This window comes from Microcaecilia unicolor, chromosome 6 (assembly GCF_901765095.1).
Source record: "Microcaecilia unicolor chromosome 6, aMicUni1.1, whole genome shotgun sequence".
In the NCBI taxonomy this organism is placed as follows: domain Eukaryota; kingdom Metazoa; phylum Chordata; class Amphibia; order Gymnophiona; family Siphonopidae; genus Microcaecilia; species Microcaecilia unicolor.
Window position 1 is genome coordinate 166,841,356 of NC_044036.1, and position 261,452 is coordinate 167,102,807.

Consider the following 261,452-nt stretch of genomic DNA (forward strand, 5'->3'; position numbering starts at 1 on the left):
AACCCCCTCCCACACTAAAAAAATAAAAATAGAAACCTTTTTTGCCAGCCTCTATGCCAGCCTCAACTGCCGTACCCACCTCCATGACAGCAGAATGTGTTCTATCCTCTGACAGCCTTTCCCTGGTTGTGATGTGGCTTTCGGGTGAGTGTGACACCTTTTCTGTTAGGTGCACTGCAGAGTCACATCAGCAATGCATTGTGGTGGGTGTAGGGTAGTGGGCTCTACTCCCATGGTGCTTTTCCCCCTGCTAACTGGGTCAGAGTGTGCCCTGTTTTGTTTCCGGTAGTCCATGAGGTAGTGGCCATTTTTGTAAGCCAATTTTAGATCCCTTTCATGTGTTACCCACATTAGAGAACTTAGTTATTACCTTGAATGTTGCTGAAAGAGGGCATTGTACACCATTCTGCCAGCTCTGACCTACTGCTAATCTCAGTACCAAGGAGACTGTTTGCCAGTGGGGCACAATCACTGATCTGCAGTTAACTGTGAGTAAACATGCTTATTCAAATAAAGGACGTTTTCAAAGAGATTAGTCTTCAGGTGTCAACTGGTGTGCCAATGTTATACAGCAGCAACAAGTCCTAGAGGCCTGTGTGTATGCAGGTCCCTGAGCACTTTTAGTGGGTACCGCAGTGCACTTAAGGCAGGCGGACCCATGCCCATCCTCCCTACCTGTAACATTTGTGTTGGTAAGGGAGCCCTCCAAAACCTACTGTACCCACATGCAGTTGCCCCCTTTACCCCTAAGAGCTACGGTAGTGTTGTACATTTGTGGGTAGTGGGTTGTGGGGGTCTCAGCACCCAAAGTAAGGGAGCTATGCATGTGGGAGCTTTTTCTGAAGTCCACCGCTCTGACCCCTAGGGTTCCCAGATGGTGTCCTGGCATGTGAGGGGGATCAGTGCACTACAAATGCTGGCTCCTCCCACGACCAAATGCCTTGGATTTCGCCGGGTTTGAGATGGCCGGCAGTTTTTTCCATTATCACTGAAAAACAAAACCGGCCATCTCAACCCCGGTGATCTCTGGCACTTGGCCGGGCTAAACCGTATTATCGAAAGAAAAGATGGCCGGCCATCTTTTTCGATAATACGCTTCTGGCCAGCTGTAGCGCCGCCGCCACAATAGATCGCCCGGTGAACTATTTGGCCGGCGACATTCGATTATGCCCCTCTATGGGGCTCATTTTCGAAAGAGAAAAGCGTCCAAAAAGTGTCATAAAGCAGCATTTGAATGTTTTTCTTCTCAAAACATCCAAAACAGTATTTTTTAAACCTATTTTGCACACCTTTATCTATGAACTTGTCTGCAGTGTGTCCAAATCATAAGGGAGCATGTGGGGGGAGGTGTTTGGGGGTGGGATGAGGGCAGGCTTAGGGTGTTCCTAACAACTGGATGATTTATAGCTATAATGGAACAAAATGAAAATGTCTAGGGCTAAAACATCAATATTTTGGTCTAGATTTATTTTTAGAATGAATAAGGCACAAATAGGTGCCCTAAATGACCAGATGACCACTGGAGGGAATCAAGGATGCCCCCCTTTACTCCTCCAGTGGTCATTGACCCCCTCCCACCCCCAAAAAATGTGATTAAAAATAGTACTCACCAGCCTCTATGACAACCTCAAATGTTATAGCCAGATCTATTAGAACAGCTTACAGGTCCCTTGAGCAGTGTAGTGGCCGGTGCAGTGCAGGTGGACCCAGGCCCATACCTCCCCGTACCTGTTACACTTCTGGTAGAAACTGTGATACCTCTAAAACTCACCACAAACTCACTGTATCCACATATAGATGCCCCCGTCATCCATAAGGGCTATTGTTGTGGTGTACATTTATGGTTAGTGGGTTTTGGAGGGCTCAGCAGATAAGATAGGGAAGCAACAGAGAGCTGTGTACCCAGGGCCACTGAGAGACTGAACTGGGCCCGGGGCAAGGCTGCCCCCAGGGCCCCGCTGCCGCCACTCCCCCCCCCCCAATCACTAGTCAGGCTGCCGGCACCGCAGTCCTCGGTCTCACCCGCCCGCCCTCTCCATCCGCCACTGGGCCCCCTGCATTCAAATCGATTCAGCAGCGCCTCACCTCTGTGTGAAAGCGCAGCGGCAGATCGCCTCCCTTCGGGCCTTCCCTCCCTGTGTCCCGCCCTCGCGGAAACAGGAAGTTACATCAGACAAGGGTGGGACACAGGGAGGGAAGGCCCAAAGGGAGGCAATCTGCCGCTGCGCTTTCACACGGAGGTGAGGCACTGCTGAATCAATTTGAATGGAGGGGGCCCAGTGGCGGATGGAGAGGGGCTGTCGACAGAGATGAGGGCGGGCAGGTGAGACCAGGGACTGCGGTGCAAGGCCCCCTTTGGAGTCCCAGGGAACTTTGTCCCCCCTGCCCCCCTCTCGGCGGCCTTGTGTGTACCTAGGATCATATATATGAAGTCCACATCACTGCTTTCCTGGGATGTCTGGGGGGCCAGTCTGCTAAAAATGCTGGCCCCTCCTACATCCCAATGGCTTGATTTTCTAAGTTTTTCACTTTTACAGTTTTTTTTTAAATGGCCTATATAGATAAATGCACAGAGTACAAAAACTTGTTACAAATGGTATTTTTGAAAAAAAAAATAGAAGTTTTGCGGTTTCGAAAATGGTCATGTTTTCTATTTGGCTTTGGGACGTTTAGCACAAAATGTCCAAAGTCTGACTTGGATGTCATATCGAAAATGTCCCTCCATGTGTCTTTAAAATACTAGGTGTAAACTGGCAGAAATCATAGCTATATTGAGGCCTTGGACACTTATCCGTGCTCTGCCCAAATTCCACCTCAGAAGAGGCCTACGTGTAGGTTGCATAGTACATCTTCTTCTCACTTTTATGCACATAACCTCTAGAGTAATTTTACAAAAGCCCTTTTACATGCAAAAACTTCCTTTACAAATATTGCCTCCTAAGCGTATACAGATGATCCAGAACATGACTAAAGCTGAATTTACAAAAGCACTACTAAAGGAGCAGCACTGGCTTCCTATTACCTTTTTTATGTAATATTTTATTAATTATTTAACAAAAAGATTTGCATAAACATCCAACTCAAACAAGTCAATCACAGCAAAAGGAGTTGTTTGGATACTGAACCAAACATATCATAAAATAGGGAAAAAAAATATATATATATATATATACAAATACCCCAAGAATCTCAATAATGAGCGGAGAATTACAAAAAAAATGGAAAATTACAAGGAAAAGAAATATTCCTAAACTTTCTGAGAATGTGTTAATTACCTCTTCAATCATCAGCTATAAAAAGCTAAGATGGAACAATAGAAGAACACTGAGTAGAAATCAGTGTTTGCTGACTTAAAATCATTGCTTTCAATTGGAAAGATGAAAAAATATGTATATATAATCCTTCCCACGATACTTAATCAGACACTTCCTGGGAAATCTCAGGAAGACAGACATCCCCAGTGACAAAGCACTGGAACACAATGAAAGAGATTCTCTTCAGACTTCTTGAATCCTCAGAGAGACATCAGGATACACATATATTTTATGACCAAGAAATGTGTCAAATATTCCTTAAGAAGTCCAGTGAAAACTAAATCCCAATTTGGGATTCTGAAAGGTTATCACTGATAATACCCCTATTAGTGGATTCCTGAACAGAAGTTACCAGGGTGGCACCCAACCTCTTCACAGAACGAAAAACCAGGAAATAATCTAACATTAAAGGGAAGAGACGTATTTGGAAAGTGCAAAATCTCCCTTAAGTATTGTTTCTGATCTGAAGAAGAAGGGTTTCCTTCAAAAGCCAATCAAAAAAATGTAGGTAGTCCAATAAAAAAGGTATCATCTTATTTTCTTTTCTCTGTTTTGATTTATTTTTATTGATTACCTTTAAAAGTGGACTAACATGGCTACCACACATTTTACTAAAGTAGAAGTCACATTACAAAAAGGAAAATTCAAAAATCTTAAATTATTACCTCTAAGGGAGCACCTTCTCCAATTTATTTTCCAAAATAATACTGCCCTTAGTTTAAAGACAATTTGCTCTATCTAAAACTCAATTCTCTCTCTCTTTATCTCCCAGATCAATGCTTATCAACCTTTTGTGGCTGTGACCCCATCATTGTAGCCAAATAAAATTATATGACCCTCCGGAGATGCAGAATAATGATGCACGTATGGAGAGCTTCCCAGTCATGAACCCCAAAATACTTCCAGCTCTTCTTCCCTCTCAGATGTCTCTTTGGGTGGCTCTGAAGGGGCATCTGCAGCAGCCCTTGAATCTTCATAAGAAGACAAGAGTAGCCATACTGAGTCAGACCAATGGTCCACCTAGCTCAGTATCCTATCTTCCCTTAAATACCTTCCGCAATTTGGTTCAATCCACTGTGCTTACCCATGTTGACTATTGTAACAGCATTTTCAGTGGATCCAAGGTTCAAATCCTGAAAAAAATTCAGACCGCCCAAAATACGGCTGACAGACTTATTTTTGGTAAGTCACGATTTGAGAGCGCAACTCCTCTCCATGGAAAACTCCATTGGCTTCCTATTAATGAACGTATATCCTTCAAGGTTTATACGCTAATTCACAAGATTATCTACGGGGAAGCCCCGGGTTACATGTATAATCTGATTGACCTCCCAGCCAGAAGCAGATCAAAATCTTCTCGAACGTATCTCAATTTGCATCTTCCTAATTGCAAAGGACTTAAGTACAAGACATATTATGCATCCAACTTTTCCGTCATAGGCAGTCAACTCTGGAATGCATTACCAAGATCCATTCGATTAGTCAATGTTCTTCTACTTTTCCAAAAACTACTAAAAACTTACTTCTTCAAGCAAGCCTACACAAATAACCTAACTTAAATTTACAAGACCTTATTTACTACCAGACCAGACTATAAAACTGAATCTGGAATATCCTCCCCATTTTTTCCTATATTATATTCCCTCTTCCTACCCCTCCCTACATTATCTAATACATTAATATTATTATTATTATTATTATTAGCATTTGTATAGCGCTACCAGACGCACGCAGCGCTGAACACCTGACACAAAGAGCCAGTCCATGCTCAAAAGAGCTTACAATCTAAATAATACTTTGTATCATACTGTGTACCATACTGTTTAAACTGCACTGAACCTACTCTATGTAATTATGTCATTTCGTTGATACATTGTTCCCAAATCTGTACTATCTCCGTGATACAATGTACCACACTTTGTAAGCCGCACTGAACCTGCTATCGAGCAGGAAAGAGCGGGGTATAAATGCCACAAATAAATAAATAAGACAGTTACGGGTGAGGAAAGTACATCCCCCTTCCTATCCCTCCCTAACATTTTCCCATATTAAACTACACGTTAATCCCCATAGACTCCCTCCTACCATTCCCCTAACTCTTCCATCCTCCTTCTTGCCCAATTTACCTATCCACACATAAATGAGTACTTCTTTACCTACAATATCATAGCTGCATCCATTTTGTATCACTTTGTTAAGATGATTTTTATGTAAGCCGCATTGAACCTGCTATTGAGTGGGAAAGTGCGGGGTATAAATGTTACAAATAAATAAATAAATCTTGTTTCCAACAGTGGCCAATCCAGGTCACAAGTACCTGGCAGAAACCCAATCGGTAGCAACATAACATACATACTATAGTAACATAGTAGATGACGGCAGAAAAAGACCTGCACGGTCCATCCAGTCTGCCCAACAAGATAAACTCACATGTGCTACTTTTTGTGTATACCTTACCTTGATTTGTACCTGTCCTTTTCAGGGCACAGACCGTATAAGTCTGCCCAGCACTATCCCCGCCTCCCAATTCCATTCAGAATCTCAAATAGTAGCAACATTCCATGCTACCAATCCCAGGGCAAGCAGTGACTTCCTCATGTCTGTTTCAATAGCAGACTGTGGACTTTTCCTCCAGGAACTTGTTCAAATTTTTTTAAAACCCAGATACACTAACTGCTGTTACCACATCCTCCGGCAACAAGTTACAGAATTTAACTTCATAGGGCCATGGCACCTTAAGATGATATCAGCAATGCATCAAACACCTGCAGTTGAGTCCCTGAGCAGATAGCATCTTCCTCTCCACTCCTTGTGCTCTGCCTCAGGGATCTCAGATCTCCTCCCTGCCTACTGGTTTTCTATTATTTATTAGATTAGGTTTAAAATCTTAATGACCCACTGTTTTTTTTTGTTTGGTTTTGTTTTGACTGCGGCACACCTGTATTGAATGCATGCTTATTCCTTATCTCCCTCCATATTTACTCCGTTAGGGGCAGAAAATTCCAATAGTCCCACCCTATGCTAGAAGCAGGCTATAAACCACCCATCATACTAGCTTCAGTATTCTGGTCCCCTCTTTTTGGAATGCTATGCTATTTGACCTGAACTTAGGGGCCCTTTTACAAATGCGTGCTGAAAAATGGCCTGCGGTAGTGTAGACATGTGTTTTGGGCGTGGAAGAGTCCAGTTGATCACGCTAATCCTCCGTTGCTACACAAATTTAAGGGTCCTTTTACAAAGGCACACTGAAAAATGTCTTGCGGTAATGTAGGCACGGGTTTTCGGTGCGCGCCGATCCATTTTTGAGTGCACCTGTAAAAAGGTTTTTTTGGGGGTTTTTTTTTGCTGAAAATGGATGTGCGTCCATTTTGGGTCTGAGAACTTACCGCCAGCCATTGACCTAGTGGTAAAGAATCCGGGCGGTAATGACCTATGCACGTCAAATGCCACCTGGTGCGCGTCCGTTACATGCACCCGAAAATAAAAAATATTTTTCGGACGTGTGCCAAAACTGAAATTACCGCAAGAGCCATGAGGTAGCTGGGCGGTAACTCCATTTTGGCATGCATTGGGCACGCGTAGACACTTACGCAGCTTAGTAAAAGGGCCCCTCAGGCACCACTAACACGTATCTGTGAAAGAATAATGTTAGTATTGGCATTCTGTACTGGAGTATATTGGGCAATATACTTTAGATGTTATTTTATTAATAAAGTCTATTTTATTTTCCACTGATCTGCTTCGTTGTTTTCCACCTTGGAGTTTGCGGATCGTCTGCCTTGCTGTTTTCTTGGATTCTGTACTGGAGGACAAGACCTCAGAAATCTGTGGTGTACGTCAATATTATTCTGTGATTGTAACCAGCAGACAAAACAGTAATCATTAGCCAAAAACCTTCAATATGGCTACCAAAATCTATGTGCCAAAAAACAAATGTGCAGTTTTTTCATATTAGTTTTTCATCTTTTCATATGACTTCTTGCAACCACAAAAGGAGCACTTATCTTGTCAGCTAAGTCCCAATGGGGACCCGTTTTGCCCAAGGCTTCATCTGGAGACTTTACTGCAATTACTCTATATCTGTAAAAAAAAAAAAAAAAAAGGAAAAAAAAGTTGCTATTAAAAACTCAGGCATCACAGTATTAGAGCTGCCCATCTCACCAAGACGCACATACATCTCTGCTTCACAACATGCTCTTTCAATTGCACCATTAACTTAACACAAAATAGTGTCAGATGGTATCGGGAAACGTGACATCGTAAAAAGGGAAGTCCCAACAGCATTTTCAAAAGAGGCCACCCATTCCATTGATGAGTTCAACCCAAAGAGTTCATAAGATTTTAATTTAAAGATCCAATACTGCTCCCAATGAAGTAATTTCTTGTCTAAGTCGCCCCCTCGAACAGCAGCATGAATCTGATCAATCACAAAACATTTGAACAAAAGTAGTCACTGGTGGACAAGTGGTTTAGAAAGCGAGCGTGAGGGTTTCACTGATCATTTAAACAAGTGTGGGAACCAAATAAGGTTAAGACGCCCTCATATAGTGACTGACAATCACTGCTATATGTGATCAGCATGTTACATGTTTATTCAGTCCTGCTAACTATTTGTGTAGCAGCACTAAAGATATTTTTTTCAAATGCTGTGTCTGGTGTTCTTTTGTTTTTAATGTGCTGTGCATTGTGGTTCAAGTATTGATTGACCCATATTTTATTTACTGTGTTCAACTTGGTGTTGATAGTTGCAAGGTAGACCCAGGGGCAGCCCGAGACAATGTGCCGCCTGAGGCGAGGAATGAACTGCTGCCACACCCCCTACCTCCCCCCCCCCCCGAGGTGAGGAATGAACTGTCACTGTTGCCACCACCCCTCACCACTGTCTGCCATCTCCCCTCTTCCTTCCCCAACCCCCTTTCATCAATTTACCTTTTCTTTCTCGTTTTTCCAAAGGAGGCATTCCCAGAGGCTGCCCTGCCGCCAGTCCTGGCCCCTTCTCTCTTCTGTGGCCCGCCTATCTTCTTGTTTCCTCGGAGGTGGGCCACAGTAGACAGAGGGCTGGGACCAGCAGCAGGGCAGCCTCTGAGAATCGCTGCCACCAACTTTGGAAAAATGAGACAGGAAAGGTAAATTGGTGGAAAGGGGTTGTGGAAGTAAGGGCGGGAGGCGATGCCATCTCAGAAAAGTGCTGCCTGAGGCTCCTGCCTCAGGTGGCATAATGGTAGGGCTGGCCCTGGGTAGACCATGCCAATGGCAACATTAAACCAAACCGAATCAAAACGATTTTTCCAAATGAACTCTGTCATAACACTAGCTCTCTCCTGTATAAAAATATTAAATCTTAATAGTGGCAAAATGTCTTTTTTAAACTCCTCTAAACCAAAAAAATACAGAAGAGGTTAAATAAAAGATAGGAGCTTTTCTTCTTTCACCTCACAGATTACACAGATGTATCCTAACTGGACTGACTTGTCTTCGGATGACCGCCATTGTTCATTAAATGAAAAGACAGAGATTTATAATATTATTTATTTACCCTTGCCGCTATTCCTTGAATAGGGGAAAAACAGCAGATGGGCAATGAGCATGTCAACAAAGGGCCAAATGTTGGACCACATTGTTTTACTGTGTTTTTCAGAGAGGGATATAACCGAGAAAATCAATAGCAACCGAGCCGAAAACTGCAGGTGCCACAGCAAAATTTATGTTGACATCTTTATAGCCTGGAATAGAATTTGATATTCTTTCAATCAATTATCTCCACTTGAAGAAATGTTTACAATTGAAGATGAACAACAACATTCAGCTACACTATAAGAAATATATTCCAACAAGGCTTGCAGTATTTTATAGGTAGAGAGAGAGAGATAACTATGGACATATTTTATTTCATGTATGTGCTTAAGAGAGCCATCTTAACCACTAAGGCAAAATAGGTGGTCACCTAAGACAGCAGCTCCTGGGGGCGGGGAAGGGGTGGGCGGCCACAGAAAGCAGCTGCAAAGCAAAACAATAGATGCTGACAACCAAGAACCATCAGCATGTGGGCTACTTTCAAGCACTCCATTTGCCTGGATAGCCATTTACTCAGTAAATAGGTTTTCGTAAATTGCCTTCATTATCTACTCCTATGTAGCAGTATACATGAAACAAAGTTCAGTATCTGAAAGTCTAGTTATACATTTTTAGGGATTGTTTTGGGAGGGCTATTTTGGCTAATCATATTTTATTTTATTTATTTGTTGCATTTGTATCCCACATTTTCCCACCTATTTGCAGGCTCAATGTGGCTTACATTATGCCGTAGTGGCGATCACCATTTCCGGAATGAGAAATACAAAGTTCATACCTGATAAAGTAAGTTATAGAGTAAGTTAGACAGTAATTTATAGAGTAAGTTAAACAATCAAATATAGAGAGTTCAATTCAGCATGAGAAGTAGCATGATAGTTCGTAAACTTTCATTAGTGATAGAGTGGTTGAAGCAGTCATGTGTAAGAAAGTTCGGTTTTGTCAAGTTTTGGTAGAGTTTTGTTTCCTAGTGTTTAAGATGGATCTTTGTGGTATGCCTTTTTGAACAAGTTGGTTTTCAGTAGTTTTCGGAAGATTGTTAGGTCATGCATTGGTTTTATGGCATTTGGTAGTGCGTTCCATATTTGCGTGCTTATGTATGAGAAGCTAGCTGCATATGTTGATTTGTATTTAAGACCTTTGCAGCTGGGGTAGAGGAGATTCAAGAATGTGCGAGCTGACCTTTTTGTGTTCTTGGTTGGTAAGTCAATAAGGTCATATTTAGTTCGGGGCCTCGGCGGCCTATATGATTTGATTTTAATTATCAAAATCTGAGGAGGGCATATTCGTTAGAAAGATAACTAGATGCACCTAATATCCTTGGCACCACCAGTCCAGGTTCTTACTTTAAGATTTGGACAAGGTACTAGAAAAAAAAGTTTCCAAGAACAAATGTAGGCAGTTGTATTTGGTACCAGAGAAAAATGAACTTAAAGTGGAGGAGTATCCTCATAGTTAGAACAGAGGACCAGGGAAGTAAAGGTTCACTGCCTTTGGTCAATCTCCTCATAAAGGCGCTTAATAATGCCCAATAAATAAATAAAGGTTCAAATTCACTGATGCTCTTTGTGATTTTGGGCAAGTCACTTACTGCCAGATGATCAAAAGCAAACACGGGTGCTAGAAGACATTAGCGCCGGACTAGTGCCTGCGTTTTCCGGTGCCCAAAGATCAGAGTCAGCGAGCACGTGAAACGAGCTTGTTGGCTCTGAACGCTAATTGCATGCAAATGCATGCTAAACAGGGTCATCACTATTCTTCCCCAATGCTCAGGAGGCAGCACACCAAACAAAGGCGCTGCTCCCATGGGCCGGCGAACCCTTAGGTTTGCCAGGGCATTGGGGAGGAATAGAGAGACCCTGTTCAGCATGCATCTGCGTGCTGTACAGGCCTCTCAACCCCCTCAAACACAAGAGGACATGGAGGTACGGTTGACCTCTAGACCCCCCAACACAGGGTCATCACTATTTTTCCCCAATGCTCAGCAGGCAGCACACCAAACAAAGGCACTGCTCCCATGGCAAACCCTTAAGAGTTTGTCAAGACATTGAGGAGAAATGGAGAGACCTTGTTCAGCATGCATTTGTATGGTGAACAGGCCCCTCAGCCCCCTCAAACACAAGAAGGCATGGAGGTACAGTGGACCTCTAGACCCCCCAACCATAAGGGCCTGGAGGTCCCGTGGAATGCCAGGCCACTGAGCACATACCCCCCCCCCCCACACACACACACACTTCAAATGCCCTGGTGGTCCAATGGGACTCATGACAAGGTGCCCAACATGACATGACCAACCTTCCAAAGGCTAGCCCTTGTGATCTTAGGGGGGTTCCCTCAACCCATCCCTCTCCCCTTCTACCTTTCAGTTGGATTAAGAGGGACTAACATTCCCTCTTCCTCTGTGGGCACCACCTCAAAATGAAGGCATCCTAGGATGCACCGGGCAGGGCTTAACTTCCATATAATGAGAAACTCTCCTGCCCCGCCTTTATATCCTGGGATGCACTGGGCAGGGCAGGGCGCTGCCATTTTGAGGTGGCATCCACAGAGGAGGAAGAAGTTCTAGTTCTTCCTCCTCCAACTGTACCAGGGGAGGGGGCTGACCCCCTCACTGCTAGATCATGAGGGCTAGCCTTGGGGGGGGGGTCATGTCAGCCCCCCTGTTGCAGGTCCCACTGGACCACTAGGGCATTTGGTGTGTGGGAGGGTGTATGTGCTGGGGGGTGAGGGGCGTGGGAGGTCCACCAGATGTCCAGGCTTCCCTGTGCTTGGTGGGGTGGGGTGGGGTGGGTTGGGTTCGTGGAGGGTTATGTGCTTGCATGGATGAGGGGTCAGGTGGTCCACTGGACCTCCAGGCCCTTGTTTGGCAGGCTGGGTTCTGGAGGTCCAGGTTTGACAGGCCCGGGAGAAAATCCTGGACCTGTCAAACCTCTTCTGGGGTGGATTGTGCTTTGAGTGCATGCCCAGGCACAATCCTCCCGCAGAAGTCTCCCTATTATCACTGTTAAAAACGCACATAAATTTGTGTGTTATTAGCGTTGATCATAAGGGCATTCTTTCCCCGTACTGTTCCAGCAGTAATTTTACGGCACTGTTCACAACAGCATGGGGAAACTGATCATCAGCATCTTAGGGCCTCTCACCCAAATCGCACTAGTGATTATCACATGGCAATACCAGCGAAGCCCATTCAAAGTGAATGGGTTTTATCAGCATTGCTGCACCAGGATCACTAGAACAGTTTGGTAAAAGAGACCCTTAGCTCTCCTTGGTCCTAGGTACAAAGTAGATTGTGAGCCCTATAGAAATACCTTTCCCTGAATGTAACTGGCCTTGAACTGTACAGTAAGGTGTGAGCTAAACCCACTTCTTTATTTATTTTGTTGAAAGGGTGGAAAAGAGTTTTTCGAAAGAAGATTAGAATTAGCGTTGTGGCAGCTTTCTAACATACACCCTCCAAAGCACCTTTTACAAAGTAACTTTTAATTGTATGTTCATTAAATAGGAGATCATAATTATTTTTTTAATAGATTCATTACATCCACAAACATTCTCCAACATTACATCGTTCTTGGAAATATTTTTCTAAAGAGTTGCCCAACCCTTCGTTTTCCATGATTGGGGGGGGGGGGGGGGGCATTTTTTTTGTTATTCTTTGTAACGAACGAAGTAATCCTTCTTTTTAAACTGGAATAAAAATACTATGTCCACTACAGTCTCGTTGCTTTTTTTTTTTTATCGCTACAGTACTCTAGAATGAAAACTTTCCGGACAAGTTGGGATCGTGTAGGCGTTGTAGCGTTCAAGACATACGTTTTCAGAGGTGAAACGTATCTAGGCGGAATAACCGAAGAAGCAGGAGCCCCGCCCCTAAGTGACGTAGGCGATGGACAAGCAGCAGCGCTTTATTTTGATGCCAGACCCCTAAATCTCTCAGCCAGTGGAAGCGGACCTACAACTAACTTCTCCCTCCTGAGTCCTTGCATTATGCAAAGAAACAGTGAATGCAAGAAGCCTGACGATTTGGAAATCCTTTTTTTAAATATTAAATTAAAAAAAAGAAAGAAATGCGACTTACTTCGAGGAGGGTCAAACTGCACACCCGGCTGAGGGTGTGTTTGTGTTGTCCAAAGAAGAATCATGGATTGTGAGTGGGAAGGTGGGAAAGATGGATGAGTCTGAGGCTTGCGATCCCTACAGTTCCGGCCGCCCAGCCCGCAGAACGCAGTGGCTCGTCAGTGCTCTGGCTTATCACTATGGGCTGGACCGAGGAGTAGAAAACGAGATCATCGTGTTGGCCACGGGACTGGATCAGTACCTGCAGGAGATCTTCCACCACCTGGATTGCCAGGGGGAAGGGAAGATCCCGGGGGAAGAGTTTCGGATCCTGTGCGAGGTGCTGGGGCTGGAGCAAGACGCGGATCTGGAAGAGTGCGCGGAGATTTGGGAAAACCTCACTCCCGAGCTAACTTTCCGCCAGTTTCACGCCAAACTCTGCGGCTACTTCAGCACCAAAGCCGGCTCCCAGTACGGGACTGGTCGTTTGCTGGTGGGGAAGGAGAGCGAGCACGTCGAAACCCAGATCCGGCTCCGCAGTCCCCTGAGACGCAGGAAAAAGCCACTCGCTTTAGCGGGGCAGGAGAGGAGCAGAGGGTCTGCCGCTGGCCCAGATCAGCACGCTTCGGACTGCATTCAGAAGGGCTCCTGCTCCAGGGAGTGCTACGAGGAAATCGTGGCTCTGGAGCAGGCTGAAGACAGGATCGTGAAATTAGAGGAGGAAAATGCAAGTCTGCGGGAATTGGTGGAAGACATGAGAGCAGCTTTGCAGAGCAGTGATGCCAGATCTTTGGCGTTACAGGTGGGTTAGACTGCATTACACGTTGATCTCAAGCTTTTAATATTTAGGAGTAATCTAATGGTTAGTGTAACGCCACTGCAGCTCCTTGTGACCCTGGGCAAGTCACTTAACCCTCCTGTACCCATTATGTAAATGGATTTGACTGTAATCGCAGAAAGGCGGTGTATCAAATCCTATCGCCGCATACGAGAGTGATCTTAATCTCCGGCCTCCTTAAGGGAGCTATATACTCTGTGGTAACTAAAAACTTATGTTCATAGAATAGTGAATTGGTGGTTTCTCCCCTCCCTCCTCTCCTCACCACTACCCGAAGGAAGTGCTCTACAGTCTACACGTCCTTCACCCCTCCTTTCTTTTGTGCTTTAAAAGTTACGGGGTTGCTAACTTTTTGAAACGGAAAACCCAGCATCTGCCTGCAGGACCTCACACACTTCTGGGGATGTTCATTAGTTTGAAACGTCACGGGGAATACGGTTTTTAGGCCAAAATGACAGGAAAATCGCTGAAGTTTCAGGGTTTTTCCTGTGTCAGAAGAGTGCGCAGTATTTGCAAAGGCATTAATTTACCCCCCCCCCCCCCCCCCCCACACACACACACACACACACACACACACACACACACACACACACACACACACGTTTTGAAAAAGGTAAATAAAATGAAAAACAAAAACCTCCTACAAATGACATGAGAAGCTGAACAAAAATTCTTGCTTTACACACTCCTTTCTACCACTCCCTCTACAACCAACTGGTCACCAGTAGGGTTGATGGAATATAGTGGGACAGCCCGCTACCCACCACCACCACCGAACCTAAGGCATGACTGGAAAGCTTTGGGCAGCAGCTGATGAGGGCCATAAACAGGGTGACCGCATCAGCCAGCAAGAGCTGAAAGGAGTGGGGGGGGGGGGGGGGGGCGCTGGATTTGTTCTGCTCACTCAACTGGAGAAGGAGGCTGAGCCTTTGTGGATACAAAGAACTAGGGGGCTGCGGGCTGGGAGGGGGGAGGTACAGTGGCTTCAACAAAGCAAAAGAGGGAAAGAGCAGCAGTAGGTTGAAGAAGGTGGTCTGAGGGGGGGGGGGAATCATTCTGATGAAGGTGAGGATGAAAGGGGGAGAAGGTTTATACACACACATCTGGATTGGCCACTATTGGAAACAGGTTACTGGGTTAGTTGGACCTTTGGTCTGACCTAGTATGGAAATTCTTCTGTATAATCCAGGAGGCTCCATTTGATACACATTTCGGGGGGGGGGGGGGGGTTGTCTCATACCCTGAGAGCCCCAGAACCCCTTAGGCCTGTCACTAGTGGCATTGCTGCATCTTCCAGGCATAAAAAAACTACAATAAAATACAGTTTTTATACTCCATTCACTGCAGCCCAATCAGTTCAGCGCAGATTACAAGAGAAACTAGTCATATCTTGGAATTACAAAAATCATATATGTAACAAAATTTGACATATGATTTTAAGTACTTCTTAAACAAGAACATTTTCAATTTTTCCTGAAACTTAAATAGGTCTCTCATCTTACTGCATTAGGCAAACGCATTACAACATTTCACCACCTGATATGAAAACACTGAAGAAATAGTTCGTTTTTTATTTCACTCCCTGTGCTGATTGCAATATCGGGTAATTTATATTTTAATTCTTTTTGGAAATAATAAATGATTCAAATAGCCAGGAGCCTGAAAACCAATGTACATATTTTAAGTAGCATTGGGCATATGTAGGAAGCTAGTGTACCATAATTCATTCAGTAAAAGAGTGGCTCTTGAAATTTTTAAGCAGTACATAATAGCATTTTGGCATAAAGTGTTTACAACCGTTTCAACAATCTGAGCATCCAAGATAGAGAAGATTGCAATAAGCTAAGTGTGATAGTATAACAATTTAGATAATAATCCTAAACTGGTCTGGAAAAAATATTTTCTAATACAACAAAGTTGTAGCAGTTTGTAGAATATTTTCGGAATCAGTTTATTTAGCCTGAGTTTCCATAGTAGTATTGGAGTCTATGATGACTCCCAATACCTTTATGGAGAATTCTACTAGGAAATCCCGGCTGCCTTGTCATCATGCCTTAAACAGAAGCCAGGTGCCATCCCACTATCCCTCCACCATGGTGGTGACTGTAGCACAGCAACTGGAAAAGAAAAATAAAATATGAGCCTTCATTTTTATACTGCAGCCTGCCGGGACTGGCCACTCATTCTGGTGCTTCTTTAGTTGCAAGCGTGCTGGAGCCAAAGTTAGGACTTGAAGAGTGAGTTCACTGCACAGTAAGAGTGACTGTAGCTGCTTCATTTGGTGTCTGGAACCACCACATGCACCTGACCTGCATGCATCCTACCTACAAGTCAGGTCATGTGTCAGGTCCTGCACTTGAGCCAGTTTTCCACAGCTATCTAAGACCCTGGAGGATCATCGAAGCAAGAGCAGCTATCAGCCCTGTCCCTAATGCATAAACCTGCTTTTTCATTGCTGGTTTTTACACTTTGCTGGCAACCGACATAGCCGTATGAAAAAAAGCAAGTTGCCAACCTTAGTTTGTGTGGTTTTTGTTCTTTTTCTTTGAGTTTCTCTTCCTAGTTTTGTGTTCAACCTGTACCTCATCTCCTCTTCTATTCATTGAGTGGGGGTCACAAATTTTTAATCCCCCCCCCCCCCCCCGTGTTTAAAGTGTGCAACCATGTATTGATATGAGGAGAAATCGAAAGGGTAGGCAGATGTGTAGTTGGCAAAGCCAATAATGTTTGACCCCTGACTGGAGCTACTTTCCCCTCCACTCCAGAGGAAGACCCTTATCAGTTGAAAAACATAGAAGCCATTCTTCCAGGCTCCATTACTTTGAGCCAAGTCCCAGGTGCTGTCACCCTAGGCTGGGGAAATGGAAAGGCATGAACAGGAACACAGATGCTATTCTAACCCCTAGGATGGGAAGAAGCTCAGCCAACAGTAATCATACTCAACCATAGGGACCAAGTTTTTAGAATGCTGAACCATTACAAATTACCCCTCCTTGGACAAAGTGAAGGCATTTGCTCAATATTAGGGGTGCTTAAGCACCCACAGACTTGACACTTATGACTCAGACTAAATGCAAGCCCAGCTGGAATGTTCGATTTCATGGTGCGAGACCCTAGGGGGCAAACCCAGTTGAAAGTTTCCTTTGCTACACAAAAGCTATGAAAACAATCCACGATCAATTGAACTTCAGGAAATCACTAAAAACCTACCTCTTCAAAAAGGCCTACCCCAATGACCCTACGTAACCCTCTTCACCTACCAACACAGCATGACTATGATCGAACAGGACATCACGCAATCTTCATCCATTCCAACCCTCCACTTATACCTCCGATCACTATACAACTTTGTATTTGTTATCCGCCGACTGGGCAAACGCCTTTGACGGTATTGTGTAAGCCACATTGAGCCTGCAAATAGGTGGGAAAATGTGGGGTACAAATGCAACAAATAAATAAATTTCAGGCTATAGATTAGTTCTGTTCTCTGCCCCGTCTCTTGGCCTTCCCTCCTTCGCTCCTGCTCGAACCATTTCCTTGATTTTTTTTATTTTATTACATTTGTACCCCGCGCTTTCCCACTCATGGCAGGCTCAATGCGGCTGGCAATGGAGGGTTAAGTGACTTGCCCAGAGTCACAAGGAGCTGCCTGTGCTGGGAATTGAACTCAGTTCCTCAGTTCCCCAGGACTAAAGTCCACCACCCTTACCACTAGGCCACTCCTCCACTTTTAGAGTCTATTGTGGCCTCGCAATTAACTTCTTATTTGGATAAACACAGCTGTTTAAGTTCATTAAAATTTGGATTTTGATCTTTCCATAGTACAGAATTAGCCTTACTTTCTCTTGTTTCAGATGCTAGGTCTTTCTGACTAGAGATACAGCATTCATCCTACTCCAGTTTGATCTCACAGCTGCATTTGATACAGTGGATTATGATATCTTTAATTCTGATATTGTTTTACAATGTTTCAAAGAATTTCTGTGTAATAGACATTATAGGGTTAAAATGAAAGTGGTGCTCTCAGAATCTTGGCATCCACCATGTGGAGTCCCACAGGGTTCTCCACTGTCACCCATTTTGTTTAATATCTATATGACATTGATGGATTTTGACTTTTCTTCTTTAGGTGTTCAAAATTATTCTTATGCAATGACATACTATTGTTAATTCTAGTTGAGAATGGATTGAATGATATTTCTTCTAAGATTGCTTCCTGTATCTCTCTCTAAAGTTAATTAGTATAGTCTTAGCCATGGATTTAAACTGAACACCATCAAGACTAAATTACTTTGGTTGGTTAGAAATATGGATTCTGTTCCAGACTTTTTAATTATTTCCAATAGTCTTTCTTTAAAGGTGGAAAGAACTTCTAAGGTTCTTGGTGTTATTCTCGACACCACTCTCTCTTTTGAGCCTCAGGTAATACACAAGTGGTATTCTTTAAACTTCAACAGTTACGTAGAATCCATCATTTTTTTCATGTTCAGCATTTTACTATTCTGGTACAAACTATCATTTTAACTCATTTTGATCACATATTTATCTCTTACTCCTAATCTTCGTTCAGAGTTATAGATTTTGCAAAACACAGCAACCAAACTTTTATATTGAGACTCATAAGTACATAACTACGTAAGTATTGCCATACTGGGACAGACCGAAGGTCCATCAAGCCCAGCAGACTGTTTCCAACAGTGGCAAATCCAGGTCCTGGCAAGTTCCCAAAACATTCTGCTGTTTGTTTAAATTGAGAGTTAGTGGTATATAAGAGCTGTATTACATTACATTCTTTCTTGACCTCCCTTCCCTACCTGCTCTTCCTGTTGCCCCCACCGGACTCTCTGAGAAGAAGAAATTGTTTTCTTCCTTAATACTTATTTGCTAGCCCAGTATATGTCTGAGTTATCTTTATACCCCCCTGAAATTTCTCTGGACAATCAAATGCCTGCTGCTCCTCTACTTTTGATGTGTTAACTCCTTTGTGCAAGATCTGTATCTTGGCAACCCAGAATAACCCATGGTTTCACTCTGTGTCAGGCCCTCTGGGGGGGACAAACATCACGCTCTCCCGCCTCAGCCTGTGCAAAGTACACCTTGCTGATTTCAAAAGGACGGTCAGTCTAGCTTATTTTTCAAGTACTATCAATTCTTCCTTTTAATAAACCCAGGAAGCTCTTTCAGAGTGTGGCTCTTCTAATGATACTGCTTCCTCTCTTCCGTCTCATCTTGCTGGTGCAGAACTGTTTGCAAATCTTTGATGGGTAACGTTTTTCTCTCTTCATCCATGCATGCCTATTTCTTTTAGCTGTTCCTTTACTGATCTGCCTTCTTCTTTCCCCATTCCTCTCTTCTTAATTCTTCATCTCTGTTAGTTGATACTGAACCCCCGTCTTTTCCCCTCTTTTCACCTGTTCTTGATCTGAATACTTCCCGTTATCTCTACTCAGTGTGCCCTCCTTTTTCCCTGTACCCCTGACCTGCTTTATTTATCAAACTGGCCTCTATACTTCTGCAAGCATTCTGTCTCAGCTTCAGACCAGCTTTTCTTCTGGATGTTTTAAAAGTATGATCAATTAGGTTTGAGCTGGTAGGGTGTTGAGTGACTATCAAAATCGCAGGGCAGGTGTTAGGCTGAAAGTTTGCCTAGAACTGCCTCTTATTCTTGCGCCGGTCCTGCTAGCAATGCTCAGGTTGGGACCAGCTGCCACCCTCAATGCTGTGGGGAGGTATAAAAAAAGCATCGGTGCCATTCTAGCCCTTTCCTCATGGAATGGGCCATATACCCTTCCAGATAGGGAGAAAACTCTGGAGGAGGAAGAGAACACCAAGGAAAAAAAAAAAGCTAACATGAAACATATGACTCAAGTTCCTGTACTGGGGGAGGGGGGGAGACCAGGAAAGACTTGCTGTAGCCTGAATGGGATGTCCTCTAAGCCAATGCTTTTTTCTGTAGCTACAACCTCAGTAGTGTGGGCATAGTTCTGCAATCATCATTTGAATGCATGCAAACCTGCACTTTGCAATATTTGAATTAGTTCACAGTATATAATATTTTCACTGTTCTCAAAACACCCAAGTAACTTGTTTTCTTACAGTCTCTCTCCCCTGAAACAAACTTTCATTAGTCAGTCTTTCTTCAGCCTAGGGGAACATCATTTACACAAGGCAAGCAAAGTTTATGGGAATTTCCCTGGGAGCTCAAAGTCTTGCCTCCAAAGTTCTAGTTTAATGAGTTTGCTTTGTGATGGTTATAGCTTCACTTCTGTCTTTGAAGAAAGAAAACTGGACCCACACTTGGCTTAACAGACTGACTTGTGAATATTATGGCACAAGGCCAGCCATGCCTTTAGTTTTGTAGGAAAACGAAAACAGGCAGACATAATAGAATAGTTTCTTTCACCAAACTGACACATAGAGACACTTAGCATCTAAGGATGTCAGGCAGCCTAGTTTAGTCCATCATCCTGCTTCTAAATATTAGGAGAGCTTGCCACAGAGCCTTTTTCGTCCTGGTACTGTTATTTTTCTCACTCCTTTTTGCAATTGCAGCTATTTTGGTATTTGCAGCCTCAGCTTGAGATCCCCACTTGATCCCGGTAGATCCTCATTTAGGGCCCCTTTTACCAAACTGTGGTAAAAGGGGGCCTGCATGCCGAGGTCCCCTTTTACTGCAGTGGGTAAAAGGCTGGATTACTTTTCAAAAAGAAATGGCTATGCGGTAAGTGAGCCACGCAGCCATTTCCAGGGGGGAAGGGCCCTTACCGCTACCTATTTAGGTGACAGTAAGGGTTCTCGTACTAACCAGGCAGAGTGCAGCACTGTCTGATCACCACCGGGTAAGCCCCAGTGCTACAAAAATACGAAATATTTTTGTAGCACAGGAAATGATGCGCGGTAGGGGGTGGGAAGTACCGCTGGGCTCCTGTGGTAGTTCTGCCCATTGATGCGCGCCAACTCTTTAGTAAAAGCCCCTTAATGGTCCCTTACGTAAGTTTGCAGCATGAATAGCATAACATAGTAGATGACGGCAGAGAAAGACCTGTACGGTCCATCCAGTCTGCCCAACAAGATAAACTCATATGTGCTGCTTTATGTGTATACCTGACTTTGATTTGTATCTGCCATTTTCAGGGCACAGACCTTAGAAGTCTGCCCAGCACTAGCCCCGCCTCCCAACCACTAGCCCCGCCTCCCACCGGCACTGCCATCCAATCTCCGCTAAGCTTCTGTGGATCCATTGCTTCTGAACGGTCAACACAAGCATATTTTCTGTAGTGTTGCAAAACCAATTAAGATAAATACACAAGCAGATATTAGTTTCTGCTTTACTGCATTGTTGCCTTCCAATACCTTTGAAACACCAAAAGAAATCAACGTAATCTGAGGGAAACTGAGGTGACCGTTGTAATTTATTACATGCTTCTTGAAAAAAAATTGTGTGTTTTTTTTTTTTTTAATTATTTTGTTCTTAAGTGCATCTGTTTATTTCCCCTGGCTTTGTTTGAGGCATGTTTTCCTTGAGCATGGTACCTGTTTGTTGGGAAGACTGTCTTTGTCTCTGCTTTTCTGATGAGTATGCACAAACAAATATATGCAGACCAACTTGGGATAAATTGCTAGGAAGACCCGTCCCAGCCGCACAAAAATGAAAAGAGCTAGAGTGTAATTGGGAGAAGCCGTGGGGGGGGGGGAGGAAGGAGCTAAGTTCCACTAGCCAACCTAGAGGAGCAGTGGAGTCAAAAGGGGAGGAATACCAAGAAGAGCACAGGAGGAAGAACCTGTCATCAGCGAGACAGGGGTACATCTGATGCCACCCCCTCCCCCACCCACCCACCCACGCAAAATCCAAAAGGGCCAAAAGGAGCCAAAATGACTACTGGAATCTGCAATATCCAGTTGATCTCCCTCTTTACCCAGCTCCAAAAATGTGCCATAAATTATACTCCTACCACATGTACATGTGTTGTTGCCTGCCCCCCCCCCCCCCACACATCTTTACAAGGAGGCTTTATCAGAAAAATGCAAAAAAAAAAAAAAAGCAGGGGTTATATAGACTCCATCCTCTGCTGGCATATTGAAATGCCAAAGACAGGCTTACAGATAGATGTCCAGTGCCCAGGACTTCAAATCCGAGCCTACGTCCTCGTTCATAGATTGCTGGCTCCCCACCATGGATGATCCCCCAGCAGGTCCTTATATTGTAGGAATAGACCCCACACAGTGTAGACCTTTCTTGAGCTAGAATAAGTTCAACAACATTCAGTCCAAAGTGACCCTCTCAGTACCTGAGACAGCAACTAATGTAAGCGACAAGAGGCCTCTGGGACCCCATATCCAGTCTCAAGTGTGACTTTTCAACATCCTCCCACAACTGCCACAAACAGGCTAATATTTTTACTTAAGTTGTTCTTCAAACAAAAGAGTCATTCTCCTTGGAAATTACTTTATTACGTTCTCAAATGTAAAAGTGAGGTTGTTATTTTGCCCATGCACATTTTTAAATATACGGTTTAATCCTCTTTCTTTGGCTATGCTTGTAATGAATTTCTCTCCCCCAATGGATGGGGTTACAGAGCATTTACCTCTCACATTACACAGATTGTCAATCTCAGCCCAAAAGGTAGGGGGCAAATGGTCTCCAACTATTGGTTCAGGCCATACATTTTGATTTTAACTGAAAAGGGGCTAATTTTATAAATGAGTCAAACCTGTAAAGTAGCATTTTATGCACTTAAATTGGCACTTATCAAATTGTCTAAAGATGTGTGCACGTAAAAACAGGTATGCGCATTTAATCCTAGAGTGTTAGTAATAAGGGTTCTTTTACTAAGCCACACTAAAAAGTGGCCGGTGCTGGTTTTAGTTTTTCCCGCACGCTCCAGCCACTTTTTAACGCAACTGCAAAATGGTTGAATTTCTATTTCTAAATAATAATATCCAGGGGAGAGAGAACCCAAACCAGCAAACATGCACAATAAATATGTGTGGCTCTCTTTTTGTAAGTTTAAGTCAACACAAAGAATGTTACTGGAGGAAAAGCCTCAAGAAGCTCCTAGACTTCTTTAATTGTCTTACAGGTGCAGGACTTCATCAGCAAACCTCCATATAGTAATTAGTGCAATCAAATTAATAAACTTAGCTTAGGCTGCCAGGTCTCTTTCTTCTTCCCTTATCATTGTCTTACAAAAAGAGAGCCCCAAGATTGAAACCTAATACAAAGAAAATGTTCCATGCAATGTGGAAACTGAAAAGGATAAAACCTTTCTTCCTGAGAGAGGTATTCCGAAGTTTGGTGCCGTCTATGGTGTTGAGCCAGTTGGATTATTGCAATTCCATCTATGCTGGAAGCAAAGCACAAATTATTAAGAAACTCCAGACAGCCCAAAACACGGCAGCCAGACTAATATTTGGAAAAGCGAAATACGAAAGAGCCAAACCCCTCAGAGAAAAATTACACTGGCTCCCATTAAAAGATCAAATTACATTCAAAACCTGTACCCTAGTTCATAAAATTGTTCATGGCGAGGCTCCGGTTTATATGTTAGACCTCATAGACCTACCAGCAAGGAGCACAAAAAAATCATCACGCATATTCTTGAATCTTCATTACCCCAACTGCAAAGGACTCAAATATAAATCAATTCATGCATCTAGCTTCTCCTATATCTGCACGCAACTTTGCAATGCATTACCAAGGTCCATAAAAGCAATGCAAGATTTGATAACCTTCCGGAAACTATTAAAGACTAACCTATTCAAAGAGACTTATCATTTGGACCCGTCTCAATGAACTATAATCACAACCAGAGCAAGCTAACATTGAACTCTTTTTGTTTACTTTAATCTCATTGACATTACTGAATGTTATACTTTATCCTTGTTCTCAAATATCTGAAATGAATGTGTATCTACTCATTTCTAATTTCTACTATATTTTCTGTGCCTTAAACACAATAATATTCTGTATTTCTCATTCCGATAATGGCGATCGCCATTGCGGCATAACGTAAGCCACATTGAGCCTGCAAAGAGGTGGGAAAATGTGGGATACAAATGCAGCAAATAAATAAATAATAGAACTACTGTGAATGAGTATCAAAAATACACACATTTAACAGCACTGGAATTCAAATACCAGCGATATAATACTAATGATTTGCACCTATGAGAAAAAAATAGTTGTATTATGGAGTAGTTAACTTCATATATTCTATTCAACTCTATTCATTTTAGGTTGGATTGTGGAAGAGTCATGCCAGTCACAGGAAAGACGGGGGTTGCTTTATAACCAACAGGAAATTATCAAGTCCTGGCCACTTCCAAACCAGCAAGTGCTTCCAGAGTGTCTTAAAGGAGGTAGAACTAATCCAAAATTCCAGAAATGGGCAGATTGAAGAAGCAATGAAGTTTAATCAAGAATTAGAAAAAGAGCTGAAGAGATCTCAGGAAATTCTGATTTCCTTGGAAGACTGCAATCGTAACCTGAAGCGAGAGCAGACAGACATGAGAAAGAAAGTGGAAGAAGCCAGGCAAGCAGTCCTTAACAGCCTTGGGAAAGTTAAAGAACTTGAAGCAAAATCCAGTAAGGTGCCGCTTTTGCAGATACATATTCAGCAGCTAGAACTGGAGCTACAGTACTATCGGTAAGCTCAAGGCTCTAAGACAGTGTCTGCAAGATTAGCATTTAATATAAGTGAAGAGAGAGGAATTCTTTAATTATTTTTGTAGCAGAGGGTACTTAAATTAGCTTTATGTTTACAGATGTCTCATGACAAACTTGAACACCAAAAAGCAGAGATAGACAGGGGGATAATGATGTGGATTTTATTGTTGACCTGACATCGCCGTGTTTTGGCAAGTGCCTGCATCAGGGGTCCTAGTGTTAAAATAACATTTTATGATTAAGGTAACCTATATATAAATATGAAAGGGGTTTTGGTTGTCCAGTATGTCTTTTTTATATGAAGTATGCTTTTTCATTCTTGTAAAGTATTGCTTATGTTTGAATTGTGATGTTTTTATACATGTTTATATTTGTTTAATATCTAAAAAGTATGACATTCTTTGCAATTTACTTATCAATATTTTTATGTATTCATATAATGCATGATATTTTAAAACTATACCCCCGACGCAGGCACTTGCTGAAACATGGCCATTTCAGGTTAACAATAAAATTAATAACCAGCGAGTGGCTCCAGCTGACATTATTCCCCTGGCAATATCCACTTTTTGCCATTTCTGTGGAACATTTTTGTTCTCCTCTTTCGCTCATGACAAACCAGACCTTAATATTAGGAACATCAGCTGGTAAATATGAAAGACGTCATTGAAGAGTCCATTCTATTGTCAGCAAAATCACTAGGTACTTTCAACTATCAATAATGAGTTGTATTATCTATCTATGACACATAAAATGTTCTGTTGCAAAGAGTGAAATCTGTAAAGTTCTTAGCAAGGTTCTGTTGCCATGGACACAAAATTGAAGGAATTCCTAAGCATCTGAGTATTTAATGCAATCCTAAATCATTGTGTTTGTTCACTGTTTTAACTTCAGTGTGATTATTTGGTTTGGCAGCTTCATGCTGTCTATAAGCCAGATCTCAAGGTAGTCTTATTACCATGTCTACAAAAGACTTTCTTAGGACATGAGATATAAGCTTCTGAGCTAATGTAGCCAAATTCTGTATCCACTCAGACTCTAGAAATTAGGCCCATCCTGGCCAAGCATTTCGGTCTTTTTAGAAAAGGTAACTATTGGTATTATCTAGCAGCTTACCAGTAGCTTGTTCAATACAATTCCATTCACACTTTGAGATGATAGAGTTCATCTTGAGCTAACAATCTGTCATGGCCAAATCAGCTCTCACAGGAACTATAGATGTAAATCAACTCAAGGCTTATACAATATTTATTTATTTATGACATTTATATCCCACATTATCTCAAAGAGGATTCAAGTTCAGTGTGGCTCACAATATAACAAAAGTTGAACTGACAAAGCGTTCTGATTACATAGAACCAAGCAATTCAAGTTACATTTATTATTTGATTTTCTGCACATCAGTAAAAACATCTAAGCCAGTGGTTCCCAAACCTAGTCCTACAGGTACCCCAGCCAGTCAGGTTTTCATGATATCCACTATAAATATTCATGAGAGAGATTTGCGAATCAAGAAGTCAGTATATGCAGAGCTCTCTCATGAATATTCATTGACTCAATCTAACATGAGCTCTCTCTCTTTCCTTGCAGATCTCTCAAATATTCTACCAAATAACTGCCTGCAATTAGTTCTTTGCAATAATCTTTATTCAAATTGTCATATACAAAATTACCCAATTCAGGTTTTTACTTTTAACTTAACCTAATCTCACTCTGCCATACTCCATTCATACATCTAAAATCTATGAATGGAGTATGGCAGAGTGAGATTAGGTTAAGTTAAAAGTAAAAACCTGAATTGGGTAATTTTGTATATGACAATTTGAATAAAGATTATTGCAAAGAACTAATTGCAGGCAGTTATTTGGATGAATATTCATTGGGGATATCATGAAAACCTGAGTGGCTGGGGTGCCTCCAGGACCAGGTTTGGGAACCACTGATCTAAGCAATTTACAACATTTAAAATAAATCGAGGGAAAGGAGTTACATAAGGGAGGGTCAGAAAATTTAATGCTGCACTGTGTGTATTATTTTGGGTTGACTGGTTGGAGAGCTAGATGTTCTATTATATTGTTAATTCACTTTAACTTGTACACTGCCTAGATGTTTTTCAATAGATGGTACATTAAATTTGAATCAAATCAAGCACAAATCAACTATGTTCTTTCCAGGCCAACTGTAACTTAGAAAAACACTTGCTAAAACTGACCTGGCCCTATGGATGGAGATAGTCAATTTTCTGTTCAGAACAATGTGGTATATCCTCTTCCTTGTGACTCTGGGCAAGTCACTTAACCCTCCATTGCCCCAGGTACAAATAAGTACCTGTATATACTATGTAAAGTGCTTTGGATGTAGTTGCAAAGAACACAGGAAGGCGATATATCAAGTCCCATTCCATTTCCTTTCTTCATACAGGATCATGACTTTTGCTTTCTACTCAGTAATTTTCCCTTCAACCAAGCTGCATGCTTGATAAAGCTAATAAAGAAAGTGTCGATGTAATACAGCAATGGGATGCATGGAGGGGCATAATCGACCACAAACACCCATCTCCATGGGCGTCTATCTCCGAGAACGGGTATGGGAAGGGGCGGGACAAACCGTATTTTTGAAAAAAATGGGCGTCCATCTTTTTTACGATAATATGGTTTGTGCCAGCCAAATGCATCGGATTTGTGCGGATTTGAGCTGAGCGGTATCGTTTTTCAGCGGTAATGGAAACCAAAGGCACCCAGCTCAAAAACGACCAAATCCAAGGCATTGGGTTGTGGGAGGGGCCCGGATTCGTAGTGCACTGGTCCCCCTGACATGCCAGGACACCAACTGGGCACCCTAGGGGGCACTTGTAACAATTAAAAAAACAAAGCAAACTACCTCTGAAGTCCATAGCTCCCTTCCCTTGGGTGCTGAGCCCCCCAAATCCCCCCCAAAACCCACTCCCCACAACTCTACACCATTACCATAGCAGTTATGGCTGAAGGGGGGCACCTAGATGTGGGTACAGTGGGTTTTGGGGGCGGTTTGGAGCGCTCCCATTTACCACCACCACAAGTGTAACAGGTGGGGGGGATGGGCCTGGGTCCACCTGCCTGAAGTACACTGCACCCACTAACATCTGCTCCAGGGACCTGCATACCACTGTGATGGAGCTGGGTATGACATTTGAGGCTGGCATACAGGCCGGAAAAAAAAAGTTTTTAAAGTTGTTTTTTTTTGGGTGGGAGGGGGTTAGTGACCACTGGGGGAGTCAGGGGTGGTCATCCTCGATTCCCTCCAGTGGTCATCTGGTCATTTAGGGCACTTTTTGGGGACTTGTTCGTGAAAAAAAAGGGTCCAAAAAAAGTGACCCAAATTCGCGCTAAAAACGCCTTTCTTTTTTCGATTATCGGCCGAGGATGCCCATCTCTCGGCCAATAAACACGCCCCAGTCCCGCCTTCACCACGCCTCTGACATGCCCCCGTCAACTTTGGCCGTTTCCGCGACAGATTGCAGTTGAAGACATCCAAAATCAGCTTTCGATTATACCGATTTGGGCGCCCACGGGAGAAAGACACCCGTCTCCTGATTTGGGTCGAAATATGGGCGTCTTTCTCTTTCGAAAATAAGCTGGATAGTGTACAATAGCAAAAATGTGCACTAAAATGGAAGTATTTAAGTGTAAGTTTTTAGAATGGAAGTCATAAGAACTTTCATAACTGGGTCAAACCAAAAGTCCGTCAAGCTCAGTCAAGGGCAATCTAGGTCACAAGTAGCCAGCAGTCTTCCAAAGAGTAGATCCAACCCTTATATATATATATATATATATATATATATATATATATATATATATATATACCCAGAAATAAACAGTGGCTTTCTCATTTCTACCTGGTTAATAATGGTTTATTGATCTTTTCATCCAGGAATTTGTGTAAACTCTTTTTAAATCTAGCTATTCTTACCTTTTCAACACATCTGGGCTCAGGAGGAAGGAGGGACATCGGAGACTTCAGAGGAGGCGATCAGCTGTTCTTGCCCGTGCAGCGCCTTCATACAGAGGTGAGAGGCGCTGCACGGGCCAGGTTTGAGACGGAGGGGGGCCCGGTGGAGGGGGGTGGCGGGGCACTGGGGGGGAGGATGGCGGGAGGCGAAGCTGAGGAGAAAGAAAGGAAGGGAGGGGGCCAGGGCTGCCTAAAGTTTTGATTTCTTAATGCAGGGGGGAGCGGGGAGCAGCGGTGACCTCGGGCGGGGCGGGGGGGCGGCAAGGTCGTCCATAAAGGACGTGTTTGTTTTTGTTTTTTACGTTTGTAGCATGCGCAGAGCACCCAGCATAACCCTTGGCTGCTCTGTGCATGCTTTACGGGCCGATTTACCAACGTTTTTAATGAAGGGTTAGTGAATGCAAGTGAGCTGCAACGAGTAGCTCATTTGCATTCCCTTTCCTTCGTGCATAGCCGTTCTGTACCAATTCGTTATGGAATTCGGTACGGAACGGCTCTAACGAGGACTTTTGTGCATCTTGCCCTCAGTCTTGAAGGCAGACCATTAAGAAAAAATTAGCATGTGAGCACTTACCACATGGTAAGAGCTCATGTGCTAATCCTGGGCTAATCAGTAAGCACACAGTAATGTGGATACAGATTCACTAACTGATTAGCAAAGAAACGCCCACTCTCCACTCCTGACATGGAAAAAATGTAAAAATTCTTTTGCACGTGGTTTGTGTGTGATAATGCCAAGCTTGCCACAGGACACCTGAGCGCTTCCTTTTAAGCTATATTAGGCGTGCATTAGCACCTAATGCAACTTAGTAAAAGGGCCCCTTAGTCTTCTTTTCATAGGAGAACTGTTCCATCTCCTTATTAGTTAAACTTGACACAGGACTACAAAAATATCCTCTTAAAATTCAATTGGAGGAACTCCTGGGGATGCTAGATGTTGACTGGACTGAACTAGAGAGCCTCACTAACTACTCCCCACTTATCTACTCCCCCCAAGCACCCACCTACCTATCCTCTACTAACCCACTCCCCACCCATTTGCCAGCAGCCCTAAGAATGATGATTGGAAGGGTAATTGGGTGGTTCATTGAGTTGGGATGGGTTAATAAGTAGGTTGGGGTTGGGAACATGGGTTCGTATGTGTTATTTTTATTTTATATCTTTCTTGGGATTTTTTAAATTACCTTATATGAAGCAATTTACCCAAAGCAGTATACAGCTTGCCATAAAAAAAAAACTTACAATTTTGTTAACAGCATAATAGTAAAAGAACCAAATAAGAATAATGACAGTTATATTCCGCAGTAATCTTGTGGTTCTGTGCAGATCACATTCTAAAAGAAGCTAATCATTATCAGGAAATACAACAATCAATGATGGGGAAATACAATGATCATAATCAAAACATAGTAGTGATACTTTAAAAGAGAGAATAAAAATGTAATAATCAAAATTAGATAAAAAATCAATAGGCCCCTTCCAATGACAATACTGTTATCTATCTCCCTAATATAAATTTTCTGAATAAATTTGTCTAAACAATTTTATTGAAAATGAAGCAGATTAACAACAAACAAAATGGCATGTAACATTTTATAAGTACAAAGCATTCCCTTCCTTTATCCTTCCATTTTATCAGTAACCACTATAACCATGAAAATAATAAAGCAAACCTCCCCACCCCTTCCCCCCCATCCAAAAGAATACAACTGAATAAATGTTTTTATTGCATATAATCACTAGCAGTAAGTAAGTTAGTAATAGTTTTATCTAATCTTGCTGCCTGAAAAGAAAGCAAACTGTCTAATAATTTAATCCTCCTTTTTCCCTTTAAGGGTGGGAAGGTAAACAGGCTTAAGTTTCTCATAGGTCTAGTTAAAGATGAAAACAAAAAGAGACTTGCAAAATATTGAGGAGCAAACGAAACCTTGTATAACATACACAAGAATTTAAATAAAATTCTGGCAGATATAGGAAGTGAAAGAGATTTTATATATGCTGGAGTTAGACTGTTGGTTTTTTTTTTTTTTTAATGAGAAGGACAGACGTTAAGCCGTGTTCTGGATGTTCTGAAGTTGTTTTTAAGTAATTGCTTAGTTCATCCGAAATATATAATATTATAGTATTCTAGCATGCTTAATAGTAGAAATTGCACTAGTAAATGAAAATAAGCCCGTTCAAAGTACTTATGAATACGATAGAGATTTTGCATAAGTATAAAAGATCATTGTATCATCTGTTTAACTTGTGGTTGCATAGAAAAATTTAAGTCAAAAAGTACTGCTAGAATCCTTATGATTGAAAGCATTTGGTATACCGTTTGATTTAAATGATACCAAAGTTTTTACTCATTGATAATTCACCAACTGGTTGATGAACAGAACTGGTATCATTTAAGGACAGCACACTTGTATTCTCCCCAGTTACTTCAGGGTAGTATAACTGCAAATGGCATACCTTAATAAGCACGCTTTAGAGCATTCAAATAACAAAACATGATGCTTACATTGTCAGCATGTCAGGAAGTATTTTTTTCATGGAGAGAGTGGTGGATATTTGGAATGCCCTCCCGCAGGAGGTGGTGGAGATGAAAACGGTAACGGAATTCAAACATGCGTGGGATAAACATAAAGGAATCCTGTTCAGAAGGAATGGATCCTCAGAAGCTTAGCCGAGATTGGGTGGCAGAGCCGGTGGTGGGAGGTGGGGCTGGTGGTTGGGAGGCGGGGCTAGTGCTAGGCAGACTTCTACGGTCTGTGCCCTGAAAATGGCAGATACAAATCAAGGTAAGGTATACACAAAAAGTAGCACATATGAGTTTATCTTGTTGGGCAGACTGGATGGACTGTGCAGGTGCAGGTCTTTTTCTGCCATCATCTACTGTGTTACTATTTTACTATGAAACATCTTAATAGGCAGCCAAGGGGAAGTTTATTGGTACTTGCTAAACCGCTCTAACTGGCAGGTGGAGCCAAGCAGTGCACAAACTAAACAAATGTTAGAAACTACAATTTTAAATAAGACAGTAACATGCACCCAGGAAAAAAGGTGAGATGGAAAGAGGGAGAGGATTGGAATACAAGGTAGGGTGTAGGGAAGGAGTCTAAGTTCCATCTGGCAATCCCAGTCCGTCTGGACCTCCGTAAGCCCATCCGAAAAGCCAAGTCTTTAATTCAGCTTTAAAATTCTTAAACGAAAGGTTGCTGCGAATAGAGAGGGGGGAAGTCCATTCCAAGTATATGTTGAATGAAAGAAAGAAAGAAAGAAAGAAAGAAAGAGGCAGTGTGTCTAGTAGACTCCAACTGGGACCTGGTAGGACAAGATGATGATCATTTAATGAGCAGAGAACCCTAGCAGGTGAGTATTGAATCGCGAGACAGGATAAGTAGTCTGGGGTGCCAGACTAGATGAGCAGAACAGTGTTGGGATAAATTGATGGGTGGCTAAATTCAAGACAATTTATATATACACAGAAGAATAAGGTATGTGGAGCTGGTCTTAGTTACAAGCCCCAATATTCTATATATGGTGCTCCTGAGATGCATGCACAGCTTAATTGGCTAACAAGCTGCAAATCAATAACTGGATGCCAACAACCAATTGATGTTAGTTTGCACCGATTAGGATTTTTGTGCGCATTTAGCTGTGCACTATTCTGTAATACTGGGCACCTAAATCCCATAGTGTGTAATCCAGAATGGGTGAGGCCATGGGAAGGGCGTAGGTGGGTCAGTGCATTCCAAAGAGTTGCACACACTGTTATAGAATAATAATCAGTGCGCCCAACTTGAGCATCAGGAACTGCATCAGGTTTCTGTAGGCGTAACTCTGGCTCCCAGAGAATTGGTTCACGCCCTAGAATTGTGCTTAGCGACGAGCTTTTCTGGTTCCCATTTTTCAACACCATTTATAGAATTCCCTCTAAGGTATGTGGCAAATTAGTCCAGATACTGTGTAAGTGAGGCTTTCTCCCGCTTCCTGAAACACAGGTAGTCAGGAGTTAGGCATAGCACCTCTGCAAGTGACTTTGAGTGGAGTCTGAGAAAGCTCACTGGCGGATATCCCATTGTGCAGTTTTTTTCATGAGGGTACAAATAGTGATGCTCCTTGACCTTAAGAAGACTTTGAACACCTCAAAGACATGTATTTTATTTATTTATTTGTTGCATTTGTACCCCACCTTATCCCACCTCTTTGCAGGCTCAAAGTGGCTTACAATACATCATGAGTAGTGGAAGAATGTTAGTAAATAAACATTTAGTATTGCAGGATCTTGGTCAACATGATGATAATAAAACAAAGTAATAGTATGCAAGCAGATATTGAGAAACAGTTCTGAATATAGATGGGCGAGTTGTGCATATTCACATTGGTTGATCTTTGTGGTATGCTTTATTAAAGAGACTAGTAAAAAAGGCCCGTTTCTGACACAAATGAAACGGGCACTAGCAAGGTTTTCTTCAGAGTGTGTATGTTTGAGAGAGTGTATGTGAGAGTGACTGTGTGTGAGAGAGAGAGTGAATGTGCGAGTGTGTGTGTGTGAGAGAGAGAGTGAGTCTGGGTGCGAGTGTGTCTGTGAGAGAGAGTGTGTGTGTAAGATTGAGAGTGTGTGCAAGTGCGTATGTGAAACACAGTGTGAGAGAGAGAGAGTGTGTTTCACACAGATACAGTGTGTGCGAGAGAGAGAGAGAGAGAGTGTGTGTGTGAGAGACAGACTCTCTGTGAGACTGAGTGTATGAAACCAAGAGAGTGTGTGAGTGACTGTGTGACACATGGAGAGTGAATGTGATACAGTGTGATACATAAAGTGTGTGAGAGACAGTGTGTGTGAGAGAGAGAGAGAAAGACATTGACTGTGAGAGAGAGTGTGTGTGTGTGTGACAGAGATACCTCCCCCCCTCTCTGGTGTCAGCCCCCCCCCCCTCTCTCTCTCTGGTGTCTGAGCGTTACTGTGCAGGACGCTGAGCTCTGGCTGTGCTTCAAGGAACTGACCATTCCTATTTAATAGAATGCACCTCCAACATTCTGAAGCCGAGAAACTTCGTGTGGTTGGTCACTTCTGCTTGTGACGAACGCGGAAGTATGTGATGTCAATTCAGGAGATGGATACAGAGAGCAGGAATGCCTCAGCCATGCAGTCAGCTTCAGAATGTTGGAGGTACGTTTTATTATATAGGATGGATCTTCAGTAATATGCGGAAGTTCGTTCTTTCGTAGATCGATTTCAAGCTGCGCGGCAGTGCATTCCATAACTGTGTGCTCAGGTAGGTAAAGTTTGACGCATGCATTAGTTTGTATTTCATTGGGGAAGTGCAGATCGAGGAATGTGCGGGATGATCTTTTGGCATTCCTAGGTGGTAGGTCTATCAGGTCAGACATATAAGCTGGTGCGTCTCCATAGATAATTTTGTGAACTAGTGAACATATTTTGAACGTGATGCGTTCCTTAAGTTAAGCTCACTTACTCTTTAGGTACTCTGGGAAATAGGAGCCGGCTTTGTGGTTGCTTGAGCACACCCAATATCTGAATAAACTCCTTGACTGTGTCTAGGGAAGGGTAATTTCCATTGGGTTTAGCATCCCCAATCATTTTGAAAAGTTGGCTCCTGTGCTCTAGCCTATTTTATCTGAGAGATTTGAAAATCAAACAGACTTTTAAATTTGGCTCTCTAGGGTACTGGTAGCCATTGTACTATTTGCAGAAAGGGTATAACGTAATTACTCTGCTTGCACCCTTATCATTCATGCTGCAGCATTCTAAATTAGTTGGTGCTGATGCAAACCTTTTTTGGTTTGACCAACATACAGGATGTTATGTTAGTCTAGCCATGACATTATCAAAGCATAGACCACAGTGATGAAACTGTCTTTTCAATGTATGGAGAGAGATTTCCAAGTTGCTTCTGGTGATAGAAGCAGTCTTTTAAAGGTGGTTTGAATTTGCAAGATCAAAGTGACGAGACTAGCAGTATTTCAGGTCTCCTGAACTAAGATTATAGGGCTGCTTCGTACTTCACAAGTGGTATTTTGAAGTCAGGTACCTGTCCACTCATGTTAGAAACGCACTGAGTCTCTGTTTTACTAGGGTTCAGGCAGAGTTTGTGAGGTTTTTGTGTGTTTTGTTTTTGCACATTCCTGAGTTGCTATTAGATAGGCAGTCAGTTTACTCAAAGCCATGAGTAGATTTGGTTCAGTGGGTAAGAGTAGCTTCAGTCCGTCAACTGAAGCAGTTCAGCTACAGGCTTGAGGAAGATACTGAATAAGAGAGGTGACAGTGTGGATCCCTCTGGTAACCCATAGTTTGGTGCCCAAGGCAATGTGTTGAACAGAACTGTGTGACAAATAGGATTTGATCCATGCAAATATTGTTCCACCAATACTTATTCCATTAGTTGTGTAAGCATAGTATTATGGTCCACAGTGTTGGGAAGTCCAACAATCGAATCAAGCCAAGTTCCCTGTTGTGGTTTCCGTGAAGATCATTGAGCAAATGTACAAGAATTCTCTCTATTCTATAGCAGATGGATATGAGGTGGTGGATTAGTGGGCATTGTACCAGAGTTGGTGAAGGGGACATGAAGGGGGATAGTTTAGTGTCCGAGAGGGTAAGTGGAGTATCTCAGGCTCCTACTGCTTGTATGTGGGGGTGGTCCTTCTCATGGACCCTACAACCTGAGGCCTTGGGTAATGTGGTCCCAGATCTGTGGGCTCCCTGTTTGAAAACTCCATTTACTGAGGAGGTCTTTTACTAAGGCACGCTCATGTTTGTAGCGCACGCTAAAAATAGGCGTGCGCTAAACGTTAGAGACGCCAATGCATTCCTATGGGAGGGGGTCTTTTTCTAAGGCACGCTCATGTTTTTAGTGCACGCTAAATGTTAGAGTCGCCAATGCATTCCTATGGGAGGGGGTCTTTTACTAAGGCACGCTCATGTTTTTAGCACATGCTAAAAATAGGCACGCGCTAAACATTAGAGATGCGAATTCATTCCTATGGGAGGGGGTCTTTTACTAAGGCACGCTCATGTTTTTAGCGCACGCTAAAAATAGGCACGCGCTAAATGTTAGAGATGCCCATAGGAGTGCACTGGCATCTCTAAAGTTTAGCACTTGCCTATTTTTAGCGTGGGCTAAAAACATGAGCGTGCCATAGTAAAAGACCCCTGGAGTCTCTAACATTTAGCGTGCGCCTAAAACGTGAGCGCACCTTAGTAAAAGAACCTCTGAGCCTCCTTATCTTGGGGATCTTAGGTCTCTGATTTTTTTTTCCACACCTCCAGTTGACTTATTATTGAAGTTCATTGGAAGTTAAAACTTCACTTTGGGTGTCAAAGCAGTTTCAGTGCTGAACTCAAATGTCTCTAATTTTTAGCTCATTTTCCTGCAGTAGAAGTAATTTGATATACAGATCACTGACATGTGAAGTGTGCTAAAATTATCTCACTCCAACTTTTTTTGTGCACAACCCCCCCCCCCCCCCCCCCCCCCCATTGAAAGTAGATTTTAGTGTACAAAAGTATGTATTAGTAATTGTGGAGTTGAACTTTTTGATACTCAAAGTTTCTGGATTGCCTCTTTATATTTAAAAAAAATGTCCTTGGTTTTGTTTTCATAATTTGAGAATCATGATATCTATGTTAAAACTTAGAAAAATTTTAATAAGGACATAGAGGGTGTTTTACCAAGGTGCGCCGGCATTTTTAGCATGCGCTAAAAATAGGTGCACGCAAAACGCTAGAGAAGCCAATGTAGTCCTATGGGTGTCTCTAGCGTTTTGCGTGCGCCTGTTTTTAATGCGCACTAAAAACGCCAGTGTGGCTTAGTAAAAGACCCCCATAGTAAGCTCTGCTAAGACTAGCACAGCTTATTATACTGTCTCCTTAAAACACCTGTCTAATGAACTATCTGCTCTATCAAGTAATTAATGTTTACATTGAACTGTTTCCTAATTGATTCATGCAAAGCTTGTTCCTAAAGCAATGTATTTCTTGTGTGTCTGACAGACCATATAAAGGTTAATTTTAAACTTAAGTAATGAAAATTCAGGAAAGTGCTGCGTAGGGTTAAAATTAGACTTAGTTCCAGTTTTATTCATTAACTTATTTTCCTTCTCAAGATAAGTGCTTTAGAAACACTAACAGGTAAACCTATTATCTAAGGATGTGCAGGGGACAAAAATCTTCAGCATATTTTCAGTTTGGGTTTTCCCCTGATTTTCAGATACTTTCTTGCTTTGTTTCACACACTAGTTTTAACAACCTTTTTAACGTGCATTGGAACTTTAATACATGCTAATCAACTTAATGTGTGTTAAGTTATAGACTAAAGAGCATTAAGTGGCCCTTTTACTGATGTTTAGGGCTCCTTTTACCAAGGGGCCTGTGGTAGCATTGGCGTGTGGATTTGCTGTGCGCAGAGGCCCTGTTTATGGCAACGGGTAAAAAGCCAAAAAAATGGAAATGGCTGTGCAGTAAGTAAATACTTGCATGGTCATTTCGGGGGGGGGGGGGGGGGGGGGGGGGGGGGGGGGTCCTTACTGCCACCTATTTATGTTATGGTAAGGGCTACCATGCTAACCCGGTAGTTAAAAAAACAATTTTTTTCCAGTCACGCCAGAAATGGTGTGCGCTGGGGGCGGCACTTCCTCCGGCTCCTGCCTAAGGCTGGTGGCAGTGCCAGAATGGTGCACAACAAAGTGGCAGTAGCTCTGCTGCTGCTTTGTATAAGGGTCCCTTAGTGCACACTAACAGACATTAGCACGCGCTAATTACCATGTGACCAATAGGTATACAATAGAGCATGTAGCACACTAATGTCCTTTAGTGTCTGCTAAGATTTGGTAAAAGGGCCCCTAAAGTCTTGTATTAAGAAATGGGCTTAGCAGGGGCGTAGCTATGTGGGGCCATGGGGGCATGGGCCCCCACAGATTTAGCCCTGGTGGGGACCCCCGCCAGCAAAGGTACCTTGGCGGGGGAGGGTAGGACAAAAGTAGCAGGGGGGTCAGCGGCAGGGAGGGTCAAAAGGAGGCAGGCTAAACTGTGCCCCCCCCACCTCGGGCTCTGGACCCCCCTCCTGCTGAGGTCTGGCTACGCCCCTGGGGCTTAGCACATTTAACACACGACTTTCCCACACACTAAGGGCCCCTTTTACTAAGCCGCGTAAGCGTCACACGCACCAAAATGGAGTTACCGCCAGCTACCGCGTGGATCTTGTGGTAATTTCATTTCTGGCTCGCATTCGAAAAATAATTGTTATTTTCGGATATACATTTTGCACGCGCGCCAAGTGGCATTTGACGCACGCAGGTCATTACCGCCCAGTTACCGCATGAGACTTTACTACTAGGTCAATGGCTAGTGGTAAGATCTCAGACCCAAAATGGATGTGCAGCAATTTTCATTTTGCCGCACGTCCATTTTTGGCAAAAATTTTTAAAAGGGGCTGTTGGACTGGGGGATCTAAGATGGCAGCGATACAGGAAGGCTGAGGAGAATGCTCTTCCACTAAAAGCTTAAAAACTCTCATTTTCCTCGTAACGAGCATGCTGAAAAAAAAGGGTAAGCTTAAGGGACCTCCTCTCCCAAAGCTAGAAGCCCCCTCAACATGTCAAGCTTCTATCTCAGCCTATTTGGTGTCAACCCCATATTCAGGCGCTTCCACTACCGGGGCAAGGAAGAGCCCCAGTCAGGAGGGCAAATTTTTGCTCAGCCCGGTAGGACCAGCTACCCCTCCACTCACGCGACCGGACGGGGCAACAGTACCGAGAGTACAGATTAACGGAGGCTCGAAGGGGAGGCGAACCTCGTCTCAGGAAGCGGTTGATGGAAATACTGCCGAGGTTAGTCCTCTGCCTTTAGTGGAGGGAATTCAGCAATTTCCGACTATGGCATCAGGAGAGGCAATGGTGGAGGTTTCTGCTACTGGTTATTCTCAGGAGGAAATTTCCCTACATGTCTTGGCGATTCAGCCACTGAAAAGACCTCAGGAAATATCGCTGGAATCCATTTGGACTTCTCTTGAAACCCTGCACAAGGTTTGTTCTTCTTTTGTATCTGTGTCTTTAAATAATTCTGTGCAAGTAAGAGAAGTCAAGAAAACTATGGAAAATTTTTCCGCAAAACAAATTAAACTGCAAATAGATATAGTAAAAGTTTCAGAGAATCAAGCTCAGTTTGCAGGAGATAGATTACTCCTTCATCGTAAAATTGAAAATCTAGAGAAACTTAAATTTACGAATACAGTGCAATCTGCTTAAGTGCAAGGGTCTGGGACCAAAGAAATACATGCAGCTAACCGGAGTGTGCACTTAACAGTTGTGACCCAAAGAAACTTGACATCTGATAAACATATGTACAGTACTGTTATACGTACAGTATACATTTTCCGTTAACTGACGTTATACAGTCTCCGTTAACTGACATTAGGCTTACTTGAAGTAATCAATCATAGTCCTCTGTACACTATTGTGTCTGTGAGTTCTATAGACTACGCCTGCCAGACGGTAAAAACTGTCATAGCACTGACATCCAGTGGCCTCCAGATAGGCCCGCAAGGTGTTGAGACTCTCCAGCACTCTTGCAAAAGTGACAGGAGGTTGTTGAATTTCGTCAGCATGTGCCTTTCTGCTCATTTCATCATCTGTTTCATCATCAGCCGTTGCTTGCGTGTAGGCAAATATCTGGGCATCAGTGCCGTCGTCAGCTGTTTGTAGATTGTAATCTACAGCTACGTAGTGATGAAACCCCTCTTCAGTAACACCGGCTGGGATGTCAATAGCCTGTTCATCTGACGCGTTTTGAACAGCTGCATCTGTTTCGTCCCTCTCCACATCCTTAACAAAGCTTGATCGCTTGTAGCAGTTCACAATGGTTGCCTGTGTAACATGATTCCAGGCTTCTTTCTGCATATGTAGGGAATCCAACAGTGATAGATTATGAGCCAGTTCAACAGCACGTTTATCCTTGCCAGTCTGGTCATCCATAACGCTCATCAGACGATGTAGCACAAGAGCCCAATAATGTTTTTGAAATTGGCTATTATGCCCTGATCCATAGGTTGGATCAGAGAGGTAGTGTTTGGTGGCAGGAAGACCACCATGACATTAGACAGCCTGACATCATCACTGTTCACTGTGTGCAGCACAATTATCACAAAGCAGCAAAATCCCAGATGCTTTTGTGCCCACATTCTAGTGTCTAACATCTTTAGCCACTGCTTCCAAAATTTCCCAGTCATCCATGAATTTGTGTTAGCCTCGTATGACACAGGAAGTCACTTAACATTCTTGAAGCAACAGGGCTGTTTGCTCTTTCCAATGACGAGTGGTTCCAACTTCTCACTTCCATCCATATTGCATCAAAGGAGGATCGTCAGTCGGTCCTTCGACGTTTTACTTCCTGTAGTTTCGGCTTGTTTGAATGCAAGTGTTCCATCAGGAATCACTCACTAGTAGAGACCGTTTTCATCAGCATTGAAGATGTCACGAGGTGCAAACTCATTCAAGATGGTAGGAAGAACTGAAACAACCCAATTTTCAGCACCAAAGTCATCAGCGTCTTGTTTTTCACCATGCTATTTCTTTAATTTTATGTTGTTCCTCTCCTTCCATCTTTCCAACCATCCAACAGTGGCTTTGAATTCAGTTAGTCCAAGACTTTCAGCTAGCTAATTAGTTTTCTCCATAAGCAGTGGACCACTGACAGGAAAGTGTCTGCTCCTGACTTGAGAAAACCACCGAAGAACAACATCTTCTACATCCTCAGCTTTTCCCGCCCCTTTACGTTTCCTGTGTGGATTTATATTGTTTTGCCAGTCTTCCAGAAGCTGATCTTTCTGCTTCAAGATACGTGAAATTTGACTGGGATTGACACCATATTCTTTAGCAATAGATGCTTGACATTGTTTGTTTTCTAATTTTTTAAGAACTTCTATTTGTTCAGCCAGTGTTAAAGTCTTACAGTTGCGCAATGATGACGACGAGTCCAGTGTACACTCTAACAACTTTCTTTCGCTTATTCTGCTTGTGGCAGTTAACCAACGAGATTTCAAATTTACCGCCCCTTTGTCACGTGCCAATCGGCTTCCATATTCCGTGCGTGCGCTTTTGTGTAGTCTTTCCTGCAGAGGAGCGGTCTTAAACCATGCATATAAACGAATCTTACACTTATCAGTGGTGCGCTAAAACAACGTTTGTCCCCATAGAAATTGATGGCGCCAAAAACGGGACCGAAGTACGGCATGCAGTTAAACAGACATGCACTTAAATGGAGTGCACTATACTCAATTTTCCATACTCAAAGTTTATTGCTCCAAGGGAAATGTTTCACAAGTTTCTAAGAGAGAATTTTAAATACCCAGATCAATCTTTCTCACCAGTTCAGAAGTTATATTACTTAAATACAAAATTTAAACAGCAAGATATTTGAGAGCAACAGGTAGATCAAGAACAGGAAATATCTGTGAATACATTAGATATTTCTACGTTTCTGGAACAATCTAAAGAGGAAATTAAAACTAGAGCTACGTTTTTGGTCTCTTTGTATTCCTACAAGACAAAGAAGCCATATTAAGACTTTATTTTCAAAAAACCCATCCTGAATTTCTAGGAGGGAAAGTGACAATGTTTCCGGATAGTTCTAAATGGATTCAACAAAGGAGGAAAAAATTCTTGGAGATGAAACGAGACTCACTAAATGCTCGTTTCCAGCTGCGATTTCCATGCAAATGTATTCTTTTCTTTAAAGACAAAAAATGTGTGTTTGAACCTCTTCAATTTCGCAGTTTCTTGAATTCACAGGGTAGCAAAGGAGGTGAACCAAATTTTTAGCTGATCAAGAGTAAAAGGGGTACCTGAATCTTCTTTTTTGTAATATTTCTTATATCCAACTTCCTTTGGACATAATCATAGATCCCTCTCTTACTTGTGGACTAACTAACCCATAATTTAATTTACTGTTGTTACTTTTCTTAGAATCTATGTTCTTCGGGATATTGGTGTATTCCTTCAAAGATTATAGTATCTTTGTATTTAATTGAAAAATCTATAAATAAAATAAATTTTAAAAAGGCATTTTTTACAGGTGCGCTGAAAAATGATTCTGTGCATGCCCAAAACACACGTCTACACTACCGCAGGCCATTTTGACTATGACATGCCCTCCTCCGAAAAATGAACAAAAAAATTGCATAACTTCAGCATGTGATGACAGATTACTACAAGATGCTTTAATGCATTTTGTGGTAAGCCTTTTTTCCCCCTCATTAACCGCATGTTACATAGTAACATAGTAGATGACGGCAGAAAAAGACCTGCACGGTCCATCCAGTCTGCCCAACAAGATAAACTCATATGTGCTACTTTTTGTGTATACCCTACCTTGATTTGTACCTGTCCTCTTCAGGGCACAGACCGTATAAGTCTGCCCAGCATTATCCCCGCCTCCCAACCACCAGCCCCGGCACAGACTGTATAAGTCTGCCCAGCACTATCCCCGCCTCCCACTACCGGCTCTGCCACCCAATCTCGGCTAAGCTCCTGAGGATCCATTCCTTCTGAACAGGATTCCTTTATGTTTATCCCACGCATGTTTGAATTCCGTTACCGTTTTCATTTCCACCACCTCCCGCGGGAGGGCATTCCAAGCATCCACCACTCTCTCCGTGAAGAAATACTTCCTGACACAGTTTAGTAAAGGGGCTTTGACATTTTTTAAGGAGCACTAATAAACCAAATGTTCACTAAACAAATATACCTCCCTCCTGTTGGATCTAAAAACAAACAAATTCACTCTTTTTAGTTTCCCATGGCCTGTGTGTTCATTTTTTGTATTCTCATTTCAGCCGCAATTTCATCATAAGTGTGCCCTAGTGCTCAAGTGTACACTATTGATATCATGCACTGTTTATCAATTAGGAACACTATTCAATAGGGCACGCTGTTGAGCAGTCGTGCAAAGTATAATTGCATAAGAAAAAAAACACAAAATTTCAGATTTTTTCCCATAGTTTTATTAAAAAAGATATGAAACACTATTTCCCATATTGTTTCCAATGAATGCACAACCCTGCAATTTGGGGTCCTTTTACCGAAAAGTGGCCTGCATTGGTGTAGACACATGTATTAGACGTGCGCAGGTCCATTTTTCAGTGCAAAAATGTGAGACATAACACCTGGCGCATACAATGGTTTCTGGATATGTTTATGATGTGATAGAGAGGTATCACACTTTAATGTTGAGAATAATTGGGATTAGCTAATTCACAACAGACCGCGATGAGACGCTGCGGGATATCTGTAAGTACTGCGAATTGGGGAATGCTATGTTCCTTTTGTATAACTAAGAAAATAGGATTGTAATTCTTTTTTAATGTGTACCCTTTAAGGAAATAGCGTAAAGAACTTTCTCTTGGTTTGGTGCATTTGATACTCAGCTGGAATTAGATTTTTTCCTAGTGAAATTATCAATATGATTTTTTATATGATTTCTAATACGTTTTCAATATGTGTGTTATATTTTGCATTTTAAGATGATTTTTTTTATTTTTTCTTTAAGCGGTGCATTTTGGTGTAACCCCCATTTTAGGTAGGCACACACTAGATTTGGAAGCATGCTGTTAAATATCTAAGGAGTTCACGAGAAATTGAAGTGAATGCATGACACACTATCCAGCTTATTTTCGAAAGAGAAGGACGCCCATCTTTCGATACAAATCAGGAGATCGGCGTCCTCCCGTGGGCGCCCAAATCGGTATAATCGAAAGTCGATTTTGGGCGCCCTCAACTGCAGTCCGTCGTGTGGATGACCAAAGTTCACGGGGGCGTCGGAGGCATAGCGAAGGCGGGACTGGGGCATGTTTATCGGCCGAGGAGAGATGGGCGTCCTCGGCCGATAATGGAAAAAAGAAGAGCGTCCCTGGCGAGAATTTGGTTCGCTTTATTTGGTCCTTTTTTTTAAGTTCCAAGTCACAAAAAAGTGCCCGAACTGCCCAGATAACCACTGGAGGGAATCGGGGATGACCTCTCCTGACTCCCCTAGTGGTCACTAACCCCCCTCCCACCCTAAAAAAAAAAAAAAGTTTAAAAACTTTTTTTGCCGGCCTCTATGCCACCCTCAAATGTCATACTCCGGTCCATCGCAGCAGTATGCAGGTTCCTGGAGCAGTTTTAGTGGGTGCAGTACACCTCAGGCAGACGGACCCAGGCCCACCCCCCCCCCACCCCACTGATACACTTGTGGTGGAAAATGGGAGCCCTTCAAAACCCACCCGAAAACCACTGTACTCACATGTGGGTGCCCCCTTCACCCCTTAGGGCTATGGTAGTGGTATATAGTTGTGGGGAGTGGGTTTTGGGGGGGGGGGTTGAGGAGCTCAGCACCGAAGGTAAGGGAGCCATGTACCTGGGAGCAATTTGTGAAGTCCACTGCAGTGCCCCCTAGGGTGCCCAGTTGGTGTCCTGGCATGTGAGGAGGACCAGTGCACTATGAATCCTGGCCCCTCCCACGACCAAATGCCTTGGAGTTGTTTGTTTTTGAGATGGGCGCCCTCGGTTTCCATTATCGGCGAAAACCGAGGGCGCCCATCTCTGCAGCCTGCCATCTCAGCATTTAGGTCGACCATCTCTAAGGTCGACCCAAATGTTGAGATTTGGGCGCCCCCAACAGTATTATTGAAACAAAAGATGAACGCCTATCTCATTTCGAAAATACGGTCGGTCCCGCCCCTTCACGGCGCCATCCTCGGACAAGGGCACTCTTAGAGATGGGCGTCCCCGTTCGAAAATGCCCCTCTATATATCTTACACATATTAATTTCTCCACCTCTCCTTATATATGTTTTGACACTCGGTTATTAGATTTAATTATATTTATTTCACATTTGTTTTAATGCTATGATTAAAAGATTGTTTGTGTGTATTTTTGATATTCATTTTATTGCACATACTTTCATGGATGGTTTGACTATGTTTTATTTTATTCCATATATATGTTAATGCTTTTAATATGATGATTTTATGTTTATGTTTTCATTTTATAGTTTTTCCCCTGACGCAGCCTGAGGGCGAAACGTGGCCATGTCGGGTATTGTTTTAATAAACGACTTCCTTTTTTTGCATAGTCTGCTTTCTTGTTTGTTTACCTGACATCAGTAAGCAGATTTTTTTAGCTTTTATTTTATTATTTGTATGCTTTTATAATATATAATACTGTTTTCTAGGGATTACAAGTAGTGAAGTCCAACCTTTTGGTTTCCCACCAGATGCCAAAGTAAAATAATAAGTCCCAACTGGCCAAAGAACAAAAATATATGAGCTGTTCCTTTCCCTTGCCTAGATCTCTCACATGAAGCATCCCTTGACCCCCATAAGGCTTGATTATTGACTTGTTTTGCTAGAACTTGATTGACCATGAAAGATCATCTTCAAGAAAAAGAAAATAAACTGGTTAAATATCAATTACAAATTTCACTGTGAAGCTGCATTTCATGCTGATTATATAGCCCTGGATTTAAAACAAAAAAAAACACCTAAAATTGTGATCGATTTGCAGAAAACTCATGCTTAAATTTACAAGTATAATACGATTATGAAATAAAGATTTGTTTTTATAAGGTCAGGGTCTAATGTATTTATGTCTTTAGTTGTATGACCTTGTTCATAAATTCCATTATGTGATTTATTAGTCATCAATATTTAGCTTAGCTGCAGCTTCAGAAAAGCTGACTCTGTTGGAATGGATGTCTAGTGTTATAGGGGGTGTTTTAGAAAAGGCTTCCAACTCAGAATGTGGACATCCCAGATCAGCACATTACAAATGGACATCCGTGACGCTTGTATTTTAGAGCAGAATACATGCCTGTTCTAAAATACATGGCCTTGGGGAAAATCCACTGTTTATTTCTAGGATAAGCAGCATAATATGTATTGTACTGTTCTTGGATCTTGCCAGGTACTTGTGACCTGGGTTGGCCACTGTTGGAAACAGGATACTGGGCTTGATGGACTTTTGGTCTGTCCCAGTATGGCAAACGCTTATGTTCTTACTCTTAATGTTCTTAAAATGCATGTGAGATGGACATCCATGTGCTGGAAACGTCCAGCATGAACATCCATTTTACCAACTGAAAAGTCCAAATTACAAACAGGGCAAAATGAGGGACATCTGTGCGGCAGCAGAGGAACATCCATACTATAAAACAGCCACACAGACATTCATGCGCAGGAATAGCCTAATGGTTGAAGCTGCCAGCTGAGAGACAAAGCAGAGATCCAGAAGTTGCCTGTTGAAGTCCCACTGCAGCTTTTGGGTTCCCCCCCCCTTTTTTTTTTTTAATTGAGAGCCCTCTAGGAATAGAAAAATACCTTCTATGACTTCCATTATCTCCATTCAGTGGAGAACTGCTCAGAGCACCTTTCTGTAACCTAGGGTGTGCCAAGTACCAGGTCTAGTTTTTGAACATGGACAACCCTTTTTCTTCTGCCATCGGAGCTGGATGTCCATCTTTTGGCCCATCCCTAGTTCCACCCACACCAACACTCCTTGCCATATGGATGTACTGTAATATTAAGATGTCCAATCTGGCTTTATAAAATTGGTCAGCACCACCAGCTGAATAATTGACCCCATAGATAAAAAGGAAAAATCATTAGACGATCCACAAAAAAATGTGCTTAAGAATGAAAATTTTCAGATGACTAAAAAATTAGCACCCGGACCCTGCGTCTAGTCCATGAGTCACTGCTACTTGATGCAGCTGCCTCAAACCAGAAGAGAGATTTCACTGCTTGTAGTCTGTCCAGAATCTAAGAAAACTGCTGTGGTAGACATGGAAAGGCTTCTGGGCTTGGACCTTTCCCCAGAAGAAAGAGGTAAAATTTGAATACCCTACACAAGTAACCAAAAGACAAAAACCAAAAGACAAGCAAAAAAAAAAAAAAGATATTCAGAAAAAGATAATCAAAGGAAAAGGTTACAATGACAAATATTGTCTGGCACCTAGACTTTCTACATATTTTTGCACCTCTGTATGCATTGGTACAAACCCTAGATGGGAGGTGTCCAGTCCTTTTTTTTTAAAAATTTTATTTTTTAATGCATTTACAATTTAATTCAAGTAATTCTTGAAAACAGAAAAAAATGACTATTTGTCATGACAAATTCTAGAACATTAATTAAATCTGCCATAATTATCCAATTACATGATCAATTTACTCATCTATAGTCCACAATTAGGAGGCAATTCACAATATTAAGGAAATAGTAAAGAAAAAACTCTGCCAAAAAAAAAAAAAAAAGAATTATGTGACTGAATAGAGATTCCAGGATTACTAATTCTAATTACGGAGTAGAGGTGATTACAATTCTTGGTTGTTGACATAGGTGATTCTGCTATCTTAGATTCTAAGAAAGAACTTAGTTGTTTAGAATCAAAAAATACATACTTTAATTGAGTTTAACTTTATTACACATTTGCAGGGAAAGTTTAACCAGAATAAAGCACCCAGCCGTAATACTTTTGGGCACAATTTGAGAAACTCTTGTCGTTTCCTTTGGGTTGCCTTTGAGACATCTGGAAACATTCTTACCTTTACAGTTCAAAAAGGTTTGTTCTTTATGAAGAAAAAATTGCTTCAAAATCCAATCTCTATCAGGCTGTAGTATAGAAGTTACTATCAGTGTTGCTGTTGTCAATCCCGCTCTTATCATCTTCAAGTATTTGAGTTAAGTTCATATCCAGAGTCTCTGTTGGCACTTCCAATCCTACGTCTTGCACTAAATCCTTTTTTACAAAAGGTAGCAAATAGTAAATTTTTGATATGGAAGGATGTGCCTGTTCTGGAATTTTCAGAATTTCAGTTAAATATTTTTTGAAAGTTATAAGAGGAGAGATTGAAACCTGCTTTGGAAATTTTATTAATCTCAATGTATTTGAACGTTAATGATTTTCCAGGATTTCAATCCTATTCTGAAGATATATGTTTTCTTTTATCAAATTAACTTGAATTTGTTGGCAATTTTATATTGTTTTAGAATTATTTCCAATCTCTTTGTCCAATGTGGTCATCTTTTTTTCTATTTCAGGTATTTTTTCCGATAGAATATTAGATTGTGGACTTAAGGAAATAAACTTTTGTGAGAAGGAAGTTTCCAGGGCCACTAAAGCCTCCCAAATAGTGTCTAAAGTTATTGTATCAGGTTTTTTAGGTAAGAAGGACTTACTTAGTAAGCCAAACTCAGGTGTAGGAGCCCGTGACGGCTGTCTCACCAATGTCACGCTGTTCTCATCAAGAACACTCTCTCCTCCTTCACCCACCATTGCCAATGTGGGGATATCCTGCGTTACAGCACTTGAGTTGACACCTGTGCCAGGAGACCCCATCGCTTGTTGGAGGCCTGGGGTATCCTGGTCCCTTCTCAATGTATCCGCCAGCATAGGAGGAGGATTCCGCAGTTCGGGGCTGAGTGATGTCTGCTTCTAGCTGGGAGTGTAGAAGACCTCTCCCTACACTTTCCAGCAGCGAAGGCGATCCCAACAATGCTCCCGGAACAAAGAAGCGGTCTAACGCCCCCACCACGGGCATAACTAGCGCTGCGGAGCTAGCGTGTTGTCTGCCTTTCCTCTTAGTCAATAGGGATAAGGAAAAAGCTTTGATTCTCCAAAGTGGCAGAGGTAAGTTAGGAGCGACTTCTCTCTGCTCTCTTCAAGCCGCCATCTTGCCCCCTGTCCAGTCCTTTTTACATACTTTTTACATGGAGTAACAATCAGCCTACACTGAATAAAAGACATTACTGGTACTTAAAAAGGAGCAAGAAAGTGCTGATAGAGCTTGAAAGAGTAATGCACATAAAACTGCACAGAAACAGTAAAATTATTGTAGTGCACAGATGAGAGAAGTTAGAGACTGTAACAAAAGGCTGTTTCAGCTGGACAAACAAGTGTCACTCTGTATACACAATACATGCACTTCTTTAGCACAGAGCATGAAAGGACAAATCCTGCCTCAAAATCAACTTCAAAAAGGACAACAGAACACGGAGACGGTCATAAGTACAAGTACAGAGGCGTGAGCACCAGGCGTGCACTGCATACAAAAGCCAGACTATGGTGTATACACACATGCACAAAAGAAAACGGCACCTTTCACAACCAGCGTGGCAGTGACCATCAAGCTCATTTTCGAAAGAGAAGGGCGTCCAAAAAGCGACACAAAAGGCACATGGGTGTCCCCGTGAAAGAAGGTCACCCAAATCCAATAATCAAAACAGGGCCATAAGGACGTCCTCAGTGCGAGGATGCCCATCTATGGTCGTCCACACAGGGGGCGTGTTATGGGCGGCATTATGAGATGGGCGCCCCCAACGTATAACGGCTAGCGAAATGGTTTTGCATAGGCAGGAACATGGGTGTCCTTAGTTAGACCTGAAATAAAAGCAACCAGGGTCAGGTGGAAGTTCTCTTTGGACCCATTAGCAATTTTGTGGAGTTGGAGAGTGACTAGAGCGTTGTTGGGAGAGAAAGCTGAGAGTTTGTTGAGTACCTGTTACCCTTGTCTGTGTACCATAGTCGGAACGTTTTCTCCCTCACCTGCCTCATTTGTGTTTTACTTTTTCAGCTTTCCCTACCCCTTCTAGCCCCCAAACCCAGTCACCACTACTCCTTCCTCTATGTCCCCTATCCCCTCCCCCTATCCCTCTCCATTCACTGTCCCCAAATTCATATTTCATTCCCTTACCTGTTCGTAGTCTCTGTTTGTCTCTTTGTCCTGTGTACTGCTGCAGCATGTTTGTGAAGACTGTCATTTGCTGCTTAGAGAGTGAGTGGCTAGAGGGTGTGGCAGGAGAGTTTGTAGTGGGTCAGAGAGTGCTTGCAGTGTGTCTCTGCTCTGTTTGTCGGTGGTGGGAGACTGAGTGTCAGCTTCTGTTTGTTGCTGCTGTGTTTCACCAAGTTGGTAGGGAGAGGTGAGCACTGGTGTCACTGCATTGCACTTGTAGTGTGGGGAAATGGAGGCACTAAATGCACAGGTTACTTACATGTTGGAGGAAGAGCGGAGGCACCGCAGGAGGTACTCACACCCCAGAGTTTTCAGGCCCCTTAGCAGTTTCCTAGACCTCACTGACCTGCAGTGTCTCACTAGGTACCGCTTTGATAGGGCTGCCATTCAGCACCTTTGTGACCAGCTCCAACCCCTCCTGCAGCCCAGGACCCGTAGGAACAACCCCTTCCCTGTACACCTAAAGATCACTGCTTCTCTATCTTTTCTGGCCACTGGGAGCTTCCAGTCTGTCCTCTGTGAACACGGGTCTCACCCAGGCTTCCATTTCTAACTGCCTCACCCAGTTCCTTGATTCCTTCCTTACCCACACCTCTGAGTACATCACCTTCCCCACCACCCCCCAGGCCCTGCAGAACAACATGGCTGACTTCTACACCATAGCTCACTTCCCCTCGGTTATAGGCGCCATTGACTGCACACATGTCGCACTCAGACCCCCCCCCCCCCCCCGGGCACGAGAGGCCACTTACAGGAACAGGAAAGCATTCCACTCAATATGCAAGTTATGTGTGACGCCCAGGGGGAGATTCTAGACGTGTGTGCCCAATACCCAGGTTCCACCCATGACGCCTATATATTACAGCATTCAGGAATCTTCCGCAGGCTTGACCGTGGGGAGATCACCGGTGGATGGCTGCTATGTAAGTGCAGCATGGATCTGCCCAAACTATACCTCCTCCTCCACCGGGCAACCCTCAGCACTGTCTCCCTCCAGCTAACTCCACAAACCCACTATTCCCCCCCCCCCCACCTCCACAAGGTACCCGCTCCAAACAATACACACTCATCTTTCTCATCCTGCTTCTCCCCAAAGGTGACAGAGGCTACCCACGGCGGAGTTGGCTCATGACCCCCATAGTGCACCCACAAACAGGATCAAAGGAGAACTACAACAATAGACATCGGACCACCCGTGGCATCATCGAGCGCACCTTCGGACAACTTAAGAACAGGTTCCGATGTCTGGACCGTTCTGGAGGGGAGCTCCTGTACAGCCCCCAAAAGGTGGCAAAGAAATTCCTGGCCTGCTGCATGCTACATAATTTGGCAATGCGCAGAGGACAGGCCCTCCCAGAAGAGCCACAGCCACCACAGCAGCAGGCTCCAGATGAACAGGATGAGGAGCCCCCTCCACCTCCCGCCCACAGAGCAGAGCAGAGTGCACACAAATTCATTGGAAATCAAATAGGAGAGATGCACAACACTGATTGGGGGGGGGGGGGGAGACATTACATTGGTACAAGTGATGTCATTGAGGTGGACATGAGGACAGAGAGTACCGTTTTTGTGCAGTATTGTAGGGATGTGGGAATGGTTTTCCTTTCTAGTAGATTCTATTAATCAACGTGCATGTGCACATATCACTGATTACCCTTGAATACAGACTACAGTTAGTGCTTACATTGCTGAGGGAGCTCTTATATGTGTAGCTACAGGAGGGGGACCTGATAGCCTGGGGGGGGAAGCAAACACTTACCTTTCCAACCTGTCTCTTATTTGACACCAGGCTTGGATGGAGACAGTCCTGGGGGGCAGGTGGTGGTGGTACATAAAAAGAATTTGCCGGTGTTTTAGGCAATTGTACACCAGGTACAAGCTTTCAGCATCGCTGAAATTGGGCTCTCGCCATAAAGACTTGTTTGTCAGGGAATAACCGTTGGAAAGCGTGCATCGCCTTATATGGACGCCCATGCATGATGGACGTCCTTACGTGCACAGTTCCATATATGATGGGTCGGCACGTAGACGCACGCCAAAAATGAAATTACCGCAAGAGCCATGCGTAGTCAGGCGGTAACTCCATTTTGGCATGCGTAGGGCGTGCGTAGACACTTACGCGGCTTAGTAAAAGGGCCCCTTAAAGTGCTGTGCAGTTCTGTAGGCTGTATCTTGCCAAGGACATAAAATGAAACTGTTGAGAGGAAAGCAACCAAAATTGGAAAGGGTCTGTGCTGGAGGACATATGAGAACAGCCTTGAAGGACTGGAATATGTCTACTGTATCCTGGAGGAGAGGAGGACAGGGGAGATATGATACACAGACGCTCAAAATTCTTGAATCATAGTAAGGAAGAAAAAAAAGTTTCCAAAAGAGGATCTCTTTCTATGGAAACTGTCTCCTATCCTCTGCCATTTCTTTTACAGCAACTGCTGTAACTGTTAATTAACTGAAACTTTGCAGGATAATCCAATGCAAACAGTTCACTGTGGCAGGGCAGTGATGGTTATACATTTGTTAAAGCTGCACTTTTTGATTCCTGTGGGTGTGGTAATAAATTCCATCTGGGCCAGAACCTCTGTTTATGCCAATGACCATGCTCAGGCAAAGCAAGAGAAAGTGTTTTTTTCTTTAAATCATGGTCAGCTTTATTCTTGCTGAGTCTAAGGTGGTTAAGAATTTGCTTTGCTAAACACTTGTCAGCCATTACATTTGTTCCCATAGGAGTTACTGTTTTACAGAACTCTGACATTTGAATTATTTTATTGACTGGACACAGACACTATTCTTAAAGATCCATTTAATTGGTCAACCTACACATTCAGCTCTATTTTTTTTAGTCAATGTACATGAACTGGGATTTGGTTAGAATCAAAAAGAGGGCAAATGAATGACCATATTGAACTGGTTGGGTTTTGATGGGGCTGGCCCAAAGGTATCTGATATCCTAGGCAAACCTTCAGGGCTTCTGCTTTTATATGTTTATAAATGACTAGTAAAAAAAGGCCCGTTTCCAAAAGAAATGAAACGGGCGCTAGCATGGTTTTTTTTGTTTTGTTTTTTGTTTTTCTGTTTGATATGAATGCATATACAGTCATACTTCCACAGGCAGCTGGCACCCTGGCTTCCTTGTTTGTGTGTGGTGGCATTAACGTGTCACCCCGAGATGTGCGGCCCTGGACATGTAAATTGAGTGCCTGGGTTTTGAGGGCAAGGGCTGGGTAGTGAGCATGGTTGGTGGACATGAGGGCAGAGACAAGGGAAAGAGCAGGGTTGGTGGACATGGGGGGGGGAGTCATGGGAGAGAGGGCAGGGGAGGAGAACTGGGGATACAGGTATGGAGAAGAGGAGAGAGGAAGGGAGTAGGGCAGGGGAGAGAGGACAGTTGGTGGACATGCGGGCAAGGGCAGGGTAGAGAGCAGGGTTGGTGGACATGAGGGCAGAGGCAAGGGAAAGAGCAGGGTTGGTGGACCTGGGGGCAGGGCATGTGAGAGAGCAGGTTTGGTGGACATGGGGGGAGAGCAGAGGATTGAGCAGGGTTGCTTGATATGGGGGGATGGCAGTGGAAACAGGAGGGTTGTTGGATGGGGTAGAGAGTAATATAGCAAGTCACATGCATAGCCACTGTCACCTAGATCAGACGATGCGCTTGGGGGATGTGCTGTGCTGGCAAAGTGTAATGGATTGTTGTGTGGCTTTGTGTGTGGTTACTGTTGCAGGGTGTTACCAGTGGAATGTGTGAGTTTCTGTTGTATTGTGTATATGTGTGTGTGTTTGTTTGTGTGTGTGTGGCTTTGTGTGTCAGTGGGGTTTTTGAAATGTAAGGGTTGTTGTATGGGGGTCAAGCCTTTGCTGTGGTGTGGATAGTTTTTTTTTTTTTTAATGTTGTGCTGAGGCAGCAGTGTTTTAGGTGGGTTGAAGGGAGAGGAGCACTGTCTTGTGGTTTTTTTTTTTTTGACGTTTCTGGCCGGCTGTAGGTTAAGGTTTGCAGAGGAATGCGCTGTGGGAAGCAGCACCGATGTTCTTGTGCTTTTGGGGGGGGGGGGGTGTTTGCATTTCAGTCTGGCTGTAGGGTAAGGTTTGAAGAGGAATGCGCTGTGGGAAGTTGCGTCATCTTTTTCCGGGGTGCAGGGGCTTGGTGAATGCTGGAGGTGCGAGACGGGTTGCGTGAGGTGGTGGATGGTTTTTTTTATGTGGGCGGAAGGGAGAGGAGCACGGTATCGGGCCGTCAGAGGTTGAACCAGGAGGGTAATGGTGGATGAGGAATTCGCTGCGGGAAGCAGCGCCGTCTTGTTGCGTTTGTTCTGGGCATCCCCGATGTGTGAGATGGCTTGCTTGAGGCCGGGGATGGTTGGACAGGTTCTCGTCCGCTTCAGCAAAAGTGGAAGAGGGAAGGTGGGGGGGGGTAGTTACCTGCACTGGCGTGTAAAACAGGGTATTCGTCTTTGTAATGATGGAGGTGTTGCGCCGTTGTGTTGTTGTTTTCGGGAGGTTGTTAGCCAGTCTCCAGTGATTCTTAGGCAGGGGAGGAGTAGGGAAACACGCTACGCGTGTTTCTCTACTCCTCCCCCAGCCTGGGTCGCTGTTTGATGCTGGCTAGGTCGCGGGTAATCCTTGCAGCTATCCCGCAGCTTGTGCTTGCCGCCCACGTCCTAGATGGTGAGTGGGACGTTGTTCTCCGTCTCCCCCGACTCGACGTCAAGCGAATACCAATTTAGTCCATTTTCGCTCATACCCACAGCAGGAATATTCTTCTCTCTTTCCAGCGGTGGTCCTCTGCTCTCCGTGCTGCACAAATAATGAGGCGTTCTGCTGGTGAATGCTCCTCCCTTCTTGGCATGTAATTTGTTCTGATAGGTCCGTTGGATGTCGTGTAGCGTTGCCTGGTAACGTTTCAGCTTCTGATAGGTCCGTCCTATGTCCACTGACGCCATTGCTCCGCCCTCGATGTCATCACGTTTGACGTGAGGGCAGGGCCCAGAGGCAGTGATTTCGGTGGCTTCACCACCATGAACCTTCGAACCCGAAGGAAGTGCCCGAAGGAAGTGACACTGACGACAGTGTCCTCAGAATGTTGAGGACGAGTTTTATTATATAGGATGACTTAGACACAGCGGCATACCGAGGGTGGGGCGGTGGGGGTGGTCTGCCCCGGGTGCACACTGCAGGAGGAGTGCAGGGAGCAGCCATGTGGGAGCTTTGCCGGTTCCCAGCTCCCTCTGCTGTTACTTCCTGTTCCGGGGCAGAGGGAGTGGGAACCGGCAGAGCTGACAGCCGCGCAGCTGCTCCCAGCACCCTAGCAGGTAACAAGAATGCACCTGGGGGGGGGGAGCTTGCAGGTGATGCGCTGGGGGGGGACGGACGCTGCACCCAGGAGGGGTGTGCTGCACCCAGGAGGGGTGTGCAGCGGTGATCTGCCCCAGGTGGCAGCCGACCAAGGAACACCACTGATTAGACAGGCACAGATTTAGGCATATGAACCTAGGGTGCTGAATTTAGAGGTTCCAAATACTGAGGCCAAAAAAGAACCTACCCCCACGTACTTAAGCTTATGTGCATGTGTTACTGCAGAGGAGGATCGCCTGTGGCACTGTGGCCTTCTGCTGCTGCTCTTCTTCTGCCCTGCAGTCTCTTATCTCGCTCTCTGGGCTGTCTGGTATTGCCAGTGGGCACATAGGCGCCCCGTATAAGAGGCTTGGGGAGGCTAAGCCTCCCCAGCCCAATCGTTGACTTCCCTTGGCTGCTGTCCTCACAAACGTAGCACTTTTTGCCAGGCAGCTCTCCCTCTAAATGTTATTGATTTTTGCCAGCCGTTGTTGCAGTCAGGCAGCCAGCACACAAACATCTGGGGTTTTTTTTCTCCTCCTCTCTCCCTCCTCCCCCAGCCCCCACCCGCCCGTGAGTGCCCAGCATACCTCAGCTCCCTACGATGTCGTCCCTTAGGTTCATCATCCTCCCCTCACCACTGCCTAACCAACCCCGAGTGTTTTCTCTGCCAGATCCCACCCACGCGTAAGCAGGAAGTTGCAACAGCAGGCAGCAGAGAGAAGGCTCCGGGTCGACGACCACCAGTGTTGCCAGGTGGGCGGTTTTACCGCCCAATTGGGCGGTTTTCCGCGACCCGCCGCGGGAAATTTTTGCCCGCGGCGGGTTGCGGTTTTTTGGGCTCCTTTTTGGCTTCGGGGGCGGTTTTTTTCGCCGGCTTTTGCGGTTTTTTCGCCGGCTTTTTTCGGCCGCGGTGGGCGGGGTTAATGACGTTTCTGGGCGGGGTTAGTGACGTGGGAGGCGGGGTTAGTGACGTGGGAGGCGGGGTTAGTGACGGGGAGGCGGGGTTAGTGACGGGAAGGCGGGGCCGATGACGGGGGAGGCGGGGCCGATGACGGCGGGGGCGGGGTTGATGACGGCGGGGGCGGGGTTGATGACGCGGGGGCGGGGGTGTCAGGGGCGGGGTTTGAGTTTGGGCGGGTTTTGGGCTGGATTTTGGGCTCCTTTAGGCTGGAAAAAAATTTTCCACCTGGCAACCCTGACGACCACCACTAGAGCTACTGAGGTACTCTTCTTGTTAGAAGTTAAAAGTAATAGCCTTGCTGCTTAGGAAAGGACAGTGCAAAAGATTCAGTAAACAAAATCTGGCTCTTATTCTGGTCTGTTTCCTTTGCTGTGACTAGTTGTAAACAGAGTGAGAGTAGTTCAGTTTTAGTAAGAAATTTGTGATGCAAAATTTCAGGTCTGCATCTTGCCTGCTGTAATTTGGACAAGTGACCTGTTCTGTGGCTCAAGCATGAGCAGTTTGAAGGAATACGCAGGAAATAATTTCATGTTAAAATAAAAATGCTGCTGCTGCCTTCTGCAGCTTGTTGAGGCTGGAACAGCACTTGAAAGAAGCACTTTTCTGCCTGTTTTTCCATGTGAGCTTTGGGTTTGTGGGGGGAGGGAGAGAAGATCATCAAAGGAGAGGAGGTGGCAAGAAAGGTTTAGCTACAGTGAAGGATAAAATGATCCAAACAGGAGAGGGAGAGAGCATAATACTTGGAAGAAAACAAGTTATGAAAGGAATGAGAGGAGACAGTAGGGCAGAAATGGTGGAAGGAAGGGAGAGTTAAAAAAAAAACGAGGAAGAAAACCTTGGGTGAGAATGCAGAACATTACTGGGACAGACTAGGCATCCCTGCTTTTGCATGTAAGTGCTTATCAGTAGGATCAGTGTCTTGACTTTTTCTTTCCCCAAACCTTGCTGATGTTTGCTTTAAAAAGGCACATTGATTCCTGCATAAAGTTTGTGACATTATTATGTACCAGAAAAGCTGAGTGAATTTTTCCTTCCCCTCTCCCACTACCTCCCCACAAGTTTTCTAAACTTTGTGCAAAACTAATCTAACAAGTATATAAACATTTTTATCTTGTGTGGTTGGGCTTGAACATTTATATTCTATATATTATATATGTGTAAATATACTAGGCATAAATGATATTCACACTAAATACATATAGTTTCATAACGCAAATATGGTACGGAAGGTATTTCAGAATCTGTAATTCAGGAATGTTTGTAGTTTGGAAGAAACGTAGGGGGCTGCAAGTTAATCACACATAACTCTGTGATTAATATATTAATTACTATTCTGGCATTTACAATGTCTCCTGTAAACATCTCCTGCTCTCTTCCACACTCAACCCCTGTCCTCTGTGCAGTCTAGCTCCCCCCCCCCCCCCCTTCTGGTAAAGGACCATTAAAACAGATGTCATATTATAAGGATCAGGTGCTCAACATTCAGAGTTTCTATCTATTTATTTATTTAGTTACTTATTTATGACATTTAACCCTGTTATTGGTGCAGAGATTTTTTTTTCTCCTGGTAATGGGTTTCTAAAACAGACATCGTGTTTATTTATTTTATTTGCTGCGTTTGTATCCCACATTTTCCCACCTCTTTGCAGGCTCATAGTGATATTAAGATCCCTTGTTTCATATTGTTGACGGTCTGCATTTTCCGTATGGGTGGTGTATTAGGTTCTGCCCAGTGTAATATTTATGGTACAGTAAGGTTCTGAGTGTGTTTTTGCACAAAGTTGTGCATAGTGTTTTGCAGTTAAGCAATTGTGGTTAGTATATGCTTTGAGCAACCACTTTATTCTTTGACATATGACACATATCTAAAATCTAAATTTAATAAAAGGTATTAATTGTGACTATTTTATTTTTACTTATTATTTTCTGTGTGTTGTCAGACAATTATGGAGGTAAGCTCCGCCCCTGGCCCCACCCCCTAAACACACCCCCTTTAGCCTCCCCAAACAGTTGGGCACCGACCGCCTATGAGTGGGCACCAAAATCTTAAAATCCTGCCCTGAATTTAGGTGTTTTTTTCCATCAAATTAGGGACTCTTTGAGGGAATGTTTGAAAGAGTTTTTATTGGTGGTTTTTACGATGTGGATGAAATTGCAGGGTAAATACACAGCCATATCAAAACAAAATCACATCCCCCACAGGAATCTGCAACAGCATTCACATGACCCCTGCCACTAGCATGTGCCCTTCCATATCTAGCTCTCTCTTCTCCGTAGCCCCAGCACACATGGTCCTCACACACCCCCACCAGCTTTTTATTAATTTATTGGGATTTATTTAGAACCTTTTTGAAGAAATTTACCCTGTCCTGTTTTCTCAGACTCCCCTACTCTTCCTCATCTGGTCCTTTTACCACCACTGGGCACAGCTCTGTGTGCGTATGTGGGGAGGGGTTGATGGGAAGAGGAGGGGGAGAACAGAGGCCTCTCAGCTGCTTAAACTTTGTACAGCTGAGGAGCGATCAGAACAAAAAAAGGCACAAAGAGCAGAGGGTCCAAGGCAGGCAAGGGAAGTGTGAGAAAGCACAAGGGGCAGTGTTTAACACATCAGGGATGTTCAGTTACCATGTAAAAAACATAACCAGGAGAATGTACCAAATCAAATAATGAGAGAGGAGTCACTAAAGACCACATGGGTGTTTAAATTTCTGAGGGTGCTCCTCTATTTGGTACATTCTTCTGGTTATGCTTGTTCTATCAAATTTGTTTACCAGAGAGGTAGGGGATTTTTTGTTGTTGTTTTGAGTTTGTTTCCATGTAAAACAGAAGCCCTCTATAAAATATTGGAGCATTACAACTTCAGAAGCCATTGACTCTGAATATTGCAAACTGCATGAAGAGCATGTTAGAAAGGCTCCCACCCCCCCCACCCCCCCAAAGAAAAATAAGAAATCTTGATAAATCATGCCTGAAGGCTGCTGTTTAACACATTTGACAGCATTTGGTCTAGGCTCATCTCCTAGACTTCTCATTAATTCTCTCTTTTTTTTTTAATCTGGCTTGCTCTGTTTGATGAGTTTGGAGTACTTCAGAAGTACAATGGCAGCATCACATAGAAAACTTTCTCTATTCAGGTCAGGAGACCTGGATTTGCACAGTCGGAGCTCCCTCAAGTCTCATTTGTGCTGTTTATTGCACACTCAGTAGCTGTCACTTAGCAACTCCTGCAAGGGTCTGACTTACTAAGGCTTTTTCCTATTTTGTTGTGTATAGGGGGTAACCGTTTAGTAAATCAGGTGCCAAATGTACACCTGCAGCCTAGGAATTTTGTTAACAGTGTCAGAAGACAACATCTGCTATTTCCATGGATGTTTGGACTAAGAATACATTAATAGCTCAGGAAGAAAAGTTAATGTAAGAAATGATAAGATAGGTTGTAGAAGTCTAGCCTTAAACAGGTCCCCATTTTTCTGGGCCATATGGTATTGGTTTCTCATTCTGACATTTTTTAGATAGATACTTGTTCCAATTTTGCGTTCGTTAAGTGGTGTGTAGTACTAAACTAAAGGGGATTTTAAAGAAGCAGCCAGGAGGTGGGCTAGGCTGGCAGACCCTGGTAATGGTGTTCTTCAGAATTGGAGGGAAGTATAAAAAGGGGTTTAGGGAGGCGCCAGCTGCCCTCCTTCACTTAAGGGATTCCAGAGATGTATGGGGTAAAGGCCACCCGCCAAGGGCCCAGTAAGAACTTAGTCCTCTACCATCACACACTGGTTGGCAATTTGCCATTATGCCAACTACATATAGGCAGATAACTATGATGCAGTCTTGGAACAATATATGTTAAAACCAAAAAGTATTGCTAACAGTATATAAAACTTTCTAATTTCAATATTAAGATGTCTTTGCCTCCCTCTTGAGAAGCACAACATCCTCACTCATAGCCTATGTCAGAGATATACAATATGCAGATTTGACCTTCATCTGCCATTTGCAGGACACAAGACTGTAGAAGTCTGTCCGACACTGGCCTTAGTTCCCAACTACTGGAGTTGCTCAATCTACATCTATCTTTTGCCAATTGCATGACACAGACCATAGAAGTCTGTCTGGCACTGGCCTTAGTTCCAACTAGTCTTGCCAAACATGACGCCTCAGCAACCATGTTTTAATTATATCCTCTGTCTATTTAGGCTTCCCCTCTGTTCCTATATATAGTTGGGACAGACCTATGCTATGTGTTTAGAATCTCCTAATTGTCTAGATATCGTTCCCCTCTGTTTATCCCATGCATTTTTGAATTCCCTCACCATTTTAACCTGGAAGGCATCCACTACCCTCTCTGAGAAAAAGTATTTCCTGACGTTCTTCTGAAGTCTGCTGCCCTGCAACCTGAAATCATGTCCTCTGTTCTACTGTTTCCCCATCTCTGAAAGATATTTGTTTGTATATTAATGCCTTTCAAGTACTTAAACATCTAGATCATATCTCCCCTTTCTTGCCTTTCCTCTACATTAGACATAAGCTGGTCTTCCAGGCTCTTCTCGTATGTCTTTTGCACAAACCTTGTACGATTTTTGTCACTTCCCTCTGAACAAACTCAAGTCTTTATGTCCATGGAAAGATATGGCTTCCAAAACTGAACACAGTACTCTCAAATGGTGCCTCACCAATGACGTGTACAAGAGCATCAACACTACCTTTCTTCTGTTTTTTTTTTTTAATTTCTACACCCCAAGTGAATCACTTTGCACTTCTTCACATTATACTTTAACTGACAAACATTAAGCTCATTTTTCTAATTTTTGTAGATCCCTTCTCATGGTGTCCGCTCTGTTGCAAATCTTGGTGTCAACTGCAAAGAGGCAAACTTTCCCTTCTAACTCTTCAGCAATGTCCTTCATAAATGTACTAGCCATTAAGTCCGTTAAAACGGGCGAGATTTCCAGCTACCCTCCTCACCGCCGCTCCCTCCCCCCTCCGTGCCGGGCCCCCTGCACTGACCTGACAGCGCCTCTCACCTCCATGTGAAAGCGCTGCAGGCAGCAACAGATTGCTCTGCTGCTGCCTGCAGCACTTCCACACGGAGGTGAGAGGTGCTGTCAGGTCAGTGCAGGGGGCCCGATACGGAGGGGGGCGGGAGCGGTGGCGGGGATGGGGGGGAGGGTGGAGGTTGGTGCGCGCGATGTTCGTTTCCAGGCTCCAGCGGCAGCGTCCGACAGTCCGACTCCATTTCCCTCTCTGTTCCGCCCTCTGATGTCATCTCGTCTTGACGTGAGGGCGGGACAGAGAGGGAAGTCTCTACTGCGCATTTGCAGGTGAGTCGGTCACTTGCCATTTATATGTTTGATTGAATAGAATCAGCCCCAGAACTGGTCCCTAAGTCACTCCACTACTTATCTTTCTATCCTCTGAGGAAATTCCATTTACTAACACCCTCTGTCCTCTATTAGTCAACCTGTTTCCAATCTAGTCCACCACCTTCACATGTAAGAGCTCTTACAGAATAGCCTCCGAACCTGCGCAATTGGAGCATCTAACTTTAAGAACTGTCCTTGATATGTGTTATTTTCCTATAAGGATGGCTTTTTTACCAAATCCCCAGTCCTTATCTTGCCGTTATGTGACCACCACCCCCTACCCCGCCCCACCCAAAACCTGTTAGTGCCAGCAGTGATAAGTTTGCATATGTTTGTTAATTTGGTTTCAACAAGAAAACAAGCAATTTTGTAACCATCCAGCCACATAACAATGAAATAACATCGAATGGCAATAAAAAGAAATTCTCAGAGTTAAAAAAAAAAAAAAAGTAAAGTCACAACACACATAATATGGACAATGCATGTAAAGAGATATCCTAATATAATCCAGTCACAGAAGCTGCCCTATAGCATACAAAAAGAAAATCCCCAAAATATCTTCCTAAAGCAGGCAACATAGTAAATGACGGCAGATAAAGACCTGTCCAGTCCATCCAGTCTGCCCAACAAGATAAACTCATTTTACATGGTATGTGATACTTTATATGTATACCTGAGTTTGATTTGTCCTTGCCATTCTTAGGGCACAGACTGTAAAAGTCTGCCCAACATTGTTCTTGTACTAAAAGTTCTGAACATTCTGGAATCCTAAAGAGTTACAAGATTCTGGAATCCCAGTTAGTAGCAACATTCCATGTAACATAACATACATAGTAGATGACGGCATGTTGAACCCCAAAGAGTAACATAGTAAATGACGGCAGATAAAGACCTGAACGGTCTGCCGAACAAGATAAACTCATTTTATATGGTATGTGATACTTTATATGTAACTACTGCAAAAAGTCTGCTGCCTTACAATGACACTTTACAACCTGCATCTAGTGCAGGGTATTATACAGCAGGAAAAATGGCCTCAAAGAGCTTCCAGATCCGAGTTTAATCTGTTGAAGCTAATACGGGTCAACAGGCAGCATACCTTTTGCAGTAGTTACGTAGATTTCAGCCGGTCTGCACCCGAACATTGTATAGTGTAGTTGATACTTTATGTGTATACCCGAGTTTGATTTGTCCTTGCCTTTCTCAGGGTGCAGATCGTAGAAGTCTGCCCAGTACTGTTCTTGTACTAAGTTCTGAAGCTAACACCATAGCACCACGAAACCCACAGCCACTACAGAGCCTCCATTTGTAATACACCTCAACAGAACCCATGATCTCATAGGCAGGATATGTTACACTACTGTGTACATGCTGTGCAGCCCTTTCAATGTGATTTTTGCTTCCAAACACAGTTTTAGAATAGTTTTAACCAAGTTTAATCCTGTGTTTTAACTCTATATATCTGCTTCTGTAAGCCACTACAGCTGCCGTATATAAGTCAAACTGTGATATTTTAAATTATAGTTTCTATTGATTTAAAGCTGATAAACTGCATAAAGAGCTGATGTGGCAGACTATCAGTGAAATGGATTTTTCTATTACTTTACAGTATATGGTAGAGTGAGGATAAATTGATTTAAAAACAGCCAGATATCAGGGCTGATAGATGGTGAGCAACTTAATTTGTCTAACCTTCAAAAAGAAACTGCAGGAATGCTCCTGGAAGCCACCATCGGTATGAATAGGAAGGAAACCGCCCTGGAACACTTCCAGCAGACTTGCAGATGTTCCTTTGGAAAAAATATTGACCTTTATATTTTTCTTGTTGTGCCAGAAAGTATCATGTGGTGTCATGAAGTCACCCTTTCAGAGCAAAGCCTTAGCAGTGAGAATGATATTGTATATCTGGATTTTCAGAAGGCGTTTGACAAAGTGCCGCACGAAAGACTCCTGAAGAAATTGCAGAGTCATGGAATCGGAGGTAGGGTATTATTATGGATTAAGAACTGGTTGAAAGATAGGAAGCAGAGAGTAGGATTGCGTGGCCAGTATTCTCAGTGGAGGAGGGTAGTTAGTGGGGTCCCGCAGGGGTCTGTGCTGGGTCCGTTGCTTTTTAATGTATTTATAAATGACCTAGAGATGGGAATAACTAGTGAGGTAATAAATTCGCCGATGACACAAAATTATTCAGGGTCGTCAAGTCGCAGGAGGAATGTGAACGATTACAGGAGGACCTTGCGAGACTGGGAGAATGGGCGTGCAAGTGGCAGATGAAGTTCAATGTTGACAAGTGCAAAGTGATGCATGTGGGTAAGAGGAACCCGAATTATAGCTACGTCTTGCAAGATTCCGCGTTAGGAGTTACGGATCAAGAAAGGGATCTGGGTGTTGTCGTCGATGATACGCTGAAACCTTCTGCTCAGTGTGCTGCTGCGGCTAGGAAAGCGAATAGAATGTTGGGTGTTATTAGGAAGGGTATGGAGTCCAGGTGTGCGGATGTTATAATGCCGTTGTATCGCTCCATGGTGCGACCGCACCTGGAGTATTGTGTTCAGTACTGGTCTCCGTATCTCAAAAAAGATATAGTAGAATTGGAAAAGGTACAGCGAAGGGCGACGAAAATGATAGTGGGGATGGGACGACTTTCCTATGAAGAGAGGCTGAGAAGGCTAGGGCTTTTCAGCTTGGAGAAGAGACGGCTGAGGGGAGATATGATAGAAGTGTATAAAATAATGAGTGGAATGGATCGGGTGGATGTGAAGCGACTGTTCACGCTATCCAAAAATACTAGGACTAGAGGGCATGAGTTGAAGCTACAGTGTGGTAAATTTAAAACGAATCGGAGAAAATTTTTCTTCACCCAACGTGTAATTAGACTCTGGAATTCGTTGCCGGAGAACGTGGTACGGGCGGTTAGCTTGACGGAGTTTAAAAGGGGTTAGATAGATTCCTAAAGGACAAGTCCATAGACCGCTATTAAATGGACTTGGAAAAATTCCGCATTTTTAGGTATAACTTGTCTGGAATGTTTTTACGTTTGGGGAGCGTGCCAGGTGCCCTTGACCTGGATTGGCCACTGTCGGTGACAGGATGCTGGGCTAGATGGACCTTTGGTCTTTCCCAGTATGGCACTACTTATGTACTTATGTACTTATGTAACGCTAGTCCAGATAACCTAGTAACATGGTAAATGAGGTTAGAAAGACGACCATGGTCAAGGCAGCCAGAGCTGCACCCAGCACGTTTATACCCTTCTAAAGTCTTAAGATTTGCGTTATTTCCACCTTCTTCTGTACTCCATGAAGTTGTACTCACCTTACCAGCCAGGCACCCCTCTAAGCTCTGATGAAAGCGTGAAAGTCCTCTAGGTATGCTTCGATTCTATCCTCTCTTGTCTATCTGGTCCGGTGGCCACAGTTGCGCTGCCATACAGCAAGGTGCTCCACTAGACCCCGAGGAAAGCGCGACGATCACTTAAGTTTGGGTTTGATTTCATTCTCTATATGGGGTTCCACTGTGCTTATCCCGTGTGTTTTTGAATTCCATCACTGTTGTTTTTTTTTTTGTTTTTTTTTTGTTCTCACCACTTGTACAGGGAGATCCTTCCAGGCAGTGTGTGTGTGTGTGTTAACTTTGATAATTAATGAGTCACTGATTTCTCTCTATATGACCACCCAGATTTATTTATGAGAAGTTAAAAAATATATATATATGAACGAGACAGAGATTGATATTCTTAAGAGAGCAGCAGTATGTTTTGATAGTTTACTCAAAAATAAAGTTTATACAGTATTTTTAAACTGAGGGGCCCTTTCACCAAACTGTGTTAAGCACTTAACACATGGTAACTGCTGGTGCACAACCACATTAAGGGGCCTTGCAGTATTTCTGCAGTTACTGAGTGGTAAACTGCGCATTAACCTCTGGATTCTATATATGCTCCACAGATGTGCACCAGAGATGCACATGCAAATTAATTGCTTAACAAGCTCAATGGCATCAATAAATGGATACTGTCCAGCTCATTTTCAAAAGTGATCGCCGGCCATCTTCCGACAAAATCGGGAGATTGCCGGCGATCTCCTGAACCCGGCCAAATGGATATAATCGAAAGCCGATTTTGGCCGGGTTCAACTGCTTTCCGTTGCAGAGCCGGCCAAACTTCAAGAGGGCGTTTCGGTAGGGTAGCGAAGGCAGGACGGGGGCGTGCTTTGAGATGGCCGGCTTCGCCCGATAATGGAAAAAAGATGGCCGGCTCTGATGAGCATTTCGCCGGCTTCACTTGGTCCATTTATTTTAACGACCAAGCCTGAAAAAAGTGCCCCAATTGACCAGATGACCTCCCCTTACTCCCCCAGTGGTCACCAACCCCCTCCCACCCTAAAAAAATAAAAAAAAAACAATTATTTGTCAGCCTCTATGCCAGCCTGAAATGTCATACCCAGCTCCCTGACAGCAGTATGCAGGTCCCTGGAGCAGATTTTTGTGGGTGCAGTGCACTTCAGGCAGATGGACCCAGGCCCATCCCCCCTACCTGTTACACTTGTGGTGGTAAATGTTAAGCCCTCCAAAACCCCCCAAAACCCACTGTACCTTCACGTAGGTGCCCCCCTTCATCCCTAAGGGCTATGGTAGTGGTGTACAGTTGTGGGGAGTGGGTTTTGGGGGGCTCAGCACCCAAGGTAAGGGAGCTATGCACCTGGGAGCTATTTTTGAAGTCCACTGCAGTGCCCCCTAGGGTGCCCGGTTGGTGTCCTGGCATGTGAAGGGGACCAGTGCACTACAAATGCTGGCTCCTCCCACGACCAAATACCTTGGGTTTGGCTGGGTTTGAGATGGCTGGCATTAGTTTCCATTATCAGCGAAAACCGATGCTGGCCATCTCTGACATTTGGTCAGCCCCAACCGTATTATTGAAATGAAAGATGGCTGCCCATCTTTTTCAATAATACGGTTCGGGACTGCTCTTTGCGGCACCGGCCAAATAGATGGCCGGCGCCGTTCGATTATGCCCCTCCACGTTGACTCTGGGGTAACCAACTATCTTGGTTTCAATTTATGCTGTCGCTTCTTATAGAAACCATTGTTGTAAATTGCATTTCTTTTTTTTATTTTTAAATATGCTATTAATCTGGTGAATATAAACCACTTTGTGTCTAGTATTTTAGTGCTCAGTAAAAACTCATATTTCTCCGGCTGGTCTACTTATTAGCAATATACAGTACTCAATATCATAGCACTACAGCCCTCCCTCTCTCCGTACATGTGCTTCTCTTTTGATATGTGTGAGAACGATCATTTAACATCTCAATAATGCAAAAGATTCATCACGTAGCTTAGGGCTGGAATTTTTTCTTCTGGCTTCCGCTGAGTGCTTTTCGGTAGATCTCCGGGGCAGTGTGGAAAATATAATCGTGCTCGTTGTGTAAGTGAATTCTTTGCTTCTTTTTTTCCTTCGTGTCTGCTTCTCATTCTCATTTGTTCTCAACACCAGCTGTGTTTCGCTTGTTATCGCGTCATCAGGGGAACTTATTTGTCACGGAGCTCTGCTCCCGTCTTTTTGTAGTGATCTATGATATTGATATTGTAATAAAAATAACTTTGTATAACAATATTATTGTGTTATATATGTTTTAGTGCTCTATTAAGGATTTAAATTATCTAAATACACTAACTCAATTATCTCTCTCAATGTTATTCATTGTTTTTTTAAATCTTGAGTCAATCTCGTGTCTCTGTGACATACCTGAAATGTGGAACACCTTTCTCTCCCAGGACTAACTGTTTGGAAAACGCAGACGTACGCGCTTTGTTTAAATGCGACTTAGACGTCTGACGTGTTCAGCTGCTCATTAGTCGTGTAACCACTCAATAAATGGATGCCAGCCATCAAGTATTGATGTTAATTGGTGCTCTGTTTGCGCATTTATCTGGCTCCTTGCTTATTACGGCCGTGCATCAAACTCCCATATTACATATCGAGGGAGTTTAGGCATGTCGGGGTGTTCTGAAAATTTGCACACGAAGATATAGAACACTAGGTAAGTGCAGCTAACTTGAGCACCAGCCTTTACACAAGGTTTCAGCAGTCATAAGTCTGGCACCCAAAGTTAGGTGCGAGATCTGTGCTTAACTGTTATTCTATAAACGACATGCACCCTTTACAGAATAGCGCCGATTTGAGCATCATTTATAGAATCCAGCCCTAAGTGCCTTTTGTGTTAAGTAGCGTGTTGAGGACAGAGAATGGGCTTGGAAGGCATTTTGTGATTAGCACACTGCAGATGCTGTGCATTAATTAGCAATTTTGTAGTTAGTTCAGGACTACTTACCGCCTTCTAAACAGGAGATGCTTAGTACTTCTGCACAGGGGCGTAGCTACTATGGGGCCACGGGGGCCTGGGCCCCCGTAGATTTGGCCCTAGACCACCCTGCCGACGACCCTCTCAACCCCCCCCTCCCACTGCCAACCCGCCACCAACCTGCCGTCGCCGTCTGCTACCTTTGCGTCTTCTTCATTCTGTTTCTGTGAGTCTGACGTCACGTGCAGGACGTCAGACTCAGAAACAGAACGAAGGAAGAAGAGGACCTCGGTTGATGGGGGTTGGGGTCCCTATCTAGCAAAGGTAGGCGACGGCGGGCGGGTGGGGGGGGGTCAAAGTTGGTGGTGGTGGTGCTGGCGGCGGCGGGGGGGGGGGGGGGTCGGCAGTGCCAGGGGGGCTAAAATGTGCCCCCTCACCTCGGGCTCTGGACCCCCCCTTCCACTGAAGTCTGGCTACACCCCTGCTTCTGCACCAACTCCAAGCACAGTATTTATTTATTTATTTGTTGCATTTGTATCCCACATTTTCCCACCTATTTGTAGGCTCAATGTGGCTTACATAGTACCAGAGAGTGCGTTTGCAGACTCCGGTGTGAACAAATACAAAGGAATGTTGTGGTAAGATAAAGTTCATGTGGCACAGCCACATTAGGGCATCGTATAACGGAAGAGCTGTGGTATGTCCATTACGTACTTTAGTTTTGTTGTGTTGCAGATATCAGGCATTTATGTTGGATCGGCCGGGTATGCCTTTTTAAACAGGTTAGTTTTTTTTATGTTGGATAGGCCGGGTATGCCTATTTAAACAGGTTAGTTTTTAGTGTTTTCCAGAAGTTTAGGTAATCATACGTAGTTTTCAAGACTTTTGGTAATGCGTAGGTTGATTTGTATTTGAGTCCTTTGCAGCTTGGGTTGTGTAGATTTAGGTACGCTCGTGTTGATTCGGATGTGTTTCTAGTTGGTAGGTCGATCAAGTCTGGCATGTATCCTGGTGCTTCATCGTAGATAATTTTGTGAACCAGAGTGCAGATTTTGAAAGCAATGCATTCTTTGATTGGGAGCCAGTGTAGTTTTTCATGGAGGGGTTTTGCGCTTTCAAATCGCGTTTTTCCGAAGATAAGCCTAGCTGCCGTACAATGCAGTAGCTGTAAATTTAAAGAACCAACTATTCAGGGAGTTCCAGTATTTGTTCTTGTAGTAGCTGTCACAAACTCAATTTCAAATGGAGAGTGAGAAAGATCTCTGTTAATCTGGCAGCATAAGGAAATGGGGAGGGGGGGGGGGGAAGACATCAGGTGGCTGCAGTACTCTTATGGATGTCAGTCAAAATCGGGGCATCCAAACCACTATCATTGGTCATAAAAACCCGCAGCTATACCTGTGAATTATATATATATATAATACACACACCGTTTAAGTGCAGAACAATTTCTTATGGTGCAACTAAAATTCATCTTTAAAATGTGGTAACAGTAGAATAATCCCCTATACAAGGGGAACATAAAGTTGAACTTAACTTAAATGGCATTCTCCAGCAGTAGTATCCTGGTCCCAACGGGGACCCGTTTCACCGAGCGGCTTCCTCAGGGGACTGAATAATGCGGTACAATCTTCTATGTTGCTGCCCATTCAACTACTGAACCATAATGGCAACTGATTTAAGCCCATTATTGTTTCTTGCAGTAGCTGCAAATGTAACAAGGCAGCTGTATGGTACAGTCCCACGTTAAGCTGTGTTAACTGCAAATTTTACCACAGTTTTAGTCAAAGAACCCCTGAGTTCTTAGTAGAAAAACCTGTTTTGAGAAAAAAATATTAGTCAAGACAGCCTCGTGTTGTGCGGTGATTTAGGATCCTGCTATGCCGGAGTCAGTTTGGAGCCCCCTTACATCAGGAAGCAGTCAGAGCTGGACACAGTGCTGGATGCTCAGCTCCAGGATAGGAGGGAGGAAGGCATATTCAGATGCTGCACCAAATCCGAAGATGTGAGGCCACTGACCGTTTCTTGTGTCCCCATGGGATTTCCGGCTTGCACACACTGCAATACCCCAGTGCCTGCCAGCAGAGTCCACATCTGGAACACTGCTATACTTACTGCCCCTGCTGGCCAACGAGCATAACTCTTCAACCCTTGGTGAAAGGCAATATATATAAATGTGTCAGAATTTCACAATTACTGTGAATTTTCAAAGTGTCCACCCCCAGCTTTAACACAGGCCTTTAATCACTTTGGGACGTTCTTAACAACTGTCGATTGGTCCCTGTGGCAGGCTGTCCCAGATCATCTGCAGCGCTTCTTCGAGTTCAGCGATTGTTTGGGGCTTTGGTGGAGCTTGCGATGAGCTGCCCAGACAAAAGTCTACTTCACTGACATCATTAACAGTAAGCTGGTATCTCATTTGTTTTTTGTTCAAATAATGGTAGTTTTACAGTGCAAATATTTTTCAATAAGCGAAAATTGCTGAGTGGTCACGCTAAAAAGTCTGAAACTGAGAGGAGATATGATAGAGGTCTATAAAATAGTGAGTGGAGTGGAACGAGTAGATGTGAATCACTTGTTTACTGTTTCCAATAATACTAGGACTAGGAGGCATGCGATGAAGCTACAAAGTAGTAAATTTAAAACGAATCCGATAAACTTTTTCTTCACTCAATGTGTAATTAAACTCTGGAATTTGTTGCCAGAAAATGTTGCAAAAGCAGTTAGCTTTGCAGGATTTAAAAAAAAGGTTTGGATGGCTTACTAAAGGAAAAGTCTATAGACCATTATTAAAATGGACTTGGGGAAAATCCACTACTTATTTCTAGGATAAGCAGCATAAAATGTATTGTACAGTTTTGAGATCTTGCCAGGTACTTGTGACCTGGATTGGCCACTGTTAGAAACAGGATGCTGGGCTTGATAGACCATCTGTCCCAATATGGCAATACTTATGTACTTATTCCACTCGGTACATAAAATATAGATAGTAAAGCTGTAAAATTCAAATTGAAATTCCAAGCAATTGCTGAAAAAACAGCAAAAATAAAAACTCTAGGGGGTTACTTTTTTATACATGTGCGCTATACAGCTGATCAGTAAAGACCCTAAATAAGCCTCACGCTAGCCAAGCCTATGGGATAGTTTATACATAGTCCACAAATCAAGTATCCTACATAATCATATTTCTGCCTGGTTCAGGTCTTTGAATCTTTAAGCAATACTGAAACCTTCTGTGGAATTGTATTTAAGTATTTATAGATTGTACAAACTTAATCTCAAATTTTAGACTTTACGTCCACATTTTTAATTTCATCATGTCAGTCTATCCTTTTCCAGAAAAAAAAAAATTCTCCAGGGACTGAAATGTCACCAGTAATGCTAAAAGCAGCAGAGCTTCTTGTAAGCAGGAAAGCGCTCTCCAACTTTTCCTGTCATTTGCTACAAATCGTGCATAAAACAGCCACAGTCTACATGAACCAAATCTTTCAGTTACTTCAAACTATAACTGTGGCTAACGTAGAGCTGCCTCATTCCTGAGCAAACAACGGCCCATCCCACTACTATTGATACCACCCTGCTCTTCCTTAGTAATCAGAAGTTCTTAAAACGCTCAGCCCTTGCAAGTATGCATTGGGGGGGGGGGGAGATAAGCTATCTTAATGCTTTCTTTCTACATCAAATTTTAACAGTATGACAGATTTTTATTAGCTGATGTAGGAGGATGCTTTTAACCCATTGTTGTCGCCTTCACAGCTCATTTAATGATCTGCACTGTATGCTGAAGGATTCAGAGGTTCCTATTCTACTTTTTCACTGGCGTGTTAATGGTGCGTTTTAAGATTGTAGTATTCGCTCTATGCTCTCTACTTACGGCATCATTTTTGTATATTGTCTGATTGGGTCTGTAAGTTTCCGGGTTTTGTTGTGATTCCTCATTCCTCCATCTCCCCATGACATACAAGTTGGCAGGATGGCTCATTAAATCAGCTTGCTGCAGAAGTAGACATCTTCAAAGTCTCGCACATATCCAAATCAGTGTAGTCAAACCAACCCCTCCCACCTTCAGCTTTTTTGTTGCACGTGGAGACCCAAAAGTTTATTGGTCAGATCTATTTTTTGTTGGATATTGTTGCCACAGACCAGATTTATTTATTTATTTATTGCACTTGTATCCCACATTTTCCCACCTATTTGCAGGCTCAATGTGGCTTACAAAGATCTGTTATGGCATCGCCATTACAGGGTAAAAGATACAATTGGTGTTACAAATAGATCAAGGATGACAAAAAAGAGTTAAGCAGATCGTAATAGAAAGAAGACATTCAGAGTGAGGGAAGAGTAGAGTACCCAGGGCTCTTAAGATCCAACTGTTCAATGAAAGTCAGTGCACATTTGACCAGAAAGGTTTCATTGACTATCTTGAATCTTGGGTAGGTGATATTTTCACCTGTTAAGTCAGTGGTCACTATTTTATAAGCAGTGATCATTTTGGATCCAGTGGGTCAGGACACCTTCAGGAAGAGAGAGTGTGATTGTGTATTTGTGGGGTGAGAGGAAGCTTAGCTTGTATAGTGATAAGGGAACATGTGTTTGCTCACCTAACCTGTTTGGCTCAGGTTTCGTGTGGTGCTTGAAGGGGCTGGCAGCACATGTTCCCTTCTCTTGGCAAGCTAGCCCATTATTCTGTCTCTGCCTCCTTTTGCCCTGTACATGCCAATTCTGACTTGGCTTGTGTAGGTCAATACTGCCATAAGCAAAAATAAAGTGATAGTGAATGAATCTTCACTCGAGATCTGCAAGACTGGCCCTTGGTTTATGAGCCATACATAGAAGAAAATTGAGCTAAGTTTTTAGAAAGCCACATCACTAAACGTTTCCAACTTGGTATAAGTAATGTCCTCATTATTAATAGCCTACAATAAGAAATGTGTAATGAGGTCAGCCTAGCTGTAAATCAAAACGCTGCTACCTGGAATTTTTTTTCCAGCCGGACAAAAATTTTCTCAATATAGTGATAAAGAGTAATGTGCACAGTTTAACTGTATTAAATTAAGGACCCTTTTATTAAAGCTTAGCGTGCACTAATGGATATTAGCCATGTGCTAAATGCCAGGTGGCCTATAGGTATAAAATGCGACGTACAGCGTTTAATACATGTTAATGTCCATTAACGCACTCTGAGTTTTAGTAAAAGGGTCCCTTGGATTGTAAGCCCTCCGGGGACTGGAAAATACCATAGTTATCTGAATGCAATTCACCTTGAGCTACAACTGGAAAAGGTGTGAGGTAAATTGGAATCCTTTCCCTTCCCCTCCTCCTTCCAGCTGCAGAGTGAAAGTAACTAGTTGGAAATCAGCTGTGGACTGTTTTCTGATTGGTTTCAATTTTCATTCACTGCACTATCAGTAACATACCTTTTTCCCTGCAACTTTTGGCTTCCAGCCAAGTCTGAACCAGGGCTGGAATAGAGTGCCATGAGCCTTCAGTTGCAGTTATCTTTTTTTTCCCCACTATTGTATCTCTCCAACTTATTTCTAGTCATTACAGCAGGGTTTTTTTTGAGGGGGTACTTGGGGGTACTGAGTACCGGCACCTTTTCCATTGTCTGTTAAATTTGACCCCTGGTCTCCAAGTTTTAATGAAAAACTTCAGGCTCTACACACCAATTCTGCCTTAAATTTGACCCCTGGTCTCCAACTTTTAATGAAAAACTTCAGGCTCTACACACCAATTCTGCCTTGTCATAGATTCTGTGTTGCAGGGGGCCTGGCTATTGTGGGGAGGGTCCCTCAGTGATCACCCCACCCCTGAAGGGTGTCCTGGCATTTGAGTACCGGAACCTTTCTTGCTAGATAAAACGCACTGCATTACAGTGACAGTTCTCAGCCAGAGGCACCTGAGTTGAACCAGCTTTGACCTCCTGTACTCCACGAGGAATATTTTCTCCCATTCTGTGTCAATAGAATGGCCAGATACTCCAGCGTCTGCAATAGAGTTAGTCTGCTGTTCTTGAAATTGATCACCCAACCCAATGACTGCAGAAGATGGACAACTTTGACCTTTGCTGCCACACTGTGCGAATAGGGCAATGCACGAATGAACCAGTTGTCAAGATATGGGTAAACTCATTTTCTGGCGCTGAAAGAAGGCCACCACCGCCACCATCACCACAACCTTGGTAAATGTTCTTGGAGCCATGGCGAGACCAAAGGGCACAGCCCTGAACTGGAAGTGACAGCTCAGCACTGGAAAACATAGAAACATCTGATGTGGCAGCCATATGAGTATATCGAAGTATGCCTCCTTGAGATCAAGGGAAGTTGAGATTCTCCCGCTTGAACCAAGGCTATGACTGCTCTTAGTGTCTCCGTGTGAAAGCAGGACACAGACATCGGATTAGACCTTTTGAGATCTAAGACCAGATGACAGATGCCTTCTTCTTTGGGACAATGAAGTAGACCAAGTATCTACCTTATCCCTGTTTGGCCTAGGGAACTGGAACAAAGGCCTGGAGCACCAGAAAGGAATCTATGGTGGCCTGAATCTCAACCACCTTGGTTTCCTTTCCACAAGGAGGCTGCAAGAAGAAAGGAACAACTGGGCAGGAGAACTCCAACTTGTAACCTTTTGTAAGAAGATTCACAACCCACTGGTCCATTGTGATTTTGGCTCACTCCTCCAAAAACTCCTGAATATGGCCTCCCACTAGAGGAAGAGAATAGTGGGCCAGCCTTGCATCATTGCAAAGCTCTGGAGGCCTTGGGTGCTATCTGAGAGGAGGACTTCCTGTCTGCATGAAATAAGATTGGCATGCCTCCACTTCTGACCAAATTACTGACTACCATGCTTGTACCATCTGCTGCCTTGAAATTGAGATAGAGAGAACCCCTGAAGATAAATGGCCAGAGGCTTTTGGCTTGTCCTCCAGAAACCGCTATGGCTTAGCTTCTCCCCAGTTCTTTCACCAAGTTACTGAGATCTACAAATAGCCACTTGCCCCGAAAGAGCAATTTAGACTTTGACCTTGCATATTCTGCCCAATTTCACAACCAGTTGTCAATGTGCCATGGCAGCCAAAGACATACAGGTTACGGCCTGCAGTAAAAGGTCATAAATAGCATCCACCAAATAGGCCAACCCTGCTTCCAGCTGGGCAATTATGGTGCCCATCTTGTGTTGCCGACTACTGATGCTACTTCAAGCATGATCTTGCTACGAACAAGCTGCATACTTTCACTTGAAGCTCCACAGAGGACACTTCAGACTTTTTTTCAGCAAGCCTTCTAGCTTCTTATCTTGTAGGTCTTTTAGGGCAATGCCCTCTTCCACTGGCAAGGTGGTCTTCTTAGTCACTGCTGTAACCAGGGAGCCCACCCCTAAGAAGCTGCAGTTTTTCTCCTCTGGAACTACAGGTAGAGATGAGCCATGGTTCTTCCCACTCTCAGCCCTGTGTTCGGTGAGATCGTCTTCTGTAATCAGGTCCTGAATGTTGGATGCATCAGGAAGGCCTCAAAAGAATCTCTGAGCCCCCTTCATGATCAACAAAGATGAACTCCTGAGAGTACTGAGCTCTTTACGAAAGGATCTCAGTACTTTCGGATCATCCCCCTCCTCAGGAAGGACCTCTCCTTCCATGAACGGTTCCTTCAATGATGGCTCCTCTGAACAGACCAAGGCCACATCAGATAAGGAGGGAGAAGCAGAGATAGCCTCATCTGCCCACTCCCACTCCTGGAGGGGAATCAGGGTGAGAAACTGAAGCACCTTGCAGCAACTCTGTCTCTGCTTCAGTAAATAGGCTGGTGTAAGAGCAATATAGATTCCAGAAAAACAAAGATCCTGATGCAGCTGAATGCTGTCAGGCCCAAAGGCTGTAAAATGGCAGCTGTGCTCCCCATGTCAGCCAGAGGCTGCTCCTCACTGCCAGTCGGTCCCAACAAAATGGTACCTGTTCCCTCACTCTCCTTCATCAACCTGCACACCAGCTCTGCTGGAGAGCCCAAAGACCCCAGCATATTCTGCGCAGAATCCAAAGATGTGAAGCCATTGACCATTTCCTGTGTCCCCGTGGGATTCCTGGCTTGCACGCACTGCGACACCCCAGTGCCAGCCAGCAGATCCCACAGCTGGAACACTGTTCAAGTGCTTTCGTGGAAGTCGCTATTCACGCCGACTGTCACCAGCGAAGCACAAAATGTCCCAAGCAGTGAGTCAGGATCCCTCCCCCTGCACCAAGTAGAACTAGCAACCCCCTAAGCAGTTCCAAGTCAAACTTTAGTCAGACTTACCACTGCTGGCTGCTTCCCCCAAGCTCACATTCTCCACAAGTCTTACCACACATGAGAAAAGCTCAGGATACTCTGGCCCATACTCGCTAGCAAATCTCTTTCCTTTTTTTAGTGTTAATGTGCTGGAAAAGGAGAGGTAACAGGAAACAGAGGAGAGAGGAAGTTCGCGAGGCACCACAGACAGCTATGAAGACCGCCAGATATGAATCTGCAGACTCAAGTCATCCTGCAAAGCTCAACTGGGTACCAGTTGACCAACTGGACTGGGAGCAGATCACTTAGAACCAGAGGCTGAATGTGTCCTTCCACCTGCTGGAGATAGAAAAAGTTAGACTAGATGCCAAGAATGATGTGTCCATCAACCAGCAGGTGGAGATACAGAAATAAAAACTGAGCTGAGACATAACTATCCAACAGGTTCTGGATAGTGGGAAGCTACTTAATGGAAGATGCTCCTGTAGTGAAAAGCCTTTTGCTGTCTGCAGATTGCTATGCATAGGCTTCAGGAGTGCGCCTACTTTATACAGGTTTACAAAGACTTTCCAGGAGGCATGTTTAGGGCAGCCAAGTAAATAGCATATGCACTTTTGCATTTTCCAAATATATGCAGGTTTTCACCCCAATCAGCTAAAGTGACAGCAAGTGTGAAGTCTGCATACCATTTGAATGTGTATATTTGAAGCTTTATTTTCAAAGGAAAAAAAAAACTTTGAAAATTAACTGAGTTACAAGCATAAAGATTATGTGTACTTTGCCCCTAGGTGGGCTATTCAGAAACTGGCTCCTCAAATATAGCATCACAAATTAAATACTGCAAGAATTGGTATTTATTTCACAGTAAAAAAATACTTAGAAAAACCATGGTAGCCATTAAATTAAAAAAAAAATTTCTGTCTCCCAGCCTTTTTTCAACATGAGATATTTCTAACATGTCAGAAATATTTGCTTTACCCCGAGAATCTGTGTATCCTACTTAAGAATATTTCAACATCCTTTGTGAAACACATACCATGCTCTTGGCTCTCCTATCGGCAACATTTAGGCTAGCAATTCACCACTTTAAAACACATGAATAAGGAATTCTTGAACTCATTCTGCTTTTGAAAAGCTTTTCATTTTGTTGCCACAGATGTCTTTTCTTGTAGTGCTGTATAAACATTATCATACAAATGCCAAAAGTAACATTTGTGCTGCTTTTGATGATTGATAGATGTGTGCTGAGTGTCAGCCAGTATCAGATGAGGCCAAGATTTTTTTTTTTTTTTTTTGGATTGGTGAACTCTCTGGATTAACCTGGTGCTGGATTGTTACATTTTCTCCCCTCTAACACTGAGTGTATAACACATTTGTTATGCAGGTGATATCTAATTTGACATCTCATTTAGGGGGCCCTTGTACTAATCCACATTAAGTGCTAACACAGGCTTAAAGCAGGAAAAAAAAGAAGGCCTACTGTAAAACACGTGCTATTTATTTTTTAAAATATTTTTCAGGAGGCGGTGTGGAACAGGTGGGGAATGGACATGGGAGCATTATCTTGTAATGTGTTGCGATTATGTTGTGATTATGCACTAACTGGATTATGTGGGACTTAATGTAGGAGCACTTAGCATCTTCTAAATAGGAGGCGGTAAGTTCTCCTGCATTACGTCATCCGAACGTCTAATGGAAAATTTAGCATGAGACCTACAAAAAGAAAAAATCCTCAATATACTGCCACGATAAATCTGGGCTTAGGCACAGTAATGTCCCACGTTATCATGTACTAAACCCAGATTTTGATTCAAAATTCTAATCAGGGTTCAACCACTGTGCCAATTCAAATGATTCAAAAATAACAACAGGGTTAGCATGAACTATGGCACAAGTGTGTGTCTATCTGGAGGAAAAAGCCTCGAGAACTCCTCTTGTATGCAAACAAATGCTTTAATCGGAGTTGGACTTCCTCATCGTTAGCTGAAAAAACCTCCAGGTGTTACAGATTAAACAATAAGCTTTTCAACTTAGCTTTTAACGTCCTTCAGTGGTCTTAACCTTCGCATCTAGCTGTAGACATTGGCTGTGAACGTTGGCTGTGATCTACGGCGGCCAGCGTTTTGAATCCTCTCTGCATCAGGATCACAGACCAAGTTTTCTGAAAATCAAATAGATTATATATCAGTGAATGCCATCAGTGTAACTCATCGCTCTCACATAGTGCCTACCTCCACTCAATCTTGCCAGTGGTTGCAAAAAAGACGCCCATCTTGGAAAATGGCCGGTTAATAAAGCTCTTAACGTCATATGTCATGATCACGAGACCCGCGGTGCCTTATAGGTAATAGAATACTCGAGTCAGCTGTCAACCTAGCCAATGTCTACAACTAGATGCGGAGGTTAAGACCACTGAAGGACGTTAAAAGCTAAGTTGAAAAGCTTATTGTTTAATCTATAACACCTGGAGGTTTTTTCAGCCGACGATGAGGAAGTCCAACTCTGATTAAAGCATTTGTTTGCATACAAGAGGAGTTCTTGAGGCTTTTTCCTCCAGATAGACACACACTTGTGCCATAGTACATAGTACATCTAAACCCAGATTTTGCCATGCCTTAGTAAACAAGCCCCTTTAAGCATTGGCATTACCAATACATTTTTCAGACAGTTGATTTCCTTTGTTCATATCCTAATTGAAATAAGGAGGGGACATTTAATCACTCTCATATATACACCTTTATTTTATAGCAAAACTCTTGGTCAGGCAGGATAATGTCCCAGTGAAAGGAATGGGGTCAAGAGTCCAGGTTCAAGAAGAAAGGAACATATATACAAAGGACATTGTAGGTAAAAACTAAACGTGTTTTAATCTTTGTCTTTTTCAGCATTTGATTTTCTACAGTTCTGTTCTTTCTTGCCAACCAGTTTCTTCCTGCTCCTTTGGACATTCAACTGGGTCTGGGATCTGACATAATCATTCTTAGCTACCTGGGATTTTTTTTCCTATTTTTAATCACTTTTTCCAACTCTTTCAGCCCAGTTATTAATGACCATCTCAGATGCAGGCCATGTATTAAGGATCCTTTTTGGACCTGCTGGTCCTAAGTACGAACACTAGGTGTCCCCATTTTACAATGAATAGGTTTCCTCTGCTCCAACCTGCCTGGAGAATGGAAGACCTGACTCAAGAACCAAAATCCTTGAGCCACCAGGCTGCCCTCATTTCTTTTTTCTTTGCATATGTTTTTTTTTTTAATGCCCAGTTTTTTCCTCCAACTCATTCATTACTCTAGTCTTGAGTCTCTGTCTTATCTCTTTTCCTTTACTGATTTTCTCCATTATTCCTCCCTTCGTCACGTTCCCCACCATTTGGCTTCTTCCACATTTGTTGTCGGGTGAAATTTCAGCTTCCCTACATTGAAATAGCCTCTGGCCATGCATATGGGTGGCCTTCATTTTTTTTAAAGGCATCTTTCATACAGACAAGCTAAGAAGTATATGCCATCTTTATTTATTTATTGTATTTGTATCCCACATTTTCCCACCTCTTTTCAGACTTAATGTGGCTTACATTACATCATGAATAGTGGAGGTACATAAGAAAATAGATATTTAGTATTGCAGGATCTTGGGTACATGATAATGATAGAGCATGATAGTAATATAGCAAGTAAATATCATAGGGCTGTTCTGGATATATGTGTAGGAGTTCACATTTGTTGAGCTTTGTGGTATACCTTGTTAAAGAGATGAGTCTTCAGTAGTTTGCGGAAGTTAGTTAGTTCGTAGATCGTTTTTAGATTGCGCGGCAGCGCGTTCCAGAATTGTGTGCTCAAGTAGGAAAAGGTTGACGCATGCATTAATTTGTACTTTAGACCTTTGCAGTTGGGGAAGTGAAGATTGAGGAATGTGCGAGATGATTTTGTAGCGTTCCTGGGTGGTAGGTCTATCAGGTCTGACATGTAGGCTGGGGCATCTCCGTGAATGATTTATTGAACATAGAAAAGACATTGATGTTTTGAAACACATTGAATGCAGAGTCAGATTTACTATAGATTAGCCATGTAGACGCAAGTTGGAAGATACCTCATGAGGTCTAGGGAAATGTTCATTTGGGGGCTCATTTTCAAAGCACTTAGACTTACAAAGTTCTATAGTTACCTATGGAACTTTGTAAGTCTAAGTGCTTTGCAAATATGCCTCAAAGGGTTTTAGCTATTGACATAAAATACATGGGAACCATTAAGGCTGATATGTGAATCCATATGGTCTAGGATAGAGATTATAGATTCACTCATAGGACCTCATACCTAACAGTATCATCATCAGAGCCAAGTACTCAAAAAGAGCATAAGTACAAAAGCAACTTGGATTAGCATTTAGACAAACAGAAGGCATCAGTGACAGCATATAAGTACATAAGTAATGCCACACTGGGAAAAAACCCAAGGGTCCATCGAGCCCAGTATCCTGTCCACGACAGCGGCCAATCCAGGCCAAGGGCACCTGGCAAGCTTCCCAAACGTACAAACATTCTATACATGTTATTCCCAGAATTGTGGATTTTTCCCAAGTCCATTTAGTAGCGGTTTATGGACTTGTCCTTTAGGAAACCGTCTAACCCCTTTTTAAACTCTGCCAAGCTAACCGCCTTCACCACGTTCTCCAGCAACGAATTCCAGAGTTTAATTACGCGTTGGGTGAAGAAAACTTTTCTCCTATTCGTTTTAAATTTACTACACTGTAGTTTCATCGCATGCCCCCTAGTCCTAGTATTTTTGGAAAGCCTGAACAGACGCTTCACATCCACCTGTTCCACTCCACTCATTATTTTATATACCTCTATCATGTCTCCCCTCAGCCGTCTCTTCTCCAAGCTGAAAAGCCCTAGCCTCCTTAGTCTTTCTTCATAGGGAAGTCGTCCCATCCCCGCTATCATTTTAGTCGCCCTTCGCTGCACCTTTTCCAGTTCCACTATATCTTTCTTGAGATACGGCGACCAGAATTGAACACAATACTCAAGGTGCGGTCGCACCATGGAGCGATATAACGGCATTATCACACCTGTTTTCCATACCGTTCCTAATAATGCCCAACAATCTATTCACTTTCCGAGCCACAGAAGGTTTCAGCGTATTATCGATGGCGACAACCAGATCCCTTTCTTGGTCCATAACTCCTAAAGTGGAACCTTGCATGACGTAGCTATAATTCGGGTTCTTTTTTCCCCACATGCATCACCTTGCACTTGCTCACATTAAATGTCATCTGCCATTTAGCCGCCCAGTCTCCCAGTCTCGTAAGGTCCTTCTGTAAGTTTTCACAATCCTTCTCGCGAGTTAACGACTTTGAATAACTTTGTGTCATCAGCAAATTTAATTACCTCGCTAGTTACTCCCATCTCTAAATCATTTATAAATATATTAAAGAGCAGCGTTCCTCTGTAGCCTTTCATGAGGTTCCTTGTCAAACGCCTTTTGAAAATCCAGATATACAATATCAACCGGCTCCCCTTTGTCCACATGGGAGAAAAGAAGGATCAGAATTTGCAAAGCAATGTTAAAAAAAAACAAGACCTTTTACAAAGCTGTGTTAGCAGCTACCAGTGCAGTAATGCCACCACAGCCCATTCAAAATGAATGGGCTATATTGGCATTACCGTGCAGCTTTGTAAAAGGGGGGGGGGGGTAAATTAGCGATAGCACAAATACAGGAAGAAAAACAAGAGTTCAGCCACCAGAAGTAGATCAAAACCTGACACGAGTGGTTAAAAGGTGAATTTAAACCTAAAGATGAGGAACTGCTAACTGTAGAATAGGTTACTGGACTAGAGAGAAAATATTTCACAACAAGCATAAGAAAAATGGCAAAACAGACAAAACACAGCCCTAAACTGGAAAAAGTGGCCTGCTGATGTCAGAAAATGTACATATGGAAGGAATTAGTAGCACATCTCAAACACTGGAAACGATGTTCTGGCAGAGCAATACTGCAGAATTTACTAGAATCATGACACTAAAAGAAGTTGTGATCTAGAATATTCCCATTCCCACCCATAAAAAGACATGAGGCAAGAAAAATAGACTTGGTGGCATGGGAAAAAGTACCAGGCAGTGGCGTAGCTAGGTGGGGCCACAGGGGCCTGGCCCCCCCCCCCCCAGTTTGCTCTGGGCCCATGGGTGGCTGGCAGGGTCTTCAACCCCCGCCAGCTGAAGACTTCTTCCAGCGCTGGTCTGCGGCAGTTCCCCCGCATTGCCTGCCCTACTCTCTATTTCCCTCATGTTGGGCACGCTCCTTTTAATGAAATTTCAGTTTCACTAAAAGGAGCATGCCGGACGTGAGGGGAAGAAAGAGCAGGGCAGGCAATGCGGCGGTGCCGGAGACCAGCACTGGACAAAGTCTTCAGCTGGTGGGGGTTGGGGACCCCCACCAGCCAAGGTATTTGCGGCGGCAGTGCTTCAGCTGGCAAGGGTTGGGGACCCCCGTTAGCTAAGATGTACAGTGGTAGCAGTGGCGAAGCAGAGGGGGCGGCCACCAAAATGTGCCCCCACACCTTGGGCTCTGGCCCCCTCCCACCTCAAGGTCTGGCTACGCCCCTGGCTTACCAGGATAGCATTATTACTATTGCCATTGGTACCGAGTGACTATTCTGGACTACACTGGAGAGAGAAATTTCTGAAGTACTAGAAAAGGCAATCAGAGACCAAGAATGTGGTGGGAAGACAGAAATTGTCCCTTTGTATTGGGTATCACTAGCCTGATTTAAAAGAATTTCCGAGCAGATCCTGATATGTTACTAGTGCACATTATACCTTCAGTCAAGAAGGAAGAGATCACAAAACTATGCAACCACCAAGGCGAGAATTAGTAGTGAATAGAGCTCCAATATTTTCTAGCATAGATATGAAAAACTCATTCTTGTCATGGATGCATTAGCAGTCAATGAGTGAATGAGCTCATCAACATATACTGGTGAAGGAATAAGGTTCAGTCTTATCATAATACACTCATTCCTATATTTAATACCTAAACCTTATAAAATCAACCCTGGCCAGTGCAGCCTTCTGAACCAATCTCAGGAATATGTAGAGAACAGAGTAAGGAGCAAATTAATAAGAGGTACACAAGTGGAGAAGTAGATAATGGGGTGCCATCAGTTGTGGCTGATGTCTGTGGAAGTGACAGAGTGCATGAGTTCTTTTGCTGATAGAGATAAGTGTATGCATAGGGGATGAAGTTAATTTTAAAGGCTTTGGTTGTGTAATGTGTGAAGTAAACTGTGGCTATATTTGTTTATTATGATTTAGCTCAATCTTTTCATTAATATAGTGACCTGTACGTCCAGTAGCGCTATAGAAAATGATTAATAGTAGTAGTAGTAACTCAAGGTGAGTTACCTTTAGGTGATAGAGCAGGTTCCCAAACCTGGTCCTGGAGGCACCCCAGCCAGTCAGGTGTTCAGGATATCCACAATGAATTATTTTAGAGAGAAATTTGCATGCAGTGGAGGTGGTACATGAAGTTAAGAGGAAATAGGCAGGTCTTATGCAACAAAAATTGTTTCTCTTAAGCAATAAAAATTGCTTCTTTCTCTTGAGACTCTTTAGATACATCTGGAAACATCTTGATTTTAAAGTTCAAAAAGGGTACATCTCAATGTCTAAAAAAACATCTGAAGTAACTAGTCTTGATTCACTGCCAGGGCTAATTAACAGTGTCCCATCTCTCCAATCTAAGGTATCGAACAACTAACCATCCAAAGGAGATCAGTAGCTTGGACTATTGCTGCTATTTGGGATTCTGCCAGGTACTTGTGACCTGAGTTAGCCACTGATGAAAACAGGATACTGGATTAGATGGACCATTGGTCTCACCCAGTATGGCTATTCTTCTGTTCTTATGTAAAGATTCTTTATCCAAACCAATCTTGCCCATAAGTAAATAAATCTTGGCAATTGCTAGGTACTGTTTGTTGAGGAATAGTCAGAACTTTTAAATATTTGTTAGTGCTTTGGGATAACTGTAGAAGTTTTAAAGAAACTAAACTTCAAATTCCCAGTCCTTACAAAGTTCCCCCTCTTCCCCCTTATCGCTTCATCCCTTTCTTTCTCAGACGCCCTTCAGTACACTTCCAAAGCTCTCAACACTCTCCTTCCTCCATATGCTGAGCCATTTCACTCACACCCCTCCAGAAGAGATCTCCAAAGCACTCTCTCTTTTTCTTCCCCCCGTCTTAGCTCTTTCTCAAACCCCCACCCTACATGTACACATCTATAAGGTTCTCAGGTCCCACCTAGAACACACCCACAGCTCTCATAATCCCTAAGGCACTCATTCCACCATAACTCTCTCTCAAACCTACCCTCAGAACTTGCTGTCCTGAATCCTGCTGTGACACTCCATTAGCTCTCTGTTCACCCGCCACACATATGCCAAGCTTGTATCTTCCCACTCCTCCCCCAAATAAAGGGAACACACCTCTCCTGCTTTCTCCCCGCCCCCATCCTAGGCACAGCCCACCCTGTTAAGACATCAATCCATCCCACTCTTCTTTGCCCAGCATAGCCCATCTTCCACTGAGGCATACCCATCCTTCTCTACCCCTCCCAGGCACACACTCCCTTCCCCTATAAGGCAACTGTGATCCCCCCCCATTCCTCACATTTAGACCCTCTTTCCCTACCCCCTGCAGTACCCCCTCCCCACCACACACACACACAGGATGACCCATTTCAAATATTTTCCTTTACTGTATCTTGGAGCCTATTGTTTTAATAGCAGAAGAGGAGGAAAGTAGCTGCCAAAAGACTTCCAATCACTCCAAAATACAGTTGTCCATCTTCTCTACCAGGCCAAAAGATATGACCATGACACCCTTTCTACTCTGTGAGCCACACTGGCTGCAGTAAGATACAGGATTCATTTTAAAAATAGGTATTTTAACCATTGATGCCTTGCACGATAGTACCCCTGATTACATATGTCCCACAACATCGTCCTTGATCTCTAAATGACCACAGATGAGCTTTATCTAGCCCATCTCACGCAAAATGGAAATCAGCTTCTGTCTGTGCTTTTTTTCTTTTTTGGCTCCTTATTTGTGGAATATGCCTCTTACCTTTCATTCAGAATTATTTTATAGGAACTTCTGAACTCTCCTGAAAACCCATTATTTCATCAAAGCATTCGATGAGTCTTGGTGGGGGGGGGGGGGGGGGAGGTAGGCAATGGGTTGAACTGTGTCAGATGAGGGAATCAAAGAATGTTGCTCTTGATTGCTTTGACTTTATTATTTCAATTGTGGAGTTTCTTTTCTTTTTCTCTATATTTTCTTTAAATTGTGAATCGCTTTGACTTGCTCCACAAAAAAAGGTCATATAGAAAATGTGGATTTAAACATCAGGCCACATCCTCCTTCAGCATTCCATACTGACTGAAACATTTGAACTGCAGAGCTGTATGGCGTCCCATGCAGTTAAAATGTTTCAGGCAATCTGAATTGATGGAGACTGACGCGGCCTGACGTTCACTTTCTTCCTCCAGAACCGAGGATTCTACGCAATTTCTGCAACGTGCAGTAGTGCAAAATTCCCCCAGGAGTAAACTGTGTGCCTATGTTGTGCCTACTTTCCTTTATAGAATACTTTCTCAACTACTTACATGCTTATAATTTAGACATGAGTGTTGCACCAGTCGTAGAGTTGATGTGTTTGTGCCTGAATGCACGAGATATGCACATAACTGGCAAGTATTCTGCAAGTTATGTGCGTAAGTGTGAGTCCAGTCTTCTCCCATGTGTACACCTCTCTGTAAAATACAAGCTATGTACGATATGCGCATATTTACGGAATACCACTTAGGTGGAATTTGGCATTTGTGTGCATATGTTTTCATATAATCACATATGTGCATTTTCTATTTACACACAATCTATGTTACATGGTAGCATAGTAAATGACGGTAGATAATGACCTGAACGATCCATCCAGTCTGCCCAACAAGATAAACTCATTTTACATGGTTGTGATACTTTATATGTATACCCGAGTTTGATTTGTCTTTGCCATTCTCAGGGCACAGACCATAGAAGTCTGCCCAGTACTGTTCTTATACTAAGTTCTGAAGCTAACATCGAAGCCCCTTAAAAAGTTACACTCCCGCCCATCCCTATCCAGTCATGATCAGGGCACAGACCGTAGAAGTCTGCCCAACACTGTTCTTGTACTAAAAGTTCTGAACATTCTGGAATCCTAAAGAGTTACAAGATTCTGGAATCCCAATTAGTAGCAACATTCCATGTAGAACCCCAAAGAGTACCATAGTAAATGATGGGCAGATAAAGACCTGTACGGTCCATCCATTCCACCCAACAAGAGAAACTCATTTTACATGGTATGTGATACTTTATATGTATACCTGAGTTTGATTTGTCCTTGCCTTTCTCAGGGCACAGACCGTAGAAGTCTGCCCAGCACTGTTCTTGTACTAAAAGTCCTGAAGCTAATGTCGAAGCCCCTTAAAATTTACACTCCAGCCTATCCACATCTATTCAAATGTTACCACCCACTTTTCAGAATTACCCCCTTAATAGAACTTAGGTGATTTTTATAGTTAAAATATATATGATACAGTATGTTTATCTGGTAATTGGCTATTATTGTCAATTTTACAAATATTAGTTTGGCCGTTTGCTTAAAAGTTGGTCATCCCAGGCCTTGTTCCTTTTTGTGACCTGTAGCTGGCCTAATGTGTGTTGCGATACTGATGGCACTGGCAGTGCTGTGCAGAACATAAGCAGAGGAGGCTGAGGAAAGAAAATCCCGACTCATTATTATGAAAGAAAATCCTCCTCAAAGTGTCACCTTCTTTCAACCATTCTTTCTAGACAGCCTTTTCCTGACCTGGGGAAGGGAAGGCATCAAACAGTCCTAAAGTGAGAGATGAAAAAGCACAGCCTTTGCAGCTAAAGAGAAAAAGGGCTGCAGAGAGATTATAGAAGGGGGAGTTTCCATCTGCAAGGAGCCAAGAACACTCAACTGTTTGTTTCCTCAGTCCCATTATCATAAGGCCAGGGTGTTTAAAGAGGGGCCTAGGCGGGAAAAAGGCAGAACTCCCCTCTTTCTTAAACCAGAAGGGGCCGACCCTGAGAGATTCCTGCTGCTCTGTGACATGAACCAGTTTATAAAGAAGCATGAGGCAGAAAGAATGGCCAGTGTGTCTTTCCCCAAAACAGGACTGTATAATAGTCTGAAATAATGGATTATTGTCAACAGAGTTTGCTCATTTCAGTCCTCTTTGTCTGTTAAAGGGACCGAGTATTTCAGCTACTTAGAAGCAAATGACAAATTGTTAATTTTGTCCGATATTTGCCAACCAGTAAACAGAAAATGTTCCTTTCCCCACAAATTTACAATGTATTAACCTTTTATTATCATGATTGTATTGTTTTCAAAAGCACCATAGTTTACCTTATTTATATGCAAAATCTTGCTATGCCTGGTATACAAAACAATCCTTCTATTTTATTCATTTTCTCTGTGTGGTCTGTAGAAATGTATTTACCTTATATCACTTTCGATTCAAAATGTAATAAATAGAAATAAAACAAAACGGAGAAAAGACAACCCAATAAAACAAGTATCATCTTATTTTCTTTCTGTCTTTGGGCCATATGTCTAAAAAATATGTTCTCTTTGATGCTGGCTTGGAAAAAGTCAGGAACAAGAAGCAATTTGGAACCAGCATATATTAGAGGGGTTTTAGAGCGAGCAGTGTTTAACAACATAACTTGGTTATGCCTCCTTAAGAATTTGATAATGATTGGCCTTGGATATTGCTTTCCTGAAGAAGACTGGAGGCAACACGATGAATGCACTCAGGCTCATTTTCAAAAGAAATAGACGTCCAAAAAGTGGCATAAGTTAGCATTTGGACGTTTATCTCACAGAAACGTCCAAATCAGTATTATCAAAACCTCTTTTTGGACGTCTTTCTCTGAAGTCCGTCAGAAGGACGTCCAAATCTCAAGGGGTGTGCTAGGGGCGTGTTCAACGCGGGCCTTGGGCGTTCCTAAGACATGGACGTCTTTCAGCAATAATGGAACAAAACAAAGATGCCCAAGACTAAAACTTAGACATTTTGAGCTAGACTTGTTTTTGTACTGAATAGTTGCAGTGGGAATTGAACCCACTTCCCCAGGATCAAAGTCTGCTGCACTAACCACTAGGTTACTCCTCTACTCCACACAAGAGGTGCCCCAAATGACCAGATGATCACTGGAGGGACTCGGGGATCACCTCCCCTTCCTCCCCAAATCACAAAACATTTTTCCAAACAGCACTTTCAAAAGGAAAGGATAGACATTTTTTTTGTAGAAAATGACCTTTCCTGTTTTGATTTTGGACATTTTACAGAAAACGTCCAAATTCAGACTTAGATGTCACATCCAAAAATGCCCCTTGTGCATTTGACTTGCCCAGAATCACAAGGAGCAGCAGTGGGAATTGAACCCATGTTGCCAGGATCAAAGCCCACTGCACTAACCATTAAACCACTCCTCCTTTGTTTTGGACATCTTGCATTTGGACGTCTTTGTGTTTGAAAATGGCCAAAAATCAAAGATGTGCAAACCAAAGGACGTCCAAATCTAAGGACGTCCATGGTATTTTTGAAAACAAAGATGGATGTCCATCTTTTTTCGAAAATGACCTTTTCCCCGCCTCCGAATTTGGATGTTTTACAAAGACTTCCAAATTCCAACTTAGTCGTTTCTTTCGAAAATGCTCCTCCATGTCAATAACCAGTTCTGGCGGGAGAGTGAAAAGTTTGCACACAAGGATTTACTCCTTCCATATTTTCAGGTACTCCTAATAAACTTAGGTTATTGCGTCTCATCCCATTTGAAAGATCTTCGATTTCAGATTGTAAGAAGTCAGTTTTATTCAACTTGCATTGTGAGAAGCTGTTCATAGTGAATGGTCATCCGCTCTTTGAGCAGTTCGACACCAAAGTGAGTCAGTTGTATTGGTATTGCTTCCAAATTAGTCAAAATTTCTGATGTTGTTTGCAGGTTTTGCTGCATTAAGGGTTCACGGCTCTTTTATATCTTCAGCAGTAGCCTCCATCTTGTCAGTCTTAATGTGGCAATAATGGCTCCTGCATCACTTTCTCTGGTATAGAGGGGCTTGTTTTTAGGCTGCTTTGGAGTGGATTGAGTTGAGGACATGCCGTCATTTTTAGCAGATCTATGCAGTGTGTGTATTAGGTGTATTAATCTGCAATTATAGCTGCAGGTGTGACAAATAGGCTGCTAAAATGAACAAAAAAAAACAGTGCCAGCGGAAGAGTGAGCTTTACGCGTCCATGCAGGAAGAAGAAGTGGTTCTCCCAGCAGAATATAGATTTTTTACTAAAATAGGGTAAAGGAGTTCAGACACTGAAAAGAATTTTGAAAGCTACAGCAAATCGCAACAAAAGGGAGACATAACCCCACATGACTTCATATTGTCAGAACAATAACTACCTCCCAGTACCAAGATGAACTTTCCACTACTCATGCTATTCCACACTTTCAATTTTATGACCCCTCCCCCCACACTGTGGACGTTATACCAGCCTGATGCACAATCTAGAATGTTACTGCATGTGAGGACTATATTCTCTGAAAAGTTACACTCAAATTATTTTCTAATATATAAAACATTCTGTTGTAATATTTCCCTAATATTATAAGCTGACCAGTACTTGTGGTTGAAACAATCACTTCAGGTTCCTCTCTCATAGAATCTAGCTTCTACATGCCACGTTTAGTTAAAATGCGGCATATTCATTGTACCCAACAGAGGCTGGAAATTCTTTTGAATCGCCCAAGTAATATCCAAGCCAGAATAGATTAGACCCACCCTATTTTACCTCCAAGCAAAATATCCTCCGCATACGTGGACCTTATCTAATGAAAATAAACTAAAAAAGCCACAGTACTTTTACAATGGCTGACTTTGTGCTACATTTGGAGCGACAGCTGATGCCATATCTCCACAGAGAAACTAACTCCTTAGGAGCTTGTCCCAAATTTACAGTCTTAAATTCCTGCTAAACTTTTCTTTCAAAAGCATTTATTGGAGCACGCTTACCATATACAGTACTATAAAAGATCATAATTGTCTTTCTTCTGTGTTTGTACAGCGCTGCGTACACTTTGTAGCGCTCTAGAAATGTTAAATAGTAGTAGTAGTAATTGCATTACTTGCACACACACATACCAAAAAAACAAAACAAACACAATGTAAAGAGTAGCCAGCCCTCTTCCTCCCTCCCACCCACTTACCCACCCCAGTGGTCTAGTGATATAATCAAGACATGCCCATGTCAGCTCTACTCGCAGAATAACTGCTTTGACCTCTTGCAGCAGTCTTGCGAGATTGCCACTAGAGGTCATGGCAGCCATTTTGAGGGCACTGCCAGCAGGGGTAAGAGCAACTGGGGATCACTCCTGCTCTGACTACACTCCTGACCACCAGGGATTGTAGATAGGCCTGAGGGGGGCATCTACAGATGGGCAGGGGGAGAGAGACGAACAGGACAAAGCTTCTCCTACTAACCTACAAATGCACTCAATCTGCAGCCCCTCACTATCTCTCTACCCTTATCTCCCCATACGCTCCTACCCGAAACCTCCGCTCACAGGACAAATCCCTCCTCTCTGTTCCCTTCTCCACCATCGCCAACTCCAGGCTCCGCCCTTTCTGCCTTGCATCTCCCTATGCTTGCAATAAACTTCCTCAGCCCATACGCCAAGCCCCCTCCCTGCCCATCTTCAAATCCTTCCTCAAAGCCCATCTCTTCAATGTCACCTTCGGCACCTAACCATTTCACCTCTACCCAGGAATCTAGACTGCCCTAATTTGACTGTCCGCACATACTGTCCATTAGATTGTAAGCTGACTTCACATGTTGTCCATTAGATTGTAAGCTCCTTTGAGCAGGGACTGTCCTTTGTGAATTGTACAGCGCTGTGTAACCCTAGTAGCACTTTAGAAATGTTAAATAGTAGTAGTAGTAGTAAAGCACATGTTTTTGGCTTCTACCGAAACCACAAGGTCAGGCTTCAGCTGAAACCAAAACTATGGCCATAGCCATTCGAATGAAACGAAAAACAGGCAGAAAAAGGATTTGGGGCCAGTTTCAGCATCGTAACTCAGCCTCTAATTTGCACCCCAGCTTCTTATCCATCTTAAATGTAAATAAATATCAGTTCCATCATCACAGCTCAGTTTTGTTAGTTCACTCTATATGACCGTTGAAGTCAAGTTTTTTGAACTTTATTAAATTTAATTTGAAAAGATGGATTGTGCATCATATATTGCATTCCATTGACCTCAGAATAGCATTTAGAATGTGCCAACTGACTATATAAACAATTAACACAGTAAATGTTGGCCAATAAAGACCTTTATGGTCCATCAAGTCTGTCCAGCAAGATGACCAGAGTTGGATCTGGCACTCTGCACAAGTTATTCTTCCTCAGATGTTTGTGGGTGTCTGCTAGTACTTCATAAAAGTTTAAAAGCCCCTGCATTTTTATTGGTCAGCTTGATTTAAGATCCTGTGGTACTGTGCTAACACTAGTGAGTTTCACGGCATTCTTAATATGCAAGTTTAGTAGCACTAATATCTGACGTCATCACAGTCCATATGTGTTCTTTCATTACCGAGACAAAGTAAAAATCAGAGAAACTGTATGTATAATCAGGATATAGTGTCCCTTGTGATGAAATCAAATAACTTAATCCTGTCAAAGGGTGGATTTTCAAAAGATTCATTCAACTAACAATTAGGAGTAGTTAGCTAGAAAAGTCTAGCTAGTTAAAAACTCACCCTCAGTTAAATTTATGCTACGCATACTGTGTGGCTAAGGCTCGCATCCAATGTGCCCAAAACCAGGGTAGACAACAAGGCTAGTGAAAAGCATCAGCAAACAGAAGGGTCTTTAAGTCTATCTTAAAGCGCTCAAGAGATGCGTGTAATCATAAATGCTGAGGTAACATGTTCCAGAGCTCTGGACCCAGGATTGAAAATGTGGAACACCAAATTTTATCATGTTTAATTTCTCTTAACCTAGGGACAAGCAAACAGTTCTGTTTTTGATGGTCTAAGTGACTTGGGGTAGAGTAGGGGGTCAGGAAACATAACAGGAAAGACAATTTGCCAGACCTGTGAATTTTAAAAACCAGCAGTAGTAGTTTATAAGTTATCCGGTGAGCAAAAGACCGAGTGGCCTTCAAGAGAGGGGGTCACTTGATCAAATCTTTTGCTCCTATTCTGAGTCCTTGTTCATTCAGAACCAGTGAGTAGGTCAAAATGTGGCTTGCTGGAGGATGGAGTAGAGATCTAGAACATTCTACACAAAGCTTGAAGAAAGTGCGCTGAACCACTAGAGAGACTTGAGGTTCAAATGTGAGAGCACTACCTAGAGTCACGCCAAGAATTTTCATAGTAGGTACTGTGGGGACTGGAGTTGTACAGAGAAGAATGGGAGTTTGAAGAGTTCCTTTGTCTTGATTGGCAAAAAAGAGAGCATTAGATTTGTTAGGATTCAATACAAGTTTATTTTCCTTTAACCAGTCTGTGTTCCGCCTCAGCTTGTTATTTTTTGTTTGTAAGGTAGAACAATCTTGCTGGTTAGTTCTAGAACCACTTAACCATTAAAAGCATGAAGAATACCAACGTCTGGGTCCAAAAAACAGTGTGACTCTAAAGCTGGCAGTTAAATAGATGCCTCCTCACGTTTGAAGTTATTTTCCTTCCCACAATGTAGAAAAGTTGATAAAAGAGCAGAAAGAAATGCCATGTCCTGGGTGAAATGCATCTGCTGCTCTTCCAAACTCAGATATGTCAGCTGTGAGCTGAGCAGCTCATCAGTACATTCTACGTGTCTCAAAATCTTGGGTCTTTCAAAGTTCTGTTTGTATATTTAAGCTTGGTTCTTTACTATGCTGACAGTGTGAGTATCTGCAGGCCTAAAGCTTAAAATTCAGCTTCTTTCCCAAATGCTTGCGGAGGCCCTCGCTCCTTCCAGCACCATATATATATCTGGTCACAGTCTGGTTTATAATAAACAGAGGAAGTGGCCTGTCTCTTCAGCCACTAACTGCTAACATCTGTGTCTACCATGCTGCACAAGCTCCCCAGCGCAATGTTGCAGAAATCTTTTTACTGCCCCTCCCCCAATGTGCACCCCCCTCCTTGCAGAGTTTCAAAAGGAGTACGAGTTTGAAAGAATTACTGCTGTGCCGTGAAACCAAAGTGATACAACTCCAGACAGCACGGACAGATGCTGGCAAAGTAAGGCTTGCTAGAACAATAGAATGACTGGGGAAATATAGGCCCTTTCATACCAAACTGAAGGTTATATCGCTTAATATAACTAATGTGTTAGAAGCAAAGCACAACAGATATGTAGGCCCTGTTCTCTAAAGATTATATTAGAAAGTGCGGAATATGAGAAAAAGTTATTTTCAAGCTAGCATTACTGTCCCATATGGGCACGGATACAGAGGAGCCAGCCCTGTGAGTGCCAGTGAGTGTTTATCAATGCCAGTTGGTGACTTAGCAAGAGCAGGATGGTGAAAGTAGTCCTCCCCGGGTGCAGGCAGTAAGGGGGTGCATGAACTGAGTGTGCACCAGGAGTGCATACATCAGCGGCTGGTAACATACTGCCAGCTTCCCCGTGGCATAGGTCTTGGGCAGATGAACTCTTCCACTGGCAGGACTTGGGCATCCCTGCCAGCCAAGGTATTAATTTTAATGCAGGGGAGGGCAGAAAGGAAGTCTCCTGTTGGTCTAAGGAGAGTGCTAAAATGATTTGCTCTGGGTGTCAAATAGGCTAGGTACGCTGCCGCCAATATTGAGGAAGCTCCTTTGCTGTGTCCAAAAAAAGATAATTCGCATTGCATTTAGCACACCCGACACAGAAACAACTGCAGTGTTTCCAAGCTTTCTGTTTGTTAAATGGGAGGAAATCTGGCTTTTTGAAATTAAGCTGAGCAGAGAAGAAACAAGAAGATCTCATGTGAAGGAAATACAAAATACCGAGTGAACTCCTGATTTGAGTTGTGCTGGCTGAAGTCATTTTGATGTCGGAGAAAGCAATACATCCTCACAAGAGGTCAAAGCAGTAAAGCAGCTCGTTATTTTAAGCTGCGTTGCAACTGCAGCTGTCCGCATGCTGTAGAAATGTTGCATTGCTGTACAGTTGTGCCTCATGTCACCCTAACCTTGCAGCATTGGATATGGGGATATATCTGCAAACTGCACCAGTTCAAGAACCCATCGCAGTACTGACGGTGTCTGGAGGTGCATTGCACTGTACATGTTCCAGGAAATAGTTTTAAAATGTTTTCAAGTTTGTGAGGACAGGGATCCAATGTTCTCTTGATGTTTATCAATAGGCCTCAAAAGTTTAGAAAAATACCTCACTTTATAAGTTACATTTCACTGCAGTTGACTTTGTAGAGATTATTGCAGGACACACATAAAAAACACTTCAGGTGCTAAATTTTAAGACAACTTATGCGGAAATCCTTTTAAGATGCAGATAAATGAAAATCAGTCCCCCTGTGTTTGTTAAAATTAAGAATATTAAAGTGTGTGTGTGTGGAGAGTCAGTGAAAGAATCATTCTGATGAGTTGAATGTCTCCCAGTGTATTATATGTGTGTGCATATATGACATTGCGTGTGTGTGTTTGTGTTTGCGTGAATTTTAGGGATTCTGTTATATTACTGTCTATGGGCATGTTCATTTATGTATTCATAGCAGTCCTTAAGAATCCTGTCCACTAGCTCATTAAGGGGGTCTTTTACAAAGATGGAGTAGCATTTTTTAAATATATATTTATTGAAATTTTAAATTTTAACAAGCATTCACTTGTAAAAGTAACACAGCATATAAAAGAATAAGAATATACATCAGAAAGATAAAGGAAATATAACATAATTCAATTATTGCCTTCTTAGACCACTGTACATGGGGGACATGACCGAATTATAGAAGACTAGGAAAAAATGCCCGTTTCTGAGCGGAATGAAACGGGCGCTAGCAAGGGGCCCCCTCCCTCCGTCCCTCGAAGCTACTTGCCTTGTTCGCTGTGGGCCATTTCGGGCGCTAGCAAGGGGCCCCCTCCCTCCGTCCCTCGAAGCTACTTGCCTTGTTCGCTGTGGGCCGTTTCGGCCCTCGAGTGTCATAGGTCCGCCCTCGACGTCATGACGTTTTGACGCGAGGGCGGTGCAGACACTCCAGGGCACACCGGATATCTCGGGCGCCTTAACTTCCGTGGAGGCTTCAGAATGTTGGGGTTGCCTTTTATATATATAGATTTGTCAGCGGAATATAATATGCAAAACTTCAAAAAAAAAAAAAAAGGGTACGCGTATTTGGACTGCAATTATCTTATAAGCCAACATTATCTCAGTTGTTTAGAATCTAGAAAACTTTTTAACTGTTCAGGAACAAAAAAGGAATATTTAGTCTCTGCAAAACGGACTAAGCATTTGCATGGGTAAGCAAGAAAAAAAGAAAAGTCCCTCCCATTTTCAAAACTTCGGGTTTCATTTTCAGGAAATCTTTTCTCCGATCCTGAGTCTATCTGGTTACATCCGGATAGATCCAAATTCCCCCCCCCCCCCCCACAAAAGGGTGTCTTTGGCAAGTATAGTCTCAAGACTGCATCCAAATCTTGTTGAAAAACAAACATAACAACTAAAGTGGCTCTTTCAGATACAATTTCCAATGATTGTTCTAAGAGAGCCGATATGTTGTTCACATCGATGTTAAATTGTTCTCCTCCCTGAGCGTCTCCCTCCTTTGAAACCGGTCTCTTCGGTATGTAGAATATCTTAGTTATCGGGGGAATAACTTCTTGAGGCATTTTAAAGACGCCCATAGGAATATAGGGACATCTCTAGCATTTAGTACATAAGTAATGCCATACTGGGAAAAGACCAAGGGTCCATCGAGCCCAGCATCCTGTCCACGACAGCGGCCAATCCAGGCCAAGGGCACCTGGCAAGCTTCCCAAACGTACAAACATTCTATACATGTTATTCCTGGAATTTTGGAGTTTTACAAGTCCGTTTAGTAGCGGTTTATGGACTTGTCCTTTAGGAAACCGTCCAACCCCTTTTTAAACTCTGCTAAGCTAACCGCCTTCACCACTTTCTCCGGCAACGAATTCCAGAGTTTAATTACACGTTGGGTGAAGAAAAATTTTCTCTGATTTGTTTTAAATTTACTACACTGTAGTTTCATCGCATGCCCCCTAGTCCTAGTATTTTTGGAAAGCGTGAACAGACGCTTCACATCCACCTGTTCCACTCCACTCATTATTTTATATACCTCTATCATGTCTCCCCTCAGCCGTCTCTTCTCCAAGCTGTATAGCCCTAGCCTCCTTAGTCTTTCTTCATAGGGAAGTCGTCCCATCCCCGCTATCATTTTAGTCGCCCTTCGCTGCACCTTTTCCAATTCTACTATATCTTTCTTGAGATGCGGCGACCAGAATTGAACACAATACTCAAGGTGCGGTCGCACCATGGAGCGATACAACGGCATTATAACATCCTCACACCTGTTTTCCATACCTTTCCTGATAATACCCAACATTCTATTCGCTTTCTTAGCCGCAGCAGCACACTGAGCAGAAGGTTTCAGTGTGTTATCGACGACGACACTCAGATCCCTTTCTTGGTCTGTAACTCCTAACGTGGAACCTTGCATGACATAGCTATAATTCGGGTTCTTTTTTCCCACATGCATCACCTTGCACTTGCTCACATTAAACATCATCTGCCATTTAGCCGCCCAGTCTCCCAGTCTCGTAAGGTCCTCTTGTAATTTTTCACAATCCTGTCGCGATTTAACGACTTTGAATAACTTTGTGTCATCAGCAAATTTAATTACCTCGCTAGTTACTCCCATCTCTAAATCATTTATAAATATATTAAAAAGCAGCGGTCCTAGCACGGACCCCTGAGGAACCCCACTAACTACCCTTCTCCATTGTGAATACTGCCCATTTAACCCCACTCTCTGTTTCCTATCCTTCAACCAGTTTTTAATCCACACTAAAAACGCTAGCGTGCCTTTGTAAAAGGCTCATTAAATAAGAGCAGCCTCTAGGGCGTTGCAAGTGAGATTGAAGTGGAGCTTTGTTGCTAGAGAAAGAGGCTGCCATTGAGTTCTAGGTGAGCAGCAGGCAGGGAGACCTGCTGCTTTAGACCAGGTAGTCATTGGGGAGACTGGTCACCACTGAAATATTGGGTGGCCAACAGGCAGGGAGGTGGCTGTGGTCATCGGGGAAAGGTCATCACAACAAATCTGACAACCACTGGGAAGAGAGGCTGCCACCGTGGATCAAATGGTCCTTGGGGAGACAACAGTAACCTAACAAAAAATGTTAAGGGCTGTAGATATGCTAAATCGCTAGACCAAAACAAAAATGAAAAATCCACAATATGAAAATCTTCAAAACTATATTTAATTAAGGGAAGGAAAACGCCTCAAAGAGCTCACGAATCATGACGATTTACAGAGCTATAAACAGATCAAAAAGATCCTGTCTTCATCATCTGCCAAAAAAACCCTTCCTTTTGTGTATGCACTCTGAATGTCTCAATATGCGTATGCTGTTGATCCAAAATTCAGTTTAACAATGAAGTTGGTATCAAGCAAAATTCAGCATTCAATGTAGCAAGAAATTCACTGTCAAGCTACAACAAGCTGGCAAAGCCCAAATGTTAATACTTGTCAAAAAGCAGTGAGAAATGCCAAAAAATAAGGCACTTATCTCCTCCGCAGGGCACTTCCAAGACTTGTGCTGCACCACTCCCTTCTCTCCATGCCCCAGGCCGACGATGGCCAGCGTTTCGTTTTGCTGCTTCGGGGTTGGCGGGACTGCTTGGTGTCAACAGCACGTCTGATCCTGAATGTCTGCCTTGTGAGCTTATCCCAAGTACTTATACAGTTTGAAAGCTTGAACATATTTCTAAATAGTTTTTTTGCTACAGAATCAAATAAATGATTCTTTTAGATATTTCAGACGCATGACTTGGCTTTCCAGAGCTAAAATGCAGATACACACACAATTTTCTGTTGTGAAATAAGCCTGTGCTATAATTACAAGACTCCAACTGCATCTGTATGTATTCCTATTGTAGAATTAATAATGCCTCTTAATCCTTTCTGTGTATCTGAATGCATTGGTTTCCCTGTTAGGTTCAAGAAAATAGGCTGTGTGTAGTACTATTTCTGATTCAAGGAAGGACAAGAGAAACCCAAGTAGATCAGGCTGATGTAGAGTTGACCAGCTGTGGGAGCTAATCTCATGAATCCATCAAATTAATGTGACAATCTGAGTTTATAAACAGTATTTTTGCAAATGATCTCCATGATGTATTGCTATTTATTATAGTATGCTGGTTAAAAGTAATCTTTCCGGGGTTTCTGTACCAACAGCGTTTTTTCTGACTATGCGGATATTGACTATGTTATGGGCAATATATCCTGACAGGTTATTTCCAAATTTTCATGAATATACCAATAAGAACATTCTGGCCCCTGAGGCAGGTGTTTGTATGCCGAAACACGGCCCGTGTCGGGTCATTTTCAGAATAAAAAGGACGTCAATTATATCCATCCTGAAGGCCCAGTGTTGCTTTTTTTTCTGTAAAAGTCATCTTTCATCAGATGTCTAATGGGATCTGGTAGAAATTTTATTTTTATTTGGAATTTAGTTCATGCTTTTTCAGTTCAGTAACAGTCATAGAGAACATATCCATGACTGCTTCAGAATCCTTCATTAAAATTATGGGGCCCTTTTACTAAGCCGCGTAGGTATGTACGCTCATCCTATGCTCGTCAATTTGGAGTTACCACCCAGCTACCGCGTGGTCCGGGTGGTAATTTTGGTTTTTACGCATGTGCACTACGCACACCGGAAAATAATTTTTATTTTCCTGTGCGCAGTGGAAACTGGGCGGTAATCGTCATTCTGCACGCGTAGATGATTACTGCACGGTTACCGCGTGAGACCTGACCGCTAAGTCAGTGGGTGGCGGTAAGGTCTCAGATCCAAAATGGACATGCGCCAATTTTTATTTTGCAGCACGTCCATTTTCAAGAAACATTTTAAAAAGGCCTTTTTTCACAGGGGCACTGAAAAATGGATGTGTGTGCCCAAGACATGCGCCTACACTAGCGCAGCCCATTTTCCAGCTCGCCTTAGTAAAAGGACCCCTATATGTGCTATCTGCTGCCATTCAGTTATCATGTAAGTACTGAAAAGGTAAAGGAATAGCCATTAACCCTGGATCTCTATATTTAACGACTAACGTGTGTGCAAATCAATGCACATTGTCGATTTGCACTTGCAACTTAATTGAGTAACTAGTAAAAAAGGCCCATTTCGGAAACAAATGAAACAGGCGCTAGCCAGGTTTTCCTCGTAGTGTGTATGTTTGAGTGAGTGTGTGTGTGTGTGAGAGTGACTGTGTGAGAGAGAGTGACTGTGCGATTGTGTGTCAGAGAGAGATTGAGACTGGATGCTTGTGTATCTGTGAGTGAGTGTGTGTGTTTCAGAATGACTGTGTGTGAGTGCGTATATGAGACACAGTGAGTGCGAGAGAGAGAGTGTGTTTCACGCAGATACAGTGTGTGTGACAGAGTGTGTTTCCCCCCCCTACCCTTCCCTTTCCCTTTGCCCCCCCTCCCCCCTCTCCCTTTCCTCCCCCGTGTTAGTTCCAGAACCCCCCCCCCCCCCCCCCCCCCCGCCACCTGTTCCCATCCGTCTGATTCTGATCCTTCCCCGCTCGGCAGTATCAAAACAGCATTGCAATGCTCATAATGAATATACATACAACCTCACCAAAGTTTCTCTAGAATTCTCCCCCATAACATTGAGCTTACGTCCAACTCACACCTGGAAGGATGTGCATGTTTCCATGGCGACTTGCATGGTCCCGTGTCTGCACACATCTTTGTTTACGCAAGTTATTTGCATACTATTTAAAACAGAAGAAGCACATATTTAAATGTGCAACGCAGGGCTGTTAACGTACAGCTTGCTACCTATGCCTCTTAGTGCCCTGGCTTTTGCAAGAAAGGGATTGCAAGCCCTGTCTGCTTCAGTATCCCATGACCGCTGCTCAGCTCGTGGGGATAGCCAACAGCAGAGATCGGTAGCAGCGCGGCGCAGAATGGAACGGCACGGCGCAGCCAGCGGCACGTGAGGGGCTGGCAGATTTCGGCCAAGCCAGCACGGGCATGTCATTGGGAGGCTGCGTGCCGGTCATTGTGCGTCGCTGCCACTGCTGTGTGGCGTTGATTGAGTCAGTTGTGGCCCAGGGGAGAGTGAGAGATACCAGCAGAAGCCACCTCCTCCTCTTTGCCCCCGCTGCCGCTGAGCTACCAGCTGTTACACGCACACCCACTTTCCTTCCCTCCCGTTCCCCTTCCTCCTAACCGTCTCCCCAATGCGGCTGTTAAAATCTTTGTTCCTGTCTCTCTGTGCCCCGCAACAGCGTTGCCAAACCCCTTTCCGGTGAACAGCTGACCCCTTGTTTTCTCCGACGGCCCTGCAGCCGTCCTGCGCCTGTCTGTCCTCCCCTCTCCCACTCGTGCTGCGCTGCAACTCCCCACATAGCTGCCTGAATCTTGACCGTGTGTTTTGCTCATTCTCCTCCATTGTTTCGTTTCGCAAAGCGTGTGACGTCGTGATGTCACGTTTTGACGTCATCACGATGGATGCGAGGGCAGGGCAAACACTCATGGGCGAATTTTGATCTACACCACCACACATTTAGAACGTTGGGACTTGTGGAGGCTGCATTAGAACGTTGGAGGTGCGTTTCATATAGAGAGATGAGCCAATCAGTGGCAATAATTGACTGCTAACGACCAATTATTGGCATTAATTGGCCTTAATTTGGAGTTATGCACGCATTATATAATAATGTGCATGGAACTCCTATAGCGCATAATTTCAAGGGGGCGTGAACATGGGGCATTTCTGGGGGCATTCCAGAGATGTTCACAGAATTTACATGCATTGTTAAAGAATAGACTCGATCATGCCATTTATACACAGCACTGTTCTATAAAGGTTGTGGATCCTTTATAGACTAGCGTTCAGTGTTTACATTTTTCAGCACCATTTACATAATCTAGTCCTAAGTGTCTATTTTCAGAAGTGTTTTACCCATTCTGTGCCTATGGCAATGTTGTGATTTGTATTGTTTTAATCAAACAAAATAAAACATGGAAAAGAAAATAAGATGATACCTTTTTTATTGGACATAACTTAATACATTTCTTGATTAGCTTTCGAAGGTTGCCCTTCTTCGTCAGATCGGAAATAAGCAAATGTGCTAGCTGACAGTGTATATAAGTGAAAACATTCAAGCATTACTATGACAGTCTGACAGGGTGGGAGGATGGGGCTGGGTAGGTGGTATGCATGGGGACATCAAAGCATATCATTGATATTCTAACAGGATGGGTGTGGATAGGTGAGGGGTGGGGTGATCAACAGAGACATACAGCTTTATGGTTTATAATGGGCTAGGAACCCCAGATCCTTGTTAAGTCCTTTCTGTTGGGTGTTAAAATATTCAATCATTCTGACTTCAAAGGTCTTACGTTCTTGTATGGTTTTCAAGTTACCTTTCAGGATTCTCACTCTGAAGTCACTGGTACAGTGTCCTGGTCCTGTAAAATGCTGACCAACAGTCGTGGGAACCCTACTGGCACCAGTATTGTTCATGTGATGTCTATGTAAATTGAATCTTGTCTTAAGCATCTGGCCTGTTTCTCCAATATAGCATCCTTTGTTACATTTTTTACACTGAATGATATATACCACATTGGAAGATGAGCAAGTGAAAGATCCCTTTATGTTGAATATCTTTCCTTTGTGGATGACTTTGGGGTCCTGTGAAATATTTTGGCATAGTTTGCAACTGGATAAATTGAACATTTTAACACCCAACAGAAAAGACTTAACATATCCCCCCAGTTCCCTCCCCCCTTACCACCCTCCAACCCAACTCGTAACCCCCCCCCCCCCCCTACCACCAACCCATTAAAGAACTCTTAATAACTGCTCCAAATGTGTCCATTCCTCCACAGTGGGATCATAGCGTTGTTCCAAAACGTTTTATTGAAAAATATTTTTTATTCTTTTTGTCATAAAAGCATTTTAATACTATCTGTTCTTAATGATTGGAACTGACCTGCCTTTTATGGATTATTTACTCTTTTAAAACTGTGATAGCTGGAACTTTCGGGGCTGTTTTTGGTTACCATCTTCTCTAGAGGTAAAAACAAAGACCTACAGCAGAGGAAAAAAGAACCAGAATTACTTATTTAATAGGAAGTTGGGATTGAATTGTTTTATACAACTACAGGGGATGCTGTCATGTGTGTGCATGAGTTAATGTGTATTATGTTTTATGTCTTCCAAGGTGTGAATGAGAGAAGCAGATTTGTAAAAAATTAACCAATTCGAGGTCAGCATTTAGATTTACATAAACAAAGAATAGTTTAAGACAATTTCTCTACAAAACAGGAGGAGTGAGCTGGTCATACATTTATGCATTGGAGAGAGCACCTATACTGAACAAGAGTTACATTTTTACTTCCACTATATGCAGTAATAATGGTTGACAAGTCTAATACTGCATTATTTCTATAGCAGTCAAAACATAATTATTCCAGTGGGCATCTTTTTCATTAGAGCTTGAATGGTTTCTCTCAAGTTTGCTTTATACTTGCCCAGTTCCAGACTCTAGGGGTAGAAATTCCTATAAACAGAATGACTGTAACAGGTATTTGAAGCATGGCAGTGTAAATTGCCATCTGTTTCTGGTTTTTGACAGGCTGTTAGACTCCAAAGAATCTGGATAAAATTTACTACCTAGAAAGAAGCAGTATTGTGACTGGTGGACTGGATATTGTGAAAAGTCAGAAACCAGACTGAAATCACAAACACCAAATTAATTTTGCTCTTCCTTTTTTTAAAAATCTTATATATATATATAATTTTTTTTTTTTTTTTTTTATTAAAGATATAAAGAGAGTGCAATTTCAAAAGATTCCAATACAAAATCAGCTTCCAGATTTAAAAAGTATCATTTCCAAATACGTGAGATGAATTATATAATACAGTCCAAAACACAGTCTGTATTTTTCACATCTGATTTTCCTTTTAAACTTCTTCCATGCTGCATCCAGTCCTGGTTCCACTGACTTCATTCAGTGTCATTTTTTTCCATTCCGACTAATCACAATTGGTCACCTTAACTGATTTTTTGGTGAAAATCACTATTTTTGAGGAATCTTTTTCCCAATTTGAAACCATAGTTGTTTATACAGGGGCCTTTTTACTCAAAAGGCGTGCTGAAAAATGGCCTGCGCTGGTGTAGGCATGTGCTTTGGATACTTGCAGGTCCATTTTTCAGCGCGCCTGCAAAAAAGGCCCTGTTTTTTTGTGGCTGAAAATAGACGTGCGGCAAAATTTAAATTGGCGTGCCTGAGACCTTACCACCACCCATTGACTTAGTGGTAAGGTCTCATGCGTTAATCAGGCGGTAATCCGTCAGCGCAAGTACACTGCCGATTACTGCCGGGTAACTGCCACATGGTAGAAAGTTTCTACTGCATGTTTTGGACACACATCAAAAATGAAATTACCGCCTGGGGCATGTTGTATGCGTGTAGGGCACCTATATGTGCCTTAGGAAACGGGCCCCATAGTAACCATTCAGATGACACCCAGCTGTATCTCTCCACACCAGACATCACCGTGGAGACCCAGGCCAAGGTATCGGCCTGCTTATCCGACATTGCTGCATGGATGTCCATCTGCCACCTGAAACTGAACATGGCCAAGACCGAGCTTATCGTCTTTCCACCAAAACCCACTTCCCCTCTTCCTCCGTTCTCGATCTCAGTTGATAACACCCTCATCCTCCCCGTCTCATCTGCCCGCAACCTCGGAGTCATCTTCGACTCCTCCTTCTCCTTTTCTGCACATATCCAGTAGACAGCCAAGACCTGTCGCTTCTTCCTCTTTAACATCAGCAAAATTCACCCTTTCCTCTCTGAGCACACCACCCAAACTCTCATCCACGCTGTCAGTACCTCTTGCCTTGACTACTGCAACCTACTCCTCATTGGCCTCTCACTTAACCACCTATCCCCCCTTCAATCCGTTCAGAACTCTGCTGCAAGTCTTATATTCCGCCTGAACCGATATACTCATATCATCCCTCTCCTCAGGTCACTTCACTGGCTTCCAATCAGATACCGCATACAGTTTAAGCTTCTCTTTCTCACCTACAAATGCACTCAGTCTGCAGCCCCTCATTACCTCTCTATCCTCATCTCCCCTTACGTTCCCGCCCGAAACCTCCGCTCACAGGACAAATCCCTCCTCTCAGTACCCTTCTCCACCACTGCCAACTCCAGGCTCCGCCCATTCTAACTCGCCTCACCCTATGCCTGGAACAAACTTCCTGAGCCCCTACGCCAAGCCCCCTCCCTACCTATCTTCAAATCATTGCTCAAAGCCCACCTCTTCAATGTTGCTTTCGGCACCTAACCTTATACCTTTCAAGAAATCTAGACTGCCCCAATTTGACTGCCCCTACTTGACTGACTGTACATTTGTCCATTAGATTGTAAGCTCTTTGAGCAGGGACTATCCTTCTGTGTTAAATTGTACAGCGCTGCGTAACCCTAGTAGCGCTTTAGAAATGTTAAATAGTAGTAGTAGTAGTAGTATTTATGATTTGTCTTAAAAATTTGTAATTCAAAGCTTCATTGCATGCCCTAGCTGCTTCCAGTACAGAGCTGTGGCTCATTTTATAGATTCAAAATTGTAAAATTGTGGGGTAAAAATTCATCCAGTGGCGGACAGTGATTTTTTTGGCCAAGATATTCAATGTTGAGTCGCATCCAGGCATCAGCATTGAATATCTGGATTTGTGTGGCTGACCAGCAATGACAGGAGTAAGTTTTATGCAGTCTGTTTTGTCCAGTTAACGTAAGTGGTTAAAGGGTCCTTTTACTAAGCTGCAGGAAAAAGGACCCTGCAGTAGCGGCGGGGGCTGTTTTTCCCATGTCCGAGGGCACTTTTTACCACAGTGGGTAAATAGCCCCCCCCCCCCCAAAACAAAAAGCCAGTGCAGGAGTGGCCTAGTGGTTAGGGTGGTGGACTTTGGTCCTGAGGAACTGAGTTCGATTTCCACTTCAGGCACAGGCAGCTCCTTATGACTCTGGGCAAGTCACTTAACCCTCCATTGCCCCATGTAAGCCGCATTGAGCCTGCCATGAGTGGGAAAGCGCGGGGTACAAATGTAATAAAAAATTTAAAAAAAAACCTTACCATGTTGCCATGCGGCAGGGAGCACTTACAGTCATCCATTGACGGCATAAATATGGTACCCAAAAGCTAGGTGCGGGATCCATCCCGAATGCTATTCTGTAAAGGGCCTGCTCCTTCTATAGAATAGCACTTAGCACTCAAGTTTTTCGGCGATGAAATTTTGGCACCATTTACTGAATTCCTTCCAAAGTGTTTGGTGGCTTAAAAATCCACATCTTTTCCTGATGTCCACAGGGCAACTTAAGAGGTGAAAGCAATTTCAGGTATTAATACCCAGGGTTTAGTAGATGAGTGCATTGCTTTTGTTTTTGGAAATATTCATTTAAGGGGGACGTTATCAACATGGGCTACTGTTAAGACAGGTTCTTTTTCTATTATCCCCAGTTATTAGCATAGTTGCCGAGAGGGGGGGCAGGGAGGACAAAATTCCCTGGGCCCGGGCCTCCAAAGGGGACCAGGCGCCGCAATTCCACCCGCCCTCCATCGTCGACCGTCTGCCCCGTGCATTGAAATTGCAGTCTCACCTCCGTGAAAGTAGTGCTGCAGGCAGCAGAATGCCTCCCTTCGGCCCTCCTTCCCTCCTTGTGTCCCACCCTCATCTGATGTAAATCCCATGAGGGCAGGACACAAGGAGGGAAGGAGGGCCGAAGGGAGGCGTTCTGCTGCCTGCAGCGCTGCTTTCACGCAGGTGAGACTGCGCTTTCAATGCAGGGGGCCTGGCCCGGTGGCGGACGGAGGGGGAGAGCGGCGGCGACCTCAGGGGGGTGGAGGGGGAGCGGCAGCAGCGACATGAGGGGTGGGGCGGCGAGGGAAGGGCAGCAAAGGCGGGGCCCCGGGGGCGGCCTTGCCCTGGGCCCGGCCCAGGCCCAGTCTCTCGGCGGCCCTGGTTATTAGTAACTCCTTCTCATTGCATAAAATGGGACTTATGTTAAATAACCCGTTTTAATGGTAACCCACCAGTGTAATGTTTTTCAAAATCACAATCCTGAATTAAACTGGAATGTACAACCACTTGCATATAACAGGCGTTTGATAAACTGCTGTGTCCAACAGAAAATGAAATTAGACTGAAATCCAAATCTTGTTACAGATTTATTTGTGGTTGTGCCTCTCCAGAAGATAGTAAACCTAAAGGCTTGATGCTAGATGTAAAAGATTGTGATATACATAGAATACTGTCAAAGTTTTAAAAACCACTGAACTCTGATAATAGGAAGCAACTGAAAATTGCTAAAAGGCAACAAATTCGGTATCTCAGCCAAAATGGTTATATAATCTGGGGCGGCCACCGACCACAGTCCAGATGTAAGATCTGCAGGCAGTCTGCAATAAATCAAAGTCTTGATCTCTTGCAAAGAGTTAGCTGGGTGGGATTGTTGATGTTTAACTGAATGGAATCCTCTGATGATATGACCTATATGGAAGAAGAAAACAGGATGAAAGTGGCATGTGGAATGAATATTGAAGTTTCCTTCATACTGAATATAAAAATGTCATGTTTTTTAAAGGCTAATAGTTAAATGGTATAAACTCAGAGATTTAGGGATATTCTTCTTCTTCACTAGAGTCCTGTGAGTCTGTCTATGGGAGTTGTCTCTACTCATAGAGAGAATGCATAATGCTGTTGAAGCTTTTCTGATTCTAATTAACATTCCACAGTGTAAAGCACATTTATTTTCTAGCCTCTCAGTGGGCAATCAATCATTTAAATATTTAAGGTGGAGTCTTGAGCTTTGTACTCCTGTGGAAGCACATCTGCACTTTGGCTGACAACTGAAAATGATTAGTTTTCTTTGGTGATGTCATAAAATAATTCATGAAGAGGAAAAGAGATGGAAATGGAAGCCATTTTGATGACATCACTATGGAATGCTATAGCATATGCTTCTTGAGGACTTCTATTGGCACTTTTTGTTTACATTAGGCAAAAAAGAATATCTCACACCTAAAATATTAAAAGTATCCAGCGCACAGCCAAACCACATTTTGAGTATCCAAGTAATAGTTTCCAGAACCATCCTAACCTCTGTGATACATTTCTAAGGGCTTACAATCTTTGTAAATACATCTCTAATTATATAGTACAGACCACTGTGAAGTAATAATTTAATGGGTTTGTTGCATTTAATTAAGGAAGTGCCCTCTTATATTTTACACTATGATTCTTTCTTTGTACAGAACACCAGTATGACAACATCCGTAATTATAAAACATGTATATAAATCAAAAAGCATACATTAAATTGTGTCTGTATCTAACAGTTTTCTGGGGAGAAGTTTCTGTCAATGTCGTAGCTAGGACTGAATGGACACCGGGCAGAAAAATTAAGCTAGGCCCCTATAACACTATCCCTCCCAAAGTACTGGGAACCCAAGGGAGAGGGTGGAACACCTTCACAGTCCCAGTATCCAAACCCTGACAAAAACAAACCTATTCCAGACCTCTATAGAAAATCCGTCATAATAAAGAAGCACTAATGTCCAGGACTCGTATTACAACAACCCTATTTTTAAAAATTGTGACACTCTATAATACCAGTATATTTCCTGCTGGAAAAATAGAACAAGTCAGACTTCTATAGATCCCTAGCACAGAAACTAAATACTAGCAGAAAACTTCACAGAAACTATAGGCTAGCAGAATATCTCATCATGATCATACACGCAAAACAACAAATAGAAAACAAGGGACTACAGATCAGTAATAAAACTGTAAAATTCAAGAAGTCAGATTCCGCATAAACAGCAATACTAGAGAATTAAAAACGGAAATGCAAGATAGCAAAGATGCACATTTCCCAAAGCTGACATATTCCAATTAATAAATTCAGAATAAAATATTTTTCTACCTTTGTTGTCAGTGCATTTTATGTTTCCATTTGGTTTTGGTCCAAGTGTCTCTGCTTTTCTCTATTTTTCCTTTCATTCCTGGGTCTCCTGTCCATTTGACATTTCATTTCTTTCCATGTTCACCATCCTTCTTCCTTCTATGCCCCTTGTCCTATCCAGAATCTCCTGTGTCCTTTTCTCCATCTTCCTCCCATGTTCAGTATCTGTCCTGTCAGCGTCTATATCCTTCGCCCTCTGCCCATCAAAAGTCCTCAGTGTCTCCATCCCTTGCCCTGCTTTCAGCATCAACCCTCAGTGTCCCTGGCCTCTATGCTGTCTTCATGCCCAGCATAATTATAGTTTACATCCCTGGCATCTTTTTCTGTGTCCCTCCTCTTATCCAGCTTGTGCCCTCGCTCTTCCCCTCCTCCAACACCACACACACTTCAGTCAGCATCTCTCCATTCCTCCCCCTCCCTGTGGTCTGGCATCTCTCCCTTCCTTCCTCTGTTGGTCCAATATCTCCCCCATCTCTATATCTTTTGCCTTCACTCCCCCCCCCCCCCCAGTCCAGCATCTCTTTTCTTCTTCCCCCTATACCATCTGGTTTCTCTGTCTTTTTCCTCCATTTTTCTCTGCCTACAGAGTCCAGCATATTCCCCTCTTTCTTTCCCCCTTTTGGTCTGGCATCTCTCACTCTCACTTCCCCCATGAGTCTAACATTCATCCCTACTCCACTCCCCTCTCCACAGTCCTGCAAACTTACAGTGGATCACCAGCAGCAATCATACAAAGACGTGCTGCTTCCAGCTGGCTGGCCCCTCAGTCTTCCCTCTGCTACATCCAGCCCACAAGTTGCCACATCCCGGCTCCTCCAATGCAACAGGAAGATCAAGGGGCCAGTTGGCTGGAAGAAGCATGTTTCTGCATCGCTGCCAGTGAGCCACTGTAAGTTTGCAGGGCTGCATAGCAAATATAAGTGGAAGATCCATACGAAAGGATTTGTCAAGGCCAGCCCAGTGGCTCTTTGCGCAATGCAGAAGGTGCTAGTATGATCCCTGATTTGGCTGTTCTGCCACCTGGATTGGCTGGGGCTGGAGATGCTCTGGAGAGTGACACCTAGTGACCAGAGGTCAATATTGCAGTCTAGAAGGAAATCTGGTGCAATGCTCCTGGTCCAGAATCAGCAATGCAGTGAGCTACTTGATACTTTGGTGGGCAGGAGGATAAAACAGGAGAAAGGTTCCTGGGTATTTTTAAAGGAAGACTTGAAGTACTATAATCCGATCCGTGGTTCTGGTTGAAATGGAAGTTCAAGTAGTCAGAAGAAACTGCTGGGTCTAAAGTAAGAGGAAGGAATTGGTCCATAGGGAACAATCATCCAGAAGTGTGCAATCATCTTCCTTTTCCCAAGACCCAAATCAGTTCTTCATCAACATACTTGTACCTGCCTATCCTGCTTAAGAGGAGATTTGCCTCATCTCACCCTCTGCTTATATAAACAGAAATCTTTCAGTCTCTCTATATGGATTGTTAGTCACTGTGTCAGTCATGCTCCCAAAGTCCTATTTGTGCTGCTTTTTTTGGACATTTGCCAATTGATTTTCTTAGGGTTAACTTTCACTTAAAACTGTACCTTAGTAACTGTAATTGGAAGTTGAAGTGATTATCTCCAAGAAGTAAAGTATCCACAAGTAAAGAGTGTTCTGATCATCGCCCAGGCTCTGTGTATGTAGAGGAACTATAATGTGCTTCTCTTCTTACCTCATTGATCACCATTTACAGGTTTCTGTGCACGATTCAGATTCTTGTACTTGTTCTTTGGCTACTGGTGTTCCACAGGGGTTGGCCCTATCTGTTCTCCTGAATAACCTGTAGCTTGCCCCTTTCCGTCAGACGTCTCAGCATATTAATGTGCAATACAGAATTTATGCATACAACATTATTTTTATTTGAAAGCTCATTTACAGATGCTGCCTGCAAATTTATATTTATATCGTCACCTAGATGTCCCCTAATCGGCTGGCTCTAAAACTTTCCAAAACAGTCCTGCCCCGATGGTCCATCACATCTTGCGTTTATCTCCTCATGTCATTCAAATACTGTAGGTAGCATATTATGTCATAATGTGTACTGTTTGAATATTTTTTTTCTGCTGAAATTATCTATTGCCAGTGTCCAGAGTGTTTTTGCTGTACACTGCCTTGGGTGAATGTCTTCAGAAGGGCGGTAAATAAATCCTAATAAATAAATAAGTCAGTCATGTGCAAAAACTACTCATTAGTCCCAATTAGTGTTTGCTAAGGCCAATTATTGGTAGCTATCTCCAATTAAGTGCGAATATATTGCCAAGCAGCTAATTATGTTATGCTTGTAACTGACCTTATTCTATAACTTTAGATGCCATTTATAGAATTTGGGGGTTAGTTAGGGATTCCATGGCACCATCACATTTCCCCATACCTTAAGGCTCTGCATTGGCTTCCAGTGCAATTTTGAATTAAATTTAAAACCTTATTGCATCAAAGAGCCCTGCAACATGATGCACCTTACTACATGAGCACCGTGTTAAAAATTTAATGACCTACTCAAGCTTTGATGATAGATGGATCACTCCAATTATCCATTCCACCTATATTGATAATACATTTTTTAGAAATCAAGGACTGCTCCATTTTGATGGCAGGGCCTGTAGAATGGAATAAGCTGCCTGTATCTTGAGGTATATAACAGATACCGTAACATTTAAGATTTGTGCAATTTACCACTCAATTGAGTATTCAGGTAGTCCTTTGAATAGTATCTGTGATTAGATGGACCAAATTACAGGGGACAGGATTTATGTTGTTCTCCTTGTCCGTTGTCATCACTTATTGTAATTTTTCATTGTATGCTTCTTAATTTTGTTATAATTTAATTCTTTGTTGTTGGCCTCACTTATAATTTTGTTTCCTATATTCTTTATTTTAATGTTATCACGTATTGTAGTAGGTATATAACTTGGTATCATAGAGAATTGTATATTATTGTATATTATCTTGTAATCCACTTAGGATTTAGGTGGAATAGAAATTAGTTAATAATAATAATAATAATAACTGTGGATGCAGATCTGTAGGAAATGCAATATAAGATCATGCACAGAGTATAAATATTGCCATGTACAAATAGCTTGGAGTCTTCATTCTACTGTTAGTGACCTTTGCCCCCTTCCGAAACTGTGGGGTATTCATTCCACTCTTGATGTGTTGGAGTGCTGTTTTCTCTATGGCAGATGATGCCAGCAGGTTTGATTTAAACTGATGGAAAACTGAACTGCACATTTGCTTGCTCAATTGACTTTAATGGGCTTGAATGATCCAAATAAGTTGGAGTCCAAAGTCGAACCAAGCAGAAATGTTTGCCATGCACATCCCTACTTAGCCTACATTGATTTGTCTCCTGGGGACACTATGGCATATTCGGGGTTTGAGGAAAGGAGTGTTGCCCGGGTAAGGTGACATTAGTGAAGTGAATGTGTAGACATATATGCTTTTTCCTATCCAGGCCAATAAGTAAACAAAGTTGTGTGTGCACTGGCTTTTTAAACGGCCAGATATTATCCATTTAATAATAGTCCAGTTTAGAGCAGGGCACAAGCAGCAATCCTGGATGGTAGGGCGAGAGAGAGGTGGGGATGAGTAGTGTTAAGTAATCGAACTGTACAGCTCACTGAGAGGCCCTTTTACAAAGGCACGGCAGGATGTACGTGCGTGCAGTATGTGCCAAAACGCAACTACCACCAGGCTAGTGTGCACCCCTGATGATAATTTTGGATTTGGCACGTGCCTATAACATCTGGACAAATTATTTTTTCATTTCCTACTGCATGCGGCATTTCTGGCATTAATCGGCAGTTTGCGCTCCTGACCAGTCACCACGTGTGTAGCGCATGAACCCTTACCACTAGATCAATGAGTGGCGTTAAAGACTCAGGCCGTAAATAGGCACATGGGAAAAATGGCTCCCGCTGCTAGTGCAGGGCCCTTTTTCCTGCAGCTCGGTAAAAGAATCCCATAGTTCACACCTGCAAGGGGTTGTTGGATGAGTGTGTCACCTAACGATTCACGCAACTTATAGAATACTATCAGTTATGCACATTGCAAGGCGCACTTAGGTGTGCTCACTTACGCCTGCAATTGACAGGATGTGACTGCACTTACCATTAGATGTGCCAGAGTGGATTTATTTTATTATAGTTTACTTCTTTAGATTTTGCTCACACCTTTTTCAGTAGTAGCTCAAGGTGAGTTACATTCAGGTACACTGGATATTTCTCTGTCCCAGGAGGGCTCACAATCTAAGTTTGTACGTGAGGCAATGGAGGGTTAAGTGACTTGCTCAAGATCACAAGGAGCACCAGTGGGATTTCAACCGGCCACCTCTGGATTGCAAGACCGGTGCTCTAACCACTAGGCCACTCCTATTATAAAGGCTTAGGCCTGTACTGAAGCTGTTACAGAATTAGCGCTGTGTGCCATTTTATAGAATTACCACCATTGCGCCGATGTGGTCACCATTCATGATGCATATTCACTTTTGCTATCTAAACAGATAGTAACATTGAATATATGTATTAATTTAAGGGCAGATGCTAGGACTTAGGACAGGGACTGTCAGCTGGATATTGAGAATGTTTGTTTTTTATGAGCCCTTGTGCCAGTAAAATGTATTTTTCTCAGAACAATTTGTTTAGCAATGAGCTTAAAATAGGTTCACTCTCTCTCTCTCTCTCCTCTGTTTTAATTAACTGCTGTGTGTAGATTGTCTGCGTAAATGATTGAATCTGTAATCACATTACCATCTAATAAATCCTTCTTAGTTGCATTTTATGCTTCATCACCATACTACAACAAGATTCGGAGCTTTTAGTAATCTTACCAGCGTTACCCTTTCAGTACTTTTGGATTCTCTTTCAGGAGTTATTACAACAATAGGTAAAGAAGGAATTGAAAACGTCATGGTGGCTTCATTCTCACATATGTTGCTGCATTTAAATTTACTTTAATTTAGTTTGACTTTAGGACAATGAAATGAGTGTTAATTAAAAGCTAGCTGTTCTTGGCTATTGCTTTGAGATCGGGCACGGAACAGACTCTCTGCCTCTTGGATTTTCACTGTCCTGACCATCTCATTTTGTATAATGGCCATAAGATGCATGCAGACCCTTTACCAGTCACTATGGAGATCTGCCACTGTGCCGAGTGGACAGAGTCACTTCCCAAGCAGCCTCGAGGCTAAATCTCTTTGTGATTTTTTTTTTCTTTACCCCAAATCTCTGTGCCATTTTACTCACTTTTTATCCCCATTTATGAATACCCTTTTCATATTTTGAATGAATGATTTCAGGTATACAAATTTTAACACAATTATAAATAGCATATTTTCTCTGTGTAGTATGGAATAAAGTATTACTTCATGTTTCTTGTCAGAGAGAGAGGGAGAACTGGATATTTGTCAGAATCTGAAATTTATAATCTATGGATTTTTTTTGTGTTACACTTTGGTGATCTGTAAACCTTTATGTGTCAGAAGCAGATATATTTCCTACCAATTATTTATTACTCTGCCACCTTATCGTTCTGCATGCATAGATATGTTTATTATTTCCAGTTAGCTAAGTATATTTCTTATCACATTTTTTATTGCGTGGATTATGTATACAGTACTATAGTATACAAGTTCTGTTTCTATTTCATACTCCCTTTCTACCTCCACAAAAGAGGATCTAGGAAGTTTTTATCTAAGCACCAATATAATCAATACACCAGTATAACATATAATAAATATGATAATATTAATGAATACTACTCATACAGACTTACTTTCTCTCTACTCTGGCTAGTGAGAAGCTGCATCACAAAGCTAAAATAAAGTAAACACTTGATCCCAAATTAATAAAATAAATATCAATAATAATACACTCCCTATCAAATAAAACAAAAAAATTGTAAAAACATATTTTCATAATAGAATATAAAGAATTATAAAAATATATTAACAATCCTTACATAATCTCCCGTCCAGTACCCAGCCATGAGTATATGCCTGGGGAGGGAGGGCAGACAGAACTGTAGGCCTTTGGCTTGGGAGTGAGGGGGCGGAGGAGCTGCAGGCATGTGCATTTGTGGGGGGAGAGAAAAACAAGTTTGGGGACAGAACTGGAGATCTTGCTTGAGGCCTGGAAGAGAAAGAGAAAAAAGCCTTGAGCAGCTGGGGGAGAAAAAAAAGAGGTTGAACCTATCCAGTTTGGGGGGGGGGAGTGTCAAGCTAAGTTGGGGAGGGTCAAGCCTGAGGAGGGAGAAGGCTGGGGCAAGGGTGGAGTTAAGCTTAGGGCAGGGAAGAGCCAGGCCTTATGATAATGGAATTCAGTGCAAAAATATTACAAATGTGGGACATTTTATTTGAAACCTATTTCATAAAGAATAAGATTTCAGGGGGGGGGGGGGGTTGAGAAAGTGTGGCCCCCATATCAAGAGAGTAGATCTTCAAAGGAGGAGTTCTCACATTGAGCTGAGGGAGAGGGGGCTTACTGTTCCACTAGGAGCCATGTGGTCCCTCAAAGAGGTGACTGCAACCCAAATCTATAGCAGGACATGTTTATTCTCTCCTACCCTAGGGGTCCTTTTACTAAGGTCCGCTGAAAAATGGCCTGTGGTAGTGTAGGCATGTGTTTTGGGCATACGCAGATCCATTTTTCAGCAAGCCTGAAAAAAATGCCTTTTTAAAATATTTGCCGAAAATGGACGTGCGGCAAATTAAACATAGGCATGCGTCCATTTTGGGTCTGAGACCTTACTGCCACCCATTGACCTGGTGGTAAAGTCTCAAGTGGTAACTGGGCAGTAATGACCTACACGTGTCAAATGCCACTTGGTGCACGTAGCGGATGCATGCCAGAAAATCAAAATTAGTTTTCGGATGCACGTATTGAACTTGCACCAAAAATGAAATTACCGCAAGAGCCACACGGTAGCTGGGCAGTAACTCCATTTTGGCATGCTTTGGGCGTGTATAGACACTTATGCAGCTTAGTAAAAGGGGCACCCTAGTTAACATAATATTTGAACACCTTTCTGACCTCATGTGCAACTTTCTTTAAAATAGTTCCTGTTATGATTGTGGTCATAACTCCTCTCAAACTTACCTTTTTCCTGGTGGTCAGCTTAGCTGCCTTCTGTTTCTTTTGTCTGTTCTTTCTGAGCCGGCTCTCTCTCTCTCTATGCTGGCAGCTTCCAGCAGCATGACTCTAATTGTTTCACTTTACTACAGCTGTGTGTGTGGACTGAGTTAGCGCTACCTCTCTTTGGGTGTACTGGCTTCAAGTGCCTCACGGTGCTGCATTGGTGTGGGTTGGGCCTCTATGGGTTTCAGTGTGCTCTCTGTGTTTCAGTGTGCTGTTGCCTGGGGCTAGGGAGTGTGACATCATCTGGGAGGGCCTTGATAAGGAAGTGGTGTTCTTTCCTTCAAGGCCTTTGCAACGGTGGTGTTTGCTTTAGGTAGGGTGGTGCAGTGTGCACTTCTGACTTTGTGTCTAGTTTCCCTGCTTGCTTTTGCTAAGGTCCAGGTTAGTGTTAGTGCAGTGTGCACTGGTGTCTGTGTGTTTAGCTTTCCTGCTTTTCCCTTGTGGTTCCCCTGCTTTTCCCTCTTGGTTTTGGAAGCACCTTGATAGTTTGTGTCTAACTTGCTAGAGTAGGGCTTAGGAAGCACCTTGTTAGTTTTGTATCTAGCTTGCTAGAGTAGGGCTTAGGAAGCACTTTGATAGTTTGTGTCTAGCTTGCTAGGGTAGTGCTTAGGAAGCACCTTGTTAGTTTTGTATCTAGCTTGCTAGAGTAGTGCTTAGGAAGCTTGGTGCTTAGTAGCACCTGTGTTAGCTTTGTGTTTAGTTCCCTGCTCTGTTAGTTTAGGGCTTAGGAAGTCCCTTTGTTGAGCAGGGCTTAGGAGCTCCTGTTTAGTATAGGGCTTAGGAAGTCCTTTTGTCAGTTTTCTGTTAGGAACACAGGAGCTTGGGAGCACTTAGGTCAGTTTAGGTTTAGGAGTACTTCTGTTTCCAGTCCTGGTCCCTGTGTCATCCTGTATCCAGTAAGTCCTGCTGGCCACTCGAACCCAAGGGCTCAACCCTTGGGGGGTAGTGGCCAAGCACAGGTGAAGCTGTACGGACCAGTCCAGTGTGTTCCGGTCCGGTGTGTGTTCCAGTCAGGTGCGCTCCAGTCCAGTGTGTTCTGGTCCGGTGTGTGTTCCAGTCCTGTGTCCTCCAGTCCGGGGGATTGCAGTCCAGTGTTCCAGTCCTGTGTCCTCCAGTCCGGGGAATTCCAGTCCTTGTGTTCCGGTTCACTGGGTGATGCCTGCAGTCCTTGCTGGTGCCGGTGTGCTTGCCCAGTGTTGGTTGGGGGTTTTGCCTGCTGCTGCCGCTCCTCGGCAGCAGTCCAAGGGCTCACGTTTGCTCCAGAGCCCGGCCCCGCGGGCTCTGAACCTGAGAACCTGACAGTTCCCTTATTTTCTTACTCTTGTTACTCTCTTATCTAGCTATACATTCCATCTTTGCTTACACCTTAAGCTATTAAAATGTTTTATTGTGTATTGTGTAGACAGTGTAATGTAGCATACTTTGTGTGCTAAAAACAGAATAAACCAGTTTTCATAGATCAGAGACGCTGCTCCGATTTTCTCCACTAGACTCCGTGTCGAGTACAATCGAGCGCTAGAGCTTCAATTTATTGACATACATATTGTTTTTACATTTGGATAAAATTAATAATCAACATACGGCAGAGAAGACTCTTGATGCAGGCCAGTACGGCCGAAACACAGCTGTGTCGAGTCCCTTTCTCCCTGCTACCATTTGGCTAATAAAGTTGATTCTACATTTTTACATCCAAAGTGTTGTCTTTTTTATGTAATTTTTTTGATCTTGATGTACTTATTTTTTAAATACAGATTTTATGATTAATTTTAAATTTTGATGTTTTTAATATATATATTTTTATTTTTTGTTTTTTGTTAGTCATCTTCGCTGTTTTGTTTCATGTAGCATACTGTGCCATACTTTGTATTGTTATTTGAATATTTTTACTGCGGTAATTGTCTATTGCTTATATCTGACTTATTCTTGCTGTACACCACCTTGAGTGGATTCCTTCAAAAAGACGGTAAATAAATCCTAATAAATAAACTAAATAAATAAAGGGGACAATTTGGGGAAAAATTACATGCAAATTTCCTGGCCACAGCAACACACACAAAATTCCATATATTTTTTTTGCTACAGACAGTAATGAGCGAAGAGCTCGTTTGCTTCCATAGTAAAAGTTCTACTGAAATTGCTGCTAACCCTTGGCATTTTCTGCAGATTAGAACATCAGCCTCAAGAAATAGAGGATACCTTTTTGCTGAACTAAATATAATGCATTTGTGACTGGCTTTCAAACACTAAAGAAGTTTTTAGTAGGTTTCTGAAGGACATATGCATTTAATTGTTTTTGGTTGATAATTTCAAATTTTAGTACCTTGATATGAGAAACTGGCATTGTGAATTGTTTTATAGATTACATTCCTACTAATAGGGAAATGCAGAATGAGATATTCTCTGGATGATGATGTGGCATTACATGAGGGTAATTCAGTGAGATTGTTCATATATGATGGATCAGAACCATATAGAATTTGGTGAAGAAAAACACGGAACTTGGTATTCTATCTTTTCTTGGTAACCAGTGTAGGTTATATAGAAGAGGAGTTGCTTTGGTGAAGCGAGGTGACCTACATGAGGCCTGCAGCGGTATTTTGTTTTTTTTTATTTTATTTGTAATTTTAATGAATTTTACAAGAAACACTTGTACAGAAAAGGAGTATTACCATACAAGAAAATATTTTATAAAGAAAATCTATTAAATGATAATTACTGCTAAAGTCCACAATTATAGGCAAGGCACTATTCAAAAATTGGTTAACATAGGAAAAAATGAATAGAACATATTCCCACTTATCCTATCATGGAGTAGATACTAATGGAGGAAGCACCAGAGAGTTTACGGCTGGTTCTTGTCTGGAGTCCAGGGATTTTGCTAATTGATCACTCTCAAAGAAAACATATTTAATAGATTGAAATTTAACAACACATTTACAAGGAAAATGAAGCCAGAAAATTCCCCCCTGTGACAATACACGATCACGAAGTTTCAAAAAAGACTGATGTTTTTTCTGAATTTGTCTAGCAATATCAGGAAATACTTTGACTTTGCAATTCAGAAAGACTTCATGTCTATGTTTAAAGAAAGTTTTCAAGATCCAGTCCCGATCCGGCTGTAGAACAAAGTCTATAATTAATGTAGCAGGTTGTACTCCACATAGTTCATCTTCAATTGTTTGTGATAAATTCAAATTTAGCTCCTCAAATGGGGTTTCCATAGATGGTATTATGTGCTCACTTGGTTTCTTAACATAGGGAGCCAAATAATAAATCCTTGCTACAGGTGGAAACAATTGTTCAGTAATTTTTAATACTTCAGAAAGATATCTTTTAGCGTGCAGCGGTATTTTGAGCCGTTTGTAATTTTTTGATAAAGCCACTTTTAATTCATGCATGTAAAGATGTGCATGTAAATCCAAATTGCAGCCAATTAATGTCAATTGTGCCCAATTATTGGTGCTAATATGCTCGTTACTCAATTCAATTGCGCACGCCCAAATTTGGGCATGTAATTTTAAGCACCGTTTATTGAGTTCTCCTGCACGTGCCCAGCTGGCACTCATATGCTTAAGTTCTAGTTTTCTATAACTTTACATACAAATGTCGCTTACATTTAGGCGCTAAAGTTATAGAATGAGGGGGATATAGATTAATCTGATAGAGAGAACATATTTGGCCGAGAAAAAGGTGATGGCCGTCTTCTGTGCAACTTAGAGAGAACATTAGTGAAGACACTTTGAACATTCAACAGCCCTCCCTGTTCTCTTCAAGTGGCCAGAATTCATATGTTAAGACTTGTTGTTCTCAAAGTATTTTAATAAAAGATATTTGTGTAGTTACAAGAATGAAGAGACACTAATTCTCCCAGAAGTGTTCAGTGAATAAACCTTAATTCCCATCCCATATGTTTGACCAAACTGCATATTTTGTTCTGCTGTGCGAATATTATATGAAAATTATGGTTTGCACCAGTACCTCACAACTCATGATCATTCTAATGGAATGAATAGGGTCAATGACAAGTCTTTTAAAATGCAAAAACATTTGGCATGTTTCCATACACACAAAAATTACTATAAAATGAGCAGTCCATATTCATTTTTGCAGATTACTATGATTTCCAATCAAGTCTAACAGCTACAGGCTCAATAAACACTGTAAATTGTAAATAAATTGCATCGTTTCATTTCTCCTGTACAGCCAACACCATTAATTTGCCCCTGCTTGAGCAACACTTGACACATCAGCTTTCCCAGGAGACATTTCTGAACGGCAGACAAATTTTGCCCTGTTTCCTTGGCACTGAAAGAAACTCAGCGCTCCTGTAGTCCTTTGCAGTTCGCCAGCAGCTGTGCTAAATTAAACAAAACCTGCCTGCAATACATATCTTTTTAACTTGCTGTTGGCCTTCTGCATTTCTACATATGGAGTATGATTTCTGGCATGTTCACGGCAGAGTGTAGCATTTGGTGCAAGTCTGAAAAAAGGATCATCTTACATCATTTATTTAAGCAGGGCCATTGGTATTTATGTTTTGCTTGTGCCTGATTTTACTTTGATTAAAATATAAGCATGTGGTTAGAGTGATAGGAATTTAGTACTACATACAGAATAAAAATAATCTCTGGGGATATTTTTGTGGGCACTTATAATGTAAGTAGTGTTGCCAAGCCAAATCCCTGGCTTTTCTGTGTAATGTAAATATTGGTTCCTTTGAACCATTTCATTATACCCTATAGAAAACTTGTTACTTGATATTAGACAGCAAACTTATTATGTGCAAATGCAAAAATATCCACAAATGCCACGTGGGGGGGGGGGGCATAATCAAAAGGGGCGCCCAAGTTTTCCTGAGGACATCCTCGCAGGACGTCCTGGCGAAGGGGCGGGGAAACCCGTATTATCGAAACAAGATGGGCGTCCATCTTTCGTTTCAATAATACGGTCAGGGACGCCCAAATCTTGAAATTTAGGTCGTCCCTAGAGATGGTCGTCCTTAGACTTGGTCATTTCTGATTTTTGGCGATAATGGAAACTAAGGACGCCCATCTCAGAAACGACCAAATGCAAGCCCTTTGGTCGTGGGAGGAGCCAGCATTCGTAGTGCACTGGTTCCCCTGACATGCCAGGACACCAACCGGGCAGCCTAGGGGGCACTGCAGTGGACTTCAGAAAAAGTTCCCAGGTACATAGCTCCCTTACCTTGTGTGATGAGCCCCCCAAAACCCACTCCCCACAACTTTACACCACTACTATAGCCCTTATGGGTGAAGGGGGGCACCTAGATGTGGGTACAGTGGGTTTCTGGTGGGTTTTGAAGGGCTCACATTTACCACCACAAGTGTAACAGGTAGGGGGGATGGGCCTGGGTCCGCCTGCCTGAAGTGCACTGCACCCGTGCTGTCATGGAGCTGGGTATGATATTTGAGGCTGGCAAAAAATATTAAAAAAAAATTTTTTTTTGAGTATGGGAGGGGGTTAGTGACCACTGGGGGAGTAAGGGGAGGTCATCCCCGATTTCCTCGAGTGGTCATCTGGTCAGTTTGGGCCCTTTTAGTGGCTTGGTCGTAAGAAAAACAGGACCAGATAAAGTCGTCCAAGTGTGACGCTTTTTTTTTTCCCATTATGGGTCGAGGACGCCCATGTGTTAGACACGTCCAAGTCCCACCTTTGCTACGCCTCCAACACACCCCTGGGAACTTTGGTCGTCCCCGCAACGGAAAGCAGTTGGGGACGCTCAAAATCGGCTTTCCGTTATACCGATTTGGGCGACCCTGTGAGAAGGACACCCATCTTGCGATTTGTGTCAAAAGATGGGCGTCCTTCTCTTTCAAAAATAAGCCTGATAGCAAAAGTAGGGGTTGTTACGGTTCTTCATCAAGTCTCACAGTAGAAATGCTCATTACTTTCAAATAAGTTGTAAAAACAGAAGAGTAATTAGAATATAACCACATCCCCTGTTTTAGAGTTTCCATTTCAGCCTAGTGCTAAAATAAGTATTCAGGCTTTCTGATGACACCCCTCACCAATTTATACAGTAAAGGGTGTATCAAAATATTATGTACTGCATGGCATATTCAAACTGTGCATATACCCCCCTAATTCTATAAAAGACACTAAAAATTGTGCCAAATTTGTATGCTCAATTTAATTGAACAAGCTAATTAGTGCCAATAATTGGCTTTTTAACAAGCAATTATTGGAACTAATTGAAATCAATTAAGTACGCACGTGATCCATGCATCCTGGAAAAGGGAGTGCAAAAATGGGAAGGTCATGAGTGTTTCAGGGCAGAGCGTGGATATGCGCAAATACAGAATGTACTAGGCTACGCATATTTGGTTTGTTATTCTCTAAACAACTTATGAAATTTTATAAAATGTTGTACAGGAATCAGAGAGAAAAGTCTTTTAATTACTGACCCACCAGCACAGCATCAGACATCAGTTTCAAGTTATAACAAGCTTACAAAATCTAACATCAGTACCTCTGGTAATTATAAGTAATTAGACTAATTATATAAAGAAGAGAAAAAGAAGGAAGAAAAGTTTCTTCCTCATACAAAGTTCACAGATCAGAGAGAAAGACGATAAAGGAAGAAAGAAAGAATGAAAGAAAGATTCTTAGATATAGGGAATTAGTTTATACGAAGGTGGGAGGACAAACCCCTTCGGGAAAATCAGGCCATTTGGATGGATCTGAAACTCTCTCTCCAAGCATGCCTAGTTTCAGAGTTCCTTTGTCTGCAGCGTGGTTTTATAGGCTGTGGTGAGCAGCCACCTCTCCTCTACCCTGGACTAATCTTAGGTGCTGCATATGTGCTGGAGACTTGTAATTAGGACTTTCATATGTGCTGGAAGCTTGCAATTGGTGTCCTTGTCATTCCTTTTCTCAGTAAATTACTTTTGTAACAGGATATACCAGGTATCTGAGTTGCCAGTTGCCTTAGCAACATTTTCACCATCAGAGCTTGTGACCAGCCAGAATTTCCTTCATGTGGCTGATAGGAAAAGAGAGATGGGGGATGGGAAATAATGCAGTATACCTGAAGTAGAACTTTATAGCTTATAGCTAAAATTATAGGCAAGAATAAGGAGATTCCATGCGTAAATTTAGGCAGGGGCATATGAATGCACCAAAATTTACACACGACCCTGGCACGGCTTATAGAATAGAGCTTAAGCGTTTTATTTCAGCGCGATTTATTGAATTCATCCCATAGCATACACAGCCAAGAAACAACGTCACTGGATGAAATCTACAATACTATGGAGGGGCTACACCAAAAACTTTTTCATTTTTCCTCTCATTAAAAGTGGTTCCATGGTCAGTAGCGTAAGGTACTTCTGGACTTCTTAGCATTGTCTGATTGACTGTCATTTTATGTATTCAGAATGCTGTTTTCAATCTACTCTAAGGAGCTTCTGCTGGTGTAAATTCTCCTACAGTTCATATATTGTTCATTCTTTTCCAGATCAGAGGTCATAAAGCTTCAGCTTCCTTCAAGAGGTAACATAGAGCCCAAACAAGGAGAAGTGGTGCATGACAGGACGTACTGCTTGTCTGCGCAGCAAGATCGAAGATCGCCAACAGGAGATTCAGGAATTGCAGACAATGGTATGAAATATTCAACTGTATCTGTACATAAAGCAGCAAAATGTAAGCCACATTGAGCCTGCAAATTGTTGGGAAAATGTGGGATACAAATGCTATAAATAAATAAAGATTAGAGGCTTTTATCATCAGGAAATTGTAATTGTTTATTCTCATTTCTAGTGGAGGATCAAATGTTTCGTTCTGTAGAGGGGCAGGCTGCCTCGGATGAAGAAGAAGAGAAATGGACAGGAGAGCCACAGTTTCGGGTAGCTGAAGTGCAGAAACTCTTGGCCAGGCTTTCCTGCTGTGGCAGTGGGTATGGCTATTTTATGCATGCAACCTCTCTTGTGTTATCATTTGCTGAGGCTAATCAAACTGCAGCCTCCATTCCCAACAGAAATGCTTTCTTATTTAATACATCTTTTTACTTTTTATCTAAATATCTTTCAAATGGGTGTGAACTAATAAGGATTTTTGTAGGTTGTAATATTTTTATAAGAAAAACACCAATTTGTATATTTAATAATGCAACAAAAATATTAAGTATTGAAAAACCAGTTCATAGAAGTAGTAGAAGTGTTGTCTTTTCAGCTCAAAGGTAGTTTTGGGATTGCAACCTGACAAGAAAGATTTACCTGGCTATAATCTATTCAGGAAGGACAGAGTAGGAAAAAAGGGTGGAGGAGTGGCCTTATATGCTAAGAATAATATTAAAGTGACAGAACTGCAGGACATGTGGGGTATGGAAAAAGCGCTGTGGGTTAAACTGGAAAAGGGAATGGAAAATGTATCTATATCAGAGTAATATACAGGTCACCCTCACAGTCGGAGGAAGTGGACAGGGACTTAATTGAAGACATCCTCACAATAGCTAGGAAAGGGGAAGTACTATTGATAGGTGACTTCACTATACCAGATGTTGAAAGGGGTATCCCTGCTGCGGGATTGTCTAGAAACAAAGAAATCTTGGATTCCCTACAAGAAGAATTGTTTCAGCAGTGGGTAACGGAACCAATGCAGGATGGAACTAATCTGGACCTGATGCTGGCGAATGGAGAGAATGTTTCTGACGTCAAGGTGGGAGACCATTTGGCATCTGGTGATCATTGAATGGTGTGATTCAATATTAAAATGGGAGAGGACTCATTCAAGATTGAAGGTCCTGGATTTCAAAAGAACTAACTTTGCCGAGATGGGGGCATTTCTAAAGGAACAGTTCGTAGGATGGGAACAGCTGAATGATGTAGAACAGCAATGGACAAGACTGAAAGTAGCTATAGTAAAGGCAACTAACCTGTATGTTAGAAAATTACATAAAAGTAAGAGGAAAAGAAGGCTGCTCTGGTACTCGAACATAGTAGCTGAAAAGTTAAGGGAAAGGAGGTTAACCTTCACATGTTATCAGATGACTCAGAAAGATGAAGACAAGCGAGAAACTGGAAAATCTCTCAGGAAAGTGAAGAGGCAAATGGAAGAAAATATAGCTAATATGGTAAAATTGGGGGATCTTATTCAGATATATACAGTGGGGGAAATAAGTATTTGATCCCTTGCTGATTTTGTAAGTTTGCCCACTGACAAAGACATGAGCAGCCCATAATTGAAGGGTAGGTTATTGGTAACAGTGAGAGATAGCACATCACAAATTAAATCCGGAAAATCACATTGTGGAAAGTATATGAATTTATTTGCATTCTGCAGAGGGAAATAAGTATTTGATCCCTCTGGCAAACAAGACCTAATACTTGGTGGCAAAACCCTTGTTGGCAAGCACAGCGGTCAGACGTCTTCTGTAGTTGATGATGAGGTTTGCACACATGTCAGGAGGAATTTTGGTCCACTCCTCTTTGCAGATCATCTCTAAATCATTAAGAGTTCTGGGCTGTCGCTTGGCAACTCGCAGCTTCAGCTCCCTCCATAAGTTTTCAATGGGATTAAGGTCTGGTGACTGGCTAGGCCACTCCATGACCCTAATGTGCTTCTTCCTGAGCCACTCCTTTGTTGCCTTGGCTGTATGTTTTGGGTCATTGTCGTGCTGGAAGACCCAGCCACGACCCATTTTTAAGGCCCTGGCGGAGGGAAGGAGGTTGTCACTCAGAATTGTACGGTACATGGCCCCATCCATTCTCCCATTGATGCGGTGAAGTAGTCCTGTGCCCTTAGCAGAGAAACACCCCCAAAACATAACATTTCCACCTCCATGCTTGACAGTGGGGACGGTGTTCTTTGGGTCATAGGCAGCATTTCTCTTCCTCCAAACACGGCGAGTTGAGTTCATGCCAAAGAGCTCAATTTTTGTCTCATCTGACCACAGCACCTTCTCCCAATCACTCTCGGCATCATCCAGGTGTTCACTGGCAAACTTCAGACGGGCCGTCACATGTGCCTTCCGGAGCAGGGGGACCTTGCGGGCACTGCAGGATTGCAATCCGTTATGTCGTAATGTGTTACCAATGGTTTTCGTGGTGACAGTGATCCCAGCTGCCTTGAGATCATTGACAAGTTCCCCCCTTGTAGTTGTAGGCTGATTTCTAACCTTCCTCATGATCAAGGATACCCCACGAGGTGAGATTTTGCGTGGAGCCCCAGATCTTTGTCGATTGACAGTCATTTTGTACTTCTTTCATTTTCTTACTATGGCACCAACAGTTGTCTCCTTCTCGCCCAGCGTCTTACTGATGGTTTTGTAGCCCATTCCAGCCTTGTGCAGGTGTATGATCTTGTCCCTGACATCCTTAGACAGCTCCTTGCTCTTGGCCATTTTGTAGAGGTTAGAGTCTGACTGATTCACTGAGTCTGTGGACAGGTGTCTTTCATACAGGTGACCATTGCCGACAGCTGTCTGTCATGCAGGTAACGAGTTGATTTGGAGCATCTACCTGGTCTGTAGGGGCCAGATCTCTTACTGGTTGGTGGGGGATCAAATACTTATTTCCCTCTGCAGAATGCAAATAAATTCATATACTTTCCACAATGTGATTTTCCGGATTTAATTTGTGATGTGCTATCTCTCACTGTTACCAATAACCTACCCTTCAATTATGGGCTGCTCATGTCTTTGTCAGTGGGCAAACTTACAAAATCAGCAAGGGATCAAATACTTATTTCCCCCACTGTAAGTGATAGGAAGAAATGCCATAATAGCATCGTGAGGCTCAAAGCTGAGGGAGAGAAATATGTGAAAGATAAGGATAAAGCTGAACTTCTTAACAATTATTTCTGCTCTGTGTTCATGGATGAAAGGCCGGGGGTAGGGCTGCAGGAAACAAAGGCTAAAGGGGATTGATGTATGGTAGATCAAGACCCGTTTACGGAGGACTGTGTTCGTGAGGAGCTAGCTAAACTAAAAGTAGACAGAGCGAAGGGGCCTGATGGGATACACCCAAAGGTGCTCAAGGAACTCGGAAAGGTTCTGGTGCTCCGCTGACTAACCTCTTCAATGCTTCCTTAGAAACTGGAATGGTCCCGGAGGACTGGAGAAGGGTGAATGTGGTTCCTTTGCACAAGAGTGGAAGTAAGGAGGTGGTTGGAAATTATACACCTGTCAGTCTGACCTCTGTGGTGAGTAAGCTAATGGAAACGCTACTAAAGCGGAGGATTGTGAGATTTCTTGAACTTAATGGAATGCAGGACCCAAGGCAGCATGGCTTCACTAGTGGCAGGTCGTGTCAGACGAATCTGATTGACTTCGACTGGGTGACCAAACAGTTGGACGAGGGAGGGGCGCTAGATGTGGTATACTTAGATTTCAGCAAAGCTTTTGACACGGTTCCGCAGAGGCGACTGATAAATAAATTGAGTGCCCTTGGTATGGGACCTAGAGTAACTGATTGGGTTAAAAATTGGTTGAATGGAAGGAGGCAGAGGGTAGTGGTAAACGGAGCTTGCTGGGAAGAAAGGGATGTTGTCAGTGGAGCACCGCAACGATCGGTCCTTGGGCCGGCTCTTTTTAACGTCTTTGTGAGCGATATTGCAGAAGGGCTGTCTGGTAAGATTTGTCTCTTTGCGGATGATACCGAACTCTGCAACAGGGTGGACACCTTGGAGGGTGTGAATGATGTGAGGAAGGACTAGTGAAGCTGGAGGAATGGACAGATATATTTGTCAACTAAGATTTAATGCTATAAAATGCAGGTTCATGCACTTGGATCACAAGAATCGGAGGGAACGGTATAGTATAGGGGGTGAAGTGCTTCAGTGTATGAAGGAAGAGCAGGATATGGGGGTGATTGTGTGTGATGACCTTAAAGCTTCCAAACAGGTAGAAAAAGCAACAATCAAATTCAGAAGGATGCTTGGATGCATAAAAAGTGGGATGACCAGCAGGAAAAAGAAGGTGATAGTGCTATTGTATAAGTCTCTGGTGAGGCCTCATTTAGAGTACCGCTTTTCTACAGTTTTTGCAACCACATCCAGTGTGCAGTTCTGGAGACCACACCTACGAAAAGATATAAACAGGATGGCGTCAGTTCAGAGGGCAGCTACGAAATTAGTAAGCGGTCTTGAATGCAAAAAATATAGGTGCAGGCTTATGAACCTCAACATGTATACGCTGGAAGAAAGGAAGGAGAGAGATGATATGATGGAGACATTTAAGTATCTCAATGTCATTAATGTACAGCAAGTGAGCCTTTTTCACCTGAAGGAAAACTCTGGAATGAGGGGGCAAACGATGAAGTTAAGAGGGAATGGGCTTAGGAGTAATCTAAGAAAGTATTATTTCACAGAAAGGGTGGTAGAAGCCTGGAATGGCCTCCCGGTGGAGGTTGTGGAGTCAAGGACTGTGTCAGAATTTAAGAAGGCATGGGATAAGCATGTGGGATCGCTTTGGAAAAGGAAGAGATAGGGGTTACGGAGGATGGGCAGACTGGATGGCCCATTTGGCCTTTATCTGCCGTCCTGTTTTTATCAAAAGATTTAAGGGCCCTTTTACTGAGCTGTGGTATGCACTGGCGCGTGCCTACCATGCAGTAAGAAAGCACTGCCATGGGATGCACTTGAGGCATCCTGCAGTAGTTTGGTCATCAGCACACACTACCCCTGTATTAAATTTTTTTTTTTTTTGTGCAGGAGGTGTTTCTGGGGGAGGAGAGTAGGCGTGTCCTCTGCTAATCAGGTACTGCGGGTTCATTACGGTACGCTGCCCGATTTAGTGCAGGAGTACAGTGAGAGCCCTTACCTTCAACTAAATAGGTGGTGGTATGGGCTCCCACAGTAATGGCCACACGCTAATTGGAAAACAACAGCATCAGTGACTTTTTAATGTGGCTTGGTAAAAGGACCCCTTAGTTAAAATCTGCCCTTGCCTGCATAAATTTGGCCCTTTAAATATCCCCCCCCCCCTTTTTTTTTCCAGGTAACTATGCACATAAATTTTTTTATGTGGATTAAGTTACCCACACAAACAGGGATGGAGCTGGAGGCTTGGCTAGAGCAGGCCTAAAATAGCCAAATACATTTATCTTGATATCTTTAACTGGATAATCAAAAGAAAAACTTATGCAGAGAAATTCAACTGAAGAACAGGCTAAGATATTCAGAGAACTTTATCTGAATAAATTACCCATCTGCTGGGTTTTTAAATATAGAGGTCAGTATGTTCATTTCCCAAAATTTGGGGGTAGAAGCTGATGCTGTGGGAAGTACAGCCACTGTAAGTGTTGTGAAATGCTTAGAAAGGGGATGTATAGATAGACTGGTAATAGTGAACTGGGGAATTCTTTCCTTTAAAAGCAATATTTCATAAAATTGTTTCATTTTACAGATGTGATGACAAAATGGTGAAAAAGCTCGTTTCTTATTTTGGAAGTGCTAGCAGTGAGGAGTACAAGAATGCCATTGTAGGGTTAGTGGAGAGAATTGCCAAGTTAAGTGAACAGCTGGAGCGTAAGGAACGTGAAGTGAACGCACTTGAGAGCAACGTGCAAGAGGTAATTATAACCAGGGCATCTTATATTGTAAGGAGGCAGTTTTTAAAGTGAAAGTGCTTATGTTTAGCTGGTTCAGGCTTGTCCAAGTTCAGTCCTCGAGGCCTGCAAACAGACCATATTTTCAGGATATCCCTAATGAATATGCAAGCGAAAGATTTGCATGCAGATCTCTCTCATGCATAATGATTAGGGATATCTTGAAAGCTTAGTGTGCTTGTTGATCAGTCTAGTCCATCTTGAATGAGAAATCCCATATTGGTGGTACAGTAGAGTCTCGATTATCCGACGTAAACGGGACCAGCCCATTGTTAGATAATACGGTAAACAATGGTAATCCCTCAAACAATGCACAGAAAACATACTTCATGCATGAAAAACAGGTACAGGGTATCCTTAATTTTAAAAAAATATTGTTTATTAACAATTTGAGCACAAATACAGAGCAGTAGACACAGCACAGCAATTGTACAGCAGGGTAATGTGAACAGAAGTACAGTACTGCACAGGCATAGAACTCAGCAAGGGAAATCATTTTTATGAACTGCATATACAGAAATAAAGAACCAAGCAGAGCCCCATTTCTCAAGATCACTGTGTTTTCTCCAGTCAAAACCAGTGTAAAGCAGAAATTAAGGGAGCAGAACTAAAACTGGAAACCTTCCGGATCTAAGAATGAGAGTAAGAGTCTGGTAGCGCTATACAAATGCTAATAATCTCTATATATAAAAGGCACCTCCAATGTTCGAATGAAGCCTCAAGCCGGAAACTTGAGGCGGCTGAGATATCCGGTTTGGCCATGAGTGTCTGCCCCGCCCTCGCATCACAACGTGATGACGTCGTGGGCGGAGCAAACACACAACGAATCAAGGTTAATCTGTTTCCACTCCCCAACGCAGCCATCATTCCCATACACTCAAAACCAAACAAAATCGCCACTGCACCCCGCCCCCCCGCCCACACTCCCCCTCACCCACCCTCCCACAGCCGCTCGCTCACCGTTCCGCCACATACCCCTCTCCTCTCCGACTCTGGCCATGCAGCAGGACAATTATTACACACGAGTGGAACTGACCCAATCAACTACAATGTAAGCAAGGAGGCCCATTGGTTAATCTCTGTTTCCACTCCCCAACACAGCCGTCATTCCCATACACTCAAAACCAAGCACACCTACGAGATGCCTATACACAATTGTCGTTTTTTTCCCCTTCTTCCATCTGAAACACATCTAAAGCTGTTTCTACTGGATAAACTCCGCATTAACAGGTAAAGGACAAAAGGTTTTTGTTTTTGGTTTCTTACTGTACACCTTTTTAATTTATTTGAAAGCTACACATCTGTACATATGAATATCATGAAATCTAAACTAAATATCACTAAAACATTTTATCCAGCCATTGCCTGTCAATGTGTGTCACTGAAAGAGTATGAGGGAGCTCCAGCTGCCTGTGGGTCAGGACAGGACTTAGCTGCTGGACGCCAGAAGCAGTGTCTCAGGTTGACAGCAAATAGCAACCCCCCCCCCCCCCCCCCCACCAAGCACCTCCAAGGGAGGGAGAAAGGGAGGGGACAGGACCATGGAACTGGGAGGGAGGGGGAGGGACCCTTGAACTGGTAGGGGGACCCTAGAACTGGGAGGTGGACTATGGAACTGGGAGGGCAGGAAAGTGACCCTGGAACTGGGAGGGTGGGGACCATGAAACTCAGAGGGAGGGTGGGGGGACCCTGGAACTCCGAGGGAGGGGGGATGACCCTGGAACTCCGAGGGAGGAAGGGGGGGATGACCCTGCATCTCAAACGCACGGAGGGAGGGATGGAGTGCGCACCCTGGAACTGGGAGAGAGGAGGGAGGGGCCCCTGGCACACACTCTGATTCTCACACACACACACTCGCACCCACTCTCACTCTCTCTCTCTGTCACACACACTCGCACATTCACTCTCTCTCACACAGTCAATCTCACAAACACTCTACTACTACTACTACTACTACTACTACTACTACTATTTAACATTTCTAGAGCACTACCAGGGTTACGCAGCGCTGTACAATTAACAAAGAAGGACAGTCTCTGCTCAAAGTAGCTTACAACCTAAAGGACAAAAAGTGCAGTCAATCAAACTTGGGGCAGTCTACATTTCCTGGATAGAGGTACAATGGTTAGGTGCCGAAAGCGACATTGAAGAGGTGGCCTTTGAGCAAGGATTTGAAGATGGGTAGGGAGGGGGCACACACTCAGAGGAAAACCTTGCTAGCGCCCGTTTCATTTCTGTCAGAAACGGGCCTTTTTCACTAGTAATAATAATAATAAAGAAAGTGCTGTAAATGTAAAAGAACAGGAATAGAGTAGGTGCACATATGGTACTGTACTGCATAAAACACATTGGGAAAATTTTATATATGGTGCTTTAACAATCGGCGCTGTAAAACCACGCACTTAGTGTGATTCTATAAACTGCATCTAAAGTTAGGTGTAGTTTATAGCATATGCTCATGCGCCATTCTTGCAACTAAAATTTAGGCACACCCATTTAGACCACCTAAAACCAATCCTAAATACCCAGTGGGGTGTATTCTATAATAGTGCACATAGTTTTTTGAAATGCCCACAACCCGCCCGTTCTGTGCCCGTGGCCACGCCCCCTTTTTCAACTGTGCACATTAGAATTTACGTGCACCACGTTATACGCCTAGAAAGTTGTGCACTTAATTTCCAATTAAAAGCCAATTAGTGGGTTGTTAACTACCAAGTATCAGTGCTGATTGGCTTGTTAATTATGTTGTGCATGCTATTTGACCAAATTAGCGTGCACAACTTAAGGCGCTATATATAGAATTTGGGAGATTGTGCACAAGAATCTTACCACGGTTCCATTTCTGCAAAAGCACGGCCTCAGGTCAAAAATGGTTCCCTGGCTGGAAAGCAGCTCAAAACACCTTTAATGTTCACTTTCTTTAGCAGTTCCTTTCTGCAAAAGTTTCTGCTGTATAGGCAAAACAACTTTTTTCCACTGTCCACTGGCCAAAAATTGATGCCCTGCTGTAAAAGCAAGGTCTCAGCTAGAAACTTTAATGGCTTCCTCACTACAAAGGTGGAGTCCTAGGTCCAAAAATTGCTGCCATGTTGTAAAAGCAAGGATCTCAGCTTAAAACCTTTTCAACGGTTCCCTCGCCGCACAAGTAGGATCCCAGGTCCATTTGGTTCCCTTGCATAGAACCATGGTCTCAAAACAAAAAAATTTGAATGCATGAATGCATGGTCTCAAATCAAAAAAATGGTTCCCTCTCTGCAAAAGCAGGGTCCCAGATCCAAACGTTCGTGCATAGAAACATGAGCTCAAACCACAAACAGGAAGAGAAGCCACACGCTTCTTAACTCTGATGAGGGGTGCATTAAGCAGTATCAACTGCAACGCATGGTTCCCTTGCAGAGAAGCACAATCTCAGATCAAAAACATGGCTTCCTTGCAGCTTGTGAAGCCAGAAAACAGGAAGAGAAACATAGAAACATGATGGTAGATAGGGGCCAAATGGCCCATCCAGTCTGCCCTTCCTCAGTAACCACTAACTCCTCCTTTTCCTAAGGGAGCCCACATGCCTGTCCCACGCTTCCTTAAATTCTGACACAGTCTTTGTCTCCACTACCTCCACCGGGAGGTCATTCCACGCATCCACCACCCTTTCGTGGGTCATCTCCCGCACTTATCGCAACACTGGTCCTGGGCCAACAAGAGATGACATTTCATTAAGACATCTCCTATTGGCCGAGAGAGAGGCGGCTTGTTGGTACCACAGCTGAGGTCTGTCAGATGATGTAGCCAAGAGATAGAGTAGGTAGGTCTGGGGTCCTGACTGGACAGAGTTTGGATGTGACAGGAGGGAGTGGGTAGAGGGAGACTGAAACCAAATCTGCAGCTGAAATTTGCTCCTCATTTCCAGCTGCAACCAAAGGCACAAATAAAACTGTAGCTCTGCCCATGACTGCCGCAAGCCCGTCCCTCCAGGCCAGCCTCCCCCCCCCAAACAGAAAATCCATCCCCCTCCACCCACCTCCCACCCGTAGGCCCTCCCCAGGCCTACCTTCTAAAATCCCTAGTGCTATAGAGGCCTATTTGGAGCATAAACAGTACTGTCTCCGCCTACTGCGTAATCAAAATGGCAGCCGCAGCTTTCCACAGCAGCCTCATGAGACTGCCGTGGGAGGTTGTAGCTGCTGTTTTGAGATTGGAAATGGCATAAGTAGGAGTGACTGAGGATTCTGTCCATTCTGGTTCCAATACCAAAATGGTGGCCATGACCTCCTGCCACGGTAAGTCTTGGCTGCCAATTTGACTATGCAGCAGGAGGTTGCTGGAGCAACTTGGGATTGCTCCTGCTCTGAAGAGGCCACTAGACCAGGGGTAGGCAACTTTGGTCCTCAAGAGCCGCAGGCAGGTCAGGTTTTCAGGATATCCACAATGAATATGCAGGAGATAGATTTGCATACCATGGAGGCAGTGCTTGTAAATCTATCTCCTGCATATTCATTGTGAAAACCTGACCTGCCTGCGGCTCTCGAGGACCGGAGTTGCCTACCCCTGGCACTAGACCATCAGGTATTTTAGAAGGTAGGCCCAAGGAGGGCCTATGAGTGAGTGCAGGGTTGGTGGGTGGCCTGGGAGGACAGAATTTCTCTTGGAGGGGGTGAGAGGGCTGGCCTGGGCCAGATTTTGGAACAGTTTTAGTGCCGAAACTGAAGCCAAAATTTTGTCATCCTCTAGGAGTGGGTTGAGGCTGGGGGCATGGCTTAAATCTCTCTCAAAGATTGGGACTTCTGAGCAGCTCTGCTAAAGGGGAATGGTATCTGCAAGCCTAAAATTAGTTCCTGACCAGTTGCTGGGAAGGTGGGGGGGGGGGGGGTGATGAGAAGTGACGAAAGGCTGTATGCTTTCAGCATCCTCTGTGGTATTGTGCAGGTGAAAGGCCCGCTGCTGGATGAGCTGCAGCAGAAGGCAGAGGAGACTGAATTACTGAAGATGGAGTTGCAGATGTTGGAGACAGAGAGGGTTCGGCTTTCGCTGGTGGAAGAGAAACTAATGGATGTTTTGCAGCTTTTGCAGCAGCTTCAGGACTTGGTAAGAGATTTCAGCACACACTGAAATCAGAAATCCTAGTGTAGGTTTTGGAGCTTAGACCTTCACTTTTATTTTTTTCATGCTTGTATCCCATAATTATCCAAAAACAAGTTTCGGTTCAATGTGGCTTACATTTAACAGTTTATTTGAGATTACATTGATTCATTGTAATTACAAATGTGTGTGGTGCATTGTTATTACAGGGTGATAACGTAATATTATTAATACGTATAGATGCACTTCCATCATGTCCTAGTCTGGAACTTGCAGAGTTTTGATTGTGGTTTGCTTTTAATTTAGAGATTTTTTAGCACAGCTGGGAAACATCATTGTAGGTGCAAACTTTTGTGGTGTCATCCCATCACCAGAGCTATTTTTTTGCTCATAGTCTCAGAGCAGCTAAGGAAGTATAATAGATAGATGTTGCCGGAAGATGAGACCTGAGTAGTTTACACAGCTAGCAGCTTCACAATATGAAACCTGCCATACTAGATCAGACGAAAGATCTATCAACCTCAGCATTCATTAGTTTGTCACTGAAAACACTTAATGGCCATATAATAGCAATATCTCCACCCAAATGTTATGTTATAGGAGTGTGTAGGGATGGGGGTGGTTTGGGGTATGTATGAGGGGGGAAGTTGCGTGCAGGGGTGGATGTGTGGGGAGGGCCTGAGTGTATGTTGGTTTTGTTTGAGTGGGAAGGGAGGGAAGGGATGTGTAGCATGTATACCTTTTGGCCAGCATTCTCGCCTAGAGCCTTCCCTTCCCACACAGTGTCCCACTTTCACGGAAACAGGAAGTTACATCAGAGGAAGGCGGGACACTGAGAAGGAAGAGAAGGCTTGAGGCGAGCCTGCTTCTTTCACTGTCTGCTGCCACCGCTGCCGCTTTGACTTTGAGGCAGGGGCGTATCTGCGTGGGGCCATGGGGGCCTGGGCCCCCGCAGATTTAGCTCTGGATCCCCCTACCGCCAACAACCCTCCCCCGCCATCGCCTGGGCTACCTTTGCTGGTGGGGGACCCCAACCCCCGCCAGCCGAGGTCCGCTTCCTCCTCCTGCTGCTGCTTTTAAAAATATTCATTCAGCTGGCGGGGGACCCCAACCCCCGCCAGCTGAGCCGAGGTCTTTTGAGTTCTACTTCGCCCTCCGTGTCTGGGCTGTTCAAAGGAGCTGCTGAATCCGGTTTCAGAGTCTGACGTCGCTGCACGTTGTACATGCAGGACGTCCTGCACGTACAACGTGCAGCGACGTCAGACTCCGAACTGGATTCAGCAGCTCCTTTGATCAGCATGGTCGGACACGGAGGACGAGAAGAACTAGGAAATCCGACTGCAACGTTTGCATTTCAACGCAGAAGGACGGGAGGGGGTGGAGCGGAGAAAGAAAGAAAGCTGAAATTTTTTTTTTTTTTTTTTGCTTTCGCGTTGCACAAAGTTTAGATTACTTCGGTGAAAAGCCAAGCTACAAAAAGAAAAGGTAGGCTCCGAACCAGTATCTGAAGTTTGGCGGTGGGGGGAGGGGCTATAATGTGCCCCCTCACTCTGGCTCTGGCCCCCCTACCACTGAACTTCAGATACGCCCCTGCTTTGAGGTACAAGATTTAAACGCAGGGTGGTAGGAATAAAAAGGGGACTGTCACGGGAGATGAAGACGGGCAGGTGGGGACGCGACTGGTGCTGGAACTGTGAGCCACCAGTGGCGGTAAGCATGGCTTGTGGCACCCTCCAGAGGTTGGCGCCCCCTGCCATGCGTACCGCGCTGCACCGGCCCTGAATTCCCTTGAAATAAGTGGGGGAACTGCATTGCTGAGGGACCATACTTAACATTTATGTTATGTTTGAAAACTCTTTGGTTTTGTGGGAACCTTGTTGCTAGTATTCATGTATATTTGATCCCTACAATCTTATATAATTTTACTTGCATTTGCCTTTTGTGGATACATGAATACCACCCTGCCATCACAAACAGCATATGCATCTGATTCTGGAGTCGAGCTCCAGACTGCAATTGCCAAACTATAGTAATAGAGTGGAAGAAAGAACTAGCCCCATAGCTCAGGCTGAAAGAGCTGCCACACAGGTCTTTTTTTCTCCGTTAGACCAGGAGTGGCATGATTCACTGAAGTTTTTCTATATGGAAAAAGACCTTGAAGAAATCAAGCTCCATGTGTCATTTAAAACTCTTTTTCAATAATAATATAGGGCTCTATATTCAGCCGGCCGTGCTCAACATTTTGCTGACTGCCACCAGCACGATGCCCAGAAATTCATGCCAGGCCATGTCTGGGCTCAGGCATTGGATTTCCGGTTTTATGGAACTGGCAAAACCATAGCTGGTTTAAGTTCAGTATTCAGCACTTAACCGGCTATGGCAAACTGCATAAAGATATGATGGCATAACAGTCCTATTTATGTGGTTACCCTAGCCGGTTAAGTGCTGTCTCTGCCTCCAGAATGCTCCCAAAATAGCGCTAACCAGACATTTTCAATGGCACTAACTGATTAAGTGCTGCTGAAAATGAGTGGTTATTCTATTCTGTTGGGATTTTGTATACCGCCCATTTTCCAAAAATATTCATAGCGGTTTACAGGGTAAGAGGGTCTTAGCAATGGAGGGATGTCAACATTGCGGGGCGATGATCATTGAGGTGAACAGGGGGTAGATTGTATGGGAAGGTGGAGCAATTAACCCAGGCCTGCCTGTTGGTCAAACAGGTAGGTCTTCCGGGACTTCCTGAAGGAGAGGTAGGAGGCTGAGGGTCTTAGAACTGATGGCAGCATGTTCCAGTCTTGTCCCGGTGAAAGGGAAGGAATTTTCGATCATGTACTTGAGGCAAGTAGATAACCCCGAACATGCGGTTTAATCAGTTAAATCACTTTGAATATTGACCACATGGCTTTTACACATTTTAAAGGGAAATGGGACTTGATATACTGCCTTTCTGAGGTTTTTGCAACTACATTCAAAGCGGGTTTACATATATTCAGGTACTTATTTTATACCAGGCAGGGGCGTATCTGCGTGGGGCCACAGGGGCCTGGAACGTCAGACTCACAGAAACAGAAGCCTATGCGGCCGCGTTGCTGATCTGCAAGGGCAGGCTTCTACATGGAATGTTGCTAGTGGAATAGCAACATTCCATGTAGAATCTCAAATAGTAGCAACATTCCATCTAGAATCTCCAATAGTAGCAACGTTCCATATAGAATCTTCAAATAGTAGCAACATTCCAGGATCTCAAATAGTAGCAACAGCAACATTCCATGTAGAATCTCAAACAGTAGCAACAGAATCTCAATACTAGCAACATTTCACCTAGAAACTCAAATAGGGAAAGGGAAATGGGACTTGATATACCTCCTTTCTGAGGTTTTTGCAACTACATTCAAAGCGGTTTACATATATTCAGGTACTTATTTTGTACCAGGGGCAATGGAGGGTTAAGTGACTTGCCCAGAGTCACAAGGAGCTGCAGTGGGAATCGAACCCAGTTCCCCAAGATCAAAGTCTGCTGCACTAACCACTAGGCTACTTCTCCAAAGATGTACGGTGTGCCCTAACAGAGTGTCCACACAAATATGGTTGATGTCTTGCTGCTGCTGCTTAATTTTTTTTATCCATGCAGTTCAGTAGAGTGTGGAAACCTCTTCCCTGAGTCACTGATAGGACTGGCCATAAGAGAGTCTTAAAATGGAGTTCTACATCTTGGTAGCTCTATGCAATGAAAATACCTTGTAAAGCAGATTGAGAGCACCAGAGCTGTTGAATAAATGGTACTAATCTTATTTTCTTTTCTTTTGAAGAACATATCAAAACGAGCTTTGGGGAAAATCTTGCTAAGCACCTTGGAAACCTGCTACGATCCCCAGCATGGTAAGAAAATGAACAAAAATCAAAGCAAGATTTGAGAGAAATGTCTTTTTCAGTGCTGTTTTTTTATATGCATTTCTGAATATGATGAACATAGCAGCTAGGATATAACAAAAGAGAGGGAACGAAGTACAAACTAAAGTCCAAACAAAAAAAACAGCACCATGGGCCTTTAAAAATGGAACACAGTTCTTTAATGAATGAGCCTTGACAAGAAGACCCGACACGGGCCGTGTTTCGGTGACTAGCACCTGCGTCAGGGGTCTACATAGAATACAAAACATAGAAATAATATATTTTTAAAATTTTTTGAACATAGCAGCTAGGAAATGAGAAAAGAAAGGAAGAGGGCTCATTATACAAGGTATTCAGATGCTGAACTCAAAGTCCAGTAGACTTTTAAGAGGAAAATCAACTTACAACATCATTCACTTTGATTCTAACTGTCGAACAGCTCTAATGCAGATCATTATAATTCTCTATAAAAACTGAAATGGAAAAAGCAGTCCTAGTCAGTGAAACATAAAGATCAAATGTGTGGTTGGCCATCTGTTATGTTTCTGATCTGGAATTTTAACTTCTCGAAAAAGCACTGACTTTATTTTATACATAAAACATATCGCATGAGGCAGCACCTTCTCTGCTGAAACCTACACCTGGACTTTTACTTCTGCACTGCTCCAAACAGCTGCCAAAGAAAATCAGTTTATCTAGTAAAATGGTTGTATCTTGTTTGGAAAATAGAAGGGGATTGGCTAAAGAGAGGAAAGACAGTTATAATATACTTGAGGAATCAAAGAGTGCATGAAAATGCAATAGCATTTGTCTTTTCCCATTTTTTTAAAAATAGAAAGACAGAGTGTTTGGTCTACCTTAAGCTGTAATCATTTCTGCCAGAAGAGTTTCTTCCATTCTCTAATAGTTTCCCCCGGTGTCAAATCAAACATATAAATAGCAAGAGGCGTACTCACTTGCAAATGCGCAGTAGAGACCCTCTCTGTCCCGCCCCCGCGTCAATACGTGATGACGGGGGCGTGACAGAGAGGGAACCTGCGCACCTGCGAGTGAGGGAACCGCCGTCGCCACCACTCCCCCCACCCACCCGGAGTCGCCGCTGCTACCCACCCTCCACCCGGCCCGGGTACCTGGCTTCACTATTCAAACCACCAGAACACAGCACACGAGGGCGGAACACACGCAGAGAAGAAGGAAGGCCGACGGCAACTCAGATGAGCTGTGTGCTGCGTTCCGGTGGTTGGAATAGTGAAGCCAGGTACCTGGCCCAGGTGGAGGGGTGGCGGAGGGGACTCTGGGGGGGGGGCGGTGGCGACCTATCCGGGGGGGGGGCTTTCAACCCCCCCCCCCCCCACTTCCTTTACTAGCCCGTTTTTACAGAAGCCACAAGTATTTAATGAGAACACCTCCATGCATTTATCACAGCTAAAATCTGAATAAGATAATGCAAACACTTTGGTTATGGTTCTACCTGCTTTATGTTGGGGCAGTAGTGTACAGTACATCAGTTTATAGAGGGTGAATGACAAACAGAAGGCAAGGCAAAGCAGAACAAATATAAAATCAAAAAAACAAACAGCATACCCTGAGTCAGGGGCAAGATGTGTGGAGTAGTTACTTACTACCTTTCCTATGTAATAGCCACATAACCTTTTTGCCTATTTGATCCTTCTCCACGCTTACCATTCAAAACCATCTCCTTTTTCCCCTCTGCCTTTTCTTCCTCTTAAAACTCCTCTCTAAAAACATCTGTCTTGCCTTGTGTGCAGCAGTTATTCTGCATTTTCTGCTCATGTTCACTTAGTGACCAGTGAGGGTGTCTTATCTGATTGCTGCTATATAAAATAGATTGAGTTATGTTGTACCTGAGGTCTTCTAGTACTTGCTAAGTAATTATCTGGCCAATAGAAGATTCTTTGACCTGCTCAAGGAAGCTGTGACGGTGCCTTTTCATGGAATCCTCAAGGATGTGGAAATGAGAATGTGGGAGACACCCCACATTCTCCCCTTCCCCCCCTTCAACGTACCTCATATCAACAAGAAGTTTAACTGTGTGTATAGAGTTTAAAACGCTCCCAGACTCGAGAAGCAGTAGCTTCTTCACTATTCCATGATGGTAGAATCCTCACTCAAAAGGGATAAAAGTTCCAAGATGCTCCCTTTGGTGCTCACTAACAGAGAAGCTCAGACATTGGAATATTTTGCGAGAAAGATATTTCAGAATGCTATGCTCACTTCCTACACCTTACCAGCTCTTTCTAAGCATGAAAGTGTGAAATAATATGTTTGTTTACATTTAGGGTTATTAAATTTGATAGACTACTTATTATTCAGTGAAAAGCATTTTAAAATATAAATCTAAAAACAAAGAAACAGAATACCGCTAGTGTACAAAGGAAAAGAGTTTGGGAAAATACATGGTCTGAGTGACCTATTCTATTTTCAATGTGGTATTCAGTTTCCACTATGGGTATTGGTTCCCAGAGACACTTATGGCTTCAGGTCTCAGAACTGAGATATGATGTGCAGGAGAAGCTTACTGCTACGCCATGAAGAAAATGTCTTCAGAGATAAAGTTCAGGAGGCTGCTACCCTCATTAAGCAGCACAGTGATGGGCCTGGAGAAGGTTGTAAGGGTAATTCCAATCCAGTGTCCTCTTCTAGGAGGTATCAAGTGCAAACGCAAAGAAGGTCCTATTACTCTCAAAGGTGTAGGTATCCTCCTCCCTTCCATGGTTCCCAAACAAGGCAGAGTTCTGTTTTTCACCCTCGCTAGCAGTGGACCCAAAACTCCCAATCAGTTCAACAGCCAAAACTAAAGATAAGTTTTTGACTGCCTCCATGAGAATGTAACTAGTGTTCCAGTGTCCACGCTATACAGCCTTCTAGCAGGAGAGAGGCTAAGGTTTTTCACAAACCACTGGCTTCATATAATCTGCAATCAGTGGGTTCTAAAAATCATCTGGCCAGTCTGCATTTATTCAAAATGCGATCAAATTGCCTACCAAGAGCATGGTGGTCATACTCTCAGCATCAGGAAATACATACCAACCTGCACTCTTCCCTCTTGGAGGCCAATGCAGTTTAACATATTCCACCAGAGGAAAGTGCGAAGAGATTTTACTCCAAGCATTTCATGAAGGAGGCCTGGAGAAATTCTGTCCTATCCTAGACCTAAGGGCCCAGAGCAAGTTTCTACCAAAAGAATAGATCAGGATAGTTTGTCTGGGCACCGTAATCCTCTTCCTCTAAAAGGGAGACTGATTATGTTTTCTGGACCTAAAGGACATTTACACTCATATAGAAATACATCTCAGTCACAGAAGTATCTAAGATTCATCATAGGAAGACACCACCAGTACCGCATTCTGCCTTTTGGCCTCACATCAGCTCCTTATGTATTCACGTAATGCCCTTTCAATCGTAGCAGCATATCTACACAGGCTGGGAGTGTGTGTGTTTCCCTGTCTGCATATTGGCTAGTCAAGTACATGTTTCAGGAAATGGAAAATGAGACTTGATATACCGCCTTTCTATGGTTTTTGCAACTACATTCAAAGCTGTTTACATAGTATATGGGCAATGGAGGTTTAAGTGACTTGCCCAGAGTCACAAGTTGCTGTACTGGGAATTGAACCCAGTTCCCCAGGATCAAAGTCCACTGCACTAACCACTAGGCTACTCCTCCACTCCAAGAAAGAAGCAGAAGGCTCAGTGCACACAACCTTCCAGGTGCTTAGAGTTTCTAGGGTTCATCGTAAACTGCCTAAAATCTCAACTAAACCTGTCAACACACTTTTAAAAGGGATAGTAGTTGTGTTAGCATAGTGCAACAAAATCGACATATATATCCATGTCCTGAACTTCACTTCTTACATCTGTTGAAGTGGACTCTGTTCCTCAAAAGCTCATGCCTTAATAAATAGGTTAGTCTATAAGGTGGCATCTGCCTCTGTCAAGTTTGTCAACTCGGCTGGAATTTGTAGGAGAGCTAGTAGACAATGCAGGAGAAAGCCTTTCTACCATAGCAAAGGATCACCAATCTAGTAGCTGTAGTGGAAGGAATCCAAACAAGTCGGCAGACATCAACATGTAACATGTTGAGGATATTGGGCCACTTGGCCTCAACAGGAAATGTAATACCCCTGGCACGTCTCAAGGTGACACAAGCTCAATGAACCTTAAGCATGCATTGAACACATTCCACTCATTGACTATAGGGTGTCATGAAACCCCTCTGAGACTCTCTGACCTGGTGGATGGTTTAATCCAAATGTGGCAAAATGCATCCCTTTCCAAATTCCACCAATTTGAACAATACTTATGACAGATACATCCAACCTGGGCTGGGGAACCCATGTAGATGGGTTTCAAACTTGGGGTAATTGTCTCATCAAATAAATTTCCTAGAATTGAAAGCTGTCTGGAGCACTCTTAAGAGCTTTCAGAGATCAGATTGCCATTCCAAAATATATTGATACAGACAGACAGGGAGCAATATATTACATCAAAAAGGGAGGAACAAGATCTTGCCTCCTTTATCAGAATGTGGAACAGGGCTATTTCTCACCAAATGACCCTCAGGGGCACGTGCCTGGCAGGCAAGGACAACTCCATGATTCAAGTATTATAGCCATGTTAGTGGTCCCTAGATGGAGTGACTCAAAGGATGTTTCAAGAGTGGAGCACTCCCTTGATAGATCTATTTGCAACTCCTTGGTACAGGAAGGTGGAGTGGAGGAGTAGCCTAGTGGTTAGGGTGGTGGACTTTGGACCTGGGGAACTGAGGAACTGAGTTCAATTTCACTTCAGGCACAGGCAGCTCCTTGTGACTCTGGGCAAGTCACTTAACCCTCCATTGCCCCATGTAAGCCGCATTGAGCCTGCCACGAGTGGGAAAGCGCGGGGTACAAATGTAACAAAAATAAAATACCTTAGTTCTCTTCTAGCATAGGGACACACAACAAACTAGCCCCAAATACCGTACTCCTAGATTGGCAGGAGAGTCTACTTTATGCATATCCTCCAATACTCCTGATAGGAAAAAACTCAGATGGCACCAGGGACCATGTTTCTCATAGCCCCATTTTGGCCAAGACAAATGTGGTTCTACTTTTTTCTGGAGCGTTCCATAAGAAGGCCCATAAAATGGGGAATTCCCCAGTGCTGATCATGCAAGCTGAGAGGACTCTGATGAGTCTCTGAATTTACTCAATAGTGTTTTGCAGGTTATTCTGGCTTCTAGGAGAGATTCCACTAGAAGGACATAAACAGGCAAGAAATTCACGCTAAGGTCTCCTGGGTAGCACAGAACATAACTTCATTCATACCACGTTCAGCCCTGTATTGGAAGAGGAATTATGCAATCCCTGTGTTAATCCATTAGACTGTGCGTAAATAAAGAAGATTAAACAAAACTGATGTAAGGCAATACTTTTTATTGGACTGACAGTACATTTCATGACTAGCAGAGTTATCGAGTTAAATAAAAAGTTGTCACCTTGTATAATTTGTTTGACCTTTGTTCCTCAATATTGATTATAAATTAGAAAATTGAATGCACAGTTATTTATAAATAAAAATATTTTTTTTCTTTCATAGGGAAAACCCACATTTTTAAAGTTCTTGATACCTTATACCAGGAACTGACTGCATGTGAGCTCTTAAGAAACAAACCCTTAGAGAAGGCTCAGAGTCACCAGTCTCTGTCTAACCCACTGCTCATCTCCTGTTGAACAACAGTGCCATCTACAGCTTCTCAAGATTATTGCTGACCATCCTAATAATGTTACAGCCTGAAGATGTCCTGCTCAATCTGGAAGGAATGGGTTTGCCTTATTGAAATCACATCCAACAACTGAGGACAAAGGTGTTAAAATTAAGACAGAGAAAAAGACTGCTAAAACTTCTCAACAATTTCTTCTTAAAACCTGTGGTTGCATTGCCTGAGGATTCTTTAAAGGTTGCTAGTGCACAGGAAGGCAGGAAGCTGTTGTACTCTGATTCACTAAATAAGATTATTCTGGTTCTCTAAAGCAGTGATTCTCAAATTTGTGCTGGGGAACCACCAGCCAGTTGGGTTTTCAGGATATCCTTAATGAATATGCAGGAGACAGATTTGCATGCCTGTCACCTCTATTATAATGCAAATCTGTCTCCTACATATGCATTAAGAATATCCTGAAAACCCGACTGGCTGGTTGTTCCCCAGGACAAGTCTGAGAGCCACTGCTCTAGGCCAAAGATTCCCAAACTGAGGGTCGCAACCCCAAATGAGGTCAAAAATCCCATGTATGGGGTCACACTCTGGGCAGGAGCTCCATAGGATCTTGCTGTTTTCTCCCACCTGAGAGGTCATGGCCACACAAATTGGGATTGTGGCTGCAGAAAGTTTTGGTGGGCAGTGCTCTAGACATTTTAAACTAGGATGAATCTGACTAGATTGTTTTTAACAGAGTAGTTGGAACCCTTGTTTTGTCTATTGTGATATGTTAACCCAAATATTATACAGTATAAAGCTTTGAACCACAGTAGCTGTCAACAACTATGTACGATATTCTCTCATTTTCTACAGATAAAAGCTGCATTCTCCACAGACCAGACTGTGGCTCCGAGCAAAATTAAAAGAGTTGGGTAGAAATGAGTGTTCGTATATGTGATTACATAAGCACTTTTTTACTTAACTCGGCAACTTTTATTTTCATGTATTTGTTATAACTATAGAAATTGCATTTGCCATTATCTACAGCATAGTGAGTGTTTCAGATCATAATCTTAGACTTTAATATTAAACATTTTAAATGGTTGAATAATTTAAAAGATCCTTGTGTGTCTCTATCCTTGTGTTTCTGCCTGCTTGGCCTATAAAAATGAAAAACAATCAGTACTGGGGGAGGGGGGTCATTTATTAATGGTTAGCATTAGTGTGCACTATGTGATTCAGGGCCCATAAAAATAAAGTGCATGCACTAATGTTTCTAGAACTAAAGGGTCCTTTTACTAAGGTGCGCTAACGGATTTAGCACGCGCTAATGAATTAGTGTGTGTTAAGTGTCATGCAGCCCATAGGCATACAATGGGCTGCACAGCATAGACAGGCAGATGATCAAAAGCAAAGGCCATGCTAGAGGCAGTTAGCACCATACTAGCACCGGCATTTACTACCACCCCATGATCAGAGCCCTCGAGCGTGTAAAACAATGCGCTAGAGGGCTCTTAGCGCAAGTAGCATGCAAATGCACGCTAAACAGGGCTCTTAGCGCAAGTAACTTGCAAATGCATGCTAATGAGTGCTTAACGCATTCATCCCCAATGATCAGCGTCCAGTGTGCCAAAGATTGGGTCGCTGGCCGCGACAATCCCTACTCCAGCTCTGAGCTGGCGTTAGGGTTTACAGATCATTGGGGAGGAATGGTGAGCCCTTTCCAGCATGCATTTGCCAGCGAGGGCAGTTGTGGATGTCCAAAATTTGGCCGTTTCTGTGATGGGGCAGTTGAGGACGTCCAAATTTTGGCCGTTTCGGCAATGGGCAGTTAAGGACGTTCAAAATTGGATGTTTCTATGAGAAAGACGTCTTTCTCATAGAAACATCCAATTTTGGACGTCTTCAACTGCCCTGTCGCTATACCTCCAACACCCCTTGAAATTTGGCCGTCCCTGCAACAGGGCAGTTGAGGACGTCCATCTTTCGATTTAAAGATGGGCGTCCTTCTCTTTTCATTGGTCTCCAGCCCAGACCTGTCAAACAAGTGCGGGAGGATTGTGCTGAGCGCATGCTCAGGCACAATTCTCCCGCATTTCTACGCCATAATCAGAGATAATTTTGCTGCTTAAATTTGCATGCATTATCTCTGATCATAGGTCTAATAGCGCCCGGCGCGGTTTGATCATTTGCCTGTTAATGCACACTAAATCCATTAGTGCATCTTAGTAAAAAGGACTCCTAAATTTGTACCAATGAATACAGATCCCTATTATTCATATCATTCCACTAGATCAGTACAGTATATTGTTAAGATGAAGATTTCTGTTCACATATTATAAGATTTTGACAGTTATAGCTCATGACAGCTCTCTTGATCTCCTACGAAAAGGTGTCTTCTACTGCATGTATCATTCCTAACTATATTGACAGGCCAGTATTCAGCAAGACGAGTAGCATATAATTTGAAACATCAAATGTAGATGCTTCAGATTCAGGGCCAGGCCAACTGTTAGGCAAAACTAGGCAACTGCCTAGGGCAGCAGCTTCATGGGGGCAGCAAAGAGCAGCTGCAGTTGAAGCAGAACAATAGGTCCTGACAGCTGCAGGACGTCAGGACTCACAGCGCAGATCAGTGAAGTGAGCAAACACGCCGGAGACCGGCACCAAAGACTAAGGCTGGCGGAGGTTGGGGACCCCCGCCAGCAAAGGTACCCTGCGGCGGCGGGGGAGGCAGGCTAAAATGTGCCCCCCACCACCACCGAGGTCCGGCTACGCCCCTGGTTTGCGAAGAACATAATAACCAAGAAGGTTGGACATGACACAACATTAAATATCCAGGAATACAGCCGGTGGCGGACATAAAAACACTGACCACTGCCAGCTGAATATTGGCCAGATTCTCTACACATGTAGATCCAAATATCACCACTTACATGTACAGACTCTGGGCCTGGTATTTAAAAGCACTGGGGTGTGGGACCTGCTACCCAGATAAATGCCTTCGATTGAGCCCATCCACAGATTTTCAGTGGCATTAGCCAGACAAAACTGCTGAAAATCACTGCAGACCACCTCGGTGCTATCTGGACAGCACCAGGATGGAGCTGGAATTTATGTGGAGACCAACATAATTCAACGCCAGTACCAGATAATTATTTAGACGACTTGGGACGGCAAGCTGAATGTACCGTTATCCAGATAATGGCAGCAGTCACTGCTGTAGCTGGATATGTTTGGCAAACACATAATGGCTTTTGAATATATATTCTGGAGGAGATTCTATCTAAAAAAATTTTTTTTAATTCTGTGCATGGAGCCAGCCCAAAGATTTCTGATTTCTGACACTGTAGGTGACCCATCGGCCATTCCCCCACCCCATCCCCCAGCAGCTCAAGGCCCTACTTCCTTCTAGTCCAGCATCACGCCCCGCTTCCCTGGCACTGGTGCCCTAGCTCTTCCCAGATCCAGGCTAAAGTTGCAAGCAGTGGCACAGAGCTTGTTAACATAAGCCTGTGCGGAAGTGCTGCTCAGTTCCTGTTGAAAGGAGGGCAAGATACAACAGCACATGAGTGTGGGCTGGGGCTGATTGCAACTTTGGCTTGGGTTCCGAAAAAAGTAGGACAGCGACAGAGGCAGGAAAGGGGAAAAGATAGTAGATGTGGGATGGGGGAGGGAAAGGAAGATAAGATGCTGCCCTCCTGTCATGCTGTCAGCCCCTCCCCCCAATGGTGCCACCCTAGGACCCTAGGCTTCCTGCTGGCATGCCCAAACCTAACTGCACACAATATTTTAAAATTCAGCATTGTTTATTTGTAATTTTTTTTGTGTGTGCAGAATTCCCCCCCCCCCCCCCCATCATAAGGCCTGCCTCCTCCCCAGGCCTGAAATCCTCCAACCTCACCTTTTCCCTCATCAGCTAGCTCTCGCTCTCTCTCTCTCTCTCTCTCACTTCAACTACAGTTATCGCTCCTTACCCTGCCCCCCCCCCCCGCCATCCCTTTAACTCCCAGCAAGACCCTTAATTCTGTCTGTTTTTAATGTCTTCTTTCCAGCACAAATTCTTAAACTTCTCCATCTTTCTCCACCCTGCACATACTCCCATCTTGCCTTCTTCCTCCCTGTCTTGGGCGCACAAACTTCTGTTTCTTCCTTCCCAGACATATATCCCACCTCACCTTTCTGTTCCCCCCTCCTCCCCCCCTTTGGCACACAATTAGAATTGCTCTGCCCCTACCCCCCACCCCCAAGGCTTGTTCTAATTGCCCATACCCTCAAACTTGTTATGCTCTCCCTCCCACCTACCCACATGGTACACCCCTAAGCATTCTCTCTCTCCCTCCCTCCCTCTGTAGCACCCTTCTGGCACCCTCCCCTTGCACTTACCCAGTCTGGACTCTCTTCTCTCCCTGGTCCAATAGGGTGAAATAGGGTATTGCCGTAGCGAGCAGGATGGGAGGGAACACGGGTGGGCAATGAGTTCCAGTGGTAGACAGCGGTAAGGGGAGGGGAAAAAGATTAGGAAGGGACAGGGCAAGGAAGAGGAGGAGGTAACTCAATGAAGTAACATAAAAATACTTTTAAAACAAATTAGGAGGACATATTTTTTCACTCCACAAATAGTTATGCTCTGGAACTTGTTGCCAGAGGATGTGGTAACTGCATATCTAGATTAAAAATGGTTTGGACAAGTTCCTGGAGGAAAAGTCCACAGTGTAGTACTGGGATAGACTTGGGGAAGCCACTGCTTACACTGGGATTGGTAGCCTGGAATGTTGCTACTATGTGAGATTCTGAATGTCATCTTGCTACTTTTTGGTGTAGGGTTATGATATGTCCAGTTTTACCCGGACTTGTCCTCTTTTTGAGGACACTATGGGATGTCCAGGCGGGTTTTTCCAGCCTGCCTGTTTGTCCGGGTTTGCGGACAAATGGGCAGGCTGGAATCAGGCGTCCCACAATGTCCTCAAAAAGAGGACAACTAAGTTTCCCGCAGTCCCATTTGCTAACGGCACCGCTTCAAAATGGCTTTGTAAGACTTCCAGGTCACTGCTTGAAGTGTTGGCAGCCATTTTGAAGCAGCACCTGCAGCTAGCGGGCAGCACTATCGCGGAGTAGGAAAGAATGGGCTCCTTTCTTGACCCAAAGAGGATGGGGTAAGGTAAGAGAGGGGGCATGGAATGTGCGTAAAGGATAGGGGGGTGAGGGAGTTAAAAAAAAAAAAAAAAAAGAGGTGGAGGGAGGGTAATATATAGAAGAGGATGGTTTTTTTTTTGGAGGGGGTCAAATATAGGTGACCATGTGGTGTTGGGGTGAGGAGGGGGTGTGACTGGTGCGGTGGCAAGGGGGGAGTGGTGGGGTGGAGAGGGGCATGGCTAATGGTCTCCTCTTTTTTTGTTAGGGCAAATATGATAACCCTAGTTTGGGGTTCTACATGGAATGCTGCTGCTATTTGGGTTTCTGCCGGGTACTTGCGACCTGGATTGGGCACTGTTGGAGGCAGGATACTGAGCTAGATAGACCATTGATCTGACCCCATATGGCTATTCTCATGTTCTTATTGGGCCACTTCCTCCTCCTCCTGGCATCCTAGGCCCAACTGCTCGTTTGAACTATGCTACAATACAGAAGTCCACACAGTTCAAATAAGCATTCAGTCCTACAGCAGCAGTTGAGGAAGATGTGGTCCAACATGCACACTGTGTGCTGCCTCCTTTTTTTTTTTTTTTTTTAGCATGATTGGGGCAGGGAGCTGGAAGGAAAATGGAGAACTATCAGTGCTGATGTATGCAAGTACAGAATTTCGCACTGGTGGAATAAGATATAGGGAAGCCATGTGCAGTGTTTTTCAGAAACTTGTCCTAACCCAACTTGAACTCAGACCCTGGTCCATCATTTACTTCTGTACTTCTCAAGGCTAATCTAGATATATAAATGTAGTTATTCTATTCCCAACCAAAAAAAAAAGCCTAGCTTGCAAGCAATTTAGCTTTTTATAGGAAAACTACAGTGCTGTAGTTTCACTCACTAGATGCAGTTATAGCCTCAAATCCAGGGTTCCAGACAGACACATTGAGTATAAATGAGATGTTTGTATATATGCTGAAAATTCTACTTACCCTATGGTCAGCAGTACAGGTCTGGGAAGCTCTGCTCTAATTAGTGCACATTCACGCTGTCTTGGCTGGTTTTCTGCTCAGAAAGCAAAAAGCCTGAGCCCTTAATCTCAGCTGTACTTCAGAATATTACCTGCCAATATTTGCATTGTTGCTTTCTCGCTCAATCTGTGTCCTGTGATATTTTGTCAATACAGCAGTATCTGTTTCTTTCCATAGCACCATTAGGTGCAAAAGATGAGTATTTTCAGATTCACAACCTGCACATCTTTATAGCTCGTATCGGCTGAAGACAAATGATAATTAAATGGTGTGCGAGTTTTATTTTGCAAAGTCCTCACAGTCAGTGTTTTCATCACTTTTACTCTTCTTCCTCCATACGACCTTTGAATTTGATGTTCCATCTTATTTTGCTTCCCTTTTTCAATGTATGTTGGCCTTGACTTCAATGTACAGGTAGTAAGAGATGCACTCAGAAAGCAATCCAATATACTCTTTATTCATGAAAACCTCTTTCCTCAGAGAGTGCTCTCAACATCAGGATGTGAGCCCCCTATAATTAAGCTGCAAGTCTTGCGTGCACCAAGAAAAGGCAACACAGTTTACGAAGTGGCGAGATGGCCGTAAATGCAGATGCAAGAAAGAAGAAGAAAAGTACAAGACGAATGACATGGATAGATGAAAATGCCCCTCCCAATATTCAGAAGTGAAACAGGAGCACAAAAATGTTCTGCAGAAGACGAACAGCAAAAACTGGAGACTGCCAAGGGGATATTGATGTCACTGGAGTCACACGGGTTAATAATTTATTGAGGACCCCATATGTACTGACTAAATATGGTAGTTCTTTTTCACTGAATTGCATTTTAAAACCTTACAGTTTCGATCTTTGGTATTTAACCAAGTGTGGAACTTGTGCAGTTTAATAAAATCCCCACTCCACAACATAAAAACATTTATCTATCTTTTCCATGGATGGATGATCTCTAAGATGTTCCTTTTCAAACCATGCAACAGAAAGGTTAGCTATATCAGAGGCCATACCGTACCCTTTAATTGTTGAAAAATAGTGCCCTGAAAATAGAAATAATTCTTAGTAAAGGGAAATGGATGCCAGCAGCAAGATAAAATATGTGGGTATTCTATGAAAAGTGGATCTTTATGCTAATGTGTCTCTAATATGAACGGCCTCATTCTATGGAATATTTGTATAAAGTGAATTGATATCAAAGGTGACTATGTAAAGTTATTTGTAATATCAGCCTCAAAATCATCTAAAAGATTGATCATATTGTTAGTCTTGTATATAAGATTTTGTGTGCTATCTGGAAATGGCTCAATATTAGAAACTTTTGGGACCCTTTTACCAAGCCACGGTAAAAAAGTGACCTGCGGTAGTGTTGGCGCATGGGATTGCCATGTGCCAGGCCACTTTTTACTGTGGCGGGAAAAGGGCTTTTTTTGTTGTTGTTAATGGCCATGTGCTAATATCAAAATTAGTGTGTGACCATTTACTACCTATTTAGTAGGCAGTAAGGGCTCATGTGCAAACCCAGTGGTAATTATGCAATGTGCCCTTACTGCCGGGAACACCTACTCCCCACCCTATGCATTGGAAAATAAAAATGATTTTCTAGCACAGGAAATGGCGCTGGGCACCTGAGCACGCCTGTGTGCTACCTCTGTGGTAGCCCAATCACCACTTGATAAAAGGACCCCTTTGTCTTTGTGGATCAATTTTTAAGATCGTATGTATCATAGATCACCAAACTTTTGGTGCACATATTTGGGCCAGCTCTATGGCTGTTGTAACTGCTCATAACTAACATAGGCACGTATTTTTCATCGCTACACTAGTATTCTATAAAGAAAAGTAGCCACCTCTGTTCCTTTATAGAACAGGCTCCTACCAGGTTGCCACTTAAAGAAATACCCCCCCTAATGTAGCCACAGGATTGCTTTTTTTTTTTTTTTTGTTACATTTGTACCCCACGCTTTCCCACTCATGGCAGGCTCAATGCAGCTTACATGGGACAATAGAGGGTTAAATGACTTGCCCAGAGTCACAAGGAGCTGCCTGTGCCTGACTTGGGAATCGCACTCAGTTCCTCAGGACCAAAGTCCTCCACCCTAACCACTAGGCCACTCCTGGTGCATTTTGTATGGTAGCTATATTTACCCCTGGGGAAAATGGGGATAGTCCCAGAGTGGGATTTGATTTTTCAAATCTCCACATGGATCCCGACTGCATTTTGTTTTGTTGTGGGTAATTTTTTTGTTTTTGTTTTTTGTAACCACAGATATTGTGGAAGCTAATTTTCAGAAAGAAACTACCCAAGTAATTTCCCTTCAAAATCTAGCTTGAAGGTTCATGAATGCAAAAGTACCCAGCAGCCACCAAATGGCCTCCTACACATGGGTAATGAGAAAGGAGGAAATGAAAGTTTTGAACAGAGAGAACTAATACAGGGAAATGCATGCTGCTGGTCATAACAGATAGTCTGGGAAACACAACAGATAATTTCAAGATGCATGCAATGATCTCATGCCAAATCTAGTTTCATTTAGACAATGTGTTTTTTCTAGCGAAAACAAGTGCCGGTACTCAAATGGCCAGGCCAGTAGCGTAGCCAGAGTTTAATTTTTAGATGGGCCTGGAGGTGGACTGGGTGGGCACAGGCCTCGCATTTCCTCTCCACCCGCTACCACCCCGCCCCCTGCCGCCGCATTTCTTCTTCCTCCGCCCGCCATCGCATTTCCTCTCCATCCGCTACCCCCCCCCCCCCCCCCCCCGCAACAGCCCCCTGCACATGGTCAGTTCTGGTCATTTTTACTGCCCTCAAGCGCCGTTCTCCCTCCAGCACCAGCGATTCCCATAGCCAGCCTTCTGCCAGCGTGTGTCGTCGGAGCCTCTTCTCAGGCGCGTCCCGCCTACTCTGCAACTTCCTGTTTTCCGCAAAGGTGGGACGCAGGAAGTGCCTGAGAAGAGGTCCCGACGACGTGCGCTGGCAGAAGGCTGGCTATGGGAATCACCGGTGCTGGAGGGAGAACAGCGCTTCAGGGCAGTAAAAGTGAGCAGACCACACAGACGGGGAGAGCGGGCAGAAAAGGCTGGGCCTGGGCCCGTCCAGGCCCACCCATGGCTACGCCCCTGGGCCAGGCCACCCTTTAGGGGTGGGGTGATCACTGAGGGACCCACCCCACCATAGCCAGGCCCCCAGCAACCAGTCACAGAATCTATGACATGGCAGAATTGGTCTGTAGAGCCTGAGCTCTTTCATTAAAACTTGGGGATCATGGGTCACTTTTAGCAGACAATGGAAAAGGTGCCGATACTCAGTACCCCCTCAAAAAAAGCCCTGCATTTAGAAAACATAATATATGCTGGCATACAAACATATTAGCCATGAATTTGATCAAATAAATGAATCAAACCTGGAAAAACAAAGCACCCCATTACTGTTGGAATGTACTGTGTTTAACATGCATTGCCTGTCAGAAATGTTTTTTCTCTGTGATTACTCTGTGACCTCTGATGTGAATTACTTAGAGAGGTCACACCCATGCAACTTCCTGTGGGGGTTAGGCACAGCACATGGAGCTCATGATCTCTCCTAACCTGGTTACCTGAGAGAATCTATGGTGTGAGCATCCATTACCATCTAAGCACATGGAAAGAGCTGATAATCCAAATGTATAGTATTATGTATATATAAGCCTGTCTGAATATAATCTAACTACAAACTGTGAGTAAACAGATGTTTTGTTACTTCAACTTTAAAGTGACTCAGCAGTGAATTATTCTGGGGTGTATGAGAGAGATGAAGAAAAGAAATTAACATTTCTAAAGCTGAAGCTGTGTGTATAAAATCTGCTAATTATTTACTACAAATAATCCAACAAAAGGGTTATGGGCCCAGGGTCCAGGAATTGAAAAAGAAGAGAAATATTACCAGGCAGTAAAAAAGCCACATTTTTCTCTTAAGTTTTAAAAGAAAGATTCAGTCTGTCTCTCTCTCCCCCCACACAGAAGGCAAGGCTAAGAAAATGGCTGAGGGAGGAAATTCACCATTTTTCTACTCTCTCAAGGTGCCTAAATTAACTGAATTTAATTATCAGCAGTGGGAACTAAGATTCATATGTCTCCTTCAAGCAAAGAAATTAAATATATGCTTAGACCAAAACAGAACAGCTGAAAATATGGCTGAATGGGACAATGCAAACTATTATGTGAAGTGCATGTTTTTGGAAGCTCTCTCAGAGAAACAAGCCATATTAGTGGAGGGAAAAGATACACCAAAGGACATCTTATATAAACTGAGAACTATGTATGCAACTACATATGCAAAACAGCAACCAATTTGGTTAGCAGAGTTGAATGAAACCAAATTAAGGGATAAAAGTAAATGTAATGATCACATTATGCATCTTATGTCTTCATTTCAAAAGTTAGAACTTTCTGGAATTCCCATGTGTGATGCATTGAAAAGAGCATTTCTTTTTACCTCACTATCAAAGAAGTTTGATGTTTTTAGGTCTGTAAATGAAGCCATTGAAGGGCAATCTTTTGAACAGGCAGCATCAAAACTGAGGCAGGAATGCATAATTAATGATTCTGAGGAGAAGTGTTCTCAAAGTCAGTCAGAGAGAAATGAAACAAATTTCTTGGCAAAGAACAGAGGAAGGCGGAGCTATGGGAAAACTCCACCCAAGGGCAAGCTGATTTGCTATTCATGTGGAAAGGAGGGACATGTATCTAAATGGTGTAAGGAAACACAAAACACTCCCTCTAGCTCACCTAAGCCAATGGAACAAAAGAATTCTCCAACCAGGAAATGTATGAAGGACAATAATAAACATAACAGCTTTCTAATGGCAGAAAAATCTTTGACTATGGTAAATAATAATTCAAAGGAAAGTACTTGGATTTTGGATTCGGGGAGCACATGCCATTTAACCAATTCTAAGGATTTCTTTCAGGAAATGTGTCCAGAAGAAGGTATTCTTAAAACTGCAAATGCAGGGACTACTCAGATCCAAGCAAAAGGCATTGGATTCTTAAAATGCAAAGTGTCTAATGAAGTTAAAGAAATTCCTGTAAGTGATGTCTTGTATATTCCCCAAGCAGTTTGCAATATGCTTAGTGTATCTACATTAGATAAGGGATTTGTGATTCATTTTGAAAACAGTAAGTGCACAATCTCTAAAAATGATGAAGTGTATGCTGAAGCTTTTATGCATAATGATATTTATAAACTGAGCATTTCAGGTGAAGCCTCACATCTGGCGCAAGTAAGGAAGAATGATGGTAAATGTAGTCTGGAAATCTGGCATCGCCGCCTGGGACATCGTGATTTTAAGGTGATCCAGGATCTTTACAGTAGGCAACTAGCCACAGGCATTCAGATCAGTGCAGATACTGGTAAAATGGAGAAATGCATAGACTGTGTTACTCAAAAAGGTGTAAGACCCTCATTTCCTGCATACACAGGAAATAGGAGTAATAAAGTACTGGACTTAATACACAGTGACTTATGTGGACCGTTTAATATCCCATCATTGGGAAATAACAGATTTGTGCTAATATTCTTGGATGATTTCTCTAGATACTGTGTGGCCTATTTGCTGAAAGAAAAAAGTCAAGTCACAGACATGCTGAAGAAATACGTAGCCATGGTGAGCAATAAATTTGAAAGAAAACCAAAGGTTCTTCAGACCGACAATGGTGGTGAGTTCACTTCACAAAGCATGCGCACATTTCTAGAACAAGAAGGCATTCAGCATATCACAACAGTAGCTTATACACCAGAGCAAAATTCTGTTGCAGAGAGAAAATTTAGGTCACTTGTGGAAATGACCAGATGTATGCTGTCAGATAGCAATCTCCCTAAAAGACTATGGGGGGAAGCCATTCTCACAGCAGTGTACCTACAAAACAGAATGCCAACTAAAGGCGCTGAGCGCACACCACATGAGACATGGCAAGGTAGGAAGCCAAACCTGTCACACATAAGAACATTTGGAAGTACAGCATATGCTCATGTACCAAAGCAAAGAAGGCATAAGCTGGATTCCACAACAGAAAGGGGCATTTTAGTTGGCTATGCTCCAGGACACAAAGGATATAGAATTTTGAATCTGAAAACTGGCATTGTTGGCATAAGACATGTTACATATTTTGATGAAAACAAAAGGGTTGATAAAGGCTGGATTATCCCAGATGAGCCTTATCATCCAGAATATGAAACTAGAACCATAATAGACATGCCAGTGTATATAAATGCCATACCAAGGCAGATGTCTGAAAGCAACTCATCTGTATCTAACGAGGAACAGGCAGAGGAAGCAGACACAGAAAGGATCATTGAAGAAGACAGTACAGTTGGAGAAGGGGAATCAATTGGAGAAGGACTCTCAGATTTAGAGGATGCAGAAAGGTCGGACCAACCTGTTGTCAGACGCTCATCCAGGGAAAACAAAGGTGTTCCACCCCCAAGACTGTGTTACCTAACAAAGTCAGCAGAAGCTCAAGAGCCCTTAACATGGGATGAGATTGAGAAAATGCCAGCAGAAGAAGCTGCTGAATGGCATAAAGCTGCACAAGAAGAAATTGATGCATTGCATAAAAATAAGACTTGGATTCTTACAAAATTACCTCCTGGCAAGAAAGCTATAGGATGCAAATGGGTATTCAAGTTAAAAAGGAATGCACAAGGAAAAGTGGAAAGGTATAAAGCCAGATTAGTCGCAAAGGGATATCTTCAAAAATATGGAGAAGATTTTGATGAAGTGTTTGCACCTGTAGTGAAACACACGACAATTAGAACACTTCTGAGCATTGCAGTCTCAAAAGGCATGCAAGTCAACCACATTGATGTGAAAACAGCATTTCTTCATGGAGATATAACTGAAGACTTGTACATGGAACAGCCAACAGGTTTCATAAATACAAAACAAAGACAGCTAGTGTGTAAATTAAACAAAGGTCTTTATGGATTAAAGCAAAGTGCAAAATGTTGGAATGACAAATTGCATGAAATATTGACAAATTTAGGATTTAAGCAAGGTGAAGCAGATAAATGCTTGTACACTAGGTGCAGAAATGGACAATATGCATACATTTTAGCTTTTGTTGATGATCTGCTCATTGCAAGCGAAAGTGAGCAAGAGTACAAGGACATTGTAAAATATTTAAACCTGAATGTTGAGATAAAAGAACTTGGTAATGTGTCATACTATCTTGGTATAGAAATTGAGAAACAAAATGATGGTTCTTATCTTCTAAGCCAGAAGCAGAAAATAAATGAGCTTATTGAAAGTTTAGGTATGCAAGATGCCCAAGTTGTAAGCACTCCCATGATCACTGATTTTCTGAAGGATGAAACAGTAAGAGAACCTTTACCAGATAACATCCAATATAGATCAGCCATAGGTAAGCTTTTTATATCTGACTACCACATACAGGGCTGATATAGCAAATGCAGTAGGAATTTTGAGCAGAAGGGTCAGCTCACCTACCAAATCAGATTGGATTGCAGTTAAAAGGATGGTAAGGTATTTAAAAGGTACCATTGATTGTAAATTAAAGATTTCAGCCAATAGTAATCCAAAACTAATATGTTACTGTGATTCAGATTGGGCAGGGGATCATTCTGATTATAAATCCACAAGTGGATATGTGTTTATGTATGGAATGTACAAATTTCTTGGGCCAGTCATAAACAAAGTATTGTGAGTCTGTCTTCTACAGAAGCTGAATATGTGGCCGTATCAGAAGCATGCAGAGAACTGATGTGGATTGAAAAACTTTTGCTGGATTTTGGAATAGCTGAACAGAGACCAATCCAGATAATGGAAGATAATCAGAGCTGCATCCGACTGTCACAGAATGACAAGGTTCAGTCACGCACCAAGCACATCGCAACGAAATATCACAACGTGCGAGCATTGGCGAAAGAAGGGGTCATCAGTCTACACTATTGTCACACCAGTGAGATGACAGCTGACATCATGACCAAACCATTACCCAGAGAACGTTTTGAGAATCTGCGAATAAAGCTTGGACTTTGTATGAATTAATAATTGCATGACAGTTATGCATGAGAAGGGGTTTGTTGGAATGTACTGTGTTTAACATGCATTGCCTGTCAGAAATGTTTTTTCTCTGTGATTACTCTGTGACCTCTGATGTGAATTACTTAGAGAGGTCACACCCATGCAACTTCCTGTGGGGGTTAGGCACAGCACATGGAGCTCATGATCTCTCCTAACCTGAGAGAATCTATGGTGTGAGCATCCATTACCATCTAAGCACATGGAAAGAGCTGATAATCCAAATGTATAGTATTATGTATACAGTGGTGGAAATAAGTATTTGATCCCTTGCTGATTTTGTAAGTTTGCCCACTGACAAAGACATGAGCAGCCCATAATTGAAGGGTAGGTTATTGGTAACAGTGAGAGATAGCACATCACAAATTAAATCCGGAAAATCACATTGTGGAAAGTATATGAATTTATTTGCATTCTGCAGAGGGAAATAAGTATTTAATCCCTCTGGCAAACAAGACCTAATACTTGGTGGCAAAACCCTTGTTGGCAAGCACAGCGGTCAGACGTCTTCTGTAGTTGATGATGAGGTTTGCACACATGTCAGGAGGAATTTTGGTCCACTCCTCTTTGCAGATCATCTCTAAATCATTAAGAGTTCTGGGCTGTCGCTTGGCAACTCGCAGCTTCAGCTCCCTCCATAAGTTTTCAATGGGATTAAGGTCTGGTGACTGGCTAGGCCACTCCATGACCCTAATGTGCTTCTTCCTGAGCCACTCCTTTGTTGCCTTGGCTGTATGTTTTGGGTCATTGTCGTGCTGGAAGACCCAGCCACGACCCATTTTTAAGGCCCTGGCGGAGGGAAGGAGGTTGTCACTCAGAATTGTACGGTACATGGCCCCATCCATTCTCCCATTGATGCGGTGAAGTAGTCCTGTGCCCTTAGCAGAGAAACACCCCCAAAACATAACATTTCCACCTCCATGCTTGACAGTGGGGATGGTGTTCTTTGGGTCATAGGCAGCATTTCTCTTCCTCCAAACACAGCGAGTTGAGTTCATGCCAAAGAGCTCAATTTTTGTCTCATCTGACCACAGCACCTTCTCCCAATCACTCTCGGCATCATCCAGGTGTTCACTGGCAAACTTCAGACGGGCCGTCACATGTGCCTTCCGGAGCAGGGGGACCTTGCGGGCACTGCAGGATTGCAATCCGTTATGTCGTAATGTGTTACCAATGGTTTTCGTGGTGACAGCGGTCCCAGCTGCCTTGAGATCATTGACAAGTTCCCCCCTTGTAGTTGTAGGCTGATTTCTAACCTTCCTCATGATCAAGGATACCCCACGAGGTGAGATTTTGCGTGGAGCCCCAGATCTTTGTCGATTGACAGTCATTTTGTACTTCTTCCATTTTCTTACTATGGCACCAACAGTTGTCTCCTTCTCGCCCAGCGTCTTACTGATGGTTTTGTAGCCCATTCCAGCCTTGTGCAGGTGTATGATCTTGTCCCTGACATCCTTAGACAGCTCCTTGTTCTTGGCCATTTTGTAGAGGTTAGAGTCTGACTGATTCACTGAGTCTGTGGACAGGTGTCTTTCATACAGGTGACCATTGCCGACAGCTGTCTGTCATGCAGGTAACGAGTTGATTTGGAGCATCTACCTGGTCTGTAGGGGCCAGATCTCTTACTGGTTGGTGGGGGATCAAATACTTATTTCCCTCTGCAGAATGCAAATAAATTCATATACTTTCCACAATGTGATTTTCCGGATTTAATTTGTGATGTGCTATCTCTCACTGTTACCAATAACCTACCCTTCAATTATGGGCTGCTCATGTCTTTGTCAGTGGGCAAACTTACAAAATCAGCAAGGGATCAAATACTTATTTCCACCACTGTATATAAGCCTGTCTGAATATAATCTAACTACAAACTGTGAGTAAACAGATGTTTTGTTACTTCAACTTTAAAGTGACTCAGCAGTGAATTATTCTGGGGTGTATGAGAGAGATGAAGGAAAGAAATGAACATTTCTAAAGCTGAAGCTGTGTGTATAAAATCTGCTAATTATTTACTACAAATAATCCAACAATTACTAGCCCTGTGATTGATATATGCTTGCTCCTTAGGGCCCTGTTTACTAAGCTGCGCTGTAGCATTTTTTTTAGCATGTGCTAATGCTAGGGCCACGCCAATTTTTAGCAAGCGCTAAAAACGCTAGTTGCACCTTAGTAAATAGGGCCCTTAGATTGTAAACGGAGGAAAACTTGTGGTTCAGGCTAAGTATTGTAAACAAAGTGGAATTACGAATTGTTACTTGTGGCTAGTGGTCAGCATTACTGGTCACATTCTACAAAGTGAATGACGAGAGAGGGCAATTATTCACATGACACCAAGAAATATGGACCCCAACCATTTACTTTAACTTTCTGACAATATTTCCTTTCTGACTATATCAAGACTATATCAAAACGGTAACGGAATTCAAACATGCGTGGGATAAACATAAAGGAATCCTGTTCAGAAGGAAAGGATCCTCAGGAGCTTAACCGAGATAGGATAGCAGAGCCGGTAGTGGGAGGCGGGGCTGGAGGTTGGGAGGCGGGGATAGTGCGGGGCAGACTTATACGGTCTGTGCCAGAGCCAGTGGTGGGAGGCAGGACTGGAGGTTGGGAGGCAGGGATAGCGCTGGGCAGACTTATACGGTCTATGCCAGAGCCGGTGGTGGGAGGCGGGGATAGCGCTGGGCAGACTTATACGGTCTATGCCAGAGCCGGTGGTTGGGAGGCGGGGCTAGTGCTGGGCAGACTTATAAGGTCTGTGCCCTGAAGAGCACAGGTACAAATCAAAGTAGGGTATACACAAAAGTAGCACACATGAGTTGCCTTGTTGGGCAGACTGGATGGACCGTGCAGGTCTTTTTCTGCCGTCATCTACTATGTTACTATCAGTTGATCCCAAGGTGAAATCTTGTGTCACAAGGCACTGAAGCCTAATTCCATTTCGTACTGATTGCCAGCAGGTCTGATTTCAGTTCCTAAAGAGGAGCCCAGTGCTACAGAAATGTTGTACTGTAATACTGATTAAATTTTTTGCAGGCTGCACTGGATCAAAGGGGGAGCTATTAAAAAAGCCTGATATATGTGGCTTTTGAGCCGCAGAGGATCACAAGTGAAAGAGAGACCTGCACTGTCTGTAAAGCCTGCCCCTCTTGCTTTCTTGAATTCTGACTGTTTTACCTCCTTGGCCACAGCTAGGAGGTTATTCTGTGAAGAAGTTTTGCCCTGTGTTACTCCAGGCATCTATTTCCTTTAAGCCTCATTTCACTACCTCCTGTTCTAAAACTTTCTTTTCTCAGAAAAGGGTTTGCCTCTTGTGAATTATTTATACCTCTGAGGCATTGGACTGTTTCCACTGTATCCTGGAGCAAAGTGTTAGAAAGAAAGACCAAAGGCAAAATGAGATCATATGATGCTAAAGAGATTCCTTTAGTTAACATTGGATTATATCTTTGTAAGATGCAGCAGCATGAGGCCACATTCCAGGCCCCTGCCTGGCTAAATCATGCTGAACATCGCTGGAGGGGATATTCAGGCACAGCTAGAAGCGGTCCCGGAAGGAAATTATGTGGGCACTGCAACATCCCAGTGGCTAACTGGGCAAGTAGGACCGCTTAAATAGCATTCTTAACTTTGCCCTGTTAGCTATGCAGGTACATCACTGAATATCAGCCATACTCGCATAACTTCCAGCTATCGCCGCTGACCCAGATATTAAATTCCAGTTCCCAGATGGCCTGGCATTGAAAATCCAGATGTAACCTTTGCCAGTGGCAGTCATTGTTTAAAAAAAAAAAAAACACTCACCACCACCAGCTGCATGTGTGAGGTCTGCATCTTTAGACAAGAATAACATGACAAAGTACCACTTTGCCCTGAGGACTGTGTCACTTGTTCTTTGGTCCTTTACAACAGCTAGTCCACCTTTCATGGAAGCGCTCTGGAACCTAATGGCATTCCATAAGCATATTCTAGTCAATATTCAGCTGGTGTTGGTCAGGGTTTTTTTTTTTTTAAGCACTGAATTAGACCTAGATGTTAAATGACAAGCTATGTCTGGATACTGGCATCAAATATCCTGATCTCATTGGACATGTGCAGGTCTCAGCCCATATTCAGTATAAGATGCTTATATGGGTTCTGGCTGGATATCGGCTGGGACCCCGCCTAAAGGAATCAATCATTTCTCCCTCCCCCCTCTACGATTCTCCCTTACAACAGCCTCCCCCATGAACAGATCTTTATCCACATCCCCTCAACCACCCACCTGTACGCCCCCCCCCCCCCCCCCGGCCTACCTTAAGCTCCCTGATTAGCCAGTCCTTTGGTGTGCTTCTGATGGTATGGTATTGATTCTCTCTGGCTTGGTGTGTGGTCTACTGGAGGAGGCAAGACATGAGCAAACCCCACTCACTCTTGCCCATAGTGGCTCCAGATATAAAATGTCCGCTGCTAGCTCTAGCAGCAGGAGTTTACTCCTGCCCAGCCTACCCCACTAGACCATCAGGGTGTTTAAGGTATGCCTGGGGGTAGGTGAAGGAGGGTCTGCTATTGGAGGGAGGGTCAGGCAGGGGGTCTATTCATGGGGGAGGGATTTATGAGGGTCTTCTGTTGGGGTATTGGGAGTAAGGACCACTCGTGATGAGGGTTTGGGACAAATAGGAGGTCCTTCCCGTTGTGGGGGCACGAGAGAGCGGGTGCCCAGTAGTTTAGCGGGTTTTGAGTGCCAGCACCCACATAGCTAACTAGGCAAAGTTAGGACCACTTTTGATACAGTCTATAGTAGCATGAGCAAGGGCAGGCCTGGAGCCTTGAAAAACCGCAACCATACCAAGGTTTAAATGTGAAATACAATTCACTTTATTTATGTGTGGGTAAATGAGTGACCTGTTCCCTTCACAGGTCAGGAGAAAACAAACACAAAAATCAGTCTATAAAAAGTTCTGTCCCGTGGCATGCATAAGTCTCTCTCTTTCTAAAGGCAGCACAACCAGCTTGGTTTGGGCCTGGGGTCTTCCAGTATTACACTTTTGTCTTTCCAAAAAAAAAGTTTTAAAAGGCAGCACAATTGGCCAGGCTTGGCCCTTAGTTTAAAAGTTACAATTTCGGCAGAGTTCCAAGATAAACGTGGCCTACCTGAGTACAGCTTCTGCAGCTTATACTTCTGCACTAGAGGCATAGGGTGAAGCAGTGGCTACCCTAGGCAATCTGCTGCCTGAAGCCGGCATGAGATACCACCTCCGCGCAGCCATGGTCTGGCATCTCCCCCCTTCCCTCCGTTTACTTTCTTTCTTTTCCAAAAGGCAGCAGCGGCAGTGATTCCCGTAAGATCTTTTTTTTTTTCCAAAGGGCGGAAGTGGCATTGACAGTGATTCCCATAGGCTCTCGCTCTACTGCGTCCTATCTCTGAGGAAACAGGAAGTTACATCAAGAGGCAGGCGCAGTAGGGTGAAGAGGCCAGTGCCGGAGGCAGGGCAGCCTATGGGAATTGCTGCCTCTGCTGCCTTTAGGAAAATAAAAAAAGGTGGTAAACATGGGGAAGAGGGAAGGGGGAGATACCACTCCATGGAGAGTGCCACCTCAGTTAGCCTAATGGTAGGGCCGCTACTGAGGTGGAGGGCTTCTCTGAGGGCTCTGTTCAGGGTTGCCAGGTAGAAATTTTTTTTCCAGCCCAATCCGGGCCAGAAACCAGCCCAAAACCCGCCCAAACACAAACCCCGCCCCTGACACCCCCACCCCCGCGTCACCGGCCCCGCCCCCGCCGTCACCGGCCCCGCCTCCCACGTCATCGGGCCCACCTCCCCGTCATCAGCCCCGCCTCCCACGTCATCGGGCCCGCCTCCCCGTCATCAGCCCCGCCTCCCACGTCATCGGGCCCGCCTCCCCGTCATCAGCCCCGCCTCCCCGTCATCGGCCCCCGCCTCCCACGTCATCGGCCCCGCCTCCCACGTCATCGGCCCCGCCCAAAACGTCACTAACCCCGCCCAAAAACGTCACTAACCCCGCCCCCCGCGGCCGAAAAAAATCAAAAAGCCGCCCAAAAAGCCGCCCGGAAGCCTAAAAAACCGCCCAAAAAACCGCAACCCGCCGCGGGCAAAAATTTCCCGCGGCGGGTCGCGGAAAACCGCCCAATTGGGCGGTAAAACCGCCCACCTGGCAACACTGGCTCTGTTCTGAGGGTTTTTATCCTGCCTTGGCCATGCCCTCTCTGCTCTGCACCTGCTGAGTCATCGCTTCTGTACTCCATGGCCTGCCTTTTAAGGTGGCTCTGTAACTGTGAGGGACTACTGTTAAAGAGCAGTGGTAAGTTCCTATAGACTCTCACACAGGCCTACATGCTTGGTTTGCTCAGATAGCTTAAGTTCTGATGGGCCCATCTTCCGCATATATTTATATATTACAATAGAAGTGTCTCCTTTTTTGTCACATGAATTTATATAAAGTGGGTTAAAGCACTGGATACAAGTCTAGAAGGTAGCACAGCTTCTGGTGCCTCACTCTTCACAGCTCTGCCAGCAGCCGAAGGAGAAAACAAGAGTTTTCTTTTACTAAGAATACATTTTTTGCTTCCTGTTTGGAAAGAAAAATGAAAAGTATATTTGCATTTTCCCCAGAATGAGCTTCAACTAATAGAGGAACAAAATGGAGAATTTCTGTCTTGTTACTGCTATCCTGCAGGAGCAGGTCGAGTACATTTACACTCTTGTCACGAGCACCGACTAAGCATGAGGTGGTGTTTCATTAAGGTTACAAGCAGGTTTGTTATATTAATTATCTTGTGCTCCCTAGACCCTCATTCTCATGCTGTCAGTTCACAAGACTGACACTATAACAGGCACGCAAACAAACATTGTTGTTTCAAGCCCATAGAGGTTAAACGCACTCCCTACAGAAAGCTCAGAGCTTGTTGTACTGGTTGGTATCAGAAGCCATCAATCTTCACCTGATCTTGTCTCCACAAGGGATGAGAACAGAATAATGGTGTACAGTCAGCAGACTACAAGTTGGTATAGAGCATTCAAGCAGAACCTACAAATTAACAGCAGGAAAAGGTCCCCAAGCAGTCTGCTAGTCCGCTCTCTCCCTTGGCAGTACCTAAGCCAGGGCTTAATTTGTAGGCAAAATGGAAGTGGAACAGTGGAGCCCTGTGAGGGAACAGGCAACAGAAGGGGGGGGGGTCAGATTAGGGAGCTGAGAGACACTTATCCCTCCCATCCTCCTTCCTGCAGGCTACCTGGAACACTCCTGGTCTTTATTTAGAGTAGTAAACTTTGTTATATAGCCTTTCAATCCAAAATATGTCAAAGCAGTCTAATATAAAAGAATCATGGAAAAACAAAAAAGACAGCAAAAGGCAAAAAAACAAATACAAGACAAGGGAAACACAAGGGCAGGGAATGTAAAATGCAGAACAATTAATAACCATCTGGCATTGCTGGGTAAAAATTAACCATCCTGGACTGGCCTGTGAAAATCATACAAGAGTCGATTTGTCAAAAACTTGTCGAAACAGCCATGTTTTTCAAGGGTAAAGGGTTTTTCAAGGCTCTGGAGTCTGAAAAGAAGTGGTTGAACTTGGTTCCAGATCATCTTCCCAGAAATTAAGCTCTGACCTAGACCCTGCTTGATCTCTAACTTTGGAATAATGTAAGAAAAAAACCCTTGTCCTTGGTAAAACTATATACTAAATACAATGACGAAAGATCCAAGCAATGTATAATAGGCTAATAGCACACCAAAGTGAAGCTCTCAACAAATGTTTGTGCTCCAAGGTTCACAATAATTATTAGCGATGTTTTTAATATTTTTGTTAAGAGAGTACCCTCAGAAAAAACCACCAATTTTGAGGCAACATAATTGATTTCGCCCGGTGGTATAGCACATCTTTCATAGGGCTCTCAATTGCAAATATAAGTGCTATAGCCTAAATTCAAGTGTTCACAAATAATATAGTGCTCAAAATGAGAGAATGAAAAAAAACGGAAACTTATCTTTCAAACGTTTTTTTCAAAATGCTGCGCTTGCTCATGCTTGTCATCTATTCCCTACTGCTTGGTTTATGCCTTCTCAAAAATATAACATCCAAAAGAGCTCCCCCCCCCCCCCCCCCCCCCCCCCAGAGAAGGGAAAACTGATATTTATTTTCTAGGTCATTCACACAAATAAAATAAGTTCCACAAACTAACATAACCTGGTGTTCTCTGTGCAGTTAATACAAATTGCATCGTAAAAAAAAAGATGTCTGCAGAAGAAATGAACTGACAAAGGCATACCTAATCTGTGAGTGTTCCATAAAGTGCAAAAATATTTTGCAGTGCTTTCCTTGTAGATAAAAAAGTGTCTCTAAGGAGATGTGAAAAAGGAGCAATAAAGGCTCTCAAGGTTTGCAAGTGAGCCAGCCAGATATTACCCCCTACAAACATCAGTGCTGTGTAATTCACTCTGCATAAAGACAATGCTAATTCAGTGAAAGCACAAAATTAGCAACAAATGCACTTAGCTGCATTTTCAGATATCCTATATAATAATTTGCACCTCCAACGTTCCATCGCTGTCTGGCTTTCTGGATTCGTAACATCTCATGACGTCAGCCAGCCTCCAGCGTTCCATTCCCCCTCACTGCCCCGCCCTCACGTCAAAACGTAATGATGTCAGAGGGCGGAACAGTGAGAGGGAAGGGAACGCTGGAGGCGAGCTGACATCAGGAGGTTACCAACGGAAGGGAAGCCAGCCAGGCCAGCCAGAAAACGATGAGGTACAAAGGAAGAGAGAATCGCAACACATTAAGGGGAGGGCAGAGCAGAGCAGAGTCGATGGACACGGATGGGTTGGGATGGGAGGAGAGGACGGGAGAGAAGAGAATCGCGGGACACGGATGGGAGGGCAGGGAAGAGGAGAATCGCTGGACATGGAGGAGAGGGGAGGGCAGGGGAGAGACAAAAAAAAAATGCTTACAAGCGATCCTTTCTAGGGCCCGTTTCATTGTTGTTGTTTTTTTGTTACATTTGTACCCCGCGCTTTCCCACTCATGGCAGGCTCAATGCAGCTTACATATTGTATACAGGTACTCATTTGTATCTGGGGCAATGGAGGGTTAAGTGACTTGCCCAGAGTCACAAGGAGCTGCCTGTGCCTGAAGTGGGAATCAAACTCAGTTCCTAAGTCCACCACCCTAACCACTAGGTCACTAGTGTACAATAAATATGCATAACAAATCTGCACAGAATCTGCAGCATATGCAAATTTATCTCATGCATATTCAGTTTGGAAATCCTGACACTGCCACTAGCTGTGAGATTCCCTGCACTAGTTTGGGAAGCCTGTCACTACTGTGTAGTTCACTTGGCAGTTGGTAGTGAATCACACCCAAAGACAAAGGGGTAATTTTTTTAGCCCAGGAAATGGCTCTTGACATGGGTAAATCACTATGTAAAAACTGCCAGCCTTGGTGTAGGTAAAAGTTGGGGTTGCATACTTACTTCAGATTTTCAGGACAGGTTGATCCAGTCCCAGTTTTACCACACTACCTGCAGGGACTTTGAGTTCTGATGCCCTTATCGATTTCCCGAAAATGGTGGCTCTCAACCCAGTCCTTGGGACACATCAAGCCAGTCAGGTTTTCAGCATAACCACAATGAATATGCATGAGACAGATGTGCATACCATGGAGGAGACAGATGTGCATACAATGGAGGTAGTGCATGGAAATTTATCTCATGCATACTGCGATAGCTCTGGGTCCCGTGGTCCTCTAACCCTCCGGGCTGAGGTACACCACTCCCAACCTTGTAGTTCCTCCACCACCACCACCAGTTCAAGTCTATGGCCACAAAGTGATCCAGTCCAGGTTTTCTTCTTTTATTCCAGCCAACCAGTATTCCAACTTGTTCAGCAAACAAAAGTAACAACAAATCCACAGTTCTCACAAGCAGAACTCAATATTGAGGGTTACCCAATTCCACGTCTAAGATATTCCAAACTTTCCCTGTCACTGTCAAGGGGCTGACAGCTCACCTCCCACTTCACAGCTCTGCTCTGCTCTCTCTGGAGGCTTCCCACAGCTGCCTTTTCAGTACCTTGAATTGTCCATCTGCAAGCTACCCATTCCATCTCACCACCTTATGCTGCAGGGCTGGAGGCTCCTGCTTCCAGGCAGTCCATGGCCGCCACATCAGGAGGAGTTAACCAGGCACCGGCTGATATGCAGACTGGTGCCCAATTAGCTAACATTAGGACAGCCTTTTTGTTGTTCTAACTTTAGCTGCTTACTTAACTAGTTTTTGGTGTCAATATTGCTGCTAACCAATTATGTACCAGCTTCACCCAGGCTCTGCCCAAGACCTGCCTATGAACCACCTAAGCAGACAGTGCAGGGGCCAGAGGCATAACTAGGTGGGTCGCCAGGGAAAGGGAAGGGAAATGGGACTTGATATACTGCCTCTCTGAGGTTTTTGCACCTACATTCAAAGCGGTTTACATATATTCAGGTACTTATTTTGTACCAGGGGCAATGGAGGGTTAAGTGACTTGCCCAGAGTCACAAGGAACTGCAGTGGGAATTGAACTCAGTTCCCCAGAATCAGAGTCCACTGCACTAACCACTAGGATACTCCTCCACTCCAAGTGGCCGCTCCCCCAAATGGACTTCCGATGGCGCCTATTTTTCACACGATCTGTCATGTTTAAAATAGATGTGGCGCCATCAGCAGTCCGCTCTCTGCTCCCCTCATGCCCTCAACCTGGCTACACTTCTGGCAGGGGCGGTTAGAGCTGATAGTCAGCAGCACTATCACAGCAGCAGCATAGCCAGACCTCAATTTATGGCTGGGCCTGGGGGTGAACTGGGTGGGCATGACCCACACATTTCCTCTCTGCCTGCTACTCCCCCTTCCTTCCCCCCCCCCCCCCCCCCCCCCACAAAACAGTAAAAATGAATACCTTGGCTGGTGGGGAACCCTCTCTAGAGTCCTCCCCCCCCCCATCCCAGGCAGGCTTGTTCTCGTGGCATTCAGCACCACATTTACAGATGCAGACACTGGCACTGCCCCCCCCCCAAGCACATGCTCAGCTCAAATGACATCCCTCATGCATTCATGCACGGGGGTTCCAGTTGGGCTGAGAATGCGCAGGAGGGGGAAGTTCCGGTGGCAGAAGCATGCTGCTGGCTGTTCCAGGGATGGGACTGCTGAGGGGGGAAAACCAGGGAGGACTCTTCAGCTGGTGGGGCCTGGGGATCCCCACCAGCTACACTAATGATGTGCACCACCATTGGGTCGGCCTGAAGCAAAACTGGGTGGGCCCCTGCTCACTCAGGCTATTTAAACACCATGACCAGCTTTATCGGCTGTATCTGAGAAAAGAAATGTTATTGTTGAATCTGTTGAGTAACTTGTACTGTTATTAGAAAACTGAATAAAACATTTAAATTAAAAAAAAATCTTCATAAATCCTGGCCTACTACTCGGCTTTGTTTCTTCTTGGAAATATATTGAGGAAGGTGTGAAAATTGGTGTTATCTTGAGCTGCATGTTCTTTTAAAAACTGGGCAAACAAAAATGAGTGGAACTGGCAAAAACCTGAGTTTGTTCCAGAATAAAATTTTACAAAGCTTTTATTGATACTTACACAGTCCCAAATTAAAAGCACACCTGTTTTTGTAAAGACACATGCACTTGGCAGAAGGACCCAACACAGGTCGTGTTTTTGGCTATCAAGCCTTCATCAGGAGTCCTGTGAGCTAATGTATGATCCAAAAGTGCTTTAATGATGTGTAAAAAAAAAAACCATTGTGAACATAGCAAGGCAAGTTCAACTCTCATACACAAAAAAGGTCCAGTAGCGATACCGCCATCGGATGTTTCAGAGTTGCATTTGCCTTGTTATGTTCACACATTGTTTTTTTTTACATATCATTAAAGCACTATCTGATGTTCGAATTATGCTCTAGGTCACAGGATGTTGCCATTAGCACATGGCCATTAAAAGAGAAATTAGTGCATGAGCGGTAAGGGCTCATGCACTAACTCTACGCTAATCAGTTAGCATGCAGTAATGTAGATATGCTGATAAGAGCAGAAGCACCCATTCTTTGCCCCCAGACATGACCCCTCTGTGATAAAAATATTTTTTAGCATGCGGTTTGCACACACAGATTTGAAAATTTCTGCAAGACGCCTAATTGCATCCTATGGTAAACCATTTTAAGCTGCGGTAAGCACATGCTAGCGCTTAATGCAGCTTAGTAAAAGGACCCCTATGCAATCAAAATATACACCTTACAACATGCACGCGACGAAAATGATAAAGGGGATGGGACAACTTCCCTATGAGGAAAGGCTAAAGCGGCTAGGGATCTTCAGCTTGGAGAAAAGGCGGCTGAGGGGAGATATGATAGAGATCTATAAAATAATGAGTGGAGTGGAACGGGCAGATGTGAAATGTCTGTTCACGCTTTCCAAAAATACTAGGACTAGGGGGCATGCGATGAAGCTACAATGTAGTAAATTTAAAACGAATCAGAGAAAAACTTTCTTCACTCAACGTGTAATTAAACTCTGGAATTTGTTGCCAGAGAATGTGGTAAAGGCGGTTAGCTTAGCGGAGTTTTAAAAAGGTTTGGACGGCTTCCTAAAGGAAAAGTCCATAGACCGCTATTAAATGGACTTGGGGAAAATCCACTATTTCTAGGATAAGCAGTATAAAATGTTTTGTACATTTTTGGGATCTTGCCGGGTATCTGTGACCTGGATTGGCCACTGTTGGAAACAGGATGCTGGGCTCGATGGACCTTTGGTCTTTCCCAGTATGGCAATACTTATGTACTTATCTCATGCATATTATACGATTGCAAGCCCTCCGGGAACAGGGAAACATCTAGTGTACCTCAATGTAACTCACCCTGAGCTACCAATGAAAAGGTATGAGCTAACTCCAAATAAAAGAAATAATAAATACATAGCTGTGGATATCATGAAAAGCAGATCTGTTTGAGACTATGAGGAACAAAGTCAGGAACCACTGAGCTAACATTTGTAATGGAAACAAGAAAATATATAAACAAAATATTGCTCTGTGGTTTTATACACATGTAAAATACTACTAATAGATATACAGACAGGCACATGCACCACACAAGAATTACAACAATGTATTTTTATTACATTTAGGATGAGAACTGCGCTTACTAACTGTGCTTAATGAACAGGTATAATGAAGCAAGAGAGGGGCCAAGCGAGTTTGACACAAGACAAGAACATCAGTATAATAAAAGCAATGACCTGCTTGGAGGAGTGGCCTAGTGGTTAGAGTGGTGGACTTTGGTCCTGGGGAACTGGGTTCCATTTCCACTGCAGGCACAGGCAGCTCCTTGTGACTCTGGGCAAGTCACTTAACCCTCCATTACCCCAGGTACAAATAAGTACCTGTATATAATATGTAAGCCACATTGAGCCTGCCATGAGTGGGAAAGCGCGGGGTACAAATGTAATTTAAAAAAAAAAATGAACGTAAATGAAGCCATAATGAAGGCAGTTCCAAGACACTGAACCACCTCCAAAGCAGAAATAATTCGGCACCTCCATTTAGGCACCCTGAGGCCATGTGGTACGTTCCTATCCTATAACAGAACCTGGGCACTGAGGTTCCATTATAGAATCCTATCACATCCCAATATTGATGCATCTAATATTTAGGTGTCTGTAGTTATATAAGCCATAGAGCTATTGTAAGTTTGGGTGTTTAAATGCATCAGGGATGCATAAGTGGAAGCGCTGCTCATCTTGGGCGAGCAGCCTACGAGTGTCACTGCTGCTGCCTGGGTGAAGAATGCAGAGAGGATTTTAAGGTAAAGGGTGTGGCACAGTGGTGCAGGAGATAGGGCAGCAGTGGCACAGGGGGTGGGGGGGAAACACCCCTTGTAAAAATGTTCTGGTTACGCTCTTGCCCAAACAGGCTCGATCTCTACTTTTAATAGACAATGACAGATTACTTCACAGGAGCTAACATACCTGAGCAGAACTCACAAGCAAATATTCAGACATGGAAACCACAATCACCTCCAAGGCTGTCAGCAGACTATTTTTCCAGCCAGGCTGATCTAAGTCCTCAGAGGCACTGCTAGGTCCTTTTCAGGTTCAGGTCTTGGGTTCATAGCCCCTATCCAACCCTCTCCCTCTGAGATTTCATTATTAACCAACTCAACAACTATGATTATCCCACTTCCCCTGCCCAGAGAAAGATCCTAGACGTCATGAGTTGAGGAGGAGCCTAGTGGTTAGAACTAGGGATGGGCATCATTTGCAATGATATGGGAAATGACCATATCCCACGACGTCGTATGTCATTATCACACAAACATTAGCAGAAAAAAAGAAGAACATTAATGTTTCATTGTTTGCCGATATTGGTGTGCACTCTTCCACACATTATTTACACAGAAAGTACCCATTACGCAGTGTCCCACTGTTTCCTGATAATGCGTGCATGCGTGAATCATCGCTCATGTGTGCACATGCATGTACTATCAGGAAAAAGTGCACACTATCCTCCAGATTCTAAATATGCAGCTTAGATTTCTGCACCCAAGATGTGCGTGCAAATTAATTGAGAAACAAGCCCTTAACTATCAATAATTGGGTGCTCACAATTGGCACTCATTAAAATTTGCACGTTCATCTGGCTACATGTTATTCTATAACGCATGGCGTCTGACTTTACTGGCAAGTAACTCAAAAGGGGGTGTGGCCATGGGCTTCTCAGGGGCATTCCAAAAAGTTGCCTGTGGAATTATAGAAGATGGCCTCAGCGTGCCTAACTCGGGCACCAGCATTTACACCAGGTTTCAGCAGGCGTAATTCTGGCGCCCATAGTTAGGTACGGGAATTAGTGCCAAGTGCGATCCTATAAAGGGTGTACACCCTTTATAGAATTGTGCCTAGTGCTGATTTTTTTTTCTGACACTGAATTTTGAGCTAACTACAAACTACTACTTTGCCTACAGGACCACCGGGAAAAGGGTGTCACGTAAGAAAATAGAATTATTATTAAATAAATGAGCCTCAACTGCCCTGAGCTGGCACCAAGCCAAAGGTTGTACACAAACACACGGCTCAATTGTGGGCTTCTCTCACAGGCTCTGACCAATAGATTGAAAAAACATCAGTGGAAATAATAGAGAGAGAAAAACCACTAAAGGAAAAAGCTAATACTCTGATCATCTTATCGAGAACAATTCAGAAAATGTGATGCTCTTTTAGCCGTGTCCCAAAAAAATTGTAACCTTCAAAAATGTGTACAAGCTTTGGCTTGGTGCCACTTGGCGCACATCCGATACGTGTGGCAGAAAATAAAAATTATTTTTTTGGCTGCTCGTATTGGACACGCGCCAAAAATGAAATTACTACTACTACTTATTTCTATAGTGCTACAAGGCATACGTAGCGCTGTACACCATACACAGAAAGACAGTCCCTGCTCAAAGAGCTTACAATCTAGATAAGACAGGTAAACAGACAGAACGATTAAGGGGTAAGGGAATAAAGAGGTGAGGATAAAAGGTCAGGGCAGGTGAGTGGTGGTTAGGAGTCAAAAGCAGTGGTAAAGAGGTGGGCTTTAAGTTTGGACTTGAAAACGGCCAAAGACGGAGCTAGACGTACAGGCTCAGATAGTCTATTCCAGGCGTGAGGTGCAGCAAGATAAAAGGAACGGAGCCTGGAATTAGCAGTAGAGGAGAAGGGGACAGATAAGAAAGATTCATCTACAGGATGGAGTACCCGAGAGGGGGCGTAGGGAGAGACAAGAGTGGAGAGGTACTGGGGAGCGGCAGAGTGAATGCACTTATAGGTCAACAAGAGAAGTTTGACTTGAATGCGGAAACGGATAGGGAGCCATTGAAGTGACTTAAGAAGAAGGCTAATGTGAGCATAGCGACTTTGGCGGAAAATGAGTCGTGCAGCAGAGTTTTGGACAGATTGAAGAGGAGAGAGATGGCTAAGAGGGAGGCCGGTGAGAATCAGGTTACAATAATCAAGACCAGAGGTGATAAGAGTGTGGATAAGGGTTCTGGTAGAGTGCTCAGAGATGAAGGGACAGATTTTGCTGATGTTATAGAGAAAGAAAGACAGGTTTTGGCAATCTGCTGAATGTGAGCAGAGAAGGAGAGAGAGGAGTCAAAGATGACCCCAAGGTTATGAACTGATGAGACAGGGAGAATGATAGTGCCATCCACAGAAATAGAGAAAGGGGGGAGAGGAGTGGTAGGTTTAGGGGGAAGAGCCATGTGGTAACTGTGCAGTAACTCCATTTTGGTGCGTGTAGACGCTTATATGGCTTAGTAAAAGGGCCCTTAAGTTTGCATCCCACAACTGAGCAGGACATGCTCACACTTTGCCAGCTCAGCACAAATCATATGCTTATAGATGTAAGCGTTACTATGGGCTACTTTTATTACAAGCCTAAAAGTCCTATTTCTGGTGCTTAGAAGCTACGATGGCAAAGTGGTGCTTTGGGGAGCTCTTGAGCATTCAGGATCCTTCTGCATAATTATAATTTTGCATCCAAGCATTGCTTAGAAGGCTCCAAAATTCATTCAATTCAAATCAGTTCTTGTATCCCCTTTCCAGGGTTCAGTGCAGTTTACATTCTAGGTGTAACAGATGCAGAAACTGTTAAAAGTGTATGCATGAGACAAAAGAACATTATAGGAAAATCTAATGGATGATATGAGGGGACAGCAGTCATAATGGATTGTTAACCTTCTTTTCCGGAAGCTAAGGTACCTATTATCTGTTCTGATGGCAATAGGTAAGAGAGTTCCATGATGTAACTCCAAGAACAGGGAATAGAGAGCCAAAGATCTCCTGATATTGGATTGCCTTATGGAACGGTGTCACTAGCATCATTTGTTCTTAGTCTGTTAGACTGGACCAAACATAGTGAAGCAGCTCTAGTTAGCAATTCAGATATAAAACCCTGTAAGATTTGAAAAACTAAACAAGCAGCTTTAAATCTGATTCTTTCTAGTGCACTTTGATAAAATAAGATGAAACACTAGTATATCTACTCAATTTGAATATTAGTCTGGCAGCTGTGTTCTGTATGATCTGCAGTTTTTTCTGATATTGACATCAAGAAATAACACATTACAGTAATCCAGGTGTGGTAGGACTAACATTTGAACTAACAATGCAAAGGCTTTTTGGTCAATGAATGATCTGACTAGATGTAGCTGTCTCATTTTGAGTTTTCACTCCTGCCTAGGCCCAAAGCAACATTCCTATACTCCCAAAGACATGAATCTCAATCAAGGAAGGTCAGTTGAAACTGTAACCTCTTCAGCATCACAAAACACTTCTTGAAACCTAATGAAAAACACAGATAGAACAACAACAACTCTGAGTAGGCCTTGAAAATAATAAGAACTGAAGCGAAAATAAAAAGCAGACTTCTGTCTGTTTTCTCCAATAGCCCCAAAAGCTCGGTCTCCTTTGAATGTAGCATTAGTGACTTTATTTCTGCATCCAGATATTCTCTTCCAAATGCTCTTGAGCTGTGCCCTGTGTGAGAGTGCCGACTCCTTACAGCCTCATTTATTTCAGTCATTAATCACAGTGAAAACAACTGCCACTTTCCAAACGTGCAATTTGTTTTTCTTCATCGTATGGATGCGTAACGGTGAAAATATAAAACAGATAATGAAAACGTAAAGCCCTGGCAAAGAATAGATTATATTTTGATGTTCTTCTCAGGCAGCAATAATTTCCCTGTCTGTGAACACAGAGATTCATTTTATTCAGGGCGAGATTATTGTTGTGCAAGTGTGAGTTAAGAGAAGCAGAAGGTATGATCAGGTCTGTGCAGGTGCAGGTGAAACTGATATAATGGCACTCTCCCTGCATGGGTACATTTGACTGCCATGCAATGATTAGAGCTAATATTTATATGCAAAAGCTTATACATAATACTATTTTCCCCAAGCAATACAGTCATTCATTAGCCAAAGTCAGATAATCTGTAATCTCATCATACATTAGCATGTCGGCAATGAATGATGGTGGCAGTAACCATAGTACAATCATGCAGGCATGCCAACGAGTTTACCATAGATGATGGGCTCATGGACCTAGCTCTGGAATAGGCGATGATGCACCTGCTGGGCTCAGTGTGGGAGTTTGTGCAGGGACAGTGTGAGACCTCAGGCAAGGGTTATGGGGTGGCCCTGTCAATAGCACAGTCAGACATGATTGTAAACGTGAAATAAGTGCTTAATTACTTAAATCTGAGGCCTGTTCCTTCACAGGCCTAGAACAAAGTTAAAGTCTCTTATCTTCAGAGGGGGAAAAGATTTTGCATAGGCCTGTGGCCAACAGGGCCCAAAACACAGTCTATGGCCTGTGACATACATGCCCCAAACACAGTTTGTAGTTTCTCTTTCTCTCTTTGTATTTCCAGGTCTGGATCCAGCCAGACCTCAGAACAAGGCTCACAGTTCTTCAAATAAAAGAGTGGCTTACCTCAGTCAGATCACAGCAGCTAGAAGTGTTCAGTAAAAGTATATGCTGAGGCTTCAGTTCTTCCTTCCCTGGGCCTCCTTACCCTCAGCCTGGCCCTGTCTTTTAAACTTCCAGGTATTAACTCCGCCCGAGTCCTAGCTCACTTCCTGCCGGGGTGGGATCAGTGCTCCTAAGGTAGCCCAGAATAGTTAGAGAGGGATTTTTCTTAAGGGTGAGGGGCAGTGTTCTATAAACCGTATCACAGACAGTAACTACAGTTTCTCTCAGTAGTGTCTCTCGTATTCTTGATTTGGGAATAGTTTTTAACTTCATATTATATTTTGTTGTAAATTTTTATATTTTCTGTTTATTTTATGGTTTATAGATGTGATCATGATGTTGTATTGTTATTTTAATTTTTATATTTAATTATGTATGTTTATAATGTAATCCACTTAGAGTCATTGAGGTAATGCAGAATGTAAGACTTTTACAATAAACAATCACAACCTTCCACTTTCTCCTGTAAAGTAATATGTACATTTTGACATTGTGACAGTTAAAATGGCCCAGGAGTGGCAAGCAGGCTGAGGTCCACTAGCAGGCTGCACACTGTGGATGGCACCCCAAATCTGGAAGGGCTGGCATGGTCGTTCTCCTCTTTAGCAATAGCCTTCCCTTCAGGTTACATACTCTAATGGTGAGGGTGGTGGTTGTGGTGGCCACTGCACGAGACCCATGGACTAGGAGGAATACTGGACTCCTAGGACGAGTAGTAGAGAGCAATAGCCAGAAAGACTTACCAAGCTGGAAGTTCTATAAATTGGCACCAAAATTTAGGCAGCCCAATGCCATATGCTTAGTACCAGTTCTAAAACAGCATCTTTTGTGCCATGATTCTTGTCACAAAACACCTAGTCACCCACCTAGGGCTAACCCTGCGGCTATCTGGAAGTTCTGTCCCTAGCACAGCTCAGGTCTGCCTGCACCTGTCGCTTGTGCTCTACACTGCATCCTCCTCCCACCGACTGGGTTCCAACTGCCTCTAGGCAAGTTTCACACTCTCAAATTATTCTCCAATGATTTGTAGGACACTGGGGCCACACACTCTCAGTGGTCCCACAGTTCCTAGAAACCACTCACAGACCCAACACACAAACTACCAAGGTTCTTAGTCAGTCCAGGACATCAGAGCCAATAACTAATAGGTTTATTGTCACAAGATTTGAACAGTGAACAGTATAAAACAGATGGAAAATTAGTAGGCAATAACAGGTAAAATAAACAGGAATTAATATTAAAACTATCACTTGTTCACTTCCTGAAAAGTGCCTGAAAAGCTTCAGGAAATTTAACTGCTAACAAGTCTGGACAGGGACTCAGGTCAGAGATGTTTACCTCTGCACTTCCTAGCTGAGATTAACAAATTACCTCACAGTTAGGCTGTAAAAGAATAAGACAGTTGCCATCTGCTGGACAACCAGGAGAAACACATATCAGCAAAACAATCAGGAGAAATACATGTCATCAGCAAAACAATACAGTTCATAGGCTCAGAAACCCACTGTTTTGTTACAATTCTGTTATAGAATACTAGCATAAGTTGGCATTGGTGCACCTAAAGTTAAGCACCAACAGTTGTATCAAGACAATAGCAGTTGTAACTGCAGGTACCTAATTATGCTCTGAAGTGCACATAATTGTATTCTACAAGTTACACCCATGAGACACACCCATGACCTGCCCATATTTATACCCCTCGCACTTATGCACTAAGCAATGCTGGCGAGTATGTTCTAGAATAGCACCTAGCGCTTATGCCCTATAATTGCCAATTAGTGGCACTAATCATGCACATAAGAGCTATTATTCTATAACTTACGCACATACTTGGCGCCTATCTTTACGTATCCAAGATAAATAAAAGGGGGAAAAAGAAGCAGTACTACATGATCCACTGCAGTGCCCTGCGGTACTTCTGGGTTTGCCACATAATTTGTTCAAAATTCTGCTGCACGACTAATATTCCGCCAGTGTCATTATGCTCATATTAGCCCTCTCCTCAAGTCACTTCACTGGCTTCCTATCCGTTTCCGCATACAGTTCAAACTCCTCTTATTGACCTATAAGTGCATTCACTCTGCAGCTCCTCAGTACCTCTCCACTCTCATCTCTCCCTACATTCCTCCCCGGGAACTCCGTTCACTGGGTAAATCTCTCTTATCTGCACCCTTCTCCTCCACCGCTAACTCCAGACTCCGTTCCTTTTATCTTGCTGCATCATATGCCTGGAATAGACTTCCTGAGCCGGTACATCAAGCTCCATCTCTGGCCGTCTTCAAATTTAAGCTAAAAGCCCACCTTTTTTATGCTGCTTTTAACTCCTAACCCTTATTCACTTGTTCAGAACCCTTATTTTATCATCCCCACCTTAGTAATTCCCTTATCTCTTATTTGCCCTGTTTGTCTGTCCTAATTAGATTGTAAGCTCTGTCGAGCAGGAACTGTCTCTTCATGTTCAAGTGTACAGCGCTGCGTACGTCTAGTAGCGCTATAGAAATGATAAGTAGTAGTATTTCCCATGCAAGAAAATTTTTTTGTATTTTCTAGCGTGGGGGGTGGGGAGTAGGCATTCCCGGTGGTAATCAGCCATCGGCGTGCGCTGTTCAATTACCACTGGGTTTAGCGCTTGAGCCCTTACCACCTTCTAAATAAGAGGTGGTTAGGGCTCAGGCAGTAAATTGCTGCGTGCCAATATTTTTATTAGTGCACAGCCTTTTATGATTTCCATTTAAAATAATAGAAATTCCTGCTGCAGTAAAAGTGGCCTCAGCACAATTTTCATATGCCCACACTAACGCAGGCTACATTTCACCACAGCTTTGTACAAGGTCTCCTTATTTCTTTATTGAAGAAGTGGCCCTTTTACTAAGCTGTGCCCAAAAAAATGGCTTGCACTTGTGTGGGTGCGTGTTTTGGACACGCGCAGGTCCATTTTTCAGTATGTCTACAAAAAAGGCCTTTTTTTAGGGGGGGGGGGGAGACTGAAAATGGACGTGGCAAAATTAATCCAGCACACGTCCATTTTCAGCCTGAGACCTTACCGCCACCCATTGAGATGGCGGTAATCGTCAGTGCACGTACACTACGGGGCGGCAGACCAAAATGTGTCCCAACCTCAGGCTCTGGCACCCTCCCACTGCGAGGTCTGGCTACGCCCCTGGTTGTACCACTTTCTTTTTTCTGTTTTGGAATGTAAATGGTTAAGCAGTCCTTTTACTAAGGTGTGCTAACAGATTTTAGAGCATGCTAACAATTAGCATACACTAAATGATAAGACGCATAGGAGCTGACTCTGTGGATGCTGTGGGTGCTTGAGCACCCCCAATATTGAGAAAATTCCTTGTATGTGTCCAGGGAGGGGTTATTTCCATTGGACTTAGCATCCCCAATAATTTTGAAAAGCTGGCTCCTATGATAAGAGGCCCATAGGAATATAATGAGCATCTTATTATTTAACACATGGTAATCATTAGCATGTGCCAAACCCGTTAGCGTACCTTAGTAAAAGGACCCCTAAAATAGCTATACATTAAAACATACATAGTCCTCATTGGAGCCTTGTTTTACAGATCTCACATCTTTAAGCTACCAGCGGTTTTAGATGATCAGTTTCCTGAAGTAATAGACTCGTTTTTCTTATTCACTCCAGAAGGAAGTCTCTAGGATTAGGCATTATTCCTCCTATCTACGAGGATATCAGAATCACGGTCCACCTTACATGTCACACATTCTTGAGGTGGCCTCTTTTTTTTCAGTGGCAGAGCTCCCAGAGAAAGAAATACAATTTGGCCACCAAATATGAAACAGTGTTTGTAACCTTCACACAACTCAACATCAATATTCTATATTTCAGTCTGCTGCTGGGTTTACTAAGGGCTTAACAGCTCGAGGTTGCCAAAATATTAATTGGTTTTGCTTACCTAGGCAGAGCAGCAGGGACAAGATAATAAAATGTAATGTAAACCAGCTGATACAGCAGGTGTGAGCAGGCATGTACACAAGCACACTGCTCTGGGAACTTCCCATTTTTGGTTCAGACCATGGTGGCACAAAGGGCTCTCCGGTAAAATATTGTGTGAATCCTGTTGCCTTTCCCAGGTTTACACACATGAAGGGGCCCCGTATCACATCTCCCACAGTCCCCACCTCTCTACTATTGGGCTCATTTTTGAAAGAGAAGGACGTCCATCTTTCGACATAAATCGGAAGGTGAACGTCCTCCCTCCTATTCTCAAAAAACATCTTTAAAAATATGTCGTACCAGCCTCAGATGTCATACTCTGGACCATTACAGCGCATGCAGGTCCCTGGAGCAGTTTTAGTGGGTGCAGTGCACTTCAGACAGGCGGACCCATCCCCATCCCCCCCACCTGTTACGTTTGTGGAGGAAACAGTGAGCCCTCCAAAACCCACCACACCCGCATCTAGGTGCCCCCCCTTCACCTTCAGCCTTGATTGAGGAGACGTAACCTTGATACAGCACTGAGTGCGAAACATGATTTCATGTCAGATTATCCGAGATGATCAATTTTCCTAAAAAGAAAATATAGAAAACAAGAAGAAAATAGTTTGTTTTAAGCTAAGTGCAATTTTGACTATTATATTGAGTCAGCTAATAAATGAATGAATGAAGGTTTAAAAAAATATATTAAAAATATGGATCGAATGACAAATATATGCCACCATAAGAAAGTGCTTGGCTCACAATTATAGCCAAAATGGTGGTGACATGATTATCTGATAGATCCTAAATCTAATGACCCTTGAAGATTGTATAAGTATTGGATAAGATACATGTGGAGTTGGGTAACAATAAGGAGCAAAATAAAAATTGACATGTGTTCATTTTGGGTCTGAGACCTTTCCACCAGCTATTGACTTAGCAGTAAGGTCTCATGCGTTAACCGTGCAGTAATCGTCTACGCGTGTAGAATAACGATTACCACCCGGTTTCCGCTGTGCGCAGGAAAATAAAAACTATTTTCCGGTGCATAGCGGATGCATGTAAAAAACGAAATTACTGCCTGGGTCTCATGGTAGCCAGGCGGTAACTCCAAATTGACGCGTGTTGGGCGTGCGTAGGCGCCTACGCAGCTTAGTAAAAGGGCCCCAAAGTCAAGCTGCTTCTACAGGGTACTTAGCGGATATGTAATGAACTGGTTCCCTTACTAAAAGACCTGATATTTTAAAAAAAAGATGTGTATTTAACTCTCCTGCTAAATGCACTGTATGTGGAAGGCTGACCGCTAGCAATAGTACCTCATGGCTACCATTAGAGGTCAGCGGGCACCATTTTGCACCCAAAACCAGAGAGAGAGAGAGAGGAGGGGGGATCTATCCTACCCCATCCCACTAGACTACTAGGGGTGGCTCCCTGGTAATTCCTGGGGTTCTCAGAAGGTCAGGGTGATGTTAGGGGACAGTCTTGCAGAAGAGGAGGTGCTTCACAATGCTTGGATCAGGTGGAAGGAGCATCCAGGGGTCTGAAATGGTGGGGGATCATTCCTATTTACGCAAGCCTACTCCATAACAAACTCCTCCTTTTGACTCTCCCGTTGTAGTTTGAAGTGGGTCTCGAACCCAATTGTACTTGTTGGACAGTTTTTCCTTCCCATGTCTTTTCTGTAAATTCATCCCAGCTCTGTCATCCTATGTGTCTACCTTTCTTTCTTTTATTGTAATTTTTCTTGAACTACTGTACGCCACATTGTGCCTGCGCTTGTGGGAAAATGTGGGATAGAAATGCATTAAAATAAACACATAAATAAATACTGAGGCAGCTGCTCTATTGGACTGCTAATAGCACAGTTACACCTACCACCTCCTCTTGACATGGTGGTAACTGCAGTTGAAGTAGTCATGATAGCTAGTGCATGGTACTGCTCTGCACACTAGCTTTCACAGCAAGCCACTCCTCTGCTCCGTCCCTGTCATGCCTACTCATATAAAGCAGCTAACGTGGGATTTTTATTGCACTGGCTGGTTTTAATGCATGCTTCTGATACATTGCAGAGAGAAAGACTGTCTGGGTCTGGAAGTCCTGGATTCTAATAGCTCATGAAAGAAAAAGGATGAAATTCATCAAATCTGTTGGCCCTACTACAGTCAACCTGGGATGTGCTTTCACTCTGAATGAAATGAAAGGAAAAAAGGCAAAATGTTCTTTGTTTTTCATTCTATTTAGTTTCATTTTCACTCAAGGAGCTAGTCCCACCCAGCTCCCCTCCTGCTGAAAAACCCAGCACCGCAAAATTTTAAAATTTCAAACCTCACCCCCACCCAAGCCTATCTGTAACTCCACTGACCACAACCCATCTGAAGCCAAATGGAGCAGATGTGATTCCCAGTCACTCCCACCTTGCTGGGTCTTTGTTTCAAAAATGGAGCTCCCTGGCTCTGAGGGTACAAAATGGTGTCAACCTCAGGCTAGATGACTCTTGCTCTATTTAGGGGGGAAAGTTATCACTGTGGGCTACTGTCAGGTTGTTTTAGCACAAGGTCTCACTGTATAAAATGGGACCCTGTGCTAAAATATCCCAGCTGAACAGTAGCCCACTTTGATAACTTCCTCACTTAGACTTCAGATACCACCTGGATGAGGTAAGATGCACCCAGGGAGGAGAGGTGGGACAATGGAACAAACCCATGGAGAGGCTTCAGTTTTTAAACTTGGCAATACTGTAATTGAACTTTTCAATGGGAGAGGAGGGGTCATGAAATTAATAGTTTTTCCAGTTCAATTCTTTTGTCTTGTGTTTCGTTTCATTTCAAATAAATGAAACAAAATAAAATAAAATAACACCAACACTGCAAGAATGGAAGATGCCACACACAAGTCCCAAGATGATCAATATAAAAGTTTATTCTTCAAATTCAGCATTTATGGTGCTGAGAAATGAAACCCAACACGGGCCATGTTTCGGCACACTGACCTTTGTCAGGGGTCCTTTGAGCCAGCCACAGAGATATATAAACATACAGCGTATGAAATCTTTGAAACAGATGAGCATAATACATAGAACTCAATCTTGAAAATGAGTTCAACCGCAAAAATGGCAGTGTGTCTTCTCCAAGCTGTTTCAAAGATTTCATACTCTATATGTTTATATATCTCTGTGGCTGGCTCAAAGAACCCCTGACGAAGGCCTGTGTGCCGAAACACAGCCCATATTGGGTTTCATTTGTCAGCACCATGCATTCTGAATTTGAAGAATAGATTTTTACATTGATCATCTTGGGACTTGTGTGTGGCATCTTCCACTCTTACGGTGACTTTTTGTGGAAGTTTCTGGTTTTTTTGCTACAAACTAAAATAAATCACAAAAGCAAAATGTAAGCACACTCTGCTACAGATCATGCCACTCTAAGACTTCCCTCTCAAAATATTCCATAATATACCCTATGTAGATACTTGGCTGAAATCTGGACATTTTTTCCCCAAAATATATACAAACTCAACCAGAATGAACAGTTGTTTTGATACCAAGCTGTTTTAGAATGGAATAACTTTCCACCAGAAATAAGAAGATATTTACTTTTTCAGCTTCTGTTAAAACTATTTTATTGAGAAGAGTTTTGAATTTATAATTTATGAGTTATTTTTAGCTTATTGTTGTTTGGTTTTAACTGTTTTAATTGTGATAGTTGTTGATTTATGATTTATATTCTGAAGATAATTATTTTCTGAATTTTATTTTTATTGTATTTTGTAACTTGCTTTATTGATTGTAATCTACTCTGGATTTTAAGGGATAATGAGGACTATGAAAACTGAAATTAAATTAAATTAAGGAGGGGGGTCTTTTACTAAAGATTAGTGCAAGGTATTTAGGATAGTAAATTTAAAACAAATCGGAAAAAATGTTTCTTCACCCAACGCATAATTAAATTCTGGAATTCGTTGCCGAAGAACGTGGTGAAGGCGGTTAGCTTGGCAGAGTTTAAAAAGGGGTTAGACGGTTTCCTAAAGGACAAGTCCATAAACCACTACTAAATAGACTTGGGAAAAATCCACAATTCCAGGAATAACATGTATAGAATGTTTGTATATTTGGGAAGCTTGCCAGGTGCCCTTGACCTGGATTGGCCGCTGTCGTGGACAGGATGCTGGGCTCGATGGACCCTTGGTCTTTTCCCAGTGTGGCATTACTTATGTATCTGCAATAGAGTCCATAGGAATAAAATGGGCTCTGTGTTAGTTAACATGTGCCAATCATTAGTAAAAGGCCTCTTAAATTAAATTGAAGAAATGGACTTCAGCAATATTTAACAGAATCCTAATATAATGTTAGCATAAAAGAATTTCTTGCTGTAATAATGATCACTTGACACATTTTGGTGCCTAAAAGCAGAAATGAATTGAGTGTAGAACACACCACACTGAACAATGATCCACACTGGCCATAGTGGGGTTTTTTTTAACTCGGCTCAGTGCCTCAGATCAAGGACATTTAAATTCTATCAAACCCTATTGGGGATAGTTGGAGAAATTGCTTTTGCATCCAGCAACTCTGAAGAAACTGAAGCCTGTCTCTTTTCACTGCTTCTAGCTCTCTTCAATAATGAGTTACAAGATTAGCAGTTTCAGCAGGCCAAGCAGCACAGCACCACTCTTTGGAGGCAAAAATCCTTAGGGAAAGAGTGAAAAGCTCTACAAAGGTCGATGAAACAAATGAAGACAGTCCTCCCTCCTTAAAAAGATAAATTGCTCAAAACATGATTCCTGCATCCTCTTTTGATCTTATTACAAGTTCTCCTTTCTTTGTTTTTGTCTTAATAGATTTTCTACATTTTTCACACTTCGTTTTTTAGCTGTACAATTTTATCCTGGGCACTGTTTTTCTTTCTTTTTTTTAAATGATTCCTTTCCTTGAGTCCATTCTTTACATGTTTCTGTTGCATCCTCTCCAGCATTAGGTGTGGTTAAATGGGAACTTTCAAACCACTAAAGCACAAATACCTTCTCAATTCAAAGTCTGGGAGAAGATGAATCCTGTTGATGGCAGTAAGAAAAAGAAGACTCCGTATCTGGGGGTGAAAGAGAAATCCTGGATGAGGATGAAGAATGTAGGAGAAAGAAGGTCAAAAGGAGGAGGAATGGAGAAACTTGAGCAGGTAGAAATATGAAGAGGAAACAAGGAAGAAAAAAAAATAAGGAAGGAAACGAGAGAAGCAAGCAGAAAAGAGAAAAAAGGAAGAGAAATTATTAAAGCATCCACTCTGAAGTAAATATAGAAAAGGCAAGAGAAGGAAAACGGAAAAGAAATAAGGAGGACATCAGAGAGCAAAAGAAAAATAAAAGATGACAAGTTGTGGGTTTATGTGGGGGTGTGAGAAGTATGTGGGGCATATGGCTGTGGGTGGTGGGTGTGAACATATATGAGGAGTTGGGGTGACAATGTGGCTGTATCTATATGTGTGAACATTATGTGGGAATGTAGAAGTGTGGAGGTATGCAAGGGAGTATGTGTGTGGGGGTGAGGCAGTTTCAAGAGGGATAAGGCCAGTCTGGGAATTTGCTAGGAAATTCCACCTTTTAAACTGCCTTGCCCTGTTCTCTAAGAGACCCTTTTACTAATCACTAATGCATGCTTAACATGGACAAAAAGGCTTACCACAAAATTTGTTAAAACATTTTGTGGTAATTTGCCTATCAGTGCATGCTAATTGTGCGCTATTTATTTCTTTTGTGTCCGTCGGCAGTCTGAACGGAATACTACTAGACCGGAGGTTCTGATGCAGCAGTGGCGAAACATTGACCACGGTCTGAGTAAACGAAGGAGCCTTAGAGAAGACTGAGGTTCTTTTCAGTTAAGCTAAGTACCTCTGTTCTCAATACCTGAATAAGCTCAAATAAGGCGTTGAGTTAAGACTTTTTGAGATGGTTTGAAACTATGTACCGCTGGAGGTTTTTCCAATGATGAAGAAGCCCTAGCCCTTTTTGCCTGCCTTGTGAGTGGTAAAAGGTGCTTCTTGAGGTTTTCCTCTTGACACACGGGTTTGTATATGCTTACTATATTATCGGTTTCCAAGTGTCCCAATTTGTACTATAGTTTATGATACCTTACATAAGCCATTCACCCCATTTCAATTAATCAAAAGCGAAGCTGTGCAGTAAAACTCTCCCCTTACAAACGGCCTCCAGCTCAGGAAGAAAAAATTAAATACCACCAGCCTGTGTTAACTTGTTTCCAAACCTCAAAAGATGCTAAAAAAAAAAAAAATTTTAAAAATCCATTACAGAATGACTTGCCCAAATAAGTCCCATAGGGATCAGTGTAATTTCTGCTTTGTTTGAAACAGTGGGCGAGTTCCAATTTAAGGGCATTAGAAATTAATGCCCTCCAATTTTATTTTCTACATAAGAACGGTTTTCTTTTCATCCCCCATGATCAAAACTGACAAGAGCTGAACATTGGGTTTGCATGAATCCTAGTCACTACTTCCTTTTCATTATATAGAGACTGAAAATGTAAAATCTGGAATAGGTTCTTGCTGTTTCACTTTTTGATACTGACTTACCCTTCCACTCTTTAATTTAAAGTCGCATCTCATTATAGCACACTGTGATTAATCATATTAATATAGAAACATGACCCGAAAATGACCGAACATTTTGTTTGCCACACACATCCCTACAGCTTACTTAACCTGATGCAAAATAGCATTCAAAACCAACCATATGTTCAACTAACTTTCATTGCTGTACAGACCCTCCCATGAACCCTAGAGCTGGTATGCTATTTGTATTTAAAACTGTGCGGGGGGTGGGGGGGTTAAGAGCGTGGATTCAGTATTACATACTGACCTTTTGACCTTTTCCCTAAAGCATTCTATATAGTCTTCTGACCCTTTGAAAAACCTCCCAATCCTTCCTAAACCCCTCCAGGTCCTACAAACTGCCTCACTTTCCCATATTTCTACATTCATAGCCCTGCTTATACCCCTTACACAATCATCTAGTTCCTGTTGTCATCCTAATCCCTACTCAATTTCTTATCCCCCTTTATACCCCACCTAACCCTCAAGTCCCCACCATTCTATTTAATACTTCAGTTTTCACTCACAAACCCACTGAAACTCTGTCCTCATACATTCCCAATTCCCAGCCAATCTTAGGGCCCTGTTTACTAAGATGTTAGCGTTTTTAGCGTGCCTACACTTAGCGCTAACCAGGTAGGCGCCTATAAGCATGTTGTAAGCATGTTGTAAAGGGGGTCCGCTTCCTCCTCTTGGGTGGAGCCAGCAATCCTACGGGTTCCAGGACAGAATACTGCTGATACTGGGACTCAGGGCCAAAGTATTTTATTGTCAAGGCAATTTCATACCAAAAATCATAATTAATTCTTCATAACAAAAGGTACAGTCCTCATAAGATAATTTTCAAAAGAAAAAAAGGTACAGTCCAGGTCCCAAAATCCCTCAACAAACGCTCAGCTCCTCAAGACCTCAGGTCTTCTATTAGGGCATTAGTTTTCCCCCTCCTTCAGAAGGGAGCACACTTCCAATATAGCACAACAGTTCAGAACAAATCTTCATGGACAGTCTTTGCACATCAAACCAATACCACAAATCACCTGCCTTTTCATAGCACAGAGCAGGGTTGGCAGTTTCTCCCACCTCTCAGCACCACGCCCGATGTGGCCTCCTCCACTGCCTTCAAGTGCTGGGTAGGGCAACCTTTGAATTCTCCCACTCCATGGTAGCTGGCTCCTCTCCCTTAGGCAGCTCTAGTGGTAGGCTACTTCCTTCCTCCCCATGCTCCATGGAATCTCTCTCTCCATTCGTCTCCCCTCTCTCCTGGTGACTGAGAGCCTCCAGGAAATCTGCTCTTCCCTTCTCACAGCTGGGGGGAATTATATACTGATGCTGAAGCCAGGGAAACTGAGCTTCACCCTTCCCTCGCCCTCTAGTGGGGAAGGGAGTAACAGGCTCACCCTGCCTCGAGCTATTGCTCCCCCTGCTGGGACTGGGAATCCATTCCATCTTTTTAGGACTACTCGCCTCACTCATCCTTGAAAGGACTTCTGGGACCCATAGTTCTGGGCTCAACTGCTTCACTGGGGAATCTCTGGGGCTTGCCTTGTCACAATGTACATGGTTAATGTGTGTACACAGTTAATGCACATTAAAAATGTTAATGCACCTATAATGCTGCTTAGTAAACAGAGCCCTTAGAGTCCAAGCACCCAGGAGTCAATTATTAAATTTGTACCCTCCCCCCAGTCCAATTCCCCTTGCCTGCCTTCCCCTACCCATAAGAATAACCATACTGGGTCAGACCAATGGTCCATCTAGCCCAGTATCCTGCTTCCAACAGTGGCCAATCCAGGTCACAAGTACCTGACAGAAACCCAATTAGTAGCAGCATTCCATGTTACGAATCCCGGGGCAAGCAGTGGCTTCCCCATGACCATCTCAAAAACAGACTATGAACTTTTCCTCCAGGAACATGTCCAAACCTTTTTTAAACCCAGATATGCTAATCAGGTCTAGCATCTCCCCTTGCTTGCTTTTCCTCCTATCCACCCCCATCCCAGGTCTCGTATTTCCCCTTGTTTGTCTTCCTTGTGCTGCTGGTGTCGCTTTCATGTAACTGCCACCTCAGCTGAAAAAGTAAAAATGCAGCACAGGGCATTTGAGCCCTTATGCATGCTCACAGCCTATCACAGCCCACCCCCTCTGAAATAGGAAGTGTACATCAGAGGGGCAGCAAGGGGCAGATCTTGAATATGCTTGGGGCTCAAAAGACCCCACACTGTTTTTATCTTTGCAGCCACTGCTTTTTTGCTGCCTGCCTCCCCAATACCTGCAAGAGCCATCTCTCCCAACACTAAGGACAGGTTCTAGGTGCTCTTCCAGTATCCCACTGTCTTTGCTCTCCCAAATCAACATGTCTTCAGTATCTGTCCTTCTGCCTCCTTCTCTCTTCTCCAGCAACCACCCATCTACTTTATTCTTTGGTATTTATTTAACCTGTCTTCCCTCCTCCTTATTCCAGAAGCCATCTCCCTCTGTATACGCCCTTTATTTTTCCTCTACCCTTCCCAAAATACATGTCCTCTTTTCCCAACTGCATCTCTTTTCCCCTAATATCTGTCTCTTTCTCAGAGCCTCCTTCTAGTAGCTACCAGCATCAGCCCCTTTGTTCCAGCCCCAGCATCAGCATCAGCCAAATGGCAGCCTGGCTCTTTTCCAGTCCCCGCATTAGTCTCCTTGTAGTCCTAGTTCCAGTATCAGTGACTTCCAGTTCCAACCCCCAGACACAGTATGCCCTCTTCCCAGCCCTAGCTGCACATCAGCATCTGCCCCCACAAGCTGGTATCAGCCCCCTTCCAGTCCCAGCTTCCCCTCAGCATCAACTTCCAGCCCCATCCCCCTTCCAATCCTAGCCTCCCCTCCCAACATCAATCCCCCCTCCTCCTCCCAGAATAATCCTTTACATAGCAATGGGGGTTGTTCCATGGCTCCCTGCTGTGCAGATCCTCTACTGGCACCGTAGCAGATCCAGGGGCGTAGGCAGACCTGCCATTTTGGGTGGGCCCAGAGTTAACCTGGGCAGGCCTTTCCCACCCCCACCCCTACCCCTGTACATATATACAATATAGTGGGGTTTTTTTTAATGACCTGACGTCTGCCTATTTCTCTCTGAACCCCCTCCTCTGGTCCTACCTCAGAGCCGATGCCCATTGCAATTCCTATAGGAAACCTGCGCCAGCCCTGCAGGCTTCTCTCTACCACATTCCCACCAAAAAAACAAGAAGTGACATCATTGAGGGCAGGACATGATAGAGAGAAGCCTGCAGGGCCGGCGTAGGATGCCGCCGGCAGTAGCTCTGAGGTAGACTGGGAGGGGGGTAGAGAGACGGTCAGATGCCAGGCCACGAGTGGAGAAGAGGGAGAGAGAGTAGTGAGGCGCTGCCACTGAAGAGTTTTGGGGGTTTCACGGGCTGCTGACCGGGTGGGCCTGAGGCAAGAATGGGTGGGCCTGTGCCTACCCAGGCCCACCCTTAGCTATGCCACTGAGCAGATCTTAAAAGCAAAAACAGGCACTAAGAAACAGTTCGGACAGTGGCACCATGCAACTGAGAAGGAGCAATGGCTGCAGCCTTAAAAAAAAAAAAAACCTACAAGTTGTGGGGATTTGATTTTATTCCAAATATTTACCACAGTTTGAGGAAGCTAAAATAGAATATATGAAAACAGCTTTTTATGGGACTAGTGACTTGTGACTGAGAAGAAAAGCAATGGTTGTGTCTTACAACCTGACAGTGAAATTTCCTGGCATAAGAACGGAGTGGAATGCACTTCCAGAAGAATGACAAGATACGGAAAGAAATTTCATTAGAACCACATTCATGAGTTCCTACCCGACTGCATGGGCTTAACCATGACTGCTACATCCATAGTGACTTTATGATCCAGAAGTGTTATAGCAATTTTCCACTGTACACAAACGTACTTCAAAAGCAACTCTGCAACTCTTGGCAGAAAATAGAGGAAGTGGACAAGTGGCATATTGATTTGGCAGCGCTGTTCTATTAATTCATTGAGTCATTTCCTCTCTGAACCTCTTAATTGAAGATAAAGTATTGCAGTTGACTTGTTGTTAACACTCGGCTAAGCTTGCAACACAAAAGTGACAGAACAAGGACTTAACAACAAAAGGTGAGTCAACTTTATTCACCCTTTCACCAGCTTGTGAACCTGAAGTCATGCTACAGTTTTGATCTGTATTTCTGGACATTCATACTCTTGCACAAAATTTTGAAGATTTCATTGTCATCTTTTCTTTAAATCATAATGCAATACATTCTAGAAGATGCTTTTTTCTTAGCGGGAATCCGACAGCACTTCAGATTCTGATATAATATGTGAATTACCAAACTTCTCCAGTCCCCCCCACCAGCTTTCATTGTCATCAGTTTAAAAGAAAAAAAACCTAGAAATACCTTACTTTCTCAGGTTAGATAGCATCTATAGATACACTTACATTTGAAAATGCAAAAGAACCACAGATGTTATGAATCTGTGTATTCCAAAAACTCAAGCATAACAATTGGTCATAAAAATAAATACTTCACTTACCAAGCTCCTGTTCAATCTGTATAAACTCTGGACTTCAGAATTGCAGATAAATTTCTAACGAACTTGAGATTATATAGTTAAACAAGTGAAGCCTCACGAGTTTAAGGTGCCTTCATTAATGGCTAAACCCTTTAGCAAACTCCTCATCATAGGCTCCTCTACCCCAACCAAAACCAACCACAGTGTAAAAAACTCCCAAGATGGGAGAAAAACACTGTAGCAAAAAAACGGAGGGTGTATAAATCCCAAAATTGTGAGTGTTCATTAAAAAAAATACCATAAAAACATTTGTGGCTGAGGTTAAGAAGAAGGTTTATTAATTTGCTTTATTACTGGCCTGATCACTAGGCACTGGATTTCAGTGCAATTGCTGCTGGGCAGTGAAGTGGCTCCTAGTGACTCAGTCATTGAACACATAGAACGTGAGCATTACAGACATCACAATGAAGCTGACATTGTGTAAACATGACTAATAAGATATAATCTCTAACATATCTTCAGTATCTGGAGATCTTACATGTTGTAGGGATGGGCATTCATTTGAAACGATATGGGAAATGTCAACATATTTGGCTAAATCCACAACCACAAGGAATCTGTAGAATTCAAACTTCAGATCCAAAACAAACACTTTTACAGTAATATTCTGTATCAGAAGGATTGCCTCAGAAATTTAAAGTGGAGATAAAAGACCTCAGTAGAAAACGAGACACACCTAATTGTAAGGCAAGCCTACATTATATAGGTGGCTCACTATAATCTTCAGTCATAAAAAAACTCTACTTATATATGGACCCCAAAATAGTCCTTCAAATTTTTATTTTATTTATTTGTTACATTTGTATCCCACATTTTCCCAACTATTTGCAGGCTCAATGTGGTTTACATGGTACCGTAAAGGCGTTCGCCAATTCCAGTATGAACAAATACAGTAATGTTGTGGTAGAATAAGGTTCGTGTGTACAGACACATTAGGGAATCGTAGAGAGGAAGAGTTATTATATGTCCATTATGAGTTTTGGTTTCGTTGTGTTGCAGGGTACAGGCATTTAAGTTGGGTCGGTAGGGTATGCCTTTTTGAACAGGTTAGTTTTTAATGATTTCCGGAAGGTGATCATGAGTTGTTTTCACGGCTTTTGATAAATAGCAAAAAATATAGCAAAAAAACTTACTGATATAGAATAAGCTCAGGAAATATTGTAAAAAATATCAATTGCCACATCAATATATTTTCCCCCTGAAGAAGCTTTGAGTGGTGAAACAGGGAACCCCTGTCGGGATATAAGTGACTATACTGGATTCTCATCAGGATTGCAGAGACACTTTGTTATTCAAAGATAAGTAGTATGTGAAAATATTGATGTGGCAACTGAGTATTTTTTACAATATTTCCTGAGCTTATTCTGCATCAGTAAGGTTTTTTTGCTATTTTTTTACTATTTGAAGGACTATTTTGGGGTCCATATATAAGTGGAGGTTTTTTTATGACTGAAGATTATAGTGTCTCCTTTTCTACTGAGGTCTTTTATCTCCACTTTAGATTTCTGAGGCAATCCTTCTAATACAGAATATTACTGTAAAAGTGTTTGTTTTGGATCTGAAGTTTGAATTCTACAGATTCCTTCTGAGGCAATCCTTCTGATACAGAATATTACTGGAGAAGTGTTTGTTTTGGATGTGAAATGTCAACATATCCCATGCCATTTATGTTGTTATCAAACAAAAACAAGGAGAAAAAACATGAAAATTTGTGTTTTATTGTTTGCCAGTAACAGAGTATGCAGTATTTGCAAAGAGGGCATCCACTGAGCATGTGCGAACTATTGCACATGTGCAAACCACTGCATACACGTGCATAATGCACACTCTTTCAGAGTGATTGTGACCTCTTTGCACATAGTCCCTCTGATTCTGTAAAAGTCACCAAAAATTGTGCGTGGAAATTTAGGTGCATCCCTGATTTGCATTCGCAATTTAATATTAATACAATAATACGCCAATTAGTGCAAATATGCCACATTGGTGCAAATAGCAGCGTCTAAATTTACATGTGGCTCAGTGGTGTAGCCACAGGAGGCCTTGGGGGCCTGGGCCCCCCAATTTTGGGTTTGGGCCCCCTAAGTCTACTGGTTTGGCTGGCAGGGGTCCCCAATCCCTGCCCGAAGAATCCTTCTTGCAGTGATATTCCGCACAGTGCTGCCTATCTTGCTTTCCCCCTCTCCTGCACCCATGCTCAGTTTTACTGAAATTGAGCCTGTGCGAGCTTTGTGCTTGCTCAATTTCACTAAAACTGAGCATGTGCATCAGGCCAGGCAAGTGGGGCATGTAGTGCAGCATCGAATATCACTGCAGGAAGAATTCTGCTGGTGGGGCTTGGGACCCCCGCCAGCCCAGGTATGTGGAGTTGCTGCGGGGGTTGAGAGTGGCGGGAGGGCCCCCCACTTTGGGCTCAGCCTCCCCAAAATAATCACGATCTGGCTGTGCCTCTGGCAAGACCTCTCTGCTTAAGTGTTAATTCTATAAACTGTGCAGAACTTTAGGAATGGTTTATAGAATACTGCTTAAGTGGGTTTTTTGGTCTGGATTTTTTAGGCACCATATATAGAATCTAGCCTGGTGTGCTCTCTTCTAAAAGAGTGCACACTCAGGGGCCCTTTTACTAAGCTGTGGTAAAAAGTGGCCTGCGGTAGTGTAGACGCATATCTTGAATGCGCGCCAGGCCAGTTTTCGCTGCAGCTACTAAAAAGGGCTTATTTTTATGGGAAGGGCAAAGGGCCTGCAGTAAAAATGATAGTAGTGCATGCCCAAAACCGGCCTGAGCCCTCAATGCCACCCATTGATCTAGCAGTAAAGGCTCACATGCTATATGTGCGGTGATCGTCGGTATGCGTCAAGTGCCGATTACCGTCAGAACTGGCACATGAAGGAGGAAATAAATAAATAATCCATCCACGTGTTATGGGCGCACTCCAAATCTGAAATTACTGCCAGGAGGGCACGCTGGCCTGGCGGTAGTCTCATTTGGGCGTGCACTGCACTTGCGTTGAACCTGCCGCGGCTTAGTACAAGAGCCCCTCAATATCGTTTATCATTTATTTATTTACTAGACCGTCACTTATTACAAAGGTAAATCAGAATGGTTTACAATGCAATATAACATTAAAATACTACTACTACTACTTATCATTTCTAAAGCGCTATTAGACCTAATAAGTAGACATACTCTGAAATCCATTTATGATAGAAAAGCACTGCAAAAAGTCAACACACTTACAGATTTCACAAGCTATAGTCATAAAAACATTGATAAAAGTCGAAAAACTAAAAGGTTTTGTTTCCCTTTATTTCTATTTCTGACTCTCGAAAGAAATGTGTTTTTAAAGCTTTATGAAAATGAGTATAAGAATCTTCAAGCCTAAGTTCTTTAGGAAGACAATTCCAAAGTGAGGGAGCTAAGAAAAGAAATGCCGATGTTCACGTTGATTGCCATCTAGCTTTAGATGGAGATGGAATTACAAGTCTCTTGTCTGTCAATGACCGAAGTGTCCGAGTTGGTGTATAGGGGATAGTAAGGTTAGACAGATATGATGAACTAGATAAATAAAAAGCTTTGTGTGTCAATGTCAGAACTTTGAATTTTATCCTTGCTTCTATTGGAAGCCAGTGCAATTGATGTAACAACGGAGTGATCCTGTCTTTTTTTGAAGCTTGACAGATAATACGAGCTGCTATAATTTGTATCATCTGTAATCGTTTTAGATTAAGTTTTGAAAGGCCTGCTTACACTATATTGCAATAATCTAAACGTGATAAAATATAGGCGTGAAGACAAAATAGCAAAATGAAAACAAGTAAAATGAACATTCTTAGAAATGACACAGGAAACGACTCAAACAAAAAATTTTCTGACTGCCCATTCCTAATGTGAGGCTAGGCTTACCATCATAACCTGGAGATCGAAAGGGTGGAGGCAGACCCATAGGGCTAGATTCAGTAAATAGCACTTAAAAATCAGTATAAAAAAAAATCGGTGCTCAATGCTGTTCTATAATGGGCACTTAAAGATGAACATCCTTTACAGAATAGCATTGAGGGCTGATTTCAGCACCCAGATTTGGGCCTCAGCTGAAACCAGGTGTACTTCCCGGCACCCAATTTGGGCTCACAGCCCCAGTATTCTATAACACTGCGCACAAATGTTAGGAACACCATGACCTGCCCATGCATCTCCCATGGCTATGCCCTCTTTGGGGTTGCAGGCTATGAGATTTGGACACACGAAATAGCACATAGCAAGATATGCACACAAATTCAAATTGGTGCCAATTAGTACCAATTAGCACTCAATTAATTGACACTTATTGGCTAATTAGCCCATTAGTTGGGCACACATCTTGGATCAGCGCCCAATTTTGGGCACCATATATAGAATCTGGAAGATACTGTACGAACAAGCAAGGGTTTCTATTACTTTGCATGACAGATGAGAACATTGTACCTACAGTGGGGGAAATAAGTATTTGATCCCTTGCTGATTTTGTAAGTTTGCCCACTGACAAAGACATGAGCAGCCCATAATTGAAGGGTAGGTTATTGGTAACAGTGAGAGATAGCACATCACAAATTAAATCCGGAAAATCACATTGTGGAAAGTATATGAATTTATTTGCATTCTGCAGAGGGAAATAAGTATTTGATCCCTCTGGCAAACAAGACCTAATACTTGGTGGCAAAACCCTTGTTGGCAAGCACAGCGGTCAGACGTCTTCTGTAGTTGATGATGAGGTTTGCACACATGTCAGGAGGAATTTTGGTCCACTCCTCTTTGCAGATCATCTCTAAATCATTAAGAGTTCTGGGCTGTCGCTTGGCAACTCGCAGCTTCAGCTCCCTCCATAAGTTTTCAATGGGATTAAGGTCTGGTGACTGGCTAGGCCACTCCATGACCCTAATGTGCTTCTTCCTGAGCCACTCCTTTGTTGCCTTGGCTGTATGTTTTGGGTCATTGTCGTGCTGGAAGACCCAGCCACGACCCATTTTTAAGGCCCTGGCGGAGGGAAGGAGGTTGTCACTCAGAATTGTACGGTACATGGCCCCATCCATTCTCCCATTGATGCGGTGAAGTAGTCCTGTGCCCTTAGCAGAGAAACACCCCCAAAACATAACATTTCCACCTCCATGCTTGACAGTGGGGACGGTGTTCTTTGGGTCATAGGCAGCATTTCTCTTCCTCCAAACACGGCGAGTTGAGTTCATGCCAAAGAGCTCAATTTTTGTCTCATCTGACCACAGCACCTTCTCCCAATCACTCTCGGCATCATCCAGGTGTTCACTGGCAAACTTCAGATGGGCCGTCACATGTGCCTTCCGGAGCAGGGGGACCTTGCGGGCACTGCAGGATTGCAATCCGTTATGTCATAATGTGTTACCAATGGTTTTCGTGGTGACAGTGGTCCCAGCTGCCTTGAGATCATTGACAAGTTCCCCCCTTGTAGTTGTAGGCTGATTTCTAACCTTCCTCATGATCAAGGATACCCCACGAGGTGAGATTTTGCGTGGAGCCCCAGATCTTTGTCGATTGACAGTCATTTTGTACTTCTTCCATTTTCTTACTATGGCACCATCAGTTGTCTCCTTCTCGCCCAGCGTCTTACTGATGGTTTTGTAGCCCATTCCAGCCTTGTGCAGGTGTATGATCTTGTCCCTGACATCCTTAGACAGCTCCTTGCTCTTGGCCATTTTGTAGAGGTTAGAGTCTGACTGATTCACTGAGTCTGTGGACAGGTGTCTTTCATACAGGTGACCATTGCCGACAGCTGTCTGTCATGCAGGTAACGAGTTGATTTGGAGCATCTACCTGGTCTGTAGGGGCCAGATCTCTTACTGGTTGGTGGGGGATCAAATACTTATTTCCCTCTGCAGAATGCAAATAAATTCATATACTTTCCACAATGTGATTTTCCGGATTTAATTTGTGATGTGCTATCTCTCACTGTTACCAATAACCTACCCTTCAATTATGGGCTGCTCATGTCTTTGTCAGTGGGCAAACTTACAAAATCAGCAAGGGATCAAATACTTATTTCCCCCACTGTACCTTATGACTGTGCTGTTAGTATGGAATAATATTTTTCCCTTATTTCTTCCTATTTTTTTTTCAGGTATAATATTACCAAAAGAAAAATGTCCATTGCTGAAGGGCTGGTTATTTTGCTTGTGTTGGGTGTAGGTCAGGCTGAAATCTGTCCTCTCTCCTGCAGTTGCAAGCTAGTTGAAACGAAAGGTCTGAAAGTGGATTGCAGCTCCAGACGGTTGAAGGAAGTGCCTGTCCTACCTTATAACACCATTAAGCTTTATCTGCAGAATAACAGCCTGACCACAGCTCCTGCTGGCATATTTGACCACTTACTCAACTTGGAAGTTGTGGATCTCTCCAATAATCCTTGGCACTGCGACTGTCACATCTTATATCTCAAACTGTGGATGGAGGACCAGACTAGATCAAGACACTTGGCGGAGGACAGATGTGCAACGCCTGCTTCAGCTAAGATGAGACCACTTAGCCAACTGACAGGGAATGAGCTCACAGGCTGTGCAGGCCCCTGGCCCATCACATGTCAGGAATTCCTTGTCAGAGATATTATTTTGATTGCATTTGCCATAGTTGTGCTTGTTTTGATGTCATGTGCTGTACGAATCTCTAAAAGACTTGCCTGTTGTATTGCTGTGACTGAAATTCCACCTGCTATGCAGTTAATACCGAAGTCTATCAGAAAAAGCCACAAATCACAATAAGAAGAAGTCACATTCAGTATGTTGAGGATACGTTCCTCTCACTTGTTGTAATTCCACATTCTTCTGTCTGCTGTAAATCCTGAACAATCTAATCTCTTCTTTTTTTTTTTTGGTCCCATAAAAGAATAATATTTGACATATCTTACATATAAAATAATTTTTGGTTTGGCCCCAAGCTGTCTAACTAATTTGATTACTCTTCCCTGTGGTAGAAGACCTTCTCGAACAGTTTTTGCTGAGCTTTCCTATTTTTAGAACATATGCTTTAAGAAACATTCAGAGGATTCTTGTTGTTTCAATCAGTGGCGTAGCCAGGCTGCTGATTTTGGGTGGGCCTGAACCCAAAGTGGGTGGGCACAAAATTTTCTCTCTACCCCCCTCCCCCAGCAAAATTTAGTCACATTTTCAGTGAGCTTTCAGAGGCCAAAACCTCCTGCCTCAGGTCAGTATAATGCTGTTATGGTATCCTCTCCTGACCTAAGGAAGGAAGTATTGGTCTCTGAAACTTTATTAACACAGGTACCATATTACTTTATCCTAAATTAAAAATAAAATTATTTTCTTTACCTTTGTTGTATGGCCATTTACTTTTTCTCATTGTGTTGCTCCCAGTCTCTAGATTCTGCTTTCCTTCGTTTTCGCTTAACTCTTCTGCCACGGTTTCCTGGCCATTTCTCATTTTCTCTCCTTTTTCTTAGCTTTCTTCAATATTTTTCTGCCTCTCTCTCTCTCTCTGTCCAGATTTAATTCATTCTTACTATCCATTCTTTAATTTCCTTCATCTACTTATAGCTTTTCATCTTTTTATCACCCTTGTTCTCCCCATGCCCCTTCCTCTTATTCTCCAATCTTTCACTACTCCCCCTTTCCATGCAGCAGCTCTCCTCTTTCTCTCCCCATCCTTCCAGTGTCTCCCCTCTCTCTCCCCATCCTTCCAATAGTCTCCCCTCTTTGTTTCTGCATCCTTCCATCCATTGTCACCTCTTTCTCCCTACCCTTCCATCCAGCGTCTTCCCTCTTTCTCTCCCCATCCTTCCACCCATCTACCCTCTCTCCTGATCCTTCCATCTAATGTCTCTCTCTCTCCTTCTAACCAGTGTCTATCTCTCTACCCTTTTCTGTTCAGTGTCCCTTCTCTCTCCACATCCTTCCAGTCTCTCCCCTTTCTCTCTGCATCCTTTCATCCATCTCCCCTCTTTCTCCCCATTCTTCCATCTGTTTTCCCTCTTTCTCTGCCATCATTCCATCTGTTTTCCCTCTTTCTCTGCCATCATTCCATCTGTTTTCCCTCTTTCTCTCCCCATCCTTCCATCCGTTTCCCTCTTTCTCCCCATCCTTCCATCTGTTTTCCCTCTCTCTGCCATCCTTCCATCTGTTTTCCCTCTCTCTTCCCATCCTTCCATCCATTTTCCCTCTCTCTCCCCATCCTTCCATCCGTTTTCCCTCTTTCTCTGCCATCATTCCATCTGTTTTCCCTCTCTCTGCCATCATTCCATCTGTTTTCCCTCTTTCTCTCCCCATCCTTCCATCCGTTTCCCTCTTTCTCCCCATCCTTCCATCTGTTTTCCCTCTCTCTGCCATCCTTCCATCTGTTTTCCCTCTCTCTCCCTATCCTTCCATCCATTTTCCCTCTCTCTCCCCATCCTTCCATCCGTTTTCCCTCTTTCTCCCCATCCTTCCATCTGTTTTCCCTCTTTCTCCCCATTCTTCCATGTTTTCCCTCTTTCTCTGCCATCATTCCATCTGTTTTCCCTCTTTCTCTCCCATTCCTTCCATCCGTTTCCCTCTTTCTCCCCATCCTTCCATCTGTTTTCCCTCTCTCTCCCCATCCTTCCATCTGTTTTCCCCTCTCCTGATTCAGGCCCGCCAGCCCCAGCTCCCATTGCCGGCCACTGCTGCTTTTCCAGTTGAGCAGCAGGGCAGGCGCTACAAAAAGAAGCGCTCAGCTGATTGAGCTGAGCGCCAACGCTAACGAGAAAAATGTTTAAAAAAAAAAAAGCGCGGCACCAGGTCCGCAGGCAGCCTTGAGGCATTGGCTGCTGGCTCTGCAGGCTCCTCCCGTCTCCCTACATCACTGCCCTGTTTCACTCCAGGGGCAGTGACGTAAGAGAAGGGAGGAGCCTGCAGAGCCAGCAGCCAATGCCTCAAGGCTGCCTGCGGACCTGGTGCCGCGCTTTTTTTTTTAAACATTTTTCTCGTTAGCGTTGGCGCTCAGCTCAATCAGCTGAGCGCTTCTTCTTTTTGTAGCTGGGGCTGGCGTGGGCCTGGAAGAAAAGTGGGCGGGCGTGTGTGTGCGATTGGGTGGGCGGGCCAGAGGTGAAATTGGGTGGGCCCACCCAGAGGTGAAATTGGGTGGGCCCACCCAGGCCCACCCGTAGCTACGCCCCTGGTTTCAATATGGAATAATTTCTCGTTATTCATTAGACAAAAATCATCTTATATTTTGTTCCGCAAGTATTTGAAAGCATATTTTTCCCAGAAGCATCTGGTCCACAACATAGGTTAAGTTTTCAGTGGATATTTATATCTAGTTTAGAAACTAAGAGGGTCATTTACTAAAGGTTAGCTCAAGTTATCTGCAGCAGGTCCCATTCTATTCCTATGGACCCTTCCGCAGATAATTTGAGCTAATCTTTAGCAAAAGACCTCCTAATAGCTATAATTATATTACATGTTTTTATTCTTGCTAGTTATACACTGCTTTGGACCAGTACTGAGATTAGGCTGGTTATAAATGCTTGTCATTAGATTAGATTAGATTAGATTAGATTAGATTAGAAGACTTTCTAGACTCTAGAGGTTAATTTATAAACAGGTTTGCACATAAACTGCTAGATCCAATAAATAGCACCCAAAGTTGAGCACTGGATGATCCAGTAAAGATTGCTCTGTGCAGAGTCAATTATAGAATACTAGCTTAGAGCACATTTTTATTTATTTATTTATTTATGCATTCTTGTATCCTACTATTATCCGAAACCAAATTTTTGGTTCAAAATGGCTTACAATTTACATTTTGGTGGAGTTACAATAGTGTTGTGCAATGTGGAGAGGGCATCTATAGCAGGGGCGTAGCCAGACTTCTGTGGGAGGGGGGTCCAGAGCCCGAGGTGAGGGGGCACATTTTAGCCCCACCAGGCGCTGCCTACCCCTCCTCCCGCCATTGCCAACACCTATCCCCCACCATTGCCAACCCCGCCGCCGCCACCACCACCAACTTTCCCCCTGCCGACAACCCTCTCGACCCCCCTTCCCGCCACCAACCCGCCGTCGCCTACCTTTGCTGGCGGAGGACCCCAGCCCCCGCCAGCCAAGGTCCTCTTCTTCTCGCAAAAGGCTTCCTTCTGCTTCTGACGTTGTACGTGCAGGACATCAGAAACAGAAGGAAGCCTTTTGCGAGAAGAAGAGGACCTCAGCTGGTGGGGGATGGGGTCCCCCACCAGCAAAGGCAGGTGACGGCGGGTTTGCAGCGGGAGGGGGGTCGAGAGGGTTGTCAGCAGGGGGGGTCCAAGGCCAAATCTTTGGGGGCCCAGGTCCCCCCTGGCCCCACGTAGCTATGCCACTGATCTATAGTTTGTGTGGTTGGGCCAAATTCTATATATGAAGGCTGAAAAATCAGCGCCGAAAAAGCACACAGCGCTATTCAATAAACTACACCTAAATTTAGGTGCACTTTATAGAATATGTACATGTGCTGTTCTTGTGCCTAAAATTTCGGCCCACCTAAAACCAGGCCTAAACACCTGCACCTAACTTAGGCGCAGATTGGGTGTATTCCATAACAGTGCACATGGTTGTAGCAAACGCCCACAACCCACCCATTCTATGCCCATGGCCACACCCCCTTTTCAGCTGTGCGCTTTACATGCACTGAGGTATAGAATATGCCTAGAAAGCTGTGTGTGTAAGTTCTAATTAAAGCCAATTAGTGCTACTAATTGCTTGTTAAGTACCAATTATCAGCACTGGTTAGCTTGTTAATCAATTAAGTTGTGCACCTAATTTGGCCACATGGCCAAATTAGTGCGCACAACTTTAGGCGCAGTGGCATAGCAAGGGCGGCTGCCACCCGGGGCGGTTCACCGCTGCGTACTCCCCCCCACCCCCCGGGGGCAGCATGGCACCCCCCCTTGGTGCATCAACCCCCCCCCCCCCCCTTGGCGCATCACCCAAGCCTCCCCCCAAGTGCATTCTTGCCTGCCGTGTCCACGCCGCTGGGGGAAGTAACTTGTTCCAGGGCAGAGGGAGCAGGGAACCAGCGGAATCGACACCCCCCCAGTGGCGTGCACCCGGGGCGGACCGCCCCCACCGCCCCGCCCTTGCTACACCACTGTTTAGGCGCCATAGAATTTGGGGGTTTGCGCCTAACTATATGTGCAGCACTTATGCCTGCCAAAGGCTGGTGTAAATGATGGCAGTTAGGCACCCAAATCCAGGTATTCTCTATCATTGTGCCTAAATTCTGGGAATGCCCCTGACCCACCCCTGGCCCTCCCATATCTATGCCCCCTTTGGAGTTGTGCACTATGAAATTTAAGTGTGCATGTTATAGAATAGGGACAGGGTGTAGGGTAGACCCATATGTAACGCCTAAGTATTGCCAATTAAGTGCTTGTTAACTCCAATAATTGATTGTTACTCCTAATTGACTAATTAGTTATACATGGATCTAGGATCTGTGCCCAAATTGAGCGAATTATACAGAATCTAAGGGAAAATGCTGTTTGACATGTGTTATAAAATTAGGCCACACCTAAAACTATGCGCAGTGGAAGCTGATCATGGGCAGAGTGGCAACTGAAGCGCACATATTATCAAATACACACATACATGCGTAAAGTACATGCTACCATTTATTTATTTAAAAAATTTATAAACCGCTCTATCCTACAATTCTAGGTGGTTTCCAAAACAACATATATAATAAATCATTCGTAGTAACATAGTAGATGACGGCAGAAAAAGACCTATACGGTCCGTCTAATCTGCCCAACAAGATAAACTCATATGTGCTACTTTTTGTGTATACCTTACCTTGATTTGTATCTGTCATTTTCAGGGCACAGACCGTAGAAGTCTTGCCCAGCACTAGCCCCACCTCCCAACCACCAGCCCCGCCTCCCACCACCGGCTCCACCACCCAATCTCGGCTAAGCTTCTGAGGATCCATACCTTCTGAACAGGATTCCTTTATGTTTCTCCCACGCATGTTTGAATTCCGTTACCGTTTTCATCTCCACCACCACCATTCAAACATAAAAACATTCCAACAAAAATTAACATTAACTAAACAAAACAAAACATAATGTGTTCCTGCACCAGTTAAAAATACAGCATAATCTCCATCATAGTAGCTGCTTCAAATATCAACAAATGCTTGAGAGAACATGCATCCCTTCAATTGTTTTCTAAACTGCATAGTAAAACAAATCTTACGCAGTGCCTCAGGTAGTGTGTTCCATAAAACAGCCCCTCTCTATAAAATATAGAGGAATGTTATGTATCCAACCAAACATGTCGGAAGGATGGAACATCAATCAACAATTTCTCTATAGATCTCAAAGACTGAACATGTCTATAAATCTTCAACAAGCTTGCTAAGGTCAAAGGAACATTATCCTTTAAGGCCCTGTGAATCAAAGTCAAAACCTTAAACCATATTCTCCAGACTATGGGAAGCCAATGTAACCCTTCAGGGTAGGCGAGATATGGTCAAATCGAGTTACATTTGACAAAAGACAGGCTGTAGCACTCTGATAAATTTGTAAAGCTTGTAACTTATAAACAGGCAACCCAAGGTAAAGGGCAATACAATAATCCCATAGAGGTGCCACAGTTCTGAAGTTAAAAGGAGATTTTTAAAAATCCTTCATTCTTTGAATTAGTCTGAGTTAAAAAAAAACTTTTTGAATCATACATTTTAATTGTTCAGTCATAGAGTTGAATCAACACAGACTCCTAAATATTTCAAACAATTGACAATAGGAACTTTCAGATCATCAAGTACAAAAATCTTATGCACTGTTGAAAGGGAAACTTTACCAGAAAGTAGCAAAATTTGAGATTTAGACAAATTCAGTTTAAATCTATTGGAAGTGAACCGTACCCTCGTTGACTGAAGACAAACACCTAAAAATTGGAAAACTTTGTCTACTGTAGTAGAAATCGGAAAAAAGAATTGTAGATCATCAGTACCTTCAATCTAGTTATGATTTCTATAGGTGAAAGAGCAACTAAAATGATAAAGGGGATGGAACTCCTCAGTGGCGTTCCTAGCCAGGATGGCACCCGGGGCAGATCGCCGATGCACCCCCCCCCCCCGGGTGCAGGGCCCCCCCCCCCCGGTGAAATGACACACCCCAGGTGCACGCCGCAGGGGGGGGGGGGTGCCGCGGCGTGTGCCTGTCGGCTCCGAAAAGTTCGCTAACTTCGCTCGTTCGCTGCAGCTCCCTCTGCCCCGGAACAGGAAGTAACCTGTTCCGGGGCAGAGGGAGCTGCAGTGAACGAGCGAAGATAGCGAACTCGGAGTCAGGCATGCACCGCGGCACCCCCCAGCGGCGTGCACCAGGGGCAGACCACCCCCACCGCCCCCCCTTGGTACGCCACTGGAACTCTTATTTGAAGAAAGGCTAAAGAGGCTAGGGCTCTCCAGCTTGGAAAAGAGATGGTTAAGGGGAGATACGATTGAGGTGGTGTAGAACGAGTAGAAGTGAATCGACTTTTTACTCTCTCAAGAAGTACAGAGACTAGGGGACACTCAATGAAATTATATGGAAATACTTTTAAAACAAATAGGAGGAAATATTTTTCACTCAAAGAATAGTTAAGCTCTGGAACTCGCTGCCGAAGGATGTGGTAACAGCGGTTAGCGTATCTGGGTTTAAAAAAGGTTTCGACAAGTTCCTGGAGGGAACGTCCATAGTCTGCTATTAAGACAGACATGGGGAAGCCACTACTTGCCCTGGGATTGGTAACATGGAACACTGCTACTATTTGGTTTTCTGCCAGGTACTTGTGAGCTGGATTGGCTGCTGTTGCAAGCAGGATACTGGGCTTTCTACCTTTTCTCCCCAGCATTATGGGCACTGCAGTGGCATTCGTAGGCTGGCTGACACCCAGGGCGGATCACCAATGCGCCCCCCCCCCGGTGAAATTACGCCCCCCCCGGGTGCAGCGCAACCCCCCCGGGTGCATTTTTACTTGCTGGGGGGGTGTCGCGCTCCTGTCAGCTCCGAGTCCACTCATTCCCTGCTGCTCCCTCTGCCCTGGGACAGAAAGTAACCTGTTCCGTGCAGAGGGAGCAGCAGGGAGGGAACGAGCGGACTCCACCAACAGGTGCGTGGCACCCCCCCAGCGGCGTGCACCCGGGGTGGACTGCCCCCACCACCGCCCCCCCTTGGTATGCCACTGGGGCACTGAAAAGATGCATGCTGTGTGCTATGCTAGAAATAGCACTCTACATTGGGCACCATTTATAAAATAGCGCCTAGCACCAAGATCTGCACCCAACCCCCCCCCATGCCCCCTTCTCAATTGCATGCTAAAAGATTGTGTGCGCTTTGGAAGATGCACATGCAAATCCAAATTGTTGCCAAGTAACATCAATAACTGATTGCTACTGCCCAATTATTGGTACTAATTGGCTCGTTGCTCAATTAAATTGTACACGCAAATTTGGGCACCATTTATAGAATACAGGGGTTAATACTTGAAAGGTATTAATATGTAGAAAGCAGACCTTTTCCAGAGGCAAGGAAGCTGTACAGTTACAGGACATGATATGAGGCTGCAAGGAGGTAGACTCAGGAGCAACTTCAGGAGATATTTTTTCACAGAAGGGTTGGTGGATGCCTAGGACACCCTCCTGGAGAAGGTGGCGGAGAAAAAATGATGCTGAAATTCAAAAAGGATATACACAATGTATCCCTAAAACCAAATACTGGAAGCCTCAATTCAAAGCAGCACCGAAGTATTGGAATTACTTTTACACTTCTTAAAAAGTCATATGGGGGGGGGGGGGGGACGACGACAATTCTAAACACCTTACAAGGCAGACAAAATGGGCCATTCCAGGTTTTATCTGCCATCATTTCTTATATTCCTGTGCTACTGTGCTATATAGTACTAGCCATTCAACATCATATTTATGCCGTAACATGATCTTGGTGACCTGAACAACTGTGAGAATGTCGAACTGACGGCAGTGCAGTACTGAGTTTGGATTCGTGCATTCAGGGTATCAGAATTTTTACCAATAGCGTTGCTTCTGGTTTTTCCTCCAGAAATCACAAACTACTGAGACTCACAAAAGGCAGTTCTATAAACCGGATGCTAACACTTACACACCCCCTGCATGCATAGATATGTAAAATATTAGCATAAATGTATGTAGGTGCACTTATACAGATATATGCCAGAGCGCTATTCTGTAAACAGGTGACTGTCTTTGAAAGGAGGCATACACATGAGTGGAGCATGAGCAAGACATAGTTTGGGCTTCCACTTACACCTGTAACTTGCAGAATTCTATACATTACACGCATCCCTGACACATAGAGAGGAGCATTTTCGATATGACATCTAAGTCCGACTTTGGACATTTTGCTTAAAACATCCAGAATCCGAATAGCAAGTATAGCCATTTTTGAAACAGCAAAAGGTCTTATCTTTTTTTTTTTAAAGGCCACTGGCTATAATGTTTTTGTGCTCTGTGCATTTATCTTTTTGGTCCATTTTTGAAAAAAAAAAAAAAGTCCAAGTAAAAAACGCACAAAATCAAGCCATTGGGATGTAGGAGGAGTCAGCATTCTTGGTAGACTGACCACACTGACATCCCAGCAGAGCAGTGGGGCACCCTAGGGGACACTGCAGTGAACATCACCTAAAACCTCTTGGGTGCACATCTTACCGTTCCTCCCTTATATTGTAGAGTGTGCCCTCCAAAACCCATCCAAAACCTACCGTAGGTGGGTTTTGGAGGGCTGACACTTTCCACCACAAGTGTAACAGAGTGGATTATGGACCTGGGTCCCCTTCATTACAGTGCACTGACCACTAGGCTACTCCAGGGACCTGCTTGCTGCTTTAATAGGACTGGCTATAATATCTGAAACTGCCATAGAGGCTGGTATGTACTGTTTCTTTCAAAAAAACATTTTTTTGGGGGGGGTGGAAGGGGGTCAGTGACACTGGGGGAGTAAGGGGAGGGAATTCCTTTATTCCTCCAGTGGTAATCTGGTCATTTAGGGCACTTTTTGTAGCTTAGTTATTATTAAAACAGATCTAGCTCAAAATTCTTAGTTTTTGACCTGGACATTTTTGTTTTGTTCCTTTATGGCTGAAAAATATCCAGGTCCTAGGCATGGCCAAATCCCGCCCTTAACACAACCATGACACACACCCTTGAGATTTGGATGCACTACAGACAAACTGCATAGAAAAACGCCTGAAAATGGGTTTCAAAAATACTGATTTGGACGTTTTGGTGAGAAAAACATCCAAATGCTGCTTTATGCACTTTTTAAATGTTTTTCTCTTTCAAAAACGAGCCACTTAGGGACCTACACTTATACCTGCAGTAACTTTGGGTACCTAAATGTTTGGTGCACCAATACTGGATTACGCTTGTATTCTATAACAGTACCCAGATTCCATTATAGAATACGCTCTTAACACCAACCCTTGGGGTACCTAGATAGAGGCCTCCACTTATAGAATTGCCCCCTTTACTTATCACTAACACGCATAGGTTTACAATTACCCTTAAACGTGTGGAATGTGAAAGAGTGGCCTAGTGGTTAGAGCACCGGTCTTGTAATCCAGAGGTGGCCGGTTCAAATCCCACTGCTGCTCCTTGTGATCTTGGGCAAGTCACTTAACCCTCCATTGCTTCAGGTACAAACTTAGATTGTGAGCCCTCCTGGGACAGAGAAATATCCAGAGTACCTGAATGTAACTCACCTTGAGCTACTACTGAAAAAGGTGTGAGCAAAATCTAAATAAATAAGAGCTGCTATTCTGTATTGTGTAATCTGTTTCCCACCACCTTCCCTAGCTCTCTCCGGTGTGGTTCCCCCAAAACTCCTCTAACATGAACCCTAAATCTGGCCAAGAGCTGTTGCCATTTGAGCAATGGCTGGAACTTCCCCCAGAGTATATGAACACTGTCTCTGCAGTAAAGGCATCACAAGATGATTTGAGACTCAGGCAGGGCTGGTGTTAGGGGATAGCAAGCAGGGCAGTTGCCACAGGGGGAGCCCAAGCCTGCCTCAAGCTGAAGGAGGTATAGCCTGCAGGCAGACTTTGGGGCTTTCTCCACAGTTTCTGCCCTGGGCCCCTGAGTGTCTAAGAGCAGCCCTGGGCTATGAGAGTAGGGATGGAGAGATGCGAAGTTACCCAGTTGCAGGCTGGAGACTTTGGGAAAATCCTGATTTTGAACAGGGATTTGTTGTGCCTGATCCAGGCCATTGAATTTAGTGCTGCAAGTCCCATAATACACCAAGATGGGGTGGTCAGAAATCCAGAACTGTCCGAACATCTCCAGCCTGGAACTGGGCAACACAGCCACTCTGCTCTCACTAAAAGATAACACACTTCTTGGCAACCTGCACTGTTACCTTCCAGTATGGGTATACTTCTATATTCCTTTTATAAGCTCAGGAAAGGGAACCCAACAACCCCCTGAAATTAGCAGAAAGGATGGATATTGCAATGCAAGGAAAATGTCCCAGATATTTTAGAAAAATATGTGGTTGAGCTTTATCAGCTTTTGAAGAATATCACTCTGCAGTCACAGGAAAATGTAAGCTAGGCCTCTGGTGAGGGCTGTCATGCTCAGTTCAAAGTCTTATCTTTGGAAACCACTGGTTTCTTTTTCAGGCTAGTGCCCTCTCCCACAGCTAATCAAATGGAAGCAAGTGTGGAAGGCTTATAATGATTACAACTCTTATCCAGTCTGACAAACACACTAAAACAGCCTGCGGGTCAGACGCAGAACATGGGACCTACAAACCTGCATATCAGAGGCTATTGTCTTTCAAAAGGAATCGACACAACCACATCAGACACAACCACATCAGTTTCTTTATCACAGGCGTCGTCACTGCAGCTTCATCTAATCCTTTCATGAAGTATGCCAGGCAGCAGGCATAAAACTATTCCCGCTTGCCCAAGAGCAGAAGGTAAGTGGCAAGTTTATGAGCAATAAACTGGTTTTGCATTGAAAATAGCATAGTGATAGGGCTGAGAAGAGACATTCTGGAACCTAGGGCAGAAACTATGGAGTGGGCTTGGGCAGTGTCAGGCTTACCGCTCGCTATAACGGACGTATGGCCAGGCTACCGCAGCAGCCCGGAGGTACTTCCCAGCGCTACTGCACCGGCATTACATTACATTACAGGATAGTTATACCCCATACCAGTGGTGTGCTGGTAAATTTTTAACAACAGGCTCTCTCCCCGGTCCACCTCAGCGCCCCCCCCCCCCCCCCCCCCCCCCGTCCATCTCTGTGCCCCCCCGTCCACCTCTGCGCCCCCCCCCAAAATTGCAGAGCTGGCTATAGCGGGGGAGGGGGGGCAATGCATTACTCTCTCCAGGAAAAAAATTAAATGATCCCAGGTTCCAATCTAATTCATGTTTAATGTGGGATAAAATGCCATAAATAAGTAAATAAATATAAACTTTTAATGTTGAGCACCTGATTCTCAAAGTGAACATATTCCAAACACTATAATGAAAATAAAATGATTTTTTTTCTACCTTTGTTGTCTGGTGACTGTTTTTCTGATCATGCTGGCCCAGTATCCGATTCTGCTGCTATCTGTCCTCTTAACTCCGTTTCCAGGGCTTCCTTTCCATTTATTTCTTTCCTCCTTTCTTCTTCATTTCTGTTCCTCAGCTTCTGCCTATTTTCTTCATCCAAGTTTTTCTCCTCTCTTCCTTTTCCCTCATCTCATCTCCTTCCTCACTTTTCTCTCCCCTCCATCCATGTCCAGCATTTCTTCTCTCTCCCCTCCTCTCCCCTGCCCTGCATGCACCCATGTCCAGCAGTGACCCTCCTCTCCCATGCCCTGCATGCACCCATACCCAGCGACCCTCCTCTGCCCTGCCCTGCATGCACCCAGATGCCCAGCAGTGACCCTCCTCTCCTCTGCCCTGCATGCACCCATGTCCAGCGACTCCCTCCATCCACCCATGCCCAGCAGTGACTCTCTTTTCCCCCCTGCCACCCCCGCCCGAGCTGTTTTATGAAAACTTCTTCTCCTCCCTCCCTCCCGCCCTCCCGATCCGGTCCCTCACCGCGCGCCCACTTGTTTTTTAAATTCTTGGTTTCTAGCGCCAAGTCGACGACTGTCTGAGTCCTCCCTTGCCGATTCGCGCTTCAAAATGGCCACCGAGACTTCAGCCGAAGTCTCGCGAGGCCGCCTCTGGAAGTCTCGGCGGCCATTTTTAAAGCGCAAATCGGCAAGGGAGGACTCAAGACAGTCGGCGACTCGGCGCTGGAAGCCAAGAATTTAAAAAACAAGCGGGAGGTGAGGCGGATCCGAAGGGAGGGAGGAGGGAGGGAGGAGAGCCAGAGTCGGCTCGCTATTTTCAACAACCGGCTCGCAAGCCAGAAGAAAATTTAACAACCGGCTCTTGCGAGCCGGTGCGAGCCGGCTCCAGCACACCACTGCCCCATACATACCTCCTGAGTTCAGTGTGGCTTACATGTCTAGAAGACTGGGCATTCCCAGGAATATTACAGTAGAAAAAAAACCCATAATACACGAGATTAAAAATTACAAGAAAAAAATCATATTAAAAATGAAAAACCAAGACTGAGAACATAACAATCATTAAGTCAGATAATTTCTAAATACAAAAGATTTCAACAACTTCTGAAATGTGTCATAATTAACTTGACCTCTAATATTATGAGGAAGTCTATTCCAATGAGAAGTAGCCTGATATGCAAAAGTACTACCTAAGGGCTCCTTTTACTAAGACGCATAGGTGCCTACGAATGCCCAACACGCGTCAAAATGGACTTACCGCTCGACTACTGCGTGGCTCTTGCAGTAATTTCTTTTAAAATAATTTTTATTTTTGGATGCGCCTAGCAGACATGCACAGGTCCTTACCACCCAAATTCTTTACCGCTAGGTCTATGGCTGGTGGTAAGGTCAGAGACCCAAAATGGACGCACGGCAATTTTGATTTTGCTGCACATCCATTTTTGGGAAAAAAGAGGCCTTTTTAAGAGGTGTGCTGAAAAATAATTCTGCGCACGCCCAAAACCTGCGCCTACACTACCGCAAGCCACTTTTCAGCGCACCTTTGTAAAAGGACCATTTAGTAATTCTTGTATTTAACCCTTTTGGGTTTAGGATAATGGAGCAATAAAAACTCTCCAGACTCAGGGTTAGAATTCCTAGGAGACAGATGGATAAGAGAAACCATAAAATGAGGAGCTAACCCATGCAAAATTAAACAGACCAACAGACTTATTTTCTAAAGGGATTGCCGGCGATCTTCTGACGCAAATTGGGAGATCACCGGCAATCTCTCAATTCCGGCCAAATCGGTATTATCGAAAGCCGATTTTGGCCGGCTTCAACTGCTGTTTTGTTGCGGTACCAGCCAACCTTCAAGGGGGCGTGTTAGGAGGGTAGCGAAGGCGGGATGGGGGTGGGACGGGGGCGTGATACTGGGCTAGATGGACCATTGGTCTGAACCAGTATGGCTATTCTTATGTTCTTATATTTCATTTTTTTATTCTACAAGAGATTGGGATGGGAAATTTATTTTCCCTTTTAGTTAAGCTGTGTTATTGGCAATTAACACGTTCATTGGTCAATAACATGTATTATGGCCATAATGTAGCTTAGTAATAGGATCTTCATGTTGTAAGCCCTTTGAGGGCAGCAAAATACCTATTGTACCTGAAATATAACTTGCCTTGCACTTGGGTTTGTAAAGATGAATAACCAAATTCATTTTTTAAGCTCAGATACCAATATAGACACACTTCTTTCAGCCACACCCTACTCCCAGCAGAGGCTATATTTTTGTTAATTGCCTCTTGTCTTTCAAACAGGACTACCTTGAATTGCTTTACATTTCATGAAAGTTTTAAAACCAAGAGAATGACCAATATACCTCAGGATTCACTGACACTATTGTTCAGAACCATGGTCTAGACAGCTCCCATGACAGATGGCCAGAGAGAAATGAATAGCACATTTCTTATTTGGAATGCACTAAACCAAATCAGAGTGGCAAGTGAAACAGTAAACAAGATGGTGCATTCTACTATATAGTGCATGGATCAAGTGACTCTAAGGAAGAAATGCAAAGTAATATGGCAAGGTTTGGATGAGGAAAGTCACAACTGGAACTGAAGCAAGATCCCAGCCCTATAGTATTTCTATATAAGAACCGGAGAATGACACAGGGACAAAGTTTGTCCCCATCCCTGTCCTGTCCCCGTCCCCATCCCATCCCTGTGGACTCTATCCTCATCTGCAGAAGCCTCAAGCACTTATGATTTTATATTTAAATCTTTTTATTAAAGTATAAAAAGGAACAATAAGCTATGCAAATGTTGTTTATAAATCACAAATAGAAAACAATAATAACAATGAGCAAATATAATAACCCCCCACCACCCTCTATCCTTCCAACCCCAACAATAGCTGACTTCTACTACCAAGAAATCCTAATCCACCATGTTAAAATGTCCAGGGGAACAAAATATAACCCGTTCTGAATGTCCTAGCAGGCGAGAAATATGCCCTATGAAGCAATGTTATGATTTTTTAAATCTGTGGATGAATAAGTCATCAACAATCTCAGGATTCAGTCTAGTTCTCCTGTCTTCCACAGTCCTTCCTGCAATAGAAGATGCCTTCTTAGAAAACGTGATGGTAGCAGGAATATACAGGATCCCCCATGCAAATTTTGCTAGTTGTGGCCAGCACATTTTCTTGTTTTTCTAAAAAATCAAAATATTGTCATCTGCATCACTCAAACATAAGTAACAGTCTAGTTCATTAACAGGCTTCAAAGTAGAAAATGACACGGTGACAAAGGTTGTCCCCGTCCCCACAGGCTCTGTCTCCATCCCCGCCCTGTCCCTGTGGGATCTGTCTCTATCCCCATGTCATTCTCTTATAGCAACACATCTTCCCTGGAAGGCAGTGAGGAATTCATTTGATTTTTTTTTTTTCACTTGCTATGGGTGCTCCTTTCATGAAAGATTCATTGGATGTTGCATCACAGTTTTATGGTGGCATTGCTCATGGCTATATTTATAAATAGAATACATGGTGAAAATGACAAGAATGCTGTATATTTATGGAGACAGTGAATTAAGTAAGAAAGGTGCATAATAAAATTGTTTGCCATATAGGTACCCTACTGAGATGGACATATGTTGCTACCACAAATCAGGCATACTAATTGCAAATTCTCTGTTTTCAGAATGCTTAGCAGTCTACAATTCCTAATTCTACTGCCCCTTCTGATTATGAGAGCATGTGGAATAGATTTGTGTCCCCAGTACTGTACCTGCAGCTCTACAGAAGACCACAGACTCATGGTGAACTGCAGCTTTCAGGACTTAACAGAAGTGCCACTTCTTCCTAATGAGACAGAAGAACTCTATCTACAACACAACTCATTGACGTCTATCTCCCCTGGGATATTTGACAACCTTCAAAGACTGAAAAGGATAAACTTAACAGGCAACCCCTGGCACTGTGACTGTAACATTTGGTACTTGATAATCTGGTTAAAAGACCAAGAAGCAGCCATGGCTACCAATGTCACCTGCTTCACTCCAGCAGCCCTTCATAAGAAAGCCATCATTCAGCTAACAGGAAATGAACTTAAATCTTGCAGCTCACGGCACAGGCATTATTGTTCAAGGTTTACATTCAATGATTTGTTTCTAATTATTCTCATTGCTCTAACACTTGTACTACTGATCTGTTTCCTTCTAATGGCAAAAATGAAACATTTTAAGCTGAAGGTTAATGATGAGGAGACTATACATCTGGAGATTCAATCACCGTTACATCCTGAAACTCGAAAGAGAAGAACTCACTCTGGTAATAAGCAGTATTAAAAATGAGGGACTTCAAACCATCCACCTACTGAAGGAAGTACAATGCGTTGCCCGCATGCCAAGTGTATTCAGAAATTTGATATACTGCCTAAGGGATTGCCATCAACGTGATGTACAATACAGTCAACAGTGAAAAGGAAAAAGAAATACAATAAAAATAGGAAAGAGAGAGCAGAGCATGAGAACTAACGGACTAGTCATGGCCAAATCCACAGGGGCTATGCTATGTAGACATGACTGGGCCTGCTGGCGACGAAGTAGGGCAGGGATCGAAAGCTAATGAAATCAGATGGGCCTTAAGTTGGAATTTGAAAGTGGACAAAGTGGTTTCCAATCAGAGTGACAGAGGTATAGCATTCCATAATAGAGGCCCAAGTACACTAAAAACGCAGGCACGAACTGTGGTTAGGAAAGTTACGGAGAGATGGGACATGAAGAAGATGCCCACTCTAATTCTCTAGCCTCTAAAGAACTTGGTGAAAAAGAGGAAAAGAGCCTCTGAGATTTAATTAGAAATACTAACTCTCCATACAAACAGTAGAATTGGGATCTGCTGAGTGAGGGATTAAATATAGAGTACTGCATAGTTATCGAACCAGGATAGTAGAGAAGCATTGGGGAAACCCTGCATACAGCAGCAGTTATCTATAAATTGCAGTGGGAGAATTGCCTTAGGCTTCCAAGAAACAAGGGGTAACTAACTTGCACGGTGTGACCATGGCTAAAACTTGAACAAAAAAGAGCGTGGACAGGCAGGGTTGTGTGGATTATTACAAACCTGATAAGTCAACATGAATGGGAAACTGGATATTGTATCAAGTACTGGCATTTCAAGAATCAAAGCGAAAGATAACAAGACTAGATAAAACCTACCAGTGGAAGTGTCGGAGGCCAGCACAATGACAGATTTAAGCCATGCTTGAGCAACATGTGGAGGGCATTGATGGGGGGAGGGGAGAACTCATTTTGGATTTCATATGTGAATTTGTATGCTTGTCTACTCTGAATGTGAAGGAAGAGTCTTAGATGTGAAGACTTGATGGGTCATTTGTATACTGTGTTGCTATGAGGAGTTAAAAGCCAAATGTGACGTTACGATGATTCTACAATCCACTCTCAGATGTTCTGAAAGCTCATTTTAGGCAGTGCGGCTTCCAAAAGTATGAAAAAATAATATTGAAAACTTTAAATTAATCAGTACATATACATAATTTGCAGCTCATAATATATATTTTATTTAGTTAATAGGATTTACTTACCACCTCTTCAAATAAGTTCACCCAAGGTGTTGTACAACATCTTGGACCTGAACATAGGCAATAAGGAATTACACCAGTGAAAAAAACATTCAAATCACAGCACACACTAAAATACAGTAAAAGGTGCCCTCAGCGTGTCCATATGTGGGTCTTTCCTGCATGCTGAGGCCATTTTTAGCCCAGCAGTAAAATGACCGAAAATCCTATTTTCTGTATTAATGGCCATGCCCTAAATTCCCCATTAGCGTGTGAGCCCTCTTTTGTAGGTAATAAGGGCTCACGCACTAACCCCATGCAAACCACAACATAGCTGCACTAATCAATTAGTGCAAAGCACATCCACTCTCCACCCCCTGACCCGCCTCCAGCGCTAAAAAATAAAGTTTATTTTTTAGCATGTGGGAAGCGTGCACAGAGTGCAAAATTACCGCAGGGTGCCCGAGTGCACCTTGCACTTTTTTTTACTGTGGTAAGCATGTGCTACTGCTTACCAAAATGTACCCAGATGTTCAGTGGTCTTCTCATAATAAAACACAGGAGAGCACAGCTTACCAGACTGTTGGTCTGCACCCCAAATGCAGGACCGCAGAGAGACTAGGCTGGGCCCGGGTCAAGGCCACCCCGCCTCCACCCCCCCCCCACGCCCCCCCCCCCCCCCCCCGCCATTGCAGTCCGTGGTCTCACCTGCCTGCCTCCACAGCAGGGCCACCGAGAGACTAGGCCGGGCCTGGGGAAAAGGCCGCCCCGCCTCCGCCTCCCCGCCGCTGCCGCCCCCCCCCCCGTCGCTTCCCCCCGCCGCTGCAGTCCGCAGTCTCACCTGCCTGCCTCCACAGCTCCGGGCCCCCTGTATTCAAGGCAGCAGTCGCAGATCGCCTCTCTTCTGGCCTTCCCTCCCTGTGTCCCGCCCTCTTCTGATGTAACTTCTGGTTTCCGCAAGGGCAGGACACATGGAGGGAAGGCCCGAAGGGAGGTGATCTGTGACTGCCACTTCGAATGCAGGGGGCCCGGAGCTGATGAGGCAGGCAGGTGAGACCGGGAACTGCAGCGCCAGCGGCCTGACCCTGGCGCCGGGCCCCGTTGGAGGCCCGGGCCCGGGGAATTTTGTCCCCCCTGCCCCCCCCCCCCAGCAGCCCTGCCCAAATGAGACCACAAAAACATATCTGGCGTTGCAACATGAGTAGGAAAACAAAAAAAAACAGCATCAGCTAAGAGCCTGCACTATTAATAGGCCTATAGATACTCCACAGAAGGTGGGGATGACAGCAGCATAGACTGTAACACTGTAGGAAGGCGGAGGCATCAGTATGAATGAAAGGCCACCAGGGGTCAGATGCTTTCTGCGGCTTCGATAATGGATTGTGGCCTCAGAAAGTTTGATAAGTGGCGCTAGGAATGTCACATAATATATCATTAGACCTCTGGGAAAATATGGTTGAATGTAATATTCATTTTTTATAAGGAAGAAAAATCTGTACCAGAAGAGAAAAAGAAACTTAAGACTTGTAAAGAATCTAGCTTTTTTTATCTGAATAATAGGACTCCTAGAGTTCTCTACTTCAGAGATATTCTGCAAACAATACGTTTAAATTACTTTTCACAGTTTTTAGCATATTTTGTGATTTCCTAGGAGTCCTTTTAATAAAACACTGTTAAAAGAGTTGTTTTGGTTAATGCAGACTAATTACTGTAAGCTGTGTAATATTGTCACTTGCATTGCATCTGTTCCTGACTCACACATGAACAAAGAATACTATGACAACCTTATAAATTGGAGAAATAATTTTGGCCGCAGCTTTATTAACCAATCAAAAATTCATAACCAATACAAATAAAAATGGTATTATCAATATTTCACTGCAATCTTCACTTTTCTTATTACCTTTTATAAAGCTAGTCGGTGCTGACCTAGCTGCACATATTTATTTCATCAAATGTATTAACACTCCATGAACCACCTTGTAAAGTGAGACCTGCGGTGACGTCAAGGCCTCACTGCTGCGTCTGACGGTTTCGCACACAGGCAGATTACACTGTAAAATCCATATAGCCAGTAAATTCATTGTCCTTAAATGAAGGCTGTTTGAAAATTTCTCATTTAAATTACCGTAGCCTGCAACTTAAACCACCCCTTTTAACATCCCTAAACATCGCTATCCCAAACTACAAAATTACCCAAGATCCCAATCCCAACCCTCACTCTTCTAAGGGATTGGGATCTTGGGTAATTTTGTAGTTTGGGATAGCGATGTTTAGGGATGTTAAAAGGGGTGGTTTAAGTTGCAGGCTACGGTAATTTAAATGAGAAATTTTCAAACAGCCTTCATTTAAGGACAATGAATTTACTGGCTATATGGATTTTACAGTGTAATCTGCCTGTGTGTGAAACCGTCAGAAGCAGCAGTGAGACAGTTAGAAATTTTGGGAGGGATAATTTCTTGCTTCAGTTCCCTCAACTAGCTTTCCTTCTTGCCACCCATAATTCTCCTTAGCCCGGAGCCCGCCAATTTTCCTGACTTTCTTGTGCTCTTTTGCTCTGCCCCAACCTTAAAAAAAAAAAAAATTACTTGAAGTCAACATTCTTTCTGCTCCAATTTGGATGTTTTATTAAACCTCAACATCTCTTCCCTGTAATCCCGTCTTATTTTGTTTACCCCCTTTTTGCTAATTAATTTGTTTATTAATTAATTAATTCAATTACATCAAATTTCATTAATTTTACTTTTTAATTCCTAAGTCTTTAGAAGACTCACATTGCAAAATAATTAAATTATCTTCCTATCGGTATATATCTCCCCCGTCACCACCCATTTTTCTTTTATAAGTACATAAGTAATGCCACACTGGGAAAAGACCAAGGATCCATCGAGCCCAGCATCCTGTCCACGACAGCGGCCAATCCAGGCCAAGGGCACCTGGCGAGCTTCCCAAACGTACAAACATTCTATACATGTTATTCCCGGAATGTGGATTTTTCCCAAGTCCATTTAGTAGTGGTTTATGGTCTTGTCCTTTAGGAAACTGTCTAACCCCTTTTTAAACTCTGTCAAGCTAACCGCCATCACCACGTTCTCCGGCAACGAATTGCAGAGTTTTATTATTTTCTCTGATTTGTTTTAAATTTACTACACTGTAGTTTCATCACATGCCCCCTAGTCCTAGTATTTTTGGAAAGCATGAGCAGACGCTTCACATCCACCTGTTCCACTCCACTCATTATTTTATATACCTCTATCATGTCTCCCCTCAGCCGTCTCTTCTCCAAGCTGAAAAGCCCTAGCCTCCTTAGTCTTTCTTCATAGGGAAGTCGTCCCATCCCCGCTATCATTTTAGTCGCCCTTCGCTGCACCTTCACCATAACAAAATATATATAGGCACTACTGCAGCAAAGCCAATGTTATCCACCGATAATTGATCTTATGGGTTTTCTGTCTACCCTTCTGTTTAGCTCAGCTATTATTTGCTTATGTTGTGTCTATGTACAGGTTCCTTCCTTCCCCCTCTGTCTCCTATCTGAGAACAGCAGGCTCTGCGCGCCTCTCAGTAAACAGATTGGTGGGGAGTCCAGCTTTCACATTTTTGCTATGAATGATTTTATTGAAATGCCATTTACTTTAAACACAGTATATCATTAAGAAGTCCTTGGTCATCCGCAGCTGCAAACAATGTTAGTTTGCTGTCAATTTACACAAGACTCTACAGCATTTGTAGTCTGCAGGCAACTCTCATGAGAAAGGCAAGAAATCTGTCTTTCAGAAGAGGCCCAGGAGCTGATCATATTGCCAAAGAATACAGCAGTGCAGTAGAATGTTGGCTCTCCTCCTAGAGATACAGTAATGAGGCATTACATCTTCCACGCTCAGCCTAAAAATAGTCTTCATAGGTCATCAGTGCCACGTTTATTAGAAGAACCCTTAGCAACTAAGTTCAGCTATTTATAGTCTCAAGCCAGCACCTTGAAGCAGACTTCTGGATTACTCATCTTTCCTCAGCTGCTGTTGACACGCCTGAGATTTGTTTGATTGACTGCAACCATTCTGAAGAAGCTGCCCTGGAATTTCTGTGTGCATTTCATCACTGTGCTACTAAACACTTTGCCAGCCTGCCTATTCCATTGCAGGAGGACACCCCCCACCCCACCCCCACACACACTCACACACTTTTTTTTTTTTGCATTTATTGCTTTTGCATCTAAGATTGTTCTAAATCTAAATAGTAGCAAGCTTAAACTAAATACCTTTTTTAAGTCAAGTGGTTGTGGGAGGAAAAGACATTTTATCGTGGATTTTTTCCACAAAGCTGCGTTGCGAACTTCTTCACCGGTCTAAAAACCTCACGTTAGTTATTTTTTTCAAGTAGTTTTTCTTGACTCATTAGTTGAAACACTAAGAAAGCTGGTAATCAGTGTATGAACTGAAAAAATATATACACTGTCGGTTGGTCTCCCGAAGAAGCACTTAGTGAAACGGAGGCTCTCTGTTGAGATAACCGTCAAGAAGTCATTTTGAGCTAAGATAAGAGTCTTCATACTTTCATTCATTTTCTAGCAGAGGTCCTTTCAGTTGAAGCTTTATTGAAATAAAGAAGCTTTTAATATAACACTACAATATAAAAACATATGGAAGAAAAACGTGAATAAAAGCACTTTATAAATAAGAAAAAATGCTTAAAAAATAACTACTGGGAGGTTTTTTTAGACCGGTGAAGAAGTTCGCATGACAGCTTTATGGAAATAATCCACGATAAAATGCTAAGCATCTGAGGTCTTTTCCTCCCACAACCACTTGACTTTAAAAAGGTATTCAGTTTAAGCTTGCTACTATTTAGATTTAGCTTCTAAGATTGTGGAATCTGTTGTTGCAGAACAACTGACAAACATTTTGGATCATACTAATACCCTTCATCCAAACCAGACCAGTTTTAGGAAACACCATAGCACTGAAAAATCACTGTTAGATCTACTAACTTTTATTTATTTATTTATTTGTTGCATTTGTATCCCACATTTTCCCACCTATTTGCAGGCTCAATGTGGCTTACATAGTACCGAGATGGCGATTGCCAATTCCGGTATGACAGATACAGAGTGGCAGTGTGTTAAAGTTCACGAGTGTGAAGACATTAGGCAATCAAGGAAGAAGAGATAAGTTTTGTCCAGTTCTAGTATTAGTTTCATTGGGTAGCAGGGTTCAGGCGTTTAGGCTGGATCATTAGGGTATGGAGAACAGTAGATAGTGGGGTTCCTCAGGGGTCTGTGCTGGGACCACTGCTTTTTAACATATTTATAAATGATCTAGAGATGGGAGTAACTAGTGAGGTAATTAAATTTGCTAACGACACAAAGTTACTCAAAAATGTTAAAATTGCAAGAGGATTGTGAACAATTACAAAATGATCTTATGAGACTGGGCATATGAATGGCAGATGACGTATAATGTGAACAAGTGCAAAGTGATATACTTTATATACTTTCATCTTGACTCAGATCATACTATCATTCTTATTTCTCTTGATCTTTCCTCAGCATTTGGCTTACTGGATCACTATCTCCTACTCAGTTGATTACAAGAAATCAGTCTATAAGACTCTGTATTGGACCACCTTGGGTGAATCTCTTCATAAAGGTGTTTAATAAATCCCAATAAATAAATCAAATATTGTACAGAGAGATCATATGTGGTCTGGCTGGATTCAGTCTCACCCCTTTACTCAGCCAATGGAATGGATGCAACTTTGACACCTGCACCGCCCATACATAGCTTGCTTTGACCCTGCTGTCTACTCACCTGTTACTCCTCATACAGGATCCAGTGAGATACAGCCAGGGAACATTAACATGTTGCTGTCTGGCTTGCGAGGTGACTTTCAGCTATTGTTCCTCCAACAGTGTTTCATGAACTGAAGGTACAGTTGATGTGTAGATACCTGATTGTCAATAGTGCAGTAATGGAAAGAACATCTATACAACAGACCAATGGGGAGGAAACAGGTTCTACTAAAGGGAACTGGCTGGAGAGAACACCAAAGAGGTGCATAAGAAGACTGGAAGACTATAAAAATATTCAAAAATGACCACTTCCAACACCATCATTTTTTGGAAACAGAAGGTGATTCCTTTTCTGAACTGTAAATTGATAGGCAAGTGTAACAGATCCACCAACAGAGAAAGGTGCATTATTTTGAATGTGGAATTCTTCCCACAGTAGAGATGTACATTTGTTAATGCACATTAGTGCATCTTATAAAACTTAGGGAATGCTAAATCAATTTAACATGCATTAATGCGCTCATTAACACACTTCCAAGTCAACTCAATGCTCCAGCACCAGTAAGGTGGTGCCTTAATTGATAGAGCAGTCCCACAGGTTCTGTGGTGGCCATGGCAACGGCATCTGTAGTAAGTCTCTTCCAATGCAGTCAGATCATGAATGCAGAGGTGGAGTAATTTTGCTTCAGCCTCAATTTGCCTATGTCAGGTATTTCTTGGAGCACTTCTATAGTCTTCCAGCCAGATGGTTTTGCAATGCCTCCATTCTGCAAACATGACCAAACCAGTGGAGGTACAACTGATTTATCTTTTCTTCCACTGTACATTGTTTGTCGCAAGTTTCTCAAATGTTTGCATTATACCAGCCGTCAAGGAGTGAGATGCTGACAACTGTGTGCAAGCATTTAATCTGTAACTCTTCCTGCTTGAGCAAGTCCTGGGCTAGTAATGCCCATGTTTCTGATGCATAGAGAAGAGATGGTATGACTGCAGCATTAAAAACTCTTATCTTGGTCTTCAGTGTAACATGCTTTAAGTCAATTAGCACACTTTTAAAAAGTTCTAACAAGCATTAAAAACTTTTATTATAACAAATGTGTGAAGTGAAGTGAACAAAAAAAAAGCCCAAACAAATTGTAATCTTGTGTATGCCCCTTGCCCTGATTTATGCATAAACAACATGGGCAACTTCCATATTTTGACAGCACCAAATAACTGGGCTAAATACAAATGTGATGATACTCCTTTGAGGACTGTGTTCTATGATTTCTGGGGGAGAAACTTCCCCTCTGCACTGCTCTCTGTCCTGCTTATGGGCACCACCATCAGCAATCTGACAATGACACCTCCCTATCCCACAGCCCTTTTGCGTCCCTTTGAACAAAACCCGCTTACTGCAACAGCTGACTTTCTCTCATTTCTGTAGCCAAAAATGTATTTATTTATTTATTTATGCATTTTTGTATCCCACTGTTATCCAAAAACAAGTTTCAGTTCAAAGTGGCTTACAATTTACATTTTAGGTGAGAATTACAATAGTATTTTACAGTTATTCCATGGAGAGGACATCAATAGGCTATCCAGCTTATAATCGAAAGACAAAAAACGCCTATATTGCGACCTAAATCGGGAGATAGGCGTTTATCTCCCAAAAACGAATAACGCGGTATAATCGAAAGCCGAACTTGGACGTTTTTAACTGCACTCCATCACGGAAGTGTACAAAGTTGACGGGGGCATGTCAGAGGCGTGGTGAAGGCGGGACTGGGGCGTGGTTATCACCCGAACAGAGATGGGCGCCTTTCGCCGATAATTGAAAAAAAGTATGCGTTTGTAGCTAGAATTTAGGGCACTTTTCCTGGACCCTGTTTTTTCACGAATAAGGCCCCAAAAAGTGCCCTAAATGACCAGATTACCACCAGAGGGAGTCGGGGATGACCTCCCCTGACTCCCCCAGTGGTCACTAACCCCCTCCCACCACAAAAAATTATGTTTCACAACTTTTTATTTTCACCCTCAAATGTCATACCCACCTCCCTGGCAGCAGTATGCAGGTCCCTGGAGCAGTTGTTAGGGGGTGCAGTGGACTTCAGGCAGGTGGACCCAGGCCCATCCCCCCCTACCTCTTACAATTGTGCTGCTTAATGCTTAGTCGTCCAACCCCCCCAAACCCACTGTACCCACATGTAGGTGCCCCCCTTCACCCCTTAGGGCTATAGTAATGGTGTAGACTTGTGGGCAGTGGGTTTTGAGGGGGATTTGGGGGGCTCAACACACAAGGGAAGGGTGCTATGCACCTGGGAGCTCTTTTACAAAAACAAAAAAAAAGGTAAAAGTGCCCCCTAGGGTGCCCGGTTGGTGTCCTGGCATGTGAGGGGGACCAGTGTACTACGACTCCTGGCCCCTCCCACGAACAAATGCCTTGGATTTATTCGTTTTTGAGCTGGGCGCTTTCATTTTCCATTATCACTGAAAAACAAAAACGCCCAGCTCACAAATTGTCGAATAAAACATGGACGTCTATTTTTTTCGAAAATACGGTTCGGTCCGCCCCTTCACGGACCCGTTCTCGGAGATAAACGCCCATGGAGATAGACGTTTTCGTTCAATTATGCCCCTCTATGTATTTAGCTATAGAATCTTAGAGAGGTAGTTTGTGTATTTATCTATAGAATTTTCTGAAAGGTAGTTTTGGAGAGGTAGGACGTTAATTTAAGTAGTTGTCTGAAGGGTTTTGATGAGGTAAATTTGATGAGGTAAGACATTGATGGAAGTGGGGCGATTGTGTGTTTTTTTGAAGAGTTTTGATGAGGTACATTTGTACAGGTGGGATGTTGATAGCTTATGTTGTTAGCTATAGAATTTTTTGAAGAGGTAGGTTTTCATTTCTTTTTTGAATGAAAGATAGTTAGTGATGCTTCTTATGACTTTTGGTATTGAGTTCCACCATTTGGAACCCAGGTAGCGAAATCCTATTGTGTAGATGGTTTTAGAGGTTAGAGGTTATATTTCTGCAGTTAGGTAGGTAATGAAGTAGTTAGCCTCTGGTCTCTGGACTTGCATTTCTCAGGGATAGTTACTACTACTACTTATCATTTCTAAAGCGCTACTAGACGTACGCAGTGCTGTACACTTGAACATGAAGAGACAGTCCCTGCTCGACAGAGCTTACAATCTAATTAGGACAGGCAAACAGGACAAACAAGACATAAGGGAATATTCAAGTGAGGATGATAAAATAAGGGTTCTGAACAAGTGAACAAGGGTTCGATAAATGACTGCTACTCGGAGAGGCAGAGGAGCAAATAGATGGATGGAGTGGACTTCGAAGGAAGAAAAACAGTGAGACTGAGGTAGAAGAAGAGGTTGAAATCTACAAGAGGTGAAAGTAGTAGCCCGACACCACCTCCGCGGTGTAAATAATTGGCAATACAAAATGGAGTCAAGCAGAAAGAAAATGGTTGCTTGCTGGACAAGCAGCAGTAGAAATATAATTGACCTTGTACAGAATGTGCAGAGGTCTGCAGAATGAACATGTGAGCATGATTCATAAGGAAAGAAATAACAGAGAACAACGATTGGCAAGAGAACTAAAACTTGTGGCTGTACCTTTTGCAGATAAGAAAAAAGGGAGTGAAAGGAACCTAGACGCCAGATGGCTTTAGTGAGAATCATGATTCACATGAAAAGAATAGAGCAGTGTGTGATGAAAAGAAAAAAACTGTATATAAACTAGAGGTGAAATGTATTAGTAAGCAATTATAACTGTAGCTTTGTAACTGATGAGACTGGTCTTGTATACTTGCTTCCTATGCAACCTGATGTTGCATTGCTCTGTCATGGCATTGACAGTTGAATAAAAATATTTCCTTGGTACCTTGGTTTCTACATATTTTTTTATATACTATGAATTGAATGAACTGAGTTTTGGATAATTGGATTTAGTACAACTGTGGATTTTGTACAATTGGCGACCACGAAGGGACTCTAACCTGCAATCTTCTGATACGAAGTCAGAGTTTATCTTGTTATTTGGATCCTGTGAGTATAACTTTGACGTCATTCTTTCTTCTGTATTATATTTCCTTACGCTGCTTGCCATTTTTCTGTTTTATTTTTTATTTTTTCTTGCACTTTTTGTTCTTTGCTATTATTTGCAATACTATTGTACTATATGTAAAATGGCTAATATTAATATTGATATTGAGGTTCTTGTCTCTTCTACAGCAGACGGTGCAAGCTTTGTATATGCAGCACCAGGATTTCGTTGCTGGGGATAATGTTGTTTATCTTTCTTGAATCTGGTTGTTAAAAAGGGTATGACAATTCATGCTTTTCTTTAAGTCTTATGGGTATAGTATTACGGAGGTTAAATACAAAGCCTCCCTTCAGGAATGTAGCCTTGATTTTCCTCCAGCTGTTTTTTTGTCACGCTATGTTAACTTTCAACTTTGTGATTTACTGAAAGGTGCATGACGGCATTTTCTGAGGTTTAAAATAAATAAATAAATAGGAATTATTTAGCTGAGTTTTGGATTGTGTAGTTATTACAAATTTTATATACCTTGTATACCAGGATTTTGTGCTATCCCAGTGCCCTTCTAGGCAACTGCATGGGTTGCCTCACTTTGTTTCTCTTTTATTACATTAGATTTAACATTTGTATTCTTATAGCTCCATGCTGCACTTGGGTTCAAAGCACGGTGCATCTGTTGTAATTTACTGTGAGATTTATGGTATCGTGTTCATTTACTGACCATAGTCCCTAAAGAATGTAAAGAAAACCACAGAAGGTATCCCACACCCCAAAAGCTAAAACATTGGATTTTAAAACTCAGATTTGTAGCTTATGTCAAAGTTACCGAGACAGCTTGTTGCAGCTTGTTTCCTCCCCGCTTCTGCACAGATACATTAAACAAACCCTGCATTCGGAAAAAAAAAAAAAAAAAAAGAAGGGTCCAGTTTGTGCTTTTCTTCAGGGACATATCAGCTGCCTGTAGCCATGATTCATTTGCCTTTTATGCAAACCTTATGAGTCTCGTAGGCAGTGCAAATCACAGCTGCTTAATTGTATTGCACTAAATTTGTTTTCCTCCACTGCAGGGGAGGGATGCAAATTCCTAAGTTATTCATGAGATTTGCAGACTATTTCTTGCCTATTCTCTGTACCTACCTCAGTAGGATTTGTACAATAAATGTTTGTCTAGTGAAATATCCCACGTGTATGTTCTGTACCCCAGGTAATTGAGATTTCAGAGAGATAAGTTTTAGGTTTCATGTGGATTTTCGTTGTTTCAATGTTCAGTTGTTTGCTTATGATGTCACTCTTCTTTCTTTTATTGATGACTTGCTCCCTCTGCTGATCTTTGTGTGTATTACATGCACAAGTTGCTTTGGGAAAGAAAGAAGAAAAAAAAAGGAGACAGTCCCTGCCCAAAGGAGCTTGCGGTCTAAACCAGGGCAGACAGACAAGACTCACAATTACAGACTTTTGTTTTAATAATGTGATTTATGCAAGGAAACGTTTGTCTACTACACTACTTAATGTGTTTAATTCATCATGCTTGTGATACATATATATCTGTGTTACTTTACCTTGGGCAATTGGGACTCCAGAGATATTGCCCCCTCCAGGGTAAAGGAATTTAGCTGAATGCTCAGATTAAGAAGTTGTTAATGTACCTTGAATGAGAATGTTTTGTGCTGCTATAGAACATTTCTAGGCACCTGCCTACTTTGCTGACATCATCCTTGTTCTAACTTTTCTCCATAAATCATATGTCTCATGATTTTAGCTGGACGCTTAAACCTGGTTGTCCAGAGAGGTGAGGTGTACCATGATAAAGATCTAAATGTAAGTTTTAAATCATAGGGAATTACATTGTGAAGAAGATGGAAGCAAGTTCCCATTCATTGAAAGGTTACTGAGATGTTTGAAGCTTGTAAAAGAGATACTGCCAATGTGCAAGTTGTGTGAATAGTGTGAATAACCACATGGCAGGAGTACATGATTATGTGCTGCGAAAGTACACTTGTAAGTTAGATAGAAGGGTTGTGGAAGTGGATATATGTGGAAGTGTTTCAACAGGACTATACTGTTTGGGGATAGGCCAGAATAGCAATTCATTTTATTCTGTATTACCTATCAAAAGAAGCATGAAATTTGAGTATAGAATTAAGCTAATGGCATTTTGTTAAGGGTTTGACCAGATATTGAGTGAATTATTATCATTTATGCCCTGAGGCCTACATAGAGGCCCTGTTCTGATTTATCGTTTGGAGTCCTCTTTCTTGTTTTTCAGGTTCATCAAATTGTCCTCTCACCTTAGTTGGCAGGCAGGACGTGACATCATTTGACTGTGATCACTGATGGCACCAGTCTGTGTTAAGGCCTGCTGTCTACCATTCCTGATCTACTTCTGAATTGATAAATAATTTTTATAATTGGCATGTGACATTGCACTTACCAGCGTCTGACATGAGTAAAGCTATGGAAGTCTCATTTTGGCATCCAAATATGTTTTCTTATGCCACACGAATTGTACTAAACTGTTTAGTTTGTTCCAAAAATATAGTACATCGAGGACCAGTTATTTCTCCTGGATCCATTCCTATTCCAACAGGACCTGGAGTAGAATGGCATTTGGACTTTACAGATATGGTAATACCAGTAAAAGGTAAAAGGTATCTTTTAGTGTGGGTTGACGCATTTACAAAATGGGTGGAAGCATTTCCGTGTTCAAAGGAAACTGCTCAGGTAGTAGTAGACACTTTTCTGAAGTACATACTACCTGCACATGGGAGCCCACAGAAATTGGTGACAGATAATGGAAGTCATTTTGTTAATTCCTTGGTTAAGGATATGACTGATTTATGTGGAATACTGCATAGACGGGTGGCAGTCTATCGCCCTACTTCTAATGGCCTAGTGGAACGCTATAATGGCCTATTAAAAACAAGACTTAGAGTCTTACTAGCCTCATTAAATCAAGGCTCAGAAAAGAAATATACCTGGTTGGACTTATTGCCTATGGCTGTGCTACAGTTAAGGTGTCATCCAAGTACAAAATTACAGATCTCACCTTTTCAATTACATACAGGACGAGACCCTAGAGGGGTACCTGTAAAAGAAATTGATACCGGCTTTGACGGTATAACTAATTATTGGAAACAGATAAATCCAATAATAAATTTAACTAGAGACATGGCAATTTGTAAATCGAAGGAAGCTCCTAATCTGACTTTTTCTTCATCTTTTTCAGTAGGTCAAAAGGTCCTTCGAAAGAACTTCACACATAAGACCTGGAAGGACCCAATTTACGTGGGACCATTTGAAATAAAAGAGCTAACTCATACAGCAGCAAGATTGTCAGACCACATCACTTGGGTACATCTATCTGATATACGTAAGGCTCATGATCTAGGACTACCTGAGGAAATAGAAACCACCATTGTACCTCCAAAGGGCACTGATTAACAACATTACCAGTGTAAAAGGATTATGAAGGCTTTTGTAATCTGTTTGCTGGTAGGACTTACTTATGGACTCAATACATATGTTGAAAGAATTCAACATGCCTCAAAGACTCTTAATCTGACTAACTGTATTGTTTGCACTCCACTTGTCACTTCCGTACTTACCATTCCAGCACACATTCACCCTTACTCTATGATTAAGTTACAAGGTATTCATAACTGTTTCAGTAATGGTACCTGCTATTTGGGTCTGGGTCATGAGCACAGGCAATATTGGACCAATGTTACTGCTCAACGCCTGCCTTCTTTGTTTGCTCATACTATTCCTGCACTAAACTATTGGTGTCTGATAAACTCTAGTTCACTTCAGGGTAAGATGCCTAATGTTTTATGTAATTATACTTATGACATACAATCCCGAAATTGGACCGTGTTACAGGGATCTTATGTCATAAATCAGACTGCAACATCTATAGCTTGTGCTAACAAAATGTTCTGTAACCGGACGCTGACAACCTCTTATGTGACCTCTACTACCCTTACTCTTACAAATTTGACTTTCTTCTTTTCATTATGTCAATTTAATGCCTCTTCTATACAAGCCATTACTGCTATGCCTACTGCGTGTTCTTCACTTAAGGCACTAAATAATCCTATTTTTCCTTTTTCTCAAACTTATGCTTTATATCATAACCTAACTTCTCTACAGTCTTTACGGTTGGGAGATTATCTGTTATGTGATAATATCCTGTACACCTATCTTCCATTATGTTATAAGTTCTGCACTCTTGTTCAACTAAATTTATTTGATTTGATCATTCCATTAGATGGCACATCACATAGTTCTAATAGTCAGAGACGACGTAAAAGACATGTTTCCAGTACTTCCTTTAGTGCTTTAACAGGAGATGATCAAGCTTTACAATTAGCATTGGATTATATTAACAGTACTTATCCTATGACTAAGAAACGTTTAGATGCCTTGTCAGCCACTGGATGGCTTCCATTTGCAGGATCTGCCATTGCAGCTGAAATGGGTATGTCAATCAGACGCTTACAATCACTATTACATGTTGTAACACATGAACTAGATATAGCTATAACAGCACTTCAAGAGGAAATTGATGATACAGCGAGATATGCAATGCACACACGCATGGTGGTTGACTTTATGTTGGCCCAATCTGGAGGAGTGTGCGGCATAGTGAATGATACCTCCTGTTGTTCAGTTATTAGAAATAAATCAATAATTGTAAGAAATGCAATGAAACGTATTGTTGACTTAGTAAAATTATCAAGCAAAGATTATGTAGGTATATTGGATACCTCATGGTGGGAATCAGTAAAAGGATGGTTTGGAGGACTGGGCCCATGGTTAAAAGGACTTGTAACATTTGCAATTGTTTTTATAATAGTTTTATTGCTACTGGCTTGTCTAATTCCTTGCTGTATGAAAATGTGTGGAAATATATTGACAAAAGTAACAACCACAACCATGGTCTCTCAGAAACAAAATGTAAACATAACCCAGATCAATCAGGAATTGATTGAGAAAAAAGAAATACACAATGTGTATGCTAAAGCATCTGTAATGAAAAAATAGCACTTGACAGAAACTGTTTCCTAGTGACGACGGCCTTGTGAAAAAGAGTAATGTGACATTCTACATCTTAAACAAGCTCAAACATGCTAGTGAAACTATTAGTGCATAAATGTGAACACTGTCATCAGTGTTCAAGGGAGGTATGTAAATAATTGGCAATACAAAATGGAGTCAAGCAGAAAGAAAATGGTTGCTTGCTGGACAAGCAGCAGTAGAAATATAATTGACCTTGTACAGAATGTGCAGAGGTCTGCAGAATGAACATGTGAGCATGATTCATAAGGAAAGAAATAACAGAGAACAACGATTGGCAAGAGAACTAAAACTTGTGGCTGTACCTTTTGCAGATAAGAAAAAAGGGAGTGAAAGGAACCTAGACGCCAGATGGCTTTAGTGAGAATCATGATTCACATGAAAAGAATAGAGCAGTGTGTGATGAAAAGAAAAAAACTGTATATAAACTAGAGGTGAAATGTATTAGTAAGCAATTATAACTGTAGCTTTGTAACTGATGAGACTGGTCTTGTATACTTGCTTCCTATGCAACCTGATGTTGCATTGCTCTGTCATGGCATTGACAGTTGAATAAAAATATTTCCTTGGTACCTTTGGTTTCTACATATTTTTTTATATACTATGAATTGAATGAACTGAGTTTTGGATAATTGGATTTAGTACAACTGTGGATTTTGTACAGCGGCCAACCGGGCGAGGAGTATGGGAGAAAAGATAACCTCCATGGCATAGGGCTGCAACTGAAGCAGAGTCTTCAGGGTAAAGCCAAGTTTCAGTTAGGGCAAAGCAGATGGAGAGTACGAGAGATAAAGAGGTCATGGATGTAGGAAAGTTTGTTACAGACAGAGCGGGCATTCCACAGAGCACAAGAGAAAGGCAGGGAAGGAGGGGGGAGGAGAGGAACAGAAATTAGATTGGAGATATCACAGTGTGACCTGCACAAATAGGATGAGAGCTGATGTGGAGGACCAGGATTGGGATTAATTTCCCCAGCGGAGACTGTATATTTTCTTTGTGCTTTATGATGATAATTATATATCGTTAAGGTTATAATGACAATCATATCTTTAAAGTTTGGACATCTTGATAAGTAGAATATCTGTATCCCATTTTCTAGTCTTTGTCTTAAACCCATTTAATCTTAATTAACCAGTTAGCCAGCCAATATTTTGTATATAAAGAGGAGATTTGCAAATTGTATTTTGAACAGAGATTCTGTGTCAAAGATCTGCTCCTTGTCTAATAAAAAATATATATATTTATTAATATTAAGATGGTCAACATCCCACTGAATATTAAAGTCCATGGATCTGATATACAGCTTGCGAAATCAGTTTTTAAGCTGCTAACAGCCACGTCCTGAATTAAGCCCAGATATTCAATGCCAGGCTATGTCCGGGCATTGGCACTGAATATCCAGGTCAGTGTGATCACCCAAGTTTAAGTCTCTGCTTTTAGGTGGAAAGCAGAGAATTCTAGTGGCTCCATTAAACTATTACACTGTGAATTATTTGTACACCCACCAGTTCTAGAACAAGGGGAGGGCTCTCCTAACCTGTTACACTCCTATCTTGCTGCTCCTGGCGACGGCCATATTGAGAGGTTCATCTGAGGAGCGGCCATCTTGAGAAGAGCATCTGCATCGGTTCCCAAGGGGCAGCCTTCTTGAGAGGCTTATTCCTATTGGTGTGCCCAATGAGGTTCCTCGCCTGTCAGCTGTGGCAGGGATCTCCTGATGAGAGGTCTATTTAAGAACAGAACAATGTCATCAGTTTGCTTCGGCTTCTACTTTGGTGGAGCTTGTGGTGTTTCCTGTTCTTTTGTGGATTTGATCTTTGTCTGTATCCTGACTACCTCTTTGTTTGCTGCCTGCCTTGACCATTGCCTGTATCCTGACTACTTCTCTGTTTGCCGCCAGCCCAGACTCTTGCCTGTCATCTGACCACTCCCGGTTGGAGTTTGGAAGTCCTGTCGGCCCCCGGTCCTGGGGGCTCAACCCCCAGGGGAAGGGGTCACTCCAGGTGAAGTCTCGGGATTGTTCGGCAGCCCTGCAGAGCTCAGGTCAGAGCTTGTCTCATCTGTGCTTCGTTGGGCACAGGGACTCACAGCCGTAACAGAAAGCCGAAGCCATGAGTTCGCCGGACAAGACTGACATGGCAGACCTAGCCCAGGTACTACAGCAACAGCAGACCCAGTTGCTGGTGTGGGCGTCGTCTTCCCATGATGCGTACTGGAATTTTGTTCCAGTCTTTAGGTATTGCAGCTGGTATTCCCATTTTCCCCATTATTCATATTGTTATTATGTAATAGAGGACCCATGTCCTTAGGTTGGTCATTTTGGGGGTTGCTTGTGGTTCAGGAGACAGACTCTCTGTTCTTGTTCTCCGTCTCTGTGTCTCTTCTAGTTTGGCTGGATTCATCTCTTGTGGTTGATAGTGTGTGTGTGTGTGTGTGTGTGTGTGTGTGTTTGAGTTCTGGAGTGTTTATGTTTATATGTATGTTTGGGGGGGAGGGGCTTGGATGCTCTTTATTTTTCTACCTGGGCTGCAGATTTTCGTTTTCTCTGTCTCCTCAGTTTCCCGCTCTGCAGGACTTGCTGGGTGTTGTGACTGAGCATTGTCTTCGGGTTTTCTTTCTGAGGCTCCAAGCCTCAGAGACTCTCTTGCCTGCTGTCACCATCCCAGCTGTGCTGGTCCAGCCATGTGAGTTACAGCTCACTTTTCAATCTCTTCTTACCTTCTTTTACCAGAGGGTTTAATTACACTCTTGAATGTGCTTCTATGCGAAGCTTGCAACAAAATGTTTCAAGCACAGCTGCCTGAGGCAGAAAAGAGGGCAGCTGCTTAGTGATTAGATTTTTCAGTTCCTATACTTAATGTTTAAAAGAGGCTTGATATACTGCCTTTCTTAAAAGGAAACCAAAGCAGTGTACAATTCTAACATGGAGAAACAGGAAAGAAACATACAATGCATGTTGTTACTTCTGTTGGTGCAGATGTTATCTGCCTGACTCTATTATGGTATGCAAATCAGGGGCGTAGCCAGACACCCAATTTTGGGTGGGCCTGAGCCCAATATGGGTGGGCAGAAGAACTCCGCCCTGTCCCACTATCCCAGCAGTAGGAAAGTCAGATACAAGCATATATTTGCTTCGACTTTCCCGTATACCAGTGCTCAGACTTGGAATGCACTGCCGAAGCAATTAAAAGGGATATCAGACCATCAATTATTCAAAAGTTCTTAAAGACATTCCTATTTACGAAAGCCTATTCCATACTGAGCCCCGCCATTTAACTCTCCTGTTGTAGTTTAAAGTGGGACTCTGATCTAATGGCTCTTGTTGGTCAGTTTCTCCATCCCTTGTCTTTTCTGTGAATTTATCCCAACACTGTCATCCTATGTTTTACCTTTCTTTTATTGTAATTTTTTCTAAACTACTGTAAGCCACATTGTGCCTGCGCTTGTGGGAAAATGTGGGATAGAAATGCACTAAAATAAATAAATAAATACTACAATCATTTAGTAATTAAACAAATAAGCCTTAACTGCACAGGGAAAGTCATAGACTTTTACAATATAAAACCCATTAGGGCTAATTCTGATCGGCTCTGTGGTGGAGTGCAAAAACAACACTGGAAAACAACTCCTCAACAAGGAGAAAAAGCCACTGCTGAAAAAAAGCAGCCACTCACAACTAAACAAAAGTTACACAAAATGTAGTATAATCTCCACTCAATTTCTTATTCTAGATGCTCAAAAATTCAGTTCCATAGGATAGAGCCTGGCAAGCCAAAAAAAAATATTCCACATTGACAATGCCGGCCCAAAATGGCAACGAGCAGTATTAGACGCCAAGCATTGCAGCCTCCAATCAAACACACAAGCATTGTCAATGTGAAGTTCCTCCTCCTGACGCAGCTCAGCGAAACAAGGGGGCACTTGTTGGGGTCCGGGCTTTGAGCCTATAGCAGCCTGTATATTACTTTTTGGATATGGACAGCCCTGTTTTGGAATGACATTGGCATTGGACATTACTATATAAGATAAGTGGAGTATTTTTTGGCATGCCAGGCTCTATCCTACAGAACTGATTTTTTGAGCATTTAGAGTAAGAAATTGAGTAGAGGTCATACTACATTTTGTGTAATTTTTGTTAAGTTGTGAGTGGCTGTTTAATTCAGCAGTGGCTTTTTCTCCTTGTTGAGAAGTTGTTTTCCACTGTTGTTTTTACACTCCACTACAGAGCCGATGAGAATTAGCCCTAATGGGTTTTATATTGTAAAAGTCTATGACTTTCCCTGTGCAGTTAAGGCTTATTTGTTTAATTACTAAATGGTTGTAGTAGTGTTTTCTCTCTCAATTTTCAGAGCAAAATATGGTTTGTAGTTTCATGTCTTGAAATTTTGCTTTTCCGTTAGTAAGTTTTACTGTTCCTGAAGGACTATGATATTCTGGAATCATAGCAATACACACTCCAAGGCATTTGGTCATGGGAGGAGCCAGCATTTGTAGTGCACTAGTCTCCCTGACATGCCAAGACACCAACCGGGCACCCTAGGGGGCACTGCAGTGGACTTCACAAATTGATCCCAGGTACATAGCTCCCTTACCTTGTGTGCTGAGCCCCCCAAAACCCACTACCCACAACTGTACACCACTACCATAGCCCTTAGGGATGAAGGGGGGCACCTACATGTGGGTACTGTGGGTTTTGGGGGGGGGGTTGGAGGGCTCCCATTTACCACCACAAGTGTAACAGGTAAGGGGGGGGTGGGCCTGCCTGAAATGCACTGCATCCACTAAAACTGCTCCAGGAACCTGCATGCACATGTCTTGGGCCTGAGTATGGCATCTGAGGCTCGCACAACATATTTTTAAAGATGTTTTTTGAGGGTGGGAGGGGGTTAGTGACCACTGGGGGAGTAATGGGAGGTCATCCCCGATTCTCTCTGGTGGTCATCTGGTCATTTCCGGCACCTTTTTGTGCCTTAGTCGTAAGAAAAACAGGTCCGGTTGAAAACGTCCAAGTGTTCGTCAGGGATGTCCTTGTTTTTTTTCGATTATGGGTCAAGGACGTCCAAGTGTTAGGCACGCCCAAGTCCCGCCTTCGCTACACCTTCGACACACCCCCTTGAACTTTGGCTATCCTTGCGACGGAGTGCAGTTGGAGATGTCCTAAATCGAGTTTCGATTATACCAATTTGGACGTCCCTGGGAGAAGGACGTCCATCTTCCAATTTATGTCGAAAGATGGACGTCCTTCTCTTTCGAAAATGAGCCCAATAGTAACATAGTAAATGACGACAGATAAAGACCTGAACGGTCCATCCAGTCTGCCCAACAAGATAAACTCATTTTACATGGTATGTGATACTTTATATATATACCCGAGTTTGATTTGTCCTTGCCATTCTCAGGGCACAGACCGTAGAAGTCCGCCCAGCACTGTTCTTGTTCTAAAAGTTCTGAAGCTAACGTCAAAGCCCCTTAAAATTTACACTCCTGCCCATACCTATCTTTTCTGTTACAATCAGGGTGTACACCATAGAAGTCTACCCAGCACCAGTTTTGCTTCCCAATTACCGGTGTCGCCACCCAATCTCCGCTAAGATTCCATAGATCCATTCCTTCTAAACAGGATTCCTTTGTGTTTATCCCACGCATGTTTGAATTCCATTACTGTTTTCATCTCCACCACACTAAATGACTGTAGTAGTGTTTCCTCTCTCAATTTTCAAAGCAAAATATGATTGATACTGGACAACTTTGTCAAGCTATTTACCTGGTAAATACTGGTTTATTTAGGTGAATACTGATCTACTTGGGTAAAGAACTTTTTCAAAGTTGCCTCTGTTCTAAAAGGGCAATACTATAACTGGGCATCGACATTTGCATAAATATACAGACCCCTAGCCCTTTTGAAGGTAAGTTTACACTGAGCATGTTAAATGGCAAACAAAGTGACTAAGCTCTAAAGGTGCACTTAAGTGGCATAGCACATAAATGCAATGGAGCAGTCACATGGGTGGAGTATGCGAGGGGCATGGGCGGAGCTTCCACTTACACATTTAAGTTCCACATGCTGTTGACACATTTATGCAATCAAAGTTGTGCCATGTGTATGGCTGATGTGAACCAGCACTAGTATTTATAGTGACATCTGGGTGCCCAGATGGCATTATAAAATAGGCTCTCATTGCATGGCATTGGGGCACCCAGTTATAGAATTTACTCCTAAGTGGTTAAAAGTACATCTGGTCAATATTCAACCAGCAATGGTCAGCAAGTGTTTAAATGCTGGCCACTATCAGTTGAATTAGACCCAGATATTCAGTGTGGGATGGAATATGTCTTAAGGAGGGGTCACCGGGAAAATCCTGTCCTCAAGGAGAAATGTAAAGGAGGTGACCCTGTCTCAGAGCGATCCATCACTTTTTGGCCAGTCCTGGATTTCTGTCAACCTCATCCTGGTGGATTATGGTACCTGCAGCAGAATCATGGACTACAACTACTAAACTGCTTTGGGATGTAAGTTTAAACCAGGAACAGCCAAAAAGTCTCCCTCTTGGAATGGGTAACTTGGCAGCTCTGCCTTGGTCTCAGAAGGACCCTACCCCCATCCCTCATCTCTTTTGGATGTCCAATTATTGTCTGTGGGAAAAGATGGCAACCCTAATATTAACTAGTGGTGGGACTCAGTTCTTTGGCTAAAACCTGTGTAAAAATAAACCCTTCTCAACCCTGAAACCATCTCCAAAGGGTTTGAAGGTACTTAGTTAAAAGTGATGCTGCACTGGTAATGTATGTTAAGGTTTCAGCCTATCTGCCTGGTCTTACACATTCATAAGTGTTCTTTAGTACTGGAAGGACACCCTTCTTCAACTCACTCTATGTGTCAAGAATGCAAACGAGTGACTCTATAGACTTATTCTCATCTTCCCAGTGACTCTTGATTTAAAATAAAACAAACAGGATGTCATTAATAAGAGACTTGAAACGGATTACAGCTGGGAATCCTTAGAGAATGTGAATTATGGATAAACTTACATTGATGCATCCAACTTTCCTTGAGAACCTGTCTCTGGTGCTTTGTTTGCAATCTGGATCAACAATGGCACCTAGTGGTCAAACACAGTTTTTCTTATCAGACTTTCTAGCAGCAATGTATAAGACACTTGGATTTAATGTGAGGACAATAGTTAAAATACAATAATACTTCTTATGTATGGCATACCTGGATATACACTGCACTGTACCATGGTGAAAAGTATTCAGGTACAGAAAATATCTGCCCTAAAAGCTTACAAATTTAAGGGCCCTAGACACTAAGCATTATCTTACCGCATGAATCTCTTGGTAGATTCAGTAACCCGCAGTACCTCAGTTCCAGAGGCTAGCGAATTCTGCTGTAAAGTTCAGAGATGCAGAGCTGCCAAGTTACCCATTCCAGGAGGGAGATGTTTTGCCCAGCCCTGATTTTAAACTTACATACCAAAGCAGTGTAGTATTTGTAGTCCATGATTCTATCTATTGAAATTAGTGCTGCAGATCCCATAATGCACTGAATGAAGTTGGCAGAAATCCAGGACCGGCCAAAAAGCCTCCCTCCTGGAATGGGTAACTTGGCAGCTCTGGAGATGCCAAGTTAACTAGTTCTAGGCTGGAGATTTTGGAACAGTCCTGGATTTCTGGTTGCCCCATCCCGGTGCCTCATGGGACTTGCTGCACTAATTTCAATGGACTGGATCAGGCACTACAAATCCCACATTGCTTTGGGACATAAGTTCAAAATCAGGACTGGCCAAAAAGTCTCCAGCCTGGAACTGGGTAACCTGGCATCTCTAAAATTTACTTTTGTGTTGTTGAGGCTGGGAATATCATGCATTCCTGGCCACAGCAGCACAAAGACAGTGGACCCCCAAGTTAGGCATGCCCTTATAGGGTCAAACCAGTGTTTTAAAAAAGTACTCCCTGTACCCCTAATCCTCTTACTACCCCTCAGTCACCATCCCAATTCCAAAAGAATTATTCACCCTAATCACCTTTCACCACCCTTCAACCAGGTGCGTAGCTACGGGGGGCCACGGGGGCCTGGGCCCCCCGCAAATTTCATCCGGGCCCCTGGTTTGGCTGGCGGGGGTCCCCAACCCCCACCTGCCGAAGCCTTCTTCAGTGCGGGCTCTGGCGCAGCCAAGTTCGCTGCCTTCACCCTGCTCTTCTTTCTTCTTGCTCCTCCTATGCACGCTAATGCTTTGTTTGTGAGGGGGTGAGGCAAGGCGAGGCTGTGGGGGGGAGGTGAGGCGTGGCGGTGGGGGGGGGGGGGCGGCAGGGCAGCACTCAAAATGTGCCCCCAACCTCGGGCTCTGGCCCCTCCCACCATGAGGTCTGGCTACGCCTCTGCCTTCAACTCTCCTACAATCTTCCCTAGCACCTTCCAGAGTGTTCCCAATACGTTACACTAATTGACTATTAATGTTCTCCATCAGCAGAGATGGCATATTAACCGAATTCTGAACACCCTATCATGATGCATTATGGGACCAGCAGCACTGATGTTAATGGGCAGGTTCAGGCAGTACAAATCCCACACTACTTTAGGATGTATGTTCAAAAACAGGACTGTCCCAAAATCTACCACCTGGAACTGGGCAACTTGTTTTCTCTGTCTGATACAGAGATGACTAGCCCCAGGCTAAAGATTTTGGGACCTCCTGTTTTTGAACATACATCATAAAGCAGTATGGGACTTGTAGTGCCTGAACCTGCCCATTAGCATCAGTGCTGCAAGTCCCATAATTCATCAGGATGGGGTGGTCAGAATTCCAGGACTACCCTAAATCTTCAGCCTGGAACTGGATATCTTGGCATTTCTGCCTTTATTTATTGATTTGTTGCATTTGTATCCCACATTTTCCCACCTTTTTGCAGGCTCAATGTGGCTTACATTATGCCGTAATGGCGAACGCCATTTCTGGAGGAGAAATACAAAGTAGTATTACATTTAAAGTTCATAAATGTTGAAATAAATTATAAAGTAAGTTAAACAGTTCATTTCAGGCGTGAGAGATAAGGGGGGTAGTGCATTAACGTTCATTAGTGACAAATTGATTGAAGCAAACAGGTATAGAGAGTTCGATTTTGTATGGTTCTAGTAGAGTTTTGATGTCAGGTCATTTATGAAGGATCATTATGGTAAGTCTTTTTGAACAGGTTGGTCTTTAGTAATTTCCGGAAGGCTGCCAGGTCGTGCGTTGTTTTTATGGCATTTGGTAGTGCATTCCATAGTTGCGGGCTGATGTAGGAGTAGCTAGATGCATATATTGATTTATATTTAAGTCCTTTGCAACTGGGGTAGTGGAGGTTCAAGAATGTGCGTGATGATCTTTGCTATCTCTAGCTTGATCCATGTCTCAGTTTTAAACTCTTTTCCCATTCTCTGACCTACTGCTAGGAGGCTGACAGGCTTATTTTCGAAAGTGATCGCTGGCGATCTTCCAACATAATTCTGGAGATGGCTGGCGATCTCGCAAAAGCGGCGAAATCGGTATAATCGAAAGCTGCTTTTTTGACACCATCGCCGCTTTCCCGTCACCGCACCAGCGAAAGTTCAAGGGGGCGTGTCAGCGGTGAAGCGAAGGCGGGACATGGGCGGGCATGGGCATGGCTACCAGATGGCCGGCTTTTGCGGATAATGGGAAAAAAAGCAGCGTTAATCAGTATTTCGCCGCTTTTACTTGGTCCTTTTATTTTCACGACCAAGCCTCAAAAAGGTGCCCCAACTGACCAGATGACCACCGGAGGGAATGGGGGATGACCTCCCCGTACTCCCCCAGTGGTCACCAACCCCCTCCCACACTAAAACAAAAATAAAAACCTTTTTTGCCAGCCTCTATGCCAGCCTCAAATGTCATATCCAGCTCCCTGACAACAGTATGCAGGTCCCTGGAACAGTTTATGTTGGTTGCAGTGGACTTCAGGCAGGTGGACCCAGGCCCACCCCCCATACCTGTTACACTTGTGATGGTGTTGAGCCCTCCAACCCCCCCCAAACCCACTGTACCCACATGTAGGTGCCCCCCTTCACCCATAAGGACTATGGTAGTGGTGAAGAGTTTTGGGGAGTGGGTTTTGGGGGGGGATTTGGGGGACTCAGCACCCAAGGGAAGTGAGCTATGCACCTGGGAGGTATTTGTATATATTTTTTTAATTTTTAGAAGTGCCCCCTAGGGTTCCCAGTTGGTGTCCTGGCATGTGAGGGGGACCAGTGCACTACAAATGCTGGCTCCTCCCACGACCAAATGCCTTGGATGTCGCCGGGTTGGAGATCGCCGGCATTTTTTCCCCATTATCACTGAAAAACAAAACCGACCATCTCAAACCCGGCGAACTCTGGCATTTGACCGGGCTAAACCGTATTATCGGAAAAAAAAGATGGCCGACCATCTTTTTCGATAATACGGTTCCGGCCAGCTGTAGCGCTGCCGCCAAAATAGATCACCGGCGATCTATTTCGCTGGCGATGTTCGATTATGCCCCTCCTCGGCTGCTATTTTGAGACCAGAAACTGCTGGGGAGGATAGGAGAGGGGTAGGGGTTCTTCTGGAAAGAAGATCAAGGATGGGAGGGTACTTGAACGTATCAGCCCTTTTAGATTGGTCCCTGGAAGCATCAGACCATGTGCTATTCATTTTGCATAATAATGAGTAGCTTTGTACACATTTGTATCTTATTTATTTAACATGAATTTTAAAAATATATATTTCATTCAGGACAAATAATGCACATTATGTACACTCAATAAGCGTTATTTGGTAAAAAATATACATCATTCTATTAACACCCGTACTAACTCTGGCCCTAAGTAGGTACCAAAGGCAATGGGAAATAGTGAGTAGCCCAAGTTACAAGAGGCATTAATGGAACAAACAGGCTTTGAATCAGGAATTCCTGGGTTCTCCGCCCATTCTTCTAAACACTAGGGAACTTCCTCTCCCTTACCAATGTAAGCAAATCCTCCTCCCCCCTCCTCATCCTCTTCCACTTCCCTCCACAGGGTCCTTTTACTAAGGTGCACTGAGAAATGGCCTACAGTAGTGTAGGCGCGTGTTTTGGCCACCCGCAAATCCATTTTTCAGCTTGCCTGCAAAAAAAATGCCTTTTTAAAACTTTTTGCCAAAAATGGACATTCGGCAAAATCAAAATTGGCACACGTCAATTTTAGGTCTGAGCAGGGGCGTATCTAGACCTGACATTTTGAGGTGGCCAGAGTTAAAATGGGGGGGGGGCACTAACCCCACATCAACCAGCATCGAGTTAACTCTGCAGTTCCCACAGTTCCACAACCCACACAACACCAGCCCAACCCAGCATCACTTCACCAGTGTCCCCAAAGGTTTTTGTTTTGTTTTGGGGTTTTGTTTTGTTTTTTTACCTGGATAGTCTGGATTCTTAGTCTGGACTCTGGATTGGACAGCAGGCAGAGCAGTGTGGAGCCTGGAGGACTACTGGTGCTGCTGCTGTGGATGGTGGCTCTGGTCGGTGGTGGGCTCTTCAGTGCTCCAGTCCTCCTCCTCTGGTGAGTGGTAACTGGTTTGTGCGAAGTTCACAAACCCGAAGTTGTGAGGCACGAGGCGGGTCACAGTAAGCAGCCAGCCAGGGCAGCAGTGAAGCACAACAAGGCGGTGAGCAACAGGGCGGCAGCGGGAAGAATTGTGGAGTTGGACGGCCGCTGACCTGGACCAGACTAGATCAGGCCAGACTTCGGTGGGAAGGACCGTGTGGACGTCATGTCGTCACAGAAATAGAAGCATGCGGCCGCGTTGCTGATCTGCAAGGGTGGGCTTCTGTTTCTGTGAGTCTGACGTCCTGCACATTGTACGTGCAGGACGTCAGACTCACAAAAGTGAAGCCTGCTCTTGCAGATCCGCGCCGAAGAACAGGACTTGTTCGGCTGGCGGCGCCAGCAAAGGTACCAGTGGCGGCAGGGGAGGGTTGGTGGTGGGAGGGGGTCGAATGGCGTTGGCGGTAGGGGATCCAGGGCCAAATCTAGGGTGGCCCAGGCCCCCGTGGCCCCATACAGATACGCCCCTGGGTCTGAGACCTTACCGTCAGTCATTAACCTAGCAGTAAAGAAGCCTCATGCGGTAACCGGGCGGTAATGACCTACGTGTGTTAAATGCCACTTGGCACACATCCGATATGAGCGTCCAAAAATAAAAATGATTTTTTTGGACTAGCGTATTGGACGCATGCCAAAAATGAAATTACTGAAAAAGCCACATGGTAGCCGGTCGGTATCTGCATTTTGGCACACGTTGGGCACATGTAGACGCTTACGCAACTTAGTAAATGGGCTTCTAAGGATGTTATCTGGGCTACACAATCAGAGAACAGGTCCCAGAGGGGAGAAATTTTCTCTTCAAGGTCCTCACTCTTGCAGCTCTCTTAAGGTATCTGATTTCTGCATATGGATTTTCTCTATAAGAAATAATTCCACAATCAGGTAACTAACTCCAAACGTAATAGAAACCCAATGGGAACAGTCATTAACCAAAATGAATAGTAGCAAAACAGAACACTTGAGAGAGTTCTCGTTTCTTCTATTTTTCACATACATTTCATATTTCACTTTGATTCACTGCCAATCTTGGCAAATGTTTGTTTATTTTTAGATTTATTTAAAATTTGCTATATCACTTGGCTTTAGCAAGTCACAGCAGTTTACATGATGTAATAAAACATAAAGATAAAAAAGGAACTACATTTAAAATAGGAGCATCCTAAACATTCAATGAAACATTCAGAAAAACATTAAACATTTTAAATAAACATTACAAATATACAATCTAAATCTAAGCCATTTACAACAACTCACTAAGGATCAGGGAATAACTAGATAGGGAAAAGTACATCAGGAGGCCTAGGTTACAATATAAATAGTAACATTTTATTTATTTATTTATTTATTTATTAGGATTTGTTTACTGCCTTTTTGATCAAACATGAGCAATTGGCAATTACAGCAGTAAAAATATTCAACTAACAATACAAAGTATGGCATGATATACTACTTGCAATGTCAACACAATACGTAATAGAACATTATAACTGATAGTGAAGGGTAAGGCAAAGTTGTAACATATAGATGGGTAAGAAAATAGGAAGAGTAAGAAAGTAAGGTGACTGATTTGAAGAAAGTTGCACATGAGGTTAGAGAGATGGTTAAATATTATCTCAGCTAGGCTAGGAGTGGATAAGCATGTCCTGCTGCAGTATGTGCAGCCCGAGTCACTCCTTGTGTGTGAGTGAGACTAACAAGTAAAGTCAAGCTTTCACCTGCTTCCTGAAGTAGAGATAGTCTTGTGTTAAGCAGAGCCTTTCAGGCAATGCATTCCAGAGTGTGGGGGCTATTCCGGAGAAGGCTCGCTTGCGGGTATCACATCGTGTAATGTTTTTTGGAGAGGGTGTAGTTAGTGAAAGTCCTTGGGAGGACCTTAGTGTCCTTGGCGGTGTGTGGAGGATCATCCTACTCTTCAGATACTCAGGGCCATTTCCTTTCAGGGCCTTGAAGATCAGACATAGAGTTTTAAATTTAGCCCTGTATTGTACTGGTAGCCAGTGAAGTTTTTGCAAAAATGGTATGATGTGGTCACGTCGCTTGCAACCTTCTATGAGTCTTGCTGCTGCATTCTGAATCAACTAGAGCTGATACAGGCCCTTTGTAGTCAGACCATTGTATAGTGCATTGCAGTAATCCAGTCTTGATGTTACCATGGCATGCACAACTGGGATAAGATTTACCTTCTCGATGTAAGGAGAGAGGCAGTGTAACTGTCACAAATAGTAGAAGCAGCTCTTGAAGGTTGCTTGGATTTGGAGAATCAGAGTAAGTGTTGAATCTAACTGTATTCCAAGGTTCCTAACTTGTGATTTGAGAGGGAGTTCATACTTCCCAAAAGGGATTTTGATGTCAGGTATGTATCCACTTGTGTTAGGGACCCAGAGAAGCTCGGTTTTACTTGGGTTCAGGCAAAGTTTGTTGTGTTTAGCCCATTCTTGAATTGATGTTAGACAGGTAATCCGTTTATTCAAGACTGTAGGTAAGTCAGGTTCAATGGGTATGAGTAGCTGCACATCGTCCACATAGATGTAGAACTGAGTGTTTATTGACCGAATCAGCTCAGCTAGTGGCTTGAGGTAGATATTGAACAGAATAGGTGACAGTATTGATCCTTGTGGTACCCCACAGGTCAGTGTCCATGGTGGTGATGAATTGCTGCCAAACATTGTGGATTGTTGCCTATCTGATAGGATCTGAACCAGGCAAGTACTGTACCATTGATACCTGTTTCTGTCAGTTGTGCTAGCAAGATACCATGATCCATAGTGTCAAAAGCTGCTGAGAAATCTAGCAGTACTAACATCGAGGCAAATCCCTTGTCTCGGTTTCTGTGAAGATCATCTAGCAGGGATACGAGGACTGTTTCTGTTCCATAACATTGAATTAAGAGAGAGAAGAAGGCAGAACAATAGCAAAATGTTAAAGATGTGACAGAAACACCACAAATGCATGACTCAAGCCCTAGAAAAGGCAATAGCAGTCTAGTGAGAAAGGTTGACCAAAATGATAGGTTTTAAGGCCATTTTAAACATTTTAAAGGATGTTTCTGAACACATGAGTAATGCCCCCTTTGTGAGCGTCTCTGGGTTCGGGACCTGACCTAGCAGGAGTCCCCTGCTCCCCCCTCCCCGGGCCAGCTCCATCGGTCCCTTAAGTATGTGTGGCGCCTGGTGCAGAAAGGTATTGGCAGATGAGATTTCCTTCTCTTCACCCCAGGAAAATCCAAACAAATACTACTGTGCTGTGAACTTGTCTCTATTAGGATTTCAGTCCTCTGATCCACACTGACAGGTTTCTCAAAACAGAGGAATCACTCCGCATTAACTTCTTTTAACTACAGTTCTCTTTTGGCAGAAACTTGTAATTTGCAGCCTTACTCAGCAGTAATGAAAAGCCCTCCTCTCAAACACAGAGGCAAAGACTTTTCTCTGTATCTCTGCTTCTTTTGATGTCCAGCCCTCTTTTGGACAAACCCTGTAACTGTAGCCTTGCACAGCACAAAAGCAACCTCACGCACATCCCTGACAGAGAAAGAGAGTGAGAGGAAGAGAAAAAGCCCTTTCTATTCTAACTAGAGAATGACATGGGAATAAAATTTGTCCCTGTCCCCATAGGTTCTGTCTCCGTCCCCATCCCGTCCCCACAGGCCCCGTCTCCATCCCCATCCCGTCCCCGCAGGCCCCATCTCCGTCCCCCACCCCATCCCTGTAGGTTCTGTCCCCATCCACACCCCGTCCCCGTGGGCTCTGTTCTTATTTGCAGAAGCCTCGAACACTTATGATTTTATATTTAAATCTTTTTATTAAAGTATAAAAAGGAACAATATGCTATGCAACTGTTGTGTATAAATTACAAAATAGAAAACAATAACAACAATGAGCAACTATAATAAACCCTCCCACCACCACCACCCTCTACCCTTCCAACCCCAACAATAGCTGACTTCTACTACCCATGGAATCCTAATCCACCCTGTTAAAATGTCCATGGGTACAAAATACAATCCGCTCTGTATGCCCTAGAGGGAAGAAATATGCCCTATGAAGCACTGTTAACTTGGATTCAGTCTAGCTCTCCTGTCTTCCACAGTTTCTCCTGCAATAGAAAATTTCTTCTTAGAAGATGTGCTGGTAGCAGGAGGTACAGGATCCCCATGCAAGTTTTGCTAACTGTGGCTTGCATGTTTGCTTGTTTTTCCAAAAAATAAAAATATTGTCATCTGCATCAATCAAACATAAATAACAGTCCAGTTCACTAACAGGCTTCAAAGTAGAAAGTGACATGGGGACAAAGTTTGTCCCCAACCTCACAGGCTCCGTCCCCATTCCCGCCCCGTCCCCGAGGGATCTGTTTCCGTCCCCATCCCCATGATTACTGCGGGTCCCCGTCCCCGTGTCATTCTCTAATTCTATCTCCTGGCTTTCTTTTCAACCTCCATTCATCAGCCCATCACTGAAAACCACATACTACTACTACTTGACATTTCTAAAGCGCTACTAGGGCCACCTCTCCAGTTGGTTCAAAACTCTGCTGCCCATCTCATCTTCCGCCAGGGTCGCTTTACTCATACTACCCCTCTCCTCAAGACCCTTCACTGGCTCCCTATCCGTTTTCGCATCCTGTTCAAACTTCTTCTACTAACCTATAAATGTACTCACTCTGCTGCTCCCCAGTATCTCTCCACACTCGTCCTTCCCTACACTCCTTCCCATGCACTCCGCTCCATGGATAAATCCTTCTTATCTGTTCCCTTCTCCACTACTGCCAACTCCAGACTTCGCGCCTTCTGTCTCGCTGCACCCTACGCCTGGAATAAACTTCCTGAGCCCCTACGTCTTGCCCCATCCTTGGCCACCTTTAAATCTAGACTGAAAGCCCACCTCTTTAACATTGCTTTTGACTCGTAACCACTTGTAACCACTCGCCTCCACCTACCCTCCTCTCTTCCTTCCCGTTCACATTAATTGATTTGATTTGCTTACTTTATTTATTTTTTGTCTATTAGATTGTAAGCTCTTTGAGCAGGGACTGTCTTTCTTCTATGTTTGTGCAGCGCTGCGTATGCCTTGTAGTGCTATAGAAATGCTAAATAGTAGTAGTAGTAGTCCTCTCTAGGTATCAGGGTGAGGCATTTGCCTTGTCACCTGAGACATGCCTCTGTTTCCTTGGCAGTCTAGGTGGCTGCCTAGGGCAACAGCTTCTGGGGGGACAGCAAAAAAAAACAAAACAAAACAGACAGATACACAAAAGAACCATCAGCATGTACTTTTACCTACAGGGTGGGTGGGCACATTTGAAACTCTCCATTTACCTGGCTAAATGGCGTTTGAAAATTAATCTCATAAGAGGTAATTCTGTAAAGGTCACCAAAGGTTAGGTGGCTAAATATTATAGGCTAACCCTCAAATTCAAATCTGGGCGTATTCTGATTTGTGCACACAACTCAATTGGTTAACAAGCCAATCAGCGCTGATAATTGGATGTTAACAAGGATTTGTAAGCACTAATTGGCACTAATTAGAATTTACGCGCACTACTAGTTAAGAGTATTCTACAAAATAGTCCGCGTAAATTCTACCACATGGATCACAAAAGAGGGCGTGGCCATGGGAGGAGCATGAGTGCATCGAGGATGTTCCTAAAATTTACGCACAGTGTTACAGAATAACCCGTTCCACACCTAAAATTAGGCAGGGGCATTTACACCAGCTTTTCACTGGCGTAAATGACTGCGCCTAAATTTTAGTCATGTGAATGGCGCTATGCATATTCCGTAAACCAGGCCTAATTTTAGTCACGGTTTATGGAATATACATAGGCGCTGATTTTTTTTTATAGCACCAAATATAGAATTTAGCCCTAAGCACATATTCTATCATGGCAGTTACACAGGTAACTCTAGAATGCTAGCGTGTCTGCGTTATACGCAGGGCTTTTTTTGAGGGGGTACTTGGGGTTACTGAGTACCGGCACCTTTTCCATTGTCTGCTAAAATTGACCCATGGACCCTAAGTTTTAATGAAAGAAAGAGCTCAGGCTCTACACACCAATTCTGCCTTGTCAGATTCTGTGACTGGTTGCAGGGGACCTGGCTATTGTGGGGTGGGTCCCTCAGTGATCACCCTACCCATGAAGGGTGGCCTGGTGTTTGAGAACCGGCACTTTTTTTGCTAGAAAAAAATGCACTGTGTATACGTATAACTTGAGGTGCAGCTACTTATGTCATGTCCCTCCTTCTATGTTTTATCTGGTTAATAATTTGTAACCTAGGCCACCCTTCTCCTTTTTCTTCTCTTTTACACATTCCCCTATTGACTTAATGATTGTAAACCGCTTAGCTGTTATGATTTGCAGTATATTAAATAAAAGTGAATTAGGGGCGAACTGAGTGATCTGGGCCCTTAGGCAGAAAATGTCATTGGGTCCCCTGGGCTCTCGCCACTGTCCCCACCTTTGTTTCCAGCAAGCCCCCTGCACAGTACAGCTTCCCAGGCCTACCTTTTTCTTTGTTACATTTGTACCCCGCACTTTCCCCCTCATGGCAGGCTCAATGCGGCTTACATGGGGCAATGGAGGGTTAAGTGACTTGCCCAGAGTCACAAGGAGCAGCCTGTGACTGAAGTGGGAATTGAACTCAGTTCCTCAGTTCCCCAGGACCAAAGTCCACCACCCTAACCACTAGGCCACTCCTCCACTCCTTGAAGAGTCCTGGTAGTCTAATGGCCTCTTCGGGGGCAGGAAAGAACCCCACTCTTTCCTTCCTGCTGCTGCTACTTCTTAATGGCTTCTGAGACTTCCTGCAGCAGTCTCACCGGTCGTGGCAGTCTCAGCAGCCATTTTGAAGATGCGGCGGTGCCAGACAGAGCAGCAGCAGCAGGCAGCAAAAAATGGGGTTCTTTCCTGCCCCCAAAGAGGCCATTAGACCACCAGGGCCCTTTAATGTAGACCTGGGGTGCTGTAGTATGCAGGGGGAGGCAGAGAGGCCCTGGTCCCCCAGAGGCTCTGGGCCCTCGGACACTGCTTGGTTGCCCATATGGTCAGTCCGCCCCTGATGTGAATTGTGAATCTATATCAGTAGCTGGTGTATATACTTGTATCTAAATGCTGGAAGTTACACACATAACTGACAATAAATAATCAACTAAAACTCAATAAAGAAAAAAACTCATTGTCTCATCCTCTCATCCCAACACAGGGCGGACATCCCCACAAGTATTAACACCCCAGATCACACCCTTCCTATCTCAGACAGCTTGAAAATCCTTGGCGTTACAATGGACTGTAACTTAACACTAGAGAGCCAAGTGGCATCCACAACAAAGAAAATGTTCTACTCAATGTGGAAACTCAAACGCGTGGAGCATTTCTTCCTGAAGGAAACATTTCGCAACCTGATACAATTAATGGTACTAAGCCACTTAGATTACTGCAATGGAATTTATGCGGGATGTAAAGAACAAGCCTTAAAGAAACTTCAGACCACTCAAAACACGGCAGCTAGGCTTATATTTGGTAAAACGCGATTTAAAAGCGCAAAATCCATCCATGAAAAACTATAGTGGCTACCAATCAAAGAACACCTCACCTTCAAAATCTGCACCCTGGTTCACAAAATCATCTACAGAGAAGACCAGAGGTACATGACAGACTTGATCGACTTACCAATTAGAAATACATCCGAATCAACACGATCTTATCTAAATCTGCACTACCCAAGCTGCAAAGGACTTAAATACAAAACAACTTACGCATCTAGTTTTTCCTACATAAGCACACAACTGCGGAACACATTACCAAAAGCCTTGAAAGCGACGTATGACCACCTAAACTTCAGGAAATCACTAAAAACCAACCTGTTTAAAAAGGCATACCCTAAATGCCTAATCTCTGCAACACAACCAAACTAAAGCACGTAACGGACATAACACAACTCTTCCGTTCTCCGATTCCCTAATGTGGCTGTGCCACATGAACTTTATCTTACCACAATATCACTTTGTATTTGTTCACACCGGAGCCTGCAAAGGCCTCTATGGTACTATGTAAGCCACATTGAGCCTATAAATAGGTGGGAAAATGTGGGATACAAATGTAACAAATAAAAAAGAAATAAATATTTTATAAGGGTTGCTTGTAATTGCTAGAGACGCTGAAGGCCCACCCTTGCCCCTCCCATGTCCACGCCCCTCTTGCAAAGTTATACAATAGTGCCTAAGTACAAGTAATTGCCATTCCCCCCTGTTTAGTCATTTAACTACCATATCAGCACAGAAAGTTACGCACCTAATCAGTGGCTAAAATATGGCACTCTATATAGAATTGGGGGATTATGTATGCATATAAAAACAAAGTTTAACATGTAAATGTCCAATTGTGCATTTTTACAGGATTCTTCTGGAGGAATGTTGCTGAGATAATCATAATTGTAGAGTTTACTTACCAAAAATCATAGGGGAAGCTTAGAGGCCTGAAGGTTAAATGGGGGAGGGGGGAAGGGGAGAAAGGCTTATGGTTTGACTTTGGCACCGGCCCTGAAGATAAAAATTAAAAATTACATTTTTCCTCCCACCTAAGACAATGGGCTATGGGATGCACAAAGGAACTCAAAAAACTACTCCTGCTCTGAGCAGAAGTAAACACATTGAGAGAAGAGATAATTAAATGCAATGCAAGTGTGTAGGTGATAAACCCCCCAGCGGGTGCAGTTGGATCAGCACGGAGGGTGTTGAGTCATTCTAGAAAGAGGGCAAGCGATACCGGTGGTTTTGGTTCCAGCTGAAACCAAATCTGCAGCTTGGTTTCGGCCAGAACCAGAGCCAAACCCAAAACGTTATGCCTGCCCCCCTGTGCTCCCTGAGCCCCTCCCCCTGATGAACAGATCCCTGCAGGCCACCACTGCCACCCCCGAGCTCCCCCCTCGCCCCGAGCATCAGGAGGCCCTAACAAGCCCTGGTAGTCTAGTGACCTCTTCAGGGGCAGGAAAGAACCCCACTCTTTCCTGCTGTCACTGCCACTTTCAAATGGCTGCTGAAACTGCCACGGGAGGTCCCAGCAGCCATATTAAGATTGCTCTTACTTCTGCTGGTGCTAATCTCCAATCACATTTGCTTATACCAGTGCCAGTGCAAATCTTAATATGACAGCCAGGACCTCCAGAGACTGCCGAGGGAAGTCTTGGCAGCCATGTCAAAGCGGCAGCAGCAGCAATGGGCAGAGCGGCAGGCAGGAAAGACTGGGGCTCTTTCCTGCTCCAAGAAGATGCCAGCAGACCACCAGGGCTTGTTAAAGTAAGTCTGGGGAGGGCCTACTGATGCTCGGGGAGGAGGGGGCAGCTCGGGTGGAGAGTTTCAGTTTCAGCTGCAAATGTCCAAACATTTTTGGCTGAAGCCTGAACCAAGATTTCAGGTCTGTTTCGGTGCCTCCAGGACCAGGTTTGGGAACCACTGATCTAGACAAGCTAGTCCACTCTTGCTTTTACTCCCATTGTACACCCAGACTTGCAGACGTACTATCCTGAAGCAGGAGTGCGCAGGAATGCAATGGGATAAATGTCAGGTCTAAATCAGGCTGTTTTATGACATGGAGGCAGTTGACAGTCCTAGTTAGTGTGTGCACACTTTTTTTTAATTGTATTTGGTACAGTTTTTAAATTGCAGTGAAAAGTAAAAGTCATTCATAAAGTGAAAGATTATGCAAAACATTCTTCCCGGCAGGAATGAGGTGAGCACAGAAACTTGTTCTGTTTTTGTTTTTTTCTTTTGCTAGCATGGCCTTAGCAAGTGAATCATGGCTACCACTGAGCTGGAGAAAGGAAAAGGTTTGCAAAACACCACAGTCATTGGTTACTCATTAATCTCCCTAGCGTTTAATGAAGCCATAAGAATGACAAATGTTGACTAGTGACTTGTCACAAGGCTGCACAATAGTGCTGATGCAGGTGGAGACACAACCCTCTCCCTCTTCTGATTGCTTTCTACTCAATCTGAGTTTCTTTCTTTTTGAGTTTTTGATGGATTATTTGAATTTGCTAAGTCTTATGTTACATTAGTCTCTCAGGCCTCGGCATGTCTCCTGGAACTAGAATACATTTTTCATCTTCTAATATATCAAATGGTGCAGTAGCCGTGCTAGTCCACTGTTAAGCTAATAAATAGAAATGAAACAGAATTTTTTTAAAAGAAAAGAATGTACTAACTTAGGGGTCCTTTTACTAAAATGCGCTAACAGATTTAGCGCATGCTAAATAAGACACCCATAGGAATATAATGGGCATCGTATCATTTAGCGTGCACTAGATCTGTTAGCGCGCCTTAATACATTTTCTTACTAACTTTTGAAGGCAATACCTTCTTATTTCGGTCAGGAATGAGCAAAAGATAACAAATATCAGAATATATAAGTGAAACATTAAAGCTTTTCAATGACAGTCTCCATGGGCGTAGACGACGTGAGACTGGCGCCGCCGTGCCAGTAGTTAAAAAAAAAAAACAGGCACGCGCTCCTCTCCCTCCGCTTGGCTTCCCTGCCCTCTCTGTCTGCGTCCCGCCTTCCTCTGACGTCATTTCCTTTCGGGCAGGACGCAAACAGAGAGGGCAGGGAAGCCAAGCGGACGGAGAGGAGCGTGTCTGTCTACCCCCCTCTCTTCCTCCCTCCCTCCGGCGCAGGCAGCAAGCATGCTTCTTCAGCTTTTCTGTGTTCCTGGCAGCGGTAGCGATGTACACGCTGCCTTCGGTCTGCCCCAGAAGCCTTCTCTTCAAGTTCCTGTTCCCACCTATGAGGAAACAGGAACTTGAAGAGAAGGCTTCAGGGCAGAGCTGAAGGCAGCGTGTACATCGCTACCGCTGCCAGGAACACAGAAAAGCTGAAGAAGACTTGCCTGCGCCGGAGAGAGGGAGGGAGGGAGGAAGAGAGGGGGTAAACGGAGTCACGATCTTGGACCTCGTGGGGGGGGGGGGGCAGCAGAAGGAAGATGGATGGAACTGGGAGGGGTGGGGAGCAGAGGGAAGATGGGTGGGACTGGGAGGGGTGGGGAGCAGAGGGAAGGAGCAAGAGATGGATGGGACTGGGAGGGTTGGGAGCAGAGGGAAGGAGCAGGAGATGGATGGGACTGGGAGGGGTGGGGAGCAGAGGGAAGGACCAAGAGATGGATGGGACTGGGAGGGTTGGGAGCAGAGGGAAGGAGCAGGAGATGGATGGGACTGGGAGGGGTGGGGAGCAGAGGGAAGGAGCAAGAGATGGATGGGACTGGGAGGGTTGGGAGCAGAGGGAAGGAGCAGGAGATGGATGGGACTGGGAGGGGTGGGGAGCAGAGGGAAGGACCAAGAGATGGATGGGACTGGGAGGGTTGGGAGCAGAGGGAAGGAGCAGGAGATGGATGGGACTGGGAGGGGTGGGGAGCAGAGGGAAGGAGCAAGAGATGAATGGGACTGGGAGAGGAGGTGAGCAGAGGGAAGGAGCAGGAGATGGATGGGACTGGGAGGGGTGGGGAGCAGAGGGAAGGAGCAAGACATGGATGGGACTGGGAGGGTTGGGAGCAGAGGGAAGGACCAGGAGATGGATGGGACTGGGAGAGGAGGTGAGCAGAGGGAAGGAGCAGGAGATGGATGGGACTGGGAGGGTGGGGAGCAGAGGGAAGCCTACTGGAAAGAAGACACTGCATAAAACAAGACACTGGGAACAAAGCAAATAGAAAAACTAAATGATCAGACAACAAAGGTAGAAAAAAGTATTTTATTCAGAATTTATTAATTGAAATATGTCAGCTTTTTGAAATGTGCATCTGTGATATTTTGCCTGTAAATTTCAATTCCTTCCTCCATATTAGCATATCATTTGCATATGTATATATGCAAATGAATATGCTAATATGCTCCGCCCATCCTTTGCCCCCCCCCCAAAATGAAACAGTCAAACTACGCCTATGACAGTCTCACAGGGAAAGGTAGGGGTAGAGTGGGGTGGGGTGGGGTGAGAAACAAAGGAGAGATGGATGGGAGATCAAAGGGTGACAAAGCAGTATAATTTTATGATTTATAAAGTGATAGAAACCCAGTTCTTTAAATCCTGTCTGGTGGGTGTCAAAATATTTCATCAATTTAACTTGTTTTAAATTTTCCTTTTTCTCAACATAAAATCATTGGTGCGGCACTCTGGTCATGCAAAGTGCTCTCCCACAGAAGCGTCACCCTGGTTAGCACTATGGTGTTTAATGTGGTGCCTGTGCCAGTTGATTCTTTTCTTTAGCATGTGGCCCGTCTCTCCAAGGTAGAATCCTTCTTTACATTTTGTGCATTGAATGATATATACTAAGTTAGTCTAATAAAGAGGTATCATCTTATTTTCTTTTCTTGTTTTGCTTTATTTTTATTTAATCTTCCTAGAAACGGGCTGCCTTGGGCAGTGCCGTAGCGAGGGCTAATGACACCCGGGGTGGGTCGCCGCTGCGCACCCCCCCCCCCGGGTGCAGCACGGCGCGACCCCCCCTCTCTGCGGTGCACCCCCCCTCCGGAGCGAAACCCCCCCCCCCGGACCGCATTCTTACCTGCGGGAGGGCCAATCCACCCCGAGTGCACGTCACTCAGAGCTGCGTCGGCCCCGCTGGTTCCCTGCTCTCTCTGCCCGGAACAGGAAGTAACCTGTTCTGGGGCAAAGGGAGCAGGGAACCAGTGGGGCCGGCACCCCCCGAGCGTATGCACCCAGGGCGGACTGCCCCTCCTGCCCCCACTTCCTAAGCCACTGGCCTTGGGAGACATTCGGCTTTGCAGAGGAGCCATACATTCCTGCCTTTCACTCTCCCCCAGGCCTGCATTCAGGTGAGGGTGCTAAATGTTTTGCTGGTAGGGGGTGAGATTTTACAGGAGGGGTGGGATTGTTATGGAGAGTGTTGTGATTGTCATTGGGGACTTGGGGAGGACTTTTAAGTGACATTGAGGAGTACAGGGAGTCTTAGAGTTGGCATTGGGGGCTATGAGTGAGAGTCTTGTGAGTGTCATTGGGGGTGCAGAGACCACTGAGCAACATCGGGGTTGCAGGGAGACTATTGAATGAAATTGAGGGTGAAGGGACTACTTAGTGATACTGGAGGGCTGTGGGGTGTCTTCTGACATCGGAGGTGCAGGGAGACGTGAGTGACATTGGGGGTGTGTGGGGAGACTAGTGACTGACTACCACCAGGAGTCACTGGCACCACTTTGGCATAGAGTAGCAGCAGAGGAAGATTGCTGCAGCCTGGGACCCCTGAAATCACCAGTGTTGATCACCGGGCGGTGGCATACCTGGGGTAGTTGACACCCGGGGCCGGTCATTTTTTAACATCCCCCCTCCAAAATCCAGTACTAGGCATACCGAAAATACAAAACACTCAGGACCAATAGAGCAATTCTACCATACCATAAGCAGTAATTTCTACGAGTCACACAAGGAAAAGGAAAGCATCTTAAACACTACAGTGAGCACTAGAACATCAATTCACCTATTGTAAAACGAAACCAGACAGAATAATACAGATCGTCGATCCTGCACAGTCAATGCCAACTGAAAGCCATGTCTTTTTCACAAACACAGATACACCCTAATCCACTATAGAATAAGTAATCATAAACTTTCTATTTAGACAAAAATTAAACTGAACCGCCAAGCTGCCAGACTCTGCATACAATGCAACACCACAGAAACAGAAAATGTCCCCTCCAATTCGACATGTCGAGCGCATTTAACATGGTAAACCACAACATAGTACCAGCAGACTTATACGGTCTGTGCCCTGAAAAAGACAGGTACAAATTCAAGATATGAGTTTATCTTGGGCAGACTAGATGGACCATGCAGGTCTTTTTCTGCCGTCATCTACTATGTTACTATGTTACTAAGACTCCTTGGCCACTTTGGAATCGATGGAAAAGTACTTAATTGGATTAAGGGTTTTCTAACCACCAGAACATACCAAGTAAAATCAAATTGAAACATATCACCACCGTGGAAAGCAGCCTGCGGAGTACCTCAAGGATCACCACTATCACCAATACTCTTCAACATAATGATGATCCGGCTGGCAAATCCCTATCCAATTGAGGACTTAACCCGTACATCTATGCAGATGACGTAACAATCTACATTCCCTTCAGACATGACCTAACAGAAATAACCAAAGAGTTCAATGATGGCCTGAACATCATGGACTCTTGGGCAAACTCATTCCAACTCAAACTGAACACTGAAAAAACACACTGCCTCATCCTCTCTTCCCAATATAACAAGTATAAACCCACAACCATAAACACTTCAGACCATGACCCTCCCTATCTCAGACAGCCTAAAAATACTCAAAGTCACAATCGACCGCAACCTTACCCTTGAGAGCCAAGTAAACTCCGTAATAAAGAAAATGTTCTAAGCAATGTGGAAACTCAAACGATTAAAGCCTTTCTTCCCGAGAGCAATTTTTCAAAAACTAATACAATCAATGGTCCTAAGCCATGTAGATTACTGCAACGGAATCTACGTGGGATGCAAAGAACAACTCACAAAAAAACTCCAGACCGCCCAAAACACAGCAGCCAGGCTAATATTTGGTAAAACACGATTCGAAAGTGCCAAACCCCTCCGAGAAAAACTGCACTGGCTCACAATCAAAGAAAGGATCATCTTCAAAATCTGCACCCTGACCCACAAAATTATCTACGGCATAGTCCCAGCATGCATGGCAGACCTCATAGATCTACCAGCCAGAAACAGAATCGGATTATCACAATCATAGTGCACAGTATTTTAAAATTCTGCAAATACTTCTCAGTATATTATTTATTTAGATTTTGCTCACACTTTTTCAGTAGAAGCTCAGGCTGAGTTACATTCAAGTATACTATCCCTAGAGGGCTCACCTGAGGCAATGGAGAATTAAATGACTTACCCAAGATCACAAGGAACAGCATTGGGATTTGAACCAGCTACCTCTGGCTATCAAGGTTGGTGCTCTAACCTCTAGGCCACTGATATAACCACTGGCACAATGCAGTAATTAATTTAAGCTTCTAAACAGAAAAGTTCTCACTCAAAGACACAAAGGGGTAAATAGTCAGCCAATGGCAATCAGTGTTTTTCTGGCTGCCATTGGTGTTATAACCAGATATTCAATGCAGGGCCATGTCCAGGCACCGGCTGGCATTGAATATCCAGCTACATGTGGCAGACTAAGTGCAATATTCAGCACTTAACTACATAAGTTAAACCGGACAAAGATAGGACTGCGTTTTACAAGGTCCAATTTGGCTGAATATCTGCACTTAACTGCATAAGTGCTGATTCCACCCCTGGACAGCCCATAAAATTATCAGCTTTGAGTTTGGCGGTTAGTGCTGAGATTCAGTGGCACTATCTGGTTAATTGTCACTGAATATCAGCAGATAACCCTCCACAAGTGATTTAACTAGGCAGGAGTCTCTCCTGCCTAGTTAAATCACTTTGAATATCGACCCCAAATTTTTAAAGTTTTTAATGCATATTTCCCCAGCAGTCAAGTAATAGTTCACCATAGTTAGGGCTTCTGGATTTTTCCATTATTTTTGTTCCAGCAATTCTAGAGCTCAAGGGGAGCTTGGAGCTGCAAACAGTGCTGTTCATAGCTGTTGTTACAAATGTCAGCAACTGAAAACAAAATGGTGCTATTTGCAATTCCTCTTGGGTTCTGCAGATTGCCAAATTAAACATCAAATACAAGAACCCCAAATAAATTCCCACTTCAACATTCTCTCTCCCTCTCAGCCCATCTTTCCAATCGCCCTCCTCCCCACACATAGACCCCTTTCTCTTGCCTCCTCAGTTCTTCTCTTCCCTCCACCCCCAACCATACACTGCCATTACCCAATCTCCACCAGGTCATCACCCCTCCCATACATCTCCTTACTATTATCCCCAGTTCATCCCTCCCCCCCCCCCATCTCCTCCAGCTCATCTCCCCTCTGACACATACCCCATTATCCACTGCTTCCTCCTTCGGCATCTACATTTTGGTGTTTAGGTGTTGTTTTTAGACATTATAGAGTGCTAAGGAGTTGAATACTTCCACACTACAGGCAGTGGCATAGCTAGGTGGGGCCATGGGGGCCTGCCCCCCCCCCCAGATTCCATCCGAGCCCCTGGTTTTGCTGCCGGGGTCCCCAACTCCCACCAGCCAAAGACTTCTTCAGCACCGGTCTCCTCGCCTCCCCCCCACCACCTCGCCACTCCCCCCACCGCACCCCACAGCATGAAAACACATTTGCTGATGGGGATCCCCAACCCCCGCTAGCCAAAGCTTTCTTCAGCGCCGGTCTCTGGCACGTTGTGTTTGCTGCCCTGTGCTTCCTTCCTCCTGACGTTCTGCATGTTCCTGCAAGGTCTGGCTACAACCCTGACTACTCTACAGGGGAACTGGGTTCGATTCCCACTGCAGCTCATTGTGTCTGTGGGCAAGTCACTTAACCCAAAATAAGTACCTGTATATATGTAAACCGCTTTGAATGTAGTTGCAAAATACCACAGAAAGGCGGTATATCAAGTCCCATTTCCCTTCCCCTTTCCTGAGGCAGGCCTCTGTGGCTGAAACATGATTTGTGTCAAGTCCATTGCATACTCTGAATAAAACTCCTGAAGTGAACCGAGTCCTTTGGACCTTTTGCTTTGACATAATCTTTGGTGTCCCCTTCGCTGTGTTTTGCCTACTTAGTTCCATAAAGAAACACACAGAGGTGGAAGCAGCCAATCACAATCTCAAAGACAATCAGTAAAATACGTTTATTTCCCCAAATTTGATGTGATTCGTGCTGACAGTAGAAACTCGAGATGGGCCGTATTTCGAGACCTGGGCCTTCATCAGGGGTTCTTAGAAGCCAGCTTTTATAACACAAAACAACATAATGGATGTAATAAATGTATTAGCATCAAGCATTGAAGTATAGCTTCATAGGGTTCAAAAGCAAAGACCAAAAATATGCAACTTCAAATCAAGCTTGTTTTGAAGACACATATTGTTGAGTTTCTACTGTCAGCAGGAATCATGTCAAATTTGGGGAAATAAAAGTCTTTTACTGATCATCTTGGAGATAGTGATTTGCTTCTTCTACTCCTATGTGTTCCCTGTGGAAACTTTTGTTCTGCTGTTTTGTTCCTGGCTCTATAAAGAACCAATAATGGGAGAAGTGTAAATTAGTGATGTGCTGGAGGTAGCTTTCAAGAGTTCTCAAGACTCTTTTGTTATTTTATTTCATCAAAACAAAGGGCCCCTTTTATTAACACTTAGCATGTGCTGTTAAGCCATTACCTCCTGCCCCTAAAAGTATAATGGGTCCTGATGGCAGATAACTAGGGGGCTGAATGTCAGTGAGCAGAGCAAAATAGAAGTATAATGGGTCCTGATGGCAGATAACTAGGGGGCTGTCAGTGAGCAGAACAAAATAAGGAGAGAGCCTCCACATAGAAAACTGGGGCTTTCTTTGGCACAATTCAAGAATTAAGATGAGCACTTAGGCCCCCATGCTCAGAAGCAAATGTGGACACTACAAGCCACTAGCGCCACACTAGCACCCCCATTAGTAAGCGCAGAATGATCAGAGATCATTCTTTATCCGAAGTCAAGGTCAAGGATACAATCATTGTAGCAGGCTGAACCATTTGAGACTCCAATGTCTCTAACAATGCAGAGCCATCAATTTCTTCAACTGGAATAAATGGCTCAAGTTGACTGCTACTACCAACCCTCCTTTGTGTTGGCATACAGTAACATTTAACCACTGATAAAACGAGATTGGCATATTAAAAATTTCAGAAAGATATCTGAAAAACATGTTTTTAGGGGAACCAGTAGGTAGTTTAGGAAAGTTAATCAGTCTTAAATAACAATTTCTCACAGTATTTTCCAAAGCTTCCACTTTAAACCAAAGAGCAGAGTTATATTTCATCAATGCAAACTGGGAATTCTTAATACATTTCACAGTAGTTTGAAGGTCTTTAAACTATATTGATATCCTGGACATTTTTATTAATCTTGGCATCTATAATATGAATTACTTAAGTTGGATATTTTGGGAGACCATTGCTTTCCCTAAGTCAGCATTGGCTTCCCAGATAGCTTCAAGATTGAACACAACAGGTCTTTCTAATTCAAAGGTGAAAGAAACAGGAAAACCTGGCGGTTCGATATTTATTACAGTCCAAGCTCCTTCCACGCTTGAGTTGGCTTCCAAGGAGGGTGTCAAGGTAGCTACAATCTTCACTACAACTGGACCACATTCTTCCACACTAATTTATTTGTTGCATTTGTATCCCACATTTTTCCACCTATTTGCAGGCTCAATGTGGCTTACATAGTACCGTGATGGCGAATGCCAATTCCGGTGTCAGAAATACAGAGTAGTAATTGCGTTAAAGTTCATGAGTAATAGAGTGTCATTAGGTAGTTGAGGAGGGAGAATTAAGTGTCCTAAACTGGTACAAGTTTCGTTGTGTTGCAGGGTTCGGGTGTTTAGGTTGGATCGTTGTGGTAGGCCTTCTTGAACAGATTGGTCTTTAATGATTTCCGAAAGGTTGTTAGGTCATGCATTGTACGTCCTTATGGTTTTATTGTTTCGATTGTATATTTTAATTTTTATGTATTGATTCTTTAATTTATATGTTTTATAGTGTTACTCCTTACCCCTGAAACATGGCCATGTGGGGTTACTTTTAAATAAATATTAGTTGTGTAACCTTCATCTGGGATCTGTTCCTTTCTCTGCCTTTGAATGGGCTGTGCAGGCATTGCTGCATGGCTTAGCAAACAGAGGGGTAAGTGCTTTGAAAAGAGCCCGCAAAGTGGACTATATTTTTAATAAGGCAGAGAACAGAACAGATCCCAGATGAAGGTTACACAACTAATATCATAATAAAAAGATTTAAGATACACATCAGGTTTCAGAACATGAAATCGAGGATAAATAACAGGTAGACAGCCATAACAATGAATGTAAATTGTAAACCGCTTTGAATTGAAACCTGTTTTTGGATAACAGTGGAATACAAGAATGCACAAATAAATAAATAACAAGTAAAAATCGGTGCATTGTGGATTATATTACAAGTCAGGTTATTTTAAAAGAAATATTTGCTGTGTGACCTTCATCTGGAATCTGTTCTGTTCTCTGGCTTGTAATTGATCTACGGATCAATTGACGGGGTGCAGCTGATTGAGCCAGCTGCACCCGGTCAAGGGCCTGGATGATTCAGCTCTGCTCTGGCCTCATCCTGGCTCACCACCTTAGTAATAACACCTTCCAATGCAACTGCTGTGTGACAGTTTATGGGCTGTCAAGGAATCTTCGCCAAGCAGCTGAAGAAGGGGAATACTCATCTCCAGGCTAAACAATAATTCCAGCCCAACAACTTCCATTGGTCCACCTATCTCCAGCATCTGCTGTAATGGGTCTACTCCAAGGTCTTCCGACTGTGGTCCCAAGCGCTGCTTATAATAATCCATCATCAACTTGCCTTTCCATTTAACCATAGTAATTGTAAAATGAGAGGAAATACAGTGACCAGCAGAGCTCAGTATGCAGCTGCTATCTTGACTCCCACTTTTCCCAGGAAGTATTTTTTTCCATGAAGAAGGTGATAGACACTTGCAATGCCCTCCCATAGGAGGTAGTGGAGATGAAAACGGTAACAGAATTAAAAAATGTATGGCACTTGCAATGCCCTCCCATAGGAGGTAGTGGAGATGAAAACAGTAACAGATGCATGGGATAAACACAAAGGAATCCTGTATAGAAAAGAACATAATCTTAACAAACTTAGGGGGTCTT

The 261,452-nt window shown here is 43.4% G+C and overlaps 2 protein-coding genes across 2 annotated transcripts; both read left to right on the forward strand.

Moving 5' to 3' along the window:
* Positions 1–12,799: 12,799 nt before the first annotated feature.
* Positions 12,800–143,316, forward strand: EFCC1 (EF-hand and coiled-coil domain containing 1). The gene is made up of 8 exons (XM_030206589.1): positions 12,800–13,743; positions 24,016–24,425; positions 122,383–122,525; positions 122,685–122,820; positions 128,269–128,434; positions 133,391–133,549; positions 137,356–137,425; positions 143,039–143,316. The coding sequence occupies exons 1-8, from the start codon at positions 13,054–13,056 to the stop codon at positions 143,170–143,172; spliced, it is 1,908 nt and encodes a 635-aa protein (XP_030062449.1). The 5' UTR covers positions 12,800–13,053; the 3' UTR covers positions 143,173–143,316.
* A 47,222-nt stretch (positions 143,317–190,538) lies between these two features.
* GP9 (glycoprotein IX platelet) lies at positions 190,539–198,141 on the forward strand. The gene is made up of 2 exons (XM_030207033.1): positions 190,539–190,581; positions 197,163–198,141. The coding sequence occupies exon 2, from the start codon at positions 197,185–197,187 to the stop codon at positions 197,794–197,796; it is 612 nt and encodes a 203-aa protein (XP_030062893.1). The 5' UTR covers positions 190,539–190,581; positions 197,163–197,184; the 3' UTR covers positions 197,797–198,141.
* Positions 198,142–261,452: the final 63,311 nt, after the last annotated feature.

What these genes read in the sequence shown, in the direction of transcription:
- EFCC1 (XM_030206589.1), top strand. Translation starts at nt 13,054, where the DNA reads ATGGATGAGTCTGAGGCTTGCGATCCCTACAGTTCCGGCCGCCCAGCC. An exon ending in TTCAGGAATTGCAGACAATG is followed by an intron (nt 122,526 to 122,684) that starts GTATGAAATATT and finishes TCTCATTTCTAG; the next exon opens with TGGAGGATCAAATGTTTCGT. An exon ending in TGCAGCAGCTTCAGGACTTG is followed by an intron (nt 133,550 to 137,355) that starts GTAAGAGATTTC and finishes TTTCTTTTGAAG; the next exon opens with AACATATCAAAACGAGCTTT.
- GP9 (XM_030207033.1), top strand. Translation starts at nt 197,185, where the DNA reads ATGTCCATTGCTGAAGGGCTGGTTATTTTGCTTGTGTTGGGTGTAGGT.